The 277990-nt window shown below is 46.9% G+C and overlaps 14 protein-coding genes and 2 long non-coding RNA genes across 65 annotated transcripts in view; 10 read left to right on the forward strand and 6 right to left on the reverse strand.

Annotated features, from left to right (window-relative positions):
- The first annotated feature begins 471 nt into the window (after nt 1-471).
- TFRC (transferrin receptor) lies at nt 472-16544 on the forward strand. Its single transcript, XM_014871665.2, has 19 exons — nt 472-582; nt 2041-2111; nt 3906-4119; nt 4702-4921; nt 5117-5260; nt 5997-6090; nt 6453-6575; nt 7715-7810; nt 7971-8110; nt 8492-8652; nt 8960-9079; nt 9667-9752; nt 9867-9930; nt 10260-10327; nt 10691-10758; nt 11139-11220; nt 12151-12375; nt 12839-12979; nt 13261-16544. Exons 2-19 carry the CDS (start codon nt 2079-2081, stop codon nt 13501-13503), a joined length of 2322 nt encoding a protein of 773 aa, XP_014727151.2. The 5' UTR covers nt 472-582; nt 2041-2078; the 3' UTR covers nt 13504-16544.
- Nucleotides 16545-18675: 2131 nt separating this feature from the next.
- Nucleotides 18676-38747, forward strand: TNK2 (tyrosine kinase non receptor 2). Of its 7 annotated transcripts, XM_088170397.1 has the most exons (17): nt 23396-23687; nt 23825-24116; nt 27632-27809; nt 27953-28023; nt 29254-29466; nt 29555-29707; nt 29905-30182; nt 30258-30384; nt 30476-30622; nt 30978-31072; nt 33814-34008; nt 35416-35507; nt 36011-36055; nt 36272-37587; nt 38029-38124; nt 38214-38341; nt 38448-38747. In XM_088170397.1, exons 1-17 carry the CDS (start codon nt 23494-23496, stop codon nt 38452-38454), a joined length of 3627 nt encoding a protein of 1208 aa, XP_088026523.1. In that variant the 5' UTR covers nt 23396-23493; the 3' UTR covers nt 38455-38747. The 7 variants fall into 7 exon arrangements, with proteins under 7 accessions (XP_088026529.1, XP_088026527.1, XP_088026525.1 ...); XM_088170403.1 differs by lacking the exons at nt 23396-23687; nt 23825-24116 and adding an exon at nt 18676-18831; XM_088170400.1 differs by lacking the exon at nt 33814-34008 and having other exon boundaries at nt 23392-23687.
- A 1828-nt stretch (nt 38748-40575) lies between these two features.
- On the forward strand, nt 40576-54675 carry MUC4 (mucin 4, cell surface associated). Its single transcript, XM_088170459.1, has 29 exons — nt 40576-40639; nt 40992-41186; nt 41282-44515; nt 44819-44958; nt 45152-45316; nt 45398-45553; nt 45686-45816; nt 46047-46135; nt 46444-46620; nt 46712-46855; nt 46952-47071; nt 47271-47473; nt 48126-48204; nt 48447-48617; nt 48807-48908; nt 49111-49347; nt 49718-49852; nt 49942-50120; nt 50247-50406; nt 50486-50584; nt 51156-51338; nt 51442-51515; nt 51835-51899; nt 52176-52375; nt 52564-52732; nt 52817-52990; nt 53826-53863; nt 53946-54043; nt 54241-54675. Exons 1-29 carry the CDS (start codon nt 40576-40578, stop codon nt 54295-54297), a joined length of 7038 nt encoding a protein of 2345 aa, XP_088026585.1. The 3' UTR covers nt 54298-54675.
- On the reverse strand, nt 54305-67948 carry LOC148222674 (uncharacterized). The gene is made up of 13 exons (XM_088171011.1): nt 67888-67948; nt 61648-66000; nt 60976-61026; nt 60220-60359; nt 59777-59941; nt 59341-59496; nt 58725-58855; nt 57804-57892; nt 57255-57438; nt 56680-56828; nt 56348-56467; nt 56000-56041; nt 54305-54417 (listed from the first exon to the last, which is right to left on the reverse strand). Exons 1-13 carry the CDS (start codon nt 67946-67948, stop codon nt 54305-54307), a joined length of 5754 nt encoding a protein of 1917 aa, XP_088027137.1.
- Nucleotides 67949-71940: 3992 nt separating this feature from the next.
- LOC106850382 (uncharacterized) lies at nt 71941-78378 on the reverse strand. Its single transcript, XM_014871657.2, has 6 exons — nt 78297-78378; nt 76286-77143; nt 73396-73767; nt 73061-73180; nt 72690-72775; nt 71941-72470 (listed from the first exon to the last, which is right to left on the reverse strand). Exons 1-6 carry the CDS (start codon nt 78376-78378, stop codon nt 72396-72398), a joined length of 1593 nt encoding a protein of 530 aa, XP_014727143.2. The 3' UTR covers nt 71941-72395.
- Nucleotides 78379-78673: 295 nt separating this feature from the next.
- On the forward strand, nt 78674-82311 carry LOC106850384 (deoxyribodipyrimidine photo-lyase-like). Its single transcript, XM_014871659.2, has 10 exons — nt 78674-78784; nt 78954-79214; nt 79384-79529; nt 79677-79859; nt 80021-80179; nt 80506-80704; nt 80794-80946; nt 81196-81317; nt 81418-81577; nt 81752-82311. Exons 2-10 carry the CDS (start codon nt 78983-78985, stop codon nt 81901-81903), a joined length of 1506 nt encoding a protein of 501 aa, XP_014727145.2. The 5' UTR covers nt 78674-78784; nt 78954-78982; the 3' UTR covers nt 81904-82311.
- A 207-nt stretch (nt 82312-82518) lies between these two features.
- Nucleotides 82519-112938, reverse strand: RUBCN (rubicon autophagy regulator). Of its 9 annotated transcripts, none has more exons than XM_088170407.1 (23): nt 112865-112917; nt 102006-102159; nt 100149-100232; nt 99045-99204; nt 98765-98871; nt 98064-98204; nt 97693-97849; nt 96915-97463; nt 96328-96372; nt 94365-94460; nt 94076-94191; nt 93403-93604; nt 92954-93055; nt 92101-92175; nt 89388-89448; nt 88707-88839; nt 88216-88361; nt 87829-87893; nt 87043-87281; nt 86581-86642; nt 86241-86394; nt 85774-85867; nt 82519-85024 (listed from the first exon to the last, which is right to left on the reverse strand). In XM_088170407.1, exons 2-23 carry the CDS (start codon nt 102042-102044, stop codon nt 84861-84863), a joined length of 2991 nt encoding a protein of 996 aa, XP_088026533.1. In that variant the 5' UTR covers nt 102045-102159; nt 112865-112917; the 3' UTR covers nt 82519-84860. The 9 variants fall into 9 exon arrangements, with proteins under 9 accessions (XP_088026533.1, XP_088026530.1, XP_088026531.1 ...); XM_088170404.1 differs by lacking the exon at nt 112865-112917 and adding an exon at nt 110581-111002; XM_088170405.1 differs by lacking the exon at nt 112865-112917 and adding an exon at nt 108142-108247.
- Nucleotides 108347-110281, forward strand: LOC148222675 (uncharacterized). The gene is made up of 2 exons (XR_015805592.1): nt 108347-109589; nt 110046-110281. It is a non-coding gene; the product is annotated as an uncharacterized LOC148222675 (long non-coding RNA).
- A 21-nt stretch (nt 112939-112959) lies between the features above and the next one.
- Nucleotides 112960-127012, forward strand: FYTTD1 (forty-two-three domain containing 1). The gene is made up of 9 exons (XM_014871651.2): nt 112960-113109; nt 116062-116193; nt 119157-119302; nt 120054-120166; nt 121119-121215; nt 122105-122166; nt 122983-123057; nt 123858-123984; nt 125071-127012. Exons 1-9 carry the CDS (start codon nt 113007-113009, stop codon nt 125164-125166), a joined length of 951 nt encoding a protein of 316 aa, XP_014727137.2. The 5' UTR covers nt 112960-113006; the 3' UTR covers nt 125167-127012.
- Nucleotides 127013-128065: 1053 nt separating this feature from the next.
- On the forward strand, nt 128066-189914 carry LRCH3 (leucine rich repeats and calponin homology domain containing 3). 27 transcript variants are annotated; one of them, XM_088170411.1, is made up of 23 exons: nt 128066-128291; nt 152352-152496; nt 153575-153701; nt 154214-154319; nt 154484-154620; nt 155570-155679; nt 159853-159946; nt 160794-160914; nt 163376-163524; nt 164864-164940; nt 167633-167728; nt 168130-168181; nt 168307-168447; nt 169658-169705; nt 170666-170719; nt 173676-173756; nt 175054-175125; nt 175968-176016; nt 176517-176630; nt 177240-177358; nt 178895-179032; nt 181132-181209; nt 183470-189914. In XM_088170411.1, the coding sequence occupies exons 1-23, from the start codon at nt 128081-128083 to the stop codon at nt 183668-183670; spliced, it is 2520 nt and encodes an 839-aa protein (XP_088026537.1). In that variant the 5' UTR covers nt 128066-128080; the 3' UTR covers nt 183671-189914. The 27 variants fall into 27 exon arrangements, with proteins under 27 accessions (XP_088026537.1, XP_088026540.1, XP_088026538.1 ...); XM_088170414.1 differs by having other exon boundaries at nt 186448-189914; XM_088170412.1 differs by having other exon boundaries at nt 177291-177358.
- Nucleotides 181028-183494, reverse strand: LOC148222676 (uncharacterized). Its single transcript, XR_015805594.1, has 2 exons — nt 182788-183494; nt 181028-181287 (listed from the first exon to the last, which is right to left on the reverse strand). It is a non-coding gene; the product is annotated as an uncharacterized LOC148222676 (long non-coding RNA).
- Nucleotides 189915-192542: 2628 nt separating the features above from the next.
- Nucleotides 192543-213785, reverse strand: DRC9 (dynein regulatory complex subunit 9). 7 transcript variants are annotated; one of them, XM_014871642.2, is made up of 11 exons: nt 213731-213785; nt 211721-211755; nt 209795-209930; nt 206135-206361; nt 204959-205087; nt 202995-203076; nt 196830-196991; nt 196137-196211; nt 194531-194662; nt 193235-193336; nt 192543-192760 (listed from the first exon to the last, which is right to left on the reverse strand). In XM_014871642.2, the coding sequence occupies exons 3-11, from the start codon at nt 209906-209908 to the stop codon at nt 192632-192634; spliced, it is 1152 nt and encodes a 383-aa protein (XP_014727128.2). In that variant the 5' UTR covers nt 209909-209930; nt 211721-211755; nt 213731-213785; the 3' UTR covers nt 192543-192631. The 7 variants fall into 7 exon arrangements, with proteins under 7 accessions (XP_014727128.2, XP_088026573.1, XP_088026572.1 ...); XM_088170447.1 differs by lacking the exon at nt 213731-213785 and adding an exon at nt 213519-213696; XM_088170446.1 differs by lacking the exon at nt 213731-213785 and adding an exon at nt 213324-213696.
- A 139-nt stretch (nt 213786-213924) lies between these two features.
- RPL35A (ribosomal protein L35a) lies at nt 213925-217722 on the forward strand. Its single transcript, XM_014871641.2, has 5 exons — nt 213925-214037; nt 214364-214406; nt 215675-215827; nt 216674-216818; nt 217664-217722. The coding sequence occupies exons 2-5, from the start codon at nt 214396-214398 to the stop codon at nt 217685-217687; spliced, it is 333 nt and encodes a 110-aa protein (XP_014727127.1). The 5' UTR covers nt 213925-214037; nt 214364-214395; the 3' UTR covers nt 217688-217722.
- C10H2orf72 (chromosome 10 C2orf72 homolog) lies at nt 217719-231519 on the forward strand. 4 transcript variants are annotated; one of them, XM_014871639.2, is made up of 4 exons: nt 225239-225767; nt 226693-226695; nt 228162-228275; nt 229485-231519. In XM_014871639.2, the coding sequence occupies exons 1-4, from the start codon at nt 225239-225241 to the stop codon at nt 229574-229576; spliced, it is 738 nt and encodes a 245-aa protein (XP_014727125.2). In that variant the 3' UTR covers nt 229577-231519. The 4 variants fall into 4 exon arrangements, 3 of the variants coding, with proteins under 3 accessions (XP_088026577.1, XP_088026578.1, XP_014727125.2); XM_088170451.1 differs by lacking the exons at nt 225239-225767; nt 226693-226695 and adding exons at nt 217719-219793; nt 220261-220394 and having other exon boundaries at nt 228162-231519; XM_088170452.1 differs by lacking the exons at nt 225239-225767; nt 226693-226695; nt 228162-228275; nt 229485-231519 and adding exons at nt 217719-219793; nt 220261-220394; nt 221097-221162.
- An 868-nt stretch (nt 231520-232387) lies between these two features.
- PSMD1 (proteasome 26S subunit, non-ATPase 1) overlaps nt 232388-277990 on the forward strand; it is a 66829-nt gene continuing 21226 nt past the window's right edge. Inside the window, exons 1-17 of the mRNA XM_014871637.2 lie at nt 232388-232569; nt 234666-234709; nt 235689-235762; nt 236020-236189; nt 237022-237227; nt 238467-238610; nt 239370-239596; nt 240926-240989; nt 242713-242841; nt 243858-243946; nt 244566-244644; nt 245150-245323; nt 246273-246384; nt 246986-247182; nt 247772-247867; nt 248361-248425; nt 277203-277317. Of these exons, the coding sequence (XP_014727123.1) occupies nt 232554-232569; nt 234666-234709; nt 235689-235762; nt 236020-236189; nt 237022-237227; nt 238467-238610; nt 239370-239596; nt 240926-240989; nt 242713-242841; nt 243858-243946; nt 244566-244644; nt 245150-245323; nt 246273-246384; nt 246986-247182; nt 247772-247867; nt 248361-248425; nt 277203-277317 (2001 nt within the window). The 5' untranslated portion in view covers nt 232388-232553. The remainder of the gene's footprint in view (nt 232570-234665; nt 234710-235688; nt 235763-236019; nt 236190-237021; nt 237228-238466; nt 238611-239369; nt 239597-240925; nt 240990-242712; nt 242842-243857; nt 243947-244565; nt 244645-245149; nt 245324-246272; nt 246385-246985; nt 247183-247771; nt 247868-248360; nt 248426-277202; nt 277318-277990) is intronic.
- On the reverse strand, nt 257876-269650 carry HTR2B (5-hydroxytryptamine receptor 2B). The gene is made up of 3 exons (XM_088170438.1): nt 267979-269650; nt 261092-261292; nt 257876-259031 (listed from the first exon to the last, which is right to left on the reverse strand). Exons 1-3 carry the CDS (start codon nt 268286-268288, stop codon nt 258151-258153), a joined length of 1392 nt encoding a protein of 463 aa, XP_088026564.1. The 5' UTR covers nt 268289-269650; the 3' UTR covers nt 257876-258150.

A 277990-nucleotide genomic window follows, 5' to 3' on the forward strand; every position in this document is an offset into this window, starting at 1 on the left:
CCCCACTTCCAGCCCTTCCTGTGGAGAAGGTGGGACTTGGTGTGCACTCAGTGAAACACATGCCACTTGGTAAGTAGCTCTTCCATCGTACCATGAGCACCTAAAAGCAATTTCTAAAGCATGCAGCTTCATTCTTTATAATGGAAGTAGGTCGTAGTTAGGAGGGGACCAATCTCTTCTACCAGTGAGAGGATTAGAAGAAATGGCCTTTAGCTGAGATGAGAGATTCAGATTAGGTATTAGAAAGCTGTTTTTCACTGTTCGGGTAATCAGGCACTGGAATACGTTTCCTAGAGAGGTAATAGAGTCATGATCCCTGGAGGTGCTCGGATCTGGCGCTGGGTTGATGAGTGGACCGGATCACGTTGAAGGTCTCTCTCTCGATTCTGTGCCGCCTTACTTTAATTCTGCGCAGCGAGGCCAGGTAGCAGCTGCCAATCCGCAGCAGCGGCAGCAAATCAGCGGCGGGTACGTGCTGTGCTGCGGGCGGTGCCGTCAGGAGGCGGGGCAGGGCAGGCTCGGCTCTGCCAGCAGGAATCAGAGGTTTTACTGAGTTCCGTGTTAGAAGAGGAGCTGCTACGGGTGAGCGAGCGGGCCGGGAGCGGAAGGCTGGGAGCGGGGAGGGACGGCCGGGAGGGAGGGAGGCTGCGCAGAGCGGCTGCAGGCGCAGGGCCCTGGCGGCGGCCCAGGGCAGCTCCGCATGCTGCGGCATTGCCCCGCTTGACCTTGTCCTGCCCCGCTCGACCTTGTCCTGCACCGCGGTCTCTCACGGCGGGCACGGGGCAGACGTGTCCCCGGTCGGTGCTGTATCGCCTGTGCCGCTTATCTGCCCCTCCGCAGCCGGGCCTGTTTGCAATACCGCCCAGCCCCGCGGGGCGGCTGCTCAAACGTGCTCGCTTTTCTGTCTTTTTGTTCTTTTTGGCTTATTTCTGAAAGACTGGAGCCTGGCTGGAGTGGCTCGGGGAGGCATCGAGCACCCGGCCAGTTGCCAGTGCGATGCCCCAGCGGGCCCTTTGTGCCTCCCTGTGTCTTGCCGGGTTTCCTTTCAGCAGAGCCTCCACATGCTCATCCACATGGCCCGCTCGTGCTCTGGCGGGAGCCTGCGGCCTCGGCTTGTCACTTGGGAAAGGCTTCTCAAATCTGTCGGGTTTCATCTCCATGTGTTCTTGCCCTAAATAAAAGGTGAAATAAGCAATGGCCACTGTTAACCTTTGGTCTCCAAATAAAACCTTGCAGAGCTCCCAGGTGTAGAGCTAATCTGAACCTGAAGACCAGAGCCACTTCTTAGCAGCGCTGCTTGAGGGCATACTCAGGTTGCTTGCTCTCAACCTCAACACCTGCCTAGGCACTCACTAAATTGCAAACTTTTTTCAGGAAGAATGGAGAAGTAAATCAGTTAAAATTTACCTTTCAGATATGTTTGCTTTTTACAGAGAACTTAGAATTTTAAACGTTGCTGAAATTATTTTGGAGAGATACTCTTAGCGATTTTCAGAGACTTTTCAAAACAAAAATTGCCTTCACAAAGTTGTAGAGAATATAGCGATCTAGGAGGGATGTTCATATGGGAAGTGTTGGGTTGGAGTTTGTGCTGCTTTGCCTTTGGCTTTCTACCACTTCTCTCTTCCAGCTGGACTCTTCTGTCATTGAGACTGACCCCAGGAACCTTAGATATCTAGAGTCCGTTGTCACAGTTGAATAAATGCCTCTTGCCAGCACTCCCTGAACAGAGATGTTCCTGCCATTAATAACACCCTTGGTTGAACTTAGCCATTGGAGACTGTATTCCTCGTTTATATACCTGTCAGTATGCCCAGAGTTCAACAGAAAGAGCTGATGTGTTCATTGGAGCTCATCACGGCCTTGGGAACTTTCAGGTTGCATTCAAGGTTCATGTAGGTTCACTAATGTAGTGACTTACGTGGAAGTATGCACAGAAAATCCATGGGCAAGCAGTGCACTAGTGGCAGTGACTGACCTCAGGTGTGTAATGTAGTGGCAGGGGAACAGCCTCACCTGACTTATATTCTGAACTTCTAGGGCTGCCGTGAAATTGGTTTGCATTCATCCAGAAGACAATGGACCATGCCAGAGCAGCAATCTCTAATTTGGTAAGAGATGGCACCCCAGTGCTGTTTGTCTCTTGGTGGGCTGACAATACTGCAGAAGAAAGGTTCAACAACATCTGTGTATGAGATTGTATAATGTTCTTTCTATATTTTTCCATGTAGTTCGTTATCTCTTTGAACATACATGGGCTGTAGAATTGAGCGTAGCTATCCTGTGCAACAGGTGGCTGTGTTGATGGAACCGTAAAAAAGTTATTTGATGAGTAGTGAGCTATATTTATTAAAAAAATATCACTACTTATCAGTATCGGAGAAGATGATGAATCCAAAGCAGCGTTAGGTGCTGCTGTGTGGGTGGTGAGCCAAATGTCACTGCAAGTAGCTGCAAATGATAAGGACGTGGTTCAGTGCTGGTGAGGTTATCACTAACTGCTATCATGTTTTGGGTGTCTGAGAGCTGGTAAGAAACGGGCGGCAGGCCTTGAACAAAGTTGCAGAAGGAAGTGCTGCTGAGGAAGCCGTTCAAATGCCTGCTGGGACAATCAACATGTGTTCTATTGTTACTTGGGGGGTGGAAATTCATGAAACAAACGTGCAGGAGGAGGTACTTCTGAACTTGTTCAGCCAAGCCTGCTGGTCCTAGAGAGTTTGGATTGTGAAATGACCCGAGGCTAGGACTATGAGTGTGGTGGTTTGGTCTCTGAATAAGAATGGAGGATATGTGGGGCTGGGGCATGTCCCTCTGTGTGAGGACATGTCTGAAATGACATTGGTTTCTTTTGCACAAGCAAGCAGACATCTGGTCTCTTCTTCCAGCTCTGACATGTAGTTTGAGAATGAGCTAAGAACTGTAGATGAGCTGCTGAGGTTGTAACAGGTCTTGGGTGCTTTTTACCAGCTGCTTCTCTAGTACAGAGTGCTGTTCCCAAAGCTATTCCTTTGGCCTGTTAGCCAGTCTCAGTCTACTACCCAGCACAACCGTATCTGGAGGCAATTTCAGCATCCCTAATGGAAGCTGAGTGGTTCAGCCAGTGCCTGGCTATGCCTGGAATTGAGTTAATCTGAGCAGATGCCTTGTGCATGGGTTGCTGTTCTGTGGGGGGCTGGGCTGTGCCTTGCACCTGTTTAGAAAAGTGGGCTCCAGACTGGAAGCTCTGCTTGGGCACTGGTAAAAACCTGTCAAACAGTGTCAGTTCTTGGTGGGTGAGAGAGGTGCAGCCTCAGCTTTCATGTTAGCTGAGGTAGCATAATGCCCATGGGTCATCTGTGTTCAGCCTAGCTGCTTTGTAATACTACCATATGTGTAATAGTGTAATTTAAGGGTAGCCATAAGGCAGTTTAATAAAGAATTATCCAGGTGCTGGATGACAGTATTTACATCAAAGTAGATGTGGCTCAAAGGCACAGCCATGGACGGTTGCTTTCCCTTCCCTCTGTCTTCATCAAAGTGTAAACTGTACACAAGTCTGATCTGTGCTCTGCTGATTAAAACCAGGACTTTCTGCTGGAATCAGCCTCAGCCATGGGATCACGTGTGAAATGCTGATGCCATTGGCTGCCTCATATCGGTAACAAACGTCAGGCTAGTCTCTGATCAGGGTGGCTCCAAACCTGTGCAGGATAAATGGAATCTAAATAGACCCTGGAGACCCTGACCGGGTCTGAGTCTTAACTGTGTTTAAAGCATGCAGTTTGACTTACTGTCAGACCAAACACTCGCTGCACTGGAGCAGCTGCAGATGGACCAGATGTTTGGGTTGGAGCACAGGTGCAGCTGGCTGCAAGGACAGTAGGCTGGTGTAACCAGCTCTTCATCACAACTGCCTTTCCTCACAGTTCGGTGGCGAGCCAACGTCGTACACACGCTTCAGCATTGCCCGGCAAACGGATGGAGAAAACAGCCATGTGGAGATGAACTTGGCTGCTGATGAGGAGGAAGGAGGGGAAATTGGGAAACCAGAGCACCTGCATGCCAGCATGCCTCCTCCACGGAGGAGTGGCAAGAACCTCTGCCTCATTATCATGGCAGCTGTCGTCCTCCTTTTGATTGGTAAGGAAGGGTGGGAGGCAACTGCATGAAGTGGACTCTGGTATTGAATGTAATCCAAGGTTGTTAAATTTGAATCTGTATTGGGAGATAATTCAACAACTGGGATCCAGGCCACAGTCTCTTGTCACTAAGTATGTCTAGCTCAGACTTATGGTACAACATTGGCACAAGGAATTGTGGAGTTTGACAGTGTAACTATGACTTAGCTAAAGGGAAAACTGGTTCATATCGAAGTTTTGGTTTTCCCTCCATTAACTCCTAACACTTCTGTAGAGTTGTGGGTCAACAGATGAGTAAAGCCTTTGGTACTTGTCTCTTAAGGTTTTAACAATGCCATTGGCCTCAAGTGAGCACTGTCCTTCCCAAGTGGTGCTGGGGGACTGCCAAGTGCAAGATCAGATTTACAGTGCCCCTTAAAACATGCCAGCTCAGGCAAAATGTCAGGCTACATATTTCTGACTGTCATTGGGTAAGCCAGCTCGTCAAAAGTGGTGAGAGCAGAGATGTATCTTAACTCTGAAGCTGTGTGGTGGGGTTCAGTCATTTTTCTGCAGCACAAAGAAATACCTGTTCTGTCCACAGGGTTTCTGGTTGGCTACTTGAGTTACCGTGGACGAATGCAGAGGGTTAACAGGTGTCTGGATGGAAGTGGCAACTGCGAGATGACTCCTACTGCATCTTACTTCTCAGATGATGGAATGGAGGAAGAAGAGATTTCTGGACCACGTATCTTATACTGGCCTGAACTCAGAAACATGTTGTCAGCTAAACTGTCAGTTCCATGTCTTGAGGCCAACATGAGGTAACAGTTCTAGAAAGTTTACCTAGAGCTTTGACAGAGGCACAGCCTGTGAGCAGAACTTGAGCTTATTTGGAGAATAAGGGCATTATAGGTGATGTAGGGTGGTGTGTTTTAAATTCAGGCTTAAATGGCCTTGCAGGCTGCAGTGCAGCCTGGTGCTGTAGCCTAAGCTCTACATATATCTGTTACCTATAGGCAAAGAGAAGGTAAGACTTCTTTTGAAGCTGGCAAAGTTGAAGATGAGAACACTGCCAGCTACATTCATGACCAGTTCACCCGCTTCCGCTTGGATGACGTGTGGAACGATGAGCACTACGTTAGACTGCAGGATAAAGGCAGGTATGTTAATGAAGAGGTGCACATCTCATCCATATAGCATGGATAACTGTAGTCTTGAACAAACATGTGATTTCTGCTTAAAATTATGTGAAAATTGTGAGCCAGTTACCACTCTCCAAAGTCAACCTCAATCTAGCCAAGCAATAACTGCTCCTGCCTCTTCTCAGGCTTTCTAAATCCAGAGGGTCTAGTAGCAGCACTCTGGATGCATCCTGGGGCAGCTGTTTTCCTTAAGTATACTTAGGAAGTGGAGAGAAAACAAACTTGAGTGAAAACTCAGCTTGAAAGGCAGAATCCCTGTGTCTAAAACTGGTAGCACAGGTGACTCTGTCTTGTCACCCAGACAGAGCTGCGCACCTGGCAGTGGCTCCTCCAGTAGCTCAGGAAGGTGTCAACAGGCATTGTGTTGTCTCACAGCTCACACTCTCGTGTCTTACTTGCCCCTTTTTGTCAGGGGAAATGAGTTTGCTTAGCTTCTCTTAAGAGGTGACTGAGAGACTTGGAAACAGATTTTTTTCTGGTACTTTTCTTAGAAATCAGCCTTCATTAGTGTGTCTGACCAACTCCAGAGATTTTTGCATGGAAGTACTGCAATGAGTTTTCGTTTCAGGCTCCATTGACTTGATCAGAATTGTTAAGAGCACAGACTGAGTACAGTCACAATACTGGCTCAGAATACTGAGCTAATTAAATTCTTGTGTGAAAGACTATAACGCTGTCTCACTATGTTTAACAGTAGCAAGAACCAAGTGTTCATTGTAGAAGATGGTCAAGAAGAGCTGGAGAGTCCTGATGCATATGTGGCATACAGCAAGAACGGCACAGTTACTGTAAGTGACTCCAGGAGGATCTTGGAAATGTGTCTGTACTAAGCCCCTTTAAGATATGGAGTATATAAAGCCCTCCCCAGTTAAGAGAGATGGGCAGGGTGGTCAGAGTGGGGAGAGGAATGGGCCCACATAGTATTCTTACTGCAGCAAGATGCAGGAGTAACTTTAAACTTCCCTGCTGGAATCCAGACAGGAGCCTTGGCAGAAGTGCTGCTCCAACACACATTTTGCACTGGATCAGTTTACAGTGCTGAGCTTCAGCTCCCTCCTGTTAACAGGAGTCACTGTTACAGTGACTGTAGGCTGTTTCAGGTATCTTACTGACAGGACTGCTGCATTCATAACCAATGTTTCTATTGCAGGGCAAACCCATATATGTGAACTATGGACAGAAAGAGGATTTTCAGCAGATACGAATTATGGGTATTCCAATGAATGGAGCTATAATCATCTTCAGAGCTGGAAAAATAACGCTTGCTGAGAAGGTAAGCAATGTCTGCTCCAAAACCTAGCTAGACTTGGCAACAGGAAGCTATGTTTCCTACTCTTTGAGGCACAGAGGTATGTCTTTCTTAGGTCTCTAGAACTCAAGTATGTAGAATTGTTCTGCAGGCCTGGTCTTGCTTGTTTGCACTAAAGCTCCACGTGCAGGTCTGGACACTGGGGCTGGGCAGAGCTTGTTACTGTTGGTGGTGCCATTCTTCTTGGCCTCGGGCTGTTTTCTGGAACAACCAGGCTTCTGGAGTGGTGGGGCTGGGAGGCAGCCTGGGAGCAGAGCTGGCTCATATCACTAGATACATCCATAAGGCTGCTAGAAGCACGACAGTCTTGCCTCCAGGACACCTCTTGCTGCTGTAGACAGATACTTTCAAAGCTTGGCTGCAGTGTGTCACTTGGGTCCTTGCTAACTGTTCCCCTGGGCCATGTGCTGTGTTGTTCCCTCTGTAGAGAACAGAACCAAACAGCCAAGCAGCTTAAAGGATCCAAGTGTTTCTGTATGCAAGCCTGTCCCATATCTGACCCACAGCTGTCCCTCACATGGATACTCCTGGGGGGCTGGGGCACAGGACCCTATGCAGTTGGACTCAGCCTGTAATCTGACACAGGCAGTGCCAGAAAGTGCTTCCAAAAAATGTGGTCACTGTTTCTCCAATTCCATTCCCACTTTCTAAACTGGTATCTAACCTTACAAGAGTGACCAGTACCAATGACATACCAGAGCTGGGTTGTAGGTGTGTTGAACAGGGACCTGGCTAGTTCACTCTGGCACCATTTTCCACGGGAAGATGAACCTCCAGTCGCTCCTTGTCTTGAGACTAACCTCATCTTGAGAAAACAGATGGAACATAATCAAAATTACATAATATTAAATTTTAAGCTGCTCCAAGGAGCAAATATGAGCTGAAAGAATCAGAGACTGAGACACTGCAGCGTGTCCTAACTGCCTGAGTAGAGCTGAGCTGCTAGGATTCAGCTGCCTTGTCTATCTGTCAGGTAGCTGTTAAAATCTGTTGTGGAGCTGGGCACTGAGAAGCACAACCCTTCACACCACCACTCCATGTTCTTGCCTGGATTCCCCTTGCTTGCAGTGCAGATGTGCAGTTGATGTTTCTCTTTGCTGCAGGTTGCAAATGCCAGAAAGGAAGGAGCAGTTGGTGCCCTGATGTTCCCGGATCCCTCAAATAACAAGAAGACAGATTCGTTTGTCCCCTTTGGACATGTGAGTATGTAACTGGTTCTCCTGTTTGTTCTCAAGAACCTCTCTGGCTGTGGGCTGCAGCCTGGAGCAGTCCTGCAGGCCTCTGGCTCAGCAGTGCCCTTGTGTAGATGAAAACTGTTGGACTCTGGTGAGACTTGAGGACTTCTCTTGCTTTTCACAGGCCCACCTTGGAACTGGAGACCCTTTCACCCCAGGCTTCCCTTCTTTCAATCACACCCAGTTCCCACCATTGGAATCTTCTGGACTACCTCACATTCCTGTTCAAACTATCTCTAGAGCAGCAGCAGCCAAACTGTTCGGGTAAGTGTTTCTCCTGTCTTGCAGACTGAGGTGCTGTGGCCTCTTGCAGGAGTGAGGATGGTGTGAGGTGCTGTGAGACTGAGAGCTCTCTGCTGCTCTCTGCTGTGTGTGGCAGGGAGTGTGTTCCAGAACTGGCTGGAGAAGAGTCACTTGTCTCCATGTCTCATGTCTTAAAGTTTGAACTTAATGTAGTGCTGGGTTCCTCTTGGCCTCTGCATTCTATCCCTTCTTGCATAATTAGTGGTACAGAACTGCGAATTCTCTCCTAGGCAGGCCCTGAACAAGGCTGCACCTGCAGTTGCAGATGTGCATTTTTCACACAATAATTAAACGAGGTCAGAGCTGGATAATGAGTTCAAAGAATCCTCTTTTTTCTCTCAGAAAAATGGATGGAGACAAATGCCTTCAGGACTGGACTAGTGTCATGGGATGTAAGGTGACAGTAAACAGAAACATGACAGTGAAACTGACTGTGAACAACGTTATGGTGGATAGGAAGATTCTGAACATCTTTGGTGTTATCAAGGGATTTGAAGAACCAGGTAACAGCAGCTGCATTGTGGCTCAGTCTTGAGAGGACCCCCCCCCCTCTTCTGTGGTCACTGGAATGGGTCACAGTTCTTTTTCAGCAGAACCATGGCCTCCCCCTTCCTTCCTTCTCCTGAGGATTAAAGAGAAATCTGAACCGTGCTGTCAGGGAAAGGCTAAATGAAAGCACTCAGTGTGCCAGATTCAGGGATCAGACAGCAGACTCTCTTCCTAGTACAGAAGCTGAAAGCTGCCCTTCTCATAAATGGTATTTGCAACGTGAAGCTTGCAGCTGAGGTCTTGATCTTGTCTCCTTTACAGATCGGTATGTTGTGCTCGGAGCCCAGAGAGACTCCTGGGGGCCAGGAGCAGCCAAGGCCGGTGTTGGCACTGCCATCTTGTTGGAACTTGCCCGTGTCATCTCGGACATGGTGAAAAATGGTGAATATTTGTGAACAAAAGCACAAGGGTGGGAGGTGATGCAGGTCTAGCTCTCTGTGTGTTAACGCTGGAGAGCCCAGTTGCAAAGCAGGCCTTTAGAAGGTGTAGAGAATCTGACAGAACTTCCTGAGAAGCTGTTATTTGTCCAATACAACTTTTCTGCAATGAGCATTCACTTCCAAGGGACTGTCTGCCTATATCTGGTCTGGCTCAAATACAAGAGTGTCCTTGGATAACACAGGATGCAAACCTTAAACTTGAGCTGTTGGACAGCCAGGCCTCAGGTAGGAGAACTCTGAAGCAGCTGGAGCAGTGGGGACTGCATGGTGGCAATTAATGTGAGCAGTTGTCTCCAGGGTTGATTTTGGGCTCAGGCGGCTAAACAAAACAGAGTGGAAATGCAGACAGTATTGTTCTCATGCACAGTTCTGCAGCATGTGGGGGCAGTGTGCTGTGTCCAAGCAGTGCACACATTTCTCTGCAGCAGTGCTGTCTGAGGAACGGGCAATTCATCATTCCAGGCCCGCAGTGCTAATCTGTGTCTCCATGGGGGAAGGGCAGACATCTCAGTCTCTCTCTCTTTACAGATGACTACAAACCACGGCGCAGCATTATCTTTGCTAGCTGGAGTGCAGGAGAGTACGGAGCTGTGGGTGCTACCGAGTGGTTGGAGGTATTGATTATTTAATAGAATTCTGCAGGATGGCTGTGCAGTTGTTCCTGTGGATTAAACATTCATGGTGTTGAACTGCTACTACTCATTATTAAAATACTTGTTTTGTTCTAGGGGTACTCTACCACGCTGCATGCCAAAGCCTTCACTTACATCAACTTGGATACTGCAGTCCTGGGTAACCTGCTACTCTTTGAGTTTTTTGAAATTGGATGGGACTAGAATAGCTTGAACAGACATCCCATAACCTCTAGGAATGGGGGCTGTGCCAGAGGTGGCTGGTGGGTGTTTGGCTGAAGACTGGCATGACTTTATTTTCCTGCTGTCATTGAAGCTGGGAGGCTGATACAGCCTTAGCCATGAGGAGTCAGCTCTGCTAAGTCCCTGTAGACTCTCCTGTGTCTGTTGAAGGTCCTTTGGCAACTGTAGCTGTAGATCAGGGGTGGGCAGCTCTAGCAGTAGTGGCTGATTGTGCCAGTATGTCAAATACCCTTTCATTTTTTGCAGGCTCCAGAAACGTGAAGATTTCTGCTAGCCCGTTGCTGTACTCTTTGCTGGAGACAGTTATGAAGAGGGTGAGTTGAAGGGCTTGGTCTGATGAAGGTGACTGTGGTTTTAAGGAGGAACTGAAAGCAGACAGGGCTGTTTGGGGTCACTTTGCCCACTTGACACCTTCTGAGGAGAAAGACCCATTTAGAAGAAAAACCTGGGATATTCTGAAGGGGCCTTGTTTGAAATCAGCTGGGCTCTAGAAATTGCAGTTCACACATGCAAAATATAAAATCAGCAAATGCCACAGTTCAGTGGCAGATGTGCCAGTGTGGAGAAAGGTCAGGGGAGTGCACCTGACTCTTCTGCACAACAGTGTAAGTTCCAAGATGGACCTGGAAGCCCAAGCAGAGGTCAGAACAAGTGCAGTGACTGTCATCTCTGTGCAGGTAAAGGACCCCACGAAGGATTCAGGAAACCTGTATAGCAGAGTTGGCAATGACTGGATAAAGAGAGTGTAAGTATTGTCATCCATCTCTTTGGGAAAGCAGAGCTCCTTCATAAAGGAGCAAGCAATATGGATTCTTCTGGAGTGTCATACTGCTGTCTGGGGTGGGCTCTGCCTTCTGATGTGGGGCCAGGCAAGTGTGAACAGTGCAGCACTAGCTGTGCTGCCCCAAGCTGGCTGAGGCAGCCCAGGCACTTTCCTGCAGGACAGGAACAGCCTTGTACCAAGTCCAGTTGCAGGGAATGGACAAGTAGGACCAGGGATTTGGTTGGGACTCCTTCAGTCTTGTTGAGAGTTCTGTTGGCTCAGAGCTTCAATTGTAGAGCTTGTAGCTTTTCTCCTGGGGTGCCCAAACCAGTTGGTAACTACTCAGTGCTTATCTTCTGCAGTGTTCCCCTTGATCTGGATAATGCAGCGTTCCCTTTTCTGGCCTACTCGGGAATCCCAGTGGTTTCCTTTGGTTTCTATGATGTAAGTAATGCCTGCTTGCCTTGTGTGCTCATTCCATGCAGCGTGCTTTAACGACATCTGCTCTTCAGGATGGCAGAGCAAAAGGTGCTGTCCAAGCTCAGTGTCCTTGCAAGAGCCTCTCAGAGGGTGGAGGTGCAGCCTCTGACCTGGTGGCTGTGGCAGTACTTGCTGTCAAGACTGCTTCTGGGACAAGGCTGGCCTACAGTCTCTGTTCCAAAATACTGAATATACTTGCAGGTTTTTGGGGAGAGGGGTCATTTGCTTTTCTGGAGGCTCAGATGTCAATGAATCAGAAGTTAAAAACAATAGAAAGATGTCAAGCTGTTGCTGCATCAGTGAAAGACTGTTCCTAGAGCCTGCTGGTCAGCAAGCAGAGGGCATTGTGGAAGTGATATCATTGCCCAGAGCAAGTAATTACCTCAAACTGTTCCAGTCTGCTGCTACAGATTGGGGATAACATCAGCCCAGCAGCCTGCCTTCTTACTGCAGCTGTGCAGCTTGGAGCCTTAGTGATAGCAGCTCCCTCTTTTAGGAATGCTTAGGGTTTGTTAGTGGCAGACTTGTTTGACAAAAACACTTGAGCTGTCCTGACAGGAAGGGTTAGAGGGTGCTGCAAGCACACAGCAGACCAGGTGGTGAGATTTGCCCACCTGCAGTTCTGCAGTGAAGTCTGAGGGGATAAAGGTCTGTATGTCTTCAGGTCTAAATAGCAAGCAGAACATCCTGCTGGTCAGTGGAAGCTGTCAGGGATGAGATACAAGAGTTCCATTCGCTTCCCAGTGCTTTGGAGTTTTGCCACTTGAGTCTCTGCTCCTTAGCAGCACGGGGAGATGGGATGTTCTGGAAGTAACAAGTAACTTTTGGTGGGGGATGAAAAAAGTCTGACTGGAAAAGCATTCTTATCTAACTTCAGTACCTTCTTTCTTGCAGGAAGATGATGACTATTCCTTTTTGGGCACTACTGAGGACACTTTGGCTAACCTGAAAGAGAAGACTGACAAGTTGTATCCTCTTATGCGTACTGCTGCAGAAGTTGCCGGACAAATAGCTCTCAGGCTGACCCATGACCATGAGCTCTTCCTGGACTTTGATAGATACAGTGAAGAATTGCTGTCATTCCAGGAGAAGCTTTTGCATTTTGATTCCAATGTGAAGGTTAGAAGGACTCTTGAGTTCACCAAATCTCTGATGATTATGGGGGGTCACTAATAAAACCCTGTTCCTGTACATACAGCAGGATGGACACCTTTCCCCTTTAGACATAAAAGGGTAGTGAAATGTGACCAGAATTGAGGTTCCTTATGGAGCAGTGCAGGCAGAGTAGTTGTGGCAGACATTTTGCTGATCTAGATGTCATGAGCTCTTGAGGAAGTGGATGTGAACAGTTTCTTCTCTGGTTATCATTCACAGCATAGTGCAGCTTTGCATCTCATTTGCACCTCGGCTGAAAATCTACAAGAAACTGTGGGTAGGGAGTGACCTCAGAAGAGCCTACCAGGAACTTGTTCTGCTACTTGGCTAAACTGCCAAAAAAAAACAAAAAAAAAAAACCTACTTTCTTTTGGTAGAGAGCAGCAAAAGAAGAAAATCAGGTTTGCTAACAGCTCCTCCCTTGCAGGCACTGGGGCTGACCTTGAACTGGCTGTATTTTGCCCGTGGAGACTTCCAGCGAGCTGCAGATACACTGAGAAGAGACATTGCAAACAGTGACAGGGAAAACAGGATTGTCCGCAGAGCCCTGAATGACAGGATGATGAAGGTGGGTATCTTCAACTGGTTTTTCTTCCTTCACAAAGGAAGGGAGTACTAGCTGGGATGAGCCTTTCCCTTAGGGGCCATGGGCACTGTGTAGACTGGCGTCTCTTCCACTTGCTTAGTGGCAACATGATGGCTTGCTCACAAGAGAGGGTCTGGCCATTGCAGAGCTGCTGTGAGAAAGGGCTGAGTGGGGATCAGAGGTTGGCAGCTTGTGTTGGGGCAGATAAGGAAAGAAAAACTTGGGAGGTGAGAGTATAACCCTGAATTTGCATCTCTACTCAGGTGGAATACGACTTCCTCTCCCCATTCCTCTCACCAAAAGATGCTCCCTTCCGCCACATCTTCTTTGGCAAAGGCAGCCACACCCTGCAGAGTCTGCTGGAGAACCTGAAGCAGCTGAAAGACAACGAGAACAGTGTGGATGTGGACGAGCTGAAAGAGCAGCTGGCCTTGGCAACCTGGACCATTAAAGGGGCTGCCAATGCTTTAGTGGGCGATATCTGGAATACAGACAACGAAATCTAGACACAGCAAACACCTGGATTACCCGTCTAAGGTACAGGTCAGCTGTGTGCTCTCACAGGGAGCACAGCTTCCTTCCTGGCCCCAGCCCCAGCAGAGGGCCTTGCTGTGTAGATCTAGTTCCACCTGTAGCAACACACACAAACTCCCTGTACCTCAGATTAGGCATTGGCATGATTTTTAAATGGCAGCTTCTTGCAGATTTCCAGTACCTTATATATTGTGAAACCTAACCAAAACTCCCTGAAACCTAAGTGAAACCCACTCCCTAACATGCCATTACTTTCCTGTAGATATTCTGGCAAAAAAACGTTTTTGACCAAAGTTGAGCATAAAATTTAAATCTCACCTTGACAAATTCACAGGAGGCAGTTTTAAAGCAGTACTAAGATTACCATGAAGTCTCCTCTGACCAGGCTCCCACCTAACCACTGTCCAAACCGGTAATGAACAGCTGCTTATGGGATTTCCTGCCTCCAGTGTGCTTAAAAACTAAGAGCTCAGGTGTTTCCTGAACTGGTACCTTGAGTGGGAAGGTACCTCATCTATTCAGGCTTTTAATTGTTGGCCACCTAAACCTAGTAACAAAACAGGGAATGGATTCCTCTGAAGACTTGTAATGAGGATCCCTTCTCTGGCAGGAATCTGCAGAGAGCTGCAGTTCAAAAATTAAACAATGTAGTAATAGCCCACAAGTGCTGGATTATCAGCAAGCTCTGAAGTGCCTGGCCTGCCTTTACTCCACAGCAGGGTCCCAGTGACATCTTGCAGGCTTGCTTCTGCCAAGGCAGGTATCAATACCCAGGGAAAATGACTCAAAGATTATCCAATGTCCCCTTGAGATCCTTGGCTGGCACCTCAGCGAGTCCTGCAGCATTGAGAAATGGCTTTAGACTGGCACTTCAGACCTTGCTGCTCAGGGGCCTTGTGTGAAATTGAGTCTCTTGCTGGCCAAACCCTGTTTGACTGATGTCATTTTGCAGGTTGGCTCTTGTTTGGCACTGAGATATTTATTTCTTTATTTATTTATCAGTGACAGTGTTCACTATAAATGGTGTGTTTTTTTATAGAAGATAATTATCGGAAGCAGTGCCTTCCATAATTATGACAGTTATACTGTCGTTTTTGAATAAAGCAGCATCTGCTATTACAATCAAACATGATACTGGAACTTTGCATTTAAAGTAATCAAAACAAGCCCCTCAAAAAGTTTTGGAAAACTAGCAATTAAGCTTTCTGTGGCAAAAACACCCTTCTGGAAGAAATTTGAGGTGCAAACCTGGAAGAGTCTCCAGGTTGTGCTCCAAAGTAATCCTTGAAATGCTGAAAACCTGGGTGGTAATTCCAATACTAGAAATTTGTCTTCCTTGCAGGATCTGTGCCCCTCTGTGGGCTTCAGACTTCTTCCTGCTCCCCTTTCTGGATGCCGTTTGCTCTCACAGGGAGCACAGCTTCCTTCCTGGCCCTGGTCCCAGCAGAGGGCCTTGCTGTGTAGCCCTAGTTCCACCTGTGGCAACACACACAAACTCCCTGTACCTCAGATTAGGCATTGGCACGATTTTTAAATGGCAGCTTCCTGCAAACTTCCAGTACCTTATGTATCATGAAACCTAACTGACATTATCGGGGGCAGTGTCTCCCATAATGTGTAAAGAACAAGGTAGTTTTTGCCTACCACAGTGTTATATCGGAGGCAGTGACCTCCATATGTTGCACTATGGGTGTACGTAATTATCGGGGACAGTGTTTCCCATAATTGTTCTATGCTTATCACGCAATGTCATCTGCGAAGCTTGATGGTTAGTATCTAACATGGATTAATTTCCTGCAGTCCTATTTTTTCACTCTCCTGTGGTGATGCAGATACAAACTTCAGTCTGTTATTGTGCATCCTTAGACTCTTCCTTCTCCATAGGCTGAATTGTTTCACATAGCTGTGCTGTCTTGAATTGGCTTCCTGCCTCCAGTCACAGGAGTGGTGCTTGAGTGTTTAGTAGAAACTAGCCTAGTTAGACTGTGTGTTCTGTGGTGTAGTAAACTTCCTTCAAATCAGTTACAAAGACCTGAGGATTTAAAGGTGAATGTAGGGCTTGGGGCTGACAGCTGTCCAGAGGACTCTAGTCACTGCTCTGGATGGGTGCATGTAACACTTTGAGAGGCTGGCCTGCTGTGGCACTGGGAGGGTGCTGGTGTGTGTGCATGGGCTGCTCAGGCTCCAGTTCTGGCTGGAAATTGCAGTCTTGCCCCCTTGGGTGTTGCATGGAGGGAGAAAAATCAGTGGCAGCTTTCTAATGGTGCCCCTCTGCTGTGTGACCTGAAGCTGAGCACTGCTGATGTGTGACACCAGCTAAACTGTGCTGCCTGTTCCCAGTGGCTGTTGCCAGCCCTGTACTTTGCAGTTTGATTTGGCATTTAAACCTAATGTGCAGCTTCATTTTAACCTAAACTCTGCAGTTTGATTTAAACCTAACTTGAGCTAGTGACCTGAGCCCCAGCAGTAGTCCTTGAGGGAAAGAACACTGGAGCTGTAGCTCCACAAGGAATGGGCAGGAACTGGCCCCCAGCCTAGTTACTGAGCTCAGTGCTCACCAGCTTGGAGGGCTGGGATTTTCATCGGTCTCTAGAAACCTGATGCCCAGGCTTGTGCAACTTGTTCTTTGTTAACTCTCTTAACTTCCTACAGCCCTGTCTGTGTTAGTGTTCCCTAGTGACATTTCTCTGGATGGCATCTAAGAGCTGCTGTCTCGGTGTCCTCACTGTGTGTTTGCATGCATCTTGATGTCAGACTTAATCTTGTGCTTTATAGCCAGCAGAGAGAGACAAAAGACAAAGCTTGTCTCCTGGCTAGGCAGCACGGCCGTGACTACTGGGATGTTGAGATGCCTTGCTTAGTGCTGGCATCTGACTGCCGTGGGGTGCTAAACTCTTTCTGGATTACTTGTTGTTTGCTCGAATAAAGTATTTTTGAAGCTTGAACACTCAGCTTCTCTTGTGGGGTTCTGGATTACCTGCTGGCTGCTTTAATAAAGGTTTTGAAGCTTGAATACCCACCTTCTCTTGTGACTTCTTGCAAAGCCATGATGCTGTTGTGGCACTGTGACCATGGGTGAGCTTGGACAGCTGGAGGGATGCTGTAGTCCTGTTCCATCAGGGCTGGTACGTATCAGCTTCAGTACCACTTCGTTGATGTGCAGTAGCAAATCTGAACTTCACAGTGCTGCTAAGCTGAGTCGTGTTTTACCACAGCCAACTGCAATAAGGACTCTGGTAATGAGGTGGAGGAGCACAAGTGTATGCCAGCCCCCAGACCTCCCTCTCTTTTCATGTCCTTCTTCCTGCCTCTCTGTCACAGCATTGACTCTGAAAAGCCTGTGATGTAGGGGTGAATGATGGGAGAAGAATGAAATATTAGGTTTCCCCCTCGCTGTGGCCTTGCAGGTCTCTGCTGCTGAGAAGGTGGCTGGACAGGCCTGTGGGTGGCTGTGTCCCAGGAAGCCATCACTTGCTCCTACCTTGTCCCTGACCCTCATCGTCCTGGAGGTCCTGTGGGCCAAGGTACAGGTGCAGATGTTGATATTGCTTAGAGCGCCGGGGACCTTTGGGAGGGCAGGAGCTGCCTCCTCAACATCAGAGGCCTGTTCAGGTGAGACCATACGGGTTTGGGGCTCTGCATTTAAATAAGTTCAGTTGCTCTCTGCTGTCCTCCCCCCATCCTCATGCCGGTCTCGCCTTCTGCTTTACACACAACACATCCCGAGAAGTCGCACTATTTGGATGAGTGGCAGCTTCTCCAAGATCTCAGCTTGCACTTTATGGGCTGTCCCGGCATAGCTCTGGTCCCTCCTCTTCCCGCGGGGATGATTTACTAGTTGGAAGGACGTCGTTTCCCGCAGCTCCTGCCCGCGTCTGGCAGGGCTCTCTCCCTGCGGTAACTGTGCAAAGTATCCCGAGAGGCCGGGCCGGGGCTGCGGGGGCCCTGCTGCGGCCGGGCAGCGCCAGCCCCGCCGGGGCAGGGGGAACGGGGAACAACCCCTCCAACTCACCTGGGAGCAGGGATTTTGGCAGCGCAGGGCAGCCCGCGTCTCCGGAGCAGCGGATCGGTCCCGGGGCCTGGCGCTGCTCCGTGGTGAGTCTGTCTGTCCGTGCGTCCATCCCCGTGCTCATCCATCCATCCGGATGTCCGTGTGTCCGTCCTCACCCTCGCCGTTACATAAAGCGGCGGGGCGGCTCCTTTAAGAGCGGGGCCGGGGGCGGGTCGGGGGCCGTCCGGGCTCCCGGCGGCGGCGGCGGGAGGAGGAGGCGGGGGGCAGGAGGGGAGGAAGGGGTGGTGGAGCCGCAGCTCCGGCGCTCAGGGGCGCGGCGCGGGGGGGCTTCCCCAGCGTGCGGGGCCGGGGCGGGGCCCGCACCGCGTGCACCATCCGGGGGCAGGGGGCGAGCGGGGCGCCGGGGGTGCCGGAGGGCGGGGGGTTGAGCCCGGCGGTGCCGGAGGGCGGCGGGGTGGCCCCGGGGGTGCAGGAGCAGGGGGGCTTCACTCGCGGCGTGCAGGAGGCGGGGCTGGGGGCGCTGCCCCGCGGCCAGGAGCTGGTGGCGGGCGGCGGGGAAGCGAGAGGCGGCGGGGGGCCGGGCCGGTGGCACTGGGTGCCGCTGGGCGAGCGGACGAGCCTGCAGGAGTGGGGCGAGCGGCCCGGGCCCGTCACCGCCCTCGGTAGCCCCAAGCCGGGCGCGGAGCCGCGGCGGCCCCGGGAGCGGGGGGCGGCGCGGGCTCGGCGGCGGGCGCGGGGCGCTGAGGAGGCGGCGGCGGGCGGCAGCCCCGGGGCGCGGCGGGCGCGGGGCGCGGTGCGGGGGGTGCAGGAGCACGGCCCCAAGGTCCGGCAGGAGCAGGGCCTGGCCCGGCGGGCGCAGCAGGAGCGCGGCGGGGGCCGGCGGGACGCGGCGAGTCCCCCGGCCCGCGCCCGCTGGTGGGTGCGGCGGGGCCGGCAGGAGGAGGGAGAGGCCCGGGGCGGAGTGCAGGAGGAGGGCGAGCTCTACCCGGGAGAGCAGGAGCACCCCGGCGGCAACCCCGGCCCGCGGACCCCGGCGCACCGCCCGAGCCGCAGGAGGTCCGCCCGGGTGTGAGGCCGCAGCCCGTGCCCGGTGCCCGCTGCCCCGGGGGTGATCCCAGCTGCGTCCCGGACGTCCTCGGCGTCGATCGTCGCACCCCGCCCCGGCAGGTGTGCGGGCTCGTCCCACCTGGCATGCTGGCTGTCTGGAGTGCCGCCGTGCCCGTCCTCGCCCTCCGGTGACGCTGCAGACCCGGTGGAGGATGCGGTGGCAGTGGCGGTGAGCGCACAGGTAAGGAACGAGGCGCGACCCCGTGTTTGGGGATGCTGCGAGGGGCAGGGGGGTTCAGGGCTTGGCACTGTGCTGCTGCCCAGTTAACATCTGAGTGTGTCGGTGTGTTGGCACCGTGCCCCGCATTTCTGCGAGCTGCGGTGCTGCCCTCGTGCCCAGGCACTGCGGGACTGCTCAGTCCCGGCCGGCAGCACGCCCGACCTCCTGCTCCAGCTGCCAGGGCAGAGCAGGCAGCAGGGTCTGGTGTGAGTGGGTGCCTGGTGCCCTTGAACTCTCCTAAACCACAGCGGAAGCTGGGGGAAGTTTTTTTTTTTTCCTGGAGAAAAGGCAGCTTTGCTCTTCCCTGGGCTGTGGGAGCTGTGGCACTGAACAGAGGATCCTTGTCCTCCGGGGCCAGCCCCGCGCCTCGGGGTGTTGTACTGCGGCCGAAACCCCGAGCAGCAGTGAGGTGAGGGGAGCCTCTGACCACCAGCCCAGCATGCAGCACCGTGGCTGCGTCCAGCCGTGTTGTGGCAATTTTTGTCTGAACAGTCCGGGACTCTTGGATACTTTTGGTCTTTGTTGGTTTTGCTTGTTTTTAATAAAAATGTTAAGTTAAACTTGGTAAGGTGGTGCTGACAGTCCAGACAAGGATCCCACCCTGCCAGGCAAATCCTGCTCAGTTTCTCCCAGCATGATTTGACCCCTTGTCCACTCTGAAGCAGCAGCTTGGAAGGAGGTTTGGAAGTGGCCAGAGGAGCCCAGGCAGGGACAGTGTCTCTGGCGGCAGTGCTGGGGCTGGGCTGTCTGGGCAGGACAGGCTGGGGCAGAGCCTGGCGCTGGCACTTCCCCACACCCTCACCTCCCTGGGGCCACTTGGTGCAGCGGGAACACCGAGGTGTCCCGGTGCTGCTGGGCTCCAGCACCGGCTCAACATCCTGCAAAGGTGTTCCTCTTGCCAGGTGCAGTGGGCTCTGGAGGTTATGCATTCCCCCCTCTTACTCAGCCGTTCATTGAGCTGGCTCAGGGCAAAACTTTGAACAAGGTTTTTGGGCTCTGGGCTTTGCAAAAGTCTCCTAAAAACAGGACCTGCCTCGTGGAGTGTCTTTGAGCAGGTCTGTGCTACCAGGCATCTCTTCAGGAAGAGAGTCCAGGACGGACCCCGGGTGCTGCACACCCATCCTCAGCTGCAGCCCTGCTCCCACTGCCAGCCCCGAGCCCGCTGGTCCCCGCAGGGAGCGAGGGGGTAGAAGCAGCTTCCGCATCCCCCGTCGGGCCGCGCCGAGGCCTGGGGGTGCAGGGTGGGGGCTCTGCAGGCTGTGCAACCTGTTACCAACCCCTGGAGCTACCGGAGCCTCGTTAGCCAGGTATTTGTTAGTGCAGGGTGGGGTGTAGTGGGTATGGCTGGGGGGGGCTGGCGATGCCTTCCTCCTCCTCGGGCAGCTGCCAGCCTGCTGTCCCACTGTGACTCAGCCTCCCCGGGGCAAGGGGGGCCCTCATAAGCAGACGAGCAGCCCACACAGGACCATGAACTACAGTGAGCTTGCAGCTGAGCCCTGTCCCAACCAACTGCAGGCTAGACTTGCGCAGTTCCCCCCCCCACCCCGAGAGATCCCATCCTGCTCCTGGAGCCACCTGGGTTTTGACTTCATTTGTATCCATGAGGGATGGTAGCTGTCAGGGACAAAGCATCCTGGGGGGCATTGCCCACTTGTGTGGGTTTTGGGGGACAGGAGGAGGCTCTGCTTCATGTACAGCCTCTGCCAGGATGAGAAGACTTAGGAGAAAGTCTTGTTCCATCCCTTTGCTGAGCAGCCCTGGGGGAGGGCCACTGCTCGAGCTACAGCCTGGCTAATTAGGGTGCTGTCAGTTAGTGCTAATGACTGTCAAATACTGAATGGTCTGGCCAGGATGCCGTGCTGCTCTGGCGCTGGGGAACTGCAGGGATTCAGCCTTCATCTCGCCCTTCCAGCTCTAGGGGTCCCAACTCACCTGCTCCCAGCCCAAAGGGGAGATGCTGCTGTGTGGAGCTCTCTGACTTCGCCCCAGGGAAACCCTGTGACCGGTGTCACCTGAGCCCTGATGTTTTACCCCCTCACACACTGCCCAGTTCACTGCGACATTGGGGCTGGCACTGCTAAGGGACCCCCACAGTGCTGTCCCTATGGCCCCGGTGAGATCAGTGTGGGGGGCCAGCAGGCACAAACCAGCCTTGCATCAGAGCAGGGTGACAGAGTCCCTGCTGTGGCAGTGATGCCAAGCCTGCTGCCCTCTCCACCTCCCCAACAATGAGGGTGCCAGGGACTGTTGCTTTGCGTGTTTGTCCCCCAAAACACTGTACTGCGACCCTGCCTTGGTGGGAGAGCTTGGGGCTGAGGTGGCGATCAGTTATGGGGTCAGCAATTGCTGCCCATGCCAACGAGCTGGGAGGTGCAAGACAAGCTAAGCCCGCCCCAGCTCGACCTGCGGAGCGGATTTAGCAGAGGAAAGAGGCTTAGGGAGGGGATTGGGGTTGTGTTAGGGTGGTGGGCCCCCCCCCACATGCCTGTGTCTTTCCTTCCCACACAGCCACTGCTGCAGGCAGGGGCTCAGAGCAGGGCATGCTCTGTTCTGGGGGGCAGGATCAGGCCATGGGGCCAGGCTCTAGGAGCCCAGAGATGGCAGCGAGGAGGAACCTGGCACCTCGGCCTCCCCGGCCACCCCTGCCACGGGGGTCACCAACCCTCCATGCTGGCCCTCCAAGACCTCCTGCTTGTTCCATCCAGCCAACTAAGCAGCATCAGGTGCCAGCGCCGAGGGAGGTAAAGCACGCACTGCTATGGGGGTATGTGGGGTGGCACAGTCCAGCGAGGGGCTGGGGACAGTCCCCGAGTGCTGGGTGGCAGCAGCATCCACGGGTGGGCAGGATGCAGGCAGCAGCCCTGCCTCTGGTGGGAGCGGGGTGTGTTTGTACGCGTGGATATGTGCGTGTCTGCACACCTGCGCTGTGGCAGCCGGGCTGGGGAGTGTGTCACCACAATTTGGGGCCGCCCTCGGGGCCTTGCCAGGGCTGAACAAGCCAGCCCGGGGTGACGGTGCGGCTGCTCTGCTGCCGCCGCAGTCGGTGAGATCACTTCCAGGCGACACAGCTGCCAGGAAGGTGGCAGGAAAGTGGCAGGCGGGCTGTGACAGTAAGCAGGGTAATGTGATGGAGGTGAGTAGGGGACCCCATTCCCCTCTGGGAGCTTGTTTTGGGTACCCACCAGTTTCTGGGTTCCTCTATGCGGAGTGGTGGACGTGGGGGATGCTGCGGCACTGGTCCCAGGGATGTGGGGTTAAGTGTGGTGGCCCAGAGGGCTGGGGAGTACCAGTGTCCCCACAGAGGGGAGGGACACCTTGTGTTCAGTGTGACTGTCACACCCTGGAGGGTAGAAGACAGTGCACCCCATCCAGTGGTTGTCATTGTGGTGGGATCCCCCGCAGGGTGGGAATTGCAGGCAGGTGAGTCAAGGCTGGCAGGATACGATGCCATTTGACCACTTGTGGAGTACCTAATCATTTTGGTGTCACTTTAACCTGGGCAGGCCAGGAGGACCCGACGTGCGTGACCCAAATCCATGCCTAGGGCTGTGGGGACAGGGGCTGTCCCTACTCAATCCCACAGCATCGCCTTCACCGGGCAGGCTGGTGAGGGTTTTGGGGTAGCACAGGGCGGCTGGTTCCGGAGGGAAGGTGGCATAGCACGTGCATCAGTCACCGTCCCGTGGCGTGCCAGCGCGGTGACGCCGGCGGGCCGTGCGCGGGGGCGGCTCGCTGCTCCCACGCCGCAGGCTCGGCCCGCCTCGGCTCCACGGCTGAGCTCACCTCCGTGGTATGGCAGGAGGAGTCGCCAAGGGGCTGTCCCCGCCCGGCCCCTCAGCCAGGGCAGATGCCCACCGGGATTGGGGATGTTTGTTTCTCTGGAGCAGGGAGAGGGGAAGGGGGGGCAGGAAACTCTCTTGCCCCCTGCCTTGTCACGTTGGCAGCCTGGTGTCACTCCTTTGGCTACACCAGGTTCTCAGGGCTCTGTGGGGGGAATAGTGATGGGTCGTGGGGGTGCTTCTGGGGGTCAGAATGGGGCATCATGCCCTGTGGCGTTGGCACGAGGAGCAAATTGGTCCCTGGGGACTCTGCTGTGCCCCAAAGGACAGGCAGGTCACAGGGGTCTTTTAGGGGGCTGCAGCCTCACCCCCCATCCCCCAGTTTCAACCTACTTGCAGCTCTGGTCCGGAGGCTGGGAGAAGGACTGTGGCTAGGCAGCGTTGGGGTACAGGCTGGTCCCGATGTGCAGGTGTGGGGGTTCCCCATCCAGGGGGGCGGCTTCCTGCTGGGGACTGTGCCAGCTGCAGCAGTGCGTGGCAGAGGTCTAGGAGACCCGCAGCCCCCTCTCAGGGGGTGGGGGGAGAGGACTGATCCTGGCGTGGCCTTCGGACCCCCATCCCCAGTGGCACCCCCGGGGCCTGGCTGCTATCCCAGCCCTGCCGTGCTTGCGCCAGCGCTGCCGGTCGCTGCGGAGCAGCCATCTTCCCGGTGCATCCCATCCCCCTCTGCCTGCGCAGGGAAGCGGGAGGGATGCTGGGGATACTGCCAGCGCCAGAGCCCCCCATCCCTCTGCAGGTGCTTTCCTACCCGTCCTGCCTGCCATAGAGTCCCGGCTGCTTGACGATGGTCCCCCCTCATCCTCCTCCTCCGCCTGGCTGCCTGGTGCACCGTGCCGGGGTGCGGGGAGAAGGGGGCTGCGAGCGCGGCGCTGGCAGCGATGCCACCACCTCTCCACTCAGGAGCCGGAGCAGGGACAGAAGGTGTGCGGCTGGGCTGCCGCGCCGGGAGGAAGACAGTGGTGCCAGGCTGGGATTGGGGTGAGGACAAGCGCTTAAGGGGCTTCCCCCCTTCTTTTTTTCCTTTTCGTCTGCATCCCTCCATCCATCCTCCCCCCCAACCCCCACCATTGCTGTCGCGGTCACCTTCACCCTCTCGCTGTTTTCCGGAACTGCAGCAACTTTCTGCCATGTGATCCCAAACCCGGCTCCAGCCCTCGCCGCCCCCAGGCAGACGCGGGCGTCTCCGCAGAGCCCCCCGCTCGCCGCTGCGCCGCAGCCGCCGCCTCAGCCATGGGCGAGAGATGCGACTACCAGCGCTTGAGCAGCGCCGAGGAGGAGGAGGAAGTGCACGGCCCCCTGCCCCACAGCTTCTCGGACAGCACCGGGCAGCGGGCCCTGCGGCTGGGCAGCAGGAGGCCCACCTCACCCCCCCGGCAGGACATCGCCCCGGGCATGCCGTGCCGGCGGGTCAGTGGGGGGGAATCGGTACAGGGGAGCAGCGGGGGACACCTGGCTGAGCTTGATGGCCCCAGGATGGGCATGGGTTGGCCGCTGACATGGAGCACAGGAGGTCCCTGCATGGCATCTCCCCTATGGAATATGCTGTAGCCTACAGCATCCCGGGCAGCATGACACCCCCCCCTTGCTTGGCTGTGCTCCCATCCTGACCCACGGGAGGGGGACTGCCTGCTGCTTCTTGCTGGGGAAACAGGCATGGAGGAATGGTGTGAGGCAGCGAGGCTCAGCCAAGCCTGGCATTGCTCGTGGAGGGGGGGCACGGTGCCCAGCACAGGATACCGTCCCCCAGCTGCAGTGCCGCAACCAGACGGTGGCCCCGCCGCCCCCACATGGGGGTATCCCTGGGGAATGTCAGGCTTTGCATGGATTTGGGGAACGTGTACGTGCAGGGGGCTTGAGGTGTAGGACAGGTATTGTGGTGTCATTAGGGATAGGTGTAATGGAGGGGACGGAAGGGAGAAAGGTGGGAGGACTGACCCCCCCCTCCACGTGCCAGCTCGGACGGGTGTGTGCGCTGCCAGGCAAGCGCGGAGGCGACGAGCGTGGCACGGCGGGGGTGGGCACCCGTGGGCGCGCAGGGGGCTGGCGGCTCCAGGTGCGCGTCGGGCGGAGGCGGGAGCAGGACGGAGCCGGCGGCGGTGCCGCGGTGTTTGCGCACGTGCGGCCGGGCAGGGCGGCGGCCGGGGGGTGCGGAGGGGACGTGCGTGGGGGGCGGCTGCGGTTGTGCAGGTGGCGGGAGGCACGCGGGGGGATTGCTCCTGTGTGGTCCTGGGATGCACGTGAGCGTCCTCACCACGCACCGTGCATGAGCCTGGGTGCACGTAGGGTGCATCCCTGGCGCTGCAGGGATGGGTGTGCATGGCAGGGGCGTGCAGCGCACCAAGGGCCGAGCAGCGCCTGGGCGGCAGATTTAGGGCATTTGTGACTTCCCTACCTCAAGATGGGAGAAGTGGCAGAACTCCCTGCCCAGCTCAGAGTCGAGGTTGAAGGATCACTCCCTGTGTGTGTATATCTGTCGCAGAGAGTGAAACCGAGGCACAAAACCTCCTTTGGCCTGGTGGGCAAAGCTGAGTTCCCCATTCCCTTTTGGAAACCTGTACTCCTGACGTGAGCACTGAGCTGGGCAGCCTCACCTGGGATTTGGGGGTGCAGGAGGCAGTGCACTCGGTTCCTGTCCCAGTGAGTGCCATCTCTGCGTGATGAAGGTGATGCTCTGTCAAGGCAGGGCACCCCCCCCACCTCTGGTGTCCCCTGAGCTGGGACGGGGGAAGCTGGCGCGTGGCAGAGGTTGGTGCCGAGGGCACTGTGCCCAGTTGTCCCTAGTCAATGGGCTTGTTGTGCCCCGTGCTTCTGCCGCTGGGTGCCAGCTGGGATCCCAGTTGCAGTGGAAACCCCAGCGGAGACTCCTCCTGAGATTGCACTTAAGTCCCTCTTAGCTGCCCCCATGGCACAGCAATGGCCACGGTTTGGGGGGCCAAGCAGGCTGGGGCTGTGGCAAGAGGTTCCTTTAGGTCTTTCCTCTCTCACGCTGTGGCTGCCGGCGTGGCCAGCTGTTCTCCCTGGGGAGCCCACGGGCGGACAGCACTGCTGAGGTTGGGTGACAGTCCCACCAGGGAAGGGGAGCGAGCCCCAGGGTGCTGGTGGTGCTCCACGGCAGCGCCTCGTGGGGTCTGGCAGCTGGGCAGCGGATATGTTTTCCGAGCCAGAAACTCCCCCCGCAGTGCCCATCGCCCTGGCATCATGCCTGTGGCCTCGGTTGGGGAGCAGAGAGCCGGATGTCTCTTCTCCCTCCCTCCCTCCCCGCTTCCTGGGGGAGAAACTGAGGCCTGGGAGCGTTTCCCAAGGCCAGGGCGAGTTTCCATGGCAATGGGAGCGAGGGTCCGGGCTCCCAGCTGCCGGCGACCGCCGAACAAGGGAGAAAGCGGGACATTGATGGGAGCCCGGCCCCTTGGGCGCGCGTCCCAGCCCGGCTGAAAATAACCCTCCTGGGCAGCGCTGCGGGCAGGCGGCCGGGACCGAACCCCGCTGCCAGCGAGGGGTCCCCGGGAAGCGGCTCCAGCCAGGGGAGTGACCCCTAGCCCTGCCTGCCGCCACCCCCCGCCCCGGCCCCGTTGCGTTGGGGAAGGGGAGGGCCGGCCGGCCAGAGGATCGAGAGCCGGATGGAAGGAGGGGCAGAGCCACAGCCCGCGTCCGGCCGACGGACAGCCCGAACCCCCTGCCCGCTCCGGGGAGGTCTATGGGACGGTCGAGCCCAGGGGACATCTCTGTAGCGCAAATGAAGGGACTGCGGGTGCCCCGGCTGCGGTGAGTGGGATCCGCCGTGGGACGCCGGCACCGGGGAAGGGACATCGGCGGTGCCAGGGGCTGGCAGCCAGGCAGGATGCGACGCTTCCAGGCTTTGCACCGATCCTTCCCCTTCCTCACCCGCTTCCGCCTCTACCGAGTAAGTGCTGACCCTCGCTCCGGGCAGACCCTACGCTGGCCGTCACCCGGTCCCGTCCCCGTCGCCTGCGGGCGGGGAGCCGCAGCTCCCTTCGCCCCGTGTGGCCCTGCATGCCCCCATGCGCCCCCGTGCCCAGCTGCTCGCCGCGCCCTCCGTATTTTTAGCCCAGTGCCGAGGACTGTAATTGCGGTGACTCGGCCGAGGGAGCCGAGCACAGCGGGTGAAGACGCCAGGGGCCATGTCGTCTCCCAGGGAAGAGAAGAGGATGCAGGGGGCTGCCGCTCTGTGGAGCTGGGATGGCGGGTCCCAACCTCCCACCCGCTCTCAGCAGGCGGAGGCAGAGCCGTGTCACTTCCAGAAAGATGGTGATGAATGCGGGGGAGAGCCGGGACAACAGGCAGGGTTGGGGAGTCTGGGGCTCCAGCGCTTCCTCTCTGTGTCCTTGCATGGCTGGGGGCTGATGCCAGCAGCACTGGGGTGCCCTGTACCTCAGCGCTGGAGCAACAGGACCCTCCAGAAGCCCAGACCCTCTGTCTGCCCAGTGGGGTGCCACCACCCGTGGCAGAGGAGACCCACTGTCAGTTTGTACTACAACTCAGCCAAGCGTGCCGGCATGCCAAGGGGCCAAGGCGGCTGTCCCTGCTGGGGACAGCTATCATATCCCAGCTCAGCCCTTTCAGCTGAGCAGAGGGAATTGAGCAGGCACATCTGTCCTGAGCTTCCTCCTGTGTCCTTGGAACCCCTGACCAGGGGATAGCCTGTGCTGGAATGGAGAGGTGGGCTGGTGTTTCTGTGGGCAGGACAGGGCAGACTGGGGGGCCCTTCCTGTCTCTGGGGGTCCTGCTGATTGGGGTGCTTCTCCCCCAGAGACGTGGTGACAGGCTCAGGAGATGCCTCCACTAGTATCCCTCACAGCAGTACCCCAGCCTTGGTTCAGAGCTCCTCTGGGTGATTCCCCTGTGGGGATAGGGCAGAGGAGAGTTGAGCAGGGCTGCCCCAACGCGATATTTTGTCCCAGCAGAGGCTGAGCTGTAGCATGCAGGCAGAGGAGGGCACGGACTGGCTGCTGGAGCTGCTCACCGAGCTGCAGCTGCAGCAGTACTTCCTGCGTATCCGAGACGAGCTCAACGTCACACGCCTCTCCCACTTCGAGTACGTCAAAAATGAGGATCTGGAGAAGATCGGCATGGGACGCCCCGGTGTGTACATCCCCCCAAACCTCTCCCCTTACCCTTCTCTGGATTTGCAGCATCTTTTGGGAAGCCCACAAGAGTATATGGGATTGGAGGGGACCCCTACCCCAACTGGCTTGTGACAGTCACTGTGTCCCCATGTCCTGCAGGCCAGCGGCGGCTGTGGGAGGCAGTGAAGCGGAGGAAAGCCATGTGCAAGCGGAAATCCTGGATGAGCAAGGTAGGGATGGGAGAGGGACAGGTGTGGCAGAGAAACTGAGGCAGACAGGAAGAGCTGGACTCCTCCCTGTACCCTTTCAGGGTGCCTGGCTCCCCCACATCCCTGGAGGCTGACAGTGAAATGGGCAGAAGCTCCTGCCATCCATACCCCCCCACCACCTGTGGTGTGACCCTGCCAGTGTGCACCCCAGTCCCCCTCAGGCTCCTAGGTCACTTCCCAGTGAAGGACGGCCCTGTTACCCCAGCACTTGGAAAATTCATTCCCTTCATGTTATTTGCCTGTTTGTCAGGAAACTTGTTTGCAAAAAATGAACCAGAGAGCCTTGCTCCAGACAGCTCTGTGGGCAGCAGTGGTGCCCAGGACACTGCCCACCCTGCTGCCTCACAGCGAGGGGGGAAAAGCCCTGTACCTGCAGGCTGGGACACACTGTGACAGGAGACCTTGGGATGTTCACATATGCCCTAATTCCATCCCATCCAAAGCTGGTACTGCTGGCAACTCTGGCACATGGCACCTCAGAGAAGCAGAGTTTGGCAGAGCCCAGTTTGCCAGCTGGGCACTGGGCCATGGCCTCTCCCCTGCATGACTTGTCTGTGCTGGGACATGATGAGGATGGGCTTTTAATAGAAGGCTACTTCTATTAAAGAATAAATAGCAGAAATGCCACCTCCCACCCCAGACACATGCTGGGCCCAGCCCTTGCACATCCTGTATCGAGACTGGAATGGACCCTCTCCCATGGAGCACATCATCTGTCCCAGCTGAGGGAGATGGAAGGAGAGCCCATCCCTTCTGAGCAGTGGTAGCCAGCACGCATTGCAAAGCCCACGTCCTGCAGGGATGTGTCACCACACTCAGCCCAAGCTGGAGGTTTTCCTTGGCTTTGTGCCCAGGCACATTGTGTGGCCTCAGCCTGGCCAAGGAGTGCCCAGGGCCCTCTGGCTACCAGCCTGGTTTGCTGTGGCTGCTGGGGAACTGCTGCAGAGCTGCTGCAAGAGGAACAACCTCTTCCCTCCATGGGAATCACAGCTCATCCTGCTGCTGTGGTAGCAGGATGAATGGAGCCTTCTCCCACAGACAGCTTTCTCTGGGTCATCACCAGTTAGGGGTCATCACTAGGTTCCAGTGTGTACAGCCAAAGCAAGGGGTTGTGCCATCACTTCTCACTTACAGACTCAAGGGCTTAGGGTCTTTCCATGCCCACGTTTCACCTTCTTCCATGTCCCACAGGTGTTCAGTGGGAAGCGTCCAGAGTCAGAGCTGCCACCCCAGCCCCAGAGTACCTTCCGCAAGCCTCCCACACCACCACCCCCTGAAGCAGGGGGCCAGCACTCCCTCACCTGCCTTGTGCGGGAGCGGGACCTCTCCATCTTTGAGAAGCTGGGTGACGGCTCCTTCGGTGTCGTGCGTCGCGGCGAGTGGTGCACACCTGCTGGCAAGACGGTGAGGGGCTGTTCTGGGGGTTGGGGAACCAGGCAATGGGACCACACTCGGGAAGACACTTCGGAGCTCATCCCTGCTTTGACCATAGCTGAATGTGGCAGTGAAGTGCCTCAAGACAGACGTGCTGAGCCAGCCGGAGGCACTGGACGACTTCATCCGGGAGGTGAATGCCATGCACTCCCTGGACCACAGGAACCTCATCCGCCTGTATGGCGTGGTGCTCTCCCACCCCATGAAGATGGTGAGTGTGGGGGGATGGGACCCACCCCAATGACACTCCCAGGTGGGGGTCCCACATGATGGCATGAGCAAAGCCAGGCTGGGTCTGTACCCCAAGTCCTCTGCTGGCATCCCCAGTGGGGCATAAGAAGGCTGGAAACCAGCCCAACCGGAGTGGCCCTGGACTGACCTGCTTGCTGTCCTCATCCCATGGCTCAGGTGACAGAGCTGGCCCCACTGGGCTCCCTCCTGGACCGCCTGCGGAAGAACCAGGGCCATTTCCTCATCTCCACCCTGTGCCAGTATGCCATCCAAGTGGCCAAGGGCATGGCCTACCTGGAGTCCAAGCGCTTCATCCACCGCGACCTGGCTGCCCGCAACATCCTGCTGGCCTCTAATGAGCTTGTCAAGATTGGGGACTTCGGATTGATGCGGGCACTGCCCAAAAATGATGATCACTACGTGATGCAGGAGCATCGCAAAGTCCCCTTTGCCTGGTGAGCCTTGGGGAAGGGGAGACCTGGAGGTGCAGCACCCACGGCCTCCTGATGCTCATGTCCTTCCCCCTGTAGGTGTGCTCCTGAGAGCCTGAAGACACGCACCTTCTCCCATGCCAGCGACACCTGGATGTTCGGAGTTACCCTCTGGGAGATGTTCACCTATGGTCAGGAGCCTTGGATTGGCCTCAATGGCAGCCAGGTAAGTGTACAGCAGAGACCTGCCCCCTCGCCTCACCCTGCTGGTGCTGAGGGAGATCTGGGACACCCTGACAGCACACCCTGTCCAACAGATCCTGCACAAGATAGACAAAGAGGGTGAGCGGCTGCCGCGGCCTGAAGACTGTCCCCAGGACATCTACAATGTCATGCTGCAGTGCTGGGCGCACAAGCCCGAGGACCGGCCCACCTTCGTGGCCTTGAGAGACTTCTTGGTGGAGGTAGGTGAGCAGGGAGGGAGACAGGTGCCCCAGCACCCCATGCTGCTAGCTCTGCTGAAGCATGGTTAGAGTTAAGAATATTGCCGAGGTGGGTGGAAGGTGACATGAGGGAGTTCAGGCCAGGCAGCCCTACAGGCTGGGAGGTGGAGGGTGGTGACATGGTCACAGCAGGAAGCACCTGGTTGCTGCCTTGCCATCACACATCCCAGGGATGTGACAGCTGAGGAGCAGCTAGTGATGATGCTATCTCTTGCCCATTTTTGGGGTCTCTCTGCCCTCCTTTGGGCTGGGCCTGGCCTCAAAAGAGGATGGACATGGGGGCTGCATCCCCTATCCTCACCCACCTCTCCTCCAGGCTCAGCCCACTGACATGAGAGCGCTGCAGGACTTTGAGGAACCAGACAAGCTGCACATCCAGATGAACGACATCATCACAGTCATTGAGGGCAGGTACTGCATGGGAGGGTGGCAGGTATTGTAGAGTGGGCAATGGACTGCCAGCCAGCCTGCATTGGGATAGGGAATGGGAAGACTGTGGGCACTGGCAGAGCTATGGGAAGCAGGGAGGGGAAGCTGTGCCCCCAGCATACCTGGCCATGTACCCCACGGGTGGGCAGAGCTGGTATGTTTGTGGTCTCCCAGGCAGCGCAGCGTCATGGGGCCACCCCGGTGCTGGAGGGCACAGCCCTGCCCACACTGCCCACAGCCCTGCCGGCACCATCCCTGCTGACTCACTCCACTGTGCCCGTGGGTTTGCCCCGGGAAACTGCACGCCCCAGGGCCGCTCCCTGCTGATAGTGGTGGGGACGTGCCGCCAGCACCTGGAGACGTACTGCTGTCACCGGGCTGGGAGAGGCACCATGGGACTTGGTACCATGCTGGCAGAACCCGCTATGCTGTGGCTCCTTGTTCCCTGCTGACCACGCCAGGGCACAGCCACCCCGTCCACCACCCCAGGGGCCTGGGACTGGAGTAGGGGGCCCTTTTGTCCCTGCATCCCTATCCCAGGATGTGCCTGTCACCTTCCAGCTGGGGGAGAGTGGGGACCTCCCGAAGGAGTTCGATATGCCCGCACCACAGCCGGCCTCCCAACCCCGAGGGGAGGAGGAGGAGGAGGGCTCTGTCCCCGTCCCTCCCTGTCCCCCGCCCCGGGCGGGCTCCCCGCGGTTAGTCACAACCCGGGGTGAATCAGGCCGGGTTTGTGTGTCTGCAGGGACCGGCTGCTCCCAGTCCGCCGCCGCGGGGATGACTCTTGCCCAGGGTCTGGCGGTTTAATTGCAGGGAGGGGAGGGGAGGGGAGGGGAAGCAGCGTCGGCGGAGGGAGGGAAGGAGCGGCGGAGGGCGGTGCGGCCGCGCCAGAGCGCCTGCATCGTCCGTGCCGCCGCATCGCGGCCGGGCTGCGGGTCTGCTCCCCCCGCCCCGCCGCCGGCCCCAGGTGAGCCGCGGAGAGAAGGATGTAGCGGGAAGAGGGGCTGGAGGTTGCCCGTCGGTCGGGAATTGCCGGGAGTGGAGTAGAATCGGGGCGCAGCTTCCCCTGCCTCAGTTTCCCCGAGGGACGCCGGTCCTTGGTGACCCCCCGTGGGTAGGTTTTGGGGATGCGGACTCAGGGCACACGCGGTGGGTTCAGCAGCCCGGGGGTGGCAGAAGCCCTACCGACTGCCGGTAGTCCCGGAGGGGACCCCCCTCCCCGTGCCTCAGTTTCCCCGGCAGCAGCCGCCTGCTTGTGGGGATGCCCTGGCAGGACTGGCGGGGGGGAGGGGGGAGCCTCCTGCCGGGGGCCGCATCCGGCCCCGCCGAGGCCGCCCGGGGCACCGTAAACACCCCCCACCCCTTTTCAAGCCCCTGCCTGTCGTTCGGCGGGCGCCGCGTGTGCGTACGTGTGTGTGGGCAGGGGCAGGGACCTCCCTGAAAGCCCCCCGGGGACCCAGCCGCTCGTGGGAGGGGGCTGTCGCGGGGAGAGGAGCCAGGACAGCACCGGAGCGGGTTTGTGCCGGGGGTCCGAGCTCGGGTTCGGTGAGACCGAGGCTGGGAGCAGGGAGAGTGGAGGGATGGCCAGGCTGCAGCATCCCTTCGTCGGGGGGTTGGCGGTGAGGGGCACAGGGAGGGCGAGTGGAGGGGAACCTCCCGAGGAGGGAGCTGTTCCCCCACCTCCCCCAGCCTGCTGCGGGTGAGGGAGGATGCTCGGTACGGGCTGGGCTCTGCCGGGGCTCTGCCGAGGGGTCCCGGCTCTGAGTAAGGCGGCTGGCTGGCGGCAGCGGGAAAGTAAACAGGAAAAGGGCTGAGCTGGTGGCCGGGGGTGACTCACAGGTGACTCCAGGAAACTGCGGGGCCTGTGCCAGCCTCACCACGCTGGCACCCACAGTGCCACTGCCACTGCCCCCTGCCCACAGCACACCCTGCCGATGGGGAGTGGAGGGCCCTGACAGGCAGGGGGATAGCTTAGGGTCGGAGCCCCCCCCGCCATTTATTTGGCACAGTGTTGGGTGGGGTACACCACTTGGGATGCCTTGCCCTGCCCCATCCCTTTTCCCCCCACCAGTCCCTCTGGGCTAGATGACCACCTCATCTCCCCCAGAAGTGGCTGCATCCTGGGCAAATCTTCGGGGACACACTGGGGACCAGTGCCCCAGGGTGGCCTGGGCCACTCAGGTAGCTCCTGGAAGATTGACAGCCTAAGCCCACTGCCTGTCTTTCTGCCCATTTCCTCCTGCCCGCACAAGCCTGCACAGGGCTCATTGATAATGTAGGAAGGGAGCGAGGAAGACTCCACAGACTACTGTCCCCCCCTGGGCCCCCTTCAGATGCCAAGCATGTTCCCTATGCCATCCTTCAGTGGATGGGGCACAGAGAGATTGGTGACAAAGAGCTTGGTGCAGGCATCACCACAAGGCTCCTGCGTAGCTTGAGGCAGCAAGGAGGAAGGGGCGTATCTTTGGGACACAAGCATGGAGCTTTGTTCCCCACTACTGACATTCCCAGCACCACCAGGTGCAGGGACCATGTGGGGTGGGAGCCAAAGTGTACTGCTGGTGTAGGGTTGGGATCCTGGGCACCCAGGGTCCCTTTCCGGTTTTGTCACCGCCTGCATTCGTGCACTTGGACAAGTCACCTTGCCTCCTCCCCATCACTGGGGCAGGCGTGTGTCAACCTCCCATCCCCTCATCAGTAACGAGGTCCTTTTTGTTCCTTAGGGCCGAGAATTACTGGTGGCGGGGTCAGAATAAACGGACCCTAAAAGTGGGCCAATTTCCCCGAAACACGGTGACCTCGGTGGCAGGGCTGTCAGCCCACGACATCAGCCAGCCGCTTAAAAACAGCTTCATCCACACAGGCCATGGAGACACCAACCCGCAGCACTGCTGGGGGTTTCCCGATAAAATTGATGAGTAAGAAACTTTTTGTCTTCTCTGCATCCTCTGCCTGCTCCCTCCCTTCCCCACTGCCCACTGGGCTCGGGAGCAAGACGCGGCTTGGCTACTGCCCTCCTCTCCCCATGAAGCATCTCTTTCTGTCCCCGCTTTATTGGGAATGGTGGCTCTGGGTAGGGTCCCTGCAGCTGAACTAACTTCCTTGCCTCTTCCTACTAATGGGCTTAGGGATGTGAAGGGCTGCTGTGCTTGTGGCTGTGCAAGGGGGGAGACTTTTGTGGCTGTCTGGGGGCAGGGAGAGTAAGCGCCACCCCAGAGGTGGCCACATTACCCCAAAACATTTTTGGGGTGTCCCAGGGCTGCAAAATGTGCGCAGCTTGCAGCCTGGCCCCATGCTTCTAACAGCATGAGTCTTTTTGAAAAGCAAAATATGAAAAAAATCCACGAAAATGATTTTTTTCTGCACCCTGCTCTATCAGAACGCACATGGCTGGACTGTGATGGGGGAAGGGGGGCTGGGTGCTTCTGCTCCAGTGTCCCACATACTCTTTGCCAGGTGAGATTGGTTGTGTGACAGTGATCAGGAGTGCCTTGGCAGGGAACACGTGGGGATCTCTCCTAGCACTGGGCTGGAGGGATGTGGGAGGTCGATGTGGTGGGGGACGGGATAGGATTTCAAAAATTAGAAAGCTCCTAATGGGTAGGGCCAGCTCCTGTGCTAGGCTCAGTCCATCCCCTGGATCAGGATCATGATCCTGACTGTTTGTTATCCCAGACCTGGGACAGCTCTGCCGGTGCCCTCAATCCCAGCCTGACCCCTCCTCAGCACCCTGTGTCATGGGCTGTGCCGGTGGCCCTCGGAGGGCTGAACTGAGGCAGCATGCACGCGGATCTGGCTCGTGCCCCGGCAGGCCTCCCCGCGCCCCACTGCGTGGGCACGGGCGCTGGGTACGTGCTGCCCGGGCTGCCGAGAACGCACCGAGCTCGGCACACGCCCAAGCCCTCGGGCTGCGCCAGCTCCCGCCGGCTCCCTGGCTTGCGACGGCTCGCCCGGGCCTCCCGGCACCCACTGGCATGCGGTACCAGGGCATCCTGCCTTGGGCACAGCATCGCCCTGGTGCTGGAGAGCTGTCCTGGGCACCACACGCTGCACAAGTACCCTGGACACAATGCCCTGCTTGCAGTCCCCTGGATACAGCACAGGCAGCCACAGATGCACGCGGAGCTGGAGGTGGGTGGGGTGATATCTGTGCCGTAGCACTGGAAACCTCTGGGGTGTGTTGCCCCAGCACTTTCAGGAATGGTACTCACCAGGCATGGTTGTGTGGTGGAGGAGTTGTGGGGTATCCCAAGGCACAAGCCTGGGTAGCAAGGGGTCTCATGTGGCCTCTGCTGACTCCCAGGCACTCTCCTCTCTCCTCGCAGGCTGTACCTGGGAAATCCCATGGACCCTCCTGATATTTTAGGTGTGGACCCGAGTGCTGCCAGACCTACACAGCTTCCAGGGAGGGCTAAAAGTGAGTGGCTTTTCTCCTTCCTCCTGCCCATCAGCTGGGTAAAGCCCCCGTCCCTGTACCCTGCTGCTGGGGTGATGGGCTGGACCCTCTCCTTTCTGTCTCTCTGCTGGCACTTGCTTTTTGCAGAATGGGAGAAGCTGGGGTGATGGGGTGTGTTGTCACCTGGCCATAGGTCACTGCCAGCAGCGTGGCCGGCTGGTGGCTCTGCCTGGCTGGACTCTGCCCTCCTGCCCTTCGTCCGAGTCCCTTGTCCCCTCCCAGCCAGCTCCCCAGTGCGGGGGATCTCAATGGAGCTGCCACGGGGAGGGAACTCGGATGCTGTGCGTATGCCCCAATCCCCATAGATGTAGTTTTTCCTTGGGGGGGCTTCCCACCAGCATCCTCCCCGTGCCCCACCAGTGAAGGGGGACAAAACAAAGCATGCACTTCATTAACAAGCACGCTGGCTGCTGCTTCTGTGTTCACCCTATGCTTCCCCTTCTCTTGGGTTCTCTCTTCTGCAGGGCAGCCTCCTCCACGCCCACCTCAGCCTACCGTCCTGCTCACCAGTAAGTTGGGCTTCTTTGTGTGCTGCTCTCCCTTCTTCACATCCTCTGTCTTTTCTCTCTTACCTGCGTGGTCTGGGGCAGGTGCCCTGGTATGCCTTAGAAGCAAAGAGGGCTGAAACTATGGGATGGTTTGTGGGCTTGGAGATGCAGATGCCGCTTCTTGCACCCTAGGGATGGGTGCTGGGACCCTCACCAACCCTCTTTGTCCCCTTCTAGAGCCTTGCTACGACCCAGTTAGTGAGGAGGAGGAGGGTCTGCCAGGGGGTCTCCGGAAACTCTGCCTGAAGAAGCCAGGCACAGGGAAGGGTCTGCGGCCGGTCAAGCCATCAGCACGAGTACCGGGTACCAAGGTGGGCGAACGGCAACCCGGACGGCTGGCAAGCGAGGGGCCGGCAAGCAGCGAGGTGACCCTCATTGACTTTGGGGAGGAAGTGCCCCAGGGTAGCCCCTCTCCAGTGGGGGAGCTGACAGCCCCATCATTAGCCAAGCTGGCCATGGAAGCCTGCTCTTTGCTGGACAAGACCCCACCACAGAGCCCCACACGGGCTCTACCTCGGCCTCTCCACCCCACACCTGTGGTGGATTGGGATGCCCGGCCGTTGCCCCCACCGCCTGCCTATGATGATGTGGCACAGGATGAGGACGATATTGAGGTCTGCTCTATCACCAGCCCCCCAAGCCGGCGGGGCAAGACCAACTATGGCTTTGTGGATGAGGGTGAGCGAGGACCAGCACTGGAGGACAACCTGTTCCTGCCCCCCAAGGAGACCAAACAGCCCAGCATGACACAGACTACCGAGCTCTTCGAGGAGCTGCAGCAGGAGTGCATGAAGAGGCTCAACGTCCCTCTGGGACCAGCTGTGCCAGCTGACGACAAGCCCCAGATCCCTCCCCGTGTCCCAATCCCGCCCCGGCCCCTTCGCCGCAATGAGCCTGGGCGCTGGTCAGGGGACCTTTCCCCAGCTTCGGGGGGCGAGGAAGACCGGCCACCCCAGATTCCCCCACGGGACCCACTGTCCCAGCCCACTTCCCGGACACCCAGCCCCATGGCTCTGCAGGTGGGCTCCCCCCAGCAACGTGCCGCCCTCTGCTCCTGCCTCTCCACCTCACCAGGGAAGCCCATGCCCACCACACAGAGCTTTGCCCTCGACCCTAAGTACGCCACCCCCAAGGTCATCCAGGCTCAGGGCAAGGACTGCTCCAAGGGACCCTGCATCCTGCCCATCGTGAAAGATGGGCAAAAGGTCAGCAGCACCCACTACTACCTGCTGCCTGAGCGCCCTGCCTACCTGGACAAGTATGAGAAGTTTTTCAAGGAGGCTAAAAGCCCTGAGGAGGTGCCAGCATCCCGCCAGGTCACCACAGCCACCGTCCGTCCCATGGTGCAGCAGCCATTGCCAGACTGCAAGGCCAACTTTTCCTCCAACAACAGCAACCCTGGGCCCAAGTGCCTGGTAAAAGCCTCCTGCAGTCTCCAGAAGATCGTTTACGACGGGCCAGATGTTTGCCGTCCTGCCGACAAGATCCGGCTGGTAAGTGTCATCCCCCAGCATCCATGAAGAGTGGGCTCACATGGGCAAGAGTAGCCTTGGGCTCACTTGAGCGAGAGCTTTTCCCACCCTGTGCCTCAGTTTCTGCAAGTTCAACCCCAGGGGATTGGCTACAAGAAAGCCCCAGATGTGCAGGGGACATAAATGTCACTGCAATGCTAAAATTGGAATTGAAGGCCCTGGGGAGGGAAAGTGGCTGCTGCTATGGTTCCCTTGGTCTCTCTAGGCTGAGGATATTGTGGCCCACCCAAGCCCAGGAGAGATTTAAGATCCCAGGGATGAGAATGATCCCAGCTCCAGGCTGATAGTGCTCCCTGAAGACAGAACCAGGGATGGATGCAGCCCCGGTGGTCCCCTGCTTCAGTCACAGGCTTCTTGCTGCCCAAGGGTGGCAGCAGACAGTGACCACAAGCTCCCCCCCAGGTACAGGACACAGTGCATGGTGTGACCACCGAGGAGTGCCAGGCAGCCCTGCAGAACCATGGCTGGAGCATCCAACGGGCTATCCAGTACCTGAAGGTACAGCACACCCCTGTTCCCTCATCCCAGCTCCAGCAAGAGTGGTGGCACCTCTGTCACCCCTCTGGCCATGCCATGTCCCCTTGCAGGTGGAGCAGCTCTTCTGCCTGGGGCTGAAGTCCCGTGGTGAGTGCCAGCGGGTGCTGGAGATGTTCGACTGGAACCTGGCACAGGCCAGCTCCCACCTTCTCGATCCCTACAGCGCCACCCGCCAGAAGTAGGGACACCAGTGTTTTGGGCGGGGCAGTTCTCTGTGCCGCACTGCTGTGGGCAGAATGGCACTATCTCCCCTCCTGAGTTCATGTTGTGTCCTCTCCTTACAGGTGGTGACAGCAGGGACAGGGCGAGAAGTGTCAGATCCGGAGCAGGCATCTCGCCATGGGGCCGATCCTGCCACCTCCACCCACACAACCTGCTGCAGGACTCTGGACTGAGCCCCCACTTGAGGGTGGAGACACCCCAAAAGGGACCCTGCCTAGCGCCACAGACCTTCCAGGGTGCTTGTGCCCTGGCCTTGGCAATGTGCTCCATTCCCTGGCCCCTTGTTGAATTGTTTTTGTAAAGAGAAATGTAATTTTAATATATATATTATGTATATATATAAAACTATTCTATGGAGAGGAGGAGGGTGCCTATGGCTGTCTCCCAGGTTTATCCCTGCCAACACACCGGACAGGCCACATCTCCATGGGTGCTGGTTCCTCCCTGCAGACAGCTGGGATTGACCCTTGGGATCTCCTTCATCTGGGATGAAGCTCAGGAGGGGATGCACGGACTCTAGGGATCCCCAGGAAGCTGTGTGACATGTGCACCTATAAAAACTCCTGCTGAGTCCTCCCAGGCTGCTTTAGGGTGCAAAGTTCTCCCCATCCAAGGCTGCTGAAGTTAGTCACAGTATATCCCACCCCCAGTCTCAATGCTTGAAGGCTGGGCATGGCTTTGCCTGCCCTGAGTGGGCAGTGCTTGCCTGCAGGGGAGCCCCCCGTAGCCGGGCCCCTCTTGCCCGGTGCCCCGCGGCTCCCGGCTGCTGCCTGACTCATGCCCGGGCAGGGAGTGTCGGGACCGGCGTTGCCCCCACCCACGTGAGGGTGTTGTGCAACCGGGTGCCTCCGCTGCAGAGGGAGCTGGGAGCAGGTGCGGGAGTGGTGGCTCCTGTGGGGTCCCAGAGCTGTGGTGTCCCCCCTCCAAGTGGGTATCAGAGCCCCTTTGCTGGGTTTCCTGCAGTGCTGCCTTCTAGCAGCATCAGGAAGGGATCTTGGGAGCAGGTGAAGGAGGATCTTGGTGCCCAAACCCACCAGGTCCATTGGTAGTGATGGTGCCTCCAGGATACTCTGCTCCAGAGCTGGTGGCTTCAGAGGAGAGACCCTGCCATAAACAGTGAGGAAGGGCTGCCTTGGCATGACCATGGATCTATTCCTGTGGCAGATAATACGTGGCCACATCCTGTGCACCCACAGCTCCCTCACCCCTCAGGCCCTCTCTGAGCGTAGGGACAGGGAGCTGGTGCTGCTGTGAGCATGGTCACGCGTCGCTGCTTGAGACTCTGTGCTTCTGTTTTCCTACGTGAGGTGCAGCCACCGTGGCAGGGCTGTCAGTGAAGCGAGGAAGGCACAACACCATCACTGACTTACTTCCCTCCCAAAGTGATCCTGGAGCTGCGTGAGACCTTGTGAAGAAGCAAACACATTTGCTGCAGTGGCCTCACTGGGTCCGGTCACACAGCTGGGTCCATCTGGCCTCTGTCCCTGGTGGAAGGTGACCTGCAACCCAGGGCAGTACCTGGCACCGCCACCTATGCGGGAACAACCCCCCCGACTCCATCCGGGTTTGTGTGGGCGTTTGCTGCGATGTGCAGATAACGCCTGGGACCGGCAGTGCCGAAGGGGGGGACAGGGCAGGGTCAATACGTGGGACCCCAAGGCACCAGCAATAGCCTGCTCCTTCCTTCTTCCTCCTTGGTGACAAGCCAACCCCTGCCAGGGGTTATCGGCCATGCAGCCAAGTGTGGAGGGACCTGACAGCAACCAGGAGGGTGGATAGGGGTGCAGAGCCCAGAACTGACCCACCTCTCCCAGAGGTGTTTGGGACCCCCGTCTCCACCTGCAGTCCCAGTGCCTTTAGGCCAAGTGACTTTGAAACCCTTAGGTTGCTCCTCAGGGGCTGGGGACCCCAGCCATGGGCTGTCAATAGTGGGGTCAGCCTGGGAAGGACCTTAAAGCTTCCCAAGGCAAAATGGGTGTGTCCCCCAGCATCAGTGGGTCCCCAGAACTGGGACGCTGCCACCTCAGCGCAGGCTGCGAGGGCACAGAGACGTCAGTGCCCCAGGCAGTGCACGTGGTGTCCCTGTCCCCCCCACCTGGGGGAGTGCTCACCGGTGGAGCCACTCGTGCGCTCCCTTGAGAGTGAGAGCTGCAGCCCTGTCGCCTTCCTCCCTGATACAGAAGAAGCACTATGGGGTGCCGGGGCCCGTGGCCGCTCTGGAGATGGGTGCTCTGGGGGTTCTGGGTGCTGCCAGGTAAGTGCCAGGGTCCCTCGCACTGCTATCGGGATCACCAGGTGGCTGATACCATGTGGGTGATGGGCTGCAAACAACTTTCCGGTTGCTACAACGCTGCACGGTCGAGCCCGAGTGCCCGGCCGGGGTTTGCCCTGTCTTTGTCCGCGGGTGCCAAACCTTTGTCATGGTCCCCAATTGCAGCAGGGGAAGGTGGCGGGAATTGTGGATCAAATGGAGAGACTCACCTTGGGGGAAGATGCCTGTCCCGTTCTTGGTGTTGGTCCTCCCGCAGAAGGGAGGAGGGGTGGGGGTGATGGCTACTCCGGGTTGGCTTTTTCCTGATCCTGCCTTCACCCACCTTCTGCACAAGCCGGGGAGATGAAGGGGCAGCCCCTTGTCCCCACGCTGGACCCATCCGAGTCGGGCAGCATCTCCCATGTGGCCGACAGCACCAGCGCCGAGCTGCCCTCAGAGCTGGCCGTGTGCCGGGAGCTCCCCGCAGCCGCACGGGCAGAGCTCCCCCCTCCCGACCCGACCACCGCCCCCGCGGGCAGCCAGAGCTCAGGTAAGGCCGGCAGGCAGCTGGCCTCGGGCAGGTTCCTGCCTGCTGGGGCCGCGGTGAGGTTGATCCAGCTGGAGCTGCCTTGTCTCGCTCCACAGGCATCCTGGTGCCACAGGCAACAGCGAGAGCGCTGGTCCCAGCTGGAAGCAGTGGTGAGCACGAGGGGCCTCCCAGCCCGGCAGCTCTCCCTGGGGGTCCAGCAATGCAAGGCAGCCGCCAGGCAGGGTCAGGGGCTGGGGTCTCCTCTCCAGGTGCTGCCGGCCACCCAACCAGCGTCCCTCCAGCTCCCACCGCTACCTGGAACATGCAGCCTCTGTCTTTCAAGCCAACGGGGCACACAGTGGGTCTTGCCCCGCGTGCTGTCACCGTGGAGCAGATGCCAGTGACAGCATGGATCACAGAGCCATTGCTCCAGGATGAGCACAGCACAGCAACATCATCCCTCAGCATAAGCAGGAGCTCTGCTGAGCCACGTATTACTGCCATGCTCCTGTCCCAAGAGGTCATCCTAGGGCTGGATGAGACCACCTCACCTTTGGCCACAGCTGCCAGCATCTCGCAGGAGAAGGCCAGCCCTATGAAGATGGCAGCAGCCACAGCCAGTCCCCCCAACACAGAGGGAGCTAGCATGGCAGCCCCACTGTCTGCAGACTCCCTAAGTTCATCCTTGGCAAAGGTCACCTTTTCTTCTACCACCATTGGCACCGGCAAGGCTACAGAGCCAGGGACACGTACCTTACCCAACACTGACCACAGCGCCTCACAGGACCCTCCTGGGCCTCCCGCTCAGCTGCCTCCAGACGTTTTGCCCCAACTTCCTGATGATGCTGTGCTGGGCACAGGGGAGACGCTTCCCCTCAGCCACAGCGCAGCTCCGGGCACTGCTGGACATGGGCTGCCTGGAGACAAGGCTGTCACCCAGCCCCACGCCACCACACAAGCTGTGGGCACACTGGCTACAGTGATGGATGTCGTAACTGGAGAGCACATCCCACCTCTGGGAAGCATCAGTGCTGAGCTGGTGTCCAGCAGGAATGAGGCCAGTACCAAAGCCACACCAGGCACTGCCATCCTGGAGACCGAGGACATACCAGGGGGGCTCAGCATGAGTCTCTCTCCCCATGCAGCTCTCAGTGACCCTGATGGTCCTTCTCCAAGACCTTTTCCACACTCCATGGGCTCTCTGCTCCCTCAGTCCCTCTCAACAGGCCTTGGGACTGCCACAGCAGAGGCAGCTGCAGGCGGATCTCCTCCAGCCACTCCCAGCATGGAGTCCCTCATGGGCACCAGTGGAGCAAAGCCAGACAAGGCCCTTCCAGCTGCTGCTGCTGCACCACCACCTTCCATCGCTGTGCCAACTGCCCATCCATCCTCCTTTGTTAGCAACACTCCAATTAGTGAAGCAGGGATGGGATCAGCATCACTGGCCAGCAGCAGTTCCACCACAGTGCTGGGGGACACTGAAGCCACCCTGCCTCTGCTTGACGCACACCCCAGCCACAGCCAGCCAGATCCCACAGCAGGCTCAACAACCCCAGGAACTGGTGTCACACCCAGATCTGCAGTAACCCCAGTGCTCTGGACTGGGCCCCAAACTGTGGAAGCTCCAGGGACAGAAATGCCATCACCCAACACTGCATCAGACACTGGCAGAGCTGTATCAGATAGCCCTGGGGGACCCAGCGCAGTCACTGTCCCCATGGCATCACAAGCAGACATCCCCCGTCTCCTGGAAGGCAGAGCCAATGTAGGGATGGCTCTGGAGATGTCCCCATCCAGCATCCCCCAAGAGATGACAGCAGTCATGTCCCCACTGTCCCTGACTGCCCCACTGCGAGCAATGGGGGCCTCAGGTGACCCCCAGTCTGATAGCAGCACCACAGGACGAGCAATGGGGATGGAGTTCCTGGAGATGAGCACAGAGGAGAATCCAAGTGCCAGTTCAGCGGGGCCAAGTCCCAGCCATGCGATTGTCACTACCAGGCCATCACCAGAGCCACCTGCCACTGAGGGCAAGCCCACAGCTGGGATCACCTCTCTGACTGTTGGCAACACAAATGTGCGAGAGGCTACAGCTGCATCCTGGACAGGTGCCACAGGTACCACTGCCCATGTGGAGACCACCCACTCTGAGAGCAGCACCGAGGGTGCAGCACCCTCAGCCAGCACCAACAGCACCCATGTCCCTGACTCCAACACCACTGGCACAAGCCTGGCCACCATGCCAGACAGCACACCATCCACCAGCACATTCCCCAGCAATGCTAACCTGCCAACCACCTCTACAGGCTGGGAGACCTTTGTGACCAGGGTCACAACAGCCATGCCACCTGCCGCAGCAGGGGCCACCAGCACCAGCAGTGCCCCATCCCTGGCTGTGACACACAGTGAGACAAGTGGAGGTAGGCAGGCTGTCCTATCCCCAGCAGCACGTAGCCCCTTGGTGGAGACAACTCTTGGATCCTGGGGCGTCCTTGGTCCCAGCACTGCTGTTGCAGTGCCAGGTTCTCCCCTCTCCAGCCTGCACAGCCCTACAGAAGAGGCAACAACAGCCCCTTTGTCCCTGCTTGGTGTTGGTGCAACTACGGTGGCAGCAGCTGGACAGACTCCCACCGAGTCAGCAACAGGCACCACTTCTACATCCGTCAGCTACCACGGCACGGGACAAGCAGCAAGCACGTCACCTCCTGCCTTCCAGACATCTCCAGGGGCACCTGCCTGGAAGGAGACAACAGCCATCAGCACAGGCAGCACCACAGCCACTGCTGCAGGGAACAGCGCTGCCACCACTGCCACCACTGCAGGGAACACCACTGCAGGGAACACCACTGCCACCACTGCAGGCAGCACCACAGTCACCACTGCAGGGAACACCACTGCCACCACTGCAGGCAGCACCACAGTCACCACTGCAGGGGACACCACTGCCACCACTACTGGGAACACCGCTGCCACCACTGCCACCACTGCTATCATTGCCATCACTGCCACCATTGCAGGGAACACCACTGCCACCACTGCTATCACTCCCGTCACTGCCACCACTGCAGGGAACACCACTGCCACCATGGCCACCACTGCCACCACTGCAGGGAACAGCACGGTTATTGCATCCACAGCCCCAGTGAGCCCAGCCAAGGAGGCAGGAAGTCTCCCAGCCCCAGGCACCACGGCACCAGGGAGACCACGAGCCACCACCAGCCCTATCACCACCCTGTCTCATGCCTTTGGGACACAGAGAGGACCATCCACCAAACTGAGCCCATCTGCCCACACCACCACTGGGCACAGAGCTCCTGCACCTGAGCCCCAACCCACCCATGAGCTTATCAGTAAGTAGATTTTCTTTTTTCCAAAGACAAGAGAAGGAAAGGGGTTTCAGCCAGTCAAGCATTGTGATGGATGAAGGTATGGCCTGGTCCAGGGTATCTCATCTGCATTGCACATTGGGCTGCCAGATTCATGGGTAAAGGCAAAATAGGACATTTGAGAGCATCCCAAAACTGGGTTACAATCCATCAGAGCACAGGCACGGCATCCTGGCAGCAAGCAGATGGATTTATCCTGGCTGCAGGATGGATAAAGCAGACATTAATGATTTTACACCTTTTTCATTGATTTCCTGCCCATGGCAGAGCCAGCGACCTCACTCTACCCCTTTGGCATGGAAGGAGGGGACCAAGAGTACGTCCAGAGGATGGTGGATTTTAACTCACCCCTGTTCAAGCCAGAAATTGGATTTCCCTTTGGGAAGTCACTGCGAGATGCTCTCTATGTGAGTGCCCCCCTTGGTGAGCACATAATTGATGTGCTGCCTTTTTAGTAAAAAAAACCCCAAACATATGGAAATGGAACAGAAACCAAATTTCATCTGAATATCTTTTTTTCCATTTAAAATGGTTGGTTTCTGCTCACTCATGGAGGCTAAAAGCTATCCCAGTCAGCAAATAACAAGTTCTTTTGGTCAGTTTACAGATAACGGACAGATCATTTTTCCACCCACTGCCAACTATGTTCCGTCCAACCCCAACCCCCCTCCCTGGGGCTTCACTGGCCAGGAAAGCCTGCCAATGGTGGCTGCCTTTTGGGATGATGCAGACTTTTCCAAGGGTGTTGGCACCACCTGGTACCAGGTGAGGGCCACCAGAGGTGTTCTCCTGGGAGAATCCATTTCCTTGCTCACTCATTTAATTCTCTCTCTTGCCATCTGGCAGGAGTACTCTACACTCAGCTCTACCCAAGACCCTGTTGTCCAAGACGTGGAAGCAAAGATTAAGAAATACCTGAAAATCCCCTATGCAGCAAAATGGACCCTGAAGGTGACGTGGGAGAAAGCTCCAGCATACCCATCCCAGAGGGATGACACTCAGGTGAGCAGCGGGGGACCCAGGTGACAGAGAGGACTGTTGATGGCTGTTTCAAGTTTCACTGCCTCAGTCTGCGCTGCAGGGAGAGCAGGAGAGGCTTTGGGAGTGCTAAAGGGATGCCTTGGGTTTCTCCAGACGAGCACGTACCAGGCAGTGCTCACCACGGATGGGAATCGCTCCTTCGCCCTGCTGCTCTACCAGGACGGTGGGATGCGCTGGGACTACACCAGGCTGGCTGCAGCCAACGTGCTGATCGGCTTCTCCAGGTGCTGCATGCGTGTCACTGGGGTTTGGGACAGCAGAGATTCGTTCCAGCACTGTGTTGAGACTGTCAGAGGCATTACCCCCAGGAGAGCCCAGCTCCCACTCCTGGAGCAACCCTGCCCCATTTAAACCCTTTCTCCTGCAAACTGCAGCAGTTCCCACCCCAGTTGCTCTATGGGGAGAGGAGGAGTTGTGTTGGAAGGATGACCTCAAACCTCCTCTCTCCACACAGCGGCAATGGCTATGCCCAAAACAACAAGCTGACTCAGAAGCCACCAGCTGTCAAGTACCGACCAGACCAGTACAGCAGTCCCGGCTCTGGTATGGCACCAGGGGGTCCTTGGGGTGGGTGGGGATGGCAGGAGCTGTGTGCTCTGTGCCACGAGCATGTCCCCAGCACCCATCCCTGGGAGGTGATGGGCCAGCAAAGCCACTGGGCAAGAGCTGGCCACCAAGAGCAGACTGTGAGTGTCCCATGTCCTCTTGTGGCTTGCCACAGCCCCGCTGGCTCTAGAGGGAGCCTGGAGACCTCGTGTGAGGTCAGTGGCCGGGGACAGCTGTCCCACGGGATCCCTCAGCACAAGGCGAGACCCTGGCTGAGCCCTGTTGTTCTCTGGTTGCTCCCCCAGATGTGCGTGGGCTGTGGATTTACAGGCTGGACAGTCGCTCCCGGGTGAATTACAGGCTGCAGTGCCTGGCGTGGCTGGACACAGAGCCAGCACCGGCCACCTGGAACAGCCAGCTGCCACCATGCCCTTGCTCCCAGCCCCAAGCAGAGATGGATCCCCGCTACCACTGGAGCAGAGGTGCCAAGGACACCCCCCAGGACCAGCTGCAGGGTGGAGGGATGGTCCCCTCCTGCTCTGGGGGCAGCCATGATCCCCCCCACTATTTCAGGCCCAGAGGACACCTCGGTGAGGATGCTGCGCACTGTGTCCCCCAGCCCAGCTGGAGCTGGGGTACGATGCCTGTACCAAGGTGGGAGCTTCCTCGAAGGCTGGCAGGAGAGAGCATGGAGCCTCCCCTTCCACACTGCCACTGGTAAGTGGGAACTGGCATTCCCTCACCCCAAAATACCCCAAGCATCAAGCACAGGCAGAGTAAGGACCCCAACACACCCCATCACTTCCTCCACAGACAAGGAGCTGGAAGGATTTGACTGGTGCTGCCGGCGTGTGGGGAAGCCCCTGTTCTGTGCCAAGTTTGCTGAGAAGAGACCAAGAGTTGGCTGTGAAGGATATATGCCACCCACCCCCGGTGAGTCCCAGGCTCTGCCTCTGCTGTGCCAGGGCACTGAGCTGTGCATGGGGCCCATGCATTAGCCACACTTTGCAATATGCCAGGGGACTGCTGAGCCACCACTGAGCTGCTCTGGGGCTGCTCTCCTCCCTAAAATGACATCAGCATTTGCTCTTCTTCCTCTGCCTAAAATGTCTCCATCTCCTTTGGACCCCAGCTGGTGCCTTCGGGGACCCTCACATCACCACCCTGGATGGACTCACCTACACCTTCAATGGGCTCGGGGACTTTGTCCTGCTGCTGGCCAGTGATGCCCAGACCAGCTTTGTTTTGCAAGGGCGCACAGCACGGACTGGCATGGCCCAGGCCACCAACTTTGTGGCCTTTGCTGCCCAATACATCTCCAACATCACCACAACAGTGAGTAGGAGTGCCCTGGGTATGAGTTTGAGCCTCTAATGGGAGAGACCTCTCTGGCAAGTTGGGCATAACCTCTGCATCACCTACAAGTGGGTGGGATCCAAGAGGCATCCCTTGTCCTTTTCCTGCCACCTCTTGCTACTCCAACAAATTACTATTAGTGGTGGGATGGACTAATATTCATCAGGCACAGGTCTAACACCTCCTGCAAACACGTCAGCAAGGGCTGGAGACTCTGGAGGAACAAGGTCTTCCTGACTCTGCAGAATTGCTCTCCACACAACCTTTTAGCTTCATTAAGCAGAATGTCCTGGTGTCACCAGTAACAGGCATTGAAGAGCCTGAGGAGGAGGCTCAGAGGTGGGAGCCCCCCAGCACAGCTCTCCATGCTGTCAAGGTCAGCTGAGCAGTGATGGTGGCCTGGGCATGCCCCTTGCCAGTGGTGACAGGCAGCTGGCTGTCCTCTTCTGTGCAAACATCAAAGCTGCTGTGCTGTGTGTCTGCTGGGGTGAGGAACACACCAACACACGCCAGGGCTGAGACTCTCTTTCTAGGCTGGAGGACAACAGAGTTAATAGTTGTTCCCAGCATGGAGAGACAGCAGGAAGGGACAAGCAGAGGGGCTGACTGGGACATCCACCACGATTTTCAGGTTGAGTGGACCTTGGGCAGCCAGGATGACATCCAAGTCCTCCTGAACAATGAAACCATCCAGTTTTCCTATTCCCAAGGTGAGCAGGATCTGCTGTTAAATGCTAAATGTTTGTGGTGGGGATGGCAGATGGCCCCATCCCCTGGGACAAGCCGTGCCCAGTGCAAGGGCAGCCATCCTGAGATCCATTAAATGTCTCTAACCTGCACCTGTTTCTGATTTGGGTGGGGTGGACAGGGAGCACTCTCTTCCAGGAATCCATGGTTATCATTTCAGATCCCACCCTTGCATGGACTCTATCTCTGTGCTCTTCTCTTGCAGACCTGGGTGACAAGGTCTACTACAGCCCTGGTGTCCTGCTAGTCAATGCCTCCTCTGTCACGGCTGTCTTTGATGGGACCATTGCTGTCTCTGTCTCGGCGACCTCTGGGATCCTCAGCGTGCTCTGCAGCCTGCCCGACTGGTACCGCAACAGCACCAGGGGCCTCCTGGGTGAGGGCTTCTGGCACTGCTGCAAAGCCGGGGTGCAAATTCTCTTCCCACTCTAAAGTAGACTGGAAAACTGGGGAATTGTGCTTGTGAGGGCAGGGACACCTGAGTATAAACTAAACACTGGCCAGCACCAGAAAGGAGGTCAACTCTGGCATGGGGGATTCCAGCGTTCTGGTGATGCTCCACCAGGTGTGTGGGACCATGACCCTGCAGATGACTTCCAGATGCCAAATGGTACCAGCATTCCTGTGAACAGCAGTGAGGAGGAGATCTACAGCTATGGGATGACCTGTAAGTCCAGGCTTAGGATCCCCCTTGATGATCCTCTCCTTCCTGCACCTTCTGGCCATGCTTTGGCTTGAGGTATTTAAACGTTCGCTTCAGCAAAAGCAATGCCAACAGAAGGTGTTTGGTGTCCTCACTGCTCTGTGGAAAAGAACCCTAAAATACAAAAAACCTTAAAATAGCCTGTACCCGTGGTATTCTCTTACAGGGACTGTTGGGGAGCACAGTCTGTTCACTCAGCCTCTGGACTCACCAGCACTGAACTTCACACCCTTCTTCTTGTCTGGGCTGCGGCAGGAGAATGAAAGCCAGTACCAGCTGGCAGCCTCGCAATGTCACGGCAGCAAGGAGTGCATCTACGATTCTCTGAGCACAGGGAACTTGGCCCTGGGCCTGGCCACCCAGAGCCTTGCAGTTGACTTTCAGCAGAGGAAGACAGCTCTCAGTAAGTGGAGCACATCCTCACCTCTGAGAGGGCATGGCTTGGATGTAAAGGGGCAGTGCCCTGCTCCTTTCTTGGGATCTCTTGCTTCATATGAGACAGAAGTCATTAAGGTCTTGGATTTGCACTGCCCAGCTGGCTTGTCTCCAGTCCTGGGAGATGCCACCAGCAGGACAGTTTCCATCAATGTTTTGGAACTGCATTTCCTGGAACTGCATTTCCAAACCTGGGAAATGCCATCATGCTGTGCAACATAAGGGCCTTGTTGGTGGGCAACCATGACAGCACCTGCCTGGGGTCCCATCCTCACCCAGAGGGACTCAGAGCCAAGGGGTGACAAGACCACATGTGTGCTGGGCTGCTCTTTCCTCAGATGCCTTCCCTCCCGTCATCACTGGTGATGCATCAATCACAGTCTTCAGGACAGAGAAGGTCAGAAGGCAGTACCATGCCTTGGGGGAGGGTGCACACTTCATTCCCCATCTCTCACCAGAGCTCAACATATCGGGTAAGGAAGGAGAGATGGAGCAGCTAGGATGCGAAGGAATGGGATGGAATTCCTCTGCCACCTCTAACTCCCACCTCTCCTCCCGGCAGAGAATGGCACCCTGACATGGAAACCCCGTGGGATAGCCCCATTCACCATCAACCTAGAGGCTGTTGGGTCCAACAATGTCTCTGCACTCCTCCAGCTCCGCTTCACCCTTTGCAGATGCAGCAGGAGCCAGGAGTGTGACTACAGCAACACTGTCATTCTCGGGGAATCTTCCCTGCAGGTAGTGTGCTAGAAAGCTCCTCTGGTGACACACTGTGCTTGTCCCCATGCCAGCTGTGCTGGCTGTCTTCTCTGTCCACCCATCCTCCTCACATTCCCTAAGCCAGTGCCACTATCCCTTTCCCAGCTGGCATCCTGCAGATGCGAGAGCGGCTACTCAGGTGCCTTTTGCCAGAACCCTCCGGACCCCTGCTCCCAGGGATGCTTCCCTGGCGTGGGATGTGACCCTTTCAGTGGCTGTGGCCCCTGCCCACCTGGCCTGACAGGGGATGGACAGCACTGCTCAGGTGACAAGGGCTCCCACCATGGCCACTGGGACCCCAGCCAAGGTGTTTGTCCCGGTGCCATGGTGCACTGCCTTGGCAGATATCGACGAGTGTGCACAGGGGACAGAGTGCCCAGAGAACAGCACCTGCACCAACACTGTGGGCAGCTACGTCTGCTCCTGCCTGGCCAGTGAGCAGGGTGAGTATGGGGTCCCCGGCAGGCATGGTCCTCGTCCTTATCACCCCCAGGCTCTGTGGAAGAGAATTCCTGAGGGACTCAGGCTGGCCGGAGAGAAGGGGGAGCTGGCTGAGCTCTGTGTCCAAGCCCTTGCTGTCATTAGCAGAAGGCACCAGAGTCCAGCCACCACTCACGTTCCCAGGCTGTCAATCTCACTAATCTGCTGGGAAGGGAAATTTTTCCCATGCAGTTTTTCTCCTTGAGAAAAAAATTCTTATCCCAGCAAAGTTCAAATGCACATGCGGAGGTTGGGGGCTAAATCAAGCCCTGTTTTCAGATTGCTTTGGTGGGGTTGAGTTGATGGCTTTTGCTCTTGTTCTAATGCCGGGATTTAAGAAGGGCAAATGGCTCCAGCTGGAAGGAGGGTTAGTGGGACTTTTCCTTGAATTTTTACTAAGACTTCTAACACATAAAAGAAAAACAAAATAAAACTTGGAAGAAAAGCCTTATGGAGCAGCTGAGGATGGCTCAGAGAGCTGGGGCTTTGCCTTGCAGCCAGGTTCATTCCTCTACCATGCTCTCCATCCCACAGGTGAGAAGCCAGGCTGTGGTTCAGCCTGCGGCTACCACTCCTGCCCTGAGGGCTACTGCAGCAATGGGGGACACTGCCACATTCACCCCATCACCTGCACCCCCACCTGCACCTGCCCCCAGGCTTTCACTGACCAGCGCTGCCAGGTGGCAGGGGGGGATTTTCAGCCACTACCCAGCACAGGTGGGTACCTGTGCCTGGCATGGGGTGAAACCCAACCCAAACCCAGCCCCACTCACCCTGGTCCTGGGACCCCAGAGCCATCACTGTGGCTTTCCCCTAGCAGGTCTCCCTCGGAGAAGCATCCAGATAAGGATCAAGACACTGCAAAACACCACTGCTGAGGAAGTCAACAGCACTGTATGTCACTGGAGGGGTGGGCTCAGAGCAGGAGACACACTGGCATACTGGGCAGCATGGCAGCTGGGGGTGCCCGTGCCTCCGTATGCCCTCCCATGGGGTCTCTGGGGGTCCAGCAGATCAACAAGCCCAGGGGCAGGAAGCAGCAATTGCATGATGATGGCTGCAGCTGTGGCCCTGTGCCAAGTCCCCAGCAAATGAACCAAAGGCCAGAGCAACCCTTGGGGCTTGGCCACAATGCCTGCATCACTCTTCAACCTTTCCCAGTGCTGGTGTCATTTTGCCTTCCCCTAATGCCTTCCTGCTCCCCTCGCTGCAGGTCTCAGCCATCCTGGACTCCCTGGAGGTAAAGGCTTTCCAGAGTAACACCAACATCACCCAGATGTGAGTCAGATGTGACCACTCTAAGGATCTGTTGGGGCAGGGCTGAGTGTGGGCTCAGAGAGTATGGTGCACAAAAGGCATTTTCCCCCAGCTCAGAGTCTTTTTCCAGCCCTGCTGCTGGTAAACCCTTGGAGACACAAGCCAGTTGACACTTTCCACTCCTGCCTCATCCCTTCCTTACCATTGCCCAAATGGGAATACTGAGAGGCACAGTGAGGCTCAGTGACTCTGATCGGTAGCAGCAGCTCTGCCAGCAGCCCTCTCTTTTCCCTGCAGGACAGACAGCGATGGCTTCACTTTCGTGGTGGTGTCAGAGTTTGCCTATGACAGCCGCAGCACCGTCATCCACTTCCTGAACGAGGAGCTGCCCGCAGCCATCACCGGAGCCTTCAACGGGCGGCGGGGGCGCCGGGAGGTGGGCACGGGGCTCCTCTTCCAGCGCCTGCACCGGGACAACATCACTGACCTGGTGAAGTGTGAGTGGCTCCTGGCACTGAGCTGGGGAGTGTGGGAGGAGAACCCCCTGTCCCCATTGTCCCCATAACCCTGTGTGCCCCAGGGATTGGTTCACACTCACAGGTAGGTGGGTGGGCAGCCTCCCAACCTTGGGGGAGCATCAAGGGGTGTTGCTGCAAGGTTGAACCCATGTGCTTTCCCTCCCCAGTGACAGTGGATGAGCTGAGGGACTATTTCCCCTGCTCTCTGAATGGCTACAAAGGCTACCAGCTCCGCTACATAGGGACCATTGGCTTCGTTTGCATCTCGCCTTGCAAGATGGACTACTGCCAGCACGGTGGCCAGTGCCAGCACCTGCCCGAGGGGCCCACGTGCAGGTAGTAGCAACCCTAGGGTGGACAAGGCCACCCTGCACAGCTGCTTCTCCCACGGCATCACGGCTCTTCCCTCCCCACCCACAGCTGCCTGCCCTTCTCCATCTACGCCCCGGCCGGTGCTCAGTGTGAATGGCTAGCCATCAGCCTGGCTGCCTTCCTCGGCATCCTGCTGGGAGCCCTGGCTCTGCTCTGCCTCCTGTTTGCCATCGCCTGCCTGGCCCTGCACCTCTGCCGCCAGCACCGCCGCCAGCGCCAGGGGTGAGCCACGGGCTGGACCTACACCAGGGGGTGCTGGATAGGCTGGGTGTCAGAGAGAAAAACTGATCAAAAATCCACATTTGAGAGATCAACCATTGGTAGAACTCATCTGGTTTGGGCAGGGGGGACCCTGCCCTGGGAGAGGGGTTGGGTGAACTTTTAGTATCTTCCAGCCCCTTTTCCAGACATCTGCTGCTCAGGGGTGCAATAGCATCAATGGGTTGAATGTTAGCTTTCCTTTTTCCCTCATGTTAGGGAGTGTTTTAATTTCTTCCTCATCCCACCCAGTACTTGGTTGTAGATGGGCAGATGGGCTTTCTATTTAATTTTAATTTGCATACGACCCAAATGATTTCCACTGCCATTCACATGGGTTTGGAAAGAGCTGTCCAGCGGTGAGGAAAAGCCGTTTAAGAATTGGACCTTGCTCTTCTGCAGAGCAGGGAGTTAACAGAAGAGTGGCAAAGTGCAAAGCTGTGGTGGAAGAACCAGCATCTCCTTCCCCCTTCCCCAGCCCTTGGTCCTGCTTTGGCATCCACACTCAGGGCATCTCCCAAGCCCCTGGCTCTGGTCAGAGCTGTGTCCTGCCCCTGCTCCCAGCTGCCTGCCAGCCCTGGAGCCAGGGATCTCTAGGATGTTCCTCTGTTCATTTGCACTTGTGGCAAGGCAAGGAATTGTATGTGCACAACTGGGGCTTTTCCTCCTCTTACAGCCCCATCTCACCCCTATAGTCAGTTTCTGCTTCCCTTTGCCATCTGACCCAGACAACAGCATCAAGCAGGGGTTCTCCCAGCCTCTGCTGACATGTTCTCCCTATTCTGTTCCCCTCTCTCAGGGCCAAGGAGACCTTGTGGAGGACACGGCCCTTTTCCTGTGAGTACACGCCTGTAAAACTCCCCCACTAAGGCTCTACTTCACCCCAGTCCTCAAACTCTGCTCATCTTCCCTGCTCTAGCTTTAACGACAGCAGGAGAACAAGCAGAGCCCACCCTCTCCCACTCCCTGGAAAGGCAATGGAAACTACAGCTCCAGGCCATTGACCCCTCAGTCCAGGTGTGCCCTGGGGTTATTGTTTCCATGGGGTGTTGGGGTGGGGAACTTTGGGCTGGGCTCTGAATCTTAGCCCTGTGCTTCATCCTGAAGAGTCTCAGATGCTTTGGCTGGCACTGGGATCTGCACTGCCATCTAAGCTTGTCACAAAGCACAGAGCCCAAGCCACACTGACAGCATGGCCTGTTCCTCCTTTACAGATAAGAATCCAGAGACCCCACGTTATGCCTCCAAGCCAGTCCCCCCAGCAGCCCTAACCTGACACTAGTCCTTTCCTGGCACGTCCAGGCTCATGGAGGAGCCAGGCTCTGCTACTCTCAAGGTCTCCAGCAGCAGCCACACATGGAAGCAGGGGACAGGCAGCTGCCTTTGGGGTTCTGGGAGGATTCATTCTGCAGGAGGTGCTTTTTGAATGTGCGTTTATGTTGGGTGACCAAAGCAGGAGGATTTCACCTTCCCTTGAGGACCTGCAGAGACACCTGGGATCATCCTTGAATGTGTCTGCACCAGGGTATAGTGCACCAGTGCTAGTGCAATATAACCAGATCCTGCAGAGCCCCTGAGAGCAGGATCAGATGGGGCAATGCAGTGATTGTAATCCCTTAGGAACCAAATAGAATAAACTAAAAATGTTGGCTTGCTGTTAAATTGTCTGTACCTCAAGGGTCCCTGCGCCAGCCCTGCTTCGCTGTCACTGAGCCCTCAAGTCCCTGCTTCCTGCTGGTCCCAGCCACAGAGCTAAAGTGAAAATGGATGTAAAATTTTTGGTGGCTTCATCCCCTCATTTTCCCTACACGTCTGCAAGTCTCCTCACACTGCTTTCATGGGCACTGCTTACAGCAGCTCAGATCACGCAGGTCGGGCTTTGGTCCCCACAAACATCCCACACCCCTTCAACCCTGGTGACTGGGAGATGCTGATCCAAGCAGAGTATATCAGACCCCATCAGACCCCCAACTACCACCCCATTCACTGCCCTAGACCCTGGCTTAGCTGTATTTCCAGCACTAAACCTGAGAACAGAAATATCCTGTAATCCTGCTGCTCCAGGCCTGCCCTGTCACTGCTTCCCACCCCAGTTTGGCAGAACCCCAAATGGTTGCTGCAGGATCAGTGATGCTCAAACCCTTCCAAGGTTTTATTGAACAAACAAGATTTGACAATGATTTATTTTTTTTTAAGAAAGTAAGATGCTCTCTTACACACAAAAAATTATTTTTCTTCCAACATTTCTGATCACGGGGTTGCATTTTGCCCTCACACACCCAGCAGACATATTGATCTGATTCTGGCTTGATCTGGAGAATTGTCTCTTCTCCTGAGCACAGGGCCCAGGGACCACTCAGGGAGGGATGGCTGCGAAACAGAAGTGGGGGACAAGATAGGACTGGCTCACAGGACAAGCCTGGTGCACCCTGGTATTTTAGGGCTTGGCAACAGTCAACCCTTGTGTGGTGTTTAACCCTTTCCCTGGGTGCCAGGGGTCCAGCCTCATCCTGCAGACTGGGAGCACAGTGGGATGTAGGAAGGACAAGGCTGGTGTGTGCAGTGGGGGGTACCTGCCCACCTCCCCACCAGTTCTGCCCCCCCAGCTGCAGCTGGGAAAGGGCAACTAAAGCAACTGAATCCTTGGGACAAGTCTGGGTTAGACATGCGAACTTGGTTCAGGGCAGGCAACTGCAGGCACTGGCCAAGTGAGCTGCCCTGAGTGGTGGGCAGGGGTGATGGGTTCTGTGGGGGGACACAGGGGAAGAACAGATCAAAGGATGTGGAAGATCAGCCATGGCCCAGAATATGCTGTGGGTGTGCAACATCCCAGTTACTTGTCCTCTTCGTCTGCAAAGAAGAAATGATATTTGCTCAGCCACCTTCTCCCTGCGGGGCAAGCTGGCAGCCCCGGGGCATTTTGTTCCAAGGGAACAGGGACAGAGGGAAAGGAGACCCCACAATCCTGCTCACCTGTCTGCTCATCTGAGTCATTCTCTGCCTCCTCCGAGGAATCTGTTGAGGATTACAAGAAAGCCCCACATCAGCTTACACCATAACCACATTTGCTGTGGTCCTCCTCACCTCCCAGCACCATTGCCTCCAGACTATGTTGGTGGTTATGTGCTGAGGGAGATGCCCTCACAACCCCACACGGCCCAGGGCATGGCACAACCTGCACATGAGCACCCCAAAATCCTTCCCCCATCTGCTCAGGGCTCTTGCTGCCTTAACCATAGGGAGGCTGAGACATTCCCACTCCCCTCCCAGCCCTGGGCACCAAGACAGCATCGTCCCAGTGCACATGAGCTGCAAACCCACCCATGCTGGATGACTGGTATCCATCACAGCCAATCTTCGGCCTCTTCTCACTGTAGCGGGCACAGAGGTGGGCACTGCCCGCCCGGTTACAGCACCAGTCATACAGCTTCAACTCCTGGTCTGGAGGCAAAAAAAGGAGAGTAAAGGGCTGAAGGGAACAGGAGGGGAGATGGGCTGGTTCCAGAGGAGGTTTTCCTCGGCTTTTGGCAGCTCCACACTCCCTTCAAGGGAAACAGCACGTCAGGAAACAGGTTGGCACAGAGATTAAAATTATTTACAGGCTACAATAATACCATCCTCAGTCAGGGGATGCCAAGGCTGGCTGTGCTTACCACGGTAGGGTGAGGCCTGCCTGAAGGACCTCCAGTACCTCTCCTGCCGCCCCTCGATGAGCTGGTTCTGGCTGTCGTACAGGCAGCGGACACCGGCGCCGTGCTGGTTGGGGGAGGCTGAGTGCAGCATGGAGACTCGGGCACCCCACCTGCCTGAAATGGGCAGCAATGAGCCTCAGACTGCTCTGCCCAGCCAGCTCTGCCCGGCCAGCACACCTGCCTCAGGGCAAGGATCGGGCCAGAGCTGGCTCCTCGTTATCCACCACATCACCCACGGTGCTGCAGGGGTTTGGAGGAACTGCTGGAGACCATCCAAGTGGTCCCTTAGGGTGAGGCCCTAGTCCCCAGCATCTCCATGCAGGTCAGACCAACTCTGGCCAGTCTAACAAGACAAGAAGAGGTCAGCCCTCAACCCTCACTTTTCCTGTCTCTGAAGGGTAGGCCAGTGCCCCTTTCCTTTTCCTTAGGTGTCACCTGCCCACCCTCTGTTTTCTTAGGGTCACCTGTCCATCCCAGCAGGAAAGGTGGGGAAGGACAGCTTGGAGATGAGGAGGGTGAGGATGCAGCATGTCCACTTGCCTCCACGGCTGCTCTTGAAGCGTGGATCCTGCTGCCCTTGCTGCAGGGAGCAGGGGCAGGCGGGCAGGCCCTGGCTCCATGCCCTGGGCTCCTGCTGCTTCCCCGTCCACGCCAGGCACTTCAGCCAGTAGTTGATGCCCACGCGGCTCTCCAGCTTGTAAATCCACAACCCACGGAGGTCTGAGCAGGGAGAGAAACCATGAGCTGTCACCTTTGGCCAAGGAGACCACAGGAGCTGTTTTCTCTCAAGGTGAGTCATGTGGTGGTGATGCTGGAAACCAAGCCACTCAATAGAAGGGAAACAGGGAGAGAGGCCCTTGTCAAAGGAGCAAGCCTTGGGACAGAGCTATTGGCACAAAAAGTGACCATGGGCACAGCCGGGATGTTTCAGCCTCAGGGCATAGCTGGTACCAGGAGAAATGTGCTTGAGGGGGGAAAGCCTAGCCTTGAGAACTCAGTGAGAGCCTCACCACAGTTGCAGGCTGGATTTCATTCCCTGGGAATATTCCCCTCCTTGTGAACCCACCCCAGCTGTGTGGTACTACCTGTGTTGTAGCCCCTGAACTGATCAGGGCGATATTTAGCAGCTGGAGGTCTCTTAGTCAGGTCATCGTTGTGGTAAAAGCCATCCCCACTGAGTAAAGAAGAAAGAGGAAAAATCAGGGGTTGCTCTTCCTGGGTGGGATTATCCCAGCCCCACCCCGATCCCGTGCTAGTGGAATTGCAGCACCCACATGGCAGGCAGGTCTTGGGACAGGAGGGCAAAGCCATGAGCTGCCCCAGCCTGCTTCCTCCTCTATACGGGGTACAGTTCTTTCTGGGTGCTGCAAACACTCCTGCTGCATCAGGGGCTGAGCCCACAGACATCTGAAGACCCCCAGGAGCAGCTTCCATGTTTTCTAGCATTTTGCCAGGGAATTTGGAGCAGAAACCCACGAGTGGTCACACACAGGCACACACACACACGCCTGTGCCGCCCGCGCTTCCCATCCGGGCCACCTTTTCCTTAGCCAGCTGCAGCAAGCAGCTAATGAGAAAACCCTGGAGACAGCATGTACAGGGCAAGACGTAATGCGAGGAGGCAGGAAGCAACTGCTCCGGCCAAGCACGGAAATCCCTTCCCTCTGCTGGTGCAAAGTTCAGCAAACATCCCCTATTTCCCACTCCTTCCACCCAAACCGCCAGGATGCTGGGGGCCCAGGGCTCCAGAGGGATTTGTGGATCTTACAACAAGCATAGCCCAGCAAGACAGCAGGCTGCAGCATGATCCAGTCCCTAATGGGGCAAATTTGTTTGTGAGGCCCCTATATGTTAGGATATATGGGCATGCAGCCCTCATCTGGGCTGTCTTCGTCCTTGTAGGGCACTCCCTGGGATATGGGGGAAGGATTCAACCAGCGGGAGCTGTGGGTGGGATGCATCCCAGTGCTCAGAGGAGGCAGGGATGGGGAGCTGAGCTGCTGTACCTGGTGTAGCCGATGAGTACATTAGTGGAAGTGAGCCTGGTGTAATCCCACTGCATGCCTCCATCCTGGTACAGCATCAGGATGTAGGACCTGAATCCATCAGTAGTCAGGACAGCCTGATATGTGACTGTCTGGGGAGAAATGTTGCAGACAGGTAAGAAAGTGAATAAAGATGGGTTTAAAATTCAGGCTGTGGGGCAGTGCTTGATGGGGAATGGCCAGACTGAGGTCTGTAGGGAAACAAGGCAAACAAAGCCAGGCCTGGTTCACATTTCACATGGAAAACGTGATGGTTTTACTTTGAAACTGTTCCATGAGAAGCTTCAAATTCACCCAATTTTATGCTTCTGAAAAACAGCATTTCTGGGATGCAATTAACTCCCACCACCTTAAAGAGAAAGGTTTTAAAGAACAGGGGAAGTTCAACTAAAGATGTCCTTCAAAAAACCTGAAAACCACTGAAACATGGGCACAGCTCAGTCTTTTTTGGCAAAATTCTTCACGACTGGCCTTTGTCACAAAACTGGTCTTTATTTTCAGGCAGAGAAGGTCATTGCCTGTGGGTCTTGAGGTTTTTTGGCAACTCAACAGCACCTGTGTTCCATCAGCCCCTTACCTTGCGGGTGTCAGTCCGTGCTGCATAGACAGGTGCCTTCTCCCAGGTGATTTTCAAGGTCCAGACTGCAGAGTAGGAGGATCTCAGGTAGCGCCGGACCTTTGCTTCCACATCAAGGACGAAGGGTGGCTTGGCTGTGTTGAGGGTGGAGAACTCCTGTGGGTTGGGAACACACACATCTGGGTTAGCTCCCAGTGGGACAAAACAGGCCTAGACTGGGGTCGCTCACAGACCCCTGTACCAAAGTGCTGGATGGCATTTGGATGGCTCAAGAGGTGACATAGCACCAAGAGCTGTTAGATTTGGCTCAGAAAAGGGAAAAACCCATTCATGGGCTCCATTAATTACACATCTCAAGAAGCATCCACAGAATAGATGATGAGTTTATAATCAAAAGGTGTTTTGTACAATCATGCTCCCACTTGGCTTCACTCACCTGGTAAAAGGTGGTGCCAACACCTCTGGAGAAGTCAGCATTGTCCCAAAACACAGCGATCATGGGGACCTCTTCATGGCCATTGAAGCCACTGGGAGGAGGGTTGGGGTACGTGAGGATGCTGTTGTCTGAGGCTGGGAAAATGATCTGTCCATTGTCTGTAAACTGAGCAGAGGGATCCCTCCATCAGGTGAGATCAGCAGCACGCCCTGGTGTGGGGGTGGCACCCCTCCCATTTCCAAGTCAATTTTGAGCAATGTCCAAGGAAAGCCACCACCTGCCACTGCTGAAATGGCCACAAAGTCACCTCCTGCTGCAAATAGACTACAGCAGCATCCCAATAGATTCAGCCCTGCAATAGTCCCATCCCAGACACCTGGTCCCTGTCCCAGGGTTTTGGGTGATGGCCACTTGCCCAATGAGTCACGCCCAAGTAGACTCACGTAGAGAGAGCTGTGCAGGGTTTTCCCAAATGGGAATCCAATCTCAGGCTTGAAAAGTGGAGAATTAAAATCCACTCTCCTTTCCACATATTCCTGATCATTTTCCCTTGCTCCATACCCATAGAGGGGCACAGCTGGAACTGGAAAAGAAAACAAACAAACAAATTATAAAACCAAACCGCATTTACAGCAAAGCCCTTGGTCTGTAGTAAAAAATTTGAAGGGCTGAAATTATCTTGCTTCTACTGGGAAAGAGCCTGGGCAGCAGAAGGATGGGGACACCCTGCATGTCACCTTCCCTTGCAGGAGCTTGTTCTCACCCCTTTCACTGCCTTACACAAAAACAGCTGCCCTAAACCTGCTATGATGGCCTTTGCTGTCCCCTGCTTTAACCAGGCGTGTTGGGACACTGCATTGAATGAGTGCCATTAGGAGGGGAAGAACATTGTACAAGGACTGTGGCAGGGGACAGCACAGAATTAAACACACACAGCTCTTTCTAGAGACTTTTACAGCTCCCTATTTATGTCTGTTTGAAAAAAAAAAACATTTGGCGGGGATGGATTTTCCAGCTGATGGGACTGTATTGAAGGCAGGCTCATCCTGTGAACAGTGCAAGTTCATTGCAGGGGTTCCCCCAGGATCCTGCCTTCAAATAGATCTCTTGTTTTCTGGGCACTGAATGTCCCTGAGGATGATCCATCAGGAAACTGGATGTGTTAGTCCCACCCGGGCTGCTCTGTGAGCATCACGTACCTGCGGGACTGGGCGGCGGGGCTGGGGCAGCTGCTGGCACTCCTGGTGGAGCTGGAACCACGGGGGACGATGCACGGGAGGTGACAGTGGCTGTTCCTGGCCTGGGAAGCACCTCCCTGCCCCTGGGCAGGGAGGCTGGTGGGGCTGGGCCGGCCAGGACCGGGCTGCAGGACGTGGCTGGGGGTGCAGTGGATGGGGACCTGCCCTGGGATCCCCCCTGGCCTGGGGAGGCTCCAGAAAGGCTCGACCCAGAGGTGGAGGGGGCTCTGTTTGCCAGGCTGGTGGGCAGCTCCCTGCCCAGGGACGGCTGCAGGGCAGCAGGTGATGAGCCACCAGCAGGTCCTGGCCCCAGGGTTTTTGCTCCGGGACTGCCAGCAGCGATCCCAGCGGGAGGAAGGCCAGGGAGCCCTGGGCTCCCCGCAGGTGGAGAGTGAGTCTCCATGTGTGCTCCAAATCCAGCAGCACTGGGAAGGAGACGGGTTACATCCCCTTGCCCTGTTATGGTTCCATGGAGTACAGCACTCCCTTCTCCAGAAACAGGGCTGTTGGCATCCCCAGAGGGGGCTCCAGGGCTTCCCGGCTGGCGGGGAGGCAGGAGCAAGGCAGGCTCCCCTGGCACAGCAGCCCCCAGCTCTCCCTTTGCCCCTGCAGAGGACCCCACAATGGACTCACGTGCCGAAAGCCCAGGGCTGGCAGACACCCCCTCTGCAGAATTTCCTCTCTGTGGAGCAGAAGGCAGCGCTGGGGCAGAGTTGGGGGATATGGGAGCATGAGGGGACACTTCTCCCAAAGGTGCTGTCATGCCTGAGGCCACCTCATCTTCAAGAGACCAGGACTGAGCACCTGCAGCTTCTTCTGACAGCCCACCTGGTGACCCTGGCAGCAGGGGTCTGCTCCCGCTCTGGGTGTTTGGTGCAGAGTTGGGGTCCCCATTGGGTGCCAGCCCCGAGTTCAGCCCATGTCCAGGGAGAAGCAGAGAAGCAGCCACCGAGGTGGCCATGCCATTGGAAACACCGCTGTTGTCTGGAGCTGCTGGGACCAGGCTGGCACCAGGGGAAGGTCCTCCATTCACCAAGGCTCCTCCAGGCACCTCCACCACATCAACTTTGCTCAGTTTTCCATTGGAAAATTCAGTATTGGCACCGCTTTGGGTGCCAGGGGCAGACACAGAGGCTTCTTGAGGCCCAGCAGCCTCCAAGCCTGTGTTCAAGCCAGCACCAGCTGCAGCAGCTCCAGGAAGGCTTGTTTCACCAGCAGCCTCACCTGTCCTCACAGGTAATGAAGACCCTTCTGTAGATAAGGAAGAAGATGCAGACTGCAGCACACCTCCTATTTCTCCATCAAGGGAAACTGAACCAGCTGGTCCCGTTCCAATAGGAGCTTGGGACTGCCCTGTGGACCCTTCATCACCAGCCCCTTCACTTGCCCCTTCTCCTGCAGCAGGAAGGACCCCAGTACCAGCACCCAGAGAGGGCTGAAGACCTTCAGCAGCACTGTCTGCTCCTTCGAGTGCACCCAGGCTGGATGGACCTGAAGCAGAGGATGCTGTGACATCGCCACTGGGAGAGGCTGAACCAGATGAGGAACCTGCACCAGGGAGTTCACCCTGCTGAGAGCTGACAGCTGAAGGACGTGTCTCCATGTTGGAACTTTCACTCTCTGGATTTCCTGCCTGTGCCACATCCCCTGCACTCTCAGCCCCCTGCACCACACCAAGCCCTGTTTCCCCATCTGGAGAGGCTGGGGACAGACTGTCAGGGCCAGGAGCTGCAGATGAGATGGGTCCTGGTTCATCACCCCTTGACACAGAAGGTGCCACCACATCACTTGGAGAGACAATACCAGACGGGGAACCACTACCAGGCAGTTGATCCGTCCCAGCTGCTATTCCATTCCCTGCACTGGAGCTCAGAGATGGCTCAGACTCAATCCCACTGCCTGCTCCTTCCAGCGCTGGCTCTGCTGTGCTGGCTTCTTGCTCTTCTGCTGCTGGCAGCCCCACAAGTGTGCCAGGCTGGTCCCCAAGGCTAGGTGATGGGGGTCCTACAGGTCCATGAACTGTTGAGCTGGGGGTATCCCATGCTGAAGTCGAGTCCGTGTCTGGCCCTTCGGCTCCAGGGAGACCCGCTCCCACGGGAGCACCAGCTGCTGTTCCCCATGGCTGTGACCCACCTAAGGATGGAGACCCAGGTGCTCCGTGGGCAGCACTGAGGTCAGAGCTCACTGGTGTGTCTGCCTCAGACACAGGGCCAGCCACAGACCCCAGAGGTGGGAGAACAGCCCCAGGAGCACTGGCAGATTCACCAGGCAGCTCCCCTGGTCCTTCAGCTCCCGAGAGATCAGGCTCTGTTCCAGCATTGCTGGGAGGTGCAGGACCAGGCAAGGACACTTCTCCCAGTGCTGAGGTTCCTCCTGTTCCTGTTCCATCCCCAAGTGCAGATGGAGGGGAAAGTTCAGCATGCACCATATCCCCTGTTTCTTCTGCTGGCAGCTCTCCGGTGTTACTGAGGTCCTGCTCAGGGTTGACAGCTGAAGGACTTGTCTTCATGTTGGAACTTTCACTCTCTGGATTTCCTGCCTGTGCCACATCCCCTGCACTCTCAGCCCCCTGCACAACACCAAGCCGTGTTTCCCCATCTGGAGAGGCTGGGGACAGACTGTCAGGGCCAGGAGCTGCAGATGAGATGGGTCCTGGTTCATCACCCCTTGACACAGAAGGTGCCACCACATCACTTGGAGAGGCAATACCAGACGGGGAACCACTACCAGGCAGTTGATCCGTCCCAGCTGCTATTCCATTCCCTGCACTGGAGCTCAGAGATGGCTCAGACTCAATCCCACTGCCTGCTCCTTCCAGCGCTGGCTCTGCTGTGCTGGCTTCTTGCTCTTCTGCTGCTGGCAGCCCCACAGGTGTGCCAGGCTGGTCCCCAAGGCTAGGTGATGGGGGTCCTACAGGTCCATGAACTGTTGAGCTGGGGGTATCCCATGCTGAAGTCGAGTCCGTGTCTGGCCCTTCGGCTCCAGGGAGACCCGCTCCCACGGGAGCACCAGCTGCTGTTCCCCATGGCTGTGACCCACCTAAGGATGGAGACCCAGGTGCTCCGTGGGCAGCACTGAGGTCAGAGCTCACTGGTGTGTCTGCCTCAGACACAGGGCCAGCCACAGACCCCAGAGGTGGGAGAACAGCCCCAGGAGCACTGGCAGATTCACCAGGCAGCTCCCCTGGTCCTTCAGCTCCCAAGAGATCAGGCTCTGTTCCAGCATTGCTGGGAGGTGCAAGACCAGGCAAGGACACTTCTCCCAGTGCTGAGGCTCCTGCTGTTCCTGTTCCATCCCCAAGTGCAGACGGAGGGGACAGTTCAGCATTTTCCATGTCTTCTGTTCCTCCAGGCAGCAGCTCTCCATTATCAGCAGAAGATACTGAGGGCTGAAGGGCCAGGGGACTCACATCACTCTGGGTATCTTCATAGGGACTGGCATTCCCTGGACCTCCTGTCTGTGTCGTGTCCCCTACCCCCTCGGCTCCCTGACCCTCGATCCCAGCAGTGGGCCATGCCAGTCCATCAGGTACAAAAGGGGCTGGGCTGGGGGCATCTGAATCTGAACTCAAGCCAGAGCCAAGTCCATCAGCTTCCTGGGGAGCTCCACCTGGCAACCCTGCCGGCTGTGGCTCCTCAAGAGATGGAGACACGGCTGCTTCTGGGCCAGTAGCGAGGTCAGGACTGGCTGGTGTCTCTTCTGCACCATCAGCTCCAGGCAGAGTGCTGGCTCCAGGCTCTGGGGCTGGGTAAGCAGCCCCGGGAGCAGTGCGGGTGTCTGTGGGGGATGTCAGAGCATCAGGAAGTAGCAGTTGCTGTTCTCCGGTGGGGGTCTGCCATGGGGCAGGCTGGAGGGATGGACTGGCCAGATCTACAGCTCCCACATCTCCTGCGGGCAGTGCAGTGGCTGAGACTGGGAGATTTGTGTCACTCTGTGCATCAGTGGGAACCCCTAGGGCCGGCAGCGAGGTGGCAGTGTCCTCTGTTTCCTCAGGTGCCATGCTGGCTGCAGGTGACAAGGCTGAACCAGAAGTGTCTGATGACATCCCGGGAACTCCCTGCCCGTCCCCATCCCCACCATTGGATGGTGTCAGTGAAGTGTCTGGGCTCAGTGCCTGACCAGGGAGGAGAGAGAACTTTCCAGGGTTTTCCACTGTTCCTGATCTCACTGGGGTCTCTGGAGGTAGGTCGAATGAACTGACAGTGCTGAATTCACCATTTATTGCATGTCCTGGATCTCCTGATTCTGAAGCCAAGGGACTTTCCTCACCAGCTGGGGCCATTTCTCCTGCTGGCTCTGGGTTAATGCCCTCAACCCCGCCCACTGCTCCATCCTGCTGGGTTGGAAGCAGCTGCCCAGCGTCAGGACTGGGGCCCGAGGAGGAGTTGGCACTGGCTTCACTTTGAGTAGCTTCAGGCAGGATTACACCTTCCTCGACTGCTCCCTTGGCTGTGGTCAGCCCTTGGCTCAGCAGCACGGTGACACCAGCAGTTGGCTCTGGCAGCCAGGTGACTGCCAGTGGAGAGGTGGTGTGGAGGGATGTAGTGGCAGTACTGAGGTCTGTGTCTTCTCCTCTGTTTGCGAGGATGTCGTCCTTCACATCCTCAAGGACAGGGGTGGTCCCCAGAGGGACATCAGTAGTGGCTTCTAGTTCATCCTGCACTGCTTCTGGGGTGACAGCGGGGTGCTGTGTGGTGATGGCAGCAGCAGTGGCTGAACTGGGAGCAGCTGAATTTCCCTCAGTACTCTGAGTCGTGTTAGGAGCCTTGGTCCCGTTCACCAAAGCTGGCACTGAAGAGCCGTATTCACTCGTCACCATCACTGCGTCTGTCTCAGTCCAGGGAGGGAAGGACTCAGCGTCAGCTGCTGTGGTCTCTGTAGGGAGGGTAGCACGGGGCCACTCGTCCTGTGTTGTCGTGGGAAAAGCTGTCCCCACAATAAAGGGCCCATCGGTAGTGACAGGGACAGCAACAACAGCCCCAAGCCCTGCAGAGAAGCACAAAGTGGAGGGTTACAGTGGGAGCTGGAGCTGACAGCCTGCCAGGCTCAGACACCTCTCCGTGAGAATCACAGAGCTCCCAGCACTTCTTAAACCCCTTCTGCCTCATCCAACAGCCTTACAAGTCCCTGATTTAAAAGCCAAGGACTGCAGTCTGGGATGCCTTGGGTACAGCACTCCACAACACCTCTTCCATCCTCAGCATCACCAGCTGGGAACTGAGACCAGACACAACTCACCACAGGTCAGAGAGAGACGCTGGTGCAAGCATGGAGGCAAAAGCAGCTGCTGAAATCCAGCCCAGTCATGCTGGGGATGGTACTGGGATGCCTGGTCACCGGGTAGAGCTGGAGCCCAGTAAGTCTAGTTCATAGCCCTGGGGGTGTCTGTGGAGCTCTGCCATCTCAGGGCAACCCTCAGCCCTCTTTCCATCACTGCAGGGACAGCTCTGAGCACAGTCGCTTCTGCAGAGCCTGGGGGGTTCTTTGTTTTTTCACCTTCTGGGTGTCTGAGAGACATTTAAATAACTTTACCCAAAGCCCTCTATCAGACAGGAAAGCCAAGGCTTAGGGAAGCCTTTCCTGACTGGAGATGGATTCTGATCTGCTGCACTTAAAGCAGGTTCAATAAAACTCTCCTGGGCTGGGCACCTACCTGCTCCTGCCCCCATCCCTCTTGCCTCCAGCTGAATGAAGGCACCAGGGGCTCCCCACCCAGGAGGGAATATTTGCAAACTCGCAAGACCAAGCCCTTCTTACAGTTCTCTCCTTCTACTGCCAAAATCCTAACCCACATTCAGGAATTCTGCTGAAAGGAGGAGACACCTGCCCACATCCCAGACATGTCTCCCAGAACCACTGGCACCCAGAGGTGACGTTTCACACGGTCTTATTTTTAGGACAGGGACGCAGGCTCTGGGACAACCAAGCTGCCGCCGTTGGCTCCATGAGGAGCTGGGTGGATCTGCTGACGCTTGGCTTTAGGGAGCTTCAATTAGGGGAGAAGAAGGGCACCCCGATGGCAAGATCCAGCAGGGCTTTGCCGCAGCCTGACAGCCCCAGCCTGTTCCCAATCCCGGTGCTCCAGTTCATCAGGTTCCCCCTGACAGGCAGCCAGATCTCCCTGCAGCAGAGGTGCCTCCAACCTCACCACTGGCTCAGCCCCTTAGCTCCCAGATAGCTTGTGCAGGGTCATTAATGAATATTAGCTCCTGTGCCAGGCCAGTCCTAGAGGGATCCATCCTCTGCTAGACCCACATTCCCTTTCCTGGCAGGCTCCTTCAGTGTCATCTTCCCTGTCTGGAAAGGGCTCTTTGCACCAGCCCCCTCAGCCAAAGGAGCTCAGCAGCTTCCGTCCCCAGCTCAGGGAGAGCAAAGTACATCAGTCAAGTCACCCCAGTTTAGTTTAGCCCACTCACCCCGGTAAATCCCTGTTTTATCTTAATTCTTCAATGTGGAGCAGGAAACACCATCTATCCCACACATCCATTCATGGGAAGTTCGTGCAAGAGGGGCCCCAGCATGGAGAACAAGCATTTGCTCTTCCCTGGGCTGTGGGAGGGATGGGAGCATCCCTGGGTCCTGCTCTGCCAGCTGGCTTCCCTTGGCTCCTTTGCTGGAGGGGTACACAGCTGCCTGCAGGTTTCCGGGCTGGGCTCCCATCTCTCCCACGGCTCCACGCCTGCAACCAGCCCCTCGGGGTGATGCCTGCCCTGTAAAATGCTTTTCCAGCTCTTTGGCTGCAATGCCTTGCAAGGACTGGTCGTAAGAGGAGTTTCCAGTACAGCCAGGAGCGAAAAGCATCTCACAGTGTACCTGCTGCACCCTGACTGGGCTCGGGCAGCACATGGGCTAGCAGAAAAATACAGGACATACCGTGCAGAATCCACGCGCAGCATCCCAGGAAGGTGGAGAGCGTCCATCCCCTGGTCCCCATGCCTCAGGCCTCCACACAGGCAGAGCACTAGGAAGCTCAAAGGGAGGAGAGAGCAGCAAGGAGCAGCTCCCTCCGTCCCTCCCTGTCTGCCTCTCCTGCAGAGCTGGAGTCCCACAGGTGTTCCTGCTCCTGCTCCCTCCTATTTATAGGGATGGCAGAAGGAGGCAGGTTGCCGACGTCCTCTCCCGCCCCCGGTCCCTTTCCTCCAATGTCCCTGTCACCCTTCCCTTCCGGTCGAGCCCTCCCCTTCCCAAGGGCTGGATGCCCTGTTCAGCTGGGGCATGGGCTGGGGTGTACCCAAAGCCCACCGTGCAGGGACCCACATCCCCCAGGGACCTGGGCTCAGCCTGGTGCAGCTCCCTGGACTGCCAGCACCAGAAGGTGAAGCTGAGCCCCGAGCAATGTGTGGCACTGCCAACAGTGGCATGGCAGTCACCCCACAGACCCCACTGAACCTGCTCCACACGCGGGGTGTGGGGCCACAGAGCAGTGTGTGGTGGTGACAGGGCAATGCCAGCTGGTGTCACCATGCCTGTGAGGACACCATGGACGCTAAAATCATCAGCTGAACTATGTCTCAGCCCAGAGCAAGGCAGGACACAAGTGTCCACTTGCCTCCCAGGGAGTAGAGGCAGGTTATAAAGCAGGGAGAAGAGTGGCTGGGGTCAGGCCCGGAGTGTCAGTTGAGCTCCACAGTGCTCAGCTGCAACTAGAAGCACTGGGAATCCCTCTTCAGAGCCCCAGCACACCCCAGTGGGGTTTGAAACCTGCACCTCAATCTGGACACAGCAGTTCTGGGGTGCTGGGAGGGCGTAAATGGTCCAGGGAACCTTCTCTGCAAGGTTGGACCAGCATCCCCAGAGGATGGAGTGGGAAGAGGAACACACCCATACCCCCTTCCTTGCTATGGGGATCCCCTGAGTCACTTCACCCCTATGTCTCACCCCTCTCCTCCTCTTGGAGCAGCAATGCCTGCACGCCCCCTTGAAAACTGCTGCCAGCTCCCCTGTGAACAGCATTATGCAAACTCCCACCACTACATGGTTTTGTAGGCAATTAAACACTTCTTAACCAGAAATGCCCACAGGCAACTCCTGCAAAGTGTTATGAGGGGTGTTAGGCAGTACACGGTGTCCCGCTGGAGTTGGGCAGGCAGCACATCAAATGACACCCTGACCCAGCACTGGGCAGTGTGGATGGGGAAATGCCAGGGGGGGCCAAGTCACGGCTGATCAAACCCCATCCTGTAAAACCCACGCACTGCCCCTGGCACTGGGAACAGGGCACAGACGATAAACCGGGGGGAGCGGCGCTCACCTGGAACTAAACACCTGCCCACCAAAAATGCCACTGTGGGTGTAAAGCTTTGGGGAACAGTGCACTGGGGTCTTGCTACCAGCACTGCACATCATGGGGTGACTGACCCATCAGTGACCACCTGAGCAGTGACCACACCACGGCTGATGGAGGATTTGAGAGATGTAAACCTGCCATGGGAGAGTGGTTCCTGCCCGTGCTGACGATGCTGTATCACTTTGGAAAGCAACCCCAGCAGGGAATACATGCTGACGCTGGAGAGTGTTGCTCCAGATGGTGTTTGAGGTGCAAAATGTGGTGGGAACCACAGGGATTGTTGCAAACACTCTGCTCAGCATAGAGAAAACAACTCAGCTGAAGCAAGGTGCTGGTCCCAGCCTGCCTGCAAGCTCCTGTCTGTGCTTCACAGAGGCCAGCACTGTCTGGAGGCCCTTGTGCTGCTGCAACTCCTCCCCATGCTGTCCCCCAGAAATGCCCATCTCCCAGTGGAGTCATGGGACTGACAAACCAAACTCATCCCTCTGCTCAGGCATTAGCACACCCTCCCAAGAAAGCCCAGAGCCACCAAGGGATGCCTCATCTTGAGGACAGTACCCTGTTACCACTCTAGGAAGGGGCTTTTTATTGATCTTTTTGCTATATCTGAAACCAAGGTCCTGGCAAAGCGCTGGTTCCTGTAAAAGTCATTAATCTGCTGTTACCAAAGACCAAAGCATCATGTGGGCACTGGAGCCCTCCAGGAGCCTGTAGCCAGGGGGCAATTCCCTGAATCCCAGCACCCAGGGGCTCTGCACCATCTAGCATGGCAAAGCATGGCCCAGCACAGTGCCTTATCAGCTTTCCTGGAATTAATGGGCTGGTTGTTCCAGTCCTGTGGAGAACACAGCATCTCCTACTGGCTCCCCTCCAGCCTCCTGGCAAGGGCATTTGGAGAGGGCCCAGGGTGGCAATGGGGGAAACCAGGTTATCCATCAACCCCACAGGTTCTGGATGACTTGGCATGGGTGTATTGCAACATCCTTCTGCCAAAGAGTGGGACCAGGGCTATAGCCATCAGCAGGGGTGAAGGGAAGGGGGACACCGGAAGGGACACCTGAGTCACAAGGGACTTGAGACACGCCCCATGATGCTGCCAGATCCTCTGAAGGTGATAGTCATGTTGGGCACAAGATTTGTTCCTTTGGACAATGCTGAGAGATTGGAGCGTATTACAGCAAAGAGGCTGAGAACTCTTTTGTGGACTGAGAAAGCAGCAGGGCTTGGATCCAACCTCCCAAGCCCCTCTGGTCAGCAGCCTATGGCAGGCAAGCAGCCATGGGGTGAAGGTGGCACCTCAAGGACAGCAGGCACAGAGAGTATGGGCAGTGTCAGGGGCTTGTCAGAGTTCTGTGCCACCACTGCCTGGCAGTGCCACCACTCCCATGGGAGCCACATCCTCCCACTGTGCCCCTCTTCTCCCTCCCAGGCTGGTGGCAGAGGGGACCAGAGCATCTCCTCCCCCCAACCACGATAAGGGTGGAAGGCAGCTGTGCCAGCAGAGAACAGTAAGTACCCTGGTCACCTTTTCATCCCAGCACTTCAGGACCTTTTCCTCCCTTTGTGACGCAGTTTGGCTCCATTACCCTGGCCTTGGCACCCGGCCATGTCCCGGGGTCTGAAGTTATGGATTCAACAGCCGGAGAAAACAGCCCAGTGGGATGCGACGTGGGAGGACTCTTGGCCCAGCTCCAAGGCGTAGGCAGACCACAAGGATTTCTTTCCCAGCACCCCACCAGGCAGCCAGCACAGGGACCCTTTCCAACAGGCTTTGCCCTGCTCCCCAGCTCCTTGCCCAGCTGCTAAGGGACCTCTTTCAGTCTCGATGGGTCCAACAAGCTCACAAAAGCCAGACAGCATCCTAAAGAGCAAAGGGGCCACCCTGGAATGCACGGGGTGCCCCAAATGGGAGCATCCTGACAAGCTGCCTGGGCACAGTCTCCAGCCTCTCCTAGGCCCTGTGAACTGGCAGGCAGCTGGGTAATCCCACGGTGTCTCTCCCCATCCTGTCCAGCTGCTGGCTCCTTCCCAACCGGCTGACAATCCAGGCAGCCTGAGAGAAGTCCCCAGGTTAGGAATCCCACAGCCCTACACACCCTCTCCCAGCCCTCCCTGTGCTGGGGCAGTGAGGGCTGCCAGGGAGAAGCAGGGATCAGCCAAAAACAACCCCTGACATGCAATAAGGCTATTTTGCTAATTATTTCAGTTTTCAATCTCCAGGCGAGGTGGCTTGCTTAGGCTAATAATTGCTTCAGTTGGATTTTATCTGGCTAATTAATCAGTTAATAAATTACTTTGCTGCAGGGGGACAGACATTGCAGCCGTCTCCTTAGTTGGGGACTGGAAAAAATAGGGAAGGAGCACAGCCCATGGGATTTCCACAGCCCCAGAGTGCACAGTGCTGCCCCTGCAGCTGTGGGGTGTCATGGGGCAGAGAGCTCCAAAGCAGAGACCACCAGGCTGCCGGGGTGCTGAGCCATCCTTGGAAATGTCTGCAGCAGCCCCTGGTGGGAGGGGACAGTCCTGAGCCTGTCTCTCCATGCAAAGCTCTTGGGACTCAGTTTTCCTCAGCACTACCTCTGATAGATGGCAAAGCTGAAAACTGGGAAAGGCAATTTGGAAAATAAAGAAGTCATCACTTCAACACAGAAAACATGGAATTTCTATTTACTGCCCGGCGTGGGTGTTCTCCTCTGTCAGCAATACCACAGGTGAGCCTTGGGCACAGCAGCACTGGGGGCTTCAGGTCTTCCTCTCGTTCCTCTGTCCCCAGGGTGGCTTTGATGGCTGAGCCAGCTCAGTCCCAGATGTAAAAGCCCAGTCCTGTGGGGTGCCCTTCTCCCAGCCCCCCAGTAGAGCTGGAGGGGTTGCCATCACAGGAACCAGGTCTGGAGCAGGGTGGTGGGAGGGCTCGGGCTCTTCAGACAGGCAGTGGGAAGGGGCAGGAGGAGACTGGGGGTCCCCTGGGGGTACAGAGTGAAGGACAGGAAGCCCCAGGTTCAAGAGGAGCTGTATGGGATCCCCTAGAGGCCTGCACCACCATGGAGTGAGGAGCTGGGAGCAGGTGGCTTGGCAGTCCATGCAGGAGCAGTGGTCAAGTCCTCCTCTTCCCTCGCCATGCCAGTGACAGGCCAGCACACGGGAACTTTGTCTGCAGGTCCTCATGGAGCTGGGGGGAAAGAACAGCCATCAAACTATGCCAGAGGGAGTTTCCTACTCCCTGTCCCCACATAGAAAGGGCCTGATCCCAGACTATGGCAGCCAAAGGAGGGTCTCCCCTTCATCTGAAAGGGCTCTGGATGACATTCAGTGCAAGATGTAGCTATTCCCCTCCCTGAGTGAACCACAGCTGGCAGATGCAGAGTGGATCTCCTCCCACACAACTTACCTTGGACAACACCAGCTCCTGCACCGTGGTGTTCCCCAGGTCCAGAGGGGTGGCTAGCCGCAGTGACAGAAAGAGGTGAGAGGCACCTAGGGATTAAAAACAGGACTCTGGTTATTGCCCTTGAGCCCTGGGCTGTGCCAGAGAACCTGGGGGTCTCTGCCCAGGGTTGCTGTCACAGACACGGAACATCCTCCCAGTTAATTGTGTCATGGACACACTACACTGTCAGAATAAGCCTCTCACTGTACAGCAAACCACATATACCCCAAAACATCAGCACCTCCACACTGAGAGCACAGCAAGAGGAGTGGGGCTCCAGGACCCCCTGCACTGATGCTGGGGGTGGTGATACCCACAGGCACTGCACTTACTGGTGTTGGACGAGCTGGAGGGGCAGGCTGTGGGCAGCGCTGACAGGTCTGTAGGCATGCTGAGGGTAGTAGCCTCTGAGGTCTCGGCCGAGCTGGTGGCAGGGGAAGAGGACTCAGTGCCTGGACAAAGCAATGTTAGGTTAGTGCTGTCTGCAGAGGTACAGGATGCTCCTGCAGCTGGGGACAGGCTTAAGTGAAGCTGCCTATGTGAAGCCACCCAAGTACATGGAATTCCTATAGGGATTTGTCACCCTGACCATGTCCCTGTCTTCCAGATGCCCCCCGGCTGAACCCACCCACGGCTGCACTGGGGGTCCCAGATACTGTCAGGGTACCTGGAGTCGACTCCATAGTTGAGGGGAATATGTCAGAGGTGGTCCTGTCTGGGTCGGTTGAAGAGGAGGTGCTCATGGAGTCTGATGTGCTGATAACAGGGCTGGCTGTGGTGTCTGCCAGGGTTGTCAAGGACTCGACTGAATCTTCTGTAGTTGTGGTGGAAGGAGGCACACTGGGAGGTGAGGTGTTGCCAGTCTCTTCGGATGTGCTGGACTCCTCTGGGGTGGAGGCTTCTGTTTCAGGGCTGGAGGAAAGGAGGGTGGCTGTGGCGGTGGAGTCAGTGGTAGGCAGCAGTGTTGAGCTCTCCATAGGTGTTGAGGAGGTAGGGAGAGGTGGGGACACAGTTGCTGTCACACCCATGACAGTGGTCTCTGCAAAGAGTTGAGACAATGAGATGCACAAGGGTTGGTGGTGAAAGGCTGAGTCCATGGCCATGCTGGGGATGGTGCAGCATCACCACCACAGCGAGCTCCCCAAGGAACTCAGAGCTGCACATGAGCCACGGAGCATTGGCAGTGGGAGCTCACTGTCCTGCATGGATCAAACACAGATCTCTTCAATGAGTATCAGGCAGACCACATAAATTCCCAGCCTGACAAAGCAGGAACAAGCCATGGCCATCGCTGGTTTCAGGGCAGAAACTCCTCTAGGCGCCAGTCCTAAGACCCATTCCACCATCTTCACCCATCCCTGGAGGAAGTCAGACAAACCCGTCTGACAGGAAGAGCCAAGCAGGAACTGGTGACCGTGAGATGGTCTGGAAATGCAGCAGCAGCAGTTTAAACAAACCCTCTGTGCTGCAGATAGTCAGGAACTGATAGCGGTGGGTGTAAATAATGGCAAGGGGGGAAGCAGCCCCACAAAGGAACAAATCCCAGCTTGCAGCTCAGGATGAGCCGTTAGAGACGTGCTGAGACCCACAAAAGCTCTGGGGGGAGGGGGTGGGACACAGGAGGGCTGTCCTCTCTCCCACTATGGACTGTGCCAGAGCAGTGTGCGGTCCCCAGAAAAGCCTTTGTCAAGGGGCGTCTGTGAGGTGGTGGCTTTGGGATACCAGACTGGATTTCCCAGTGATCCCAGCAAGAACCCAGTGAGTCTGGGTTTCTGCTCACATGAGGATGGGAAACCAAACCACAAGCTGCCATCTGCTTTCAGCCAAGCCAGCCAGAAACTTCCAAAGCCCCTGACAGCCATGCCCTCCCTGTACACAGCAGCTGGTTAAATAAAAATACAGAGAAGGGCAAAGGTCTGACCCCAGCCCTTGCCAGGTGAGCACCTGCACAGAAGGGTCTCATCCTCACAAAAGGAGAAGCAGCAAGTTCACCTCTGCTTCCCATTTAAGAAGCAGGAAACAGCCCCACAGCATTCCACCCCCCCGCACCCCGCAGGTGCCACCTCTCCACCCTGGGGACTGATGCTCCCCTCTCACCACCCACCCTGTGGAGAGCATGGCATCCCACTCAGCCCTTACCCAGAGCCAGGTGCAGCACGGCGAGGCAGGTGAGGCTCAGCAGCAGGAGCCAGGGCAGCGGCAGGGACAGCCCTCCTCTCTGCCCAGCCATGTTCAGGGTAGTGGGGGCTGACAAACCCCCACAGGCACCACTCTGAGTGCTCCCCACAGCCCCAGCACTGGGGTTTCCAGGTCTCCTTCACCCAGCAGAGGAGGAGCATCCAGGTGGGTCCTTTTACCTTCCAGGTGCTGGCAGCAAGGCAGTGGTTTCCACCTGACACGGACACTCTCGGGGACTGGCGCAATGCCCAGCAAACATCAGTTGTAAGGCTGGACCCAGAACAGCCACAAAAAGTGTGCAAGGCAGGCCACCAAGGCCACCACTACCACAGACGTGGCTCCTGTGGCCGTCCTCTCCTTGCTGTGGGGAGGATGACGACGGAAAAAAGCCCAGGGGTGAGCCAGGCTGCCTGGAACCCCGCACTTCACCACAGGGGTGATGCTTGGTGGTGGCTCCCAGCACCAACGCCCTCAGGAGACAACAGCCAGCTCTGTCTGAGCGCGAAGAATCGGCCAAGAGAACAGGCGGCGCTCAGGAAGGGCGTGCTCCAGGCTGAGGGTTTGTCCCCTGGGCTGTCTGTACAGGCATCACTTCCCTGTGTCACAGCCGAAGTGTACTGCTCACAGCTGGGGCTGCTTCCTTCTTCTCAGGGTCAGGGACAGGAGCACTCAGAGGTGCCTGCAGGCCCTGGGCCAGCTATTGGTGTTCTGCAGGCAGGCAGGCATGCTGGAGGATTGTCAGGGCATAGCCACCCTGCTGCTGAACAGCTACATGGGGGCACTGCCAGGGCACTGGCACACAGAGGCCATTACCAGGGTACCAGCATACTGATGAGGTGCTCTCACACCATAGGTATTGGGCCAGGGTGCAGGTATTCTGTGAGGATACAGTAATTCTGATGGGGTACAGGGACACCAGGAACATGTGCATGGCCAGGACTACTGGGGCAGGGTACAGCCTCCCTGTCCTGGTTGAGGTGCACGGAGTGGGCTGGCACCAGGGTACATCTGCACTCCCAGGATAAAGGCTTCTGCAGCAGCCGCACTGACAGGACACAGGTGCCCAGTAAGTGGCACTGCCAGGGGACAGCTGCCAGGGAGATTGATGGGGTACAGTCACACTCCTTGGGGTACAGGGTACATAGACCCTCCAGGGGATGTGTACATACAGGCTCAGCGCTGGGGGCACAGCCACACCGCAGTACTGTCACAGCACAGGTCCCCAGCCTGGGACACACCCACTGGCCTGCAGAGCCTGGAGACCAGGTGGCCCCTGGGGGAAGAAGCCAAATGCCTGGCTGAGCGAGATGGTAAATGGTAATCCTGTGGGGATTTATCACCCTGATCCTGCCCTCTGAGTGCCCTGTAGCTGCACTCACCTGCAGTGTCACTGGGGGTCTCTGGTTGTGTTGGGGTGGAGGTACCAGGGGTGGGCCTAGGCATGGTTCCAACTGGCTGGCTGGAGACAGAGATGCTCCCAGGGAGCTCTGTGGTGGTAGCAAGGGAGGCCATGGTGTCTGATGAAGTCTCTGCTGCTTCTGGGGTGGTGGAAGAAGAGGTGGTGCTGGTCCCTGGGGATGTGCTGCCAAGCAGTGTGGTCATGGCTGGCCCTTGGTGGTTGCTGGTGCCAAGAGTGGTGCCCACCACGGTGGAGGAGAGAAGAGTAGAGGTGGGGGGAGGCAGCATGCTCATTTCAACTCCAAATGAGCTGGCAGCCAGGGTTGTGCTGGTCCCCACAGATGTGAAAGTGGGAGTGTTGTCACAGTTGGATGTCATGGCCGTGGAAGTTGGAGTTGGCATGCTGGTGGTAGTGAGCCCCAGCCCTGCGGGGGTACTTCTGGTAGTGGGTCCCCATTGTGCTGGGGTGGGGGTGGTGCCAGTGGTGGGTCCCAGTTGTGCTAGGGTGGTGCTGGTGGTGGTGGGTCCCAATTGTGCTGGGGTGGTGCTGGTGGATCCCAATTGTGCTGGGGTGGTGCTGGGTCCCAGCACTGCTGGGGTGGTGCTGGTAGTGCTGGTGGTGGTGGGCCCCAGCCCAGGTGACACGGAAGTGCTGTGAGCTGTGCTGCCCCTTGCCTGTGGTGTGGTGATGTTGGAAGCTGCCAGGCTGCTCCGCTGAGCTGTAGAAGCATTGGGTGTGAAGGCATCCATTGGCATCTCTGGGGTGGAGGTTGCAGGACGAGAGGAAGGGAAGGTGGCTGCAATGCTTGAGCTGGTGTTGGACAGCTGTGCCATGGTCTCTGTGGGTGTCAAGGAGGTTGGGAGAGTCAGGGATATAGGTTTTGTCATATCTTGGACAGTGGTCCCTGCAAAGAGGTGGGAAATAGCACACAAGGGCAGGCAGTGAAAGGCTAGGACCATGGCTGTGCTGGGGATGGTGCAGTATTATTACTGCCATGAACTGCCCAAGTCTTGCATCAGTCATGGATCATCAGGAGTGGGGATTCCCTGTTCTGCATGGATCAAGCACGTGGATTCCCTGAGTAGCAACCTGACAATCAGCCAGGCAGACCACATAAATTCCCAGCCTGACAAAGCAGGAACAAGCCATGGCCATCGCTGGTTTCAGGACAGAAACTCCTCTAGGCGCCAGTCCTAAGACCCATTCCACCATCTTCACCCATCCCTGGAGGAAGTCAGACAAACCCGTCTGACAGGAAGAGCCAAGCAGGAACTGGTGACCGTGAGATGGTCTGGAAATGCAGCAGCAGCAGTTTAAACAAACCCTCTGTGCTGCAGATAGTCAGGAACTGATAGTGGTGGGTGTAAATAATGGTAGTGGGGGAATGCTTTGTGGAACTAGCCCCACAAAGGAACAAATCCCAGCTTGCAGCTCAGGGCAAGTCCATGAGAGACTTGTTGCAGCCCACAGAATCTCTGGGAGGGGGTTGAGGGGTGCAGCAGGAAAGGACCTACAGCTATAGTTTTACAGGCTCTCAGGAGGTACAGGCTGCAGGTTTATCCCCAATGCTCCACTCAAGACTGCTCTTACTTTGCATCAAGCGCAAATGTTGGAATGGCATTTGAAGTTTTCCAGGCCTAGTGAGGTTGCCATCTGGGCAGGGCCATTTGGTGCTATTGGGCAGGCTGTAGCAAAGGCAATGAGCCCAGCAAGGAACAAGGCTAAGCAAGGGGGTCCAGCTGGTCCTAAGGTCTTCTCTCCCCAGATGGAGACCCACATTACAGGTAAAAGAAATAGAGCTTATTGCTAGTTCTATAAAGCACTGCCCAGTTTGCTCACTAGGACAGGGCTGAGATGCTAGAGAGCAAACAGCACCCAAAGTGTTTCACCTCTGTGGGTGAAGTCACCCCAGGGCCACCCACCACCCTGGAGAAGGATGGCCCTCACTCACCCCCACCCATGGATTGCTCCACATACCGCTCAGCCCTTACCCAGTGGCAGATCCAGCAGCGCAAGGCTCAGCAGCAGCAGGGGCAGCCCACCCGCGCCCCGACTCATGTCCAAAGCCAGCATCCCAACGCCTTGCAAGGTGGGGGGCCTGAGGACACAGGGCGTAGGGAAGGTGCCAGCAGGGAACTACGCTGCCGAGTGATGGCTGAAGGTAGCTGGAGCTGCTTCCTTGTTCCCGGGCGCAGGGGGGGGAGGCACCAGCGGGCACTGACACAACTCCCGGGGCAGGTGCAGCGCCTTGGGCGCGCCCGGGACATCGGGGCAGCACCTGCGCCCGTGTGCAGGGGGCGGTGCTGATGGCGGAGCCGCGCCCCTGGGGACACGGCCACGCCCGTGGGCACGCCCTTCACACACGCCCACGGCTTGTGTAACACTCGGGGGCCGCGTGGCTGCCAGATACGGACCGCGATCGAGATCAGGATCGGGATCGGGATCGGGATCGGGATCGGGATCAGGACCGGGACCGCAGGTATCGAGACCAGCAGCGGATCGGGCCGGGGACCGTAACCCTGTTATTGCCCGGTTCCCGAGGACCAGGATGGGCAGGGGACCAGCATCCCCCGGGCCGTGGGGGCGGACCGGGGCCGGGATTCGCCGGGAAGCGCGGGAGCTCAGCACGGCCTGTTTTGCTCTCGCAGCGGGCGCGCAGCTCCGGGCGGTGCTGAGGATGCGGCGGGGACGGGGGAAGCGAAAGGCCGAGGTGACAGAGGTGCCGCCCTTGTCTCGGAGGAGGACGGAGGAAGAGGAGGCGATACAGAACGCCCGTCGGAGGGCGGCCCCGTCCGTTCGAGAGTTCAAGTACAACAAAAAGCGGGTTCGCCTTGTCTCGCAGGTCTCGAACCTGAAGGATGATGCTCGGTGCATCCTTTACTGGATGTGCCGGGATCAGCGAGTGCAAGGTACGAACCAGCTGGTGGAAAGGTAAAAGCGCTGGTGCCCTCCTTCAGTAACTTTGGTGCTGGCCCCACTCTGTACAGAGGGATCTGGGGATAAACTTCCTGTGAAAGCCCATCCCCATTCTGTCACTGAAGCACCCTCCTGACGCTGCCCTGTGTACTTTCTCCCCAGATAATTGGGCTTTCCTCTACGCCCAGCGCCTGGCCCTCAAACAGGAGCTGCCTCTGCACGTCTGCTTCTGCTTGGTGCCCAAATTTCTGGAGGCCACCATCCGCCACTACAGGTTCATGCTGAGGGGATTGCAGGAGGTAGCGCAGGTACAGCCAGGGCATGTCCGTGCTGGGTGGGAGAGGGCTCCTGGGGAAGGAGGGAGGGAGGCAGATCCATCCCTTCAGCACATGGTGGTTGGGTGGGTTTTGCAGAGCCGTGAACTGTCCCACAGCCATTTTTCCCTGTCACTGCAGGAGTGTGCAGAGCTGAACATCTCCTTCCACTTGCTGCTGGGCTATGCCAAGGATGTGCTGCCCACGTTTGTGGCAGAGCATGGTGTGGGTGGGCTGGTGACAGACTTCAGTCCCCTCCGCCTCCCCCGGCAGTGGGTAGAGGACGTCAGGGAGCGGTTGCCGGAGGATGTGCCATTTGCACAGGTGAGTGCCAGCACTCTGGGAATGGAAAACTGGCTGGTGGGATGTGGGACAAACTTGTCTCCTGTGTCTTGTGTGCTGGAGTGACTTGAGCAGAGAGCATGCATGTCGTGTTGTCAGGATTGTTTGCTTCTCACACTCTTCTCCACGGCTTTGCTTCCCAGGTTGATGCCCACAACATCGTGCCCTGCTGGGTCACCTCCCCCAAGCAGGAGTACAGTGCCAGGACCATCCGGGGCAAGATCCACGCTCAGCTCCCCGAGTTCCTCACCGAGTTTCCCCCTGTTGTTCATCACCCATATCAGCCCTCCTGCCCAGCAGAGGTACCAGCAGGAGATACTCCAAACCCATTCATGGGCATGTCTCAGAATGTTTCACAGATATTTTGTGATCCTGGGAGGGGCTGGCAGGAAATGAGGATAGTGACCTGCCTGAGGTCACACACAGATGGTGTGGAGATGAGAATGCCCTGGGGAAAGGGAGGTTCCCACCTTATTCATTCAGTTCCTGCATCTTTGCCATGCAGAGGGCTAGTTGAGAAAAGGAGGCTGGCATGGACTGGGGACTAGGCTGGTTGGGAACATAACACTCAGGGCAGCCCTCGCTGAAAAGATTGTGCAGATGCACTCACTGCTTGGTTGCCGCCCAGCCCATTGCTTGGGAGGCCTGCTATTCCAGCTTGCAGGTGGACCACACCGTGAAGGAGGTGGAGTGGGCAACCCCTGGCACAGCTGCAGGGATGGCTGTGCTGAAGTCCTTCATTGCAGAGAGGCTGAAATCCTTCAGCACCCACAGGAATGACCCCAACAAGGCAGCTCTCAGCAACCTGTCCCCGTGGCTTCACTTCGGTGAGTATCCCAGGTTTCCCACTCTGCAGCAGGACTGAGCACTGTGGCTTGGACCAGCAGCCTGACTTGCTCCTTCCCCATGTCCACAGGCCAGGTTTCCACCCAAAGAGCCATCCTGGAGGTGCAGAAGCACCGGCGCAATTACAAGGACTCAGTGGATGCATTTGTGGAGGAGGCTGTGGTACGGCGGGAGCTGGCTGAAAACTTCTGCTACTACAATGAGAACTACGACAGTGTGCAGGGTAACATCCTGGGTCACGCAGGCCATGCTGGGTACCCAACTGGTCACTCCAACTTGGCAATCCCAGTTCTGCTGGGGGAAGGGCTGTGGGGGCACTAATGTCCCATCATTTGGTCTCTCCTGGAGGCAGGACAGAAGCTGGCGAGTGCCCTCTTCAAGACTGGTGCCTCCAGGGCACAGTGCCCTCAGTAGCCCGTTCTCAGGACCCTGCAGAACAGGTTGCTCAGTGTTGCTCCTCCCTTGCTCACAGGTGCCTATGACTGGGCTCAAACCACTCTGAAGCTCCACGCCAAAGACAAGAGGCCTTACCTGTACAGTCTGCAGGAGCTGGAGCAGGGGGCCACACATGACCCACTGTGGAATGCTGCCCAGGTACCGCCCTACATCTTCTCCACTAAATGCTGAGCTTTTTTCCGAGGCGCAGAAGTGACCTGCCATGGACTGACCCTTACGGCTGTGTCTATTCCTGCAGCTGCAGATGGTCTGGGAGGGCAAGATGCACGGCTTCCTGCGGATGTACTGGGCCAAGAAGATCCTGGAGTGGACACGATCTCCTGAGGAGGCCCTGCAGTTTGCCATTTACCTCAACGACCGCTACGAGCTGGACGGGAGGGACCCCAATGGATACGTAGGTAAGCTGCAGGATGGGGCCATGGGGTGTGAGGCCTTAGCTGTGATGACCAAGGCTGCAGTGGGGGCTCTGCAGACAACTCCAGCCCATTCTGCTTTGCACCCACATCCCACTTGCTCTCTGGGTGCCTCCGAGCAAGGGGGAGAGCTAACACTTCTGTCCCTGTGCCTGGCAGGCTGCCTGTGGTCCATCTGCGGCATTCACGACCAGGGCTGGGCGGAGCGGCCCATCTTTGGCAAGATTCGCTACATGAACTACGCCGGCTGCAAGCGCAAGTTCGATGTGGACCAGTTTGAGCGTCGCTACGCCCCCACACAGCCCCAGTGATCCTCTGTGCTGGGGCAGATGTGCCTTTGCCAAGCTGCCAGCTTGCAAGGATCACCCAGGGATATTGAAGGGCTCCCTGTAGCAGCAGCAGACTCCAGGGTTTTGCGGGTCTTTGCCATCACCCACTGCTCGAGTTGCCACACTGGGGCACCTGCTGGAGCCCTTTTTGCTGCCACAGGTTTGCTGGCAGCTGTGAGAGCCCATCTTCAGCATGCCTGTGCCTGCCAGAAACCTCTTCTACAACCACGGTTCTCAGGAGTAGCCCAGGTCCCCAGTGTTGCTGGTAAGCACAGCTGAGATTGGGGCTGAGCAGGGTCTTCCTAGGGAAAAGCCCCCAGGAAGAGGCTCTTCATGGAGCCAGTGCTGTCAGACATATCTTTCAAAAATTGTTGTAGAGTTTACAGTTTCTATCACCTGTGTTGATGGTGTTTATGGGGAGATGCACAACACTGCTGTGAAGGGAGAACTGGGTGGCATGGGATGGGGATGCAAGCACGGACAGTGCAGCCAAGGCCAGGCCCCTGGGCCTCAGCAGCACACCATGCCTGCCCCGTCACCCCAAGGTACCATACAAACCATTACCCCACCTTAAACAATATCATAACACAACGAGACTCCTTATTAACTTAGTTTATTAAGGACGGCATTTTAATTGCTGTGCAATAACAATCCCGTTGTGAGGGCTCCAGTTGACAGCCAGGGCAGCCCCCAGCTCTCCCTCCCAAAGAGCTCCCTGTCTTGGCCAGTTCCAGTGTTAGTTGTAGCTGTCAGTGCTGGGCAGCAGTGTCAGTGCTGGGCACAGTCTTGCCCTGGAGACCTGTGCCAGGTTTGTGAGTCCTGCTGCTTCCACACACAGTCCATGGCGGAGGGTGGAAACCATAACTAAGCCAGAATTCCTTCCCTCTTCTCAAAAATAACTCAGTGCTTCTAGAAAGGGATCTGGGCAGCCTCTCAGCTGCTGTCCCATGACATTAAAGTGCTTCAAACAAAATAGGGTGGATGGAGGTGTGCTGCTGAGACAACTCCAGGGAAGGGGGTCCCAAATCCAAGCAGTAGCAGGAGGGCTTGGCTTGGGCTTGGGGACAGGCAAGACCAAGGCAGACCAGCATCTGGCAGCCCCAGGGCTGGCAGAGACAGTCAGCAGAAGAGCAGCTGCTCTGCTGAGGAAAACAAGCAGAAGCAAGACACAAGGCAGCAAAACCGCCAGGGGAGCAAGTGGGGAGCTGAACCCTGCTTTCAGGACTTTGTCAGGATGCAGCAGGCAGGTGAGAGATGCTGCTGTGCAGCAGCCCAGCCCTCAGCAGCAAGGCTTGCAGCCACCTCTCCTGGTCCCAGCCTCCTCTCTCCCCAGCCCTGCCACCCCCACAGGGAAAGCCCACGAGGGGTCACATCCCAGCCTCGAATCAGGGCACGTGCTGCAAGAGCCACTGCCCCTTGAGGCCTCCTGCCAGTGCATTGCTCCCTGGTCCCTCGACGCCCTCCTTGCACATACACAGGCCACACCACCCTTCCTAACACCCCACATCCCACCTGTGCTGAGATGCTGCTGGATATGCCATGGCTAAAGCATCCCCCCACAATGCAGAGGCACCTCCTCAACTGGGCACAGAGCTCACCTTGTCCCACTGGGTCTGACCCTGCAGTGAGGTTTGACACCTCAGTGCAAAAATCCTTCTCCCCACGCTTTCCCCATTGCAAGCAGGCTGCCTGACCATCCCATCACAGCATAGCTGGGAAGCTTCAAGACTTGCCTGGCTCAGGGACCCTTCTTCCTCCAGGGGAAGCAGGAGATCCTGCTGGGAGAGGGGACCAGCTCCATCCAGGGATAAGGAACCAAGAGCAGGACAGCCCTGGAGATTTTATACTGGTGAGTCCCAAACAGATCCCATGCCCCTTAAGCAGGCATTTCAAGCAGCACCTCCATGAGGGGGAACACACAGTTAAAAATATAAACAACCACGTTAAAAAAATAAACCAAGTCCAGCACATTAAAAAAAACAAACTACCTAAAACAACAAACCGAGACAGAGGCTTGGGGATGCAGCTGGAGGGATGAGCCTCCACTTGCATCCCAACAGGTCTCAGGCAGAGAGGCAGCTCCACACAAGGCAGGTCCTGGTGCCAAAAGAGTGAAGTCCCATGTCATCCTTAAAGAAGGATATATCTCCCTGGTAGGACAGACTGGCAGCATGAGGAGGAAGTAGGGTCAGAAGCCTCACCATATCCCATGGAGGCTGATTTCCATGGAGCCATGGGGATCTGCCTGCCAAAAGTCCATCAGCATATCCACTTGTGCAGCTGCTCCGGGGGCAATGTCCCTCTGCAGGACAGGGAAATCTGGCACTTCCATCATTGCCACCTTCTCCACTCTGATTCTGGAGTGGGAGCAACTGCTCTCCAGCAGTGTCCCACAGCACATTTGAGAAAGGGAGCTGTTAAATAGACAACCAACCCCAAACCCCACCCTCCCTCCATGCACACAACCCCCAGCAGCAGAATGGAGGATCAGAGGACTGAGACCTGATTCCCTCCTCCAAGGAGCAGATGTGACCAGAGCTTCCAAGTATATAGCTGATGAGCAGGAAGTGCTGACGCTTCAGGAGACCCTGCTTGGCTTGGAGCAGGGCACAGGGATGGACAGCACAACCCTGCCAGGTCCAGCATGAACAACTCCTCGGAAAAGGTCCCTGTTTCTGCCTGCAGGATAGGCAGGAGCAGCTGCCTCCCCCCAAGCAAAGGCAGCAGGGACTGGGAGTGGTACCTGGAGCAGATCCACATAGTGGAATATGCTCCTTTCCCAGCCCAGCACTACTGCATAAGGGAAAAGAGATCCCTTCAAGACAGTGCTCCAGGCCTCCCAACAGTCCTCCTCATCCCCAGGTCACGTGGCTCAGTCTCTGGTGATGAAGGCCATGCACATAAATAAACCCATGATCTGCTCCTTGGCTATAACATGCTCATGTGGCTGCCACTGCCTCTGGCTGCTCCAGCTTGTCCTCATAGTCCGAGATGCAGGACTCCATGCTCTGCTTGTCCATCAGCTCTCTCCGGGCTCGAAGACGCTCGCAGCGGGGACAGGGGGTGGATTTGAAGCAGGATTTGTGGTAGCAGGCTTTGCAATCTGTGAGGGAGAGCATGGCTGAGTGCTGGTATAGGCTGACAGATTGCCTGACACTCCACACCCCAGGTCCCTGCACTAGCTCATGAAACTTTGTAAGCACAGGAGGGAGGACTTCTGCTCCACACTAGGTCCCTCCCCAAGCTTTCCTGATACTCCAAGGAAACAGTGACTTTGCTCCAGGTTTCCTCTGGCGCTGCACCTCCCAAAGCAAGGCTTGCATGTTATCAGGAGCTGTTTTATGCCTGTTCAGAGGCTGGTCCCAAGATGTAGGGCCAAGCTCTACTCAGCCATTAATACTGGGCATTATCGAGGATGTCTCCTGAAGAAACATAGAGATTTCTTAGCAGGCAGGAAGAGCACAGAGATAAAGCCTTCAGGCTCTGTCTGCTCTGCAAGGTCAGCTCCAGCCATCCAAGCAGGGGCAGGGGAGCTGTGTGCAGGCGGCAGCCTGTCCTATAACTGCAGCAGGAGGGAAGCCAGGGCTCCCAGACACCCGCCTGCTGCAGTGACAGCCCGACTGCCCACAGCTCATGGTCAGGAGGGGACCTACACGCTTTACCCTGCCAGCAAACACTGTAACAATGATCTGCTGCTCTTGTAACATGCTGCAGACATAGGCCATGCACAGGGGCACAGTTCTGGCTGGCTACAGCTCTGTATCTCTTGCTAGCACAAATGCCACTCAAACTGGAAGCAGACCTCGGTGTCCCCAGCATCTGCTCCCTTCTTGTTTTTCCCCAGTATCTCACCTTCACATGTCCTGCACTTGTTGAGCTCAAAGGGGAAGATGATGTCATCCTCATTCTGGCAGAACTCACAGATGAAGCCTTTGGCTTGGCACAACTGGAAGGAGAAAATATGAGGAAAAAGCAGCTAAATGCTCATCTCGCTGGCAAGTAGGACAGAAGGTAGAGTAGAGCAGGACAGCAGGCCACAGTGCCCTGCTCTAACCATGTGGGACAGCCCTTCCCCAGCATGGAGCACAGGAAGGCTGAATAAACCTGTCAGGGGCAGAGGAGAGCCAAAATGGGGTAGCAAATATCACATTTGTGATATTTGGGGTAGGAGCTCTGTGAAGCAGGCAGGAACAGTTAGCATTGAATCAGTTCATTTGATGGCTGCCCTGCACACTAAAGCCTCCCCATCAGTCATCTTTGCAGCAAAGCCTGCTCCCAAGGGTCCAGAGCCATGAAGGAGGCAGAGGAGGAGGCCTTACCATGCACTTGTCAATGTGCAGGCTGCCTGCCTTCAGGAGCTCTGTCAGGCGAGGTATCAGGTCCCCTTTCTTGATGGCACTGAAGTCACTCAGCGAGTAAAGGTGCAAATCCTCTGTTAAGTGGCCAGGCACTGTGTCAAAGGAGTCCAGGAGGCTGCAAGGACAGAGAAACAAGAGCTCAGAGCAAAGTGACTCCACTGAGACCCCTCTCCTCACTCCTTATGCTTTCTCTCCCCCTCCAGCCCCCTCTCTCCCCAGAGCTCAATGTACAAGCTGCAGAGATTCCCAGTGCAAATGGCCAGGGGACAGAACCAGGACAGCAGAATAGCCCAGGACTCACTCTTTAGCTAGCCGGCATGTCTTGAACATGTTCTTCATGTGGAAAAGCTGGATTCGCAGCAGCTGGAGAGGAAGGGGGGACAAAGAATCAGTAAACAGAGCACAGTCCTTGGCCAAGCAGGTCTGTCCCATTCCCTGTACTACTGAAATCACTGCTGCTCCTCAGCTGCTGCTCTCCTGTTTCCAAAGTGTTTACATCACACAGGGCAAGGCAAGCACAACCATCTGATGTGCTCCAGGAGATAAACTGAAGTCAAGCTGGATAGCAGCCAGAAATTCCTTTTGACATTCCTATGCCACTGAAGAAATCAGAAGAGGTGAATGGAAAGACACAGTGATGAGGTTTTAAGCCTCCAAAACTGAAATATCTGCTTTTCTCCAGCTTCCCTGAAATAACAGTTTACAGTTGGCAGCCATCCACCTCACCCAAACTCCACTCAGGAAAGCATGGAAAGGGTCTTACCCGCACTTGGTTGAGAGCCTTCACTTTCTGGTACAGGCCAGGATTGATAGCTTGCACGTTGAAAAGTGGGTCACTCCAGATCTTGCTCAGCAGGTCTTTGGAGAAGTTGCTCACATAGTACTTGCTGAAGTCCCACTTGCGCAGGATGCGGCTGGGGATGACGGTCTGGGCGTTCTCGTGGCAGCACTGGCAGAAATACTTGCCCAGGTACTCACAGTACCGCAGCCGCTTGATGTAATCTGGCCAAACCCAGGCAGATAGGCAGGGTCAGCCCAGGCACAGCCTCTGCTGCACTCCCAACACTGCTCAGCATTTCCAACAAGCAAGGAACTCTGCCTTGCTGGCATCTCCTCCAGCCCAGAGTGCTCAACACTGGGGTCTGCAAACACCCTCTGACTGCAAAAGCCTTTGGGATCAATAGTCCAGTCTCGTGCAGCCACAGCTACCTACTGCGTATTCAGGGAAGAGCACTGCAGCTGCAGAACCTGCTGGGAGCTTGAGGACCCAACAAAAGACTTTGCCTTACAAAAGTCAACATCTGCAATGCCCTCTAAAGGACAGGCTGGCTGCTCTTTGCCTCCACCAACTCTGTGACCTCCTAGAAGAGGAGGCTCCTCTGTAGATGGTGCACACAAATGTGCAGGCAGAGACGGTGAAGGCAGTGTACCACTGCTCCAGGGACCTTGTGCTGGGCTCTGCCACCACCCACTCACTCAGCATCTTCCCACCTGTTTTCAGGTTCTTCCCCACCACCCTTCAGCTACAGGTCAGGCTCCCAACACTCACCAGGATCAGTCCGGATCCCACAGCCTGCACACCGGTAATTCTGCTTGGCCACAGCCACCTTCCTCCTGCCCAGAGACAGAAGACAACATGCATGACCCAGTCCTGATGGTACCTGGCACCAGGAGATGGGTACCAGCACAGGCCTGGGAGGCTTATGTGGATAACACATCCAAGGGAAAAAGCTCCACTGTGTCCTGGGTCACACCAAAGGCACTAACCCCAGGCACTGGCTCCATCTCACCATCTCACAGTGGTGACCACCACTGTGGATTTACCAGCCTCAGAGCAGGGAAACCCCAGCAACTAGAGGATAAACAACCTTGGTGTTGATGGAAAAGGGATGGAAAGGGCAGGTCCCCTGAGAGCCCCGAGCCACAGGGTCCTTACGTTAGGGCAGAGTGAACATTGAAGATGATCTGCGGTCTTGGCGGGGCCCACTCCAGGTTTCCGCGCACCCGAATCCTCAGCTTGTAGATGTCGGCGTGCTCTCCATCATCGGGAGAAATAGGCAGAGAGTCAGGGATGGGCAGGAGCTGGGAGAGGCAGGCAAGAGGGTCAGATCCCTATCTTATACTGCAAAGGCAGTGCAGCTGGCTGGACTGCCAGAAGCCTGCAACTGCAGCCCTCTGAAAACTGCTAGGCACCAAGTCGCCCCTCCAGCTGAACGGGGGGCTGAAGAAAGGCTGTTGTCCCCTGCTGTAGGAGGCTGCAGTGGCACAACCCTGCTTGGCTGCATCCATCTCCAAAGCCCAGATAAACCCTTTCCTCAAGCTCTACAAAGGGAGCACTGGGACAAGCAAAGCCCCCTCAGCAGTGCCCTGAAGCCAGGGGTTCAGGGAAGATCAAATGCAATCAGTGAGAGGAACTCACAGCCTTACCTTCTGTGGGGCATCATGCTCAGGGACCAGCCACTCCAGTTCAGAGGCAGCTGGGAGCTGCATGCCCTCAAACTGCTTCAGCAAGCCCATGGCCACTGCCTCTGCCGAGTTTGAATTGAGGAAGGAGTGGGATCTAGATAGCAAAGGAATTGTTAGTACTGGATCTCACAGCTGTGCCCTCCTTGCAGCCCCATGCCAGTCCCAGCTCAAGTCAAAGATTCTCCCTTCAACTCTGGTACCTTAATTCTGCACTGCTACAGAGTGCAGAATATTTAATATTAACTACTATTAATACACGTGATTGATTTCTGTCTTTGCAGCTATCCTCAAGCAAAGCTGGCTAATGGCACCACAACTGCTCAGAAGAGCAAGCAAAACTTAACTCACTTGGCAAAATTTGTGCCTGTTCACAGGGAAAGCTGCAAAGTAACAGGAGTGCCTGTACAAGTCAGAAACAACTGCTCTCCCAGTACAAACCTACCCAAGCAGCTGCCAACCATGGACATAGCTTTGTATTTCACCATACAAAGCAAAGGAGTCCCCACAGAGCGAGGGAGAGAGGGAGGGAGGGAGGAATATCTACTCCAGTGCAAAACAGAATCTGATGCATATGGAAGAGCAGAGCTGGGTAGGAAAGAGAATGTGGTACCAAGATGTGTCACCATGAAGTTGAAGACCTACATGGAGTCCGAGGAGAGAAAGGACTTCCTGCTGGAGTCTGGGTTCCTCTTGATGTCTGCATCTGAATCACAAACAGACAAGGTGGAACAGATGGGATAGGGCAGGGGGATACACTCATTTCAAACCAAAGTTTTAAGGTAAAACTCATCAAGCTGTTCAAAAGCAGGTGAACTACAGCATCAACTTCTACCAGTGGCACTGAGCAACAAGGAAGGGTGCAGTCAGTTGGCTGACAGAACTACAGAGGAAAGGCATGGTGGGATGCTGTGAACAGCCAGCCTGACGTTTGGGGGAGACAAGTGGCTGCTGGTATAGGTCACACACCAAGTCCTAGCAGTAACATGGCCTGAAATAGAACACACACAGGAGAGCAGGACTGCAGGGTTAGCAAGAAGGTTTAGTAGCTTCTCTACACACAGTATGGATTGAAGGGATTAGCAATGGGATGCAGAGCCCTTCTCTCTACTTGACTGGACCCTGTAAGATCAGACACTGGCCATGCCACAGCTTGTCAGTGACTGCACAGCCAGGGCTGTGCAGGACCAAGTCTCCTGGTCCAGCCTGTGCCCAGCACTGCCCAGACACATCAGCATCCCTGCAGAGAAAGGGCCAGCAGCCATGAGGCCAGCCCTCTGCAGAGGTCACAGACTCATCTCCTGAGAAGGGAAGGGTCCAAGATAAGGTGCAGGACACTGCAGTCCTGCTCCCTATACCCCTCCATCAGCTCCCAAAGAGCCCTGGGCTGCCCTGCAGCTCGGGTACCAGAAGTACCCAGTGGCACCTTCACCGCTCATCTTTCTTTCACTCCAGCAGGTCAAACCCTAACAGGGAATCCATCTTAACAGTAGACCTCTATGTCAGCACACTTCCAGTTGTACAACACAGACAGAAGCAGGTAGAAACCTGCTTCATAGCAGATAAGGCTCCCAGAAAAGGGAAAAAGGCATGCAAGGGGAAAGTACTACAGGTCAGGACAGAAGAGTGGCCAAAGCCACAACCTTCATCCCAATAGGTCTGCTGTTTCATACCTCTGGGGAGCTCTAGGAATGGTCTGCAGTGACCACACCACCTCCAAACAAAAGCCTGTAGCTTCCCCTGCCCCAGTGCCAGGCATGGGGAGGCACAGCTCAGGGTCCCTGCTCCTGTACCCCAAGCAGGTTGACTAATACAAATCTGCAGAAAGCCCACATGATCCCAGCCAGGCACCAGCTGCACACTGAGGCCAAGGGAATCACAGCCTGTGATGCAAGGAAATCACAGGCTGAGCAAAGAGTGTTCCCCTACCCCAAGCTTTTCTACAGAGAGCAGGACTGTCCTAGAAATAAAGGGAGCAAGTCCTGCAAGTTTACAGACTCACACTACTGGAATTCAGATTGGACACTTGACCTTCATTGTTTGACATCCATTGCTAAAACAGGCACAGGAAAGCATCCTAATGTTAAGGAATCCATATATCTATGTCTTGCAAACTGAATTCCAGCTGCAGAAAACAGGAAATTCAGGCAAACAGCCTCATGACCTTGTAGGGTGCCAGCCAGATACACCTGCCATGCTCTGGTGCCTTCTGCTCTGTGCAGAAGGCCCTGCATGGTCCTAGACTATAATGAACATGAGCAAACAGACACACACAGCACGGAGTGAGCCAGGTGCTATGGGGAGGCAGAGCCAGCACACTCAGGCATTGACATGGTCTCAGTGATGACAGAGGGTGCCAGATCTGACCCTAAGCTTCCATGGGAGCTAACACTGGGATCCTGACATCGCTCACTTCTCAACATTAATTGTAAACACTTCCCAAATCCTCATTAGCTACCCAAAACACCTCTGCTGCCAATGCTATCAAGTGAGATAGTCCCCAGGAAGTTTGTGAACAGCCCCCAAATCTAAGGACATCACCCCACGTGCCAGCTTCAGCCAGGACCACAGCCTGGTCTGTGAACACAACAGAGCTGACAGGAGAGATCAGCAGCAGCCCAGCAGGCTGTTCCCTTGCTAAAGCAAACAGGGAGCACATGAAGGTTATTTAAACATGGCCAGCAGACCAGAAGGATTACCTAGTACTACTGTAAACAATAAAAACATTAAGCTGCATGTGATCCCAGTGATTAGGACCTTCAGCATTAACAAACTGCCTGTGCCCTGTCTAATCTCATTAATTCTCCCTCCAGAACTTCTTCTAGAAGGATTCCACTCCAAGTCAAGTCTGAGCAGAACAGGAAGCCTGTGCTTCAGATCAAAGCTATGGCACACCAGCTCTGCCAAGTCAAGTAAGATAATGCTCTTCAAGGCACTTGAGATGGAGACCTGGTCCTACATCAAAGAGGACTCTGGTCTCATTCAGCCCAGGCTCAGCCTTCAACATCTACTTCATCTACTACATCTCTACAGAGCTTCACTGTCCTGTGAAGTCCTACTCCAGGCAAGACAGGTCTTCACCACAGCAGGCATTTTTGATAAATCCAAAATACTGCATGGCAAAATGCTCTGGGGGATGGAGGCAACAGAAGAACTCCTCTGCATCTGCTCTACTCAATCCTGCCACATCAGCCTGCCATAGTTTTTCTTGCTGAGATCTAGATGATACTGGAACTAATTCCCAGTTCTGAAGCCAGGCAGATTTTGAAGAAGTGTGCCCGTGCACACACACACACACACACACACACACACACACCTTGCACACACGCGCGCGTGCCCAGGGAGCACTGCAGGGTACCTGAGAACAAGGAAGCCATTGACACTGAGAGGCCGTTCTTGGACATTTGAATCAGGTTAGATCCATCGTTACCATCTGTATGACATGGTGATGACAAAACAGTTCACTTCAGTGCTTTGGCCAGGCCAGAGAGAAAGGGCATAAAACAAGAGCAGCACTCACACGAGGAGAGCCCAGAACTAAATTCACACACTCCTCCATGGGCTACAAAACTGAGCCCAAAACCTCACCCTCGTGGACTGAGAGGAGAGGTTGCTGTCAATAGTCAGGAGACAAGAAGTTTAAAGCTGAAGACCAGACAACTCCATCTTCTTCTTAAAGTGAGATGGAGGTACTGCTGAGAAGCGTCATCCACTTCAGAGCATGAACAAGGCTCTGAAGGAAATGAATACACAGCGACTTGGGCTGGTCTCCTGTGGGTGATAAGCTCAGTCACCCAAGCTGCCAGGAGCAGAGACTACAGGCATTGCAGGTCGGGATGTGACCAATACCCACTATCCAAGAGGTAAGCGGTCAGAGTTATGGCTCCTTCTGCCAGGGGAGAAGAGAGGTTGGCATCTCTCCCACCTCTCTAGCTGTGACAGCATCTATATGAACCAGGCAATGAAATGGAAACCACTACCAGCCAGAGGCACAGAATGTTACAGGGTTACAGAAGATTTAGAAGGAAAGTCACACCACCACATAAGGGAAACTGATTGCCCTGCTTATACTCAGAATTCAGCCATTTGTTTGGGAAAAGCCATCCTGAAGGCCAGAGAGACAGGGTCTTCTTCAGCAGGACTGACCCCAACACAACCACACCAGGAAGTCTGTTTCTATGGAAGAGGCCAACACAGCCATTCCCTCCTACCTCGGATCTCATACTCTTCCACATCCTCTGCAGAGCCAGAGTCAGAGAGCCGCATGGAGCCATGGGAGCTGAACTGGGACCCACTGTCTGTTGCCATGAGACCTGGGAGAAAGGCATCACAGCCAGGTCATCAGTGGAAGTGCTCTGAAGGGTCACTGAGAGCTATGGGAGATGGGGATAGCCAGGAAAAGAAGGGAGGGAGCAAAAGGATGGAAAACACTATAGGTTCAAAAGGAAATGACATTCCATAACTCAGTGACAGCAGAGTTATCAGTGGATGGTATCTGTCACATTATGGTCTTCAATGGCAGCAGTTTCACAAATCTTGGCACCACCTTGGTAGCAATTAACTCTTTGCAAGGAATGGGCAAGGAGGCAGAGCTATAGGATAGGCAATTGACAGAAAACCCACATCCCACTAGCTGATGAGCCCAAAACACATCACTCACTGTCTGAGCCCATCTCCTGGCAGGTAGGGAACAGGTGCCTGGTGCGGATCTGCTGGCGCCGAATGCGAATCTTTTGTTTAAGCTCCTGGATCTCCTTGTCACTGTCTTCTTCCTCCTCCTCCAGCTGCCGGCTCATCATGTTGCATTTCATGAGCTCAATGGCAGCAATCAGGGACTCTGAGATACTGAAGTGGGCATTCTCCTGCAAGAGCAAAACCATTCAAGGCTTGGACAAACCAGGAAGACTTGGTAAAGTTTTGTTCCCCACCTATGCCAGGAAAGAGCTTATTACTCATGGATAGTGGCAGAAAAATGTTAATCTCTGTCAAAATATGACTCTTCTATGAGGACCTAGAAAACAAAGCCTTCTTGGGCACCAGAACACTCATGAAACACAAGAGGCATTCTAAAAAGAGGATGTGCAACACATCCATTCTGGGGGGTCAGCACATGACCCTGAAGGGCCCTAACATGTTGCAAAGCTGCCATGTATATGACAGATGGACAGATCCCAGTTCCCAGACACCACCGAGGAGTTCAGCCTTGGAGTTCTGTGCACACCTCTGCAACAGGTAATACTATGGCATTATCCTCCCCATGACAGGAAGTGTCCCTGAACCTGCAGTAAGACACATTCCCCAATGCATACAGGCGCCGCTGCTGCTTCACTCACCTTCTCCAGGTCTGCACAGCTGCCAAAGTCCTGCTCAGAGAGGTAGCTGATGAGGGACTGCCCTTCTGAAGGTCTCCTGAACATCCCTTCCCCCGAACTCAGGTACTGTCCAGAGTCTAGAAAAGCAAGAGACATAGGTATGAGGGAAGGACCTGCTATCTCCATGCCACCAAGCCCTGCCAGCACCTAGACAGCATTCCACAAGCAGGTGCTGGAACTTGAGGCCACTGCAGCCCATGGAGGAACCTGACCGGGATTGAGAGTCCCCACTGAGGCCGGCTGTACTCACCATACTCCATGTAGAGGGAGCTGGTTGTGCTCAGTTCACTGCTCTGTGTGGAAGCAGAGACCGGCCCTCTCCCTCCACTTGGATCACCATGGGACTCTGGAAGGGAAGATGACACCAGCACAGCTCAGTACCTCAGAGGTGCCCAGCCACTGCACAGGGTGAAATGAAAGGGGCTTGGCATCACACACGCAGGCACAAACGGATGGAAATAAAGAGAGACATGTTCCTGCTCCATGCCACAGCTGAGGGCAAACCCAGGACGAGGCAAAACTGGAAAGGCATTTCAGGCAGGAGAAGGGGAATGAAGGAGAGAAGATCATAAGAGACATGGAACAGTCACATCCTGAGCCTTCCTCTGTTTACCCAGAGTAGAGTTGGGGGATGTAACAGGCTCCAGAAAGGCTCTTGTCAGCCCTTTCTTCCTGAGGGAGCATTCTGAGGGCAGAGTTATCCCCCAGAACAGAGAACAGGAGACACAGGGAAACAAGAGCAGCCAAAGGATCTGTGGGGGTCCCTGCCCTGCAAAGCAGCCTGGACAGCAGTGTAAGGAGCATCTGAAGGACATGCTTCTGCTCCACTGAAAAACAGGACTCCCCACACAAAGCCCTGGAGCCTGGGTGCACTGCTCAAGGTGACCTACATGGGCTGTGGGCAGGGCTGTGCTCCACACACGCACTGTGGTGCAACTCCCTGCCAGACTGAGCCAGTGGAGACTGCCAGGAGCTGGCCTGACCGGAGACCAAGAACAGGTGGTGCTCTACAGAGAGCCATGGCCCCAGGGAGCACCTGGATGGAGTGGCTGGGTGACAGAGGACTGCTGAAGGAGACTGAAAACACCCTGCCTGGAGTGCGACAGGAGCATACAGCTCTGGATACAGGGCAGGTGCCAGCTGACAATCCTAAAGCATGACAGAAGGGCAACTCTGTCCTCTCAACCTCCTAGCACTTTTGTTCCCAGCTTTGTACCGTAACTCTGATGTGGCTGGAGGCTCCTGAGCCCACCAATACCAGCGACTCCCCATCAAGGCCATTAAGCAGCAGTCACCAGGATGGAGCCTGGGATCAACCCATCCCACAGTCTGGGAGACAAGAGACTTGTCAGGGTAGGAGACTCTCACAGCTACTCACTGCAGCTTGACAGAGTGTCCTGCAGCCACCTCAACACAGAAACCACCTCCCAGGGTGGATGCCTGGGGATACCACACACAACAGAGCCTACTGCTGAAAAATAAAGTGAAGCAGTGCTCAACATCATCTGTTGGAGCAGGACACAGGGCTGGACACATCTCTCTGAACACCCATCACCCCCAGGGAGAAGCCTTCCAGACACAGAACCCTCAACACCCAGATGTGAGCTTGACAAACCCAGTGCCACTGTTCAGTGGATGCAGAACAAAACAGCCCATTATTTTGAGCTGCTGACTTTTTCTGCATGTGGGACAAAGGGATGGCAGCACCCCAGCATTTCTGTTCAGGGTAAAACCTGCCCTGAGCCCAAAAGAGCATCCAGGAGTCTCAGCTGTGGGTACATACACTGGAAATCAGTCAACATCAAACCTCCCTGTGCCACAGATCCACCAAATAAAAGGATGTTCAAGCCTATGCCTGGATAGCTGCCAGCACTTATTCACAAGGTAAGAGATGAAACCTCTCCTGGCTTCTGAGGCAGTGGGTGGAGGGAAGGGCAGGGGATGCAGCTCAGAGACTTGGTGGCCAGCACTCCCTAACGCCATGCAGGGGAGCTGGACACACTTCTGGGTCTGGGCCACTGCTTCCACAAACCAAGCTGGGATCTTCGGTCAGGTCACATGCATAAACCAGACCACACCTCAAAGCATCAGCTGGGACACAGCAAATACAGATTTTTTTTGTTTGTTTTCTAAATGAACACTAATGGATTGATGGCAATCCTGAACTTGATGCAATGATCACTAATGAAGGGCTGTTATACTGGCTCCCAAACCTGCCACTGGATCTTCTATTATAATGGTGATATCCCTGGGGCCTCCTGGGCAGAGGAGGAGAAGGGCAGCATTAAGGGAGAGAAAACAGAGACAGACTGGTTACTACTCAGTAAGGACCTCCACTTCTCCAATGAAGGCAGCATCAGGGCAAACTCCCACAAACTGGTTCTCCCCTTACACCCCACTCTCCCCATCCCCATGTATTCACTCACTCAAGACCACAGCAGAACCCAGCACGTTACCACTGGGATGGCATCCTACTAGTTGGATGAACCCAGGCCCCAGTCCCATATCCCAGCTAAGCAAGGCCAGTGCAAAAGAACAGCTGATCCCATTGCTGTCATTTTCTAAGACTTTAGTAAAAACTGGCAATACCAGTAACAGTCCAGCCCAGGGCATTCTGAGAAGCAAGATGTCAGCCCATCATTCCAGTGTGGAGCTGAAAAGCTAATGGAAAAGACCAACCACTTGCCCACTGTCCCCCTCTCCAGTGTGATCCATGGAATCAAGGGAGTGGCCAGCATCAGCCTTCTGGTACCAGGGACTCCCATGTCCAAAAGCCATCCCAGATAAGCTGTCCCATTACCGTGTAACTTCCCAGAAGTCACGTTGGTGTCAGAGTGTGAGCGCACGTGGCTCTTCTTGAGGATGCCCTGTGGAGCTGCAGACTGTCCCTCTGAGAAGCTGGACCGGCGCAACAGGCTCAGGCCCCTGCTGCCACCTCCACTTGCTCCCTGCTCCCCCAGGGATGATACTGAGTCCAGCTTCTGGGAGCTGCTGGAGGAGAAGAGTTTGGAGCTACTGCTCTTGGTGCTGCTGGTGCTGCTGGTGCTGCATGCCCGGCCCCGGCGTCCCAAGTTCCCAATGGCCAGGTACTCCGGCCCGTCATTAACATCACTCTGTGGATCATCCTGACTCCCTGTCCAAGTGTCCTCGCTCTGGCTGGTGGTGCTGGAGCTCATCTCACTGGCTGGAGAGAAGGGGTCTTTGGGTGAGGGGACTTGGAAGTGGGTGACAGAGCTGGGCTGCTCCAGAGGGGACCTTCCCTCGCTGAAGGAGGAGGACCGGGTGGATGGGCAGCGCCCCTGGGACTGGCTGGAGTTGGAGTTGCCACAGGAACTCACTGGTCTCCTGTCTGGACAGAGGCAGGAGCATGATTTCACACACTCTGGCACAAGGAGACATATCCTATGGCAACAAGCTTGTGGCTTCATGCCGACATGCCCACCCAGCACAGGCAAATCCCTCCCTCCCATCATGGGCAGAAGTCTCCCATACCCATTCACCCCAACAAATTCATAGGCAGATTGAAAGGTAAAGTCTTTTCGTGGTCTACCCTAAGTTCCCCAGCCTACCCTTGATACCTGGGAGGCCAGAGGAGGCTGGATGCTGGAGGCTGGAGAAGGACCCAAAGCAGCGCTGCTGTGAGCAGGTGGCAGCAGGGACACACGAGGATGCAGGGAGGGCAGTCAGGCTTTGACTCTTGGTCACTGGAGATGGATTGTCACTCTTCCTGGTAAGCTAAAGAGAAGTGGCATCATCAATAAATCAGCATCTATGGGGCTACATGTCAAAAGAGCAGCAACAGAAAGGGATAAACCTACAAATGCCTGGTCACCAACAAACGAGGCGGCAGCCCTTGGAACATGAGGGTGGGGAGGGAAAAACATGGCAGCACAGAAGGGAAGCAGCTCTTTGTTCACAGCTACAGAACAGATTCCCACTGGGAAATTACCAGGCTCTCAGTGAAATGATCCAGGCAGCCCAGCGTTCCCGGCAGACGGCTCTTGTGTCCCTCACCACTGTGATCACACATCTCTCTTGTCCCAGCAGAAGGGTCTGACGTACACAGGGATGGCAGTGACGTGCCGGCCAGCTGAAAGAACACAGCTCCCATTTAACGAAGCCTCACTAATTGCTCTCCTCTGGGGACTCAGTGCAAAGAAGGCAGCTGCTGTTTCCCTCCTCTGGAAAGGGGGCAGCTGGCACAGGGCTGCACAGGGAGTCACTGGCATAATGAGCAGGAGTAGGCACTCAGGTGTCCTGGGGCATTGCCCATCCCCTCAAGAGGGTGACTGTCCCTCACAACCAGGCAGGTATGCGTGCTGGCCCTGAAGCCTGGGACTGTTGGAGAGGGCTTTAAAGGTGCCTCTTACAAGGAACTAGTCCTCAGGTCCTCTACTCAAATCCTTGGTGCAAGCCTGAACCAAGGTGCCCCACTACAGGCTCCACACAGCCATCATCCCCACCCTGACTCCTTACAGGTCACACATGCAGAACAATGACCAGTTCCCCATTCTCCTTCCCTCTTGGAGCAACTTTTACTAGTTCCAAGTCCAGCCCCTTATCCAAGGGCTCTGCATGCCCTGAATGTGACCTTCAGGGAACAGCCACAGCCAGTTGGCACCATATGTAAAATCTGGGACCTCCACTCACCATGGAGGTGTCAATTTGAGCCAGAAGCCTGGGGTTGTTCTGCTCAACAGCTTCCAAGCACTGTAACATGGCCGTCACATGGGCATCACTGAGCAGGAAGGCAGTATCTGGGGAAAAAACATGCTGCTCAAGGGAGTCCCTCTCACCCACACAGTTTGACACACCGGTTGCTCATATGCAAACCAACTTTTCTGCTGTCCTCCCTCACTCCCACGCAGCTTGGAAATGCCACCAGCTAGATATTTTCCTAGTAAGAAGGAAAAGGCCCATTTCTCTTTACCTGCGTAGAACTTCCTAATGTACTGCCGGTTCCCCAGGAGTGGCCTCAGCTGCGCTGACAGGCAGTGGCACTGCAGGCTGTGCTGCAGCCACAGCTGCGCAATGGCCTGGTCCCCTGGGCCCTCGGGGTCACGCTGGCTGCTCTCCTGCAGGCTGATGAACTGGAAAGGGATGTCAGGCACAGGTTAAGGCAGGCAGAGGCAAGAAGGGGAGTAGGGCTTGTTCCACCACATGGCTTTGGTCCCCTTGATAACAGCAGCTTTCACATGCCAGTCACCATCAGCAGGAAAGAGGGCATGTCCCAGCAGCTCCCCAGCCACCAGGGAAGCAAAAACACCAGGCAGGAACAACACTTCAAAGGTCAGCCAGTGACCAAAGTCCTCTGACAGCCACCAGCATAATGAATTTCTCTTGCACACTCTTCCACCCATAAGCCTTGTCCCTAACCTGGAGGGACCCCACACTCCCAAATCCAATCTGACCCTGGTGGTGACGGTCATTTTCTTGCTGACACATTAACTGGGAAAGGCTATGGCAATGCCTGAGCTGCTGCAGCTTGCAGAGCTAGACTGGAGTTCCCTGTTCCCCCAGCAGCATGCTGGACACAGGGTCCACCAGTGGCCAGCCCTTTGTTCCCATCCCCCGCAGGAACCATGGATGTCAGCTCAAGGCAGCTGAGGACCAAGAGCATCCCCATATGCCAGTGGCTGGCACAAGTCAGGAATGGGAAAATAAATGCATGGTGAAGTCACAACCCAGAAATGGAACAGCCCAGACCCTCAGAGATCTGCACAGACACATGAATCACCCCTGTGCACACACAAGCACTGCTTGTGCCAGTTCCCTTGGTGATGCTTGCTGCACCCAGCCCAGCAGAACTGGAGACTGGCCTGGGAGAAATAAGCAGCCAATTGTCTCGGCCCAAGCCACACTGAGTTCCCAGGACACGGCTTGTACCCAAAAACACAGCTGTTGTCAGCCTCCACAAGCCATGGAGCCACTTAACTCACAACAGCCCAGGCACCACTGTCCCATGGGTGAGGCTCCAGCCCAGCTGCCCTCTCCCCTCCCACTGGGCACTCGGGGCCACCCCCTCAGAACCCACCTTCTCCAGATGATGAGCAGAGCCTGGACTCAGCCAGCGAATGTCCTTCACGAACTGCCAGTAATCCTTCTGTCTGCAGCACACCTGCCCAGGACAGGCACAGTCAGGTACCACTGCCGAGGTGCCAGTTAAAGGAGCACATCCCCCTTAGCCCCTTGCTGCCGTGAGAGGCCATGCTGTTTGCCTCAGCTTTATTCAGACATGAGGAGTTTTCTTAGTTATTCTTCCCCTTAGAGAGGAACTGCAACAGAGTTTCTTGTTTTCCTCTCCACCCTATTGGTTGTAAACACAGACACAAAGTCTCTCCTCACCAAAAAGCTCATTATTTTTACTTCCACCCCTATTTCCTCTTTCACAAGTGACAGAGGAATGGCTTCTGTTTTGGTGGTTTATTTGGTTTGGCAGGGGAGTAGTTTGTTTTATAAGACTAGAAAACTAACATGGCAATTTTAGTTTTCTAGACTGAATTCAGTTTTCTGGACAAACAAATAAAATGAATTCAAAAGTTTAAAAATCTCTTACCTTAGTTTTCTTAATGTGTACATATGGATTTTTTCACCTTTTTTTTTAATCCTCAACTGTAGGCAAAAAAGTTGCCAAGAAAATAAAAAGTAAATGGAAATGTTTTGCTGGAGCAACTATGAGCCAACTGCTGTTAGGAAGCTGTATTTTTATGGGCCTCCTTTTGCAACTCCTATAGCTTGATTAGTGTCACCCATGCCTGATCAGAGGAGACATTCCTGAGTGGAAGAGCTGTCTCTGCCTACAGAAAAAGCACTGAGGAAGGTAACACACCATCCTGCTTCGCAGGTCTGGCATGAACTGTTACCAACAGACAGACAAGTATAAATCATTTAAACCTCACTTCCTGGAGCCTGTGAATAGCAGGTTTGTCAGAAGGGAGCACTGCTCTCCTCATATGGAAATGGTAGCTCCTCTCCCTGTTGATCTCCCAGAGAAGGTCCCTGGTCTATGCAGCTGGGGACTAATAGGAACAGCAGCACCTCAACTAATGCTGTCTGCAAACTCAGTAAATCCAGGGAGCAAAGCTCCCTGCTCAGACAACCTGCCAGTCTGGCTCATCCTGGAGGTTTATTAGCTTGGATGCAGCACTGCATAGGTGCAGTTTTCCTGACCTGGGACCCAGCTGGCCTGTGCAATCAGCCTGGGGCTCCTCTGTGCCATTCTCTTGTCTCTGGGTGGCAGAGCCACTGATGGGAAGCCTGTCCCCAGGCAAGCCCTGCAGCCTTGCTTCAGCTTTCCACTGGAAATTAACTGTGCTGGTAATTGCAAGCTGAAGGGGAGATTTTCACACAAGTGGGAAAGAGAAATTCTTCCAGGCAGCCATGGAAGAGGGGAAGGCTGGTGAGCAACTGCAGGCACAACACGAGCCTGGAAAGAGTGATCCCATTCACGCAGAGCACGGGTTTGACTGCCAGCTCCTGTTACTAATACAGCTAACCAGAAACAGTAAAGATGTGAGGTTTCTCTTGCCAGGCCTCACTGGGGACTTGTCCAAGTGCAGATGATATGGGGCTGACTCACTGCAAATGCAATTTAATCGCTTGATGCAGCAGAAAGAAAGGAGAGAGGGGCTGGCCTCAGCATGGGGGACACAAGTACTTAGAGAAACCATATTGAAAGTAGATGAGACAGAAAGAATGTGCACCCAGGTCCCTCTGACAGCCACAGCATTACCAGGCAAGCTCAGTCCCTGCTGGGATCACTTCCCAACCTGTTATAAGCGCTGTACCCACTCTGCTATGAGCACAGAAGTGAGCTGCAGCACCTGCTTGTGTTAGGCACTGAGGCTGTGACAGACAGACAGACAGTGGTGTCAGCAGGACAGAGCCATACCTTGTCATGGATGAGCCCATGGTAGAGGATGCTGTGCATGTCTCTGCAGAGCCGTTCCAAGCCACCATACTTGGACCAGACATTTGGGTTGCTTATGGACACCAAACCTTCCACTGTGGTCTTCAGGTTGCCAAGGAGCTTCCAGTGCTCCTTCCTGCAGAGGAACACAGCAAGATATATCAGAGATACAGCAAGAGGAGCTTCACAGCAGGAACATGGCATTGTACTCTCTAAAAGGAAACTCTCTTCGGGCTGAAACCTTTGGTGTACCAGAAGCTAGCAAAGGTGACCTGAAGCACTTTGCACATTCCTGTGGTCTCCCACACATGATTTGTGGACAACAGGCCATATTGTAATGATTCTTCTGATGAGTGGTATCCACCACCAGGAGACAGACAGAACAGACTGATGGCTCCTGCAATGTACCACATGCCCAGTCTGGGCCAAAAAGGCTGGGGATTAACTTTCTAGCAGGCTCTTGCTTCACTGACATGTTCTCTCTAAGAGAGCAGCAGCCCCTCAGAAGCACAGCAGCTGTATGGAAGGGTCACCCCAGGAACACCACATCGAGCAGACCCTGTGTTTACAGAGCAGCACTCCCTGAGCAATGCACAACACATCAAGAGCTCCAGCCTTGTCAGGATGCAGAGCTGCTCCTCTCTCAGGGAGGTGACACTTCATTTGCATCTCCAGCTGTGCAGCCACTCTCTGGGCCCTGACCTGCAATAGGCACAACTTACAAAAACATTATCATGTTATGGACAGAGATTAGCAAACTGCTGATGAACTCTAGAGAATGCACAACAGTTCATCAGTATCATCTCCTTGACTGCCCTGCATACAGCAAGAAATCACCATTATCCACCACAAAGCAGGAGCGATGGTGCAGAAAGGTAACATCATTTGACTATGCAAAAGCAGCTTTGGGGAAGGAAGCTTTGGATGACTGAGGCTCCCACTCAAGCTGCTTCATAATGTTGCCAGATGAACAGCAGCTGTCAGAAACACATATTCAAATAGGAGCCACTCTCTCAGAACACGAATGTTGCAAGGTACAGTTAGGAAAGTAAATAACAAAAAAATATGTCTCTGTAGGGTTTGTAACAAAAGCACCCTAACTGACACCTTAGCATGTAAGTTCAGGTTTTCAACTGGTAAGAAACAAGATGGTGTTTCAGCAGTTAGTCCTTCCCACAGCCAAAACCAAACTGGATTTCCAAAACACAAGGGGAAAAAGAAGGAAAAAAAATGACATTATTTTAAACTGTTCTCATTTTCATCCCTTCGGGATCAAAGTGTGGGCCACATAGTTCTGGTAATTAAAATAAAGCTTTTCTCACCAATATTCTCTTTTTGAGATTTGTTCACTACTGCCAAACTGATTAGTTGAACAAGCAGATCAGTAATTATTGGCTCTACTTCAAGCTCCCCATTCACTTCCCTTCCTCATGAGGGAAACATCACCACTTTCAGTGCCCACCTAAACTTAAACCACACAGAAGCCAACCCATCCCACCACAGTTTGCTGTCACCCTGACAGCACCCGAACTCTAAACCAGACCTGCAGTGCATGTGGCAGCATGTGTATGTTTATGTTCTGCTTAGACCAAGGCACGGGGCTTTATCTCAGAAGAGAGTGAAGAAAAATGCACAGATATATATCAAGGGCAGCTTCCTGAAGGAGATACAGCTTGGGGAGACACAAAAAAATGATCCAGCTCTACTGAATTTATGGGCTTTTCCCATCCCTGCCCTGAGTGATGCAGATGTTCTTTGTCTGTGGATGCCCAGAGAGGAATTGGCAGTTCCTGGTCAAAGAGCACCTGCAGCCACTGAGCTCAAAGCACCAGCAGCTCCACCCTAAGATACTTCTAACACTCAGAGTTAGGAAACGCAAGTGAAAGCTCAGCCACGCCACTGATATTCCAAGTCAGTGAGTCAGGGGAACTCCCTCCCATGCTATTTCAAGATATAAAAAGCACACAAGGATGTGAGGGTAGCACACGAATAGATGTTCCTTTCCAAATGAATGCTTTCATTAAAGGACTTGTGCATCTCAAGAGGTAGGAAACCAGGATCCATGGCTCTTTCCTAGCACAGGAAAACTAAGCGTAAGCAATCTTTGAGCAAAAAAATCTCAAAATGTTAAAACACTGAACACAGAAGCATACACAGAATAAGCCACGTAATTAAAGCACCTTTGCAGAGGCAATCTTGAACCCACCAAAAGTGAATTAAATCCTGGTAGGACAGTAAGTATCCTATGGGACTTGTTGGCTCAAAGCAGTTCAAAAGTTGGACACACAAGACCCCAGCTGTTTCTGGGCTGGAACATGCTGAAAAGCACACAGTGACATAAGTCTGAAGAAACGATGACCCATATAGTTGGCTGCAGGTGGCAGGGCAATTGAGAGAGCACAGCCAACCACATTTCAGTGGACTCTGGGACAACGCTGAATTAGCAGCAGGGTTTGCTCCCCTCCCACTAACAGAGCCTGGTTTTTAGCTGCCAGGAGGGATGGAGAAAGCCCAGTTTCCTTTTTCTGCTGGTGTTCAGAGCATTACTAAGAAATCTGCTTTTTTTTCCTGAATAAGGAGAATTCTCCTTTGCTAGTGCTGTAGAAAGCCTGGCATGGGGTAAGGCAAATTCATTTTACAACATGAAAACACCCAATTTACCATAAGGGCTAAGGGCAAAGTGAGTAATACCCCAGAGAGTCACAGAACAAGACCAGAGCTTCCCCTGCAAGAACCACACACGATTCTGCTCTCCTGACCTAGAGCTTGGTTCTCCCAGCCAGAAGGGCCAAGGGTGTTTGCAGGGGCCGTGGATCAGCAGTGAGATCTCAGCTACATCCCTCTCCTCCCTTAAAGACAACCTCTGATCCAGCTTCCAATTTCAACCACCAGCTCCACAAACTTGGCACTGGGTCTCCTTTCTTTACCACAACAAACTCCATCTTCAAGTACAGCAACATCAACCTGCCATCAGGAACTGTCCCAAACATAACTGAACCTTTTGCACTGGAGTGATAAAAGACAGAATCCAGCCTTGGAGCAAAAAATGGCTTAATACTGCTACTGCTGACAACAGGGAATGCTGCTTGCTCTTCCAGGCTTTCTCAGCCCCTCCATGCCACCAAGGGTAGGAACTTCGTCTGAGTCAGCAAAAGTGACTCACAGCAAAGGCAGGGAGTCATGTTGCTGACTTCTTCGTATAAAATAAAACCAAACCCTGATTACTTTCCAAAACAGAATCACACAGGTAGCCAGTCTCCAAAAATGAAAAATAAAAATGAAGCTCATCTTTCTTGCAAACATCATCTGCTGTGTATCCCCTATGCTCTGCAAGAGGCAGCCAGCAACGGCTGCTTGAATCCTCACCTCCACTTGGAAGACTCTCTTGATCCTTCTTAGCACACTAAAGAGGTTGGGCTAAGGATGCTGAGGTTATGGAGGGACTTCTGACAAATCTCCAAGGACACTCATTCCTGTGCTGGCTGTCGGTTCCTCCTGCAGAAACTGAAGATGCCACGTAACCTGCGCTGAGCAGAGCCTGCTCCCGCCTCGTTGCTCCCAGATCTCCCAGACAACCAGCAGCCCCTTCCCTGGACTCCCCCGCCTGCTCCTCCACAGGCTCAGCACTGCTGGGAAAAGGGATTAAAGAAAGCCAGGCTTCGTGCAATTCATCTGCAGTCGAGGGGAGTGGCTGACAGGCAGAGGAAGCCAGAAGAGCTCTGCCAGCCCAGCAGGGATGGGCAGGAATAGCTGAGTGGGCTGGCTGGAAAAGGACACGCAGGGTAACTTGCATTCATGCTAAAAGCTGGCACTGATATAAAATTGGGGCATGACTACAAAAGGTGCTCCCAGCAAACACAGCCCAGAGATGCTGTTTGCTAACGCATTCTTGCTCTGCACTGGCAAAGGATGAGGGAAGAAAATAGGGATTCAAGGTGTTTTTTAACCTTCCCATGGCAGATAGCTTTACCTGCTCATCTGGCTAAGTCTCTCACAAGCAGATGACCACACAGTGTGGACCCAGGGTACTGTCCATTGGGCTTCAATCTGCACAGGACCTGCCTGTGACAAGCATGTAGGCAGCCAGAGGCAGTGACAGGCAGAGCAGATCCCCATAGCAGCCTGCCTCCCTGAGAGCAGCTGCTCACATCCCTCCATTTCTCACAGCATAGGTTCCCTTTAGGAACCCTCTCCTCTGGCCCTGTTGCCCCTGAGGGTCTTGCTGATGCCAGAGACAAAAGTGACAACAGCTCTTTGCTAACCTGCCCAGCTGACCACTGGCCCATCTGCACCACCCCAAGAGCCCTGCTCTCTGCCCAGCAGGACAGCACTAACCCTCCTGCTTCCAAAGACAATATCCTCCCTGGACATTGGCATTACAGCCCTGCCACTCGATGCATTTCAGAGCTACAACTAGGAGGAAAAATCCAGTACAAAATCCTCATTTTCCTCTCCTGTGCTGGCAGAACGATGGACTTCAGCACAATAACTTTTGCTTCTGCATTTCCTGTAATACACAGGAAGACGGCTCCAGTGATCTCTATCTTATCACTGTCAGTAACTGCCATAGTCCAGTGTGAAATGGCACCTCACTGGGAATAAAAATGCTAACCACATCACACAAGGAACAAGGCAGTTTAAGGCCCATGCGGGAAACCCAGGCAAGCCAGGAGAACAAGCAGGCTCCTGTATGTGCCAGTACCGGTGGGAGATGATGCCCTCCTTGTCCCTGGGGGAGTGCTGGGGGTGGCACCACTCCAGCCCTATTAGTCACAGGATGGCAGAATCTGGTAGTGCAGGACTTGTGTTTGCAAAGGCAAGAAAATGCACAAAGATGAGGCTGGAAAGACAAAGCAGTGAATCCAGTCAATTCCTCTTACCTTTTGGAACCTGCTGTGTCTGAAGCATTAGTAAAGAGGGAGAACAGCTTGAACCGTGCCAAATCAGAAGGCACCCCAAACCTATGCTATAGCTTTAAAAGCACTGGTAGCATTTTCCCAGTGATATGGCAAGCAGGAATAGAGCAACTGACTGAGCCCCTCAGATAAGGAATGCTTCTCTCTCATATCAAGTTTCAGCTGCTCCTTCCTCCCTAGCCAACACTTCCAATTTCCATCCAACATTCACCCTATGCTTGTGAGCACCAGGGCAAAAACAATGCACCTGCAAAAGCCTGAATAGGATTCGCCATCAAAACACCTCCAGGAAACAGCCTCTGCTGCTCATAAATATTAACAAGAAAAAACAGGCCTGAAGCACATATAAAGACCACGCAACCAAGGTCACCATGCTCACCACCAGTCATGTGCAGGCGCAGGGCCTCGCCCCCAGGAATAAAGAGATAAATAAAGAAATTTCTGTTCAGTACCTAGAAGAGGGGATGCCAGGAAGGACAGGAGATAGGATCTCAGAGCAGCAAGCTCCAGAGCCACCCGAACGGTGGCAGCGCGGCGTTAGGGCGGGGTGGTTTCGCCCTTAAGCTCAAGGCGTGTGAAGCAGAGGCCTGACAGCTGCTGTGTTGGCCATGGCTGATGGGGGACAGAGCACCAGGTACTGAGGGTACAGCCCTGGCTGTCACTGCCCCTCCAGGGGCCAGGACTCCTTCCCAGAGCATAGAGAAGAGCGATGTGCTGGCCTCGGGTGGGCGACGGCTCTGATAGCCCGGCCACTGTGTGCTTCCTCCCACGAGGGACAGAGCCGGGGCAGTGTCACGCTCTGCAAGCAGTGATCCCACTCATGAGGGGTTTGTTCATCCCCTGCTCGCCTCCAGGTACCCCCACACCTGTGTCCTGGCGCTGGCTGTGCACACACTCCCACCTACCCACGCAGGACGTGAGCTCTCCAGGAGCATCCCCCGCGCATCCCTACTGCTATCCAGGCGCCACGCGCCTGCTGGCGCTGCTGCCACCCGCGTTCCCGCACGCACATCCCAGACACACTTACACACACACACACACACACCGACACACTCGCGAGTGTGCCGCACCCCACGCGTGCACACACAGCTCCCTGCCGCCCCACACCCTGGCACGGCCGCTGCGCGCCACGCCCGCGCCCCGCGTCCCCGGGACACTCGCACCCGCCCCTCCCGCGCGTGTCCCGCCGCGCGTGACCCTACCTGCTCTCCGCGTGCCCCTCGTGGGGCCCGATCTCCATCCCGGGCGCGCGCGGCCCCGCCGCCGCCGCCACCGCGACACCGTCGCGCGGGAGGGGCGAGCGCCCGCCCCGCCCCGCCCACGGACTACAGTTCCCGGCGTGCACCGCCCCTCCCCGGCGCATCCCGTCCCACGGCGGACTACAGCTCCCGGCGTGCACCGCGGAGCTCGGACGCCATGACGGGCGCCCCGCAGCGGCCTCCTCAGCTCCAGAGTTTTCGGGGTCCCCCCCGACTTCAAAGCGCTGGGAAATAACGACAATGATTGCTGAGATAACCCTCACCAAATCCTGCCTCGAACGTGATAAGGAAAATGCGATTGGCAAGGGGAAAATACCAAACAAAAACGTGTCCCTGGGGGACAGCTCACGCACTGATCACACCTGCAGAGACAGGAACGGAAAGAGGGTTCTGTTCTACCGCCCAGTGTAAGGAGGATATGAAAAATACAGCACAGTAAGATGTGCCTTCCACCGAAACGCAGTGAAATGAAACTTCAAAAAGGAAAAACTGATGCTGCTGTCTTTCGACTGAGAATAGTCAATGACAAATTAATATCGAAGATAAAACCTAGATGCATCTCTGACGTTGCCTGGTGCGTCAGAAACCAAAGCCTGGCATTTGTATAATGGAAATTCCCTATAACTGTTATTTGAAATGATAACTATATGCTGCATACATGAAAAAGCTGACATTTTCTATGTGGTTTATTTTACCACTGCACTACTTCTGCAGCACATGGGGGTACAAGGTTCTATACTGCTATTCTTGATAACAACAACAGAAATGTATATTTCAGAAGCTGTTTAATGAAGAGACCAGGACTCCTCATGCATCATAATCATATGCAAGTGTGGAACAACAACTTGAATCCAGTCATAAGGCAGAAATTTCCTTTCATAGAGCCTGCTGCACCGATTGAAAACACTGCCTGTACATTGCATGTTAGATCTCAGGGCATCAGACTGCGTTGACTCTCACAGTAAACATACTGGAGGAAATCAAGTCATTTGGACTACTGCAATTGTTAGATGACCATATCTGGCGAATGGAGCATGCAGATAAAGCTAACAGATCTAATTTAGCTCCTCCATCAGGAATTACAAGATTCTTCTAGCTCCACAAGTCAGAAATAGCCAGGATGCTGCTCAACAATGACTTTTGAAATTTCTTCAGGAAAAAAATCTCCGTTTCCCCTGCTTCATTATGTTGTTTTGCATACATTACTTATTGTTTACTTAACTACTGTCAATGCCCACATCAATTTAGAGAGCATATAAAAAACCATCAATAAAAAGCTTGTGGTCACACACAGACATTGTGAGCTTCTGGTTCTTCACTGAGGTTAAACCGGACATTAATCCTCAAGTGTAAAATTTAAGGAGTGCCAATAGAGGTCAACCATTGTAAAGGTATGTTATATATATATATAAAAATATGGGATCAAAGCAGGTGTGATATTCCACAGCTCACAACATTCAGCTTGAACTAGACAGTCCCCTCTGGCTTTAAATCTTTGAGTACACTTAGCATTTGATCCTTTGGGTGTTGTTTCTGCTTGGTAATTTTAACACTTCATCCCAGGAACTTATGCATGTTCAGCAGCTGAAATCTACTCTGCAATTCCTCCACAATTCCTCTGCAACTCCTCCTACTGAAACAGCAGAGCTTACTGGGCAGACAAGCCATGAGGTCTCTTTTCTGTGAGGAGACAACTGGTGCTCCAGAAAGGTGTGGGAAAAGCCCAGGAAAGAACCAGTCCCAAAATTTACTACAGCCTGTGGGTGCTTTAAACACACAGTGTTACACACTCAGCACAGCTGTGTCATACTGGACTTAATACAATTAAAATACTAGTTTTTTTGTAGCTCCCAGTGTCACTTGGAAGCTTTGCCACTTGTCTGGATGCCAACACACTCCCGAGAGCCACACAGCAAATCAAGAGCTGATGTTTGCATGGTTGCCTTCGCGATCTCCAACCATTTTGAACACAGAAAGAAGATACCCTTCAGGATCACAACTTGTGCCTGGTTTTCTGTTGTGCTGAGCAGCAGACAGCTGGTGTTCTGTTTATATAATAAACACAATTCATGCATGTGTAAAATCTGGATTTTGTCTGATTTCCACTTGTCACGAGGACAGGTAGCATCTGCCACCTTTGCAGTTCATGTGTTTGTTTGGGGTAAACAGAGCATTTGTTTATTGGTGTGACACAGTCCCCAGATGAAGCTGGACCTTACAGCCTCATGGGAATTTGACTTAATGCTTTTTTAAAAATACATCTTTTGGCATCTCCATTTTCAGTAGTTCTTGGTAATCTGGCAATAGCATATTTGCTTTAGAAACGTAGCCTGATTATAAGAACCTCCTACTCGTCATCAATCATTTGGCATGCAATCTTACCTGGGGGAAAATGTTATCAAGAGTTCCCAAATCTGTGGGTCCAAAACAGTGTCTGAACTTCTGCTGCCCATGAAGAACATAGAGAAGAAAATAGGGTGGAACTGTCAGCCTCCAGCACTGTGGTCACGAGTTTCTCCTAACTGAAGGGAAAATCTCTCACTAGCTGGAGGTGTCCTGTGACAGTAATTGAGCCATTCTTTTCTAGACAGTAGGAAGCAGGGAGAGGAACATCCAGAAACACATTTTTGGCCTTATTTAAAAAGAGATGGATAAAGTGCAAATGGAGAGAGCAGGGCCTTGTTAACAGTCTGTAGTACAGGACACAGCTGAGGACAGAAAGCCTCAACTCACTCCTCTTATTCTTGCCTTTCAGGGTAACACTCCTGGAAAGATCTCCCATTCTTAAGGCCTGCATAGTATTTCAGTGCAGGTAGCTCCCAGCACAGCAGGACAGAGCTGTGACAGGGATTTCACACACTGGAGCTCGTTGTGTGTCAGGTACTTGGGGTACTGCACTTGTCACAGAGTGTTTATTTTAGCAAATGTGCATATGGAATATGTGGGCAACTACAGAAATGTAGGAGTGTTCCTGCTGGAAGGAGGTGTGTGCAAGGTCATGTATGGAAATAATTATCCCTACCCAAGGGCATTTGCAATACAGTCCCTGTAGTCTCGGTATGGAGCTCCCTCTCTGGAGGCAAGCAGGCAGACCCTAAAACAAGCCATCCTTTGGTCAAGGTAAAGAAAGGGACCTTTAGGATGGCAGCCTCAGCACAGCCCCAGAGACAACTCGGGGACACCTGGACGGTAACACCAGTGACCACTGTGAGCAGGGGAAATGGATGTGGGTTTTCTTTCCAGCATTTACTGCCTGGCTTCTGAAGGAGGCTCTGTGATCACCTTGTCAGTCCATCTGCTCCTTCCTTTTCTGTCTCTGGAACTCAGTGACCAATTTCAACCAACCACAAGCAAGATGTAGAGATTCTGCAGATAATTATTATTACTTAATTGTATTAGAGTGCCAAATGAAGAAAGTGCTGTTGTGTAAAAAAGCCCTGTTACATGTAACTTGTTTAGCAAGCAGCCAGCTGCCCACTAGACACATGTGTACTGCTGACCCACCAATACCCACAGGTCTAAAGAATGTGAATATACAGAGAGGAGGGAAAGGCTTCGCTAGATTCTTTGTTAAAAAAACAATTTCTCTTTTGAATTTCTCAATCACACAATTCTGACCAAAAGCTGGTGAAGATAACAACTCTGAAAAGAACCCAAAGAGAACAAAGTATGGACACACTGTTCTGGGTTTAAGTAGTAATTTTAAGCTTTACATGGTATTTTGAAATAGGAACCTAGTATGAACTCTGCTGTTTGATGTTTGAAAACATAATTCTGCTCAAAACCACCCTGGATTGGTTTTGTTGTTCACAGAACAGAACATAACATTTCTCTCAATTACATGGGGGTCACAGGCAAAGGCATATCATAGCTTCTCAGCTGAATACCCTTCCCTACCCTGCAACACAGAATGGTTGGATTGAAGGGGACATTTAGAGGTCATGTGGTCGTCCCTGCATAAGCAGGGACATTTTCGACTAGATCAGGCTGCTCAGAGCCCCATCCAACCCGACCTTGAGTGTTTCCAGGGATAGGGCATCCACCCCCTCCCTGGACAATCTGTGCCAGTGTTCTACCACTGCCATAGTAAAAAATTTCTTCCTTATATCCAGTCTAAATGGACCTCTTTCGATTTAAAGCCATCACCCTTATCCTATTGCAACAAACCTTGCTGTAAAAATCTGTCCCCATCTTTCCTAGAGGCCCCATCATGTACTGGAAGTCTGTAATGAGATCTCCCGAAGCCTTCTCTTCTCCTGGCTGAAAACCCCCAAATCTCTCAGCCTATTTTCATAGGAGAGGTGCTTCGTGCTTCCAATCACCTCCGTGGCCCCTCTGAGCACGCCCCGGGTCTGCAACCAGCCCAGGATTCCGTGCCCTAGGGCACAAATGCCCTGTCCCCGATCCCTGCACCCCGCACCCGCACAGTGCCCAGAGTCCCGCCTGTCCCCCAGCCCTGCACCCCAGAGCCCTCAGCTCTGCTTCCCAGCACCCCCCCCCCCACTCCCCGGGCCCAGCTCGACGTGCCACTCACTGCTCCCAAGGACACTGTCCCTGCAGGAGCCGCTTCTGGAAGCGACCGCGGGCACCCCGCGGGTCCCCGAGCCCAGCCATCGCCCATCGCCCATCGCTCATCGCCCATCGCCCATCGCCCCCCGCCATGTACCTGCTCCTCCCGGCCGCCAGGAGGCGCGGTGCCAGAGAAGCGCTGCGTCGCTCCCCGGCGCGGCCTCTGTGCCCTGGGCTGGGCGGAGCTGCTGCGCCTGCGCGAGCCCTGCTGGGGGCGGTCCGGTCTGAGGGAGGCGGCCATGAACGCGTTCGGGGCTGCAGCACTGCTCCCGGGCTCCTCGGCCGCGGCGGGGGCCCGGCACGCCGGCGGCGAGAGCCTGGAGAAGATCGACATGTCCCTGGGTGAGGAACGGGGCTGCGGCGGCCGCTATGGGTGACAGGGCGGGGGGCTCGGGGTGAACCAAGCGCCGGGGACGGGGAGGGGCGGAACCAACGAGGCCTGGGAGGTGGGGACGGGAAAGGACGAGACCCTCCCACAGCGAGAGCGCAGGAGGGGCGAGGCTGGCGCTAGGGCTGGGCATGGGGGCGAGTCCCGGGCTTGTCGCCGGGAGCAGCGGTGATCCGGGGGTCGCGATCCTTGGCGGGGAAGAGCCGTGGCCTCTTTGTGTCACTTGGTGATCTGAGCAGGCCGCAGACTGGAGCACTGCCTGCGTGTGGCCCGGTGAGGCCCTCGGTACTCGGGCCTTAGGCTGGGTGGCCCTTGGGGAGCGTCCCAGGGCTTCGCCTGGTGCCCGTAACTACAGGGATGGGTGAAGTTTGGTGGTCTCTCAGCTGGCCTGGCCTTTTTATTCTTCTCAGGTTTGGAAGTTCGACTGTGGCAAGTCTCCTGTCTAACCTCTTTGCAGTATAAGACCAGTCACACCAAGCATGACGTCGCCTCTACCACGTAGTTTCCTGTGACAATCGACCCCGTTGTCCCCTGCCCTCCTATTGCAGGGTGTGTGTGTTAGGAAGTTGCACAGACTCATTACAAATCTGCAGAGCTGTGTTTCTCCAGCGTGTCCGAGAAACTGACATCCACCCTGTAGATACTTCAGTGAGGTATCTCAGAGAAGTTCTGTTCTGGTGCTGTGTACTGAGTTCCCTTAACAGTCAGGGACAATTTGGTGTGTTCGTGGACTGCATCTTCCAGCTTACTTTTATTAGGAAAAAAAAATTAATTGGTTTTGTACACTTCAGGTCTGCTCTGTGGTACTACCAGAGTATTATAGATTAGTGCTATCAGAATCAGAGTGTGAACTGAAATTATCAATGGGGGACTTGGCCTCTTTGTGGGCTACTGTAAAATAAGAGGATTTGTACAATTTTTCCCTCTGTAAAGAATTCAGTGGAGTTCTTTGGGCAGTAGAGATAACTTGTGAAATGGTGTAGAATGTAGAGTAGTGTTACAGCATTCATAGAAAACTAAAGCTGTTTTTACCCATTGCACACAGTCTTTGTTTTCCGGGTTGCTAATAGAGTTATTGATCCTGGCTTGTTGTATTTTCATATATTCTAATGTTTCCTGGCTGAGTGAACCTTTCAGTCAGTCATTGCTACGTGTCCTGGCCATTAGCTAAGAGCAGACTGCAAAGGACTGTTGTAGTGTCATTAAAGTGGTGTTGTGAAGTGGGTGTGTCCCTCAGCTTCTTTGGGTGTATGGGATCTTTGTCACTCCAGCTGCTGTCCCCAGGTGGAAGCTCTGTGTCAGGTATAGCCAAAGAGAAGATGCAGTCCCACCTCTAGTGTGGTATCAAAGAAACTGGCATGACATTAATCTAGGAAATTTTAAGATTGAGATTATGATGTTGAATAAGTTCTTATATAGTAATATAGATTAAACATGTTTTGGTTGTGTTATGTGCAGCTGAGCTTCCAGTTTGATACTCTTCCCAGATAACTCTGCTGTTCTAGCTGTAATTGTGGTCTCTGATCTCACACAAGATAGAGGACTGCTTCAGTGTGACTTCTCTAACAAATGCATGAAGTCCCAAATGTCCTTCATTTCCCCAGATAAGAGAATAACTGAAGCTTAAGTCCTTTTGTTCAAAAAGTTGTAACCTTGTGTGCAGCAGCTTGCAAAAATTGGCTTTAAGATGAAGCAGATGAATTGTGAAGCATGAATCTGTGTTTAAAGTAGCTTTGGCTTCCTTTGTGTTTAAAAGGATAGTTTGGAATCCTTGTTCCAGAGACAACCCCTTTGGTAAAGAAGATTGTGTAGATATCAAACCCTGAGTGATCTGTATCAGTATTCTTGTCCTAGTAGATTTTTGCACCAAAGTTAATTTATTTTCTCTTAGCTTTCCTTTGACAGCATGCAAACCATTGGATAGCAGTGTTGTGATTTTTGTTATTTATGGTTTTTACACTCTTTTCTCTGTTCTACCCCTTATGAGTCCATTTGAACTCAGCCACAAACACAGTAACCCCATTTCCATTTTTCCTTGAGTGAAAAAAGACTGTCCACATATTTGGGGAGGCTCCCTATTGAAACATGACATTTTTTATCAGTTGTGCTCTCATGGTAAAGATGCAGTTAACACAGTTTGACAGCTTCCTTTAAGGTGTTGTTTTAAACAAGTTGACAGTCAGATGAAAGCTGCCACACCTCTTGCTTTCCTCTCCTCTCCTGAGCTGGCTACCAGGTCAGTGAAGGAAATCAAACTGGTGTAAATTTTCACTGGACAGACCTGCTGTTCACTTTTCATCAGCTTGTTTCTTACACTATTTTTGAACTGATGAATAACTTGTCTGAGATTGTTTTCCTGGACAATAGATAAGGTGATTACTTTAGATTGTAGATTCCTGGGGAGAGACGTCTAGCTTGCTTTTTTCCCCATCATTTCTGTCTTGTGAACATCTGAAGATGACTGATGGCCTGACTTGTCTCTTTTTGACTTTTTTTAAGTAGCTTAGGATGAAAGAACTAAAGCTGGAATTGACATTTTATCTGGACTCTGCAAAGTCTGGACATGAGATTGGATTTACATTTTCTTTAACAGTGTACAAAAACCAATGAATTCATTCAAATTAAAATTTACTGCTGGGCTGAATGCCATGGTCTTACATGCGTCTTGTATTTTCTGGATGAATGCAACTGCTTCCCTTTTGCTGGGGCATTGTATTATAAAGTAATTTCTGTAAGATATAACAGGGACTGGATGTTTACAGTGCTAATGTTTCTTAACCTTAACTTGTATGTGCTGCCTTTGCAGGATTGACTGATCTGTCTCCTGTGACTCCAGGCTGTTCAGGTTTTTATTTAGTATGTCAAATTTTATACAGTGTGTCAATTTTTCTTTTCTCTTCTTTTAGATGATATAATCAAGCTGAACAAGAAAGAAGAGAGAAAGCAATATTCTCCCAAAATAAAAAGAGGGCTTCAGCAGAATCGAGCTCAACAGTTCAGTTCACAAGGCTCCAAATGGGGAATCCAACAGCAGAAAGGTGTGTGTCAAACATAACACAGATCCCACATTATATTTTTTGAGCTGAAAGGTAGTATAATGAAATGTGTGGATTGACATGGTCAGTTCACATATCTTTCAAACAGTGTCTTTTGATTATAATTCGGGGTATTTTTAATCTGTTTATGCTTGGTTTTGTTTCTGATTCAGTCTGAGAAAGTAATTATGCTTGGCCACCAGGGAGCTTATATGCTTGAGGGACTATCCTTGATTCGAGGAAGAATTGGCTTGCTTTCTGATTTTTCAAATTAATTTTAGTTTTGGAAATTGTGATGATGCCTTGCCCCTTCTCAGACATGGACAGAAGAAATGCTTGTGCCAAAGCCTGTGTATTGGGAAATGTGGAGGCCTTGCCATAGCTTAGAGCTTTGTGCAAAAGCATATTCATGTTTGCTGGGTAGAATTCTCTTTATAGGCCTCCCAAAGTATCTGTTACTGCAGACTGTGATCCTGGCTCAGGAATATTTAAATGAATAGTGCAGAGTGTGAGTTGTCTTTTCTTGGTAAGAGCTTGAGATGCAAAGGAAGTACTGTGTCAACTTTCTTAAGCCAGTGTTTTTACAGTGGAATAGTAAAAGGAGAATAAGTCATATAGGCAGGGAGTGAGGAGAGGAAAAGTGCATAATAACAGCTTTGCTGTTACTCAGGTTCCCCTGAGTAACTCATGTGTTTTTGATGAACAGGAGGCATTTTAAAACCTTTTCCAGGCTTTAGTTCAATGCATGGATAGCTCCTGCTTGAAGTGAAGACTGGTTTTGCTTGCAATTAGTTTTGAAAAGTATCTATTTAGTACAGGATGATCAAAATATGGAAGAATACTGTGTGGTAAGAAAGCTTACCACCTCAGTATGAGCTAGTTAGGTGTTTAGGTTAATACATGCAATTTCTTGTTTAGTAGCATTCCTTTGAAACAAAGACACATCTGTCTGGTGTACTCACAATGATCCCTGTGTTATCTTTGTCTTGCTCAGTGTTTGTTGTAGGAGCAGCTCCTCCTTTGTGTCTTAGACACAAATGTCTTTAGGGATCAGTGGAATGTTGTATTACTTAGGGCTCAGAGGAGTTTTGGTTTCTATGCAGGCCCACACAACTGTGTTACTTGTACATCTCTAATAAATTGGTGACAGGCCTGGAAAAAAATTTACATCTCTTAGCCCAAGTATGAGGCTATTTGTGTGGGTGAAGAGTAAGTGAATTGAAGTTGTAGCTTATCAAACATGTAGGCTCTGTTTATGACTGCAGTTGTCAAGTGCAATTGTTTATCATCAAAAGAGCACAAAAGAAACAAGTATTTAGATTTAGAATTTTAGGAGAAACTTGATCTGTAAACATGAATCTCTAAATACTACTGTCTTGGGCAGTTACTTTTCTCTACTGGAACCTTACCAGCTTGCCTGCCTGGGTTCTAGGAAAAAGCAAACAATTTCTTTGCAAAATTACCGGATTCATGACATCTCAAAGTATTGTGAATAGTTTCAACTACTCCTATATAGCTTGGCACATTTTCTCCCATTGAAAACAAATCTCTTAGATTGTTTTTAGGCAGAAGGTGTCATTAAATAGTTTTTGTGAGCATTCTAGTTATTAGTAGCTTACCAGTAGATTATTGCTATTGAAGTTACTCTGAAAAGTAGCAAATCCTTTGTGGAGAACTGCAGAAACCACAAGTGATCAACAGTGTTCAGTTCCCTATGGTTTCAGAAGTGGCTGCCAAACTTTCTGGAAAGAAGTGAGGAACTTGAGCTGGGATTCTATTCAGCTTTTGGGGGTAAAAACAGAGAGATGAGCATTGTTCATTTGAATAAAAGTTGTCCTTGGTGATACACAGAATGCAACTTCACAAAGCCCCGTGCAGCCTGAGCTAACTTGGAGGTTTTCATTTATTTGAGCAGAGGTTGGTTTATAGAGCTCATGAGGTCCCTTTCAGCCTAAGCAACCCTGTTTTTCTGCTTTTCCCGTGGAAAAGAAGAGCATTTGCTAACCAGATACAAATTGTGTGTACACAGCAAGGCAGATTGTTCTGAATTGTTCTGAACTGGGTTCTGACCAGTGGCTTACCTCATGTCATGGCGCCTGTCTCATGAGGAAGCACAGATTTATTATCAGTGCTGTTAAGTCAGATACGTTAAAACTAAATGTGTCTGTTGCTGGAGAGCTGACTCCTCAGTCTTGGATTTGTTTTGCAGTCTGAGGTTCTAGAGGGGAGGGTGCTTGGGGGCAAAATTGGAGCATGGTCTGTATTCACAGCATGAAGCCAAATGACTCTAGACAGGGTTGATCAAACCCTGGTAACTGGAGATACTACAGACCTAAGGTTTACAAGGCTTTTATATTCAAAAGCTGCTTTCAGTTCTCAGTTTGGCTGCACTGCCATGGAGACTTCTAATTGAAAACACTTCAGATGTGATATAATTCATGTGCTGTTTAATGTGCTTTTGTGGGTTAGTTGCTGTGTGCCTTCCTCCTAAGTTATGTCTTAGGAACCACTGATTTAAATAAATAATCTTTGAAGCTGTTTTGGTTTTTTTTCTTTTTAAATTAAACTGGTAATTTGAAGTTTCCTGAATGGGTAGGAAGCTGAGGGACTCTCTGGTTTAGTTTTATATTGTTCAGTACTTGATGAAGTTCCATTTCAGAGTATTTTGGTAGTTTTCTGTGCTAGAAGACTCTTAAGTTCTCCCTGCAAACATGTCAAATAAGAAATCTTCAACAGAAATTAATGCAATAAACTATGCTTTTTATGAGAAGCTGATCATTGCTGTGCTGGGGTTTGGGCCAGACCTGCTAAACAACTGAGTGACCAAACTGTATCAAGTGTAGCGGTGGCCTCTGCTCTAAGGCTTGAAGTGTGCAGCCAAATAACTTGTGCTACCTGCAAGGCATCTTAAAGCATTAATCCTTTTCTTTCAGGAAGAATTGTTGAGCTTTCTGTGCTTCTTGCAGGTTATGGTAAGAATCGTTTGGGGCGCAGAAGGAAGATAGCAGGGAAGAAGCGTTCTTATGGAGTCATAACTGGTCTGGCAGCCAAGAAAGCTGTGGGTGCACACAAAGGAATCAGTCCTCTGAACAGACAGCCACTGAGTGAGAAGGTAATTAATGCAACCCTGGTGATTCGTGTCAGGACAGGTTAAAAAAATGAAACATGAGTGCTTCAGAACAGTGCTACTGAAATATAAAAGGGAGACAAATGGTACATGTTTTTATCAAACTGGGAATGTGTTAGCTGAGTTCTTGTTTGTTTTGAGTGGGCTGGATAATGACTAGGTGTGAAAATACTTCCTAACATTTAATTGGGTTGCAAGTCATGAGAGTTGAAGTGCAGAAATATATTTTGTCCAAGTATGGAGGGTGTTACTGTATTTTTACAAGGAAAATTTATTTTCTTACAGACTAGTGGTTCAGCCAACCTGCAGATGCTAAGCATGTGCTATTACAAAAATGAAAGTTTTCACAGAATAGTAAAGTCCATCAGTAGGCTTCCTTCTCTGCACTGCTCCAGTGCATTGTTGCCTGCTTCATCTCATTCAGTATTGTAGGATGGGGATTGCCTTTGGATTTATGAAGAAAACTAATTTTAAGACATGTAGAGCATGGATTTTTGTCAGTTTAGGGAGATATGGTAACAGAAAAATACCTGCTGAGGTCTGTTGCTTTTTATTTTCTCCCAAGGATGTGGAGAATATAGAATTCATGAAATTGTAGAAGGTATTTTCAAATTAGACTAGACTGAAAGGTAGGCAAAGCCAAGTGTATTCTCACAGTTTGTAAATGGAAACGGAAAGAAAAATGTTTGTGTGTGTAAAGTATACATTATGTTGTATATGTTTATTGTTTTTTAAGAATGCACAGCGCAATTACCCGGTCTTGAAAAGGAAAACAAACCTGCAGAGACAATCTGAAATGCAGAGAAAACAAGCTCCTGCCCTCAGGAGGTCTACCCTGCTAAACAGGAGGTAAAATACCAAGCCTGCTTTATGAACGCTGCTTGGCAACTTTCCATAGTGAATCTTGTTTGACAGGACTGAGGCTAAGAGAAGACAAGTAGGTATTGACAGTAGCAATATGGTCAAGACCACCTTGTGTGTGAAGTTCTACAAATCTGGAAGCCAAGATTGTGACAAACATGGTCTCAATACAAAGCCAGATGTTTGTTATGATGTGGAGCACTCAGGAAGTACCTCTAATTGTGAGCACCTGGTATTCTGCCTTCAGTTAAATCAAAGGCAGTCTATATTGGAGCAACCTGATCTTGTGGAAGGTGTCCCTCCCATGACAGGGGGGTTGAATCTAGGGGATCTTGAAGGTTCCTTCCAACCCAAACCATAAAACTGTGTTTTATGATTCAGTATGGAAATGGCCGCTGTGGATATCGGTAGCTCAGAAGTGTTAGTAGCTATGGTTTAGTGAACTTTCTAAATGCCTTTGTGGAATCTGGTGCCATCTGCAGCTTCAGGGAAGCCATTGCATGTTTTATTTATGCTGGAATTAACACGTGTTATAAACTGCAATCGAAATGGTCTCCATGATAAAAGGTTTCACTGTGTAACCATATCATGGAAACTGTAAACAAACCTTCTTTATTCATATCAATTTTAATTTTTTTTTCATCTAATCAACAATGTTTAAAGTGCTGGAGGATACTGAGCAAAGTGAAAAAAAGAATTAATGACCATATTGTCCTGTGATGTAGACTTCTATGTAATACAGTGATTTCTCCATTTATGAGTAATATGTTTCATTGCTAGTGGATGAGGAGATTATCCCAGCTGAAGCATTCGGCCTCGAAGAGGCAGCAATACTGATATCCTTATGGGTGTTTGAGCACTTTTTTGACTTCCGTAGTAGTCTCTCTAAGGTGTTCCCTGTAAAGCCTTTTATAACTATATTTTTTAATAAATATTACAGGAATAACATGACATCCACTTTTGTCAGAATTGGAAACAAACTAAATCAGCAGAAAGATACTCGTCAAGCAACTTTCCTGTTTAGAAGGGGCCTGAAGGTAATACAAATGTTGAAAAGAACAAGGCAGTTGGTCCACAGGTTCTAAGCTAAGCTGTAACACTAATATTAATCAACTTCAAATATCAGATCTTAGTAGAAACTTCAGGTGCACTGGGAAATTGCCACGGGTTCTTCTAGGGAAGTGCACTCGTTCTCTTTAGTTACCATAATACTGAGTCTTACTTCACATTTCAGTGTAATTCAGCTATTCTGAGGGGCATGGAACTTGACAGTGCTTAAGGGTAGTTGCAAGGTATTAATGTTTTTCTTTTAAGTTAATGTTAGAAAGCACTGCCCAGCTTTCAGAAGTTGCCTTCAGGTGAATAATAGAGCAGAAACACATTTTAGAATCTGATTATGATTTGGTTTGCTTTTTTATTTATTTTGGGGTCATTTATTTCAGTTATCAAGGATTTTTTAGTTATCTTTAGTAAGATGGAGAGATTAGAGAGTGCGCAGTGAATGAAAAGTGGTGGTTTTACTTTTTATTTGTGCCCTCATTCCACATCTGCCATCGTTGTGACTGTAAGTAGCTGTTGTCTTCTAGATGGATTGCAAAATTACAGACAGGATCAGGAACTAGACAGACTTTTCTTGCTGGTGTAATAACATTTTGATGTATCTTAGGCTGACACAGTCCTCCAGAATGTTACCATTGCTCTGTTGGCAGTTTCTTTTAAATCATTTTGCGTTCTTAAGTAATTTCTTTTCAATGTCTTAGGAAGGTAATAGGACTCTTGTCTTTGAAGTCCCTCTGCAAGTACAACCCTGTTTGTGCAGTGTACAAACAACTTTAAACTTCTGGTTTTGAACTTCTGTATTTGCAGCTACTACAACAGGAATTGAAACAGTATTCAAATGTGGTGTCTGTATTGATGTGTTTTCAGGTGCAGGCCCAAGTGCAGTCAACAGATGATCTTGATAATCAGACAGTAAAGAGAACTCGTCAGTAAGTATCTAATCTGGAAAACTTCAGTTTTGTAACACATAAGATTCTCGTTTTAGCTCAGACATCCTGGCTATGATAACAGAAGGGGGGTGGATTTTTTCAGACCCTCTAGGCACATCAACTAGAGTGACAGTAATCCTCCCCCTATTCTCAGTTATTTCCTAAATTATCTTCTAATTTAACCAGGAGGAGTTGGTTTGCATAAGACATTTGCAGAAATGAGGGGGAAGGTGGTAAAAGGATCAGACTAATCTCTAGCACTCATGAATACTGCATAGACTGGAAGAAAAATTCAAATGTCAGTGTTCTGAGCTCCTGTAATTTTCCTTTTATTTAATATGGATATAAGCCTGTGAAGCAGTTTAGAAATGAAAAAAGCAGAGCCCATAAGACCACTTGGCTCTCCTCCCACATACTCTACGCCTGATGGGCTCTTTGCAGGGTGTTTCTTGGGAACACAACAGGCTGAGGAAAGCAGCAGGTGCCACAGAGTGCAGTCTGTCACCTCTTGAATTTGCTGTGTGGGCCACTTCGGCCCCATCTGTGGCAAGGAAACTGAATATTTTTAAAGAAGTGAACTCTTGGGTCCGTGCTGTAGTTCTGTTGCACCTTGGCAGCGTGTGATTTCGGGCTCTCCTGAATAGGTGTAGGTAATGTAAAAGGTACAAGAATCAATAGCGTGTGATCTTTGTACTGGCCAACATCACAAAAGCTTGTACATTCTTTGCTGGCCAATATTTTGGACATACTTTTAAAGATACCCTGACTGAAATCTCTACACAATTTTTGTACGTGATTTTTGTGTTTTTAAACTAGATGGCGAACTTCTACCACAAGTGGAGGGATCCTGACTGTGTCTATTGACAACCCAGGAGCAATCATAAGCCCAATGTGAGTTACCAATTAAGTTCTGAAATATTCTGAACATAAATGAAATTGCTGCTTTGAATCGTTTAGAATGTTCCTTGCAGGCAGTGTTTCAGGTGACTTCAGAGTCACAGCTTCTTGTGAAGGCTTTTAAGTCTGGTCCCTTTCTGAGTGTTTCTGAGCAGTGTTTGAATAATATCATGGCTGGATCTCACACGTCATCTCCCAGTCAGGAGCTTGATGTGGTGTATAGAGTGGAAGAGTGGTGGGCTGGTAGATTTTCACCTTGTCTGTCCCCTCCAAATCAGGCCATGTCACAGCTGTTGTCTGCCTCTGAGTGGAAATGAATGAGCACCTACTTGATGAGTGGTGGTAACAGTTACTCCCTGATTCATAAAAATACTGCTGGACTTAAAGAGAGCATTGCTGTTTGTGTTTGGGAAGTTGATAGTACTGTTGTTTATAGCTGGTATATTTAAAAAATGTCTTGAGTAGCATTTCCTTGGTAGCATTTTATCAGTAAGGAAGACTACCAATTTTTATTTTTTTGTGTTTATAGGATTAATTAACTGCAAATTACACATTTGTCAGTAGAATTGCAGATAAAAAATAAGATGGTTTCCTGCTGGGACTCTTCCAACCTGATAACAATAACAAACAGTCACTTTTTTAGTTCTGCCTGACCTTCTTGAATTTGTGCCCTCCAGCTCTTCAGCCAGCCTGGTCAAATGGTTTGATGAAAAATTCATACCTCTATCAATATTAAGGCTTTCTTGCATAAAACACACGTTCATCATGTCCTTTGTAACATTCTTCTTTAACAGTTCCCAGAAATTACGATTAACTCGTAGTCCTGTACCACCGTTTCTGATGAAGAGGGACCAATCTGAAGAGAAGAAGATTCCAAAAGGGGTTCCATTACAGTTTGATATAAATAGTGTTGGAAAACAGGTGAATGCAATTTTCCTCTCATAACTGTGAAAGTATTTTCAGACCAATAAAAGCCAGTGAGGCACTTTCCTCCTAGACTTGCCAGTGACAGAAAGACAGAACTGGTGACTACTTCTTGTTTCCACTTCCAGTCTTTCCGCTAACTCACTGTGTAACTTCAAGCAAGTAGCTAAACCCACTGTTCCTGTTCTTCTAGTTCATGCCTTGCATGCCCACATGATTTAAACGGGATTTAAAATGTTGAATATTTCTTAAAGGCTTCTGGTGTTTCTGCTGTGCTTGCATCAGCAACTGTGAATAATTCAGGGATGAGCTGCTTTCAGCTGTGTGACCTGCCTAGAGCCCTGGCAGACAAATTTATAAGGCAACTTTTGCTGTTGAGCTAGGAAGAAAAAAATTAAATGTGATCATGTAAAGGCTTGAAATTGAGCAATTTTTCACAAGTTTCATGAAGACAGGTGATTTGGTGCAGCGATCCTAATGCTGTCAGTGAAGGAATTCTTACAGAGTGACAGAGTTAGACGCTGTTCTTGTAATCAGCTCCTTAGTGCCAGCTGTAGAAAACTGCATGGAGTCAAGGCATTGATCTGCATTTGTTACATCGAGAAATAAGAATACATCCCAGAACACGTCAAAAATAGCCTACTACTGTAGTGTAAAATTAATTGAACTTCTGGATTAGGCTCCAGCTTGCTGCCTTAGCTGAGTGAACTGGAAAGCAGCCTGCATTAAAACAGAGAAAATGTTGCATTTGTTAAAGTTGCAGAGAATCTGTGTGGGGAAATGTGTACTGAAAGTTCCGTTTTTCAGTCTGTCTGTCCTCAGTTTAACTTAAAATATTTTGAGTAGGCTTTGAGTATTGACATTATATACCATGTGTTCTTAATGAATTCTGAAAATGCAAGCTCTTGATGTGTAGTCCAACCTGATTTTTAAATGGTGTGGGAAGTGACAAAAAGTCCAAGTGAGGCGAGTAAGGAGTCAAGAGATGATACAGACTGAATAAAAAAGTATTCTGTCTCCCATTATTTTGATTAAATTTACCCAGCACCTTTAAAGTTTTGTTTAAATTACTTTATTTTTCAGACAGGGATGACGTTGAACGAACGATTTGGGATCCTGAAGGAGCAGAGGACAGCACTGTCTCAGAACAAAGGAAGCCGCTTTGTAACAGTGGGCTAACCTGGCAGAAGAACTTGGGCACTGCAGAAGAATACAGCATATGTCACTAGAATTCTCCAGACATCTTGCTAGAATTCTCCAGACATCTTGCTAAGATGGTGGCAGAGCTATCTCTTTATTACTTTTACTTGGAATGGTAAAAGACTTGATGTCCTGAGAGAGGAAAAGTGGAGAGAAACTGATCTGACGTAGTGGCACCATCATCTGTTTGGAAAAGATTCTATTGCCCAGCTGAGTTCTTTGACCCTTCTGTTATGGTAAAGATTGTTTAAGTGTTTAATTACAAACCCCATTTTAGGGTTTTTTAGGGACTGCCTTTGAGCTCTCTTTCAAACTCCAGTTTACCACAGTCTCAGTCCATGGATACTTTGGTAGCAATGTAGCGGGATTTTTCATGGGAGCATTGGTTCTGTACTTCTTTGTGCTTTTAAAGTTCCATTTTTTTCCTTTCTTGAAAACTGTTTTGCATCCTCACATTCACAAATAAAGCTGTTAGCTGAGACCCAAAATTTGTAACTGGGATGGAGACTATTCTACTCTTATCCTTAAAAGTGGTCCAGATCATATACCATATTGGAAGAATACTGCAGAGGCAGTGTGGGAGTCCTTTATATTCCAGATAGCTCAACTTCATCATACTGTTAAGTAAATGGAGTTCATCTGTCTCCTTTCCTTCTTAAACTTTTGATCTTTATTTCTTTTCGAAAGGTTTTTCACAAACTTAATGCAATAACTTAATGTTTTTGAATCATTTGATAGGAAAAAATACAGCAGTTCACAAGGAAGTCAGCAGTATGGTAGAGTTTCTTACCCTCCCAGATACAGGATTCTCATCCTGCATACTTTGCCCTAGAGGGTTTTCTCTAACTCTTAAAAATAGTTGGAGGCAAGCAATCTCATGGTACTCGTTTGTTTATACCAAAGAGAGGCAAGATGTGAAACTGATCCAAAGTGGTCAGACATCTGGAAATTCTCTGAAACTGAGGAACGTTGCTGGAGGAAAGCCCTCAGTTTGTCAGCCTGTGTAAAGCCTTAGGCAGGAGCATGTAGCTACCTGCTTTAAGTATAGCTCTGTGCATCAGAATCTGCACAACAGTTACAACTGGGGCATCCTCAATCTATATTTATATAATCCCTAAAACTGAGGCACCTATTCAGAATTGCTTCCAGACCAGGCACTGATGATGTTGGCACTGCTTTTTGGCGAGATGGGTTAGGTACAGTGAGGTAGAGGAGTGCCTGGCTTGCTGCATCCAGGAATGTTTATGGTGTTTGAAGCAGGTTTAACTCCTTTTCACATTCTTGAAGAATTTACATTTGACAGTTGGTTTCCTTGCATTTTTATCTCAAATTCCCAGTTAACTAGCATATACTGGCAACTTCAACCTTGAAGAAAACTTGACAGCAGAAGGGCTTTTTTTTTTTTTTGTATAGTTTTGAAGTTGGAGTGCACTCTGATGCTAAGTAGGACTTAAACCCTTATTTTTAATGTTGAAAAATATACCTTAGCCGAAGCAAACTAAATGTAATGATGTTAAGGTTTCTTTCTCAATTACTAGTAGGAATTTTTTTTTAATAAATGTCCCACTGTTAGAATTTGAGTAGATAAAGTGTAGTCAGTCATCCTGTTTCAATGTATACGTTTTCTGTGTGCCAGGATGCAACAAAAAAAATTCTTTTGCATCAGCCTAGATGCAAAACATTGATGCAGTGCATCAAAAGTGCTAGTTTGTATTTAATGAGAAGATGCTTTACACTGTACCTTTTGGTATTTTTTGGAGAAGTTATTACATTTGATCTATTCTGAAGCTGTTAATTTTTTTTTAATAAAAAGTTACAGGTTTGATATTGTCTTGTTCCTGTTATAACCACCTGGGCAATATACTGGTTATGTGAATTTTGTGATAGCCTGCAAGGGGTTCTTATTGATCAAATTCTTATTAAATATTCTGAAGAACACAGCAGAAAGCAACCTAACTTAAAAGAGGGCTCACACTCCTTGCCCAGCTTAACACCCTGACAAGGGAGCACTTCTTGGAGCGGCACTATATGCTCACTCGTATTTGAATGTGTCAGCTACTAATTCATGTTTCAGCAGCACTGCCTAATGTAGTGGTTTGGTGTGGTGAGAGTACCAGATGTGTCAGCCCAAGCACCGATTGTTGCTGTGACATGTCTCGATAGCGAGAATCTCTGTCATCAACACCTTGTGCTGCACGAACAGCCCGAGCAGCTTCCGTGGCGTGTGGGAGTGCTGTGCCAGCAGGAGGCACAAAGCAGTGGAAATGCTGCTATTAATTGGCAATGCAGGACAAAGTACTGCCTGTAAATATATTTGATAAGGTGTTAAATATTGTGATTGTCTTGCTACTTGATTACTGACAGCTTTTTTTCTTCAGCATCAGCTGAGGTGTGTTGGCTGCAGCATCAGGTGGGGTCAGTGGAAGCAGCTGGGCAAGACGGTATTTATTAAGATGTCACAAAGGGTGGGGCCTTTTAATGTCATCAGTCCTTAAGTTAAAAAACATGAAGCAGTTGTTACATTTCCCACTTAGCAGAGATTTGTGCGCTCTACCCTTGTTTGCTGCTAGAACGGGCCTGGCACCCAGCAGCTGGGAGCGATGCGCACCCAGAAACCAACCCGTGACATCCCATGTTGGCGGGAAAACTATAATTTGTAGGAGTTTCAGCAGGTGTCCAGGCGTGTCCGTGGCGGCCGCTCCTTGCAGGCCGGCTGACCCGAGTCGGGGGGGAAGATGCGGCCCCGAGGAGAGGCTGGTTCGGTCCGGCTCGGTTCGGCTCGGCTGGATCGGACGCGGGACCCGCGCGGTCTCGGCGCCGCTGGGCGGCGGCCGCGCATGCGCCCCTGCGGCGCGCTCTGGCATGCGCTGTCCGGCCGGGCTGTGGCGGGGAAATGGCGGCGCCGGAGGGCGGCTCTGCCGCGATGCCCGCGCCTTGTCCCGCTCCGCCTGGTCCCTCGGCTCCCGGCTCCTGGAGCCGCTCCTTGGACCGAGCCCTAGAAGAAGCGGCGGTCAGCGGGACGCTCAGTTTGAGCGGCAGGAAGCTCCGGGACTATCCGCGGGCCAGCGCCGCCAACCACGATCTCAGCGACACCACCCAGGCTGGTGAGAGGGGCGAGGTAGCGGGGAAGGGGAGCGGGAGCTCTCGGAGAGGGTCTGGGGGTCCTGGCTGCCCAGCCAGCCCCCCGCTCAGGACTGAGTCTGAAGTGGCCAATTTGTTGTCTCTTCGTTAAATTGAAGCTGGTTTCGCCTCTTCCCTTCGCTCTCCGCCCTTCCTCTCCTGGGCTGAGGCAGGATGGAGGAGCTGTGGTAGGGTTCTTCCTCTGCCCGTCTGATGAGATCTCCTATGTGTAGGGGATTTTTTCTTTATCATGTCTGCTGTGAAATGTTTCCCTTATGGGGAATTGTTTTCAAAAGCGTTGTGGAGTTTTTCTCTGTATTGCTGGTCGCTGCTGTGGTTTTAGCCAGTCTTGTTCTTGCTCTGATACATCTCTATGTGAATGTGTGTATATAAATATATGTGTGCACCCTCACACTCTCTCATCTTGTCCTGCTGACACGGGAAACCAACCTTCCAAGAAGGGCTGTCAGGTGCGTGTATGCTAAAGAAACTATTTCTTATAAGCTCTGTAAGTTGTTATGCTTCTATTATTGTAACTTCAAACAACCATAAGAAGATATGAAAGATACTATGAATATAATCACAGCCCTTTTTTTTTTTCTCTTATATAACATGAGGATTTAAGCATATTAAAGATTTTTAACTATTTTACAAGGTGCAGGAATCATTAAGACTTTTGTCCTCTCTGTTCCTTAAATGTATTCATAAGAATAGACTAAAAAACGTGTACTTTGACTGTAAGTATCTTGGTCAGAAGTGAAAATACATGTGTTTGCATATTACTGTACTAAATAGAGAGGTGAGACGTGGGAAATGAGAGTTTGTGCAGGATGTAACAATCTTCTTAATACATTGTATAGATCAAATTTAGTTAATTTTGATTGGGCAGCTGTATAAGTGCAGTCAAAGTAACTTTAAAAGGTGTTAGCATGCAGTCTGTTTGTGGCTTTGAAATCTAGTAATTTAGACGTTTTAGTATTCAGTTGTAGCTTGAAAGTTTAGAAATAAGCTTCCAGCATCCCTTTTTTTTCAAGTTACCATGCTTGTTAGTAAGTGTGCTGGTTACACTGTCAGTTAAGTAATTCAAAATGGAACCGTCTTTAAAATTGTCATGACTTCATGCTCTGTCCTGTAACATCCTACTTATGCAAAAATCTGTCACTAACTTTTCTGTCATGAAAACTCAAGCAAACCTTTTGACAACAGTGGTTTGCTTGTCTTGAACTCATCTATACATAAAAAGCACTTCTTGTTGGGATATAAATTTTTGGGGTAGTTTTTGTTTCATTTGTACAAGTGCAGTTGCACAATGAATGTGTAGTGGACTATCTGTAAGCAAATGCAGCATACACATTTGTGAGGGGTTTGGGCTTTTTGTTTATAACACTATTCATTTACTGTACTCTTAAACAATTTGTGGGAATTCTTGTTCCCACCAAGGTTCCCATCTATTGTGATGAATATTTGCATTGTAGTTGTTCAAGAAGCATTAAATGCTAATAAGCAGCAGTGCACGCCATACACTTTTGTACATTTATCATCACAATGAACCTTAGAAAAAAGCTAGAACTGTTCTTAAGTTGTAAAAAGCAACGCTTATTGAGTGTATGTGGGGATACACATGTTTAAATTCTCTGTTTTGAAGGCTGCTGTGAATAACTTCATCTTGTGGGAGTTTTTTAGCGTGGTCTGTTCTGTGACTTTTTTGTTCTGAATAATGCTGGGCACAGTTTTGTTCATGGCACGCTTACAATTGTTTTATATAGGACTAGCCACAAATAATATGATACAATGTATTTGTGTGTTAGGTGTTATAAACACTAAAAGTAAACAACTCCGCGCACTGTAGACTCCCAGGAGCCTTCCTACATGCTGTGCCACAGACTCCAAACACATGAGGTGCTGCATGTCTGTGTTTCATAAAAACTACTGGAATTGCTCCCAAATTACAAATCCAGTTATAAACCTGAAGATGAAACAACAGTGTGCAAACCTTCCTCCTCGTGTGCCTGAATAGACACATCTCCAGTGTGAATCATTTACTGATACAGCTCATTCCCATTCCTGTAGCAATAAAAGTAACTGCATGTCAGTGTAACCACATTGATGCTTCCGAGGTGGGAATGAATCACATCCTTCATTAACGTAACTACCCTGCTGGAAAACCAGGATCTCACACTGCCTGAAGCCCTAACAGAGCCGCTGGCCTTGCCTGGAAACTGCTGTCAACACAGGTGAACCAGCAAAGTGGGTCAGTAGGAACAGGGCATTAGAGATCAGGGCTTTGATCAAGTTTAGTTGGGTGCCCTGTGCGGATTTTGAGGTTGATGGTGGGTAATGTCAACCAAAAGGTGCATTTTTAGATGTTAAATCAATAGGAAGATCACATTTCTTTGGACCTTGTAAGGGTTCAGATTTGACTAATGCTAACTCTAATGCTCAAGCTGTAATAGCTCCTATGTAGCATTCTTAGCTACTCGCTAAACAGTCACCAGAGCAGCAAAACCAGGTCAGGTTTGCTGCGCTTAATTTTTCCACCCAAAAGAAAAACTGTATTAAGATAAAAAAATAAAGTTCCTCATTAATAATTTTCTTCAGTCCCTAAGCTTGTCGCTGGAAATTGGATTGTCTAGTTATGTCAGGGCCTTGGCTGCTTCTGGGCACTGCTGTCTTCCAGGTGATGAAGACCCATGTGTGACTTTTTAAACCAATATCAATGCTCAAGGTCACTCTCAGAACAGAGCATATAACTTCAGCAGGCAGTAAAGCAGTAGTGAGTTTATAGTTGTTTTGTACTTTGACTGGAATTAAGATGACATATAAAATCAAGTTGAAGATGAGATAGTCTGTGCTGGAAAGCTTTGGCATGGATTAGCAGGAAGGTAACTCCCTACAGTGTGTGATGCAGTCGCCCATCTCATGTTCTCATATGCGAGAGATGTGCAAGAAATGCAGTGTAGTAATAACTAATAACTTAGATACTGAAAGAGTATCTCATTCCTTTATATTCTTCCCTTACAGCTTAATTGGACTTTTAGGAATTGGCTCAGGTTTACAAAGCTCATCAATGGTGAAGAATGAGCAAACTGCTTCATTATCAAATGAAGGATATGTTTTCACACTTTCTAATTTTCTTTCATGCTTTCATTTAACATTCATTCTCTCTCTCAATTTTTTCTCAGTTACAACCCATTCGTCCATTCCTGTTCTTGACCACAGAATAGGAAAAGGAAGGGCTATAAACCACCTGAGTTAAATGTGAAAAGAAGCACAGTTGCACTTTGCCAGTGTTAATATAGATTCTGATGTCATTATTTGACAGCTTTCCCAGTGGCCTAAAGCATACATTGAGAAGAAAAGTTATTTGTTAAACCCTCCATGACAGCTGTAATTACTTTAACCACTCACTGTCTCAATTTTTAAAGGAGAAGATGGGAATATGTGGGTTTATGCAATAAAAGAAGTGTCTGTTGCATGGAAATTGAGTAAGATAATTACATGCAGCTCACTGTGTCTTGTTTCTGGAATATATTAGTAGTAAAAAAAGATAGAAGGATTCTGACCAGGAAGAATAAAATAGTTTGCAGTCCCTTTACAATGGTTTTGCCAATAAGGCATCTCTGTAATTTTGTTCTCACTAGCTCTCCATAGAAATGGTAAAATCTGACTTTCGTGTCAATAAAATTTCTATATGCCAAGTGCTTGCATGCAGAAGGACTGCAGTGAGGATGTGAGTGTTCTGCAGTAAAGGATCTTTCTGGTGTTTTTCATTCCTGCTAGAAGTTCAGTTGGTGCTGCCTAATGAAATGTAAAATGGCTTGGGAAGCACAGCGTGGCTCAGATAACAGTGGCCCTGTTACCCAAACGTTTGTTCTTAAAGCCACAACAGCACAGTCAAAACCAGTCTAAAAGTTTTATTTTTAATCTCTTTTGGTTACTGTATTTTGAATGTAGACTTTATGCGATATTTAAGGTAACTAGGAAGGAATTGGAATTATTGTATGTTCAAATCTCAGAACGTCAACAGAGTTTGCAGTTTTGATACTTAGATTATCTCAAGTTTCAGTATTAAAGCCCAAAACCTCATATGTCAGTAGAGTCGTTCAGTCTTGCGATTGGATTTGTGTCCTTGTCTCTACCCTTACCAAACCCCAAAGAGAAGTGCCCTGTCCAGAGGTTCTAGTAGCTGTAGGAGTGAGAAGGAGAGAGGATCAGAACCCTTCCCCTGACTTTGGACAGTAATCCAGCTTGTTCCATTTAGCTGCATTTTTTGGTCTTAGCTCCTACTTGTGTCAGTCCTTGTTTAATTTGATTATTGCCCCCTTTTTGTTTTTGTTTCTGTTCTTGTTGTGTTTCTGTTATTTGGAAGTCTTGATCTTGTGTGGTCTGTGTATAAATACTGGGAATTCTTGGTCTAATGGAGTTGCTAAAAAATTGCTAAATTGAAGTCAGTTCTCTGGCTTTTTTTTTTTTTCTTTTCGTATTCTGAAAATACAGAGAGCAGTAGACTGTGGTAGTTTATAGTTCATTTTTGTTGAATGTGTTGGGTTTGGATGGAGACCTGAGGACTGCAGTAATGCTCAACTGTTCTTGGCACACAGGAAGTCTTTTTGCCTTATGTTTTATGGCAGCTGGGAAAATGCAATCTGAGCATGTAGTTTCTAATCCTTGTGGCAATAAAAGCAATACGTGACATTCAGATTGTCTTTGTTTAGCGAGTTTATCTTTTAAAACAAACAATCAAGTACCACTATCAAATTTTACTACCAGTGAGCTCTTGTAAGTAGTGTTCAGTGGTGTTGCATATGTTTCTAGTTACTTCCCTAGTTTTCCCCCTTCTTTGAGTCCATCATGATCAGATTTAATTTGTTTTTAATACTGTCCTGTCTGCATATGCCCTCGTAGTTGTATTTTTGGAGATAACTGTAACTACATAAAAAGTAAAGAGGGTAGGGATTCATAGTGGGATATATTGAGCCCTTCAGTCACATGAAGGACAAATTAGAATTTAGGGGAAAAAGGAGATGTCTGTGCTTCTTTCATGGTGCTTCCAGCCCTGTTCTCCCGTGGCTGTACCTGTGCTTGGAGGTAGAAAATTCATCCTCGTTAAATGCTTCCTGAAGACCATCATAAATACACAGCCTGATGTGGTCCAAGTTCTATGCTGATGCCAAAAGGGGAAGTTCTGCCTTCATCTCCTGCTACACACTCAGCACCAGCAATCCTAGTGCCTTCTAGCATGTTTCATATTTACCTGGCTGAAAATCCAGCCAGTAACTACTTGTATCAAATCCTTGGACAGCTCACTATGTTTTCACCTGCGTGTGAATTCCAGCAAATGGAAAGGATGGAAGCACTGCATGGGTGATGAGAATGAGAGGGTCTGTTTTGGCAGATATGTAAGCTTAAATGAAATCACACCTTAACTCTGTTTTGTAACCTTTTACCACTGACCTGCTGTAAATTTGGTAATAATTTTCTGTCAATGTGCTGGCCTTTGACCCAGTGAGCGTAAGAAATTTTTATTCTACAATATGGCTTACAGAGTTGAATTTCATTCAGTGAAACTTTACTACTGATAAATATGACTCCCGTGCATTCATTTGGCAAAATACATTATTTAATGTAAGTAGTTTTAAACTTATGGCTCTGGTTTAGAATGCAGTATATGTAATTGGTTTATTCAGCGGAAGGACCAGCAGTAGAGAATTAGTTACAACAAACTGCAAATTATGTAGCATGTGTTAAAAATAAAATTACATGGTAGCTAACACAAAGGCTATAACTCGATTCAAGGGTTCTTCTCTCTGTAATAAGTAATCAGACTTGGATCTCATGGTTGTTTGATGTTGGCCAAACAGCTTGAATGAATTGCAGTTGTGTATTCATCTGAAGCCATGGGCTGTGCAGGGTGCTTTCTTCTTCATCTGCTGTTGTCTCTCTCTCCAAAGTGGAGGGGTGGAAATCCGTTCATGTTAGAAATGTCTAGTGGTTAGATTTATCAGTGCATCAGAGTTAAAAATATTGCCTTAATTCTCTGAATTACAGATATTTAGAGAGGATGCAAAGGGAACAATCTTGTCGTCTTTTCTTCACAGGACTGTTGTGCCTAAGAAGTACTCTTCTATTTATGTGCAGGAAGAGGGTTTAATGTTTCAGCTTGAAGTCCCCAAAACTGTCCCAATAGTCCTTGACTTCAGCCTCACTTACAGTTCTACACTACAAACTGCTGCTTCCACTGAGCCCACATGTCTTTCTGGAGTGAGGAGACTTTGTTCTCTTCTAGCTGATAATGTCACTGATTTGAAAGTTAAAGCATTTACACTCATAACTTTCTCCCAGTGAGCTTCAGGCACTCCAAAATGAGAATATGCTAAAAACCCCCAATTTGCTATGTAGCCCAGGTGTTGGCTGCTGGAATGTATGTTTTGTGACCATAATGTGCTCTGTGCAGCGGGCAGGAGGATTAGGGAGCATCTATTCAGTTCCACCCACCACCCAGACATTGTTCAGTGACCCATGTGAATTTTAGTCTCTTTATTCAGCTTATTGTTGAAACGTAGCTTTGAATACAGAAACGTGTTATTGTTGCCTTGGGCTTTGGGGTAATGCTCCAGACTATTGAAAAGTTTTTAAACACTATTTTTCATGTAATCTCTGTGCAGTGAAGCATGGTAATGTTACCGCATTTTATATATATGAAACTTGGAATGGTATAAAGTTTGAAAGCATCTGCTGATTTGGGGTACCAAAATTTAAAACACTTAGTGCCTCAACTTACAGGCATTGTTTTTAAATGTAGCTTTTAATAACTTCAGATGCCTTGGTGACTCCTCAAAAATACTGGGAATCAAGCCCAACAACTAGAAAAATGTGATTAATTACTATGTTTTTGAAAGATTAATTTAGAAAATTTGCTTAGTAATATGAAGGAAATATATATGACAGTATGCAGTCTGTTTTTCCAAAGCAGTATTCACTACTTTCAGGTTAACAATCCCTTTTTCTTTCTGTGTAATTCCCTGTGCTTTTTCCCCAATGTTTTTTCAACAACATTCTCTTTTATAAGACCTTAACTGTGATCAGTCCCGATTCTTAGAGTAATTTCATCTTGTCTGAAAAATTTTATTTAAACAGAAAAATTTTGAAGAAGAATGAAAAGTGGTACGTGGTTTTTAATTAAAGACATGTGGATGGTAGATGTGCACAGGAAACGAGCAATTCAAGTTCTGTGGGCATCTCTGATGATAGACTCCATCATCCTTGTGCTTGATTTAGCAGTGTTCTTAACTGAGATTTCTCTGTACAAAATATAATTGTGTTTTCCAGGTTTGCTTTCCTGATGCTGAATTATAAATTCAGGCTGAGTTTTAGTCAGAGATGCAGTCTGAATTTTCTAGAATGGTTGAGTGGAATATAGCTGGCATCTGTGTGGCTCATCAGGACAGTTCAAACCTTTGCATTTCTTTTAGGTGAGCCAGCAAGATAGCAGGAGGTTGTCATTCCCTGGAACCTGTTTGTAGGGTGAGATGCTGTGTTTCCAAGTTGTGCAGATGTTTGAGGGCAGAGGTGATGGTTTGAGCAGATGTTAGGTTCTGTGTTTGGGTGTTCTGGAGGTGATTATGCTCTACCAGGTGATTATGTTCTACAGAGGTTGCTTCCTGTGTTCATGTCATGTGTCTTGTTCCCAGCAATGTTTGGTATCTCAGTTCTGTCTCTTCTGCCCACATTTTTTTTCATCTTTGTCCTAACTTCCATGTCTGAACACTTTCTTCTTTTCTTGTTAATCTTGCCTGGTCTCAAATGCCTCTCTCTCATCACCATCTCTAGTCTTCTCATCCAAGTTGTCAGCATGATAAAAAGATGAATAACTGATATCTTAATATTTGGTAGGAAATACCTTTTAAAGCCAAGGAGAAAAATAATTTTAGGATACTGATGAGACAAGTAATAATTTGAACGTGCTTAATTAATGATTACTATTATTTATGGTCACATATATTGCCCTTTAGTTCATTCATAGACCAAGGCTTCTGCTGGTCGTTGAGCTGGTGTCAGTCATGCTGTTCTCAGAGTCTGAGGGTCACTGAGCACAATAATAGCAGGACAGTTAGGAGTTTCTCACTACATTTGTCCCAAGCTCAGCTATGGAATAAATGTTTTTGTAGAGGACCACGACTGAATGTGCTTATGAGCCATAAAATATCTGCTATTTCCTTTCATTCTGCTGGCTTGCAAAGGACTGGGGAGATTTGTGCTTAGCAAGGTAAAAAAATTATCTTTGGAACCCATCTATGCTAAAACAGCAGGTCAGCCATTGGAGTTGCAAACTTACTGCAAATATTCAGATGTTAAATATTTCGTGGCTCCGTTCTGCTGGGTGCAAATTGTCACATCATTCAGGGATGGCTGTGTGTCAGGTTGTTATAATTACCATTAAAAGTTAGTGTGGAAATCCCAGGAGCTTTGCTGTTGGTAACAGTCATCAAACCTTCACTGGTGATGAGCTCAGAACTGGCGTTGTGTTCTGAGCATGGTGAAGGAAATTACACACACTCACATACACACATTTCTAGTGCTCATAACCTGGCTGTGAATTATGTAACTGAGTAATACAGATGTGGTATTTTAAACATCTGCCATCTCTGTTTTCACAAATACGGTAAAATGAAAAATGCATCTGTTAGGTTCTTTTATCAACATATTTGCATTGCATTTTCTGTTCACAGCTCCTGTATTGCCCTGTAGTGGTTAAGAAATAAGTCTGTGGAAATTCCATTCGAAAAACATGTTATCAGTTTGAAACCAGACTGCTTAAGTAGCTTTCCACATATAAATAAAGTTAAATACTATTCACTTCATATGCCTGTCACTTAAAAGATATTTTTCCTCTTTGGATGCATAAAACAAAAGGCAAAAATACAGATTTTCATCAATAATGCAGTTGTTGCCCCAGTGCTGCCAGATTTGCAATATATAAATGGAAGAAAAACTTTTAACAGTTTTAATAATGACTGTTATTGTTTCTGTCTAATTAGATTTTCAGACAGAAATGTGATTTTTTTAAAAAAAAGCAAAACTAACTTCAGCTGTATCCTTGCTATATGATAGAGTTTTTTCCAATGCTGAAAATGTTATAAATAGAAATGCAGGGGTTTTTAGAAACATGCATTGCAAGCTGTATGAGCAGATTCTGGGATAACTCGAATGAGGTGATGTTCTCTTTATTTTGGGGAAGGGGCTTCCTCTTCTAATGTCTACAGCACATGTCCCTGGGGCTTTCTCAGTATAGTCAGGAGAAATGTTTCTGGTACCTGACAATTGTTAAGGATAACAGAAGCAAACAAACAAACAGAAAGGCCTGAGTAGAACCCTGAGATTTTCTGTTCTCCAGTCTGTGGGCTGGCTGCCACTTCACCCTTGCAGAAGCACTTTATACTTCAGTTTTTCTCAGCTGGAGGTGTTTCAATCTGCTGAACATTGTTTTTTAATCATATTAGAAAAAAGTGTGTTCATACTTACAGTATGCTGTTCAGATTTGCCTATTCTATTTCCATTCTGCTTTGGACTATAAAGAAATCCTCCTATCACTGCATTTCCCAATTCTTTGTATCTTGATTTCTCTATTTTGTGTGGCACATTCTGCTTCCTTCCTGTGTGCACATCAACACATCCTTATGTCAGAGGCATGTAGAGAAGAGTTTGTTTGGTGTATTGTTTTACTTCCCAGGCAAAAGCATGTAATTTTAAAGCTGGAAAGCATAGTTTGTGCTCCATGAAGAGAGGAGGAAAAAAAATTACAGGTCATCCATTGTATGTGGGGGACTTTTTATTAATCTCATTTCAAGTTTTCTGTCTCATATAAGTGAATTGATTGAAACAGGTTTTTTATATGCCTTTTTATTTTCTTTCCATGCCAGATGATTTGAAGCTATGTGACTACATTACATAATATCATAAAATTGCATGTTGTGCAGAAGAGTCATTCCGGGTGTAATGCTGGTATTAATTTTTTCAGGCAATGTCAAACTCCAGTGGCAAACTTTCATTACAAATTCTTTTGTCAGTTTATGGCAACTTGTCTTATGATCCTGCCACTCTTGCTGTCTTACTCTGCATCAGTGAAATGCAGTACTCTCTGTTTCTTTTACTTAGTATTTCTTGTCACAGTTACAACGATTTTTTCTTCCTTGGCTGTAGGTGCTGCTTAAATAAAAAAATTGGCGTTTGTTAAATACTATCAGGAGAAACACAAGCTAAAATAGTTTTGTTTTCAAATATGGTTTGTGGTGAGACTTTTCACAAGTTTCTCATTTCTTTCTTTTTAGTGGCCAGGGAGTTTTATTTCAATTCTCCTAGAAGTACAGACGCATTTCTGTGCCTCTGCTGATCTCAGGATAGATTTTCGTCATCATATTGTGCTTACAGTAATGAACTCAGTATTACTTTCAGGGCACGAGAAATACTCTGTACTGCTACTATTGTTAGTGCTTTATCATATTTTTTTTTTTAATATATAACTTCAAATATCCTGCTTGACTCACATTTTCCTACCCTTATTTCTTTTTTTTTTTTGCTGATCACTTCCATATTTATACTGAAGTTAGATGAATCTTTTAATACTGTGCCATTTTTATAATATTGTTCAAATACTGCATATCAGGGCCAATTATTTTCAGTGTGTAACCAGCCCTTCCAGTTTGCTGTATGTGGTTCAATGGCTTATTGGCTGTTCAGTGAATATCAAATCTGTAATTTCAAGACTCTGAAGTTTTCCAGTACCCTTGCTGCATCAAAGCCCTTCTCTCTTATCTCCCCACAGCCTGTGCAGACTTTAAGAAATTGTTAAAGCTGAATTATTTCCATTAAATCTGTTGACTAAAATCCAGGGAGTGATTTTTGCATTGGGACTGTTTTCTATTGTTTGGGGTTAGATTTCTTTGGAATTTTTTTGCAGTCTCTGACTATTAATTTGCCTCCTGTTCACCCAAGTTGGAGACTGTTGACCCTCTTTGTACCCAAGCCTGTTATCCTAGTGAGGTTGTGGGAAAGATAAGTAGGTTGAATAAATATCAAATGTATGTTTTAACAATTCTCATAATTTTTGATAGGAAAAACTAATAGATGGATCTAGAGGTTTGCACATGGACTTACAATCTGGCAATAGGTTTAGCTCCATTTTCAAAGCTTTTTTAATGTATTTTGCTTTAAATTGATGTTTTTAAAAGTCGAATTTTTTTAGTTGTACCTGAAGGAACTTTCTCTAAGGGGCTGGGGGGATGAGTTCATTTACTGCACACTTCCCCTCCCTGGTAGCTTTGTGAAGCAGTCTTGGAAAATGAAACCCTGCTCTGCTGGAACTCAGTCAAGTATTTCAGGAGCAGAAGGCAGAAGCAGTGTCGTGTTGCTGAGGAGAAGTGAATGCTCTCACACATCTCGGGTGTCTTGCCTGTGCCCTGTGTTAGCAGGGGTGAGGCAGTTTCTCTGTAATTTGGAGATTTTTCCACTTGAAATTCTTACATGCTTTCAAATGAACACTTTTTAAATTACAGTTTTATATACATGTACAGCTAAAAATAGCAGCAGTTGAAATAGTCATTATGAAATGGAATAACAGAGATCTCTGGAAGTGGAATTCTCATCGTTGTTGTGCAGTGTGGGCAGTGGCTGCACAGCTTCTCTTCTGTGGCTCAGTGTTTGTCAAGAATTTTCCTAGCAAGGCAAAAAGCTTCTATTTTCATCAGTTTGCACTGAGCTGGTATAGATAAAAGTTGTCACATGCAGAAAACAGTTTCACTGAAGGAGCTGGAGGGATAGAACCACCCAGCCAAAAATTTTCAAAGTGACTACTGCAGTTTGAGATTGCTCTTAAAAAGCTGTGATGAAAAATCAATGTTTACTGTTAATCTTAAGCGTTTCCCTGAAGAGGAATTGGTATGGTTTGGATTTGAAAAAGAAAATGTCATTGTGGTCAGATGAGTTTGGATTTTGTTTTATAAAAGGTGTTTGCTTCCAGCATTCATAGTGTTAATTTTACTTTGTGAAATTAAATGCATACAATTCACCTCAAATACTAATTGGAGAACGTAACAATCATTTTGATAGCCTTGCTTCTAGTTTTTAGCAAGCTTTGCTTTTTTTCTAAAAAAAGTGAAGATGTATGAAATGGTAACTGCAAGTCCTGTAGCTCTTGATCCCTGGTAGTGTCTGCATGGTGTGATTTTGACTAAAAGTGACTTTTATGGTTTCCAGATTCAAAATTTATTTCAGATTTTAAACTTATGTTTTGGCAGTTGCTGCCATTTATATCCTCATTTGTCTTTTCCCTCTGTTATGGGATATTTTCCATGCATATCCTATACTGTTGTTTTATTTATTGACAATAAAATGGCTTGTACTGCTCAGATGACTTTGTAAGACTCCTGCTCTCTTTCTAGAATTCTGGCAATAATTGTCCTATTGAAATTGAAGCACTGCTTGTGTAAAGTGTAACAGGCTTTTTTTGTTAGGGATGATGTCAGCATGAGAGATGGCCTCAAGGAGCCATTAAAAGAACATAGGACTTTTGACTGTTGGACTTTATTGACTTTTCTCCTCAGTAAAATATAGTTCTGCAGAAGATGGATCAGTGTCTGCAGTGACATGAGACATTTGGTGACTTTACTGTGCAGTCTGATGAAGATGTATCTGAGTGCCATAAATACAGAGGCACTCTATTAAGAGTGTCAGAGAAATGCAGTAATAACAGGCATAAAATTTTATAGAAATGCTTGCCTTTCTCTGAAAGTAATTGGCCTTTTTATGTGAAATTACTCACTTCGAATTTTCAGTTCTGGTTTGTTTCTAACTCTTCCCTTAAGATGTTCTGGAATGTATTCACAGCTAGCATTTTTTTCTTTATTGTCTGTCCATCTATTGCAGACTTTATTCTATTGTGGGAAAAGGGACTATAATAATACGTTTTGAACTGATTGGTGAAATAATAGAGGGAATATGCAGAATTAATGTGACATTAGGTAAATAGCAGCTGTTATATTAGCTGCCTTATTTATATGTGAAAATGCTTGTAGATGGAGAAATTTTATGTCCAGTATTAAGATTAATTAAAGCTTTTAGTAAAATAAATAGATGAATGATAGAAATAATAAGTCTTTGTTAGCTGTATTTTATGTTTCCAGCTTTCCTGACTGACACATTCCTCCTGCTTTTATTCCATTCCAGGTTGTCCTTCCCCAAGTTACAATTTACTCACAGAGCCATTAGAATGGCTGAATATATGAGATATTTTCCTAATTGAGATGAAAGCCAGGGCAGAACATCCAGCAAAGTGACAGTACCACACAATCTTCCTCACTCGTGATCTCTTCAGGTGTGACTCTGATAGTCACGAGCAGATTGTTGAGGGTCGTTTATCATTGCAGTGATGTACCTGGGATGCCTAAGCTGGGTGTGGAAGGACCACCTTGGGCAGTGTAAATGCATTCAAAAGGCATTGTGCCACCTTGAGGGTTTTTCTAGCCTAACTCAGTCCTACTTAAAGGCCCTTGACACCCTTCTGTCAGCAGTGTCATTGCCTATGACTGTACACTCTCTGCATTAGGTTTTACATTAACCTGTGGGATTGCTTTGTCCTGCCTGGTATCTGACCCTTCCTTCCCCTCCTTTTTATGAATAACTGAAGGTTGGCTATGGATTTTAGACTACAGACTGTGGTATCTGAAAGTCTTATCATGGAATGGAGGAACTAATATTTATCATATTCTTGATTTCCTGTCTTTTTTGTGAGAAGCTGTATGTGCAAGCAGAGTTTCTTAGCAGGAGTCTTTTATGTTTTTCAGATCTGCTTCTGCATAGCCTTTTGTTCATATTTCATGCCCCATGTTTTCCATGTAAAATCAGAAAAGAGAGATAAATGGGTTTGAGGAGATGATAATGTGTATGAAGACCTTGAAGCCCTCTGAGTGCTTGCTGACCAGTCTCTGGACCATGAGAAAAATGTGCTACTTTTAACTTGTAGAAGTGAGGAGATGTGAAGTTCCCCATAGAACACAGAGCCTTCTCTCCTCTTGCTGAGAGCCCTGTTCCACTGGCTCAGCCCTTGCTCTGGAGGTGCAGCTTGCACTGTGTCCTGTACTGAAGTTTATTTTTGAATACAATTTGCCATGATGTGAGGACAAGCATAACAACATTAGCAAGCTTTTAATTAAAAACAAGATAAATATATGTATTTAGTGACTTGACTTTCAAATTCAGCATTTCAACTCGAGCCTGCAAAAGAATGTCTTCAACTGAACTTTTTTTGCAGCCCTTTGCCACATTCGTTCTTATTTCTGCATGGCAGCTCAACTCCCCTCTGCACTACAAACCAGATCACTAAGAATAAGTTGCTGTAAGTTATGAACTGACAGTCAGGTTAGTTCTGCCCCTGTGGACATGACAAGTTATACTCAAGTCTTGAGCCTTCAGTTGTCGTGAAATCTTCATGGGAAAGGGAAGAGATGTCAAAGAAAATGAGGAATTGTTTCTTGATTGGAAGAGTCCATAGAAGGGAGGTATGTTGATGTTTTTGGAGGGGGTATGTCCGTATACTGGTATTTATTCTCCTTGTCCTGAGTGTGAGAACTGAGAAAAGCAGATGTCTTAGATAAAAATAGATGATGCAGAAATACAGAAGAGGTAAATTTTGTTTTGTATATGCTGAGAATCAAAGCAGCAAATCTGAACCACGTAATAATTCTAAGTTATGGTGTTGCAGTGAGACATTTATAAAATGAGCTTAGTCTCCTTTGGTTTAGCTAAGATGGTTGCATACTAGAAAATGGAATGCTTAAGTAATGAAGACTTTGATCTGATTCAATTCAAAGTAATGTCTGCTTAGAAAATGTTGATGAAATATTTTCTTTCAAAAGTTGTTTTCTTACTTCTCCTTTTCTCAACTTTTTGTTAAAGCAAGACTTCAATTTGTTTGTCAATGTGCTGATAACAGCTAATTTAAGGAAACTGTGCTGCCAAAGGAAGTCACTGCCCTCATATATCCACTGGAGAGACAGTTCATTTAAGTCCTCCCTAAGTTAGCTTCAGGCAAAATTTGTAAGAGTAGTTTAAACTTCAAAAATCATGTGCGCTAACGTGACGGATTTTCTGCCTGATGTGAATTGGGAAATGCTCACACGAGCATTGCAGAATCATTAGCTTACAGCAAAGGGCCAGTAGGGAGGACCTAAGAGAGGGGATAATTTTAAACCAGTAAAGTTGGATCCCAGAGAGGGGGATCTCCAAGGCTTTCAGATATCATTTAAACTGTCTTTGTTACACTGTATAAAAAGCTAGAGGTGAGAGTTTCATGCTATGATATGACTTTTTTTTTTTACTTTTAAATCAACAAGGAGTAGGTTTGGGTCAAACCTAAACAGCTTCTTTTGAACCAGTTTATCAATGGAGGGATGTGTGCTGCTGTACCAGCTTTGTAGGTATAGTCCAAATGCTGCTTTCCTTGGAGATAAATACTGTGTATGTGTTTCTGCATAAAAAAAGCAGAGAGGCCTGCAGTGCAGCTGGACATTGAGGAAGTGAGCTTCCCCAATTTAACCAGCCTTGGTGAGCTGGAGACTCCAATTCAATTACTCAGTGATAGATTTTTTGTAATATTGCTTCTCCAACTTTGGCTTAGTTTAGTTTGTTCGGCTTTAAGTTTTAGAGCTGTTTGAAAGAGAAGCATGAGTGCCAAGTTTAGTGAGGAAAGGGGATGAAATTTCTAGAAGAGAGATGAATGGGGGGTGTCTCTGGGAAGTTGGAAGCAATGCACATGTAAAAACTTCTTTAACTGCAAACCCCGTGTGAAGGGGTTAGAATTAATTCCTGTTTTCAGGCATGGTTAAACAGTTGCACTTTGCGTCATCCGTGCTGTAGCAGTACACGAGTTGCAGTTTGTGTTCTGTGTGTAATCTGTCTGTTGTTTACTGGCCAGTCACAAGGCCCAGCTCGTTGGTCACCTGACTTCCTTCTGCCTCCCTTTTAAAGCTACTGAAAATCTCTCCCTGGCCATCTGAAAAGTGGTTTCATCTCACTCCCAAAGCGTTTGCTTAGCTCCACTGTGTGCCATCCTTGAAGTACCATGGTGTGTACACAAAGACATACCATGCTTTGTATGTATCAATAATGAGCAAAACTTGGGATTAAGTCCCTGATCACAGTCCTGTATTTGCTACTCTGAAAAGACCTTATTGTGAGTTAAGGAACCAAAAAAAAAAAGGCAGTTTCATGGTTATTATCAACCAGCTTGTCCAAATCCCAGCTACTGCCAGAAGTCCTGGTCTTGTTCTTCAATACTCATAAAGCCACATTCTCGTCTTCTCCCTTGTGTTGATGTTAGAGATTACTCAACTGCAGCAGGAACTGGATCATGCCTCAGAAGGGCTGAAAACTATTTGTGGTTTTGTTTTTTTCAGGATTTGTTCTCAGTAATGAGACCAAACTGGCAGTGTGGCTGCACAGGCAGAGGTGCTGGTGCAAGGGAGAGGACAGTAACACATGGCCAGTAAGGAATTGCTCTGTGGGTTGGAGTGGCTGACTGTGGAGCCAGGGTCTACATTGAATAATGAATAAATAATAATTGATATAACAGTTTGATCCATTCGAACCACAGATTTTTCTGCTCTAGAGCAAACTGGAGGAAAAGCAGCCAGAGTTGTTGGAATATGAAGAGTTTCCAGTTCCTTGCAGGGGCTGGAGCCTGTCACTCTTGCCTGCTCTCCAGTAACCACACAAGAACAATTATGTAATGGTGTTCAGTCGTTGTCACTGTTTGGTTTTTGTTTTTAATAAACAATATTCTTCCTTGCAAAAGGAAAATGAAATCATTTTGCAGAGGAAGTGGCATTGTATTCCAAGTTGTTACTCTTGTTAGAATGTTTATCCTCTTCTTGCAGTACTCAGGTTGGTTCTGCTGCAGCAAGACATGATGCTTTCCTTGGAAATGTGCTTTCTTGCCAGTGCTCACACAGCAGCAATAAGGGCAGGACTGTAATATGTGTTTGTGTTTAGTCAGCATTTTTTAAGGTTTTCCTTCATGTGTAAAAGAGAAAGCTAAACTACAGCAAGTAGGCATTAAAAACACGTCGAGAGAAAAAAGGGAAGGAGATTGGGAGCTGGTGTTTAGAATCTTGTTTTCCTCTTTGATCCCAGGTATGACTGAGTTTTCTTAGTATAATTAAAGTTCTTACAGATCTTTGTATATAGATTTTTCTAGTCTTAAGAGCAAATGGTGAATAATGAAGAGGCTAGGTCAGGTAAGAGGGTTTTACTTGCTTAATTTTTTGTTGGGTTTTTGGGGTTTTTTTTGTTTTTTTGGTTTTTTTTTTTTTTTTTTTTGGTTGTGTTTTTTTCTTTATGTGATGTGTTTTAACAGAAGAGAGTTGCAGAAAAACTCTGGTGTAGTTCAAGTAACTTGGAAGTCAGATTCTGCAAATCTCCCTTGTGTGACTGTTCTTAAGATGCTTCTGAGTTAGAAACCAAAAAAGCCAGCCAGGTTTCATCTGGTAATCTAGGTGTTGAAGGAAAAGGTAAAGGCTTTGGCCATAGTTCTCACTTCAATAAAATTGCTTCAAGCAGGGGATTTGTGGAAGTTCTTCAGAGAAGTGAGGGATTTTCTTGTTTTTTAAAAGCTTTGGCAAGAAACTTTGTTATTTGTATTGAATGTTCCAAAACAAAAATGTAGCCAGAGGAAATAGCATCTGTGAAACTTTGATTCACACATGTGAAACTTGACAATGATTTGGCAGTGATTTGAAGCTGGTTTTATAAAGGACAGTTAAGCAGCCGTGGTTAAAAGCTTCAACCCTTGCCTTTAGCACTCAGGGAGATCCAGAGAGCCCATTGCAGTGTGATGTGTAATCTTCTATCTGTGTTTCATGTCATGCAGTGAATTCTCAGGTTGGTAGAGCAAGTTTTGATGGTCACTTTGTGTTCCAAATGTAGCACCATCAAGTCAACATTTGGAAGAAACCAGCAACCTTTGCCTTGTTTTCTGGAGCTGCAGAAATCACAGCCCATGCATGGTGCCAAAAGCAGCAGGTTGGGGATTCTTGGTTACAAACTGTTAGTTCATGGAAATGGTTCAAGTGCAGTTTAATGTTCCTGATGCTGCTGCTAAGTAGGAGTGTGATCATGCATATCAAGCCTGGATCTGCTGAGAATTGAAATGTGATAAGTGTATCAAGGATCGATCACGCCTGAACCTAATCTTCCTTCATTAAATACTGGAAATTGAAACTGGAAATTCCATATTTCATTACAGGGCTACAGCAATAACGCTGATGAAAACAGACTTCATTAAATCTGTTCTGTGGGTATTCTGGCTTGAGCAGTGAGGCTGTCCTTGGCAGTTTACCTGGGGAAAACACAGAAGGAACAAATGCATTTTGGTTCAGTAAATGCCACCTTAACTAAATAGGCTTACACAAAGGGTATCTTAATGCCTGGGGAAATAATTGGGAAAAGTTCAGGTTTGACAGGGCTGGCAGGTAGAAGGTGAGTCAGGAGATGACATTTTTGAGGTTTGTTTTAAATTAGAGTATGGCAGAAGCAGTAGTCTTGTATCACAGCATGCAGGAAGAGATAGTCACCCCTCCTGTGTTAGGAAATCCTCCAGGTGTGAAATGAAGCTTGAAGAATGCCAACATTTTCAGTGTTTAGAAAGAAAAACACTCCCAGTGTACAGGGACCAGCAGCATCAGAAGTATATCACAGAGGTATTCTCTTATGATTTCTGGTTTCCTTGTGCAAGAAAAGTCAGTGCCATAATACCAATAGCTCATCTGCTTGGGGCTATGCTTTCATTATATTAGTTTTTTCTTAGTAGCTTTATGGGAATGCTTCCTAAAAGTCAGCAGAATCACGAGCATTGCTGCTCTTAGGTTATCAAGTTCTGAAATGTTTGAGACGTGGGAAAAAAAAATTTAATAAAACTAGGATAAAAATGCATGCATTTATTTGGCTAATAGAATGAGTGACAGTGGAGCTGAGGTTTATATAAGAATGTGCCTCAAATCCATTTGGAAATGTTATTGTTCTAATAGAGTTGATTCTAAATGTCAGAATTGAGCAATCAGATGGCATCAAGTTCCTCAAAAAATGGTTTTAGTGACATTATGTGAGAGGTAGCTGTACCTAAGCAGATACTTTCCAGGGTGCAATAGCTGTAAATGAGCTGTTCTAGTGAGCTGCTTTCCATATCATCAAGACTATATCACCCAATTCAAGGACATTCTTCTGTGCAATGGTGGTTTTGTTGTTAATCAGTGTGAAACTGTGGAGTTTGCTTCTGGTCTTTAAGTTGTGTATGTGAAAAAAAAAAAAAAAAGGCTGTTTACACAGTTCCAGATTCTGGTATTTCTTCTTAAACAGCTGTACCTTCTCCTCCTAAAGCAGTTCGTGCTGTCTTTTGCCTTCTGTCGCTTTATTGGCTGTCAGCCTCCTGATCATTGATTGGCTTCTTTAATTATTCATAAGAAAATATATTTTCCTCTGTCAGCTGCAAGCTCAAATGTCTTAGATTTGTCTGTTAATAAAGGAAAACCAGGAATGTGCTTTCAAGCTACAACACATGTCTCATAGTTTTTGGGAGAACTGAACATTTGCTTGCCATGCAAGTGAAGTCATCCTAGCCAAGGGCAGTCTGTAGCCACCAGTGTCACCATTGGGATTCTGATCAGTTCACAGATACCAGGGTTGTTGCATCACTGCAGCAAGTTCATGGCTGACGTCACACACTGCAAAGGGGTTGTTGTGGAGCCGTGTTACATCATGGGTGGGAGCCCACAGCTGACAGTGTCACAACCTCTCTTACATCAGTGTGGCCAGTGGGTGTTGTGGTGGGTTTTGAATAGACAGCCAAAATCTGGCCTTTGCGGGTTTAAATATAAAAAAATAAAAATTTAAATTATGTGGGGAACACATGCAGATCTCTGGTGACAAAAAGCAGATTTTTATCAACAAAATTTTGTATCAAAGCTCAGGTCTAGAGCTGCCCTTCTTTGTTGTAGTTAATTGGAATGAGAGCAGAAGCTGCATTCCCATCTCAACAGGATTAGTGGACTGATCCCATTAGCATCTCCTGATGAATTGGAATTCAGCACCACCCAGCTGGTCTGAGTGCTAGAGCTGAGCTGCAGCTCCCTCTCTTTGCAGTGTATATAGGGGGTACCCCATACCTTGCACAGTGCATCTTTATGCATCTCTGATTGTCCTTTGGAGACGAAATTTGTGTTACAGCTGTAGTTAAAAATGTGTGAACGTAGCCCTGCTAATGTTTGGTGTTAGAGGAACATTCTTCTTTGAGAAGGAAGAGTTTGCATTTACTGCCAAATGATGCAATTTGAAGCATAGTGTATCTCTAGTCACATTTAACATTGGATTTGCTGACTTTCTCCACAGAATCCCAATTAAGATGGAAAAGGTCAATGATCTGACTGCTCTGAGATTTCATTTTGTATCTGTACTGTTGGCTTTTTTGTCTTTCACAAAGAGCTTAGTTCCAAAGAATGCTTCCCCTTTGCCAAAATTCCACATGATCTTGCCTTCAAGGAAACACATCCATTTTTAGTAAACTCGGAGAGCCTTTTTTTAAAAGAAGATCTCTGTAACAATGATTTTAACTCGTGAAATGTGGACACAAATGAGTTAATCCTAGTTCAAATTATAACCACTATATTTCATTCATATGATTATTCATAGTGAAATTAAGTATTTGTGCTTTTAGGGAGGAATTAATAATTTGTTTTTTGCAGTTTAAGGTATGAGAAGCAGCAAGGATGTGCACCTACATGTTAAAGAAAATAACCTGCATCGCATTGATTACTTCTTGCTTGTTAAAAAATATGAAAATTTAAATAACATCTCACTACAACATCTGTTGTTTTCTCTGAGAAATCTTTCCAGAAATTTTAGTTTACACAATAATTTGTACTGTAATAACTTTCTGTTTTCTGATTGTTTAAGTTATTTCATGCATACAGTAGCAGAAGAATATAACCAAAACAAGTCGTAATTGGCAGGATATTAATTGGGTATTTTAAATCAAATACCTTAGTTTTTTCCTTTACCTCACTTCCACTTTCTCTTTTGAAAAAACGCCAGCTAGTGCTGTGCTGCTGGGCAGCAAATCTGTGAATATAAAACCAATCACTGGAATGCTTTTCTGGCACGGGAGAGGATTCCAAAAAACAGAACAAAATAAAAATAAGTCACTGAATCTTAGGACTTTGGGAAATTAAATACTTATTGAAGGTTTGGGGGGGGGGACAAGGCAGGGATTGCAAATAAGCAAAAGCAGTTCTTGAATTTGCAGATTCAGAATTCACACTTCATTTTGTCATATATTGCTTCTGTCTGATTCTCAACTCTTGTTTTAGCTTAGTTATTCTTTTCTTCATGCTTGCTTGTTTTTATGGTCCTGGCCCACCCTCCCTCTTGGCTCCCATTTGGGCCCATGAAATCACAGATGCTATGTATAAAACAGTGTTCTCATGGCCTTCGTGACTAAAAATGCTCTAAACTTATTAACGAAGCTTGTAACTTTTTAGACCCATTTTGAATCATTTAAGAGTCTATACTGCAGCATCAAAATTCAGCTCTTTTCCACTGAATGTCTGCTGCTGCATAGGAATGCCAAGTTTTAAAAATCACTGTAGATTGAGAGAAGTCTGGAAAAACCAATTCGTTGATGCTAACCAGCTTTGGTGTCCCTTTTCTATCACATTCTGAGCTCATTTGTTGCTTAAAAATATATTTTCATTTCTTCATACCTAGTGTTATTTTTGCAGGGAGTTATTTCTGTAGCAATACTAAATTGTAGTTCAGAGAATGTGAAGTTCCTAACTAATTCGTGCCTTATGGTCTGCACAATGTGTAAAAAATAGTTTTTAAATAGTTCTTTGGTAAGGTAAAGTGAAACAAAAAGTAAATGAGAATTTTCATATTTGCGGTTAAACCCTTTCCAAAACGGAGTAGAAAGAAACTTTTTGTCACTTTTCTGCCAGAAAATAGGGCTCATTACTTGGGAAGCCTATTTCTCTGTTAAAATGGGTAGAATTCAAGCTGCCTTTGCCAGCACAGCTGTGTGAAGGAGGGATAAAGCTGTGAGCTGAAGGATGCTCGTATGGTATGAGAGAAGTGGTGGAATTCAAAAACTTCTACACCTTAAACGTAAACCAGTGTTGTAGTAATTCTTTAAATAGGTGGTTAAACATCCAGTAAATGTGGGAAATAAGTATTTTTTCTCAGTTACTCTTGCTTGTTTCTTGTCTTCTCTGAAATAATTTGCATTCTTTTCTCTTTCTTGCATGGTAACATACAATTGTATTGTGAAATCTCTTAGCAAGTTGGGTGGATGGCAGATAATTCCAGTGTGGCTAGCTGCACTTGGTAGAAATGTTTCAGGATACATGACTTATGTTGGGACAGTATGATTGAAAACCTCTCTTCTCCTGTTACTTTTCACAACAATGTTGGCACCCAGAGATCCCACTAGGAATGTTGCAATTTTAGACACCACATTGTACCACAGGGCTAAAACTCTGCTTTAAATCGGCTGCAGCTCTACAGCTTGAACGGGAGGGCTGGAGTGTACTGTCATTTTCACTAAATCATTAATTAGAATTAAACTATGGAAGTAAAGCAGAAGGGACCTTAGGACATACTAAGACCACTCTGGGTGATGGTTAGTGCAAAATAAGTATCCATTGCATAAGTTCTTGGAAGCCTCTGCTGTGTTCTGCATGTTATATACAATTACTTTGTTGACTCCTTTGTTGCCTACAGGTTCTTAAGCAGGTTCTGATCAGTCCAATTAATTTGCTGCTTCCACTTAAGTTGGAGTTCAGTGAGTGCTTTAAAATGCCAAGTATATTCTGTGCCACCAAAATAGGGATTCTTCTGCCTGCACCAACATTTTTCCCTATATCTGGCATAGGATTTGTGGGAGAGGTGATCAGAAAAATCCTGTGTTTCTGATTAGTTTCTCTCATACACTCTGGCAATGTAAAGCATATGGTCGAAGCTGTAGAGGTGTGAAAATTCTGCTTTGTCAGTAGCAGGAAGCAGGATCCATCACAATGATCTTTGCACTGATGCATTTATCTGATGTTTTATCTGGATTAACAAATGGTAAGAACAGGATCTTTATAGAGCCTGTCTTTAGCAATCTGTGAGTGCAGGTTTTTCTTTATTCTTGGAAGAAAAGGGGAAAATAACGAAAAATATTTTCTTTTTCACAAAAAGTAGAAAAGTAGGGCAAAGATCTCAAACTGCTTTCTGTCATAAAATAATAAAACTATTCTAGATATGCAATACAAACTTATTGCTGACTGCTATCATTTTGTAGTTTTAACTCCCACTATTAGAACTGTCAGAAACATTCATTTAAAGTGTTGTTTTTTTCAAAATCAAGTTTGGACAAGTTGAAGCTGAGGTCATGTTTGAGCTTGATACCAGCTGGAAAGAAGCACTTGGTGTTTGTGTATTGGGGAGGGGGGTAATTTTTAATTTATTTCTTTTTTTTAAAATTTTTATTTGTGAACAGACAAGGTGTTTCATTATGTTCCACAATAACTTTTTGTGTTGGTGGATTAGATAGAAATTATCATGACTTTGATGCTTTTTTCCCTGTGTGCACCCTGCTGAACTTTATATCTGTCATAGCCCCTGCTCTAGTGAGGTTTTGTGATACCTGGAGGTTGGGTGATGCTTCTGTCAGAACTCAGAGCTGTGTGTAAGGAAGTGGGAACTAGCAGCGGCTTTCCTTAACCTTTAAAGAGAAAAGAACTCTTTGCAACTGCATTATTTATCACAGTGCAACTTGTGAAGGAGAGTAATGCTCATGGACTGGTAATTGGAACTGTCCAAGGAAAAATATTGATTCTTCAAGTATAAAAATTTGGTCGGTGTTTTTGGTTAAACTTCTTTAACCAAAACAACCTTGCCATGCAAGGAGCTTAGTGAAGTTTTAAGGCAGCTTTACTGAATCTTCCTTCTTTCCTTCCCTTCAGACTTGTCACGGAACAGACTGTCAGAGCTCCCAGCAGAAGCTTGTCACTTTGTCTCCCTCGAGACTCTTAATCTGTACCAGAACTGCATTCGATATATCCCAGAGGCTGTTTTGAACCTACAGTCTTTAACGTTTCTAAATATCAGGTAACAATTGTCTTACAAATTTTGCTTTAGCATGAGGAGTCTAGGTTTATACATTTTGGTGCATCCATAAGTAATACTAACTTGTTATATTTTCTGTCATTGGATGAAAACAACCTGAGCCAGTCTTACCCATTAGGTGGATCAGGGAGCATGAGGATTAAGCAGCAGCTTGTAGAAGAGGAGAAGAAGAAAGCTAATTCCAGTTTGAAGGAATAAATAAATTTCAGTAGTTTCTATCTGAAATATCACCATGCAGACTGAAAAGAGATGGTAGATTTTTGCATTGTCTTTGCAAAGCAGCTCTCAGCAGCTGGATAAGGCTTATGCAATATCCCTTTACCTTCACTGTACTGGTGGCTTTGGATGATCTTTCTCAAGCATTAAGAACTTCTCTGCCAGCATTACAAGCAAGTTTCTGCAACTTGGCCTCTTGATGAAATCCAAATGTGTACAGCATCTTTCATTTGTAGAGGCTCTTTTAGTAAATGTGGAAAGTTTATCTTCAGAAATTGACAGTCTCAGGCTCTTTCTAGTGTTCTAAGCACACTAAATTGGCAAAAGTATATTTCTTTATTTTCTTTTTTCTATTTATATGAAAATTGTATGAATAGGATATGAATCAGATATTAATTTCCTAATGCTGTATCTCTAGTAGGTGCAATACCATTATTAACCTTACTTAATCAGAAGTACACTTTATATATTCAGTGTCTCATGACTTTCTCTGTGGCCTTGCATGTGTGCTGACCTGCAGTGCTACCCATGAGGAAAGCTTTTGCACTCAGCCCAAACGAACTCCTTTGTGACAGAGCATGGCCAGTTATCAGAGACACAAAAGCATCACATTCCTCCACACTGAGTTCAAAAGCATCTGATCAGCCTTGGTACTTGATATTCAGAGTTTGTTTGTACATAACTAGATAAAGTAATGAAGAACAGCCTCATGGAGCTACTCCTGTAGTAACTGCATAAAAACTGATTTGATCATCTGAATGGAGTGTGCTTTTTGTATGTATCTTTCATTGCATTAATATTTCTTATTGACTTCTGGTTATTTTGTTTTCTTTCTGTCCAAAAGTCGAAACCAGCTTTCAACATTGCCAGTACACCTCTGTAGTCTACCACTAAAAGTTTTGATAGCAAGTAATAATAAGCTGGTTTCAATACCTGAAGAAATTGGACGGCTCAGACAGCTGACAGAGCTTGTGAGTATACACTTGATTTCCAACTATTACTATTCTGCTCTTGGTCTAAGGATGATCTCTGTCTGCCACAGTGTCTCTGTGTTTGGTTTTGTATAGAGATGTTAGAAGAGAGTTTTAAATACTCTTTTTAAAATAATTTTATGTGAGAGCAAATGATCCATGTCAATTTAAATGTCTTCTCTATCCTAGAAAGGAAGGCCTGTGGAATTAGAGTTCTTGCTGTGTTTGTTTCTGGCAGAAAGCTTTTATGTAGCAAGTTGTGCTGTCTGAAATACTGTGGAGTAACTTGATATAAATTTCTACGTCTGAATGCTTAATCCTTCAAAGCTTTTATTTCCCCTTGTGTTTAAAATAAGAACAATGCTTCATATCAGCAGTGAGACTGAATGAGAATACACATCTGAGGTGTAATATAAATAGCTGTCTTTTGCTTTCAGTCCTTAAACAGAGCTGCATATTTTAGTTAATAGAGACTTACACAGTGGTAACTCATTCTTTGCTCTTATTTGTAGGATGTGAGCTGTAATGAAATACAAACAATACCTCCACAGATTGGCAATTTGGAATCCTTGCGAGACCTAAATGTCAGAAGAAATAATTTGGTGCGGTTACCTGAAGGTGAGAAAACAGAAACTTCACTGGACTTCACAAGGACTGCTTCCATTCCTTTTTTCTTCCTCTGAGAGCTGGAAGCAGCTTAATTGTTTTGTGAAACATGTTTTTATACTTTTGCTTTTTCTCACACACTTTTAATCTTCTGAATTCTTTGTTTCTATCTCCAGAGCTTGCTGAGTTGCCTTTGATTCGATTAGATTTCTCCTGCAATAAAATAACAACAATACCAGTATGTTATAGGAACCTCAGACATCTTCAGACCATCATGTTAGAAAACAACCCTCTCCAGTCCCCTCCTGCACAGGTAAATGCAGCTAGAAAATTAGATGACTAGTTCAGCTAACAAGGGCAGAACTAAATTATAAACTGAAGTATTATATTGCATATTTGTTATTTAAGAACAAGAGAGCTTTAAATACATTCTGTTATCTAAAAGTGTGAAATATGTAGCACAGCTTGAGAATCCCTTTTCTTCTCTTTACTGTATTAATGGTTTCTACTGTGGAATATGCCAAAAAATTTCACTACTGTTGGCTTGAATATTTATGCTTTCAGCATAGGAGAGAGGAAGCTTTGTTAGGCAAGATTGATTTTCTGTCACTCAAATGTCAAAATTTTGACTGAGGTCTCAGTGCTGCAGTTTGCTGATCCGCTTTGCAGCAGAGTACTAAATTGGCCTTTGAGCTAGAAACAACAATATTATTAATGACTAATTTGATTTTCAGTGTGGGCATACAAGTCCCTGAGTATCACAGGTTCTACTGTGAGCTGCTGCATCAGAGTCAAGAGGGGCACTTACTGAAACTTGTAGTTTCAGTGGGGTTTTGCTTTCCCTGTGAAAGCAGAGACAGCTGTTACTGCCTCCATTGACTATAAATTTGAGCTGGCTTTGGCAGTCTGCCAGTGCCATTCAAATCTGGGCATGGGTGGGATGCATCTGTTCTGATGCCAAGGGTATAAATTCTAGTACTTGTAAATGTTCGTGTCTTGTTTGCATGATGAAATTTCAGCATCCAGCTGACAGAGTTGCCTGCAGACCAGATGTGCTTGGAGGACAGCTTCCATTTGTCTATCATGATGCTCCACTATAGCTGTTCCTCTAAAATGCAGTGAGATTAGAATAAAAGATACATAGATTGATGTAAATGTGTTCATTTATTATTATTCTTAATGGCATCTTGAATGCCTGTAGTGTACTTTGAAAATGTATTGTCAAATTGTACTTACTTTATTTTTTTTTTAATTTTTTTAAGATATGTATAAAAGGAAAAATTCATATATTTAAATACCTGAACATAGAAGCATGCAAGATAGCTCCAGACTTGCCTGATTATGATAGGAGACCCATGGGATTTGGATCATGGTAAGTTTTGCACAAGCCACATTTCCAGTTTTAATGGCATTCAGGAAAATTTTGTCAGTCAACCTTGAGTTTATTAAAAAAAAACAAACAGATCAAGAATTGTTCTTTGGCAAGTGCATTGAGGTGGCTTTGAAAAATATTGTTTATGGTATTTCATGGTGCATTCTAGTAAGGTACCAGTGTGTAAGAAATGAGAAGTGGTTCAGAAGATGATCTGGGCAATGTCACATGTAAGGCAGTGTCAGAGCTGATATGCAGTAAAAAGAGAGTAATAATAAACAATGCAGGGGGTATGCTCTCGTGTTGTTAACATGTATGTTCAATTTACAAGATCTTAATATTTTCCACAGACTTGCTGAATCATAACCAAGCTGTGATTTTTAACCTTTTGTACAGAATTTTATAACGGCTGTGCTCAAACCGCAGGTGTAAATGCTGATCTCCACCCCGTTAGTAAACTGTTATTTTTGGCAAGCTTTCATTTGGCTCTGCTGCTGGCATTGTAACACAAATATTGGAACAGTCAGCACTATCAGCTGCTAAATTAAGATGTCTAGCAAAAAGCAGGAGTTAAGATTTATTTCTGTTACGTGATACAGAAGAGAGTCAGTGAAGTATGAAACTGAATATATATAAAAATTACTTCAGTCATCTTGGACGGTAGTAATAAGGTGTGGAGGAGTAAGTTGCTGAAGGATGTACTGCTGCCTTTGCAGCAATAAAACACAAATCAGGAGGCTTCACAATAAATCATCATGAGTCAGATTTATGAAGAAGAATTTGCATGAGGGACTGACAGAGTGATTCCTCATCAGCACTGAATGTCGTAAATAACTGTTCTAGATGAGGTCAACATATGAGCATGTCAAGGATTAATCAATTTCCAGTACAAGCTGTTACAGATGGTTTCCTCAGTATACTGAGAATACTGTTTTTTCTGGAAGGAAAAGGCTCTAAATGAGAAAATGTCATGATCTGTTTAGCTCTAAGAGTTTGTTTATTTTTATGAGAAATTCAAAATCAAGTAGGCTGCGTGCTTACTGATTTATTGTTGTCTGTATATTGCTCTGGAAATTTTCACATATTGTTTTTGTGAAATGAGCAGAAGAATTAATGTATTTTATTCATACCTTGTTAAATGTTAAAATAAGGGCTGAACTAGTTGAGGATGTGCTCTCTAGAATTTTTACTAGACTCAACAGTATGAAATGAGCTTCAACTGGCTTTGCTTTAGCTTTATTTCTGTACCCAAGAGGAGATAATAGTTGGTGATGGAATTATTTGTTGTTACTGTGCTGTTTAGGGCACTCAGTGTTGCAGGTGATTCCTTCCATCTTCGTGTACCTATGGAAGAACTGTCTGTGGAGCAGAGCACATATTAGAAAAAAATGGTAGAATGATCCAGTGAAAGAGGGAATCCCCAGTTATTATATTTTTATGTAATTTGGGATGAAAGAAATAAAATCTTTCAGCTGTGATACAGTTAATATTTCCAGGCAAGGCACAAAAGCTTTGTGTTTGTTATCTTCAAAGGTGTCCAATAGAAATAAAGTATCAGTCAGTCCACCTAGACTTTGTTGCTGGTTTATCTGATCAGCTTGCTGTAATACCATGCAGGTCGACAGTCTAAGTGGTAGAGACTCTTAAAGTTCAAGGAAATTTGTGTCATGCTGTCAGTTCACTCTTGATCAAACATTTTTAGTAAAGCAAGGTTGTTGATACTGCTAATGACACAAGATACTCTGAAACATCATGGCAGGAAGTGTGGGTTGGAGGTTCTAGCACAGCTAGTTGATTGTTTTAGCTTTGTCAAATTATATCAAACTGTTTAACCAGAGTGAAACCCTGTATGTTTCAGTCCTTTTCTGAGCATAAGCTATGTCAAATTTATCTTGCAGCAAGTTTTGTTCAGCTGCAATAAGCCAGTCTCATTTGCAAGAGTGAAACTCGGAGCAGCTCAGGGAATGAGCTGGAGGGAATGAGATGGGGAGGCGGCAGAACTGTTGAAGCTGTGTAGCAGTTGTTGGCAGACTGACATAGTCTGGAACTAGAAGGTTTAAAATACCAAGTACTCATGGGTGAACCAGTGTAGTGAATATTCTGGGACTTGGGCAACTGTTCTGGCTTACAGGAGGTAAACATACAGGTTTTAGTGTGACTTGGAAATGGCAGCGAGTATTGTCTTTCATTGTTGGTCTTAGCAGGCATTTGGCTTCTCATCCTTTGATTTCAAGCCTTACACAGCTTCCTATAAGCTGTAGTTGCCCCAAAATGCTCTGATCTGTCCAAATGCCTAATGGTAGTTCCTTGTGGCTTTTTGGTCAGGGAGGAATAAAAATCTTAAGTCTTAGGTGATTTTAGGATGGCTGCTGTGGGATTATAAATGTCTAAAGTGTGTAGCATTGGATAGGTAAGTTTAGTTGTGAGAGTTGAGAAGACAAAGCAGCTTTCTTGTTAAAAAAGAGAAGTCCTTGCCACAGTATTTACATATTTTTGAGCTTCCAGCTAACTTTAGTGTTAGATGTAAAGCTTTTAAAATTCTCCTATTGAAAAGGGAGGCTAAAAGAAAATTTGTATCAAAACACTTCTCATTTTTGAGCTCCGTAATTTGCAGTAATTGTTCAATTTACAACAGGGTGCTCAGGAGACGCTGAAAATATTGATTCATTTAAAATGGAATTATATTGCAGACAGATTTTTCTTTGATCCATGTTTTAAAAATACGTGTAAGTTCTGCAAACTGTTAGTATAATTATGGTTCTATGGTCAGTTATTCAAATTTGTAGCTCTTTAACTACATTGGGTGACTTTATGGTAATCCTTTTTTCTTCCCACCCAGAAGAAGGGAGCTGTTTTTTTCTTTGGCTTTTTTTCTTTCTGATGGTTTATTATGCAGATGATCTTTCTGTTCAAATACAAGGCTGTAAAAGTGGAACTCCTCTGAGTTAATCAAAACTCCGTGCAGATGCAAGAGCTTGTCCTAATCTACATCTGCATAGAAACAGATGGATAGCTTAATGTTTCTCATCTGCAGCCTCCATCCCTCCTGGTACTTCTTTGCTATTTCACGTCTGTCTGAAAACTAAATTAGGCCTTGATAGTAGTCAGTCAGTCTTCTATGATGATGATGATGATAATAATAATAACAATAAATTTGAAATTAAATATTTCCTGAAAGTGGAATTTCAGAGGGAGCAGCAACTTGAGAGCAATGCCAGTGAGAAAATGACCTGCAATTTAGTTATGATGGGGTGAAGCAATTAGCTTCCTGAAATTCATTCTTCCTTGTGCATTATGTAGTAATTACTGCTGCAGTTCTCCCTGGGGCATCGAGTGCCAGTAGGACAGTTGAGCCATTGTGAAATGCCATCTGCAGTGGATCAGACAAGTCCCATTGTCTCTTTTACTGTAGCTATCTGCATCAGTTGCCAGAGTTGACATCTGTAATAGCTATACTGCTGAATTACATAGTTTCTAAGCCCAGAAATTTAAAGAACTGTGTAGCTGTTTGGTTATATGTATTGTAACCCTGGGCACATGTCTAATGCCTTTGTCTAGACATGTCTTTGACAAAGCTCTGTAAATGAAAACTGTACTTCTACAGTTACTATATTATGATGTATCTGAAATACTGTTCAGCTTACTGCAGTTTCTTATGTAATTAACAGAAGCCATTTATGCATGCTGCATACAATACATACATACAGTACATGCTGCATACTTTTGAGTAGTAGTATATTCTGTATTTTTAGTGATTTTATACATATTTATGCTTATTTATGTAAAAGTTTGTTTGACAGAGCTTTTCAATCAAAACATGAGAAGTAGAAAATGAAAGTTTGACTTGCTAAACAGAGAAATACGAGACCACTTTGCAGTTTGCTTTGTCATAACTGCTCTTCAGGAAGCGTTTGAGGAGTGGATCTGTCCTTTGAATCCACTTAGCTGTGAAGGCCAGGCAGTGGCAGGTGACAGCTGACTGACAAGGATGGTGAGCTGTCAGCACGGGCCTCCTGCCCTATTACAGCAAGTGCAGTGTGAGGTTTTCAGACATGCTGAGCTTGTGAACACACTGCAAGTGGGCTTGGTGGCTTATTCTGCTTTTGTTCTGTAGTAGCTGAGAAGCTTTTGGTGGTGTTTATATCACAGTAACTAAAACCGTGTGTTTGACAGCCACGAGGAGCTTTATTCCAGTCGTCCCTATGGAGCACTTGATTCTGGCTTCAATAGTGTGGACAGTGGAGACAAAAGATGGTCAGGGAATGAAGTAAGTGTTGCAGCTTTATTTTTGTTGAGTGCAATATTTTACAGGAAATGTATGCATCTGGAAGAATATTCCATAGGTAACATGCATGTGCTGGTGTGCAGGTTGTCTTGAGCCAATATTGCTTTTTTAATTGGAGAAAAAACAAGGTTAATTTTATATGGGACAGACCCCAAATTGGAAGTATTAACAGAAATGTATATAACAGTGCATGACAGGTTAATTTAGTGGAGCATAAAAAAATGAGAATAGGGTTCCTCATTTTAAAAACTTTGTAATTATATTGCAATGCCAAGTCAACTGTAATTATTAATGAAAAGTTGTTTCAATAAAATAAATCTGGACATTAAAATTCAGCTTTGGCAAACAGCTGGAAAATTTGTTTTCTTCCTTTGTTTAAAATGGTAAAATCTGTTTGCTATTTAGAAGGAGGAAAATAGGATCTCTCAGCAAAAAGATTGTCAGTTATTAATGCCAGGAAGAAGTTCCCTTTTCCTCTTGGGGCAACTAGAAAATAGCCAAGACCTAAAGTGTTGCAGTGAGCTATACACCATACTTGCACTCCTAGCTTGATTTTGGAGAAGGTGCTAGGATTTTCCATCCTGGGATGTTTTCAGTCATGTGCAGATACTGCAATCAGAACTGTAGGCAGCTGGTTTCTAAAGAAAGCTCAACTATATGTTTTTTTAAAAACAATGCGTTATAGCTGTCTTTTGCTTTAAATTAGTGATTTGTGGTTGTAAAACAGAGCAATTACAGTACAAATTAAGGACAAATCAAGAAGTAGTAGATTACAAAAATATGTTTCTGAAGAAAGATTTTTCCAGACTTCACTGTTTGTTTTCCAAAGCCAACAGATGAGTTCTCAGATCTCCCATTACGTGTGGCAGAGATCACTAAAGAGCAGAGACTGAGAAGAGAAAGTCAATACCAAGAAAACAGAGGAAGTGCGGTTGTAACTAATGGTGGAGGTAAGTAGTGACCTTTGGCTAACAGTATTTATTGTCATCATTATTAAAGTTCCACAATGTTTCCTACAGATAGTAGCTTGTTTAAAGAGGAAAAAAACCAGAAAGGTCTAGGTGAAATTACACAAAAACTATGTTGTGGAAACTGTAAAAATACTGTTGTTTTAAGGATGATAAAGGCAAAATCAAATAGCAGCAGAATTGGTATTTTCTTGAAAACTGTTATCTATGTCCTAGGTTAAAGTCTCCAACTGCTTCAAATGGTATTTTGGAATATTGAATTTCAGTGCATGGAATTTTGCAATTTGAGCTTCTGGGGAAAATTTACTGCAGTAGTGAAGTGTCATTGCCCTGTGCTGACTGCTGTCAGAACAGGATGAGCAGTTTTGTCAGGGAATGTTATATTTCCAACTAGTACACGTGTCTCATTCCAGTTTTGGATTTTAATGCAAACTTTAATATCATCCAGGAGGGGCTGGTGTTTGTGAGTGGCAGTGCTTTGTTGCACTTTCTCAGTTGGTGTCCTGCAGTCTTACAGGATCACCTTCATAGTTGATCAAGAGCTGATCATGCTTTCTATGTTTCTTGATCTCCACACTCCTGCTTCATTTTAACTTCCAGAAATCTGCTGCTACCAGTGTCTCCTTTTGTTTATATGCCTTAATTTTAACAGTCTTTCAAGTTAATTTTTTCAATCATTCCTTCTTCTCCATTGTTCTGCACTACTTCTTATTAGATCTCATCTGCATATACTTTGATTGATTCTTCTTTCTCAGCTGCTCCCTGTTTCTCATTTTCCTTGATGGCTACAGTTCATTTTTTCTAAGTGTCACTCTTCCCAGCTACATCTAATCTCCTATGCCCAGTTCCCACTTTTTCTTCCCTCTTTCCTCTTCCTCCCCATCTTCTGCCATCTTTTTTTCTTGGTCTGAGTCTTCTGTGCCACAATTTTTCTCTGTCACCTTCTAGAAGTATCTGAAACTTTTTCATTGACACTCACTTTCACAACTTAACGGGGAAAAAATTCAGTTCAAACAGTTAAATTCTGGCAGTTAGAAAAATTGAAGACATGGTGTCATGGGGAGCTCTGGGCAGCCTTAATAACAGGTAGTGCTGCCAGTTCTGCCTCCAAGACTAACTTTATTTTGTGCTTTGGCTTTTGTACAGCAGGGATTTCAAAATGCCTCACAGACTTTTAAGCTGGAGCATGATCAGTTCATGAGTAGGTGTATCTGAGAGGGGGCACGAACCATGGCATGTGGCTGTCAGAGATCCAGTTGCTTTGCAGTTTTGTGTTCCTCACAGAGATACTAATATCTTTCACCTTTTTCTGTATTATTATTTTTATTATCATCATCATCATTATTTAATAAGCAAGCCTGGAAAGAAGGGGAGTTTGGGTTCTTTGGCATTTTTTTAAGATTTGAAACTGAGATGGAGATTTAATGAAGCCACAGTATATAAGAATGTAGTTCTGGATGGTTGGAGCAGAGGGGGTGGCTTTGGCAGTAACAGTTGCTAGATTGTGTGGTGAGCAAAGAGAAGTCTGTTTTAGCCAAGCAGGAAAGGGGCGGGGGAGTAAAGAAGAATGTCTGCAAGAGTCTGGAGCAAGTTTGGGGAGAGTTTTAAGAAAAAGAAAGCTCTAGTGCTCTGAAAGGGAATTGATGCTTTCCCTTGCATCCCCAGTGCAGTATTTTTCACCAGCGGCATTTGCTTAATGTCATGACTCTCAGAATCCCTAGGCAGAATGTGGAAAAGCAGTGACAAGTGAAAAAATTGCCCTATATATTATCTCCCACACAAAAGAAAATCAATACCAGCCAAACTGTGCTGTTATTTGCTCTCATTTCAGTGATTCCTAATTTATTTTTCATTCTTCTTTTAAAGTAAAATTGCAGGTGCCTTATATTGTTTTAGAGGGGTTTTGTTGTTTTCTGTAGCGTTGTTCATTATTTCCACATGCACTTCTATTATTGTATTTGCATCTAGAAAACTTAGACATGCTGCTCTCTATCTTGTTGTAGTATTAATACTGGTAGAAGGATCTGTCATATCCACTCTGGTTTTTCTGACAGAGAACCAAGATAAATTATTCCAAAATGTACACAGGTCATTATACAGCCTTGATATTAGCTGAAAGATTTTGATGTATAGCTTTTGGTTTTGAAAAGGAAATCACTGTATTTATTTTTTCAGTCACTGAAAAAGTGTCTGCAGCCAGCAGTATAAAACTACCTGCTTGATACATGTTTCTCATTGCTTTTTAAAAGGCATTTTATCATTATTTCAAAAGTTATTTATGTAATGTTAGTGGGCCTGGCAAAATCCAAGAGCTTTCAGGCTGAGCTTTCCCAGATGGCAGAAAAAGCAGAGCCTTATTTCCTCACCTTGCTGCATTGTTGGGTTTTTCCCTCTGTTGTGGGTTGTGTAATTGTGGGTGTTTTCTCTGTGTATGTTTGTCAAGTGGAACATGATCTCGATCAGATCGACTACATCGACAGCTGTGCCACAGAGGAGGAGGAGGAGGAGGTGAGGCAGCCCAAGTGCCTGGACTCAGACAGCCTGAGCTCCCAGTTCATGGCGTACATCGACCAGCGGCGGATCTCCAACGAGGTGCTGCGGCTTCTGCTTCAGCTCATTCCGCTCACACACCCCAGCAAAGCCCTTGTGAAAACTCTTCCCTGCTAAGTCACGTGCATGTTACACTTCTGGAGATAGTCCTCAGAAACTGAAGCTGTAGAATTAGATTTTTAGCCACATTATGTTTCCTTCTGTGTTCTGTCAGTCTTAATACCTCTGTACACAGTTACACAGTTCAGTGGCTCACTGTACAGACTACATGAATAACTTGTCTGAAAAAATCTTTGTGGCTGCTCTGCTTAAACAGTAACTGTGGTGCTGTGATTCAGATGTGTCCTTTCAAAGTTCTGTGTGTTTTGAACAGAAAGATATACTTGCTATTTGAAGAAAGGAAAAAAAAAAAAAAAGTGGATCTTTATTTTTTATGTAGGAGCTTGGTCCCTATCTTGTCTGTGTTTAAAATCAGTCACACAGATATGAGAGATGCATTCATATTGCAAAGCTTGTAAATTCAATATCAGATCACAGAAGCTGAAGCACAGACGCAAGAGCAAAACTCAGAATAAGTCAACTGTAGGCAATGCAACCCGAGGTCTCCTTGCTGTAGATAGGGAAAAGGCATTGGTCAGCATCACAACAGTTATTCCTTGAGGTCTGTCTAGTCATATAAAATAAGCTGCTTTTAGCTGAAGGAGTAGTTTCTCTAAAAAGACAGCCCAAAATTCTCTACTACTTAGGAAGGCTGACTGCAATATAGCAGCATGCATGCAAGGTGTAAGTGAAAATTGGCAAGTTAATCTTTAAATTAATGGGTATCAGTAGAAGTTTTAAAATAACACCAAAGTCAGTATATCTCTTTATAGGATAAATTATTTAATTGCTCAAATTAAACCTAAAATGTTCTTATAAATCCCATGTTTTGCTTTCTTAGTCCTTCTGGGACCTGTCTTTAGAATGCCATCAAAGACCATCAACTCCTTTATTCTGTATTTCTGAGAATCCAGTGTTCACTGCTGTACACTTGTAGAGTTGAACAGAGTATGTAGAAGAAGAATGTATTTACATTTAAATACAAATTTTATACCTACATGAACTTCTCTGCATGATTCTTAATACTGGAGATTTGAAACTTCTGAAGTTACCAGCAGGCATATTTAATCTTGAAACTAATATTTATTTAAATTGGAGAAAAAAATAAGAGTGAGCTTGCTTGGTTGGAAATGAATATCCCTGACTTGTGTTTTGTGCTTCTTTGTCAGGTGTTTTAAATACCAGTAGTTACAGATGTAGCCCTACAAAGAGATTGTTTGGCATTAATGTACGGTTTTCTGAATAAATTACTAACTTAGTCTTTTGTGGTTGTTTTGCTTAGAGCTCACCAGTAAAGCCTGTATCCATCAGAGAATACCAGAGAACAGAGGATACAAGACGACATTTACATCAAAACAGGTAAGAATTACTGTGGTAACAATAATTCAACAATAATTTCATGATGATTGCAGAGCATGTATTTACTGAACATGTTTAGAAAATGGCATTGGTTTCTGTTGCTTCGCCAGAAGTGTGTATGGCATTTTTTTGATAACTTATTGCTCCAAATTAGGAATTGGAATCCTACTAATGGCAGTGAGCAAAAGGCATAACTGTTCTATGCCAATGGTCCACTTAAAATTAGTTGGTTAAAGAAATCTGCATAATTAAAGTGCCTGTTTTTGAACTGATTTAATATCTGCTTTTTGTGATTTAATTTGTGTTTTGATTAAATAATTGATTTAAGCTGTATTACATAGAGGACAAAAGGGATAAATGTGCTTGCAGGAAGGCTAGAGATACTGTGGAGTATCTGATGTGCCATGACCACACATTCTTGGTTGACTCTTACTGGTTTTGGTATTGTGAAAGATTCATTTATTTTTAAAAGTACCTTTCTGGGCTGTAATCATGAGCTTACATCAGCAGAAGAGATCGAATGGGGATCAATTCTGAAAACAAGTTGCTTATTTTGATGAAGTACGCCCTTGCTCTTTAATGATTACTTGGCTTATTAGAGAGAATACTTATCTGTAAAATGTCAGAATTGGACAGAGTATCAATGAGGGATGGTTAGGTTTCTGAAAAGAATTTTGGATGTCTAGTTAAAAGAAGATAAGCAAATAAAAGATAAAAAACAAGCAAATTCTTGCAAATGAAAATTGATAGAACCTTTATTATACCATTGTAGCATTTCAGTATTCTGTGGAGTGAAAGTGAATTTGTAAGGACTCCACAGAAAACCAGCCCAGATGTACTTGGAATGTTTAGGGGGGCAGGGGAGTGGTGGAAAAGACAACTGCTAGTCCTAAGTATGTCATTACTTATGCTGTCAGTAGAAACGAATGGATTCTAAAATGGTATTGAAAGAGCAAATGAGACCAAGATTAGTGTATAAATTTTTCCAGAGTTTTGGCAACATTTTATTAGACATGTTGAAATGTGCTGAAAATGCACAGATTCAGAAGCTGTACTGATACAAGGGAAGATAACTATTTCAGCATATGTCAGCATTCCTTATCCTGTCCACAAGTCAGGTATAAAGTGATATAGCAGTTCTGCCATGTTCTCCAAAAAAGTGAGTGCTCTTGGTTTGAAAACTTGATTTTTTGCTTGTTTATTTACTTATTTTTCATTTGAACATTTGTGGTCAACATGGAAATAATTAGACTCTGCAAACACTGGTTTCCATGATAAATCTGAAGGAAATAGGAGAAGGCTGGTTAGCTGGGGAGAGCTGCTGTTTACATAGACAGATGTTAATGATAAAGGAAGTTGTAAGTAAGGTATCCATTTATTTCAAAATTTAACTTAAGGATAGCAGCAAATCTCCATGCAGGAGTAGTTAATCAGCAATCTGAATGAATTGTAGTTTACTATGCTGCAGCAGAGTGAAATTATTAAGGCACTAAAACCAGATCATGTTGTTATTGCCTTCAAAATTGTGTAAAAATAGCCATATGACAATGAGTAATTTTTTGTATTTTAAGCTTGTATTAGTCAAATATTTTATTTTGTGGCAACCACAAGCTGTAAAGTGCTTCCACAGTAATTCTGTGCAAATGCCTTGGCAGGCAGCCTCTTTTTTTTTTTTTTTTCTTTAGCATGCTGGAGCCATTAAAACTCAAAGCTGGATGTAACGCAGACTTCATCTCAAGAGTACTTATATTAGTTGATTCAATTAAATAAATACAGTTTATGCCTCTGGACAGACTGTGGTGCATTCCTGATGCAACAAAGCTGTGTGTACTCTGCTCTGAACACACTCCTTGGCACTGAGCTGAAACCACTCCTGTCTGTTCAAAACAGCTCCAAGTAATGGGTTTGTCATGTGCTTCAGTGCTAATTTAAGTAACAGAAGAGACTTGTAACATATGGGTCTTCCACATCTCATCTCCATGAGGAAAAGGCCCTAAGAGTGCACACAGCCAGCTGGACTGACACGTTTTGGAAGTGCATGGTTAAGTGTGTGTGTGTTCCATGGCTGCCCCAGGAGTGAAGGTCACAGAGTTTAGGCTGTCAAGAGTCAGCTCCTTGATTTGCATCAACTTTGTTTCTAGGCAGCAGCATGTCAGGGTACGTGCTGTAGGCTGTGGACCTTGGGAATTGTTTCAGTGCTAACAGCTGCCTTCTAGCAAAGAAGTGACTGCAAAATTTCTCTGTTACTGTTGATATGATGGATAAGAGCCAGATGGGTTCTTATTTACCTTGTGACTTCGAGGGCTTGTGTCACTGGCAGTCACCTGATTGGTGAGGTGTGCTGAAAATACCAAAGGATCCTGATGTTTAAAAATAATTCTGCTCTTTCCACAGCAGAATAAGGCCTGCAGTAACCCAAATACTGTCTTAAAAGAGAGACTCCATCTTCATGTATTTTGAAATCATTGTTAATTCAGAAAGTTATGTTTAAATACAAACTGCAGTAGTTGTTATCTGACTCGGTATCACAATGTGATCTCTTTAGTCCAAATTTTACTTTTGTGATTATCTGAAGTTAGTTGTTTGGGCATTTCTCTCACAAAAGCAGTTGTGATCTGGAGTAGAATTAATCTGACAGTAGTCTATATGCATCAGTGGCCAAATCCCCTCCCACCTGGTGTCTTACCTGCAGGGATACAGATGAATTACGAAGACCTGAAACTCTAAATTTGATGCAGGACAGAGAGCATCACCAAGTACTAAGGAGTTATGTGGACAGGACAGAGAGGTAGGGAAAAAAAAATTTGAGTGTTTCTGCTGATTCATTTTATTATTTTCCCCTCCCTCAAATAACCATACTATCCAGTTGTTCCTCTAAATGAGGATCATGTGAAAAATTCCTGATTTGGTTACTCTTAGAGAATGAGTATGAAGTGCTGAGTATCTCAGTGTAGTAGGCCAAATGTACAATCCCACTGGTACGTCTTGTGTACACAATTCAGGAGAAGAAATAGAAATTACTTCACAAAATCTGCCATTCACAGTGAGTTAAATCATCATCACAGGTGTTAGTAGACAGTTACTCTTCTTATTTGATCAGATACTTGCATGTCACTGACAATTCATGTATGCAAAATTTTTAGATTCAAGATTAAAAGTCTACTTACTTTCTGTTTTTGCATTTGTCAGACCCCTGCCTGATTCACCTTATTTTCTCTCGCTATCAAGTCACCACACCCAGGTAACACATAGAATTTGAATTGTTTTGAATGAGTTTGACATGGTGTTTTCCATATGGCGTGGGCTGTTTCTCCATAACCCATCTGCAGCTCTGGCTTCCCAGCCTGATGCCGTGTTTGATTGCAGGTGCCCAGCACGGATTCGGAGCTGCAGCGCCGGCACATCGAGCGCACGCGCCGGGAGGCACAGCTGGCAGCCCTGCAGTACGAGGAGGAGAGGATGAGGACTAAGCAGATGCAGAGAGAAGCTGTCCTTGACTTCGTTAAGGTGCCTCCTTTTAGTACCTGCTTCATACTTTATCTTTTCTAAATCCCTTAATTATAACTAATTGCCGTGGTAATTACTGCTTGTGTTATGCTCCTGGCATTTTATAAAGAATTTGGACAAATTGCATCTAAATCCATTAAATGTTGGTGCTGTAGCTTAACACAGGCGAAGCTAGAACTGGGGAGGAAGATGGAAGATTTACCCAAAATATAATTTTTGTAAAGAATTCTGATTTTTGCATATTTCACCTCATGTTTTCAATTTTCATTTGCATAGATGTGAAGAGATTGGTTTAAGAAATAAGAGGCCTGTATGTGAGAAGGCATAGAGGTAGTATAATTCTGAAGACAAATTTGGCAGGGAGGAAATAATCAGACACACAAAAATATAATGTTGCCTGATCTATTTTGTGATAATAAAATAAGTTACTCCTGGGTAAAACATGGGTGCAGACCTATGGTACATCAGGCACTCTGAACACTGTGTCTTCCCTGTCTCTCTCTGCACTTAAGCAGAAGTCTTCTGCTTAACATGCCAGTTTATTTATATGGTAGTTAATTTAAATTTGTTTTACTGTTTGCTGCTCTGGTGACTTGCCTGAATCTCACCATCACAAACTTAAGAAATGTTACAGTTAATATTTTGGGCTTAGGGTGGTCGGCAGAGAGGCAAAGAATGGTTTATTGCTTATATTTAATGTATAAAGTTGGTTTAGGTAAAGGGTCTTAGCTGCCTGAAACTAGGCTTTTCATTAGCACCAACTATTGTCAGGCCTCTGGCACTATTTTGTAGTAAAGCTGCTTATTAAATATTCATCTCAGTCTTTTAGTTTAAGTTAAGCTTATAGGATGCATGTTGTTCACTGATGAGTCTGTTGGGGCTTTTGGTTTGGTTTTTGGCTGTTTTTCTTCTGTTGCCTTTGTCATTCATGACCACTTTATTCTCAGCAGTTAAATTCCTCCCTTGGGTTGTATTTTGGGTTTATTATGCATCTTTCATATGCATAGTTTGAAATTTTTGTTTGAATGTGGAATGATTTTTTACTAACAGGGAGGTTTCAGCTCAGTGAAATTTGTGATTTTCCAGTGCATGTTCTATTTAAAAAACTAAGACCTCTGTTTTAAAACATTTCTAAGTTATGCTGCTTTGTTGTGAGCTTTTGTTTCTCTGTGACGTTATTTTAAGTTTCATTTTTTCTTTTTCTGTGTAGCAAAAAGCCTCCTTAAGTCCTCAGAAACAAAGTCCAATGGATAGTGAGGTAAGAGTCCAGTAAGAGCATTAGTAGGGATGTCAGCACTTAAATTCTTTGATCTCTATCAGAATTATTTTTTTCGTTGTAGAAAATACCACAAAACTGGGTTATAACATAGTTTTTTCACATATTATTAAGCCTTGGTTTGAGGGTTTTTCTAATGGGGTGAGTCTTGTATTTTCTTCTGTTCATGTAGATTGCCTGTCCAAGTGTGTTTTTTTATTGTTTTTTGTATGTTTTCTATGTTCTCTGCAGAAAATACATTTCATATTCCATTCTAACCTGCTCCTTGTTAGCAGTACAGTTTGTATTCTTACAGGAGTATTCAGTCAAGTTAGTGTTATAGTTGTCCTTCACTGATCAGTTTTCTGTCCCAGAAATACTAAGCTTTAGAATTGTGAGGGCTGTCAGAAAAAGGAATAAATTGTTTTTTAAAATTTTATAATAATAATAATATACTTTTATAATAATGAAATATTTGTCATCAAAACCAGATAATTCACTTGGTAGTGTTAATCAGATGAAAAGTTTTAATCTTATAACAAGTATGGCAGTTCTTCAGCAGCATTTTCCAACTCTTTTTGTTAGAAAATTACCAAAATGTGGGGCAATTGAAAAATAGTTTTTGCTCCTTTTTCTTCTTAATGTTTTTCTGTTCTTAATTTATTCTTTTAAAAGGTCCTTTGTTCTACCAGAGTAAGCACTGTGAATGCATAGTGTTCTATGTTTGCTTGACACAACACAGAAAGCAGAATAATTGATTCCTGAAGTGATACAACTGTGCTGTAGTTCCTGGGTCATGAGGCTTTGTGTTCCTGCAGTTACAGAGGCTTCATGGATTGTTTTGAAGAGCCTCACAGTGCTATAAACAAGCAGTACATGTTCCAAAATGTCTGTCTGTTCACATACTGTGTGTTCTGACATTGTGTGTGTTTCTGACATTGCTCCATCTCTCCCACCTGCCAGTGTCCCTTTCCATCCAGAAGGTCTCAGCATACTGATGATAGTGCCTTGTTAGTGGTAAGATCCTGCATGTAATGGCCTTTTTCTGTGGCAGATTCTAGAGCATAGAAATGACAACATTATGATTGTCTCAGATTAGATCAACTGTTTTAGAGCTAATCTAAATAGCATAAAACATGACCATTTCCTTTGAAAAGTACCTTAGCTGTGAACTGTGATGTTATGAATATGTTGACACTTTTGCTGTCAGACATTTGCTAATAATACAATGATGTTTTTCCACAAAATAGTTAAAGCTTATATTTTATTTGAGAGCAGAAGAAAATTACTGATAGTAAAGAGCAATTTCTAAAATGAAAAATTCACTTCTAGTTGTTCTGGTTTAATTTCTTCTCCATTCAGCTTGCTTCCTAATTGATGTGCTCTTCAGTGTCATGTAAGCAATTGTAATGCTTAGTACAGCCTTCTACTTTACATGTGTCGTGCACATGATAGTTAGAAATAATTGGCACGAGAAAAAATTGTTCTACTTATGAATGCTACAAATCATGGAATACTCATACAGTTTTATTGTTTATTAGTGCAAATGTCTTAAAAATTATCTATTTGGAACACTTATCAAAAATAAAAACGTATGCACATAATTCATGTTTTATGCTATTTCTTCCTTTGTGGCATCTTAGCAATGTAGCATAACTAAAAAAATCTAATTAATGTCATAATCAATGTCTAGAAAATTAAAAATACACCTGATTTGCCTGCTGTTGCATGACTGCATGCCTAGAATTTATTTTCTTGATTTATGTGCTCCATTATCTGCCGAAATTTTCTTTAGGCAGTGCTCTTGGTTAGAGTGTCTCTGTCTTGAACATGTTGGTCAAGATACTTACTGTGTCTTTAATCAGACATTTGGGTTTTTTGCTTTCATAAGACTAGCACTTTGTGGGAGAGAAAGAAAGCTTAAAATGTTAGAAATTTAATAATCATGTGGCTGTTTAGAGAAATCACTATCAATGAGCATATTAAAATGTTCTGTCATAGTTAGGTCATACAAAGCAGGAGAACAGCAGTAGTTCGGGTTGAGATGATTCTCTCTTGTCAGTGAATTCGTTTTGGAAAGTATTTTAAAGACACCTGTAAGAGCCCCATTTCTATTTGACTGTGTGATCACATTACTTTCGTTGTAAATTAAGATACAGAATTTTCAGAAACTAATTGAAACTGGCTTCCATTGCTATTTGTTTCCTTTTTTTGTCTTCAACAAAGTTACATCCTTTTACTTCACCAAAAGAGTGACCAGGCTGGTGGGGAAGGATTGAAAGCAGTAATGTCTCTGTTCATTTTTCTTTTGGTTCCTCACGTTTTTCAGCAGCACTAAATTGTGACAATATATGAAATGCTGGAGTTTCTAATCTGCAGCTCTCTTCTGTGGTGGAAATCAACACTGGGCCTAATGAACACATATGCCAGGGCAGCTGTTTCTGGAAATTATTGTAACTGGAACATTAGGCCATTACTAGCTCATGAATTTGTACCATTTTTTCTTTACACAAATATATTTTATATGGTAAAAACTTGTTCAACATCAAGGAAATAGTCATGAGTTTGCTTTAAAAAATTGTAAGAGTTTACATTGCTTTTACCTTTTTATATTCTACTATGTTTCATTTGACATTTTCCCTGTCCTTATGGGTTTGAAATTTAGCTAGGTCTAATTTCTGAGGACATAAGGAAAAGCTTTTAAAAATACTAAATCTAATATGTAGTTAGAAAGCAAGTGAGCTTTTATTTTACTACTTTGCTCTTCTGGCATTGTTACTGCTTTAACAAAAAATTTAAGTTGCAAATCTCCTTTTTAAAATCTTTCATGTTTCTTTTGGTCATCTTGTCGTCTTTAATCACTAATTAAAATTAGAATGTATTCATGTTACACAGGTTACTCTGACCATTTCCTTCTGTTTATAAACAACATCAGGACAGTTGATTGGAAGTCCCAGAATGATTGCCCATACCTTCTATGAATGTTAATGGTTCCATTTAGTTGTAGTTCCTCCTCCATACTGTGTTTTGAAGTGGAGTCTAGCTGTAGAACTTCATTGGTGGATTTCTGTGGGTTGACCTGTGACAGATAACCAGACTAAAGTGTTGTTGAAGAAATATAATCACTGGCCTCTCTGAGAAAATAAAAGTTTTTGTTAGTCAGAATCTTGCTGCTCTCCCAGGTATAGTTCCATTTATTACAGTAGAGATTACTTGTAGAGCTGGTATCAAGATTTCAGACTTGGCTAAATATTTCAGCTTTCGTTGCTTCTAAATCTCATTTTTCTCCAAATATCTTCTTGTTTTCTCCTATACTGTCCCTTACAAGGTTAATACTATTGAAGGGAGGAAAAAAAAACAATCCAAAACATCCTCTCACTGCTGCTCAGTTTCTCTGTTCTGAAGCCCACAAGGTACTTCAGAAGCATCAGGCGCCTGCTGTGACCTCTTCCTCTCAGCACCTTTGTGTCATTGCTGCCTTGTGCTCCCTTCCTTGTGTTTTCTTGTTGTGGTCTTAAACGTGGCCTCAGGCTGTCATATTGCTGTTAGCACCTCTGAAACATTTTAAGACTACATTTAGGTAAGCATCAGAGTGTTACAAATAATAATGGCATGGGTAAAGTAAGCAGGGCTTGACTTAGGCAAACTTGTACCCCGGAGTTCTCTCAGACTGTTGGCATTCATTTGTTTAATAGCCTAATTCCCTTAAAATATCCTTATTTGGTTCATGCAGAGTTCTGGTTGGGCTCTCCTTTGGCACTCCCTGTATCTGCAGTTGTTTCTGGCACAGGGAAATTTTTTGGACTTCAGAGCTAGAGACCTAAAATCTGCGTGCAGCATGTGCAGAGGGTGGTGCAAGTCTGAACTGCAACATCCTGACTCCTTGAGTGTTGTGGCTGTCTTTTCTCACAGTCATTCTTTGCCTCACTTCTTCCTTTCTTCCCTCTCTTTCTTTCTGTACTGTACCTGACAGAATGGCTTTGAGCCTCTCTTTGTGTTTGAGATTGACAATAACACCAATACCATTAAAAGGAGGCCAGGCACTCGCAAACAGGTGAAGAGCATGCGGTGTGTTGGTGTTGTGGTTGTCCCTCCCTGTGCTGTGTCCCCTTCCCTCTGCCCACTGCTGGGTGCCTGCACAGTGACCACTTCTTGTTAGTCTGTGTCAAGCTTGCCCTGCTCTTTTCATACAGGAATAGGCAGATACATTGATGTTACATCCCACCTGGTTCTGGTTTATTTTACTGTTCTCATGTGCTAGCTAATGTGTTGTCTAAGTCAAGTGATATTTGAAACTCTTAAAAAAATAAGAAAAAAACCCCACCATTTTGGCTCTGCCCTGCTCTAGAGAAAGAGGCAGTTTTGTGGATCAGCTGTAAATCTGTACAGGGCCTAAAAACATTTGTGTTTAAGGCTTGCCCTGAATGTAAACCTTCCCTTCTAGTCCTTCTGGCTGTGCTGTTCTGAAGTGGCAGAATAGTTGCAAATGTTTTAAGAACTAACTCCGAAATGCCTTTCACTACCTGTAGAGTTTCTAGGTGTCATTTGATGTTCTTTCCTGTGCTAAACTGTCATGTTGCTGTTTGAATGCTGTTTCGGAAAGCGTAGTGAGCCATTCAGTCCTCAAATGTTAAAGTTTTGATGGTGCTTTCAGTGAGATGCACAATTTTGCCTTCTAGATCCACCTGTCAGTGACAGATGGGCACAACCACGGCCCCTGTTCTATAAACAGGAAAAGTTGTCTATCTGGCTGGTTGTGATATTGGTCATAATTGAAATGTGACTGCACTTTATTTGTGGCAACACTGTAAATTCTGACACTGACATCTCCCCCAAGAGTGAGATTCTACCCATAGAATCTTATGTTTTTGTGTGTGTAATCACAAGGACCAGTTGTTAGTATTCGTGGCAGATACAAAGTATTACTGAGCCTCTTGTATATGGGTTCCTCTGATTTTTCAGACATGCCTAACGTCCTCAAAACATTAAAAAGGAAGAAAGCTGTTTATTTTTAATAGTGGCCTGTAATGGACTATTGTAGGGTAAAATTTTTTTTTTTCTGATGGCATAGATGTTACTAAAGAAGCTTTTGCCTCACTTAATTCTGCCTTAATTCTGTTTTTAATATCGCTGTATTATATGTAAAAGAAACACTACCTCCCAGAAAGTTCAGGAGGTAGGAGGGCTTTAACTATAGTTCAGCAAGTATTGATGTGTTGCTTGTGGAGTGTTTCTGAGAATGTGATCGTGGTCACCTCTTCGTTTTTAACTTTGCTGCATTCCACGTTTGTGTACGACCTGTCAGCTACTCACTAACCCTGCTACTGCCTTCTCTTTCTTTCTGCATTCAGTCACTCTCAGGGTTGAACCAAGAAAGCTGTGCTACTACCCTGCCTAGTGCCTCTACCTTCAGTCCTGTCAAGGTATCTCTTGCTATTATCATTCACCACTAGAGCCAACAAAAAAATCTCGGATCCACACATCGGTTTTAACAGGTGTTAGTCTGTCAGCATCTAATCAAAAGTTCAGGTAGGGTATGAACCTGATTCACCTGATTAAACTGTAGTGGGTATTACCTCAACTTAGCTTTAGGCTGTGTCTACAGGAGGCCTGATCTATAAAACATGGTAACCAGTCTCTGCTCCAAGGGGTTCTTGGTTGTCTTTGATGTACAAGATCATTTAGTCTTGATCAAGTTGTGTTCATTAAAAGTGCACTTGTATTCTTTGCCTGTTTCTTTCTTTTCTGTGGAAACTGCTGTGCTGAACGCATTCCTCACAAGAAATCATCAGTCTGTGTAAGCACTGTGATGAAACCACAGTGTTTCACTGGGGACAGATGTTCAGTAAATAGTTCTGCATTAGCGAAGGTGTCAAAGAGGAGTATCCTTGTCGGGGCTGCTGTATTTCCAGTTCTGCATGTTGCTTAATACCTGTTTTTTGTTGTCCCCTTTGCAAAGAGCACTTCTCATTTTGGGTTGGAAGGAAGAGCTAACAATGTTCTGTCATTGCACAGTCAGTGCTGTTTCATCATTATTTTTCCTAAGGAAAAAAAAGCAGTTGTGTAATTTCTGTAAAAGAGGAAAACTTTGTCTCTGCAGAGATAAGACTTGGGAAACAGCATACAGTGGTTTTTCTTATTTCTGGTTATTTTTCTGAAACACATTTAGATGGATGGAGCTTATCTTAAAACATAGCAAATTGAAATGTAGTCAAAGCTTTTCCAGATTAGGACCACTCATACTCTTTTACGTTTTTGTTCACAGAGTGATGACAGATCTACCATCTCCCCTGGCTCACCTACTGCTCAGACAGGTAACATGGAAAGCAAAAATAGTTCTTAAAAATAAGATCAAAATGCCTGCTTGCTTATTTGTCCTATGAAGAGAGGGGAGCATCTGTTTCCACCTCTGTGTGTGGCACTGCTGTGTGTGAGAATTTACCCAGTTGCTTGCGTGTCCTTAGAAAAACGCAAGGGAAGAGACAACAGGGATGAAGCATGTTCTTAGGCAGAGCACAGGGTTTGGCTGGTTTAGGCCTTCATAGAGGTTTTGGCCCACAGATGCATTCAGCAAGAGTCAGAACAGTTGCTGGAATTGGTATGTGGAATGTGCTTTGCATGCAAGTGTCCTTGGAAGTGCCTTTTCCTGCTCTGCTTTTATCATGCATGGCTGTAATTTATTTTGTCATCATTACATTATAATTTTTGTTTTGTTCTTTTTAATTACCACATTGCTGTACCCATTTCCTATTTAAACTCTAACCATTTCCTTCTTCCTCCTTCCTTTCCTGTGCCTTTCCACATTTGTGTTTAGTCCACCTTTCCCCTCCATATCCTGGCCATGCAGCCCCGCCTTCCTATAGAAACCCTTCCCAGCGACCTGAGAGTTTCCTTTTCCGAACAGCTGTCAGGGATGAAGCCAAGAAAGGTAGGTTATCTAGCTCAGAAATCAACTAGTTTTGCTACATTATATTGGCATCTGCATTACCTGGGGCTTGCAGTGTTTTGTTACTTCAGGTCTTTATCATCAAGCTACTTTTAGAATTCCATTTGTAGACAGATGACATCATATACATTGTGAAAAAAGAGGGTTTTATTTGGAGCTGTCTAATATTCTTTTGTCATAGCTCTGGAAGTGTGAGGATTTGCTCATCCTGGTCTGCACTTACACCTTTGCCACACAAGCCTTCAACAACTTGATAATTCTTGCATTGCCCAGCAGCCTGTAACAGAATTGCAGTTTCTGTTGAATTGCAATTTCAGAACCATTTCAACATACTCCAGGTGGCAAAACTTTGTCATCATTTTTGCATGACTGTTAACCAACAGAAAGATCAGAATCTAAACAGTGAGGGAATTGTGTTAAAATCTCTTTTAGGTTGGTAGATCATTAGTTTGATTAATAATCAAAGGTAAGAAAGAGATTTGTGAAAAGGAATGTAACGTACCCATTCTGGAACTCTGTGCGGTGCAGTAGCAAACAAAACAGAGCTAAACTGTGCTTAGTGATTTCCTTTCCTTCATGCTGCTGTTTTAGCTGTTGCTTCATCCTCTACCTGTGCCTTGTCTCCTGCTAATGATCCTGCAGATCCTCGAGTGAGACAAAACTCCAAACAGCGGGAGGAGGAGCTGGAGCTGATAGAGCAGCTACGCAAGGTAAGTGCTGCCAGGAGCCAGAATGTGAACATAGCAGGAAATGCGTTTTATGACCCTGCTAAATCTGCCTTTCTCTTATGGACCAGTTTCACTGAACCAGTATGGGGCACAGTTGACCAAAATTAAATGGTGTGGTACAATCTATGTACTTCTTTCAGATGGGTGCAGTGGTGTTCACATGGTTGTTTGTAGTAGATAAAGTCAGCTTCAAATTCTGTATAATAAACTGTGTTGACTACTGCTCCTGAATGTCTGGTGAACTCTGCTTTTATGTGTGCTTCCTTTCTTCCTTATCAGCTTTCACACTTGTAAGGAGCTGCCTGGAACGTTGCCTTTACTTTGTCCTTTTAATGTCTTTTTTTAAATTCTTTTTTGCTATAAAGCTGACAGGAAGGCAGATGGAGTACAGAGACTGCTGCCAGTCATGCTGCCATCATGGTTTCCTTGTGTGCTCTAGATCTGTCTGTTGATTCTTGCCTTATCCTTAGTTAAGTGTAGAACATTTGAGCCACAAATGTTTCTAATATTTATGCTTTTTGTGTGCCCAGGGGCACCACACTACTAGTTTGTGCTCAGGTACAATGACAATAAACAGGAATATTGGAAATGCCACGTGGCATTAAGGTACTGCTCTGCTCTGCCCCAGATTTCTTTCTGCAGAGCATGAAGGGATTTCTTGAGGTGCTGTAATTAATTGTTTGAATTTTCCCAATAAATAAGAATATACTTATTGAAGCTAATCTTAAAAGCCATAAGCACCCCAGATTGAGAAAATTCCCTCTCTTTGGAAGGAAGTGTTGAAGTAAGGACAGTCTCCTTTCTCTAAAGGAGAAAGGTTACCTTAGATAAAACAAAACTCGGTGGTGTTTGCAGACCCTCTCTTATGTTATCTCAGATTTCTTTCTGTGTAGTCTGTCTCTTGTTCTGTTCCCCAGGTAAGCTTAAATTTTTTTAAAATACTTAAAAATTTAAATACATTATTACAACTCAGTGGCATTCACAGAGCACTTTAAATGAGTTTGAAAGCCTGAATTGAATTTTTATTAATTCTCTTAAACAAATGCTTCCTTCTTTTTAGAGGACTGCTTATGCCAAATAAGCAAGCATATTCAGTTCAGTTTTTATTTAAAGGCAGAAATATTGTCTTGACTTTTGTTAATTGTGTTGTCCTTCAACCCACAAAGACAATTATTTTCGCTTCCCTTGGCAGAGCCATTCTCTGAGAATATGTAGGGTTAGGAATACTGTTCCTAGATCCTGATTTCCATTACTCAAAAGTAATGGTTGTATTGGTCCACTGTGCTGTACAATGAAAACTGTTCTTCATTGAACTCAATTGCTCCCCGACTGTGGCCAGCCCTGGGCCCCAGTAAGGCACGGGGCTTTCCTTGGGGTTATTCAGAAAGCTGGTTGGAAATGCCATGAGGACAGACAGAGCTGTAATGCAGGAGCTCTGCCTCGAACAAACTTGTGCAGAATGCACAGCTGGAAGAAGGCAGCTCTGAGCTCCCCCTGTGTCCCTGTTGGTTCCCACAGAACATCGAGTCGAGGTTGAAGGTGTCCCTGCCCAGCGACCTCGGGGCGGCTCTCACTGACGGCGTCGTCCTGTGCCACTTGGCCAACCACGTGCGGCCCCGCTCTGTCCCCAGCATCCACGTGCCCTCCCCTGCTGTTGTAAGTGTCCAGTTATTTTATAGCTGTCCCGAGTGACATCCTACAAAGTGCTGTAATCCAGACAGACAGACACTAAACTCAGCATTCTCCTCAGTGAATGTTCATGACAAAAAATAACCATCTGTGCTGTTTAAAAAAGGTCTGTAAATGAAATTCTAAATGAAATTCTGTTTGGGTTTGTTTTATTTAAAGGAAGTTACTTCTGACATTTTCATGTGCTCCCTAACACACTCCCTAAGCAAATTAACTTCAAAACTAGTGAAATACTAGCCAGTTCAGCACAAAAACTGAACTAGGATATTTTAAAATATCAAAATCTCTGACAAGTTCAGGAAAACAAAGTGGGGAATTACAACAAGTAGGGTCCCACTACACAAGACAGGGAAGCCAGGCAGAGACCAAGTTGATTCCTGTGTCCACTTCACAGCACTACAAATTCCTCTGCTTAGGAATTTTAGCAGAACACACTCAAAATACTTGGAGAACAGCATCTCCTAGAACAAAACAAATCCTGTCATACCTTTGTGATAACAGGAAAAAAAGGTGGCTGTGTCAGGGGACTGTTGAAAGCAGGGAAGCATTGCAGTCTGTTTTGCAGGGAAAGCACAGAATTAGAGAAAGGTGAAAATCTGTGAGATAACAACAGATTATTTATCCAGTTTATGTTTGTGGAAGTCAGAAAGTTCAGTGAAAATATTTAGGATCAGCTACTTGAAAGTAATATGGACAGGCAGATTGCTTGTTATGCACCTTTAAATTGTATGAATAAGGGAAAAAAAACAGAGATTGTTCATTGGGGAAGAAGTTGAAATGTGCATGTAGTCTTCACTTATCCTTCTTTTAGAGTGAGTCTTCATGTTGATTGGAATCTGAACTGGCACTTCCAGGGCTGCCAAGTGTGTCCTTTTTGTTGTGTCTCTGGGACTGGATGTGACCAGGCAGATGGCCCTGTTATTTTGAGAATGTCTGAACTGGACACACCAACGTTGTAGGCAGACTGTGGGATCATTTCAAGAAAAGGCAGGGGGCCACTGCTCAGGAGACTTGTGTCAGTGAGATGTTTTCAGTGGCCTGGTTTGATGAGCAGCTGAATGTTTTGTGTTAGGAATTAAGTCATGGCTTTGTCATGTGAATCCCAAGGAAGAGGCAGCCTGGAGTCACGTGGCTCCAGGAGCAGGAGAGGCATCACATCGTGCCCCAGGCACAGTGTGATCTTTGTCCTCCCTTGGTCCTTCGGGAGAAGGAAGCCAGTGCTGGCCTTTAACCTGATTCCTTGGTGGGGAAACACAGCACATGAAGGGGACAGAAGAAACCCCATCACTTACAGAAGTGTTGAACACCTGGAGGCTGCTGCCTGCTGCTCCAGAGTGTGTTCACAGGAGCAGGGAGCTTGTGGCTCTTGAACCAGAAGAGAATAAGCTTTGAGAGCAGGAACAAGATAGAGCCTGTGCTGTGGTATGTCTGAAGAGGTGTGAAAGCTGACTGCAGAAAAAAGCCAGTTGAAAAAATACCAGTGAGTGCAATTCAGACAGCTCCATTTAACATATTTACAAGAGGCTGACAAGCAGCAAGCATCACTTCCAGTTTTCTGACATTATTTTTTGGTTTCATCTAACCTTTATTTTTTTTACCCCTTTGTTAATTGAAGTATGGTTTGATATTTATATAGTTTTGCATTACAGTAATCCAGAACAGACTCTAGATTGCTTTATGTCATGAAATTGCTCTGAAATCACAGCATAGAAGCCATGGATGTGCATTTCATCAAAAGACATTTTAAAAATTATTATACTATAGTCACTAAAAGTGTTAGCCAGTTTTATATAACATTGTGTATATAAATATTGCAGAACTTAGAAGTGTTCCCTTTTTAAAATCATCCAGCATTCATAACTTAGCTTTTCATGAAACAGCTTTGAAAACTGGGATGGTTTTCTAAGAAAAGCAAACTTCAGGAGAGCCTGCTTTGAATTAGACGAGCTTATGTCAGCGCAGTGTTTTTGGCAAAGAGATTTATTAAGAGTTTTATTTAAATAAAAAATAAAAATCTTTTAAAACCTTGCCAGTTAAGAACACCGTGGGCTTTTGCTTCTTTGCAGCCTAAACTTACAATGGCAAAGTGCAGACGAAACGTGGAGAATTTCTTGGAAGCTTGCAGAAGGATTGGAGTGCCTCAGGTGTGTATTTCTGCTGTCATGATATAATGTTTCAGATGCAGTTTTGCCTGGTGCTTCAGAAAATAATTCTTCAGAATACTGGATTAAAACAAAATGATTAAAAGTTTAAAAGGTTCAGGTACAAGCTGTCCTACAGTATAGGTCAGACTTACCTTGCATGGTCTTCCAGAGCAAAATTAAGCCAGATATAGTTTATCAGTGTGTAGTATATAGATTTTATATTTTCATACAGATTCACTTAAATACTGTTCATCAAATTCATAATAGCTGATGGACTTCGAGTCTGTATTTAGAACTGGCAGGCTCTATAAAATCAGCTAAATTTTCTCATTTTAGGTATGTGACAGCTTAAAAGTGGGATAAAATCTGGGTGATGGTTTGCGTGTGGGGTTTTTTATCCTAACGCTTCTCATGTTCCTTCACAATAATTCTCTCACCTGAATGTTTTTACTGTCTTACCAACAAGTCACAGAATTATTGGCCTTTCTCTGATGGTAGCTGTCTTTGCAGAGTTCCTACTTCTTTTGTTATGTACCAATGGTAGAAGTCTGTCTTCCTTGTCCCCTTTTGAAACTTGTAAGATCTAGGAGGGGACACATACTAAATAGTCCATCTTACCCTGTTGATCCAGTTATCTTGTTTTATGCTGTCCTGTCCTTTGCATTTTGTCTTATTCAGCAGCTGTCTCAGTGCAAATAGTTTTTAATACATTTTATTTTTTTCCTGATTTCCCTTACAGTGCACTAATTGATTTGGGTTTTTACATTGCTGATCATTGGTGTTTCTTTTGTATTCTGAAAGGGAGAAGTAGACCTTGTGACTCATTTCCCAGATATATCTAAAGGCAGTTCTTGAGTCACTCATGCTGGATTTTCTGGTGTTTTCAGATCACTTGCAGATATTTGAGCCACTGGGATTTTAGGATGACTTATTTATTGAGCTGCCTGGCAATTTCACATGGCTCAGTGGTGAATCATGTTGGAAGGAGCTAGGGAGTTGTAAGTGATCATTAATTCTGGGAGATCCTGCACTGCTTTTAGTACCCTAAAAACCTTTGGCTTTCAATCCCAGCAGAACTGCACAATATAAATTCATCTGGGGCATTGTGCAATTCCATACCAGCTTCCCTATTTATAGCTCCCTCAAGTATGAAGATACGGTTTTTATGGGATCACAGTACAAAGAAGATCACTGGAATGACCCACAATCAAAACCAAACAAACACAAAGGCCAATTAAGAAAAAGTCCCCTGTAAACCCCTGCTGCTTCATCTATTACCCCTACTGTGCAGAACCCTCCTGTTTTTCTCATATATCTTGTTTTATTGTGAAAGAGTTCAGGGCAGGGTTCTCTTTGGGAAAACTTAGTGAAATGCCCCCATGAACTCCAAAGCTGCTCTCACATGTCTGCATTACATCTCTATTGAGATGTGAACATAAGATACCTGTATGTAAGAATGGCATGGCAGCCTAATATGTTTTTCTTGAAAAGTTGCCTGCAGGTTTTTAATTTCATTTCCATTCTAATTACAAAAATAATAGGCTTTCTGAAAGCATGGATCCATGTAAAAATACTTGCCTTTTAAGGGGAAGGCTACTTTCGGAAAAGGCTAATTACAAACCACAGCAGAGCAGCAATTTCTGCAGGACTTTGGTGGTTTTATAGCCGTTGGATCAAAGGAAACCCTCAGCTGAACAGGTTGATCCATGCATCTAGATTTCACTGATTATTAGCAGTTACCTGTGGGAAAGGGAGACAAGAGACACACAATGGGAATAGTTACAGAACTCTTAAACTCTAATTAGTAATAGATATTTCTGCAGGATGCTGCATTCAAGTATCAGTTGCACATAAATAATTCCTTGTCCTGGTGTTTTCATTAACTTACATGTAGAGGCTGAACTTTGGTGAGTACTCAATGCCAGCAGCATCTCAGATACCTGTAACCTCTTCACTTCTGGAGAAAAATGGGTTTCACTAAGGCTTTGTGTAAACTGCTGTTGTTAACAACAAGGAATAATTACATGTTGGAGTCGGAGAGGTGACAGACACTTCTCTGAACACTAAACACTGACATTGAGTTCTTTGCAATGGAAGTCTTGCAGATTTCTATGTGAGAATTAACCAGCTGTGATGTGCTTCTCAAATGTGTAGGTTGTATCTGAGATGTCTGATAACTGCTTCGTGGATGTTGCTATGGCTAACTGACTGACCTTTTTTTTCTGTCTGTTTTCCCTTCCTGCTCACACACTCTGGACAGGACAATCTTTGTTCCCCTTCTGACATTCTCCAGCTAAACCTCAGCGTTAAAAGAACAGTTGAGACTCTTCTTTCCCTGGGGACAGATTCAGAAGAATCCAGTCTTGTGTCCCTTTCCGTTCAGCTCTGGGGCTTTGTGGTGTTTTACTGTACTCTAATGCTAACGCTCTGTATGTTCTATCGCTGGGTCTTTTTTCTCTAGTGAAGGATAGTTATGGTGCTGCTTCCTCCCTCCGTCACTGCAGTGCTTGGGAGCAGATTCTGGCCTTTGCCAAGACTGTGTATATGAAGTGCTTTGTTCCCCACGGTTGGGACAGAGGTGACAAGTACGATGTGCAAACACCTTGGTGCACCCACAGCACCATCTGTGACCCAATTCCCATTTGTATTTGCTGTGTCACGTTGAGCAGATGAAATGCTTTCCAAGGGAGGAGGTGCTGTCCCTGGGCTCGAGCGAGGGCTGAGGTCAGGACACGTGGTGCACGCTGTAGTCTGCTGACCAGTGGTGTAGTGAAAACTGCAGTGTCAGTTTGTGCCTCTGGTACCCCACCTGCATAATGGGAAATGCAACCACTTTGGTAAATTGCTTGAGGATTATCTGATGAAAAATGTTAAACAACGTGAGTATTTTTTTCAATGTCAGTGTTCTTGATGCGATCTTACAGTCTTAGGAGACATGGTCTGGTGTTGTCCACAGAATTTTCTAACTGGTTTGGTTTTTTACCCCCAGTCCTTTATCCTGCTTCTGAGAGCATTTGATTTCTCAAATTTATAGACCTCCACTGTATTACTTTGAGTCAGGATTTTTAAAACAATTGTCAATGAATCCTGAGCTACTTGAACTTTGTAACAGTTCAAGCAGAAAACTTTCAGAGAAATTAAGCTCTTCAACAGCTTTAAGAGAAGTTTTACACAACAGAAAGAAAATATCTTCATGATCCTGTCAGGTGCTACAGAATGTCATAGCATTTTACTGTGATCTGGATAAGACTTACCAAAAACTTGTTGAATTGTCACTTGATCTTGGGGTCACTTGACCCCAACCCAAGCTTGTTCCATGCTTATTCCCTTCTTCCTCTTATCCTGTCATTTTCAGAAACACTTGTATCATGCAGTTGCACAAATATAAGTCCCAGCTGCACAAGCACTCTTCACTGTTCTACAAAACTCAGGTAGTCTTCCATAAAGCTTCACAGCCTTTCCCTCCCCAGGGAAAGCATCCTGGTGCTTTAACGCTTTAATGTCTCAGGGACACCTCAGAACTTCAGGGCACTCCCCATGTGTGTAACAGACCATGTCTCCTCAGAGTGGAGATCCATTCAGGGAGCTCTGCTCAGAGACCAGTGACAGGTAAGTGTTCAGGAAATGGCTGTTCCAAATGTCTGTTCAATAAATTTCTGTTACATCTGCAAGTGCAGTAGATGGCTTGGAAGCCTAGTGCAAGTGGTGTTGGCATTCCAGCCATAACCTGGAACACCTCTGAAGCACAGTTTAATGTACTCAGGAGTTCACTTGCAAATGTGGTCACTACCAGTAAAAATGTGTTATGTGGGTCTCACAAGCTCTTGTACCATGAAGTGAGTATTTATCAAAAGAGCAAGTAAGAGCTGCTGCCTTCTGTCCAAGTCACACAAAGTGTTCTGTCCAAGCCAAACATCACTGAGTAAAGAACGGACTTTTGACAGGGGGAGATTGTTTTCTTTTTAAGTAAGCTATTTTTGCACTGCTTACTGGTATGAACTAAAATGAACTCGGTTCCTGTGTTTCTTAACTTCTAATGAACACTGTGATAAAAGCTGCAAGGGGTTTTACACTAACAGTGCCTTCCAGTTTTTAAATTTTGTTTGTCATTACTGTCTATGGTATGGAGTCATTCCAGAGCTTTTCCCCCTTATCTGTTTGCATACATAAGAAAAAAGATAAGGCATATTTACTCAAGTTTACAAGTATTTTCTCAAAAAGCACAATTTTTTCATAGTAATATACATTTGCTGGAAACAAAATGTATTTTAGCCTGAGCATATGGCTTTCTGTGAGAACTGCAGTCGGGGCTCACTTGTTTTCTCTCTGCTCGAAGCTTTGCGGGAGGAGTGTTGGCTGCCACTGTTTGTGCTGAAGGATTTCTTTAACCTCAAAAATCAGTAAAGACTCAAGAAGTGGAGAAATGCCAGTTGATGTAAAAATAACACATGAAAAATAGTCTCTGTAGTCCTATAGGAAGGACACATTTGAGTTATTTTCTGTGGATACAGAGAACTGTTGGACATGTATCCTGACTGTTGTAGAGTGAGGATGGCCAGGAGGTGCCAAGGACTTCTGTAGGATGAGGCTTTAAACATCTTAGACTGAGAATAGCACAACTATTAATAAACAGTTTGAAACCTCTTTTTGCATGTTGCGTATTACTGTTATTCCTCAGGATGATTTTGGGGGCTGCCCACTAAGCAGGGGCACTTTGGGGACCTGAGTGAGTGGTAGTGACTCATTCCCTGCTCCCCAGCAGGGCTTCCCTCACAGCTGTAGCTGAACAGGAGGACTGTCTCCAAGAGGTGTGATTTGGAAAGGAAGCTGTGGTTCCTCTCCTGCTCTCTGTTGTAGCATATTGATCGTATTGAAGCAAAGCTTTGCCCTCCTCAAGTTCATCTACTTTAGTTTCATAAACTGCTGCCATCTCAGTGAGGGCAGAGATGGAAGACAATTTGCTGTTCCCCTTTTCTCTCACAATCCTTTTTCAAATTCTTATTTGTAGAGTTTTGTATTAAAAGAACACAAGAGATTAGCCCAAGGCCACCTTTCTTGAGAAATCAAGGTCATGGTTCCTTTGTCACAAGCAGAAATCTCATGTCCTACCCCTATGTGTGTGTGCTGCCTGTCCATAACATTTCATATTTCAGTCACCTTTTGCTTAATTTTTTTTTTCCTTTCAGTTGAGTGGTTTTCATCCATTTTGTTTTTGTCTTTGTTTTGTTCCCCATTCAGGAGCAATTATGTTTGCCTCTGCATATTTTAGAAGAGAAGGGTTTGACACAGGTAGCTGTGACTGTCCAGGCGCTCCTGGAGCTGGCACCCCCAAAGCAGCAGCCACTTCACCACTTGTCTGCTGTGTAAAGACCTCCGGGACCTTTTGGGTTACCTTGGCTAAGCAGAAGGACCTGAAGACTTTACTGCCCATGCAGTGCATCCAAACACACAGAGCTCTGTTCTAAGGAAATGAGTTTCCGTGATTCCTGACAGGAATGTTTTATTTCATTTCTCCATTTTTTTTGGAGATCACAACAGTTTCCAGTAACATTTTTTATTACCAATATTTTTGCCCCTTATTTAAAATAATGAGAGTTCATTGGGAGGAGGGCAGGGAATTCCAGTGGCTGGCTGTTGGAGCCAGCTGTAGAAACTGACCTTGCAGGATGAAGAAATGGATTTAGAGTTTGGAAAGCAATTCCTAGGGGAATTCGTAAAAAAAAAAAAAAAAAAAGGGTGTTGCTGCAGTGGGCACACAAGGAATTAAACTTCTTTCCTTACCCACAGGGTGCAAAGAAATGGAGTTTCTTTGCCTCTAAAGAATGGCTATTTCTATTAAAATATTTTTTAAATTGCATCACACAATCTTAACCTGCTGTGCTTGATAACAGGGTTGAACCTCACAGACTTGTCACTTGACTTGGCAGGTCCTCATTACTAAAAGTCAAAGACAAAAAAACTTTTTTTTCCCCAGTGGAAAAATTACTGCATGTTTTCTCTGCCAGAAACACCTTAGTAAAAGATACTAAGTCACATCTATTCAAATGGGATTAATCCTATCAGCATTTTTTCTGGGTTCACTTTCTGTTTGGGTTTTAGCATGTCTTTATCTGAACACTTTTCCTACAGCAGTGGGGGGAGATTGCCCCTGTCTTCACATCCCCTTCTAGTGGTTTTATGGGATCACCAGAATCCCATGCATTTCCCTGCAGTGGGAACAGTGCCAGCCTGCCCTGCTGGTCATTAGAAGCCCTACCAGCTAAGGCAGCTCTGAAGGGTTAGACAAGGCTTTCAGTAAACCTCTTTATTAGTTGGAGTTTATGTAGAGAGATGTGCTGGTTTTACGGAACTGCTATTACTTCATTCCTCATTCCTTAACATAAAAATGAAAAATCACTCTACAGAAGTGGGAGAGGCAGCTGACAAATTTTGCATTTTCCTGGAAAGCTGATATGCAAAATAAAGACATATGTATGTATGCTCTGGTCCTAGTGACAAGGCCAAGCTCACTACCAGATCAGTTAACTTCCCCCCGCCACGAAAAGGCCTCAAAAATCCAGCTTTCCACCAACTCAGTTCCTTTGTCAGGTGTTGCCCAATTTAAAGCATCCCTGAACATTATGCTATTAATACATGGTACATAAGTTCTGAAAGCAACTCCAAGCATCAGCCATATTTTGTCTGGGATATATTTGAAGTAGAATACACCGAGAGCATTTTATGCAGATAAAGGAAGAAGAAATGGCAACAAATTAGCTAAAAGTCACTTTTGCAGAAATAAAACCTGCTGTGGGAGCTGCCAAGGACTGGTCTTAGCTGCATTTTTCCCTTTTGATTTGCAGTTTTGTTTCTATTTTGTTTTGCTTCATGTATTTCTTTGAAGGGCCATTGTGGGGGTTGTTGAATCCCCTATTTCTCATAATTATTCCAGTTGCTTCTTTTCGGCATTGGTTAGTCACATTCCAAGAGAAGACCAGCTGGAAGGTGTTTAAGGGTGCCCAGCTGCAAAGAGAAACCTCCTCATGCTGGGCAAATACAATACCCTGAGCCCTGCAGGAAATGGAAATGCCAGGAACTCACAGTACCCACAGGAAGAGCAGCTCCACACAGGCATTCTCGCCCCCTTAAGTAGTTTTTACTTAATTAAGTTTCACTTAATGCCATTGGTGAGGGGCGTTGGTGATTCCCACAGGGTTACACAGAGGTGTCTGAAGTGTCTGCTGCAGTTTGCTGGGGGGAAGATGCTGCCACTCGCAGGCAACACCACAGACACAGACAGAGTGTTCCTGGTGTGTTTGCACGTAATTTGAGAGAGAGGGAGGCACTGACTTCATCTTGGTTTCCAACATCAGGTCACTTGTTGTTACAGGGACAGTTGCATTTAGCAGCACAACCCATCATGGGCTAAAAACCCCTGTTTGAAGAAAACCATTCCCTTCATGGAATTGCGAGGGTGTGGTGATTGCTCCAGCACTTAGGGAAAGTGAAACTTAACAGTATTCTGGTTGGTGGACATTTTGTCATTTAATAACCGTAGTTTTTAATGGGGTGAGGGCTCGAGTCTGACCTTCAAGGAAGAGCCATTTCCTCTTGCCCTGTGTGGCTCAGAGCCGTGAGTGGCTCATGGCCACCTGTGGCTGGAGGCCGGCAGGAGGCAGAGGGTCCCTGGCACCGGGTACTTTGTTATGAGCAACATTCGCTCTGGCAGTTTCATTGTAGGTAATTGCGTTAGTTTGACATTTGTAATCTTATATTTTCAGGCTGGCAAGCACTATATCTTGTCCGGGTGCTAAGGACAAAAATCCAAAGCTAAAGTTTCATTATACGGTTTACTTAATGTGTTACACCAAGCCCACTTCAGTTCTGTCTTGCAAAATGCGTTAGGATTTTTCAGTGTAGTTACGTGCAATTTTTGTTGTATCCCATGAGAAGAGTATTTGAAAGAAAACATATATAAAGTTCTATTCTGTGTTTTAAAGCAAAGAAGAGACGGTTCTTCCTCTTCGGGGCATTTGTGTGTGTTGGAGAATGTGGGAGGGATCCACCTCAGTGTTTGGCGCTGCTGGTGTTCCTACACTGACTCCACGGTGTCACACTCCATCCTCAAACCTGGCGAGCCCTGAGCAGTGTCGGAGGCTCTGCAAGGACACACACTCCAGGTGTAGTGGCCCAGGCACTCGGGAGCCCCTAATGGCACTGGGGGGCCAGGGGAGAGCAGCTAGGGGTCCCCCCTTTGAAGGAGAGGCTTTTGTAAAGGCCCCGCCCCCTGCTTAAAATCCACCAGGGACAACTCCTTACAGCGCCAGAGCACCTCTCTTGTTCTTGGTAACAGGATGGCAAATGGTATTCTTACCCCTTTATGACTATAAATGGTTCTTTGAAAAACTGTTTTAGAAACAGAGGACTTGTAAGGTGAATTTGGACATCAAAAAATTCTTTTGTATAGATATTGTGATGTTCTACAAAGTGATCTAATTTTGTTATTTCTGAAAACAGTGTAAACGTGTAAGTAATAGAGTAAAGGATTTTAAAGCTTCATCCCATGCTGTATGTCTGTAAATACATTCCATAATTTCTGTTACATATAAATGTGTCTGAATATTGTATATTTTAAATCGCCTGTATTCTGCCAGTAGTGTGAACTTCTAGCACATTGATAATATAAAAGGAAACCATGGGTATTTGAAATAAAGTTTTAAAACTTACATGAATTGCAGTGTTTCTTCCTGCTGTTTCTCTGCTGCACCAACGAATGTCACATCCTCTGTGTCAGGTGTTTATTCCCCTTCGATATCATCCCAGCTGGCATTTGATGGACCTACTTTGATTTTCTGGTTTTCACAGTTAACCAGGACGGGAAAATACCAGTATTTTTACATATATTTTGCAGCCACATCAGAAGCTTTTTCTCAGGGGTATTTTTAACCTTCCTAGATACTGATTCTGTACAGAATTCTTTGCTCAACTCTCCACAGCCCCTTGTTTTTTCCTTCTCTGTGTAAATCATACATTCTGGGTTTGGGGTTTCCTGCTGCCGGTCCCATTGCTCCTTGTTCTTATCCTTGTCTTTTAGCCTGTCTTGGGTGTGAAGTGTAAAACTCACCCTTATTTCCTGACCCTGCTGCATTTGAAAGGTTTATTCTTAGCCAGAATGTTTAGTCCTCTTTTCATCCTTCCTCATCACTAGTTTTATTATTTTTTAAAATATAAAAATACAAAGCCTAGAAATTGCCTGAGTTCCACAAACCCTCCCTGCTTGTGTTACCCTTGTGATGCTCTTCCCTGCTCACCAGGCTGCTCCAGCATCCTTGTCTGACCTAGTTACTCTGTCAGCCACTGGGGGACAGCTCCATTCCTGCTTCTGGAGGCTGCCCACCTCTCTTCAGGTATTTATTTCTCCTCCTCAATCTAAAGCTTCCTCCTAACCAGCTTCCCAATCTCCAGTCTTTCTTCTGCATTTAATTCCCAGGAAAACCCTCTCCAAAGAGCATATGATTTCCCTGCAGAAAATTCCATGGGTGTATATTTTGATCCCATCTCCACAGCTGGAAAAATGGAGCAGTATCAACTGTGGCACAGTTCCTCCTAAGTGCTGGGTTTGGGACTCTGCTCCCATCCCTGGATGTTCCAGCCTGTTTGCTTGGCAGCTGCACAGCCCAGACACGAACTCTGCTGCGGTTTCTGTGGAGTGAGGAGAGGCTCATACAGAGAGCAGCATGCTGGGATGAGCTGGTGCAGCCAAGGAGGCTGGGAGGAGCTGGATGGGTGGCACTGTGGCCGCAGTCCTCAGCCCAGAGTGTGTGGCAGGTCACAGGGTTCAGTCAGGTTACACACCTGTGCCCCGTCACTATCCCGCAGTGGCCTCATGTAGGAACCTGAGGTTCAGCACCCCAGCTTCATGGGAAAACACTCTTCCACTCTTTGTTTCCAGAGCTACTTCATTCTCTGCTGAGAAGCAAGTGCAGCCCAGTGTCAGATTTCAGTTGTTTGGCTGCATTAATAAAGTGTGCCTGGAGTTTGACATAAACAGCAGAGATCTGCTGCCCTCCATCTCATCCTGCTATTCCTTAGCTCAGAGTCTATGGAGAGTTTCGTGATCAACTTCATTCCTTCCACCCAAGCAGGTCACCTGTTAACACCCCCATCACAACAGAAAACACAGGTCTGTGGTGAAATGAACTGAGTCAGCAGCACATGAAAAAGAAGAGTTAAAATTAGGAACTTAAGTCCCGGGTTTGCACTGAGGCACTTCATGCAGTGGGGTGTAAGCCACAGTCCTGGCTCTGTTCCTGCCAGCCCTGAACTGGAGCAATCCCTGCTCTCAGCGCTGCATGGAGAGCACGGGAATTGAGAGAATTTGTTCAGGTTTCAAGCAAGCATCCATGCTCCAGCGGGAACACCAGCACTTCTAATGTGGTTTGTCTGGAGCATCTGAAACTTCAACACTCCCAAGTGTCCCAAGACAACCCAGTCTGCCTGATAAAGCACTGGTGCCTACTGCTCAGAGTTCTGAGCCACAGCCTCTCTGCTCATGGTTTCAGCCATCTCACATGAACCTCAGAGCTTTTGGCTCAGTTCAGGTTGGACACAAGGAGGTTTGGATGGGGCAAGCACTGGGTGGTCACAAAGAGCAGACCAGACTGTATAGTTTGAGATCATCTCCTATATGGGTGGGAAACCAGGCCGCAGGGCTTTTTGCACAGACCTGCATGTGGACTAATGGTGTCAGGAGCAGGGATTCCCTTTTGGTAAAAAGCAACTCGGCTCCCTGCCTTCAGCCCTGTCTCAGTGTGCAGTGGTGCTGGCTGGGGTGGTGGGGATGGCTGTGACAGAGCAGCTCCTGTAGGCAGCATGGCTGGCTGCCTTTTCCCTTTGTTCTTCCCCTTGGTCAGAAGGTATATGGAGCTATTCTCTCTGTGCACTGACACTGCAGGACTGTGGGAATGGAAACCTGTGTGCTCTGACTGCACTTGTGTTTGCACTTGCAAACTGCTCATGTTCTCCTCTGCTGAGCTGATGCCAGTGCTGGAGGCACGGAGAGCACAGATGAAGCCCATCTAGGGGTGCCTTGGCCTCCCTGCCTGATCCAGAGCCACGGCTGGTGGTTTGGGGGTGACAGAGGAGATTCTGGGTGCAGAGCATCCCATGCTGGTGAGTTACTGGGCTGGTAGCAGCCTCTCACTGTCTTGTTTCCATAAAGCGCTTTGCAGGGGATGTACTGTTTCTCACTTCTTTGAGGCAAATCCCCTTTCTGCTGGGAAAAAGGCTGTGCAAGGGCAGCTTCACCACAACTGTGTCTGCAGGAACTGTGTTCTCCAGAATTGCCCAAGTTCGGTTACATGGTTTATTTTGTCCTGTCAGACATACCACAGTGCCCTGGCCAGCAACAGTCCTGGAGTACATCTATGGCCACTTTCTTTATTTATCTCTTTGCTCCAGATTTTTCCTTGCCTGCTTCTTTCTCTGCTAACTGTCCCTTCAAATACTTCTCGAGCTCCTGGTAGGGGCCAAGGAATCTGCGCACCATTGTACCTTTCCACCAGGCCTGCACCTGGAAGTGAGAGAGAGAGAGAGGCCTGAGAGGAAATCACTTGCTGGGGTACCTGGTACAGCTCAATGCCTGGAGAGTCTTTCCAGTGCTCCCCAGCCACAGAAGGGAGCCCTCAGCCCATGCAGCAGCCTTTGGGCCTGGTTGTGCCAAAGGCATCTGCAGCTGGGCTGGTGGCGCCTGTTGTTGGTGGCAAGGGACAAACAGGAGCACTACCCCATGACCCCCCTGTATCACCTGTGCAGTGATGTTTACAGGAGACTGGCTGCTCCCCTTTCATTTCCCATCTCAAATCTGCAGCCAGCTGCTGGCTCTGAGTGTGCCCCAGCAAAAGGAACAGGCTTTGTCCTTTGCTTGTGGCAACACACACCAGCTAGCTTTCTTGGGCTGTTTTCTTCCTGGACAAAGCCTGTGGCACAGATTTTTAACTCCCAGGTGCTGCTGGAGCAGCACTACCTCAGCTTTGCTCCCCTTTACCTTCAGGGCACTCTTCTGCTCCAGGGCTTCTTGCTCTATCTGTTTTTTCTTGGTTTCCTTGTCTGTCCGGTCAATGATGATGGTTGCCTGGAATGTCAGGCACTGCAAGAAAGCACAGGGGTGGCAAAAGCCATGACAAACACATCCCCTAAACTGCAAGGCCATCCTTCAGGGCCAACTGTGCCCAGCCATTTGCCGGGGCACAGCTCACCCGGACCTTGGTGCAATGATTCTTTGCTGCCTACAGATCTTATCCTTGCTATACAATTCCCACAGCCCTGCCTGGACTGCTCACACCCGTGTGTTGTGGTGTCCCTCTGCACCCGGGAGCTCCAGGGCAGCCCAGGGATAATGTGTGAGTGGAGGCTTTCCTCCCCCATCTCCATTATTTGATCTTTCCTAAATCCAGATGGCAAATGTTGCTCATTACCACCGTCAGTCCTCAGGCACTTGGAGCTGCTGCCAAAGTGAAACCTCTCACGGCCTGGGTGTAATTAACCCCCTGATCCTGTCTGTAAAATGCCTGGCTGATGCCTTCCCCGGCAACAGCTGGTGGTGGGGAGGACATTTGGTCCCCCAGGCTAAGCAGCAGATGATGTACAAACACACTTGGGACACTGAGATGACAGTGTACAGAGTGAAAAATGAGCCCACAAGCAGGGAAACATCCAGCTCCATCCCATCATTTCCAGCCCACAGATGGGAAGGAATGTTTACAAGTAAATTCCTTCTGGTTTTAAAACACACATTTTTCTAGATACGTCTCTCTGTTCTGTGCTGCTGTTCTGTTGTGATCGGAGCCCAGCAGTTAACCAAGAACCCAGTGGAGCAGGAATGGTTCTACCCAGAATCAGCTCTCTGATAAGAGCTCTGTGCAGCTGGAAATGTGTTTCTGCAGGAGGGGATGAGCTGCCTTTTCCAGTCTCAGCCTGTCTTACCCTGGTCTTCCTAGGAGCAGATCTGTTCACACTCAGTCAGCAAAGTAAGGTGGGACGTAGTGATGGGATGGGACATTACCTCTCCCCCTCACAAAGGCTGTCACTAGCTCTCTCCTTACTTGCTGGTATTTGAAAATAGCTATAGGGGAAACATCATCATCCCTCCTTGATGTCACAGGTGGCAAATAGAAGATGACATCTCAGCCGTTGTCTTCCCAAGACAAGTGCTATAATCACAGCCTATGCCTCAAAATTACTGATTTTTTTCTGTGGTCCTGGTTCCTTATCTGAATGAGTGTAGGAAAAAGCCCAATGCAATTTCACATGGCTTAACATTGAGATGCTGCTGATGTCTTACCTCTTTGGCAAATCTCTGCATCGTTTCCAAGTTCTCTGCCTTTAATGCTTTTAGATCATCCATTTCTTCATCTTTTGCAGCAGTGTCTTTATTATACTTCTCTATCCAGTATTCCAGCTTCTCTTTCACCTTCTGCATGGAGAGAGAGGGGTGCTCAGCATGGTGCAAAGAGTGCACAGGTGACAGGGTTGCTACTATTACATGGCCTGCTTTCAGGATGGTGGTGAGAGTCCTGTAAATTGTGCATGGTCAGTGTTTTCTTCTCATCTTGAAAGGATCAAGCTCCTAAGACTACTCATAAATTACTGCAGGGCCAGTTTTGTGCAGCCAGTCCTGATGAAGCAAGTGACAGCCAGAAGCCATTCTTTGTGTGTATGCAGAAGGAGGGGGAGGTTAAAAAGCACAATTTGTCAGTGGGAGAGCTTTTATCCTCTGCCTGACTCCCTACCCACTTTCTGGATTAAGTTCAGCACACCAGGAATAAGGTCCCAGGGGACAGCACTTCACACTATTTCAGGTTGTGAACTTGGCTTTGTGTTCATGAATAGGGCAGGTGTTTCTGAAACAGTCACCCAGATGACTTCCTCCTATTCAGCAATAACTTCTCCATAGCAACCATCGTGATTGCTTCCATGGAAAAATAATCTGAGGAAAAGCATCAATCTCATTACAGCATCACAGCTGGACACACAAGGGGGATGGAGGGCATGGTCATCCTCCTGTCTGCAGCCCCTGCAAAGCCACCAGCTGCTGTCTGAGCACAGAGGAGCTGCTGCTGGGCTGCCTGCTGGAGGTCAGCCAAGCTCAGCATGTACTTGGGCAGCCCCCTCGCTGGGAGCATTGATCAGAACAAAGCTCTGGGGTGCAGAGCACACTGTTCAATTGCTCACAAGATACAGCACTGGTTTGCACTCAAATTACATCTTTAAAAACCTATTATCTCCTATTAAATTTTGTACTGGCAATGACGTCAGGTACCCTGCAGTAGTTCAGGTTTTCTTCCCATCATACCATTTATGTGAGGCTTTGCAGCATTATTCCCTATAAAGTTATTCACTGTTAATAATAGGAATGCTCTGAACCTCTGAATCAACACCGCAGGAACATTCATGCTTCTAAAACTGTGTACAATAGTTACGGTTTAGCAGTGATCCCACCTCAAATCTTCCTCAGATAAGGCTGGACTGGCAGTTTGTGTCATTCCCTCCTCAGTGTCCCTCCCCTCTACACAGCCTTTGGGTCTCTCAAGCTGCTGCCCTTACTTTGGTTTCTTCACAGGGGTGCTGGGAGCCCCAGCAACTGCCAAGGAGGGTCTAAATAAAATTCCAAATACAACCATCTGAGAGAGGAAAAATCCATAACACCTGAATAAACAATGTAATTCATTACATGAACCCTAAATTTAAGAAAATGTATCTATACGTAGTAAATCCTAAGCTTGGGAGAGCTGGGTCAATTAGTATTTGAGGAGAAGTAATCATTCAAACTGCAGCAGTCATGAATCTGGTACATTTGATGGAGCAGTAACTGTTTTCCTTTAAGCAATAATCAATGATATGGTGTTTATAGGTTTCTATTTTAAGCATCAGCTGACAGTCACACATACTTGATATTGTTGCGTGAGGAAATTTTCAGTTTCAGTGTGGAGTTGAATTTCCTCATCAGTTTTGCTCTTCAAATTCTGTAATCAGAGCAGACAGAACACATGTGAGACAATGAATGTTGCTGTCTATGTGTGTGCACCCACTGCTGCTGAAAGTTGACTAAAAGTGCTGGAGCTCTGTGTAGTCCACAGACATTATTTCCAGTGATAAAATCAGCCAATGCAGTACTTGCTCCTGGGTCATCCATGAAAAAGGGACAATTAGATCAGACCTTGATCAGTCAAAAAAAGATGCTTGCAAAACCAAAACAGTTTTCTAGCCCAGTTCACCTTATGGCCACACAAGCTGCTCTATCTGTATAATCTGCTGGGGGCACTACTGGGAGCTCATGTTGCTAATACCTTGTAACCACTCCTTTGGATATACTTCTGGGTCTGTTTTTCTGACCATGGCATTACTTTAAGCATTCCCTGTCTCCTAAAGCCATGCCATCCTTGTTGTGGCTGTTTGCAGCATCATACAGAGAAACAATAGAAGAGATAAAAATGCCTAACCCCAATGAGTTTCCTGATCCAGTTCAAACAGCTGTGCTGGTGACTATAATGGAGAACAGAGAGGGTATCTGGGGAGCGAGGAGGGCTCTTCCCTTACTAGATGGAGATGTCTTCCAGTATGGGCCATGGGGAAAGGTTTACCTGGATTTCCTTCTCCAGGGCAATCTCTGCATTGCTGCACTTTCTCTGGGTTAGATGGATCTGAAGATCTGTGTTTCTCTTCATGTAGTAGCTCTCTGTGTTCCATTTGGCCGTGTTCTCTTGAAGCTTATCTTTGAGGCGATCAATGGCCTCATCTCTGTTCTAGTGGAGACAAAAGCAGCACAAAAGCAAGCCTGGAGACTGAGGTCAGCTGACCATTTCTTAATCTTTCCACCCCCTGATAAGGTCAGAAGAGAAATAGCTATAGGCTTCACTTTCCCTGAATGTTGCTCCATTTCAAGGAGCATTTCAAAGGTTAGTTTGATCTGCAACCCATATAGACAGCAATAAACCCATCAGCAAGGAGTGATTGCCTCTGGAGAGGGAAGAATGAGGAACAGAGTGGGACAAGAAGGTAGGCCTGCTCTCTGGTCAAGAAATTGTTTCAGTCATGTTTAGGATAAATATGAAAAAAAAAAATTTAACCACTTAAAGGTAGGCTTTACTTTTACTAACACCTTGCATTAGACCATCTCAGTGAGTGAGCATCTCTAAGAGGAGGATAATGTCTCAGGCCCACAAAAGCCAAAGTTTGTTATCCTAAAGTATATTCTATTCCTTGGATTTATTTTTTTTTCCTAGTTATGCAGCAGCTGTATAAACACAGCCTTAGGAACAGGTGCAAATCTAATCCTGTCTTGCTGTATTTTCAAACAGTTCTTTCTTGAAATCTTACCAGGTAGAAGGTGCCCACTTCATTATGAAAACATACACCCAGGGCAAAGAAGCAGTGTCAAGGAAAAGCTGGCTATGAGGTCCCTGCCTCTCCCCATGCCTTGCTTTGCAATGGAGCTGAGGTTTCCTTGGGCAGAGAGTTTTCTGTTCCCTAGAGTTCTCCCATAGCCCAAAATCCTGAATGGTTTGACCAGCTTCTGGAGCATGCTTGGGAAGCAAAGTGCTTTTGCTTGATTTGGGATTGCTGTTTTGTTTACTCTTTTTTTTTATTAATTTATTTGAATAACAGATAAAGGTTCATTACCCTGGGGTTGGAACTTGGGTCAAATGCCTGTAAAAGGAAGACTTTTTTGTCTAGTTAAAAAGGTCATCAAAGCTTCCTGTGTAATTATGCAAGATCAATGTGAATGCACCCAACTGCTCCATTACAGCCTTTCTCTTTGCTTCCGTGCCATGATGTGGTGGGTATGGTATTCATCAGCCAAACCTCCACAGCTGAAGATGAAGATGAAATACCACAGTGCTGGCATTTTTTGAAACCCACATATCTTGTCTCTGAAGCACCTCACATTCCTTAGCTGTGTAAACATGGAAAAATGCCACAGGAAGAAGCCAGCTCAATAGTGCTGTGTTTGAAAGCCCTTGCAGCATGACTCATTTGGAAAAGGTCTCCTTATAAGAACAGTTTGGAACAGTTGAAAGGAAAGTACTTCCTTCTGCACCCCTTGTCATACATAGGAAGAGCAGAGTACATTTATGAGGCAGGATAACTGGGGCCTTGGCTAATGCTGTTTTGTGAGTCCAAGGGTGTTCACATGTTTTTGAAGGTTTCAAACACCGATATTATTTTTATGGCCATATCATCATATGATTGCAGAGACAGCTACATACATGAGTTGTTTATGCCTCATTAAGGTTTCTGGCCTTTATTTTCCCTGGCATGGAATTTTGGTGGCCATTGGGAGGAGTTTTGTTCCTGGTCAGTAGACAGGGGATATGAGTGTACCACTCTATTTTGAGATTGTCTTCCTGGGTCATAGTGAAATTGTGTCTCAGCAGAGAGACTAAGGAGATGCTAATTAAAAAAAAAAACAAACCCACAGCTTTTTGTGGCACTGAGGCTCAGGAAAGTCAAGCACCGCTGATGTCAGTGTGTTACTTCTATCATCTAAAGATCTGTAAACTGGCCAGAAAATAAGGGTTTAGCCTAGGTTACAAAGTACTCAGAGAGTTGGGGCAGAGCATGAATTTCTCACCAGGTTATTTTCTTTTTCATTTCACATTTTAGTAAAGAAAAAAGTGCTTCTGATCCTTGTGCCCCAGACCTCAGCTGGAATGGGGGCCCGTGTGCTCTGTTGTTTTCTCCATTGAATGGCATGTCTGTGGTTTGGATTTGGTCTGTGGTGTTGTAAAACATCCTGGTTAGTGGTGGGGAGTCTGGGGGCTTGGTTACACAATCCAAAGCAGACGGGAAGTGAAATGCAAAACCCACTGGTGGTTTACAGCAGCATCTGCCTGGCCAGGGAAAGCTGGCTGCAGGCGTGAGGGCAGCTCCTGCTGCAGGACCTGGTGCTACAGAGCTGGGGCACGTTTGGCGTTTGGCTGAGGGTAGTAAATGCAGCAGTAAATGCGCAGAAGCTGTGGGTACCATCTGCAGAGTGTGCTGTTCCCTGAACTTCAGGGACCGTAACTGGGAAAATGAGTTAATATTTATTCATTCTGGTTTATCATAGCGAAGGTCCACGCCAGGACACGGAACACTTCCATAGCTGGTGCAGTAAATCTCTGGGCTGCTTATTTGGGATGACTTCAGCGTTGAATCTGCCAAACCAAATCATCCCTCGTGTCCAAAACTATCAGAAAACTGGCAGAGACCAAGATCAAAACCCAGGAAATAGTTGTCAGGAGCCAGTCTGCTTCACAAGCAGGTAAACAAGCTGGTTTCTCTGATCTCTCAGCTCACAGACATCAGCTCAGGGGCCTGTCTGCTGTCACCTGGTGCCACTTCCCCACAGATGCTGTTTGGCTGCAAAAGCAGCTGCACTTAGCTGGAGACCTTATCCACACTCCTGTGTTTTCACTTACTTTGATTTATCTCTCTTGTAAGTGCCACCAAGATCTCCCAGCTCTTCCACAGCAATTAGTGTTTACAGTCATAAAATACAGCTGGTTACAAAAATAGCCCACAGGAGTAAACAGTCTGAGGAATTCTCCAGCAGTCCAATGCTGCCCATTTGGCAGGGGAAGGAGTGCTGTGCTCTGTGCTGACAGAGGGCCCTGCTCTGCCTTGCTCCCATACCGAGTGCTCAGAGCTCAAGGCTCTTCTGGCAGCTGCAGCTTCTCAGCTTGCAGAGCCTGGAGATGTGCTTGGATCCACGCACCTGCTGCAGCCTGGGCTTATTCCCCTGAAACCTCAACAGGCAGCACTGCAGGCACTTCAGTCAGGCTTTGCCTGCATCACTGTCCCAGCTCCAGAACACCCTCAAGGAATGTCTGTGCCCAAGGGACAACAAGGCTGGCTGTCACCTGGTGAGGACAGAACGGCTTCTGCAGCCCTTGGCCAGCTCAGCACCGATGGCAGCAGCTGCGGGAGAGCCCCGGGAGGGACAGTTTGCTGGCAGAGGGAGCAGACCTGTTGGCAGCAGCACTCCTGTGGAAAATCCTGCCCCCCTGGAGCCAGGTTTGGGTCTAGTGCACCAGCTCCAAGTCCTGCAGTGCTCCTTGGGGCTCTGCCAGCAGTGAAGCTCAGCACCATCACAAACCTTGTGCCTTCTACTGTAATCATCCTGTGCAGTAGAAACCTGCACCAGTGGGTGTGTATATGTGTTTAAAGCATTCCACAGAACACTCCATTGATGCATTTGTCCTCCTGGGAGAGGAAAAGGGAAGAAACATGATGGGTTTTAATCTTACTACTAAAAGCATGACTGAGTGATGCACTGATACAGTGGATCTGGATGTGTTATGACAACCGATAAAGAATTAAAGTTGCAGACATGTTTTCATTGGTACTGTGGTGCCATTAGATTTCTGTCTGTTTGGTAGCTGTAACATTACTGCTTGTAATAAAATTACACCACTTCCTGCACACATGTATGACATGAGTACACCACAAAACCTGCAGGACAAAAAAAGTCTTCAGGTGAAGAGCAATGCAGGAATGCTAAATTTTACATTCCTAAATTTTTATGTTAAGCCGTATAATCCTCTATGATATTAATCTGTTTCAAAACCTACACAGACTGCTTTTACTTGTCCAGGAAACCAGAGAAAGTGAGAATTTTTATAAAACTAGAAAATGAACACTGCAGCAGCAAACAGACCCTCTTCAGTCAAACCAGAGCCACCAGTGCTGCTCCTGCACAGAGAGGTAAGAACAAAACCAGAAGCACCATTTCAGTTAGAGACACCAGTGCTTTCCAAGAGAAAACAAAATAAAAAAGAACATTTAGCATTTGATTTGTGTTCCATTAGAAAGAAAAATGAGCTGAGCAGGCTAATACACTATTAATTAGCATCTTTTTAAGAAGTAGAAAGGCTGAAAATACAAATTCACAGCAACATGAGTGAGACAAAGGCCGTGTTTTTCTGGTTCCAGGATTAGATTTGCTCGCTTTTTTTTCTCAGCCATGTAGGCTTTTGTCTACAGGTCTGTGCATTATTATTGTTGTTCAAAGTACTCCAAAGTCAGCGAAGCTGTATTTTTATTTTTAATTAGTTGGCAAGGTGACAAATCATGCAAGAGTCTGTAAAACTGCCTATGGGAAAATCCCATATGAAGTAAATAGAAATTATTCTCCCTTGGGAGACACAGTGAGACACCATTATTTTTGGCACAGGAGGAAAGCAGTACTTTAAAGTAGTCTTTTCTTTGATTTGTTATCAAAGCTGAAACTATAAGGAAGCTTAGGAAAGGACTTTTAAGCTTGAAATATTAAAAAAAAATCCCCGATGAGTGCAAATCCCACTTGATGAGGCAAAGCTCAAGAACTGAATTAGCACTGAAAGGACAAAAAAAAAAGAGCTCCCTCTCAGGATGGGCTCTACACACATTTTTATGACTGCAGGAGGTAGGTGGGAGAGGTGCAGGGTGGGACACAGAGAAGTGGGCCTGACTGCAGAGTGCCAGAACACTGCTGCTGCTACAAGACAGGATGATTACAGTCCCTGGGAAGGTACCAGGACTGGGTACATAAATTGTGTGCACAGACATGGTGAGGTTTGAAGAGCACCACACAGCGAACTATCTCATCACATTCACCAGCCCGAGGAATGGGAGAGTAGGAACTTCCCAGGAGGCATCAGAGTCTGACTGAGAAGGGACAGTGTGAGAAGCAAATAGGTCCTTCATGTTTTTACAATTGTCCTGTATTTACAATTAAACTCTCCACTATATATGCATCCAGGCTGCCAACACAAAACCTTTGTGTTCTACAAACCAAACTTCACCAGCATGTCTGGGGCTTAAAATTCCTCTCTCTAGTCGACTATATCCTGGTTTGATTACTGTCCGCACTTTTGTCCAAAGACAAAACTCAGTGACACCAATTCTTTCCTCAGATGCCTTTGCTGTCCTCTTGCTCACTACTGAACCAAGTGTCAGATTCTTGTTCCTTCCCTCAGCCCCTGTACAGCTCTGCCCCAGCTTGCCTTCTGCTTGTTTGCTATCACACATCTGCCTCAGCAGGGCCTGGCTACATTTCCATGTTGAATGAGCATCAAGTCTGAGCTGTCTGGTAAGCATCAAAGTGATAAGCCATTCAATTGATCTGCACTTGTGTAGCAAGTCTGACATTTCCAGAATGCCCCATATTTACTGTGCATGTACACACCCTTTGCATGATGCAGACAGAAGGGCTGAAGCTTTCCAGAAAGATTAAGTTGACAGCATATGTGCAATAACATTGATCTGCCCTTGTGCAGGCATGTTTGGGATTTTCTGACGTCTGGAAACCTAGAAAAATAGATTAATAGAATGACACTTTCCCCAGAGGAAAATGTAGGTAGAAAGACAGCCTGCCTCTATAATAGGTGTCTGTCTTTCTCACTCCCTTTGGCACACTTCCTTCTGTGCCAAATGATCTGTCATGACTGAGTATGACAGAACCTTAGATTCCGTTATCTGCACATAACCTCTTTCTTACTGATTGCAGGTATCTATGCTTTGTCACTCCCAGCAGATTTTTGACCACAGTCTCTCATGATTATGATAATTTAGAGCTCCCATTTGAAAACCATCAGAAACTGCTCTCGAAGTCATTAGAGGGGTTATTCCAAATACAAATCATTATTGTAATTATTCTACCTCTGTACTCCTAAGTGGTGGCTCATTGTGTATGGCCATGGCCTGAGTGCTAATTCCTGGGCAGCAGAGGCCAGCTTCCTAACAGGCTTCCCTCTGGCAAGATGCCCAGTGCTAAGTGCTCTCACCTGAAGGTCTTTATCAGTTTGTTTCTTGACATCTTGCAGCTGTTTCTGGAGTGCCTTTATCTCCTTCTTTCCTTTTTCCTCCCTGAAGTGGGAAAATACAATCATTTCAATATATTAAAAAAATACAAGAACTGTTTACCTAGAAGGGGAACTTCCTGTCTCCTGATACATTTTGGTAAGACAAAGAGAGACTTATCACCAAAACTACTGACTTGGTTAGTAAATCCTGAAAGAAGAGGTGCACAGACTGAGCAGGGCAGATGGGAACAAGTGGGAGAACAAACCAAAAAAACAGGGGATGCTCTTGTTGAAAGCCTAGAATGGATTTGAAGATTATCCAATTACTATAACAGGGAAGATGCCTGTCATTGAGTCACAATTACTACATAGGCAAAATGTCTGTGATTCTATGCAGAAACAAGCCTGAGCAGCAGAGAGTATCAGATTGTGTTATTATGTGTATGAGAATGTTGTTTCTTTCATATCAGACCTAAATCTTCCAAAGAACACTGCCCCAGGTTCTGAGATCCATGAAGGGATCTGAGTGAAGACCAAAAGCTAGAGAAGTGTTCATCTGTCTAAAACAAAACAGATGCGGTAAATATTCTAGGTATTATTATCTTATTTCACTCAGAGTGCTTCTCTAAGCTTTTATGCTTATGATTAGTTTTAAAGCCAGTAAATACTACAGTTGGCCCCTGAAACTTTGTATCCTATTCCAACCTTACAATCACACATGCATTTCATTTTCAGAGTCCTTATCTGGGTGACTGATGAACAAAAGCTCCTGATAAGGAGTCCCTGTCATCTCACTGCAGATGGCTTTCAGAGCAGTGTATTTACACAAAACCAGACAACTATTTATTATCTTGAAAGACAGATCAAGTTCATTCCATTAAAAGAATGTATAGTACAACATGGCTAGATATGATTGACAGAAGGGGATAAAAAGGATTATGTCCTTTCTGATTATAATTTGTCTGTATTTTTCTACCTTTCAGTATTGGATAGTTACTGCACAGCCAATTGCTAATCTCATTCTTGCTTTCTGTCCCTTCCATGGATAAACAATAAATCCCTTGGTTTTAGGCAGTGGAAGAGTTTGGTTTCGTGCTTGAAGTCACACATTCCACTGAAGCTGGGGATTGCCCTGGAGGCAGATCCCTGACCCACCACAAGAACTGTTCCAGTAGCTTGGATTCCTAACAAATCATGACTGAGAGCAGCTTTGCTGTGCACCCTCAATGATGGGCCTGAGTTGCTACACTGAGGTAAAGTGCTCAAATATTTGTCTGATGACTGCAATTCTGACAGTTTTGAGATTGAAACAGAGGTTTAATGCTACAAAACCACCAAACCTCTAGAGCTCAAAAGCTTCAGCTAAGAAATCACCAGTTTGAGCTGAGATGATAACAAATGTATAGCCTAAAAGATTTGGGACAGAAGAGAATCACAGTACAGTGGCTGGTGGATTAGCCTTAAATAAGACACTTGTCACCATCTGTGCTATCCCCTCACTGCTGCTGGGGAAAAGGAGCCTATTAGCATATGGGTCAGAGCAGATTCTCCTGGGCATCAGGCAGCCTAAAGGCCATATGTTGCTGGCCCTGATTTGAACAGATTCTCTGCTGGTCTGGCTTTCACTGGAGACAGGAGTTAAAGATCAAGGAGCTCCTATATCACATTATGTTTTAATTGAAACGAGGCATTTGCACTATTTCAGCCACTGGTGTTCACCGTGGTCAAAGCTCAAGCAATTCCTAGCTCAGATCAGTATCAGACCCATCCACTGTTTCTACCCAAGGGGGAAAAATTGCAATTTGCAAAGCAAACTGAGTAATTCAAGTTTTGAAAAGTACCCCTTCTGTATTTTTGTTGTATTGGGTTTTATTTCCTTTTCAGCATGAACTGAGTGGGAATTACTTTCAGCATTTAAACAGGGAAGAACTATACACAACACTGACCTGATGAGGATGTCATAAAACTTGTTCTTTTTTGCCTTCTCTCTCTCATTAGCATCTGTTAGGCTACTAAATGCTCCCAATTCCTCCATATTTTTAATAGTGACTGTAATTACATCACTTGCATACTGCCTGCCAGGAAGAAAAGAAACACAACAATACTTTACAGGTGCTGGTAGCACAGTGTCTGGCACTTTTATCCATTACTGTTTACAATAAAATAAATGTAAGGAAATAAAAGGTCCCTTTTCTAGTCTTATGTCCTGTCAAACCCAGAAGTGCTTCTCCCATGGTATCTGCTTATTGTACATCTGGAGAATTCAGTATTAGGAGCTGATTGAAGTTTATAATTTTAAAATGCTGCCCTGCATGCTATTCTGGGAAATTGCAGAGGCACAAACACATCCATGCTGTGCCAGATGTGTTGCCATTAAGAAGGCTGCTGGCCTGCAGTAGTGATGACAGGTGGATCTTGGAAAATGAGACCTGGCGATGCAATACATGGGTTTGTGCAGTTTATTAAATGTTATGCAGTTATTAAATGTCATGATGCATTTACACTTTAACTGCATTTTCCTCATTTGTGTTAGAATCTTAAACCCATGACAGAAGCCAGGATGCAGAAAAATGCATACTGAGCATTCAGCTCAATAATCTCTTTAAAACCAAAGGTTTCTGGTATTTCTGCAAATCAGGGCACTGCTTCAGGTGCAGGAATAAAGAAAGAAAATCTTTAGTCTTTATATACGTTACCTTTTCTGTAATGCCTATGCACGCCACAGAAGCTCTATGTGCCCTGCAGAATGACCGAGTTCAAAAATAAGGCTCAGATCTCCCTTTGCATCTGGGATCTGCTGAAGGAACCTGACTCCAGGTACTAGAACATGAGCATTGATTAGTGCCTGGCATGATTTCTACCCAGGCAACAATTATCAAGGGGGTAATGTTTTACATCTCCATTCAGAATAAACTGCTGGTCATTAGGTAGCATCCAGAGGCACACAAAGGCCAGAACTAAATGGTCTATGAAGGATACCACTGCTATCCTTAGAGGAACTCCTTCCACACAGAGACTGATGTACTCTGGCAGTGGGAGAGCGAGGAATTTGTATTTTTCTTTTTATGAGGTAGACTGAGAGCTTTACAGCTTTGAGCATCCCTCACAGGTGCTTCACTCACCTGTCAGCATAAATTTTTTTTAGCTTCTTTGCAGCCCGAGTGGTGCGTTTCTTGGAGCTTTTGGAAGAATCCTGGGTGCTTTTCTGATCTTCAGTTTTTTCCTGCTGCTGATTCTGTTCAGTGTTTTCCAGAGCCGTGGAGGTAACTGCTTCCCCACTCTCTTGCTTTGCTGACATAAGGTCTGGGGAATTAATATCCAGCTCCTCCTGGATCATTTCTTTTATTTTCTGGATGGGAATGAAAGGGGATAAGGGAAATAAGAGAATAAGGGAAGGGGGAAAAGGGAATAAGAGAGACCTGCTTGCACATTGTACAGCAGAACTAAACCCTCTGCAACATTATGTGAGAGGAAGGAAAATTAGTAATAAATTAGAATGAAGCTATACTGAGAGCAGCTGGTAGTGCATGTTACATTCTGCAAAGAGTGGAAGATCAGAAACATTTCTGTTGGTTAGTTTTGAGCACACAGTGTAGCTCATTGAAGTTTATGGGCTCAGAAGTCCTAAAGTGACAGGACTAGAAAAGGCCTAAAAAGGTGCATTAATCCACTCCAGAGGATGATGGTTCAGACTGTTAATCTTAATTTGACATGTTCTTAATGGCCTCCAGCAGTAGAGACTACACACCCTCCTGTCAGTGCCAGCACCTCACAACTTTCTTTACCACAAGAAAGTTTTTTCTCCTCAACAGCATTTGAACACCTGGCTTGTTGTCCTGGTCTCCGTAGGCACGGAGAACAAGTTGTTCCCTCCTTTTTTGCAGCAGTTTTTACAAACTGGAAGACTGTTAGCCTGTTTCTCCCCCTCCTGCTCTCTGTCTTAGATATTTCCCACTTCCCGTCACCACCAGCTTTCCCTACAATATTATTGTTATAACTAGAGCTGTGTGGGAATAAAGGTGATAGACTTTCTGTCTGCTATCTGCTTAGCAGGTTTTTAAGAGTAACAGCAGAGGAAATGTAACATGAATTCAAAGAAAAAATTCAAAATATTGTCAGCTCTCTCCTTCATGGAAAGGTATCTTGTGATTGAGTACAATTTCATTAGAAAAGGAAAAGCCCCCAAAAATGCAAAAGCACACTATAAAATCCACTAAGCTCTTGCTTCTAGGAAATTCTCTGGTTTATGTGTTCTGGATAAAATGCAGGTATATACACCGGGACATTAAAAGAGAACATTTTCTTGCCTGTCTACCAGCATTTCTGTGGCTGAACACTTCATAACAGCACTGCTGACTGCAGCTAACACAGTCTCTGCCAGCCCCATCCCTGTCCACAGCTGCCTGCTCCCCACCCCGGCTGCTTGGGGAAGCAGACAGAGAACTCACTGTGATGAAACATTTTCCAGCAAAAAGGAAAAAAAAAGAAGTTATTTTTAGCAGCACTAGTCCTCAGTCCAGATCCTTCCACAACCACACACACATTTGTGCCAGCAGAACAGAGGGCAGAGTTAAAACAAGTGGTCAGGGCAGCAGCTGTGGATGCCAAGAGTACTTCCAAAAAGTTCTTGACAGGCAAGTCAAGGAAGGCTCTATTAGAGATCTGAGGTGCTGCTGCAGTCTGTGAGGCCACAGCAAGGGACTGCTTCATGCTGAGTGTTTTAGACAACTCTGGATTGGGATGGATCAGCCTCTGGCAGTGCCTGACTCATCAGCGACTAGAGAAGGAGGGAAAGTGACTATGTGCTTAATTTTTGGACTGTTAAATTTACATTAAATGAATCCCATGCAAAGCATATACAGACTAAGGAAAATTGCATTGCTAATTAGTAAAAAAAATGGCTTAAATAGCTGGTTGGTGACAACTGTACTTCAGAAAGAACTAATTTTGGCAAACAAACCGCTTTAATATCATGTAGATTTTATGAATGTTCTGATAGATGTTTTTTAATGTCCAGGAAAGTTCAAGACAGGCAATAACTGGGTTGTCTGGTTGGTAGTAAGCACTAGGGACTTATACATTAATAATCAACAAATAACCATGTAAAAGCAGTAAGTTTGTAAACTGCAAGTGTAGCCATCTGTGTAGTCACCTAAGTGCTTGTCTGTTGCCCAAAATTCAGCTAATAGAAAGGCTGCCTCCCTCTGGGGCATGCACTGTGTGAAGCATCCCATCTGGAAAATCAGTGAGGTGCTGGCCAACGCTGTGATTAATTCTCTCAAAAATGTCATCAACTGAAATTTAGATGTCAGTCTTTGAAGATGCCACTGATTTGTCTGACTGATAGAACTCCAGGGTACTTTGCAAATACTGATCTTGTACAAATACAACGAAAACAGCCAAATGTAAACTGAGAAACAGGGAGGAGTAGCAAATTACAGAGCACTAAAGTTAGCAAATAGCTTCTCTAAGCCATTTTCTTGTTTCTAAATTGTTTCCTCCTCGATTTGTTTTCACATCTTTAAAAGCATAAGTAAGGTTTATAACCTATGAGAAAGTTGTGTTCTAAAAAGCGACTTGGTGAAAATGAGTATCTGTGACTGAAGACAAAAGCAAAGGTGTTTTCTCTGTAATTTACGTGCACCTTCAGTAGGTCTATCAGCCTGAGTCTGGGTGTCTGAAGAGGACAACTGCTGTCCCAGAGATATGCTCCTTCTCTGTGTTCTGCTGCTGGCACATAAGAGAGGGAGAAGCATCCTCTGGGAGCAGTTGAGGCTCCCAGGAGTCTTTCAGGGGAGCAGTGCCCTCTATGGCACAGTCTCAGCATCGTTCCCATCCTGAAATTCACTGCATCTCCAGCTGCTGCTGCGGCTTTGCCATGGGTTTTTTGAAAAGGTAATATGGAAAGGAAGCCCATAGAAAAACATGATTTAACTTCCTCTGGCATTCTAAAGTGGTACATAAGACAGAGTGAACGTCATTAAATGTCAAAACTCAGATCCCAGTTTTTATTTCCATCCTGGTCAGGAACTTTTTTCTTGAGTTCATCTTAAAAAGATTGCAAACCTGCTAAAACTGGAAAGAGCCTGGTTTGTCACTTATAGACCATAATACTTAGATCCATTTACCCCTCAGGACAGTCCCAGCCTGATTCCTACGTCTAACAGCTACCAGATGTGTCACACAACACCTTCTTCCACAGCAACAAACCCCTGCCTGAGCATTAGGAATTCTCTGCTCTCCATGTCTCTGCCCAACTGTCTTAGCTATCATGCCTATTAGAAATCAACTAATAATTAATGATCACTGAGGAAGGGTAGTCACTAATATATTTTAAAGTGCGTCTTTGTTAATACGTTGTGGGAACAAAAGGAACTTTGGTATGGACTCAGAGAGGAATAGAATTACCCTGGTTTTGAGTACTTTGAAAAAACCTATATGTTTCTACTTTTAAAATAGCTCTGTATCTACAGAAGAACCTACATATGTTTTTCTTCCTTTTCCCCAATTCTTTGCTTGTTGTCTAACCACTGAGATTTTAAAATTATAATCTCAGGAACCTCATCTTGGATCACTAGGGTCCTTTGCACAAATTCTTGACCAAGGCTTCTGAGTGATGCTGCAGTATAAATATTAAAATTAGGTCACTTTTATTGTGTTTCTTCACCCAAGAATCACAGCAAATATATTTGAGTTTGGTTTTTTTTAAATGCTGGTAAAAGATATAAAACCAAGACAAAAAAAGAAACATTATATACATCTTTTTAAGCAGTGGCACATACATTCTTGTCCTTGTGAGGAACTGGCATGATATACCCAAGAATTGCAAGTTGATCCACACAGTTCTCCAGCACAGCACTAAACATCAGAGCTTCCAGATGAGTGATTTTTTCCATTTGTTTAGTCTCTGTGTTCTTGCTAGGAGGAACAAAGATAAAAGATACCAATCAGAAAAAATGCTGTGGTGTTAGTAATGTCAGTAACAGTCGTTTAAACTAAAGGTAGACCCGAAATAGCCTTATTTGCAGCCTTACATATACTTCCCTGGCTTTGTTTATAACCTTTCATACACTGTTTATAAGAGAAGCTGTGCTCTGCTAATGGTTGCATTCAGGGACAGTGGGAATGTTTAGCTTTCACAAAACAAAGAGGTCCTGGTCCCTCCTACAGCAGATCTGGGTAGACAGGCTGAGAAGGGAATGAGTATGGAGGGCACAAACTGCGTGAGGTGCCTCATTATTCAGTTCAGGGGGGAGGAGTGGTTCATAGTGGACTTTGGGAAACAACAGAAGAAAGATGCCTTCTTTAAAGAAAAAAATAAATCCACAACCTATAAAGTCTCAGATGGCAAACCTTCATGCTCTAATAATTCCTCAATATTACTGTGTTGCCTTCACACTTTTAGGTTCTCAGTCCCCTCTCAGCAGGAACTGTTACCATCTTAAGATGCTGAAACTTAAACGAGAACCAATACCTGGACTGAGGAAAACAATCTTTAACTTTCTGTATTATTTTAACTTGCACTTCAAACATGAAACTGCTCTGACATACACTTAAGCACCCCTTTGCCTTGCCTACAGATGGAATATTGTGAAAGTATATCTAAGGAAAAGTGAAAATTCACTGTTAATCCAAAAATACCTAAGAAAACACCTGCACAACAATGGAAAAATTATCTGAGAATTTTAATGTTTTGATATGCCATTGGACAATTCCTCCAAAGCCTGTACGTACAAACCAGGTATTTCTTGTACAACACATAGCACAGCTGCAGTTTTTGAGGTGGCTAAGATCCTGAGTGTCATTGCAATGGAAGTATCAACAGCCACTAAAACTTAATTTGGCTGCTCTACCTAAAACTGGGTTTGTGCCATCTGTAAAACCCTTGCATAAACATATCCTAAGCCTGCAAAATATTGCAGCCCAACTTGTAAGCATGCCAAAGAAATATATCAGGCAGTCCCTGTTAGCATAAGACATGGCCATAGTCTATGAAAATTAAAGAGGTTTGGATGCAGCTGTTCTATGCATCACTGGAAATCAGTGATATTTCATAAGCAAGTGTTTAAAAAGAGTCATACTTGTTGTAGCCTCTCCGAAGCTATTATCATTGGTCCTTCTTTTTTTGTTGTTGTTGAAAAAGTATGTAATTTCCAGTTGGACCATTAATTTAATTTCACCTGGCAGAAAAGAAGTGCCACTTTTCAGTGCAGGTTTATTTGATGTCTGTCAGTACAGAATAGGTAAAGCAAACAAAAGTAACTCAGATTTCACACATTTGTTTCCTGATATCCCTGTCTGTTGCAGGAAGTTGTTTAATGCAACACGTGTTGAAATGTGCTGGAAGAGGACGTAGCTCTCCCTGGGGATAAGATTAGAAAGTGTGCACAGGGCAGTGACTGGAATTGCTCTCAGTAAATCCATAGGAAGGGCAGATACCAGGGAGAGACAGAGGTATTTAAGTTAAAGGATAATACTGCTCTGGGTCAAAGGAGAGTAATTTCCGCTAAACCAGGCAATTATGATAAGGTTTCTAACTCCTGAATGGATGAAAATACAGAACAGCCTTGCAGACAAGGTAATGGTAGAGGCACTCTGATTTATTTCAGAAGCTTGTTTACATCGTGGCAGGAAAAGATAACAGAAAAGTAATGATTCTGAACATTATCAATATGTTCACTATACTTGTACTGTTTATACCCACTTACCTCTAATTCCTCTGAGCAGGGCTTTCAATGATCACCTAGGACAAAGAAGGAACTGATTTAATCCCTTTGCTTCTGAGATTTTTTCTTTTATCTTAATTATTTTAAAAATGTAATAACTTGAGATAGGAATCTCATAATAGTGTTAACAAAAAAAATGGCAAATGATCTGTATAATAGACTAACTCCACGACTTTTCTTTTCAACCTTGGAATCAATGATAGAAGTGGAGATGCAGTATTTTTACATCAAGAAAGTCAAGCAGTGTCTCCAGTCAACAGGCACTAATAAAATATTTTTCAATGTTTTAATCATTTTTATCTTTTTCAGAAATCCATGCTCCATATTTTGAGTCTAAACAACCTAAGAATAATCTATTACATGTGGAGTCATAATGCTAAAAATATGGTGAAAAAAGATGTGCTGGGAGATAGCTGTGACAGATGATTACAGCAGCATTTCTGGAAGAAGAAATAACACATGCAAGTCTCATAGGAAAAAGGGACTTAATTGGAAACGAAGCAGGATGCAACAGCTTTTCCTCTTTTCATTCAGCTGCCTGTGACCAGGAGAGAATTAACTCAGGATATTAATATGCTTTAAGAAAGCTGGCAACTGGAATGTTTCTCTAAAGCCTCTTTGCTGCTTTGCTCCTCCTCTGTATCTTCTCTTGCATCCATATCCTTGCTCAGCAGATCCATGTGCCAAGCCAGTAGGGTCTGGGCTTATGTTAAATTGGAATTAAGAAGGAAACCACTGTCTAGGGCATTAGGAAACACTACAGATATGAGCTGCTTGCTCTGGATTTTAGTGTCAACACGGTGCCCCTCAGACCATCCACTGGCATTGCCCTGCACTGCTCTGTTTGCTGAACTCCTTCATTAAACTCTATTAATAATAATTTTTTTAAAAGAAGTATGTGAAAGATTCAGCTTTCCCCATGAGTTTTGGATGACATTCTTTCCCTGCTGATCTAAAGGGAAAGAAAAACATATCAAGTAATAATTTTTAAAGCAACTGTATAAAAGGTCTGGCCTCCTGCTCCTATGGGGATTGCAACTCCCTCTGCTGTGTGAGAGTCCTGGATGTACACTTCTCCCACCCTGCTGCCTGATAAATGAAAATGGATTCAAGAGCAGCATTTCGTGCAGCATTCCTTGTAGTAAAGTGAAGAGACTCCAGTGAATTCCAGTGAGAAAATGCATAGCTGAGAATGTCACATCTCCTTTAGCTCTGTTTGGCAAATGATTGGCAAGGAGAGATTCTGAATATCCACAGGAGCAGCAGCTGAGCCTGAAATCACAAGTAACTTCATTTTTACCGAAAAAAGGTCTCTTTGAAAGCAAAACAGGTGTGGCCTTACCTTACACAGCTCTGCTTCCTGCTAGAAATATTAGGAGAGCAAGGTGCTCATTTTGGGAAAAAAGAAGGGGGGGGGTTGGGGACGAAGGGCAAGGAAAGGAGAGGAAAGGGGAGGAATGGAGGAAGGGGAAGAAAAGGATGGGAAGAGAAGAAAAGGGAATGGGAAAACGACCATCAAGGTTCCTCAAGGTTTCCCTTCCTCTCACCTTCCTTTCTCTAAATCACAAGTGCTCTGAAAATGCACCTGAATTTCTGGCAGTGTGAGGGAAGTGACAGAAATCGGGAGTGAATAATCTTGACGCGAGCAAATATGCTTCCAGATCTTATTTAGGAAAATAAAGTAATATGAGACTTGGTTACAGGGATTTCAGTGTCGAAGTATCTTTTTGCCTCCAAGGGGATATCAGGAGTAAAATAAATGTCGAGATGATTCACTGACTCAGGGTGAGAACAGAGGACGACGGGCAGGGCCCGGAGCCCACCCCGAACACCAAGGGCTGCTCGCTCCCTCGCGCTGCCTCTCTTCGGGCTCCTCGGCTCGTTCCACCGCCAAGGCTCGCTTTCATTCGCCCTGTACAGACCGGCCCGGGCTCCCCTCAGCCTCTCATCGGGATCTGCCCTCGTTTCCCCCGATCTCGCCCCCACCCTCACCGGGATACGCCGCCCGTCTCCGTAGCAACCACCACGCTCGGGGGCCTCCCGGGGCTGCCCGGCGGGTGCCTGCGCAGCGGGGCTGGGGCCGCCCCTCCCGGGATCGCTCTTGCTGGGATCGCCCCCGGGGAACGCGGGCACGGGACGTGGGACGCGGGATGGGCGGCGTGGGGCCGCTGGACCGCCATCATCAACTCGGTGTTGCTTGCTCAGGCAGCGCGGGGCCGCCCTCTCGGGTCCTGGCGGCGCGTTTCCCGGCAGGCAGCGCGGCGCGGGTCTCTTTCGCCGCCATCTTGTGGCGCTGGGGGTGAGGCGGAGCGGGGCCGCGGGCCGGGAGCGGGGCTGGGGGATGCTGCGCTCGCTGTGGGGCCGCTGGCGGGTGCGGGGCTCCCGGGGTGCGGCGGATGGCGCGGTCCGGGGTGGGGATAAGGCGGGATGGCGCCGATGCGCGGCGGATGGTTTCAGTCGCGGATTGGGGCCCCTTGACTGGAGCGGGGCTGAGGCGGCTGCGCTGTGGGGGAGCGGAGGGTCCCGGAGATCTGGGTGGCTCCTGAGTAGCTCCCGAGTAGCTCCCCGCTCGCCGGGCCGGGCGGAGATGCCGGCCCGAGGCTCATGGCTGTCTGTCGTTTCCAGGCCTGCCGGGACCGGGTCTGCGGGAGGACACCATGACTGGGAGGTGAGTGACTGCCCGAGGTGGCTCTCGGTTCGGTGTTGTACAACATTCTTGACAGAGTTTATTGAAGCAATAGGCAGTGAGCGGAGTTCCTCTGCCCAGTGGCCTGCTGGGCCCTGTAGAACGGCCACAGTTGTGTGTCCCTCTTCTGAAGTCTCTTGAGCTGGTTGTCGTTGTCGTTACGATGTGCCACGTTCTCCCTGGCCTGTCAATAAATATTAATGTAAAATTTATGTGTTTATTAGCACAATGTTTGTGACTTTCAGTGTACACTGGAGCTTTGATTTACGTTTTCCTTGAGTAAAGGAAGCAGTGTGTTTTTCCCATGAGTAGATTTCCTGTTGTGCCGCCGAATTTTCTTACAGATGTAGGGATTGAGTTTGTAAGTGGAGGGATTAAATCTGAATACTCGAGGGCTGCCTGGAGAAGCTGTGGCTGCCCCATCCCTGGAAGTGTTCAAGGCCGAGCTGGACGGGGCTCTCAGCAACCTAATGTGGTGTGAGGTGTCCCTGCCCACGCAAAGGAGTCAGAACTGGATACTCTTTAATGTCTCTTCCAACCCAAACCGTTCCATGGTTCTGTGAATTACAGCTTTTTGTCTTAGTATTTATCTTTGGAGTTTATGTCCTGTTTCACTTGTGGCAGATAGAACTGGATATCTCAGTTTGATCCTGTGCTGTCCCAGGGCAGGTGCTACATGTCTTGGGCCAGACGTGCTGTCTAGCCGGTGTGTGGGGCAAGTCTTACAATGACTTCAATGGGCAGTGCAGGTAGGACTCTGTCCTGAAGAACTGCTGGGCAGTTTGTAATGTCTGTGTGCAGTGGATGTCAGGCTGTTGATCTGGCTGTTAACTCCTTTGAGACTACAAATCAGGGGCAGTTCATACCTTCTGTAGCAGTAACTGCAACACAGGAGACTTCTGTGGTGTATAGAAATAAAGCAGTGTTTACTCGTCAGTGTTAGTAGACTTCTGGAAACAATATCTGCTAATGCTGAAGCATTTGAAACTTAGTGTGAAGCCTGTACTGTAGTGCCAGGAGTTTATGACAAGCAAAAAATACAGTGTTCTCATAAATACTTCATGTTCCACATACTCAGCTTTCCTCTGTTCATTGAATATAAGTATTTGCAGTGATTTGTGAAAGTCAGCTATTTCCTCTGCTAATTTCTACTGGTGTGGAATTAGTTTCTGCTGAAACAGCCTATGATTTGTTTTTACTTTTGTTACTTTGGAGTGAATTATAAGTTGCACATGTTTTCCATGTCTTAGGCTGTGGTGCAAGGCCATTTTTGCTGGCTACAAACGTGGTCTCCGAAACCAGCGGGAGCACACGGCCCTTCTAAAAATTGAAGGTGTTTATGCCCGTCAGGAGACAGACTTCTACCTGGGCAAGAGGTGTGCCTATGTGTACAAAGCTAAAAAGTAAGTAATGTTTTGTTCTTGTGCTGAATTAGCCAATTTCTGTATCAGCTTTTGGAAATGCTAGGAGATAATGATATTATATGTTAGAAAGCACGTGGGATAAGAAACAAGTTTTGCCTAAGATTGACAAAAATTAAAGGTGGATTGATGGAGTAAATTGAGGTGGGTGAATTTGTGTTAAATACTCTGAACTGTTGAGTTACTTAAACAGTAAAGTGATTTTGTGAAGCCTGGAGGAATTTGTATTCTGACTTTTGTGTTCCCATGTCTGAGTACTGTCTGTCACTTCTGCTCTGCTGCCATTTTCAGACACCTTGGGAACAGCTGCTTATCACTTCCACTTCCTTCTTTTTCCTTGAGTGCTGTTGTTAGAGTTCATAACTGCCTTGAATAAAATTGATCAGACTGATAACTTGACCACCATCATTTCCAACATGGCACATGGCTCTTCATTTAAGGCAATTTCTGCCACCTATCTCAATGGCCTATTCTTCTCCTGCCTTCAGTGTGTCTGGAGAAATAAGGTGTTGGCAATTTGATACTGTTGATTTTTGAGTTTAATCATATTAGCAAAAGTGTTTTCCAAATTTCTGAACTTTTTAAGTGGTTGATAGTTGTCCAGTGGAACTTCTGATAAATTACAAGCTGTAATTACCTCTTTGAAAGGTAAAGTGAAAATCCCAAGCCTGAAAAATTTCACAAATAAATAAAAGTGGACATTGGTCTAGTTAAAGATGGCTATGGAGCTACTTATTGAGGTGCCTTAGAGAGGACTACATTGTCACTGCTGGTGACAGCAGAACTGTCACTGCCCTGCTTAGCTGTTCTTTGCCTCCTTTCCCTCAGCAACACGGTAACCCCTGGAGGCAAACCCAACAGGACACGCGTGATCTGGGGGAAGGTGACCCGCGCCCATGGGAACAGTGGCATGGTTCGTGCCAAGTTCCGCTCCAACCTTCCTGCCAAGGCCATTGGACACAGAATCCGGGTGGTAAGTGGGTCTGTTTTAGCAGCAAGATATTTATTGGCAGTGTTTGGGGTGCCTTTTAATGCCACATAGCATGAGGGAACATTTGAACTGTGTTTTTATTCTATTGCTGTTGAGTGTACAGCATGGCTCAGTGACTGCGGTGATGGAGCCTAGAGAGGCTTTTTCCTGGCTTCCTGTGCTAAGGGGATGTCTCATTGTCCAGGGTTTGCGTGCTTGCTCAGGTTGTCTGGAAAGGCTCTTCACATTCCAGGACTCAGCTCCTTTCTAAAGCTGCCTTGATTTATTTTCCAACAATCTGTTCTGTGCATTTTTGCACCCTTCTACTCCTCTACTTGTTTTTTTCTCTTACTTCCCAAATGTTTTAACTGGGGGTGGTGCTGTCCTGTCATGGCGACTCCCATCTGCTTCCACAGTTGGCATTTTAGCCACAGGGTTTCAGTGGGACTGTCCCTTTAGGTCTCTCACCTAGAGTTGTGATGTAATACTTTCTTAGTGGTGTTGTCAATAGGAATACAAGAGAGGTGCAGTCCTTCCTTTCTGTCTTTCTCCTGTGCCTTAGAAAAAGCACAGTAGGAGCAGCTTAGATAATTCCTGAAATCCAGAGCCATGGGAGCTCTTGTTGGTGCACAGAACGGCTGGCTGCCACAGAGTCTGTGCCACCAGGGAAGTGCTTCTGCAAGTCACTGAACCAGCTGTTGGGCTTTTCCATTCTCATGCCTCTTGTGTATAAACTGGGGATTGCTTTTATAGCAGTTGAAGAGATTCACGGTCTGGGTTGTTACTGCAAAACTGGTGTTTGAATACAAGATTTCTAACGTGATTCTGTCTGGTTTTGTGTTTTACAGATGCTGTATCCATCTAGGATCTAAATTTTTATTGGAAATAAAATGGAGATTCTGTTTAACTATTGTATATTTCTGGTTTTATTGCCTCCACCAATTTTGAGAGACCTCTTTGTCAGTAGTGTATCAGTGTTGACAGCACAGACAGAGACACTAAATCCTGGCAGGTGCAAAGCCTTTCGCACATTTCACAATAGTAGTTCTGGTAGAATTCCAGATAACGAGCCCATATGTACCTGGGCAGCACATGTGCCCTTAGTGCCTGGTCTGTGTTAATTATTTAAACACATTTTCATTGCACAGCTCTGTGGTGCCAAGTGTTAACGCTGTTTTCTCGGCCAGCCTTAGCACATCATGTAGCGAGCATCTTCATAGCACTTGTGTAGGTCTTTTAGGTCTGCTGAACAATAAGGTGGTGAAAAACTGATTTACAGTCTTGAAGTGCAAGGCTCAGAGTTTATTATGTCTGAAAAGCCCCCCAAAATACTGGGTAGTTTAAAGGGTAATAGTTTAAAGTTGAGGCAGGTACAGGTTGTCATGGTTGCTGCTGATGTCACAGTCCCAAAATGATCTGTGGATACACTATGAGGGCAGTTCCACATACACTGAGTAGTTCCATCGTTTTCAATGCATCCCTAGTCGGTCAGGCAGGTAAGTGTTGGCTCAATCACACCTTGAGCCCGCTCCAGTGCAGTCCCCACTTACCAGGGTATGAGAGCTTCCTTCTCCCTGTCTGGCCCTGCTGCCAGTGTGTGTCAGGGAGCCCTCTGAGGCTTTGCACGTCTCCTGCAGTGGGCTGGTATTTCACAGCTAATCCTCTTCTGAAGGAGGTGGAGTTGTGTGTGCAGAATACGTTGTTGGGTGAATCAAAACTTTGAACTGGAATTTAAAAACTTGAGCCAACTTCTCAGCTCTAGTACAGAAATTATTTTGCTGGACTTAAAAGACATAAGCCTACTGCCACTGCTGTCCTTCACAGCAGGAGAGCCTTGGCTATGGAAAATGCATTTTTTTAACATGTGGAGAGAAATTGCAGCTTATGGGATACTGGGCCAGGTCAGGTAGGGCTTTTAGTCTTCCACAACTAACAACAGGTTAGACACGTTGGCTTCAAGGAAGGATAGATGGGATTTCCAGCTTTAGGTATTGCAGAGGGAGGAGGAGGAAATGTAGTGAGCAAAGTGGACTGTAACAATAGGTTTGTAGGCCTGTGGTCACTATCATATAGTTGGGATTTGTTGATAAGAAGGTAATAAGTCCTTTTGAGTTTGATACAAGATGCCCAAAAATAGGTAATCATCCCTTCTCTCTCCCTTTGTCTCTTTCTATTGCACCAGACTACCAAGGTACAAAGCCTTTTTTTGAGAGGTCCAACCCCAAAGAGCACATAGCTGCAATTTGTGAATCTTTATATGAAAACGCTTGATATTTTTGCATTCATTTGGTCCCACCCAACCCAGTGTTGGCTGCTCAGAGCAGCAGGTGTTGACTGTTTTGAGCCTGTGCTGTGCAATTGCCTCTGCTACTTCCACTCCTTTCCCCAGCAGCACAGTAAACTGATGTGTGAGGAAGCTATGGCGTCAAAGGAGCCGGCCTCCTTCGTGGACAGAACCACCTGGGATTTCCTCAACCTACTGGACATGCTGGGGAGCCGGAATGGACGGGTGGGTGTGATGGAGGTGGACCATGCTGACTCAAGAGCTCCGTCATTGCTGGTGGATTTTACCCGGGACCTGTGTGGCACAGGGGACATCAAGCACAGACCACAGCAGGCAGATGATGAGGGAAAGGAAGAGGAGGACCTGGTTCCCCCACATCTGATTTTTATGCTGTGGCAAGCCAGTGTGTTGAAAAGGCTCATGCAGTGGGATCACCTGGAGGAGGCTGTCCGGGATGTGAGGAACCTCCTCCCCTGCCTGCCAGACGTGCTGGTGCTTGTGATGATCCGTCCTGACTCCCAGGAGCAGCTGGACCAGGCAGTGAGCGCGCTGAGAAGAATGCAGTGTGTGCTGGATGGGGCCCTGCAACTGCCTGTGGAAACTGCAATTTATAGCCCAGGCCAGCCTGGAGGTGTCCTGGAGGCAAAGAAAGCTGCCTGTAGGGCACTGAGAGAAGCCTTGAACTGCCATGAAGGTAACTGGGTAACACATCTAAACACAGGGGTGAAGGTCACAAAAACATGCTCAGGGCAGTGTCTGAGGGATGGTGTACACTTGAATTGGTGCTTGTCGACTGGATTCAAATACAAGAGGGAAGACAAGCTGGATCTTGCAGGCAATATGAGCCAGAAAAGAGAATGAGGGTTTACATGCTGGGATGGGGGTGAACAATGTGTCTGAGCCAAGTGTGTTCCTTCTTGCAAGTCACATGGTGTTGACTCTTCCTTGCCCCTGAACACACCTGGCAGTAGAAATGCTGCTCAGTGTAAGAGCTGCATTTCTGACTCCCTGCTGGAGCTTTCTATGATAATGTTAACTGCTCCACAGCCTCACTGACCTGAGTTCTTCACTGGAGGGATGTGCTAACCTTTTTGGGTGGCCACGGGCCTTAGCTTTGAAAGGATTGTGCCAGTGTTCTATCATTTTTGTTTCTTCCCCTAGAAGTCGACTCCCAGGAGCCATTTGTTATTTCGCTCCCGGAGCTCAGATACTGTCGAGTTCTGCCTGAATGTAGGCAAGAGAAGGTATCAAAGACAGATGGAGAATGAATTCCCTTGGGCAGCAGATTCTGTCAGGTTGGTTTTAGCACTGTCCTGTTGGATGTCCCTTTGCAGAATACTTCCTGGTGACTTGCTTGTCTGCCCAGGCCTTCTGCATGGATGAGATTCAATGTGTGGCTGCTGCCAGAAGGGGACGCTGTGCCCTCAGTGTCGGCGCCACATGTCCTTGCCACAAAGCTCAGTTCATTGCTGCGTTGGCTGAACAATCTGACCCGGGAAACTTATCAAAAATCATCGCGTTTCTGCTTTGCATTAAACACCTTGATTGATTATCAAAATGTCCCTAAGAAAACTGTCAGCAGAGAGGGAATCAGAGCAGGCCAGAAGCCTCTAAGTTTTAAACTATCCCAAAACTGAAACAGTGAGAGAAACTCAAGACTAAGGCCTCAGACCTTGTTTTCCTAGGAGAACCTGGATAGAGGAGTCTTTGGTTCATGGTTCTCATCAGGAACAAAGCTCCTGAAACTCCCCAGGGTTCTTTGTAGCAGGGAGTTGACCTTACATACAACTGGGTACACATCCAGCAGACTGAGTTTCTGGGATGGGTTATTTTGGATTGGAGGAACTGTGGGAGTAGTAGAATATTTTTAAGTCCAATTACCCACATAATAGCTTAAATAATTTCCCATCCTCTCTGGGCATGGCAAAGCACTATAGGTAGCTGCATTTTTTTGCATTGGGAGTTTATATGTATGTTTTTTCTGGTGTTTTTTATAGATATTTTGTCATCCTAAGATCTTCATTATCATCAAAAGAAGGATTAAAAACCTGATATTTATCTCATTTGTGTCTGTGTGTATCTATGAGCTTCAAAGCTTATATCTAAGACTGCAAAACTTGCTGAAGCTGCAGGTTTATGCAGTATGGTACAGAAGGATGGGATTTGAGGGCAGTACAGATCCTATAAACCAATGTTTGTCAGAGAAAGGATTCTCCAGGTTATTTTTCAAATACGGATTATTTCCAGATCCTTAAGGATGTGGCTTTATGAAGCAAAACTACCGTGCTTTAAGTGTTTGGGTGGTGCTGGTGCTTAGCAGACTTTTGGATGAGGTGACCCAATTGCTATGTTGTGGAAGAGACTTTCCACGAGCATTTCCACAAGATGAATTCTGTCTTTCATTACTGAGGACACAGGTTTTTGGTCAAGCTAATGAAGAAATAGTTCCCTTGAGTCAAAGCAAGACATGTACATGTTGAGGCTGTTTGTGAATTTGAAAGAAAGTTTGGCTTTAAAAGATCAGTATATTAGAACATCCTTAAAGCAAGAAGCCACAATGAGGTCCTGTGTCTCTATTATTTCCTGTAGCATCTGAAACACACAGGTAACTACTCAAATCCAGGTATAGTCCATGCAGCTCTCAAGTTTCTTCTCTGGCAGCATGTTTGTACTGTGTCCAGGCACTTCTGTGCAGGGTGATGTGGGCCACTGTCAAGATGAAAAGGGGAAGAAACTCTGAGATGTGGCTGATATCCTGGCCAGAGCTTGGGAGCACAGGAATGCCCTGCAAGGGCAAGTGATGTAGCCACAGGGATGTGTGGCTGGGACAACGAGGAGTGTGGTCACCGAGAGAGCTGAGGAGGAGAGGAGGCAGGCCATCCAAGAGTGCTCTCAGGCAGCATCCTTGCTGCATTCTCCACCTAATCCTGCGTGGATAGAGAGAAGTTTTAGAGTGTCCTGTAGTAGACCAGAAGGGCCTCTTTCAGGGCTGGCAAACCAGGCAGATCCACACTGACCTGCTCTGCTTATTCCAGCAACTTCAGGGAAGCAATGATGTGTTTTTCAAAGTAATGATTGAAGCAAGTTTGGAGAACAGATCGGTGGAAGAGCAAATGTGCAAAGGTTTGCTGAGGCTTAGCTTGTCTGCAGCCAGTTCCAGCTCCTAGCTGGCTCAAAGGCTTTTCCAAGTGTCTCCATGAGCACCAAAGCTACTGAAAGGAAGAATTTAAGGAGCTGGGCTGGGTCATTGGACACTGTCTCAGAACAGCTCCTACAGATTCCTTCTTGCTCATTCAGTCTCTCGTCTCCTCTATCATCAAAAAGGGCACAAGAATCCTTTTTTCCTGTCTTCTTTTTACTCTCTTCAGAAGAAAGGTTAATCTGTAAATGCAGGCTCTAATGCAGTGGACCTTTTTTTGTTTGTTTAGGCTTCAAGGCACTACTAATACACATGCCAAATTTGTTTCTCTGAACAAAGTATCTTCTCTCTTTTGAAATAAAAAATGAACAGATGTTTTATCTGCTCTGGACAGCTATGGGCATATGTAAGGGATGTGATGACCCTCATTCAGGGCTGTCTATAGTGATTCTTTACAACTGTGACTGTCAGATGGATGTTTGATGGAGTGTCAGGTCTTCTAAATACATCAGTGGTTTTGCTCAGGTTCCTGAAAGGTTTCTGAAGACATTCTGTGGGAGACTACAAATGCTGGTAAGCTCATGACTGCCTCTGAACTGTTTGAGTTGTACCTCTTTAAGTAACACGAAGGGAGTTGTGTGTGTAAGATGTTAGCCCTGTTAATGAGTAAAGAAATGTAAACAAGCTTGTTTGGGTATTGTGAGTGACATTCACCTTTCCAACCAGCCTCTGCTGGTAGTGTTACACTGTACCCAAAATTAACTAAAGAATTGTAGTGACCATGAATAACAGCTCTACGTGGTCCCAAATTTTAGTTTTTAGTGGCTGTGCTGGCAGTTTGAACGTCAAAGCCACTGCAGAGAAGTAGCCAGTGGTGTACCTGAGTTAGGAAGAAAACTCCAATTTATTGTCTACTTTCTGTGCAAGAATTATCTTCATAAACCTGGGGAATTGCCTGCTACAAAGCCAACTTCCCAATGCCTGAGGCATCTTGGCATCTCTAGGCAAGTCACTGGCATGAATCTACTCTGGAAGAGCTCTGTGAGAGCCATGCTGTAATGGTGTGCACATCAGTCAGGCTTTAACCAGTGTCACCATACCACAGGCTGTGCTGGCATCTCATTAGGAGTTTAAATACTCTATGGATCTTGTGGCAGTTTTCCAGAGAGATGATGGTTTCTGAGGACCAGCACATGTTCCTGTCCCCTCCTGTTGCTGACACAACTCATGATGCTGATAACACCTTGGACTTTTGTCCATAGGACCATGAACAGGATTCTGAACAGATGAGAAAAAAATCCTTGTAAATACAAAATCTGGGCAACACTTAGGCCAGACCTGACTGCTGAAGTTCGTCTGACTTTGTAGCCCTCCCATGTTGACAGCTACTCTCAGAGCTACCACACTGGCATGGGGGCATGGGCTCTGGCAGACCCTGATCTTTGGAAGAGGAGCCTAATCTTTCTATTTTACCTCCCCCTTTTCTCCCTGTCCCATTTGCTTACCAGCACTTGTCCCTGAGTAAATTACTTTTGCTAGGATCCAGGGCAGAAAGTCTCTCTTGAAGCCCTCATCCATGATGCTAGCCTGGGGCAGTGTTTGCTAAGCCTGCCATACTGGGGGAAATATTTTCCATGGATTAAAATTTGTGCCACACTGTGACCTTCCCAAGCTGCCACACCACTGTTGTACCTGTGGCACATCCCTTCTGCTGTGGCTGCTGATCTGCTGGGCTCTGGGGACAGATGACCATGAGTATGGGCAGGCAGCAGGCACAACAGCTCAACCATATTTGTGGCACAAGTGTACCCAAACACACATGTTGGAAATCACGGATCCAGGACAGGCACGTGGATTTTGGTTCTGCTTTCACCTCCAATACGCTCAGAGATTGCTCCACCCATCCCTCAAGAGATGGTTTGGCTCCAAAAATCCTCAGAGAGCAATTGGCCAAGGTGATTCCGGCCATTTACACCTTTGAGCTGTTTATCTCTTCCCAGGTTCTTGCGATAAGACATTACTGGTTTGGAGGAGCCTGTTCTGATATGGCATAGGGGAAGTATTTACCGCATGCCAAGGATTGGAACTTCCCCATGCAAGTATCAGGGCTGGGCACAGTGACTTTCATTCGGTGTTGGCTGGCAGAGATACATGTAACAAGTGCCAGCACTGAAACCCTGATTAAAGCTCTGTACTTATCCCTGGAAACATTTGTGCTTTGATGGGCTATAGTGATGTGCTTGTGGGCCTGTGACTGCAGGCTGTGTTTTGCATGGAGGTGGCAGAGGGGAAGTCAAAGGACACTGGTTTGGGAAGAGATTCAGAGATACAGCATGTGGTGTGGGGGCTGCAGCTCAGCTGTGCGCTTGTCACCAGTGGGGTGGGTATGTTCTTCAAGAGTGAAATTGTTTCCCAAAGTGGAATTGTTTCCAGGGGTAGCTGTAGCCTGGCCAAGCTGTGCAGTAGCATAGTGCACATGATGCCAGAGAGGTCACTCTATTGCTGCTCTGGGGTATGAGATGACACACCATAGGGAGCACCTTGGGGATGTATGATCAGCTGCTTCTCTATCATAACCTCATGTGTGTACCACTTTGCAGCCACCATAGCCTCTCCTCATCCCCCTCTCACCTTCTGAGCCCCTCCACAGCGCAGTTTTTGCCTGAATTTTATCAACTCATTGGCAACAAGACCAGCCTGTGGCGAGGGCTCTGAGTCTGGTTGTGTCACATCCAGGGACTCTCTACTACCCTCTCTGCTGTGCCCACCTGGCAGCAGTCAGGGACTGCTCACCGCGGGGTTGTGCGGGTCCCGGGGCTGGAAGCAGTGGGGATCCTTGACGCGCTCTCGCCCAGCTGCCCCGGAGTGTTGCTCTGCGCGGGGCCGGGGCTGGTGCCCGGGGCTGGCGCAAGGTGGCGGGGCGGGTGTGGGCCAGTGGGCGGTGCGGAGCCGGGGCCGGGGAACATGCAGGTGCGGGCCGAACAGGCAGCACGGCGGGGGATGGCGGCGGCGGACCTGCAGGAGCTGCGGGCGCTGGTGGAGCGGGCGGGCGGGCGGCGGGCAGTACTGCTGGTGGCCGAGGTGGCGGAGGGTGCCCCGGCAGCGCCCGCGCTGGCCGCCTTCGCCCGCGATCTCCTGGGGGACGAGGCGCCGCGTGCACCGTGCCCGGGGCCGGTGCCGGGGTGCCGGGCGCGGCGGGCAGCGGGCGGCCGTCGGCGGGCGCTGGGAGCGCGGCTGTTGCTGGTGCTGTGCGGCGGCGGGGCGGCGCGGGGCCGCGGGGCGCGTACCCGCCTGCGAGAAGTGGTGCGGGACGTGCGCGGCCGCCTGCCCGCGGGGCCGCCGCCCGCCGTCGTTGGCGTCCTGCTGCCCGGCGGGGACGGAGACGATGCGGCAGTGCTGGACGCGACGCTGCGGCAGCACTTCCCGGCGCCCGGCACGGTGCAGGCGGCCCGGTACAGCCCGGGCAGCCCTGGCGATTGCCGCGCCGCCGCCTGCCGCGCTCTGCGGGCCGCCCTGCAGCACCCCGCAGGTACAGGGTCGAGGGACCCCTTCCTCCCTCCCTCCCTCCTTCCCTCACCCGAAGCCTGGTTTTTACAGTGGGATTTGCTGAGTTTTCCTGTGGGATCTTCCCCTTCCCAGTGGGATCTATGCCATCGTAATGGGTTCTGATCTCTCCTCATGGGATCTCCCCTGCAATAGGGTCAGGCTTTTCCTATTGGGATTGGACCACTCACTTTACACATCTTTACACATGCACAATCCAATCTGCCTTTCCACAATGAAATATTTTTCATGCTGGTAGGATCAGAGCTTTTGCAATGGGATTTGCCTCTTTCTGGTGAGGTTCCCAGACCTGGCACCAGGGTGGACAAAATTCCCAGCAGTTTGGGAAACACTAGAATAGCTCATGGATAACAGGGATGTGGCAGCTGAAAGTCATGATATTGTGGTCATCTGTAACACGGTGGCCTTCCATGCTTATTGGGTATGTGTTCTCAGGGAAGCAGGACTGGGATGTGGCTTGTGCTGCAGGGTGCAGGCAGGATCTGACCTTCCTGCAGGAGGAAGATGCTTGTGCTGATTTTGCATAATGAATAAGTAACCAGAGCAAGTGGTTGTTTGCATGTAAAACCATATGTCAGGGTGAGGATGGCAGGAAGAAAGCTGGGTGTCTGCCACGCCTGAGGAACAGCATTTGCCCTGGGGTGAAAGGGGAGTTGGGTTTGTGTGTCAACAAAGGGTGATGGGCAGCTGGGCAGGCTCTGCTTTTGGAGCTGCCACATAAAACACTTTAATCTTTGGCACCGCTTGTCTTGTGCTGTTTCCCTTTCCTCCTCCCTTCTGTCATTTTTTCCCACTTTTACCTTGCTCCCCCAGCATTTCCATAGGCTTGGGTGTTTTGCTGTCTTGCTGGCTTTACTTCGAGGGATCCTGGCACTTGCTTTCAGCACCAGAGGGTTGACAGGGAGTCCTGGGATTCCTGGGACATGAGGATGATTTGCTGCAGTTCAGGTGCTTCTTTCTATCAGCTCAGCCCAGAATCCTAGATCTGAATGTTGAGGAGCTTTGAGGTGGCTGGTGGCGAGGGCACAGGGTTGTCTTCTGCCACCTCTCTACTGAGGCACACACAATCCTCTTTCCAGCTTCTCTCCTTTCACATGGTTTTGCTCACATTGTTCCTGCTGCAAGAATTTCTGGTGTGCTCCCAGACACCAGTGAATCCTCCAGTTCTGGTCACTGCAGTCTGGTGGGACAGCAGCTGCAGAGGCAGAAAACATCCCTGCATACCTTCTTCTGCCTTGGCACTTTAGTGGTGCTTGGCTAAATATATGTATTTTTGTGGCTGGCTGTGGAGAACGAGGAGCAGGAGCTGGATTGGGTGTTACAGCTTGTTTTTCTGTGCTCATTCACTTCTGATGCTCTGCCTGCTGCTCTGAGTCATGTAAGTGTCCCAGGACCTGTGTGTGTAATGAGGATACTCATCACCTTCAGGGCTCAACCTTAGGCAGGGACAATTTCTTTCCATGTTTCTTTGAGCTTTGCCTTCCAAAATTTCCACCTAGACAGAGCCTCCAAAGAGCAGCTGAACACTTCAGGCAGTGCACCCCAGGCAGTGCACTGGAGTTTTTTGTTTATTGACCACCAGAAAGACACTGAGCCCTTTAGTGTTGCAATGGCTCGATAAACTGAAGGACACTGAAGTGGCTTATCATTTGTTAACTGATTGAGAGGTAAAAGGCTGGATGAAATTTCAATGGGGATGCTGAACTGTTGCTCTTGGAGACCACATAAAATATGCTGCTGTAGTATTTTACAGGCTGCTGTAGTGTTTTACTAAAATGGCTTAAAAGTCTGTAGTAACTTTGTTGTCTTCTAGAATAATTACCATACATTGACCACATGCTCTCTGAAATTTACAGGCAGCTACAGCTGCAGTTTTCAGTGTGCTGCTGCAAGACAGTGTGTCCACCAGGTCTCCATGGGAGGGAGGGAGGGAGGAATTGCTTAATAAAGCAGGGAGCAGTAAACAGGTTGATGTGATAGAAGCTGTGTGACAATGCAAAAGGAAAACTTCCTTCTGTGGGAATTCTCTGTGTCAGTCCCCAGCCTTGCCACATGTGCCAGCTGAGCTCCTGCCAGATTTCTTGCTCACTCTCGGCTGCCACATCCGGGTTGGTTTTGGCAGTGAGGTGGCAAAGTAGAAACTGACCAGGGACAAATTTCCAGGGTAGCAGAGAGGTTTCAGCCAAAAATAAGGATTGCCAGGAGTTGCTCTGTGCTTTCCAGTAGTGGGCTTTGTGGAGTGGATCTGGTTTTGTTGCTAGGACTTGGTTTTGTTGCAAGACTCATGGAGGGAGAGGTGAAGAAGCAGAAGGACTGGCTGCTACTAGTCTGAACTCATCTTCTCTGGTTTATTCAAAAGACATGAAAGACAGGGAGAGGTGGAGGTTCCCATCCTTCCTGCAGTGCATTTCTTGGAACCAGAGGAGCTGGAGAAAAGATTACGAAGCAAAAGCTGAAAACAACATCCATGAAGGTATGCCCAGCTCCCTCCCTTGTACTCTGCTGTGATTGTCAGAAATTCCTCATGATTCCCTGATGGTTCTGATGCCCAAACCCCTTGCTAGTAGCCTCTTCCAGCTACTTCCAGCTCTGCAGTTGACCTTGCTTCCCTGGCTGTGGTTTAGGCCAAACCTGAAGAGAACCAGCACATGTCTGCTTTGTTGCCATCTCCTGGTTTTCTGACCTTTTGCTTGTCTAAACAAAACCAGGCTGAGTCTGGTGCCCAAATACACCCCTGGAAGCACTGCTTAAATGAGCTGCATTTTGTTTGAACATCTGGAAGCAGAACTCTCTGTCTAAGCAATGAATTGGAAGCACCCTGATATTATGTGATGTTTTCTGCAAACATGGTGAAAAGAGTGTTCCCTACCCATTTGCTTTAGGGGCTGGCAGAGAGAAGGGAGAGGGCAGTGAGCCATGGGCTCCCCGATTCAAAAGAAAATTGTTCAGGTAACACATAACATAGCATTCAGCCTTTGTGCATGGTTGGCACTTTGGCTTGTGCTTCCTAGCAGTGATTTTCTTTTTGCAGGAGTGCCTCAAGCAGGAGGCTACAAAGTGTGTGGTGTGGAGATCCAGATTGTACTATGAAGCATAAAGAGGAGGGAAAGCTCCTTCAATGTAAAAAGAATAGAATAGAATAGTTATATTTTGACTTGAAAGGTACCTATAATAATCATCCAGTGCAACTGCCTAACCACTTCAGGGCTGACCAGATTTTAAAGTATGATATTAAGGGCCTTGTCCAAATGCCTGTTAAATATATAAAATACTTAAGAGAGCGCAAGAGTCAAAAAAACAACTGAAAAGAGTGCTCAATTTATGCAGCTTTGAGACATGTGAGATGTTTGAGACTTATAAGACCCACTCTCCATGGTCAGAAAACTGCAGTGCCTGATCTTGTTGTCAGTGCCAGGCAGGCTGTACCCTGTGGCCATGCAACTTGTTTTGAGACTGCTGACACTTCAGGAGGCCAGGAGCTGGGCCCTGCATGCCTTTGCTCTATTTGCTGAAACAATGTTGAGTTTGTAAAAGAAAACGAAAACCAGTTTTGAAAAAAAACTTAGTTTGTGAGTATATATCAATTGCTTCAGCCCATGCTTTCTTTTCATCTTAAGTTGCATTTTCTGGGAGGAGGGGTTTTCCATTTAGGTCTGCCTTGACCTCTCTCTGTTTCCTGCAGATGATCTGCAGGACCCTGAGGAAGAAGTGGCTCTGACCAGCCTTTCCCCCAATGGAAACTGCGAAGAAGCTGCTGGAGGCACAGGCACCTAGAGCTGCTGGGCATGCAACACAGTTCACATCCCAGACCTGCCCAGTGGATTTGGAGCAGTGGGAGGAGGAGCTGGTGCAGGCCCTCTCCTCCAAGGACCCTCAGCTCCAGGGAAAAGCTGCTTGGCTAAAGTCATCAAGGTCTTTTGTAGCTGCTGCCAACCTCTGGGGTCTGTGCCAGACCCATTCCCTGCTGTGCCCTGCTGCCCTGGGGCACCTGGAGCTGCTTCTGGGCACTAGGCTTCTGAGAAGCCCTTCAGGGATCTACCTCACATCCTGGGCAAAATTATGTTGGGACTTTGAGTGTGAAATGTAGCCACCTGTTTGAAGAATGAGAAATGTTTTCTAATTCCAAGCAAAGTTCAATGCTGAGGTTGCTGTGGCTGGCCTCCCTGGCAGACTGATTCTGCTGCCTTGCTTTCCTGCTTTATTGGTGCTTGGAAGCTCCCACCCCCCCACCCCCCCCAAAAAACCCAGCAAGTAACACAGTGGCTTGGAGACTGCAGTGGGACTAAATGTGAGCTCTTGGATCTACCAGCTACTGAAAAGGCTTGAGTATAACGTGAAGAATGCAGTAACAGCCCAGCTTGAGCAGCAGGAATACCATGAAGGATTCTTCATGGATATCATGAAGGATACCACTGGCATCTAGATCAGAGTGGAGTTGGGAGCAGAATCTGTCCCTCTGGCTTGTCCTGGTGCTCATAGGCTAACTGAGGGATGCCTGGGTTGGAGGGGTGGCAGGTGGGCACTAACGTGTGGCTGGTGCTAGGTGAAGATACAGGAGAGGGCCATCTTAACTGGAACATCTCCACTGGCATGGTGGCACATCTTGGAGTCGGCCTGCAGCACAACAAGATGTGGCTGTTTCATAAATAAACATAAAAATATAAAAATTATCTATTTAAGTAGCTCCAGAGGACTGCCTGTAGCCTGTGGGGCAACACAATTAACTAGAAATCCTTGGTTTACGAGGAATATTACTCTAATGCTAAGAATATCTTTTAAATTCTTTATGCAACATAAAAGAGGTCTTGTTTTATTTTGAGCACAAGCTTGGCTTTCCTTTAGTTTCCTCCAGCTCAGATCAGAAATTTCATCCTGCCTACCTCTTCTTTGGGTTAGTTGCCAAAGTGCCTCGTCTGTGCATGTCTGTGCTCTCTCTGGTTCCTTTTCCCCCAGTGGCAGAAGAAGTGTCTGGGGTCCTGCCAGCTCTAGCCAGCACTTTCCCCCAGCAGTCTGCCTTTGGCAACCTTCTAGCTTTTATCTGGAGCAGGAGACGCTGCTCTGCAGAGAGGGCACTGACCCACTCTCCTTCCAGCCTCCAGGATTTCTGTGCTTATGACCCGTGGAAGATACAAATGTAACAAAGTGACTTGGTGTGGGTGGCTGTATTACTGGCCCCAAGTTTCAGCACTGAGCACTGAGTGCATCTTGGTGATATTAAGGTTCCCTCCTGCTCCATCCCTGTACAGCACAGGTCACTGTGCAGGTCTGTACTTTCCAGTAAAGCCCCTGGTTAGGTGGGTCAAGCAGGACTCACCAGTATGAATCTTTATTTTCTAGCCTTTGCTGCTAAGCATTCTTCAGTGAAGAGGTGGTCCAAGAGCACAGACTGGCAGTTAAACCTCCCTTAGTGCTGCAAATCCACTGGATTTATTTACTAGTAATTTTTAGGTAAATCACCCAAGTTTACCCCTGCAAGAGACTGATGGAAATGGATGAACTGCCAAGGCTTTAGGAGGTGTAAGCGAGAATACCGTTGACTAAAAATATTGTTTTTCTTTGACTGAGGAATAAGTGACATGAATTACTTTTTTTTTTCATTTCTCTTTTTACTATCTGTGCACTTGGAGGCATAACCAGATAGTTTAACATGTTTAATTGATTGAATAATATAACAGCACTATTACGTGCTTGTTGAATAAAGACATTTAATTTCCGAACTGGAATGTGCTTATTTGTTTGCCATGGTGTTATCCTTAAAGTAGCATTATACACAGATTAACCCACATTTATCTTGGCTTGAAAAAACTGGTTATTTGGATGGAAGTGACTCCAGTGTCTGATATGCAGAAGATCAGCAGAACTGAGTGCAGCCCAGGTGGAGCAATGGAGAAGGCTGGAGATCTTCCCAGTTGTCCAAGAGCAGAGCAGCCCCTCTTGGCATTGTGGGTAGGGGTCTGATAAGCTTTCATTAGTAACTTTCATTAGTAACTTTCACTAACTGATACCATTATGCATCCTCAAGGAATTCAAGCCCTTAATAGGGTATTTCTTCCTATTCAGTAGCAGCAAGGAGAAATGAATGCTACCGAGGTCTGAGCACTTTGGTCTCTTGTGTAGCATCGCTGCTCCTGAGCTGGACTTTCCCTGTGCAAATCCACCAGCCTGGGTATGCCATCTGTCTCGTGCCGCAGACGCGGCCGGTAAGAAGTGTTAAACCCATGGGATAAAATCGCTGATCCTTGCACTGCCATGGGACGCTCTGTGGCCTAAAGATGCACGCCTACTGCGGGGGGATGTCCTGGCGGGGGAAAGCAGCCGCTTCTCGGCGAACGGCCCAAACGCGGGCACCGGCGGGGTCATTCACGGGGAACTCACAGCTCCGGCTCCGGCAGTGGTGTGGGGTTTTCGGGCGCCGGAGGCCGTGAGGAGCCCGTGGGGGCTGTGGGGGAGCCCCGAGACGTCCGCGAGTCTGGCGAGATGTCGTTGTGGGTCCGCGGACGGTACAAGGTCCCCGACGGCAGGGCTGCCCCGCTCCTGCCCGCCTGTTTCTGCGCCGTCCCGCTCAGGCGATTACACGGGCACCTTTCCCGGGCGCACTGCGGAGCAGCCGGAAGAGGCCCTTGGCGGCACTTCCGGGCCGGGCAGCGGCGGTGGTGGCGGAACCGCGGTTGGGCCGGACCGGACCCGACCCGACCACCCCGGACCCTTCGGACCTCCCCGACCCCCCCTCCGAGGGCAGCCGGGTGGCACCATGATCACCTCGGCCGGTGAGGCAGCGTCGCGGAGCGGCGTTGTCCGCCAGGGTTTCGCTGAGTCAGGGCCGTGACTGAGCACCGCCGCGGCTCCGCGGGGCCGCCCGTCACGGGGCCCCTTCGCCCCGGTTACCTCCGGACGGCAGAGAGAGACTATCCCGGTGCCTCGCGCTCCGGCACGACCGGCTCTTGAAGCCGTGTCCGTGTCCTGCCGGTGTCTCACAAGGGCTCCGGTGGCTTTGCGGATCCCCGGGCAGGGGCGCGGGGCTCCCACGGTGTGAGCGGGAGGGTTCAGCTGCTTCAAGTGAACGGCGCATTTTAGGTGTAAAACCGGAGCGCACTCGGGAGGTGCAGCAGGGACTTGAGAGGGGGAAGAGGAAGGAGTTTGGAGTTCAGAAACGCAAATGCAGAGGAAACGTCGGTCTAAGGAGTGCGGGATAAGGAAGTGTGTCAGGAGTTGGATGTTACGCGGTGTTTGTGCATCTATTGGGAGCTTAATAGTGTAAAAATATATGGAAAGTATTTCCAGGAATACTTAGGCCAGAAATTAACATGTGGCTGGTTGTGGCTTGGCGATAGAAACAATGCAGAGAATGACATTGTCCAGGTTGCTTTCTCTTTCTGAACCTTTTGTTTTATTTAAGTCTTTGTTTTGATTGAGGAGAAGCAGGAATTAATTTTAGAGGCATTTTAAAAATGTAAAAATGGTATGTGGGAGTGACGTGTGTAGGTGGTGTGTAGGAGTGAGATTGCATTGTCCTGACAAATCAGGTAAATACTGAAACTTATTTAAAATAAAAATAATAATTTTAAAAAACCTCAAAGCAAACATTTGGTGCAGAGGTGCAGGAAACCACTGGAAAGAGCTAGAAGTGGGATGACTGCTGAATCTGCCTTCTTTGCCTAAGAGCCATATTGGTGTTCCTTCAATTCCTATTACTGATAGATGTGTGTCAAAGCTGATTTTTAAAAACAGTAACTGATAATGGAGGTTCTGCAACTCTATTAGGCAAAGGAATAAACGTGAGAAAACTTTTCAGGTCATCAAACCTCATTCTTTGAGGCTTCAGTAAAGTTTGGTGTTGCTGTTCTGTTAATATCTGACACAAAGATCAGATTATTCTGATCTTCCTGCTGGCAGCTGCCCCAAGTACTGTACCCTTCCCAGGTGTCTGTAGACCAACCAGTTACAAGCCTCCAGCCATCCTTCAGGTGGTGACTGCCAGAGCTCCCTGTTCTTACTGCCCAGCTCCAAACACCCTGCTTTGCTCATGACTCAAACATGGTGCCCAGCACTAGGCAGGGCTCTGACCAGTGAGTGCCCAGGGAAGGGAAGGTTCCTCATGGATCTGCCAAGAACTGCTCTCACACGTCTGTGTGAGGTTTGGGTTCTCTGCCTTTCACTGCAGCCAAATGATATTATTGATCATATTTTGTCTTAACCCTCTGTACTGTTCAGATCCTGTATTTGTGCATTTTGGTTTGGACCTGCACATGCTCCTTTTAGATTTGTTGAGATCTTTTGGAAGCCTAATTCAGCCTCCAGAGACTTGCTGGCCTTTCCAGTTTCATGTGTTTTTTCACATTCAATGAAGTTGTCAAGCTGTACAACAGATTAAAGCAGTGAGTTGTGTTGGACTTTGATCAGATCATATTCCAGCCCTTTCTGTTGCGTCTTTGCAGTCTAGCAGTGAAACCAGCTATCCCTGTTCTTCAGATTAAGCTCCTATGAATCTCTCAGTCATGTCAGTTAAACAGTATTTCTGTAACTGTACAAATGTTCTGGGACAGGATCAGCAGTCAGAAGCATAAAGCTGTGATGTACATCTCCTCTTATCCATGAGGCCAGTTTCCTTGGCATGGAAAAATTCTTTGTTTTCCCCTAGGAAGGATCACTTTTTATAAATAATGTACCTTTTCAGTTAAAAATTCTGAACTATTTTACATTATATTTAATACAAATTTGAATCTGATCGTTGAAGTTTTATACTGAAGATTTAAAATTAGCATTCCAGAGATAGCCTTCTTTCCTGTTCTGTTGGTTTTGAACTAAATGACAAGCTTGCTTTTGATACAGAGAAACTGAAATTAACTATTATTTTGTTTTGTAGCTGGAATTATCTCTCTTCTGGATGAAGAAGAGCCACAGCTCAAGGTAAGCTCTTACATCTAAGAGCAAGTAATAGCAAATGCATTATGTGGAGAGCTTAAAATCAAAAAGGAGCAGATCTCAGTAATTTATGGTTGGACAGCAACAGGTGGGCGCCTAATTGTATCTAGCCTGAAAGCTAAAAGAAAGGGCTTAAATAAATGATAACAGATTGCAAACTTCCTTGTTTTGAGCATGGATCAAACAGGAACTTCAATGCAAAAATCTCTATTCATGAAAGCTCCCATCTCTCTGGTGGTAATGGGGCTTTGTTACTTAAAATTGTTCCAGAGACTGCATTTTGATTATGTAAAATTCAAAGCTGAAGAGCAGCTCAGGTTTTTAGAATAGTTTAACCAATGTAGAGCAAATCATAGTTATAGTTTTCACTTGGAAAAAAATCACAGTAGTAGTCTGAGAAGAAGAAAACAGCAACAGATATTTTTGGGTGCACAGAGGGTATGAATCCACAGAACACCAACACTGAGTGGTGGTGTGTTGATGGAACATGCACTTTTCAATATTTGTAATTCCCTAATTGTTTTTCTTGCATACAGACATAGGTAGTGATGGATCTGAATGATCCCTGATTTTGCTGTGAACTGATTACAAGTGGGCTGATTGTGGTTTGTCATCTGAAGTATTGTGTCCATATAGATAAATAGAGTTGGCTGCTGCATGCCACAGGTTGATTCCATGTGCTACACAAAGGTTGTCACAATTTCATCAATCGGACATATCAGCCAGTCATTCATCAGAGAGAGGCCATGGAAAGGAATGCTGGAATTGTCTTCCCTGTGAAGTGAACAGCTCTTTATTTGCAGAAGACTTGCAAAGATTAGTGAATGCTTGCAAAGATCTTTTAAAATAGAATTTGCTGTTGAAATGGGTCAGCGTTCATGATATTCATCCTAGAATGTACTTAGGTTTTACTGGGGAAAGGTGGAAAATGCATTTTTAATATATATAATTTTTTTTTTGGTAGGAGTTTGCTCTTCACAAGTTGAATGCTGTTGTCAATGACTTCTGGGCAGAAATCTCTGAGTCAGTGGACAAAATGTAAGAGAAGACACTTAATACTCCTTAAAAAGAACATGAGATATGAAGTGGATGTCATTCTGGTTTCTAATTAGCCATTTTGAAAATGGCTAATACAGCATGTAGCTCCATATTTCCTAGAAAGCTCTAATATGTCTGCATGTGGGGTTGGAGCTGTGGTCCCAAAGATGCAAGTTCAGTGCAGCTTGTACTTGAGTCATGTGGCCTTAAAGAGATCTGAGCACACAGAGTGATGCTCTTCTCTTCCTCCTCTGCAGTGAAGTTCTCTATGAAGACGAAGGTTTTCGGAGTCGCCAGTTTGCTGCTCTGGTTGCTTCTAAAGTTTTTTACCACCTGGGAGCCTTTGAGGAATCCCTGAACTATGCCCTGGGAGCTGGTGACCTCTTCAATGTGAATGACAACTCAGAATATGTGGAGACGATCATTGGTAAAGAACTGTTGCTGCAAATGAAAAACTTTTGTGTTGTCAAAACTGCTGTAACTTTGGAATTTTACTTAGTTTAGCTTTCTTCTCTGTATTCTTCTTTCTGTCTTTGTGTTCATATGAACTGATATTGCAGCTAATTTTACCCAGTTTATTTGTACTTTTCTTATATTTTGGGATTCTGTAATGGAATTGACTTCCGAGTTCTGGAGTTTCATTCCTATTCTTAGTCTTTATTCTATAGTGAATTCCTAATAAGAAAATCGCTTCTATTGTTTATTGTCCTTTCTCTCATTTTTGTGCTGATATTATTAATTTCAGTATGACTTTGGAAATAATAGACTGGTAAGTGTAGCTGCACACATAATTGAGAGGGACAGTTGTATTTATCCACTCAGAACAAGATGGCAAGTCAGCAGTTGACTGCAGGTGTAATTTGAATGCCTTTTAAAAATCTCATCTGCTGGAGTCACTTGCTTTGTACAGGATATGATGGAGCTGGGGCTGGCATTCAATCTCCCCAGCTGGTGTTTGCAGTGGAGCTAGGAAGTCTCTTACTGCTGTTTTCTCATTTATTTAACATGACACTTCAACAAAGATTGTATCCTTGATTTAGTTTTTAAAATAACTACTTGATTTCAGCATTAAAATCAGAGTTTGTTAGGAGATAATAGTTTTCCACTATTATTTGTATATGACTACACAAATGTGTAATTCCCATATGGTACATGCTGCTAGAACATGTTCATGCACATGTTGGTCTCTTCACGTGTACAAAACTACAAAAATTTGGGAACTTGACTTTTCCCCCCATATTTGTTCATTATCTCTTCAGCAAAATGTATCGACCACTACACCAAGCAGTGTGTGGAGAACGCGGAGCTGCCGGAAGGGGAGAAGAAACCCGTGGATGAGAGGCTGGAGGGGATAGTGAACAAAATGTTCCAGCGGTGCTTGGATGACCACAAGTACAAACAGGCCATTGGCATCGCTCTGGAGACACGCAGGCTGGACATCTTTGAGAAAACCATCCTTGAGTCGGTATGTGCAAGAGACAGGAGGTCCCTGTAGCTAGGCTTTTCCAGGTATGGATCCAGAAGTCAAGTGCAAGGTCCATATTGCTGTGGAACTTGCCCTGTTTTGTATGAACAGAACAAAAGATATAACTCAGGGTGTTCAGTTCAGCATGTTCATAGAAAGCAGAGCCACTCAGGACTATCAAGCATAGGAGCATCCTCCCTGCCTTTAGGAAATCCTTGAGCTACAAGTTTATGGGAAAATATTCCCAAGAAGCTTGGCTATGTGCCCTCTTCTTAAGGTATTCCTAGTCAGCTACTGGCAGAGATACAATACTGGCATAATGTAAGAGAAGCCCTTTTATTTAGTTGTGCCTGTCATCTGCTGTAATTCACTGTGGGAAGGGATCCTTAGGGCTGGGTAAGTGATTTATTAATGGCAAACAAAAAAAAAAAACTCCAGTAGATGGGTGAGCTGCTCAGTTTTCAGTGACTGTGCAGTCTTGGCCTGCCCTGACTCCAAGATATGGGGCACCTTGCCTTTAAAATCTTTCACTGTGGGTTTCATTTAATTAATGTTACTGTTAGTGGCAGTAAGAGAAGCAAGCCTATAGTTATCTGCAGCAGCTCAGCAGTTGTTTGCAATCTTGTTATGCTGTAGTATCTCAGTCATATGCCAGACACATAGCTTGAATCCTTTAACTATTACTGCTTTTCAGTTCACAACTTTTACATATGTTTGGATGTCTCCCATTTCTGAGTATGAGTGATAATAATAAGGAATTCATTTTGCTTTCTTTGTTGTCCTATGGATTTAATAACTTGCCCATTATAAATCCCTCATTTTGAATTAGCTTTCTGAAGTCTAATAACCAAATCAGTTTCTCAGACTTTATCTTTTCTTGGTGCATGGTTGGCTTTGCTGGCATTTTATGTTAGTGCAATGAATTTCACTGCATTCAAAATTGATTGAACAAGAGAGGTGAAGGGAAGATAGGTGTAGTTTTTAGTTAATATTTTGCATGTTTTAACTTCTGAATTAAATGTTGGTTTTGATAGTGTTTTGCATGATTTTGATAGTGTTTTTTCTTTAAACTTCCATACACCTGTATATAAGGTTTTCTGAAAATAGGAAAGGAAACAGTGAAGATTTATATGCACGTTTGGTCTGCTTTTTTAAATAGAAAAAGGGTAGGTTTTTTTCCTTTCTAAATCCTACTTTTCAGTCTAAACCCATGTTTGATGTCCCTGAATTTTATTTCAGAATGATGTTCCTGGAATGCTGGCTTACAGCTTGAAGCTCTGTATGTCTTTGATGCAGAATAAACAGTTTCGTAATAAAGTCTTGAGAGTTCTAGTTAAAATCTACATGAATTTGGAGAAACCAGACTTCATCAATGTGTGCCAGGTAAACCTTTCAAAATCTTGTTTAAAGATAATAAGAAGTTACTCTTTAGGTATATTTGGGGTGAGATCTACCTGTTCTCTGTCTTTTGTTCAGTTAAATGAAATATCTTTTCCTGATTGCATGCTTCCAGCATTTATCAGAGTGAGACCAACTTGAAAAAGAGATGTAAAGATTGCATATTTGGTCAATTAAAAAAAAAAGAAATTAGAAATCTGTTCAAAGGCAGTTTGAGGACACAGACAACTCTGACAGAGTATTTTAAGCCTATGTAGGGAGTATCAGATGGTAGGTTCACAGCTTGGAGTTTTATTTATTCCTCACAAGAACATTTCCAGTGCTTTGCTTTTTTGGTAAGCCATTGTCTGAAAGTGTTTAGACAACCAGTTGTGAAGTTACTCAGATATCCTCAGATCTTTGCCAGTCTTGGTATGCCACGTACACGTGACTCAGTGTTATGCCTGTTTTATTTCAGCTGAGACATCCCTACAAAATGACTTCTTCAATGTGCTTTTGAAATTTCTATGTGTAGTAGGACAAGTCTTGTTTTTCCATGAAAACTCTTCTGAGTTTTCTATTGTCTTCAATGAAAGAGAAAAAAATTTTCTTTCTTTGAGGGGGGGTGTTCTTGTGGAAGCAGCAGATGAGGGTATCGGAGTGTGGCCTTGGGCAGTGTTGCTTTCTCATTCTGAAGTATCTAATGTCTTCTCATATTTTTGTTTTGTTGTTTCTTTTTTCTGTTCTTCCCTTTCTCCTGCTCAGTGCCTGATATTCCTGGATGACCCACAGGCTGTGAGTGACATCTTGGAAAAATTGGTGAAGGATGATAACCTTCTCATGGCTTACCAAATCTGCTTTGACCTGTATGAAAGTGCGAGCCAGCAGTTCCTGTCTTCTGTCATCCAGAACCTCCGCACGGTTGGAACTCCCATTGCCTCCGTGCCTGGATCCACCAACACCGGCACTGTCCCTGGATCAGAGAAAGACAGGTGGAGACATTGACTTGAGAGCTGCTGGAGCTGTTTGGCTCCAGTCCCGCTCTAAGGGAGTCTCATATTCCATGTATGGTTGCTTTTTACAAGCTATCAAGTTACTCCCTTTTATTTAAGCAATAGGCAAGACATGCTATTTTGCTCAAAACAAAATTGTGTATTACCAAAATCTGCTGGTTTTTAGAGGGATTTTCCTTTGCAATTAAGATAAGCACAGAGCAGTTATACTGGGGCTCAACTAATGAGCAGTGATTCATTAAGCCATGCCATGAATTGCTTGGAAATGCTGATTCTCTGTGGTCTTTGCAGCAACTTGCAGAGCTGGGGAGTTCAGGGAAAAAGCTCATCACAGCTACGTGGAAGTTTGGTTTCACGTAGCAGCTTGTGAGAAGAGTGAGTTCAGATGATACTGTGGTGTTAACAGACCCTTTTGTACTTACAGTTCAGAAGAGCTACTTCAAAACTACTTTGAGTTTTTAAAAACTGTTTTTAAAACTGCAGGAAGCTGCTGTTAAGAAAAATCTAAGTTGCCACCTTTATTTCTTCTTTCGGTGACTTATAGGAGAATTGGCCAATCTATGTTAAGGTTGCTGCCCAGCTCAGGGGCAGCATGGAAGAAGTTAGTTCTCCATCTGCTCTGTAATCACTGTAGAATGCTTGCTGGTACTTTCACCAGAGCTCTCATGTCTGTGCACAACCTGCTCCCTACTAAGTGTCTGGTAGTGTCTGGTGGAGAATCCCACCTCGATCCAGACTGGTTGACTGTAAGGGTTTATCCAGCTGTGGAGCTGTGTATAAACTCACTTGAACCAATGACACAGGCATGGCAAGCATTTTCCTCTTCCTCTCTTCCAGTGAAATAAAAGGAAAGACAGAGTAATTTATGTGAGCCTGTGAAGCATTAGGAAAAGGTGCTAACAACAGCTTAATATGTTTCATTTCCGTGTCGAGAGTCTGGGATCCATGCTAATAGTGACAAGCACAAGGCTTCTAGGGGAGGATATAATTATCCTTGATACCTTGTTTGTTGACCTTGTTTTCTCACCTGTGTATGTTTATTCCCACCATCTTTGTTTTGGTTGTTTCTATAGATGGGATAAGAGAGTAAGGTTTTCCAGGCCTTTGTCTTCAAGTTCCCTGAAAATTGAGTGGAGGGGTAGTTTTCTGCTCAGCAGTAAGCTCCAGATAGTCAGCCCTTGTTCTATCAAAGTCCTCTTTTCCAGTCATCATCTCCAAAGTCCGGGCTGCTCTTTCAGGACAATGTTCAGCTGTAATTACAATTCTTGACTTGTAAGTGATGCATTTTTCATTTTTATTTTATTTCAGTGAAGCTATGGAAGCAGAAGAGAAACCAGGAAGCACTTGTGCAGCAGGGAGGTCCTCAGAAATTGTGAGTACTATTTCTGAAACAGACCTTACTTAGTTTTTCTTATGTGTTCTCTTTGGATGTCTAGGATTTCTAAATTGGTTTGGCTAATAAAGAATGGAATTCCTTTTCTGTTTTGCTTGGAGACAAGGTGACAGATGATCTCTGAGGGCCAAGTATCTGACTTAATGTCCAGCAGTTCAGATACTGAAAGCTGTGTGAGAGTAGGAAATGGTCAGATTTCAGTAGGAATTACTGAGTTTTGAAAAAGGAGACAGAAGGATCTGGCTCATGTGTTTGCTTTTTGATATTGAAAGAATTAACTCATCCCAAAAGAAAGGCCTGAAATTTAACTGCTGCTGAGAATCTTAGGGGGTGAATTAGCTTGATGCATTTTAGTTCCCTCTCTTTGAAAAATCCAGCTGTAGTTCTGGTTAGATAGAATGGATGCTGTTCTTCAGGAATGGCAGGAGGGGATGCTGATGTAGTAACATAGTTTCTTTTCTATGAAGGCATAAAGTTAACTCGGGCCTACATGGTGCTGTGTTGCTGGGCCAGTTGGTTGGAATCTTTTTGTTTAGTTTATTTTCCCAAGTATTGGAGAAAGTGAGTTCACTTCTAACATGCACATACAGTTGCATTTCAGCATGTAGAATAGTTAATGCAGTTTTGACATTTCCAATGCTGAAGACAAGAAGTTCCACCAGAGAAGAAGGTAAAACCCAAGACAAGTTGCTTTATGTTTTTCTTTTTTCCCCATGGTAAATGTTTTGCAAACAAAACTTGAAAATCTTTGAAAGATTCTTGCAGATTACTTAAATATTAATTAAGGGCAAACAGAAGTGTTTTCTTCAAATTATATTTCACAAGGAAAGCAAAAGGGGTTGAGTTTTCTTGCCCCAGCAAGGAACCTTGACAGTGCTTTTGTACGGGAAAGGTGTCTTGAATCAGTTTCTGCTGCACTGGCTTTGTTAATTGTGTCAAGTACACATAAACAATCTGTGTGGCCAGAAATGTTCCTTAGCTTGATCTTCCATAATTCAGAATGCTGATTACAAAGAAATAATTGAGGGAATTAGTTTAAGGGGTGAACTACTCATGCTTGACTGGTCTGTGATCAGCTAGCAATGTCAGGACAAAGAGCTGCACTGTACTTTTCACCCTGTTCAGAACGAACTTCAGTTTCTACAGATCCATTTTCAACTGTTCATCATGAGGAGGAAGGAGACTTTTCTCAAAGACTTCTCGAAGATGAATGGATTAGTTTCCTAGTTCTACTAGCTGTTCTAAATAAAGCTTGTAGCTCACAAGAATGATGCTGCAGCTCAGCACAGGGTCATGCAAATTATTGTAGCTTTCTGGCCCTGTCTGTGAAAGCTTCCATGGAAATTGAAGTTCATTTATAAAAGGATTTGCCTCTGGCAGGAGACTTACTGTCTCTGTAAGGCCAAACAGCAGCTTGCAGAATGTCAGATGTCACTCATATCCTTTTGCTTTCAATGAAAGAATACATTTCTTTTTGAAGGGTCTTCTCCCACCTGCATTGTTGCACACAAAAGATCCGATTTCTGGGAGGTTTGGGCTTGTGCACCAAGGACAGAAACAATGTCTTCTTAGTCCTAAAACCAGATAGACTTTGGAATATGGTGATGGGAACTTACCAGAGTGGCTTCTCATGAGTTGTATTTTAACAGAACCATAGTTGTGTTCTCATGGATTTTTTTTTTCCTTTTTCTTGTATATGAAGAACCCAGAGCCTAAGGACCAGATCTCAAAAATGATTAAAATTTTAAGTGGGGAAATGGCCATTGAGTTACATCTGCAGTTTTTAATACGAAACAACAATACAGACCTCATGATCCTCAAAAACACAAAGGTAAGAGACTTTGTTAAATATGGTTGTCTTGGATTTATTTGATTCATCCTGTGTTGGTTTTGACCATGCTGCCGTTGTTTTTAATGATAGGCTGTAATTAGCATGTTGATACTTAATTATTTTTTTTGATTGGTTATAGCAACTCATCTTTTTCTCACCTTTTTTTTTTTTTTTGGTGGGTTTGTTTTGTTTTTCATATATTCAGTAAGATGGGCAAAATTTACACTCCAGCTCCATGTCAGATCCATTGCAAATGCTGCTGATTGGGAAGAGAGGAGTCAGCCAGGACTATAGGTTACAGTATGTTGGTATCTTGGTTGAGATGTTAGGTAAGCCCACACTTTCAGCTTGGCAAAGGAATCCTGGTATGTAGTAGAAGACCAGTATTTCCACATTAGAGACAAAACCAGTCAGGTACTGTAATGTAGACAGAGTTGGAGTAACTGGTTTTGTTTTGGAAGGTGTTACTCAAGGGTGGGCAAATGAAAACTTCCAGGTAAACTAGACTCTTAAATGCTTACTAGAAACTATAGGAGAAGTTCTTTATTTGTGAAATCAGATGCACGTCATCTGATGTAAAAGTAGTAGGGGCTGCTTGTTAGTGGGTTCATCTGTTTCAGATGACACTTCAAATATATTGGAAAATCTTTTCCATCTGCTGGTGAAGTGTTCAGGAGTGATTCTGCAATAGAGTTCTGGGAACAGCCTGGATACATCAGCAGCACTCACTGTGCAGTGCTTAGTTCTGGGAAGTGGAGGGGGTGGTTTTCCAGTTAAGTGGCAATTGGAGTAATCGAATGTCTGAAAGATGCTCGCAGAAAGGATCATTTTGCATGGGAAAGATAGCTTGAGGATATGTTAGAGTGTATTAGCAATCTATTAGCTGATTACAGGGAAATTGCTGGTTAAATTGAGGATCATTACAGTCCATTTTTCTAAAGTATTGGCAAGCTTGTTTAGTGACCTTGGGCAGATCTTTTGGTGAGTGAAGCTACTGATTGTTCTTGTTCTTTCAGGATGCAGTGAGGAATTCCGTGTGTCATACAGCAACTGTTATAGCAAACTCCTTTATGCATTGTGGGACAACCAGTGACCAGTTCCTTAGGTAAATCTATGGCCAGGAAGTTCCAATGTAATTTAGAGATGTTTGAACAACGTTGTTGCCCTCCTTAACTTGATACTTCCAGAGTGGTAATTGCAGAACTCAAATGGTGTTAGAGAATTGTTTCCTTTTCTCTATCCTCACAAACTGGCTTTGTTTGACTGCTCACTGAATGAGCAGCTTGGAGGGTGAAGATCTGGAATTTCTCTTCTCTTTGTTTACCAGTTAGAGTGTTTCTGAGATGATGTATCTTTTTATGGTAGGGAGTGACAGTACTGAATGGCTCTTGTAAGGGAAATGCTAGGGCTGACCTTACGAGGGACTGAAGGAAAGCTGCAGAAACTCTGCTATAGTTTCTCCCAGAGAATTGGTGGGCTGCATATTCAGCAGTTCTCTATCTTTCACTGAGATCACCCATATCTAGAAGCTTGACGCCAACCAGTCAAAAATCAGGACTGATGAAGGGGAGAGAAATGTAAAATGGAAATGTAGTTAGCTGCCTTCCCTTCTGGAGCTGCTTTTTAGTTTGATAGCAGTCTTCAGTGCTCTTAAACCCTGCTTGCAGGATTAGGAACAGGCTGTATGAAAAACTTTGTATAACCTTTCTCTTTTCATCTTCTAGAGACAATTTGGAGTGGCTGGCCAGGGCCACTAACTGGGCTAAATTTACTGCTACTGCCAGCTTGGGTGTTATACACAAGGTAACATTGCTTTCATTTCCGTCTACTCAGTGTAAATGCTTGACTTGTGAACACTGAAAACGAGAAAATGAGGATTCTGAATGGTGCCTGCACTCCAGTATGCCTGGCACAGCTATAACATATTTTGTGTCTTTGCACTAAAAAGTTGTGTTTATATTATTTTGTCTGAGATCCAATATAATTTATGGTATGTTTTGCTGAGAATCAAAAAGGTGCTAGGATAACATGGGTTAAGAAGAGAGTATTTTTTCTAACTCTTAGTTTGTTAGTTCAACAGATTTAATAGTTTCTAGGTATTAAAACTGCAGGTGGTTCTTAAGTGATTTTGGGACATACCAGAGTTCCTTACTGTAGTAACTTTCAGTGAGTTTGAACAGTGATGTGTGACACTGAAACACTGATTTTAGTGGAAGAAGTAATGGCTATAACATACGTTTAAATATTACTTTGCTGTTTTTTCACATTTCACTTGCCACTGTCGTCCTGCTGGACACTGGACATCCAGGGTCATGAGAAGGAAGCATTACAGCTGATGGCAACCTACCTGCCCAAGGACACCTCTCCAGGGTCGGCCTACCAGGAGGGAGGAGGCCTCTATGCCTTGGGTCTCATCCATGCCAACCATGGTGGGGACATCATTGACTACTTGCTGAACCAGCTGAAGAATGCCAGTAATGATGTGTGTACTGTGCTCAGCAATGAGCCTTTGTTCTGTTTTGAATATGCAGGAGGGTGCTGGCTGGTTTAGTAGGGAGGTAGAGGTAATTAAGCAGCAGTGTGGTACTTAGACCTCCTCTGGGTCTTAAAGGTTGGTTTTAACAACCCGTTGCTTAAGGCTTAGGTAAGATTTTTAGGAAATTCTTACGTGCTTGACAGTGTCTGTAGCTTCATCGTATTTACTACTTGTTATATCTGCTTTGTTTTGCTAGTGGACCTGCAGCATTCAGGCACTGTTATTGTTTTTAGCTTAGTTGTCAGGGAAATAAGCCACAAAATGTTTCTGCTGCCCTGACCTTTAGTTTTAATGCATCTTACACAGTAAGAAGTGTTTTACTTTTGCACTTAGTGTTCGTAGACCTCCAAGAACAATATCTTTTTATGCTGGGAATATATCATTGTCCCAGCATGTTCCGTCTTTCTCCTTGCGGAATTTCAGATTACTTTTTTTTAAAATTCCATGAACAGATTCCACTAGTCTTACTGCTAATGTATCCATTGTTAGAATAAAAGACGTTATAGACTGTTTTTAAGTGGGTACCTGTTTACCTTTTTATTTAAAAGCTATTACTAGCTAGGGGTTTTTATACATGGCACAGATTTATGGTTTACATAAATCACTCAGTGGGGGAGAAGATCTTGAAGTTACTAGAAAGTCTTCTGTGCTATGTGTTAAGCTTCTGCAACTCACTGTTTATGGGCTTTTGAACTGTTTTTCTTCTATTTTTTGCCTCTTTCACTGAACCTGCTGCCTGAGACTGTGAAAGTGGTATTTCTAGCAGGTCGAGAGATTTTTTTGGGGTTGGTTTGGGGCTAAAAGGTTGCAGGTTTATATTGATGGAAAGATGTCTAGTTCAGCTGAAGCCATACTGTTCCCTGTTTGATGACTGACTTTTCATATGCTTCTCTAGATTGTGCGACATGGTGGCAGCCTGGGCTTGGGGCTGGCTGCCATGGGGACAGCACGTCAGGATGTGTACGACCTGCTGAAAACAAATCTATACCAGGATGATGCAGTGACAGGTAAATGTTCTGCTTTCAAAGCAAATAACCATCTGAGGCCTTATGAGGTTTTATGTAATGGTTTTTTTTCCCCAGCATGTGTGTTAGCAGTGTAGATTGTTTCTAGCTATGTTTTGTTTACTGACCTTTTCCTGATCATTATGGCTCTTCAGTTATATGTCAGTAATATTGAGAGACCCTGTCATGACTGGCACTGTGACAAGTTTTGGTAAGACATGCTAGGTCTTTAAACAGCCCCTTATTTTGCTCTGTTCTTCAATTTGTCATATGCTTTTTCTTTAGTGTGGCTGATCTCCAGAGCCATGTGCTTTTTTGAGCTGAGAGATAGGCTTGGAGAAGCTTGTGGGAGTTCCTGCTGCATTGGTGGGGCTCATAGGAAAATGATCTCATCATCTTTTGGCCCAAGGAAATGATAATTGAACTTGGTAGAGAAAAGTACTAAATTGTGCTTACAGACACATTTTGCCATGAATAATGGAGTTATTTGGCATGGTCATGTCCAGGAGTGATCTATTGGCCTACATCTAGTGTGATTTTCTAGACACAGTGTTTATTACTTTTGGGAACAGAGTTGACTTTTTTGCTTTTCTGTGCTTTTCAGGTGAGGCAGCTGGCCTGGCACTGGGGTTGGTTATGTTGGGATCTAAAAATGCCCAGGCTATTGAGGACATGGTTGGATATGCACAGGAGACCCAGCATGAAAAGATCCTGCGAGGCCTCGCGGTTGGAATTGCTCTGGTCATGTATGGGAGGATGGAGGAGGCAGATGCTCTCATTGAGAGTCTCTGCAGAGATAAGGTAAATTGAGCTGTGACTTAATCCCTGACTTTTGTGTTACACAATTGACCTTCCTGTCCATTTGTGAATCTCCAGCTGTGGTGGATTGGCTCTTTTGAACCAGAGCAGTTCTTACATAGGTCTGAAGTCAGACTGTTTCACAAGTTATTGCAGTCTGATCAAAAATACAAGAACAACACTGCTTATTTGTATATTTCTTTAGCCTTATACTTGGTCTTCAGAGTCATGTGAGCTGCAGCAGGGAGTGGAACAAGATGAAGTGGTTAAAAATAGATGAGACTTGCTGTAGGTGGGTGATGTCAAGGCTCTGGTAGTGATCATTGCAGATAGCAAGTCAGAAGCAGAATGACACCTCTGCCCTATACTCTTTGGCAACCTACAGCATAGAGACTCTTTGTCCCCCTGAACCTGGTAATGACAACCTTGCTTTGGTGATTTTTCTGTTACTTGTCCCAAATAAACAATTCAGCAATGAGGCTGACCTTTAACCTGTTTACAGATTCAAGATGCAAGAGTGGAACTGATTTAAAGTTAGAATTACTGAGTCACCATTTGGATGGATGTGAAATATTGATGCTTTCTCTTCCAGGATCCAATTCTCCGTCGTTCTGGCATGTACACTGTGGCTATGGCATACTGTGGCTCAGGGAACAACAAGGCTATCAGGCGCCTACTGCATGTAGCTGTAAGTACTGTGCCCTTAGGAGCACATCACTTTGTCGGGCTTTGTGTCTGAAGTGTTAATATTCTGGTCCAAATTAGAGATTGTGAAATGATGAAGGTTTTACTTAGTATTATGAGTAGAATTAATAGGGTCTTCTGACATTAGGGTAAGTAGACTTTCAGACTTTCAACCTGTTATCACAGAAAAGGAACCAATTAAAAATGAAACGTGATCCTAAACTACCCAGCTAACAGATTTGCAGTGAATAGTCTGAATAATGATGGGCTGAAGAAAAAATAAAATAACTTCTAGAAGATGAGGTCTGTCTGTTCTTTGATCATCTTGGAATTGGTGTGCAAACACAGGTGAGGCTGTTTGGGCTGAGGCTGAACATGATTTTAACTAACTTTCTCTATAATCCTGTGTTCTTGATTAACTGACATCTGGCCTGAAATGTTGCAGAGTTCTCAAGTGTTTTAACTGTGTTCTGAATGTCCCGTTTTTACTTTTGTAGGTGAGTGATGTGAATGATGACGTGAGGCGGGCAGCTGTGGAGTCACTTGGTTTCATTCTGTTCAGGTAAAGTGTCTTCCTTGGTCACTCCTGCAGCCTTCAATTTAATGTCTGTTACTTTTTCAGAAAATGAGTGTGGTGCTGCTTTCACAAAGTGACTCAACTGCTAATTGAATGGATTTTGAAAAGTTAAAAAACTGAGAGATAGGTTTAGAATCAGAAGCCTTCCTTAATGTTCAGCAGATGTTTAATGAGTCTTTCTGTAAGTTTCTGGAGTTACGGCTTAATAGTCTGAACAGAGATAGATGAAGTTGACAAATAGAATGAAAAGTTAATATATTCAGGATTGAGAGTTAATTAAAAATTAAGTATACTGTGCTTGTGCCAAGCCTCTTAAGGGCAGCAGTACTCAGACAAATATATCTGCCTAATGGCTAAATAAAGTGTTGTGACTTTGATTTAAAAAAACCAAACAAACTGAAGGAGGATCTTGAAATAGTCTTTGTTTCTTAAGTATCCACTGTTAAACCATGAAAAGTTCCTGGGCTTACATTGTAACATAAGCCCATTACAAATTCGTCACAATGTTTCCTTTATTGTCTAAAGTGAGACCTATTGCTGAAATGGTTATTTTGTAGTGCCGTACAGTTCCTTGGCTAAGGGATGGTTGGGGAATTAGAAGGCTCCCCAGGGACTACACCTGCATCTGATAATACAATAATCTGTATAATCTGGGCACTGGGCCAAACTGCAGCCTTTGAGTGTGGCTGAGAGGAGCTGGTGCATACTTGGGTACATAATTGTAATTTAAAAATCGTTCTTCACATCTTCTTTTGGGTTGGTAGCTGTCCTTAATAGTAAGATGAGAGCTTCTTAAAGATGGGGTTAAAACTTGGGTCACTGATGTGAGCAGTCAGATTTTCTGTAACCAAGTTGTTCCCCACATGGAAGTGACTCTGCGCCGTTCTTCTCTATCTGAAGGGTAATTGAATGTGGTTTGCAAACACGACAGATTCTCTCCGTGAGCAGCAGGTGTCTCTCAAGTGCTTCTGCTCTTTTACTTCCAAGCAGCACAGCTCGTTCCTTGCTGCTTAGGGATCTCCGCCTCTCCTGAAGCCAAGGGGTCAGTTTAGCTGACTTCTGTATCTGTGTACAGAACAAAAATTCCATGTACACCTTCCATAGCTTCAGGCATCTTTTTGCAACACAGGTTGTGACAAAACCCTTTTGAGCTCAGATTTCAGTGTAATTTTTCTTTTCAACAAGTGCAAAACGCAATTGGACATGGATAGCTCTTACCAAAATGAGAAACTTTCAAGGCACTGAGCTAAACCATTTACCATGTGCTGGCATCTTGCTAGAACAGCATAGTTCAGGGCCTGTTCTCTCCATATCCAGCAATGAAGAAATGAGTGACATCATCTTTGACTCTCTCACCTGCTGTACAGTGGTTCAGATGTTATCCTGCCTCTTCCTTTCCGTTTCTGGAGACTTGAAGTCCAGAACCTACTTGTGCAATATGGAGGAGCATTCCCTTGTGAATTCCAGTGTCCACCATACTTGGTAGTCAAGGACTAAAATTTTTTAGCTGATTATCACTGGCTCCTGGAGGCAAAAAGTTTGTGTTAGGCTGTGGTAGTTGCCAACACTTTTCAGTTGATAACTAGTTGTTTGCTCTGGCCCAGCTCAACAATGCCATTGTATGGAGACATAAAAACCAAGTGAGTTGTGAGTTTGTCAGATTTCATGGCGAAAATGACATTTCTTTCTTAGGACTGTTGTTTGTTGAAGTCTAACTGGATTTACTTGTAAAGGCCACTAACACAGCATTGAATACTGGCAAGAATCAATAATTTGTCAGCTGCTGGGTATACAGAGCTTTTGAATGAAGTGTTTTGTGGTGGGAGGTGAGCAGGCCTGAGACACAGTGGGCTAAATCCCAGAAAATAATCTCATTTTAAGTGAAGGAAACATGACTGAAGGTCCTATGAAAAGAGTTCTCATTGAATTATTTGTACATGCTCCCAGAAAGGGAGCTGTGAAGTTCAGGATTGAAATAAGAGAATACATTTGTTTAATGTAGTCTACCTTTTCCTTGGGGAATTCATGGCATTCATGTAAAGTTGAGTATGCTGGAGGTGTGAGTTTCTCTTGGATTGTACATTTTAGCAGCCTCAGACTTGTGCTTCTGTCTGTTCCTCCTATAGGAGTAGTAAAATCCATATAAGGGTGGAGGTTACACAGTCAGAGAATGATAATTTCCTTAAAAGCACCATTGTTTGAACATGACAGAACTACAGCCCACAAGCTCACGTTGTGTCATAAATATCCAGTTTGTTTTCTCCTGTTGTTACAACTGTCTGTGAATAAATGTTCTTCCTCTTGCATTTGCACTAAAAGTGTCGTAAACGTCACAAAACTGCTAATTTTAGGTAACGCATCTGCATAGCAGAACATTCTGTAAAGCTTTGCTGTCCTTGTTTTCCTTGCTATCACATGCATACAATCCTGCATGCAATCACTCAAGAGCCCATCTTGACTTTTATTGTTGGTAATGAAAACAGCACAATATCAAAGTAAAATGTGATAGAACATACTGTAATAAAACATGACATAATTTTTAGAGGAACAAGGTTTTGCTTGAACTCTACCTGTTTTATGTTTTTTTAAGTGTGGTAATCATTTTTTTCACTGGGCTTTTGAATTACTGGAAGAATGTATAAAAGAATGAATATGGCTTTTTTCATTATTCAGAATTTATGAATCAGGGTTTAGATAGAATATTCTAGGCTAGGTTCGTAAGTTTTACTGAAGAATTGCAAGATTAAATTTTCCAGTGTATTATGAAAGATAATAAATCACCCAATTACAGTCCCCCGAGGGACTGAGGGAGCAGGGGTTAGTGTTGCTCTAAGTTTCACTCTGGGATATTGGATGCACGCTTGCCTGGCTGGGGAAATGTCTGCAGGCAAATCACCCAAGTGAGCAGAGCAGTATCAATCACACTGCTTGTGTGCAGAATATGTTGCATGTCCTGTTTATATAGCACAAAACTTCCTTGTCCTATTCTTGGGCTCCCAAAAGCTTTCCAGGGGACCCTGTGTGTAGAATTGAACCTTGACCAGCAGCGTTGCTGCTGTTAATTCTGGTTTTGCTGACTGTTTAGAAGCAGTCCATAGGTTCAGACTGGGGATGGAAAGCACAGCTTGCTGGCTATAGGACTTGGTGTGGCTTTTTTCCCCTCTTGGCTTCGTGGCATACAAAACTTAGGCACTATATGTTACATATTTTGGAGCAGATCATTTTCATGCCACTATATTAAATGAACAGAAAATGTTCTGGTGCAAGAGAATTGTTTCAAAACTGCCTCCTCTTTTCTTCCTCTTCCTATCTAAAAACACAGTCAAAATTGTGTGGTGCAAAAGCCTGAGACTTTACATCTTCTCTCTTTTTAAAAATGGCCACCTCTTACAGGAGGTACTTCTAAATAAAATGTTATTGTAAGGTGATACAGAGGCACTATTAAAGCTTGGGATGTTTGGAGCTTGCAGTGTGGATGCAGGGCTGAACAAGAAAATGAATTGTGAAATAGGAAGAAGAGAAATGACATATTGGTTTGGCTACTGTAAGGTGTCTCTGTTTTCCCAGTCCTGGTCCTTTTGCCAGTGATCATAGATAGCAAATTTACCTTATTGTTGATGTTTATATACTGGTGATTCTTTCTGCTGAAGTGGTTTATGAAATATTTATGACAGTTAGAAAACAGCATTTAAAGTGCCTGTGATTTCTGGTCAGCTTGTTTAAAAGATTATTATGATGCAATGGAAAACATGATAAATTTAAAGTGTTTTGCTTTTTAAAAATGGAAAGACTGAATTTTATCATAATTTTTACCACTTTAGATCATGAATTGATCTTTGTTGGTATTGCAGAGTGAGATGTGATTGGATTGTGGAGTCAACCTTATTTTTACTTTGTTAGAGCAGTGCTGCAGAGTATCTAAACACTTTATATACAAAATGAGGAGGTAGATGGATAGAACAATTCTGATGGGGAGAAAGCTTCTATGTGGGATGAAGCAGTGCTTGCAAGCATGAACTAAAAACATTTAATGCTCTCATAGCAGTTGTTAAATCCAGAGGAATGAGAGTCATGGGGAAATGGGACTTGAGTTGTGGGATGCTGCTTTTGTCTTCATGCAGTACTGTTGGGAAAAAGCTGAGGGCAAGAGAGGGAACAATACAGCCTCTAGAGAGTCCCAAAAGGAAGATGTAGTCTCAGCTGATAAGTGTAGGCTACCCAAATATGAAGAACTTTGCATGGCTTCTGTTCAGTTTTTCATCTTAGGATGATGCAAGTGAAATAGTAATGTTTCCTGCTTTTGTATTCTTTGTGTTTACATAGCCTTTGGTATTTTAAGGCTATATATTTGTTGTAAGGCAAACAGATCTGATAGTTGGATTTTATTCCAGGAAGACTCGGACAGTTTGTTTTTGTTGTATCCTCTAGCCTGCCTTTATTCAGAAGGCAGATAGCAGATGATGTGAGTAATTGAGTATGAGGCTGACAGTCACTCTAATGTGATCTGCACCAGTGACTCTTTCAATGTTTTAATTGTGAAGAGGAATTTAGTGAAACGTATCTGCTTGTTAATTCTTGCATGGGCAAGATTAAAAGGGTTTTGTTTACAATCCAACACATTTTATCTTCTCGTATTCAGTCTTCCTGGAAGAGGAGAATGAAGGTCCCTTCCAAAGAAGTAGTAGCAGAAATCTTACTATAATCAGAAGAAGCCTTAGGCTTTGACTGAAGTTGTGCATGGTTTAATGAATTTGAAGACGAGGTGCCATTACCTGTGTAGAGCATTTGTAAACAGGATCCTTTAGAGAGTAAAAAGTTCTTAATTTTTAAGATTGTTATGTTGTTTTTCAGAGGTTGGAAAGGACCTGAATACTTGGATGCAAGGAATCATAGCTGTGGCTTGGCAAATAGGGTTGACATGAATTATTAAAAATAAGAGTAAAAAAGGACACTTTTAGCAAGCCATCTTTCCTATTTTTGTACCTAGCTTCCCGTTGTAAAATGAAAGGGCTTCCTTTCTCCTTTTCTACTGGAGAAAACCTGGTTTCTCATGGGAATAGACACTGATAGTAAACACCATGTTGTTATGCCAAGGCAAAATTATGGAAGTTACTTCTCTCCTGCTATTGTTTTTGCCATGCTAATGGTTGCCTAGAGAGCCAAAGGGGAAGTGCAACAAAGGAGGGCTTCTGAGCAGTTGTACTTAGACATCTTTATCAATATGAAGAAAAAGGTCTAATACTTCATGATAATATTAAGTTAATGCTGAGAACTGGCCAGAACTCTGGGACTCCTGGCTCCAGCTTGCAAGGCAAAAAGCCAGAAGAGCTCTGGCAAATGTTCTGCCTCTTTGGGCTCCCATGTCCCAGGCTGTTCAGCATGCCCTGACCAGGTTTACTGTGTTTACATTGCTTTACTCTTTAAGTCTGATGTTACATACAGCAGCCTAGAAAAAGATTTACGGGAGTTATGTTTTTGTTTTCTTTTGCCAGCTTGCAGTAATGTGGATGTTTCCACAGTATGAAAACTGTGTAGAAAAGCAACACTTTCTGTGAAGCACTTAAAAAAAATCCTATGTGCCTTTTTGTGTGCAGGTGACACAGCACCAGTTTGTAGCATCAGTCTCTCTTCTCAATCCCTTCTGCTTAACTTGATTTTAACTGTATTTGCATTGAAAATTATACTGGTATGACCTAGTGTGATAGAGTCAGGAAGAGTTTTATACTTGTAGGATACAAGATAACTGAATAATACATTTTTCTAGCTGCCTGTAAGCTTCCTGATAGCTAAAGGCCTGCAGCTTATAGATGTTTTGTGACTGGCTTCACAAAATGCATTTTACACCACATCACTATAGCTGGAATTAGCTGAATTTCTTGCTTCCCTGTTTCTCAGAGTGAATTAGAGGTTGGGATTTTTTTTTGTTGACTTTTCTGGTTTTGTCTGTTTCATGTGTATTGTTGTTTTGTTTAGTTTTTTGTAAGGTAATCCCTTTATTTGCATTTCAAGACACTTATTCTATTAGGCTTCAAACTCCATTATTTTCCTCTTTCAAGACTGCAAGACTGCTGAGTCCTTATGCCCGTGTCTGTGCTGTAATTTTTAATTAGATAGGCAGAAAGAACACTGACTAAATATCTCCTAATGTATTTTAAATAATTAAACAACAAAACAACCACCATACTTGTCCATTGTTCTTCTAAAGTGCTCTTCCCATAGTGCTTGGATGTTGCAGATCAGCTTTGACTTTTATCTTGCTTTTAGGTAGTTTAAAAAGAAATTAAATATGCCAGATAAAGGCCTTTGTGATAATGAGAGAACTAGGTAGCTCTAAGTTATTATCTTACAGACTTTATTATTTTTTTATTTTATAGTCTCTGTACAATAATAACTCTGTACAATAATAATTACTGTATAGAGACTATAGAGCTGGCCAGGTGGCTGATTCGGTGTGGAACAGATTTGGAAAGAACTGGCAGCATTTTGCTCCAGAGAAAGGAATCCTTTTTGTTGTTTATATGTGTTAAGTGGGAAGTGCATGACCCCTTCTTTCTGTAAAAATGTCTTGTGTTCTACAGCTAAATGACAGCAAAGCTTTATCAGTTATTATTTATACTGCTGTCTTAATGAAAAAAGCTATAAAATATTTTAATGCTATGAAAATAGTCTCAACTTTGCAGACAGCATATAAAAATATATTTTATAAATTTGTGCTACCTAAAGATAATACTCATGGATGTAGTCCTGAGCCTCCTGTTGTGCTTGTTGATACCACACGAGCAGTGTTGTCCATAGTTACCATACAACAAATTGGTGCTTTCTTACAGGAGTTTGCAGTGACTCTCTCATCATGTCTTACTAATGAAGGTGATGTCTTTGTTCAGATCTCTTCTTGTAGATACAGTTGCTAAAACAAGAACTCTGCTGTCCATTATGTTTTCTTATTTCATAGTTCTGCATATTCATCTTTTATTCTTGCTCTGTCCTGCTTTCCAAGACTTAGCTGAATTCTCAGCATGTTTGCTTTGTAAGTGGACAAGCTCTGAGCAATGTCTTCCTGCACTTAGCATGTTAAGTGGAATGTTTTCCTCTTGGAAAGTAGAAGCATGGAATGTGCATGCTTTCTTGGCTGATGTGCTTCTATCTATGGAGAAGTTTTCTTTCCCTGTAGAAAGACTGGATTTTTGATTAGTCACTAGTCCTTTAGATTGAGGTTTGTTGTTGCTGACCGAACTCGGTAGCTGGAACATGCTGAGCTTCTGTTTACAGTTACTAAAATTGAGAAACCTGTATATTGGCTTGAGAACATACATCTCTGTTGGGTGAGGAGGGTTTTTCGAGGATTATTTTCTGTTGGTGGAGGTCTAAGTAGTGATTACAGAGAGACTTTGGAATCTTTCTCCCTGAGACATTTAGGGCAAATTAGTCCTTGTGTAAGATAGATTGCAGACTTGGCAGCTATACAAGAACAGGGTCAGACAGAGAAGAACTGAGTTACCTCTCAGTTTTTCTAGATGCTGTGAGCCAGCTGTGATGTTTTCTGCTGGAAAGGGAAAATACAAAATTGCTGCTGAAAGTAGGTGATTGCTGCCTGCTCTATGAACATTTTTTTGTATAATTAATATGGATTTCTTTAAGTATCAAGAGAGTTTTCAAAGGTACTGCTTCTTGCTTTCTGACTGCTGAGCAATAACCCCGCAGGAATGGTGTTTGCCTTTTGGTGTTACTGCTCATTAAGGTCGGATCCTGCATTGCAAATTGTGCTTTTAAGATTTTTGCTAAGATCACTCTGTGCATCGGTGTGATTGCACCTTCACCTGGTTCCAAAGCTCTGGGTTAAATAAGGCACTGCTGTGTGATGTTTTCAGTGACATACCTGGAAGTTTAAGGGGGTTGTTTTTTTTGATTCCTGTTCCCTTCCTGTTTGAGCTTCAAAGTATTCTAGATCTTATTAAAAGCATTTGATTCTCAAATATTTTTAAGTGTGTCTTTTACAGCTATGACAGTTTATCCATTCTGGCTTTTAACTACAGAATCTTCTTAAAGAAATTTTGATTAAGTGAAGAGGTGGGAGAACAGTTAGAATTTACTCTGATTTAAGTGGCTAGTGATTATCACCAAAAAGCAGAGGGAGGAGACAACTTACTGAAAGTACCTTGGATGTATTTTTAATGCATTTGCCTGAAACTCTGGCAGTTGTTACAGTGGGCTCTGTTTTGAGCTTGCATGTGTTTTAAATTAAATATATATAAATAAAGGCTGGAAGGACATGTTATCTTTAGTACTTTCTGCAGAGGAAAAAATCTTGAGCCTTTTGCTGTACATAATTTTAGTGTAACTGAAGAATGCTGAAAATATTAAAAATGAAAACAAAAGCCCAAGCTGAAAATTTTACTGTAAATGGAAACTATTGAAAAAACTGGTGAGCTGGCTGCTTGCTGTAAGAATTCCAGTACTTCGGGGAAATCAGATTTCCTTTCCCAAAGAGTCTGGAGCTTTCAGAAGTTTCTGATTTCCCAAATAACAGACTCTGGCAGCTTTTTACGGATTGTGAGGACCAATTCTTTCTATTAATTTTGTGCTCATACTGAAGTCTTGAGCATGTTTGAGAGAGTGCAAATTGGGACCTGTAATTGGCCATTAGTCCAATTAAATCATTTTGAGCTCAGCTAAACTGTGAATACGTGCAGGTGTAGGCATTACTGTTGTCTCTGCTATCTCTTAAGTATTTGCTCTTATTTTCTTGTGAAGTAGCTCTTCTGTCTGTGATTTCTCTACTTTTTGTGAACTACGTTGGATGAGGTGAGGCTTTCTCTGAAGTTTCCAGGGCCATTAAAAAGGAAGCTTGTTCATGTAAATGATAGGGATGTTCCAGGCATTGTGTATCCTGGTTTTCTTATGATCATTGATTGTGTATTGTGTTATTTTGATTAAATAATTCATTTTCTTAGTATGAAAAGAAAAAAGGGTAGTTTTCTGTAAATAATCTGGCAACACTGAGCTTACAGGTATGTGAATGTAATGGAGATGAAATTCAGATGGGTGAAATATTCTGCCCATCCCTACAGTAAAGGAATAATTTCCATAGATGGAATTTTTAATCCTGCCTTATGGAGTGGGCTTGTACATTGGTCTCTGGAGTGAGTGATTCTGCTTGTGATTTACAAACCTTCAGAGAGCAAGGAAAACTCCTATGTGGATGGATACTCAGTCTCAGCAGAGGAATATATCTGTAGGAGGGAAAGCAGTGAGCTTGTTTGCTGGTCTGTTTACAGAGATTTAAATTAAAACCAGTGAGCTTATATCCCTCTGCTATTTCCATTGTAAAACATCAACCTACAAAGTTTTGTCTTCTTGCCAGAGCAAATGTTAGTGTTTGTGCAGAAATGCTTTTCTTATAAAGAGGTGCTTTGAAGAGACTGAAGGTGGTGAGAATTGAAGTCAGATACTTAAACTGATTTAGTTTTTATTTTTTTCCCTCTTCCTTAGGTTACAGTTCTGCATGAGTCATTTGTTATGGCATGAAATTGTAGTTGCCACCATGGGGTTGGGGTTAAAGTAGAGTATACTTTGGAGGAGAGGAATTAATATAAATTTATAAGATATTGCTTGCATAAATAACAGAAAACAGTAGTATTTATACCCTCTTACAGTGCAGTTATCTAGAATAATACATACAGTAATGCTGCATGGACATGGCTGCCATTCCACTATACATAGCTGACTTGTTCTTCTGTTTTATCAACCTCATTCTCAGTGAGCAACAACGTGTCCAGCAGAATGGCCGATGATGCTTGGATGGGTGAGCTCTTCAGCCTCATTGGGCTCTGGTACATAATGGGGTTAATCCCATTTCTCATCCCATTCATGACAAAGAGCTTGGAATTTTCTGCTACAGAGCTTCTGAAAGAGATCCTGCTGGATCGCCTCCGAAGGGCCTTGATAGGCTTTGTGGTCCGATAGTTGCAAGTGATGTACCTGCTGAAAGCCTCCCTAAATGTTTTGTTGAAGAGTGTATATACTAGAGGGTTCACTCCTGAGGATACATACCCTATCCAAACAAATATCTCCAAAAGCTTTTGAAAGACCTCCTTGTTGCAGGAGTTGCACAGAACTGAGCTGATGTTTGTTATGAAGAACGGGCACCACATCAGCAAGAAAAGAAAAAATACAATCCCCAGAACTTTTGACGCCCTTTGTTCATTGGTTATCGTTTGCATGGACTTCCTCCCAATCGTGGATGTCCTGCAGATAGGCATGTCACTGGACAAAGTCTGGTCCTTTCTGGAGCCATTGAGCATGGCCACCTTTTCTGGTGAGGAGGCAGGTGTTGTGTCACGCTGAAAGACTGTGGACACTGTTGACCAGATGAAGCGCTGCGGCGGCTTGTTGATCAAATAGGCCTTTTTGCGCAGCACTTGGATAGTCAGGAAATAAGTGACGATCATGATAGCCAGGGGAATGAAGAAGGCAGCCACTGATCCGTACAGAATGAAGTCATGAAAACGATCAGGCGTCAGGAGACACGTGATGTTTGTAGAGTTGCCATTTCCATCCTCAATGCCTCTGATAGGGACTGGAATTGCAATGCCTGTAGGAGAAAAAACAAGTGCTTCAGCAGAGGGTAATTGCTTGTGATCGCTTCACTGAGCCTGAAGCCTCAGGGTTTCTAAAGAAAGGTAATTCCTGAGCTCTGGAGCAGGCAGGGAGTGATGGACACAATGTGAAGTGTTGAGAGCATCACGTGGGTAATTGGGCAAACAGTACTTTGTAAGACTTGGCAGGCTGAACTTTAACAGAGTGCCCTTTGTAAGGAGATTGGGCCTAACCCCTAGTGATTGAGGAAACAGGATAAAGTAGCCAACTTCTCAAGTGTAAAACACATAAATTGCTTTGACTCTGATTATTAGAATTAGTATGGCTTTTCCTCCAGTAAAATATGTTTCTGTAATGCCATCTTCCCCTTTTTTTTTCTCTTCTCCAGGGTAGCTTTTGCACTTTCTGAAGGGCAGTTTTGTAAATACATAAATCTTGTCTTTCTCTCTTCTATTAACCACATCAAGTGACTAAACAGAGACAGCTGATTTTTTTCGTCCTGCTTGACTCTTTCTTATATACAAGTAGCTAAATAGTTGCCAGAATTATTCAGTGTGTGTTTGAGATGGATTTGTTGTTTAAAGTCTCTTGCATATTTAGGAGTGTTTAAATGAGGCTGGCTAGCTCTGTAATTCACCACTCGTTTTAAAAAAACGTTAGCAGTCTTGTCTTTTAAATGAATTTTTATAACCACTAAATTACAGTCAGCACTTCATTTGCCAGCAGTCTGACATTACAACAAAAACAACAGGTTCCTTGCTGTCTGGTGAAGGTGATTTGTGCTGTTTTCTGATACCACTTAATGAGATATAGGGATTTACTGTATTCCTTTTCTACTCTGCTAACTGAAGTTGGTTTAAAGCAGCAAGAGCAAATGGGTTACCCTTCAGCAACTTGATCCCTTTCTTAATTAGAAGCACACGTTCAGATACAACAAGCATTTAAAATGAAGATTGAACCAAATTAACCTTTGATTTGGAGAATCTGGCTCAGCTGCAGAGTAGTTTTATGTTAGATAAAAAGAAATTGAAAAGTACAGCTCTGTTTAATGGCAATAAATCGCACATTAAAAGGTCAGCTTGTGAGTGTCTTGTCATGCTAAGTTTTTTTTTTTTTTGGGAGGGGGAGGGGGTTGGTGATAGAATAGGTGATAGAATAGCATCTTGTCTCCTATCATCACAGCGCTTCCAGAATTTTTTTCAACTCAGAAATTTGGGGTTTGCCTCAGCCAAGAAAGTGGATGTACCCACTCTCCTATGCATCATTTGTCTTAATAATGCAGAATAATTTTGTTTGGTCTTGCACACAGAACATATTGTGCAAGACCATACACTAAGGCTGTCTGGAGCATGTATTAAGTTATTTGAATTAAATGTTTTCGCTTCCTTAGCTCATTTAACTGTTTCATTTTTTAAGCATTAAAGACAGATGAGGTGCCACATCTTAGAGACACTGATATCACAGAAGTTTGTATGTTGTTATAAACTTCTTCATATAAACTGTTCGGGGTTTGTTTTTTTGATTATTTGGGTTTTTTTTTTTATTAGACATTAACCTTTCTATATGCTGTCTTAGCCTCCAGTGTTAGCCTGGATGTTACCAGCCACTCATTTATATCTTTGGTATAAATAAGTAACCCTTTTGTACTTCCTTTATGTGGCACAGAATTTTACCAACATCTATTCAAGGCTTCAGATTGTGTTTAGGACAAAATACAGTACCACAGGAACATGAAATCTTGCTTTCCTAGGAGACATACTATGCATGAAGATATTGTCTTCTGATTTTTGAACTTTCAGGACCATGAAGAAGAGTGATGATTAATACTCTGACTCAATCCTTGGCCTTTCTGGTGGGCCTAATAAGGAGCAGTGGTTCAAGCAGATTTTTATGATGTAGTTACGTATGATCCAAGAGGTGGACTTTGGCCAGCCTGAGTGTTATGGTCCTCCAATCAATACACTTGGCCAAATTTTCTGTTGTCCCCAATTCCACCTATTGTTTTGGACATGAAAAGCTTCTGTGTTCCTTTTCCAGTCTCCAGGTCTCACATACCTATTGAAATGAGCCAAACCACGATGATTTTGATGATTGTTGTAGCCCATGAATTGTACTGGCTGGCCTGGATTGGCTTTTTTATCGCAATGTAGCGGTCCAGGGAGATGGCACAGAGGTGCATGATGGAAGCTGTGGAAAAGAGGACATCAAGGAACAGCCAGATAGGACACAAGGCTGTTGGTAAAGGCCAGGTATTGTCTGAAAGAGAAGAAAAAACTCATTAGAATCCAAGCTTTTTGAAAACTTTCAGTGTGTCATTTTCCTATGACATCAGTATCTTTGAAAAGTTCATAGTACTATAGCGACTGAGCTTTGTCACTGCCTCAGATGGGTTCTGTCTTATATTTTAGTTCCTAGCTGCCATGGCTGCTGCCATCATATTCATCAAGCTACTTGTGTACTCTAAACCTTTCTCTGTCTTTTTGTCCTTTTGTGGCAAGGACTCTGGATTAAAAAGTTTATAAAAAATGGACCATGGCTGTTTGGTTCTTGTGAACCTGCTGTTAAATGATTATATTCAGCTGTTTCTGCTTGATAGTCCTATGATTCAAGGTTATATTAAATGGAGGAGATAATGAATCATAACCAAAGTATTAGCTAGTCATTATAGAACCACTATTGAATCTTAGCAGTGGTATTGAAGAATCTTGTTCGCACATCTTTAAAATGAGTTTGCTGTATCACTTGGCCAGTGACAGTGATGTGTCACTAATGTGACAGAGTAGGGCTTTCTGTCTCAGTAATGATTTTATAAAACTTGAACATTTTTGTGCATGTCCTTTTTTTTTGTTTCCCCAAGAACCATGGTTTAGATTTTAAGTCTGGCATCCTGTTTCTTAGAATCGTTACCTGTCCTTAATATTAATCTTAATAGCAAACATAGAGTCTGTCAACTGCACTATGGCCAAGATAAAGGTTTTATAGTGTTCAGATTTCCAAAAGGCTTGTATTTTTGAGATCTGTGTCTCCCTATCAACGTCTGCAATACCAAATGAACTTTGATGGAACTCTGATTATTTTTTTTAACTGGTCTCTTTTTACTCAGAAGTGACTTCTATTGCAATCCAGTGTGAGCAGTGTTCAGTTTGAGGTGCACTTTAGTCTTGTGTGTCTGTAAGGATGTTCTGTAGTCCTAGAGAAGAATGTGTGAACAAGGAAGATTTTTCTGTTTCTCATGGTAGAATCTGATCTACTAAAAGTATTTTCCTCCCTTATAAAATTCAGCTGTACTCAATCAAGAAGTACAATAATAGGATTGCCAGGGAAATCTGTTCTTTGTTGAATGACAACTGGGGGGGGAAATTGCATTTCTAATAAATCAGATTGTTTTTAATTTCTTGGCCAGCATAAATAGACCTGCTTGCTGAGAACACCAAATGAACTGGACTTTTATAATGTTCAGTCTTGTCACATATTGATACCACATTGATATTGCAGTCATTTGAGATTAAAACATGTTTCTTAACATGACTAGATACATGGAAATGTATCAGTGTTGCTTTGATTTGAATTATAAACTCCAGTGGATGGAAAATTTTATGAAGACAAACATAGCAAGTACTTGTCTACACTCTTACCTGTGCTGGGAAATCTTCTGTGTTTAACAAAGAGAATGGATGGATGGAGCCCTGAACTGAACCTCAGCCAAAGCAGAGGACTCCAGGTGAGAATGGCGTAGGCAGTGAGGCAGAAGGGAAAGAGGCAGTCTGCTTTCAATTTATTAACCACAAAAGTTTAGTATCTACCATAATTATTTCCTAAAATAGATTCTATCATTGAAATTATGGTTCAACAAACTTAGTCTGTCAGGCAGGTATGAGAAAGTTGTAATTAGTAAATTATAAATATTTACTCATCTTTAATTTTCATGCCTAGACTTCTGGCTGGCAGTAAGGTACAGTGCATTTCTGAAACATATTTCCTTTAAAAAGAAAACCAAAACGTATTGTGGCTCATGTAACGAGCTGTAATTAAAAAAATACAGTTAAAAGAAGTAACTGATTTGATGGGCTTGAAATGTTTTTGCTCACTCCAGAAAACTGTCAGCTTCTTTTGACTTTGTGATGAAGGATTAGTTCAGATAAAACATGAACAATAGAAAGTGTGTTCTACAGCTTGGAGGATGGCAGATAACACAGCTGGATTTCAAGTGAGCAGCTAATACTTCTTTTGGAGAGTATACTCGCATGCCATTCCCTGGATTATAACTGCTTTGAGTTCTGGAGAATCCCAGTGTAAGAAGTCTTTCCTTTTTTAGTTAATTTACTGTTTGCAAAAGAAAATACTTTGCAACAAAAGGCCCTTTTGCTTCTTTGAAATACAGATACATTTAGACAGTATTCTAATACAAAGCAGTCTTGTACATTTTTGAGTTGTAAGAGCTTTTGTGAGTTGACAAGTGCAACTGAACAGAGAAAGCTTTCTATTTTCTTTTTTTTTTTGGTCTAGTTTTGAACTGGGTGCAGAAGGCAGTAGGTTATCACATTCATGATTATGGCATTATATCCTGCTGCCTTTGTGTGTAAGAGATGCTGGTTTTTGTCCAAACAAAATCAAAGTAAACTTTAAATGCAGTAACTGATAAGAACTGAAGATTATGGTTATTATTTAAATGAAACCAATATCATGAAACGGATACTTTGAAGTCCAGAAGAGTCACATAGTTATCTAGGATTCATTCTGTGGTGTATTTTGATATAACTTACTTTAATTTGTAGGTTACACCTGCATTAGAAGCTTTGTGCCTGTTGTTTGAAGCAATGCTCTGGGCTGAATTCTTGTGCTTTTCTGGTGATGGTGCTGTCTGTAACTGTTGGCCTATTCTATTCGTTTAGGAGTAGGGAAATAAAAGAATATTAATTTCCTTTCATGATTCAGAAAGCTTCTCTGACCCTTGAACACGATGGTGACCTGCTGGGTTGTTGTCCCACTTTATAATTCAGAACGTAAAGTGAATATGTCCTGTCAAGCAGTGATACAAAGCCCTTAGCAGGTCATGCTTAGTTTGGACTGTTCTGACTCTCCTGCTGTAGGTCTTCATTGTGGAAGCAGACTAGAGCATTTACAGGGCAGAGATTCTCCACTCCCATTTTTCTTGGGAGTTAATAGGGATTGGATTTTTAAATGCCTTGGTTATCTGACAAAGATGCCTGCCTGAAAATTTGTCTGATTTCTCCAACTGTCAAGTGGTGTAAGTTAAAAAGAAATTCCTTCTTCCAACAAACCTTGACTCAGATTCTCCCAGCACTGCAGCAGTGCTGCTGTTGCAGATTTTGCTTATTTTGAGTCAAAATAAAACCGAATACGTACTTTAAGATTTGTCTTGCACTCTAAGAGAAGTAAAATGGGCTTTTACTGCAACTGTCTACCCTTGATTAATCTTTATTTAAGAAAAGCTTTATTTATAGGAAATACCTTGGAAATGTGTAATCCTTAAAACAAAGTACCGTATAGAAGAACTGCTCTTGCTGTAAGCCAAAATGTTTTTGGAAAGCTTAAGAGAAAGCACTGCTTATGTAAATGTCTAAGTATGATTGAGAGAAGTCTTTAAATAGACTTGAAAACCATTTGTTCTTCTGCTGTAAGGGCTGCAGAAATGTGTTACCTGTAAAGAGTTTTTGTTTTTGTTAGATAATGATGCTATTGCTGAGAAGGAAATAGATATTTTCAGTCACCAGCTCCTTTAAGCCTAAGCTTCAGTCGTGACACTGGTGTGTGTCTGTAGCTGTGTATGCAGTACTTGTCTCCATGGGCTGCCAAGGCCTGGTGTCTCCAGGCTGTTCTCTAGTTTTTTATAATTTAATCAAAGTATTTTTTCAATTAGGCTTACTTTCTGATAAACTCTTGTTTTCTTACTTATCTTTAGATTTGAGATTTTGGAAAGTAGTCCCCAATTAAAGTTTTCTCTGGCAGTTTGCACAAGCAAGAATTGAAAATTTGTTGTGGTTCATCATCAGTAATGGGGGAAGATTAGTACTGCTTGTTTGTGATAGATTAAAATAATGGTTTGCAACCTAGGATGATCAGCATTACTTTCTGATTTTAAGTGGACAATTATTGGGAGGAGAGAATGTATTTTAAAAGATGGTACATGTGTTGCCTTCAAGTAGCCCATTGCCCACCAAGGTGTGGACATCAGACTTCTTCCTGCTGCAGGCTTTGCAAATGGGAGGATCTCTCAAGTTTGTTTGCAAATTTCACTATTCAATGAATTTCAGTAGTTCTGAGTGTTAGAAATTTGGGTAGCTGCTTTGAAAGCTGGATGGCAGAGAATGCAGTTATCTACTAGATTTTATCTTCTTGGGTTTTTTTAAGAAATGAGAAGAATTTAGCAAGCTATAAAAGCTATGAAATGTTTATGTATTCTGACACTCATGCTCGTAAATTAAAACTGCTGTGTATGTTTGTACCAGAGTACATTTTGGTTGCTCTGCTGAGAATAAATCATGTGCTGCTCATGGCATTATACCTGCAAGTGAGTTTACAGATTCATTTATTTACTTACTTTTAAAAAGGGCAGCTCTTTATTAAGGCATAGTCCATTTCTGAAAAAATTTTGATGAATGTTCTGTCAGGGTGTAGAGCCAATGTCTGTAGCAGATTTTGATTTTTGTCACACCCTGTGACACATTAGTTTGTACAGTCAGGATTTTAATATGATCACACTTTAGTTCACACCTTTTCCTTCAAATCTCCACATAATTAGATATCAATCCCAAATCGGAAGCATAATATTTGTACTCTGTATCTAGAAGCTGCACCCAGCTCTTTCATTATTATGGAAACATTCCTGTGTGGAGGTGCCAGGAGGCTGGATTTAGTTTGCTGTCTGGCTGTCAATGACTATTCTTTGTTCAAGTAGTTATCTGGCTAATGTAGCTTCAAGATTTAGACTTGTTACGTATTTAATGTCTGTTCTGTCTTCATTCCAGTAACTCTTCATGTTTTGCTCATGCTTTGAACTTCTATAAACACCTCAGCATCTTCTCCCAGTCGGTGAAGAGGCAAAGCAGTTTTTCTGGTTGGCTGCCAAAGAGAGACTTGTGTGCAAGACATTTCAGTTTTAACCACTGTTGTGTGGAAGGCGGGTTGTGGTCTTAATTAATTATAACTGATTTTACTACTTTCTGGTAAATTTCTTGCACTATGAAAGATATTTTTGTTTGACTTTTGAATTAAGATTCCTAGCATGCTTTAAATTGTTGTAACCAGGGTTTAGCAGTGGATTAATTGAGAGATTAAGGAGCAATAGAGTCCTTATGAAGTTATAAAGGAAAGATTCGTTATTTCAGCAGAATGAAAATAATAATAAAAAAAATCCAAAACAAGAAAACTCCACCACTACCAAAAACCTACTGCACAAAATGCAGAATTTGCCTTCCCTTTATATTGATTGCTAGTCAGTACTAGTACTTTTTATGGCTAGTAGCTTTGTTGTTGTTAGTAATGAGGCAGGCACTAAGCAGTTACAGCATCCATGTGTAAGTATGGAGATGTGTATCTGCTTCCTGCCTCCCTTACATGTGCACATACATGACATACCAATGTTTTCTGTAGGTGACTGGGGTTTTGAGTTAGAAATCACTGCCTCAGTTATGTAGCTTCAGTTTTCTTTTTAGAAACTGTTGCTTAAAAAAAAAATCGCAATTCTTTGATCTCAACACTGAATTTTGGCCTCCGGTTCACACTTCTGTTTAGGAAGAAGTCTGTAACACACAGAAATTCTCAAAGCATGTAATGAATAAACACATTTGTTGATAAAGTGATACCAGTTTTCTGTAGCAAACAGAAGCTACTGATGGCCTTTCTGAAATAGAGTTTATGATTGTGTTTCCTTGTTGCTCAGGCAACTCTTCAGAGTCTAGTCTAGGAAAAATGAACTCCTTCAGCCTTTCTTAGAACCTTAAAGGTAATTATATCAGTCTTTAAGTTTACTGAAAAACGTTTTGATTTTTGATTGATTTTTTAACATTTATGATACGAAAATAAACAATTTAAAATGTATTCTTAAAGAAAATTTAGCAGTAAAAGAGACTTTCCCATGGAGTTGCCTCTAGTTGTCAGAAGCAGTATCTCAAATAAAGCTGGGTGTGAGAGGCTGTGGAAAAATCATGCTTGTTCTGTAAGGACTAATGAGAAAGAAAATGTCACATCCAATGTTTGTTCATGTGAAAAAGACCTATTTTATTTCATATGAAGCAGACTAAATGATAAACACGTATCTCAAACATCAGATACATGGACTGAGGCTTCCTTGGCTTGACAGACGATTTAATTGTGATGTCTTATGAACCTGTGGCTTTCCCCAGGGTGGGAGAAAATCACTTTCTCTGAAACTGGTACTGGTAAAGTTTGTTGTCACTGATGATGCCAGGGACCAGCTCTGACTGATCATGTAAATATATGACTGCTCATGGAGTCAATACTCAGGTAAAATCAGATGCTTTACTCATAGAAAGTTCAAAACCTGTTCAGTGTACTGAACAGATACCTAGCCTTGATTTCAAGTTTCTAAAGAAAATATTGCCTGCAATTAGTTTAATATAATATAACAAATACCAGTATTGTGCTGATGTTGTTAAAAATTATATTACACTGTACAAAATATAATTCCCTGTACTTCAGCTCCTGTTTGAATATTTTTAAATCTTGGATGATTTTTGAATGGTTTGTTTCAAAGTTGTTTGTTACATGGTTACATAGTTGTACTTCCCATAAAGAGATTAATCTATATTAAGGTGAGAGGGAGAGAAGATTTAGCAGCCCTCATCCAAGTGATTTTTAAAATTGTAGTGCCGGAAAGTAAACAACTTTTCTGTTTAAATTAGTCCTCCCAAAATTGTACGCTATATGCAAACGCGATGAAACAAACATGCTGCACTTACCAAATAATACTATGAGAAGGGCAATTGGCATCACAAACAGACCCACAAGCAAATCTGCCACCGCCAAGGAAGTCAGAAAGTAGTTGGTAGCGTATTGCAACTTTTTCTCCAGGGACACTGCCAGAATGACAAGTATGTTCCCCCCAATGGTGGGGATTATCACCAGGAGGATCAGCAGTGCTGCCCAGTGCACTTTGTTTCCTTGCTCCTCACTTAGGTAGTCCTGCTTGGGTGCTCCTGTTACTGAGAGAGGTGACAAAGATCCGCTGCCAGCTCCAAATCTGTTCAAGGACTGTAAAGGATGGGACATTTTTGTGTGCAGTGGAACGTCTTCAGGAGCTCTATTTTGCGCAGGAGTTCCGTACAGTGTAAGAGTTCTCTGTTCCTCTCTGGTCCAGGATGGTCCTGAAGAAAGGCCAGCATGGTCAGTATAGTGAACTGGTCATCTGCTATTTTGAGATACTATAACCATGTCCGAGCTGGTATCCATTTTTTTTATTCTGTGCCTTGTCGAGCACAAAAGAGTTTTAAAAATGAAAGTCCTCTCTTGTGTCCATTTCTGTCAGGAGTCTAATCTCCCCTTTATAGCAATGTCCAGATTTCAGAAGATTATAAGGAAAAAATAAGCAGTGCGTTAGCTTCCTTTTTTTCCTTTTTTCCTGCAGCAGTAAAGAGTGATAGATGAATCTGAATGTGAAGCTATTCCCTTTAGGTGCAGTCTATGTAGATTTGCTCCTTCTGAGTACAAACTGATGCAGAGGCAGATGCTCGAGTTGTGTATGTGCAACTCCTCCTCTCCCGAGTGTCTAGTCTCCAGCAGCATGTGCGTAGGCAGACAGCAGTTCCCATATTTCCCCTTATTAAGAATCCTGTTTCTCCTAAGAGGGTAACCCCAAAAATATCTTCAGAAATTATGTATGAGGTTTCCGTTTTAATCTCAGCAATTCCTAATTTATCAGGTGAGGGTCAGGAAGCTGCCGACAGTAAAACACTGCTGACAGTCTCAAGGGGACCGTAGAGATTTATCGAACTGAGACATCTAAATTTACCCATTACTTGAAGGGGTGGGGGTGAATAAAACGCTTGTTTTTGTAATCTGAGCAAGGCTTTTATTAAGCACAGCCCGTTCTCTCCCTCTGTCTTTCTTTCTCTCTCTCTCTGTCAACTCTGTTAAAGACTTAAGGCTTGCATTTCCCCCTTCAAGCAGAGACCCAGACAGCTGTCCTGGCATTAAGCTGAACAAATGCTCAGTGCCTGAGAAGATTTGATGTGTTGCAGTTTTCAGGTGAAGAGAGCCTTACCTCTTTCTCTTGCATTTTAGTAGAGTTCAATTAGCATCCAGGAAGATCCTTTATAATTTTCTTTTTTGTCATATGGTGAAAGTTGAGATTTTTCACTACTTTCTGGAAAACAAGTTGTTCATTTGCTTTTGGCTTTTATAATATTTCTGAAGCTTATGTCTTCGTGTGCTTTTATTTAGCACATTTCTTCTATAATGAAGATTAAGAATTTATACTTGGGAAAACTGTATTTTCTTCTCATCCAAGTCTTTTCTTCAACTCTGAAATGGAGGAGAAGAATAATTCTTACCATAGGTAAAAAGGATAGAAATAAGATTGTATTCTCTTTTGCTGTCCTCTAACTTCTATTCTTTTTTGATTCTGCTTGGGTGATCAGCAGAGTCCGTGTGCAGTTCTCTCTTTGTTCATAAGCAAAGCTCGCAGTTTGCTGCTATCCGTGTTCGTTGATTGACTCCTTCCAGCGTATCCAGCTCCAGTGTTTGAAAAGCAGGGAGGGGAGTGGGTGGGGGGGTTTGGCTGGAAATCAGACGGAGAGGGTTAATTGATTCGCTGCTCCAGCACTATAATGTGTGCTCCTGTAGCTGTGTCAGGATATGCAGATCCTGGCAATGACCCTTCACGCTACAACATTCTGTCTTTGTGCACCATAGCGTGTCTGTCTGTCTGTCTGCTGCTCGCTCTCTGGGCTCTCTTGCTCACTTACTTTCTGGACTGAAGCACACTTAACCCTAAAAAGTTCTGCAGCCCTGTAAACACTCCAGATTTTTTTCTTTCCTAACTTTGTAAAAATATTGTCCAGCACATTTATTTTAAGTGTGTGCACTGTTACTTTAAAACTTTCCTTCTGCAGCTGCTTTTTATTATCCCGAGTGTTCTCTTTTGTTACCTTCCAGCTTTCAGTCAGATGTGTGCATAGCCTCATTGTCACCTTATAGTTCTGCATTTAAATGGAAATAGAGTTCACTTACAAGGACATTAGCTGCAAAATTGTGTGATAAGTCCTTGAGTAAAAGCCAGAAGAGACCACAAGATCATGGTCTGACCCTCTGTATGACACCAGCCATTACATTCCATGAATTGCTAGTGCACACCAGCCTTGAGCTGGAAATCAGGTCCTCAGTGAACTGTGCATCAATTTATATTTCTTTAAAAAAGATAAAAATTCTATCTCTAGAATGCAGGTAATGTGGGGCCAAAGAGAGAAGGCTACTGTCAGAAATTAACAGAAATACTTAAAGCATATTCAGATCATACAATAGAATTTTCAGTTTTCACTTGTTTCTTATTTTTCCTGTTTAAAGGAGAACTGACAATAAGATTCCATGCTGTATTCATTTACAATTGAGTGTTGATTTCTTTATTTATCAGAAAAGTATATATTACGAAAATAAAGATTAGTGCAGCTATGGTAATACTGTTTCCTTATCTGGCCACCTCCCTATTGTCACCACTGACAGTACTGAGAGAGCAGAGCACATGAAAACATAAAGAAGTGGAAATTGAGACAGGACAATACCTTATTTGGCTAATGGGCATTTGGATTCAGTTTTTCTTAAGCTCCACTATGTCTAATCAACTTCTGGTTTATATTTTATGAATCTTAAAGGATATCCTGCCATTAATCTAGCTGTACTTGAAGTTTTTACTACAGATTTTTCTGATGAAAGCCAATGAATACATTTATATCTAATTGAAAAGGAAATTATTTTTAAAATACAAATAAAACCAATTATCTTAGGAACTTGCAGAAGATGATAGAAGTTTAGTGGTATGTTGGCTTGCAAGCATTTTTACCTCTTTGGTACATTGTTTAATTTCAGAGAGATGAAAAACATACCTGCCCTTTGTGATGTTTTCTGTCCTTTACCATGTTTGAATCATTTGAGAAACACATCCTCCTCTGTATCTATTGCACACCTGCAGCAGGTTCTTCACTCTATCTTCTGGCCAGGCTTTTTGTGCAGGCCACTGTCCTGTCCCCATGTCCAGCTCTTCTCCTGTGTTAATGACAGTAAACCTTAAATCTTGCTAGACTCCACTCCTGGTCCACTGTAAACAGAATATTTGAACCATACATAGACACTATTTTTATTTTCCATCCCTTGCTGTTACTCCTGTTTTCAAATTGCCAGTGCTATTTTATAGAGCCATATCTCCATCAGATATGAGCTTTCTCTGGAGTGCTATTCAGTCAGTACATATCCCTCAAGTTCACTTGCTGTGCTGTACATGAGATAGTTGTAGGAAATTCCTGGTTTGGGAATAGCTGGGATCATTTTTGTCCAGAGAGACGAGATGTTTAGTTTACACTGAATATATCAGTTTGTTGCGTTTTTCTCTGCAGGTTTTATGTTTTCTATTTATTTCCCTTTCTGTTGCATATCCCCTCCTTCAGAAATGACCGTAAATTGTTCAGTTATTATCTGCATTTCTCCTTTGTTAACTCATTCATGGATGAAATGAAACTTCTGTTCAGCTTTTTTTTTTTTTTTAATTGCCACTGCACCACTAAAACAACTTGTGGAAATAATTAATGACCAATAGTTTTGAAAAGTTATGAATATTTAGAATCTTTTGAAATATGACTGAGGACACTTAATGAGGAATTTAGAAGATATATTTGACATTGTTCTTCAATTCTCTTATCTTTAATTTTTCAATAAGTTGTATAGTCCTTAAATATTTAGACTAAAAAATAAGTGTATGTTAGTGATGCTTCAGATATTCCATTTTTAGTCTCAATCATGATGATTGAGATGTGTGATGGGTTTTTTTCAGTATTCTGTATATTTACTTACTTATGCTATCATATATTTATATATATATATATTTAAGTGGGGTTTCATGTTTAAAAATTGTTGAAATATAAAGAAAAATGGCAGTAATGCATTAACCTTGAAGATGTGCAGCTTAAGAGGATTGGAGATAAACTGCTCAAAGGATGTGATTTTAACTGGTCTGTGATCTAAGACGTTTGAAATGTGCTCAAAGATATGGCAATCTGAGTTTTTAGTTTATCTTATTGCATGCCTTGTGGGGAAAAAAGATTACAGTGGATTGTTAAGAGCTGATATACCTGTGATCCTCAACTTTCAGTAGCCCAATAAGACTCTTGCAGGCAAAGCCTACTGAGAACTATGGTATCTGCAGAAGTTGCAATTGTAAAGACTTTCAGAAAAAAAACAAAAACCAACAAAACAGTTTAGGTCGACACCATGCACAGAAAGGGAATCTGACCACCTTCTATGTCTAGCTGACCTGGGTGGGTTTTTTTCATGTTAATCTGTGTTAGCAGTCAACATCCCAGTTTTCATTCTGTTAGTTTTTGCACCGGAGGCTTAGGAAAATTTTTCTTTCATCTCTGTTTGGAAGTTATGAAGAATTCAAAATTATCTTTGGTTTCTAGGCTACTTACAAGCTAAGTATCAGCTTTTTATGGAGACAATATCACACACACATATATATATATCTCCAAGAAATAAAAGCCCCAGAAAGGAGCTCAGAGTTGAGGCTAAAGCAGCTGGGTGGGAGTCAGGCAGCTCCTCTGTGTTTTCCCTAGTTCTAGTTCCGGGGAAGATTCAAAATCCGTAGTGTAGGGTGTTTGTTTCTTGCAGAGGTTTCAAGAGCAACCAGTTGGTGAGTAAAACTAATAAAATGCCAGCTGTTATGTTTTGCTGAGAATCTCTTATTGCTGTCTTAGTGCATCTTTATTTTTCTTTATGATTTTGTTTGACTTCTGAAACACACTAAACTGGATATTGGAGGAAATCCTTCATCTGCAGCCCATTTATCTCAACAGTAAAACTTTTCCTGATGTAAGGGTGGAAACAAAGCCGTAGCTGACTACACTGTTGAAGTCCCATGGAAGAAACTTCTTGAGATTTTTGGCTTCTTTATTCATTTAGTTTCCTGGTAACAGAACAAAGTTGAAGCTAGTTATGATGTTGGGTTTTTTTGTGTACAGGTCTGGGTTCACTGACGTCTGTGGTTTCATGGCTAATGTAGGAGCAGCTGAGCAATTTTCAGATGAAAATGAAGGAAATAATTGGGCCATTTTTTTGTCATCATTTTGCTGTTGTAGTAAAGTGTAATTGCAAAAGCAAACTGCTTGAGTAAAACCAGTGTTAGGAAAAAAGGAAGGAACCAGTGCATTAAAGATAATTTGGTTTTCAAAAATAGACATTGCCTATCTTTCTAAGATACACAGCCCAGTTTAGAGACATGCCTTAGGCTTTAATGTAGGAATTTTAAGATGAAATTACTGGACTGTGTTATGGGAAGGTCATGCTAGAGGACTATGATACATTGCTTCTGTCCTCAAAATATATTAAATCTACTCCAGGCTTAGAATTTTTACTGTGACTTTAAAGAGAGGGGAAGAATTTGGGTCTGGAGATAAAATTTCTGCCCACTGAATCTCCAAACGCTAGTCTGGTATTTCATGAGATGTTATTTTCAGTGTTTAACTTGCAGTAATGACAGGTACCTGTATTAGGACTGAGTAGGAGTAGTGGGTTGCTGAATATGAGTTATGACAAACCATTTCTCTTTTTTAGTAGTGTTATTAAGATTTCTCACACTCTTCATTATTTCTCTCCATCTCCCACCAGAGGTTTCTACTTGGTAGCCACATTAATTCAGCCATCAGCAGTCAACAGAGTGGTGGAGGTCTCCAGAAGGGTGGACTTGGTTTGGGAGCCTGTGTGGGGCTTGGTACCAGTGAAGCAGAAACTTCTTCCATCAGCAGGAGGACTGTGACTATCCCCCTGCATGTCACCTCAGCAGCTCCAGGGGCTGCACTTTCAGTGAAGGGCATGGGGAAGGAGACCGTGGTCATATTTTAAACATAGTCCCCAACTGGATTACCAGATGGAAGTAATACCATGGGAGCAAAATTGCAGCCTGTGACTGCTTATGAGGGCTTTTTAACTTTTATTTTGATCACTTGACAAAATTGTTTTGGGTTTTATAAGTTTTATGAAGTGTGGGTTTGAGTTTATATGGGCTGACCTTTGGCAGCACTGTGTAGGACTTTGTAAAACATCTCAGCAATAAAGGAGTAAGCAAATGTTACTGCTGAAGCATTGGTGCCAGCAGTGCTCTTGTGCACTGAGGTCCTGCTCCTCTGATACACACTTGTGCAAGACTCCTTCCCACTTTTTGATCTGCCTTCTAGATCTCTGTTAAGCGAGAAGACATTTTTTGAAGATTAAGGTTTTGAGAAAACTGAAGAAAGTATTGGGACAGTTAAGTAGCTGCAACTCCCAAAGTGGATTTATGGAAGGCCTCCTGTCAAAATGTTTGTCCATTTTATGGATAGATTTGAGATAAAAGTATTTCAAATAATGGCCACAAATAATTTAAATCTGGCCAAGAAATCAAAAATCAATTTGTGTACATTAATCCTGATTTTATAATAAAAACTGTGTTAGAACTTCTGAGCCTGCAGACACAAACATGTGTCCAAGTTAATGATTCTATAAAATCCAGCTTTCTGAACAGGAATTTAATGATTGATGCTTCAGAGTGCATAATCGCATCTTTGCCAGAAAGTGTTTTTCTCTTCTTTGGCTCACAATCTGTCTGTTTAACATTATCTGAAGTAAAGCAAACACAAAGGTGTTAAGGGTCTTTGTGCAAGAGCTGAAGTCTTCTGTGCAGTTGAATGCTTGGCCTCATTTATTATAGGATTTGTGTCTCCTGGTCTCCACATCAGCTCATTTTAAAAAAACATTGTCAGCGTCTAAGCTGTTATTTGAGGAAGAGACTGATAGGTAGTTTTAAGTGTGTCTTTTAGTTTGTTGTCTTGACTGATAGGGCATGACAGAATTGTTCTGTTGCCCAGCTTTTCTCCCTTTCTTAACATTTGTCATCATGGCTGCATCTTAAAGGCAGCAGTTTCCAGTAGCTTTGTGTTTCCTTCTCTATTGTCTTTTTTTTTTTGTTTTGTTTTGGGTTTTTTTGGTTGGTTGGTTGGTTGGTTGGGGTTTGGTTTTTTTGGTTGTTTTGTTGGATTTTTTGCTGCTGTTGAAGGCCAGGGTGGTTGTAAGTGATGCTGGTAGATGGGATTCTTTCCCCCTGTGGATGCTTTGGGAAGACTCAGATGGAAGGTGGTGCACGGGGGGAAGGTGTGGGTGCTTGCTGCCATTACTGTTGAGGCATTGAGTAGCCTCTGAAGCCTGGGTGCCTTTGGGTCCCTTCAGCAGTTCTGGGGGAGGACTGGAGCCTGTATGGTGGTGCTGCCTGTCTGTGATCAGTTGCAGTAAGAGAGAGGAGTACAAAGAGGAGTTCAGAACTAATTGTCAGAGGAGACCATGGGAAAGTATTGAAATAGGAATAGCTAAAGTAGAAGTAATTGATTATGTGTGTAGAGTGTAACTGAAGTATGAGTGTGTCATTATATAAACATGCCTTCTGTCCCCTATCACAATGAAAGAAGAGAATGAACTTGATTATTGCTTAAAGTCTTTTTCATTACTGTTTTCTGTGATTCAGCTATTGATTTAAATAAAACCCATGCTGGAATATATTCTATAGTGGCTTTTCTCTCTCTTGAGTTGTTGAGTGCCTTGACAGGCAATGATTTTACATGATGCTATAATTCCTGTGTACAAACAGGTACTTCTGCCACCCTCCAACCTCCATCTTTCAGTGTAGCAAATGTAAGAAAAGAAGCTAAAATTAAGGTGCTCTTGTCTTCTTCCTAGGTACATTTTAGTCTGAAATCAGTTTATAGCAGAAGTAAATGGCTTGCAAGACTGCTTATAGGATTGTGAATGTGACAATTAAAATGCTGGTCTGGGCTGCAAGACGCAGTGAGATGGCATGAAGAGCCAGATGATGTTCACTCTATAAACAGATATAATGAAATCGCTTACAATTTATAGTTTTACATCTTTCTTCTTCATGAGCATGTACTTACTAACTGCATTCCTGCATTGCTCTTGTGTTCATCGTACCATGAGACTCCATATGCTGAAATGGGCAGTATTTGATATTATGGAGTGGTTTGTGTGGCATCAGAATTAAAGGAGGGATAAATATGACCATGAAGACAGGTAGGAAATCAGTATAGTAACACCTGTGAGTTCTGCACTACTTCAGAAATACACAGTATTTTCAAAGCTGTTTGCATTAGCAACATATGCTTCTTGCTGTCAGAAATTAAGGCTCTCTTTCATCTTCCAGCACTGGGCTGGAAGTTCTGTTGCTGTAGTGACCAGCAGGACACTGGTTCCCTGCTGGTGAGGCATAGAGCATTTATACCCATTTCAAATCTCCTAAAAGGCAGCAACAGTCCCAGCATGACACTGTGAGTAGTATCAGCAGTAGACATTGCTCATAAACTGGTTGGAAGTGTGTGTTGTATCAGCATTTCCTCCCGTGCTGTGATTTACAGCAGTAGGTGGGGGTGAGGAGGAGTTGGCAGAAACTGTGATTGCAAAAGGGAGTTTAGGACCCACCAACCTTGAAGGTTGATTGAATACTGCAGGTGAGTTGTGTGTCTACTGATGAGAAATTTAGTACTGTGTGTCTTGTGGAGGGTAAACCTCTGCTAGTGGAAAGCCTGTCAAAAAGGCATGATTTCTGGAGATAAAGACCTCAGCCTCAATAGATATATCATTCTGCTGGGTGATCTTTTAAAGGCAGAAAATAAGCACTAAGGAAGACGTCAGTAGTGGGAACTGTGTGTGATTATCTGCAGTGATAAGGAAGTTTATTAATTTGTTTATTAATCCGTTCTCTTAGCCCATTTGTTCCTCCCCTCTGGTTAAATTTTGAAAAATGAAAAAACACAGAGTGTGGAAGAACAATTTGAAATTTTCATGTATGAACAGAGTGAAGTCACCATATTTTGAAGCACAATGCTATATTTTGAAGAATACTACTAATAGACAATATTCTTTTTTTGCCTTTCTGTAGGACTCCAGAGCAGTGTCCGAGCGTGGTTTCTCTGCTGTCAGAGAGCTACAATCCCCACGTGCGTTATGGGGCTGCCATGGCTTTGGGGATTTGCTGTGCAGGCACTGGAAACAAGGTGAGGGCCACAAAGAAGCATCTGTAGCCAAGACTGTTCCTGCTCCCTCCTGCACACATTTGTGTGCAAACATCACATATGCAGATTTCTCACACATCTACACTACCAGCCAGCTGGAGTACAGCACTACTTTAAATTCTTTAACTTTTCTGGGCATAGAGTTTCTTTTCCTGCTTGTACAGAACAGATACATTAGAATGTTTTTATACATTGCTGCCACATTCTTGGAATTTTGTCTTCAAAACTTTTCTTAAGAGTTTTCTTACTGTCAAGTTGCAACTGAACTTTAAATGTACGTTCAGTACTCCAAAATCAGTACTCCTTTGCCCTTGGAGTGCCAGTGACAGGAAAGCATCAAGTGTTTTGCTTAACTTCTAGCTTTTCTAATCTTTCCTGTGATACACGATTCATGGAAGATCCATGTACTACAGCCAAGTGCAGTGAAATTTAATTAAATTTATTGTAGTTTCAGGAGTGTAATTAACAACCAGTACATTTTATTCTCACTTTCTGTGTAAAGGTGAAGGTTAATTCTAATGGATGGTGACAGACCTTTTATAGTAGGATTCCTGCTTCTGCTGTGGGAAGTGAGCATTTACTGGAACAAGCAGCAAGTAAACTTGGGAATAAGCTCCCTCTGCTTCTCCCACATTTATATAATAATCTGTAGTGG

This window comes from Sturnus vulgaris, chromosome 10, assembly GCF_052056855.1.
Source record: "Sturnus vulgaris isolate bStuVul1 chromosome 10, bStuVul1.hap1, whole genome shotgun sequence".
NCBI lineage: Eukaryota > Metazoa > Chordata > Aves > Passeriformes > Sturnidae > Sturnus > Sturnus vulgaris.

Coding starts and splice junctions, on each gene's coding strand:
- TFRC (XM_014871665.2), top strand. CDS start 2,079: ATGGACCATGCCAGAGCAGCAATCTCTAATTTG. Junction 6,091..6,452: donor GCAAGAACGGCACAGTTACT/GTAAGTGACTCC, acceptor TTTCTATTGCAG/GGCAAACCCATATATGTGAA. Junction 9,753..9,866: donor GTGCTACCGAGTGGTTGGAG/GTATTGATTATT, acceptor GTTTTGTTCTAG/GGGTACTCTACCACGCTGCA.
- TNK2 (XM_088170397.1), top strand. CDS start 23,494: ATGGTCCCCCCTCATCCTCCTCCTCCGCCTGGCTGCCTGGTGCACCGT. Junction 27,810..27,952: donor GATCGGCATGGGACGCCCCG/GTGTGTACATCC, acceptor CATGTCCTGCAG/GCCAGCGGCGGCTGTGGGAG. Junction 29,708..29,904: donor TCTCCCACCCCATGAAGATG/GTGAGTGTGGGG, acceptor CCCATGGCTCAG/GTGACAGAGCTGGCCCCACT.
- MUC4 (XM_088170459.1), top strand. CDS start 40,576: ATGGGGTGCCGGGGCCCGTGGCCGCTCTGGAGATGGGTGCTCTGGGGG. Junction 47,072..47,270: donor ATATATGCCACCCACCCCCG/GTGAGTCCCAGG, acceptor TTTGGACCCCAG/CTGGTGCCTTCGGGGACCCT. Junction 51,339..51,441: donor TCAGCCACTACCCAGCACAG/GTGGGTACCTGT, acceptor TTCCCCTAGCAG/GTCTCCCTCGGAGAAGCATC.
- LOC148222674 (XM_088171011.1), bottom strand. CDS start 67,948: ATGGGGACCAGGGGATGGACGCTCTCCACCTTCCTGGGATGCTGCGCG. Junction 59,942..60,219: donor CCCTGCACAGCTCTCTCTAC/GTGAGTCTACTT, acceptor CCCTCTGCTCAG/TTTACAGACAATGGACAGAT. Junction 56,829..57,254: donor AAGAGCAGCCGTGGAGGCAA/GTGGACATGCTG, acceptor CATTTCAGGCAG/GTGGGGTGCCCGAGTCTCCA.
- LOC106850382 (XM_014871657.2), bottom strand. CDS start 78,378: ATGCTGGCTTTGGACATGAGTCGGGGCGCGGGTGGGCTGCCCCTGCTG. Junction 73,768..76,285: donor GACCCCCAGTGACACTGCAG/GTGAGTGCAGCT, acceptor AACTCTTTGCAG/AGACCACTGTCATGGGTGTG. Junction 72,776..73,060: donor CTCCAGCTCGTCCAACACCA/GTAAGTGCAGTG, acceptor TTTAATCCCTAG/GTGCCTCTCACCTCTTTCTG.
- LOC106850384 (XM_014871659.2), top strand. CDS start 78,983: ATGCGGCGGGGACGGGGGAAGCGAAAGGCCGAGGTGACAGAGGTGCCG. Junction 79,215..79,383: donor CCGGGATCAGCGAGTGCAAG/GTACGAACCAGC, acceptor CTTTCTCCCCAG/ATAATTGGGCTTTCCTCTAC. Junction 81,318..81,417: donor CACTGTGGAATGCTGCCCAG/GTACCGCCCTAC, acceptor CTATTCCTGCAG/CTGCAGATGGTCTGGGAGGG.
- RUBCN (XM_088170404.1), bottom strand. CDS start 110,660: ATGTTCTTCATGGGCAGCAGAAGTTCAGACACTGTTTTGGACCCACAG. Junction 94,461..96,327: donor AATAGAAGATCCAGTGGCAG/GTTTGGGAGCCA, acceptor CTTCCCTTCCAG/AGTCCCATGGTGATCCAAGT. Junction 92,176..92,953: donor GGAAGAGTATGAGATCCGAG/GTAGGAGGGAAT, acceptor CATGTCATACAG/ATGGTAACGATGGATCTAAC.
- FYTTD1 (XM_014871651.2), top strand. CDS start 113,007: ATGAACGCGTTCGGGGCTGCAGCACTGCTCCCGGGCTCCTCGGCCGCG. Junction 113,110..116,061: donor GAAGATCGACATGTCCCTGG/GTGAGGAACGGG, acceptor CTCTTCTTTTAG/ATGATATAATCAAGCTGAAC. Junction 122,167..122,982: donor ACAGTAAAGAGAACTCGTCA/GTAAGTATCTAA, acceptor TTTTTAAACTAG/ATGGCGAACTTCTACCACAA.
- LRCH3 (XM_088170411.1), top strand. CDS start 128,081: ATGGCGGCGCCGGAGGGCGGCTCTGCCGCGATGCCCGCGCCTTGTCCC. Junction 128,292..152,351: donor CAGCGACACCACCCAGGCTG/GTGAGAGGGGCG, acceptor CCTTCCCTTCAG/ACTTGTCACGGAACAGACTG. Junction 173,757..175,053: donor GGCCAGGCACTCGCAAACAG/GTGAAGAGCATG, acceptor TTCTGCATTCAG/TCACTCTCAGGGTTGAACCA.
- DRC9 (XM_014871642.2), bottom strand. CDS start 209,908: ATGGAAAAAATCACTCATCTGGAAGCTCTGATGTTTAGTGCTGTGCTG. Junction 206,362..209,794: donor TTCCTCACAAGGACAAGAAT/GTATGTGCCACT, acceptor ATTCCCATCCAG/AAAATAAAAGAAATGATCCA. Junction 205,088..206,134: donor AAAAAAATTTATGCTGACAG/GTGAGTGAAGCA, acceptor TCTTCCTGGCAG/GCAGTATGCAAGTGATGTAA.
- RPL35A (XM_014871641.2), top strand. Junction 215,828..216,673: donor TATGTGTACAAAGCTAAAAA/GTAAGTAATGTT, acceptor CCTTTCCCTCAG/CAACACGGTAACCCCTGGAG. Junction 216,819..217,663: donor TTGGACACAGAATCCGGGTG/GTAAGTGGGTCT, acceptor TGTGTTTTACAG/ATGCTGTATCCATCTAGGAT.
- C10H2orf72 (XM_088170451.1), top strand. CDS start 219,073: ATGAAAACGCTTGATATTTTTGCATTCATTTGGTCCCACCCAACCCAG. Junction 219,794..220,260: donor AGCCTTGAACTGCCATGAAG/GTAACTGGGTAA, acceptor TTCTTCCCCTAG/AAGTCGACTCCCAGGAGCCA.
- HTR2B (XM_088170438.1), bottom strand. CDS start 268,288: ATGTCCCATCCTTTACAGTCCTTGAACAGATTTGGAGCTGGCAGCGGA. Junction 261,293..267,978: donor CCTTCTCATAGTATTATTTG/GTAAGTGCAGCA, acceptor CTTCTCTTTCAG/ACAATACCTGGCCTTTACCA. Junction 259,032..261,091: donor GGTTTGGCTCATTTCAATAG/GTATGTGAGACC, acceptor TTTCTCCTACAG/GCATTGCAATTCCAGTCCCT.